Consider the following 288,358-nt stretch of genomic DNA (forward strand, 5'->3'; position numbering starts at 1 on the left):
GAGGGTGCAGAATGTAATGTTATAGTCATAGCTAGGGTGTAGAGAAAGATCAACTTAATATAAGGCAGGTCCATTCAAAAGTCCCACAGGGCTTTTTTTGAGTCCATTGGTACATGACCTCAGATTTTTATATCTTTTTCCCAACCGAAGAATGTGGAAGAGAATGTGATAAATATTAGCACAGAATCAATGGGCAGAACTTAATGATTCCTTCAAATCGGACTGGGAGCTGAGGGGAATCGTATAATCAGACCGGAAGGTGTCGGGGGAACCCTCATTGCCTTCAGTTGGGGCGATTAAAGGATATGGGAGGAAGATGGGATCAGGCTATCAAGTTGGATGATCAGCCATGATCAGAATGAATGGTGGAGTAGACCTGAAGGGCTACATGGCCTACTCCTGCGCCTATTTTCTACGTTTCACGGCTCCTTTCGATTATGTTTGGAGCAGGAAGTTTCAAGGACTATCTGGAGGCCAATTGAGGCCCTTAAGTGGGCTTCAATTTTGTCATCATGAGTATTCAAGCAACAGCACAACCTCCGGCTAAAGAGATGATCCTTTAAAACAGAAATGAGGCAGAGTTTCTCCAGCCAGAGAGTGGTGAATCTGTGGAACTCTGCCACAGAAGGCTGTGGAAGCCAGGTTTTTGAGTGTCTTTAAAACAGAGATAGATAGGTTCTTGATCTTATTAAGAGGATCAGGGGTTATGGGGAAAAGGCAGGAGAATGGGGCTGAGAAAAATATCAGCCATGATTGAATGCCAGAGCAGACTCGATGGGCCGAGTGGCCTAATTCTACTCCTATGTCTTATGGTCTTACGGCAGACAGTGGTCTCGGAAAGTGGACAAACTGCCAGGTGAACCTGTAGAGTTATGCCTAGGTCTGGCTGGGGCAGGTGTCCCTCTACTTGGTCAATCTATGCCCAAGAGTGAGACTCATCAGTGGCAAGGGTTGCCCTCATGGCAGGCACCAGCCTCACTGACTAGCTGTGGTAATGCTGCCTCTCCTACCTTTCCTCCAGGACTTTGGCAATGATCTGCAGTCTCAAACAACCTGTCCTGCTGGCAGGAGCCATCACACGTTCCGATTGGCCGCTAGCACTCAGAGGTGGGAATTTCCACCTGAAAGCGCCAAGGACCCCATTGCCAATAAAAATGTTGCCTGATCGGCGTGAAGGTGGATTGGGAAGACCCAGAATGGCTGTGGTGTGTTTGCCACCAGCTCTCCAGCTACTGAGGTGAAACTGACTGCTCTTAATATCAGGGCTGCATTTGACTGAATATGGCCCTAGCAAAACTGGAGTCACTGGGAATCAGGGGGCAAACTCTCTACAGATTGGGTCACACAAAATGCAAAGGAAGATGGCTGGAGGTCAATCAGCTCAGGACGTCACTGCGGGAGTTCCTCAGGATAGTGTCCAACTATCTTCAGCTGATTCATCAATGACCTTCCTTCCTCCATAAGGTCAGAGGTGGGGGTGCAGCAGACAGTGTTCAGTATCATTCACCACTTTTCAGATACTGAAGCAGGCCATAGAGGCATAGAAACCTTACAGTGCAGAAGGAGGCCGCTCTGCCCATCGAGTCTGCACTGACTCTCCAGCAGAGCATCTTACTAATTGTACCCCTCCCCCCCATCTTGAGACACTAAGGGGCAATTTAGCATGGTCAACTCCCACTTATCCTGCTCATCTTTGGACTAAGGGAAGTACCCAGAGGAAACCCACGCAAATGCGTGGAGAATGTGAAAATCCCACACACACAGGAATTGAACCCAGGTCTCTGGCGCTGTGAGGCAGCAATACTAACCACTGTGCTGCCCCACCATGTGACAATATCCAAGCTCAGACTGACAAGTTGTGAGTAATATTTGCGCTACATGAGTGCCAGGCAATAAACATTTCCAACAGGAGATAATTAATCATCACACATTAACATTCCATGGCATTACCAACACTGAACAACATCCTGGGGATTACCATTGACCAGAAACTGAACTGGACCAGCCATATAAATACTATGGTTACCAGTGCAAGTCAGAGGCTAGGAATGCTGTGGCGAGTAACTCACCCCCTGACTCTCCAAAGCCCATCCACCATCATGATTTTTTAATTCATTCTTGGGACATGTGCATCGTTGGCTGGCCAGCATTTATTGCCCATCCCTGGTTGCCCTTGAACTGAATGGCTTGTCTATTTATTTATTAGTCACAATTGGTCTTACATTAACACTGCAATGAACTTACTGTAAAAAACCTGCAATCATTACACTCCAGCGCCTTTTCGGTTACACCAAGGGAGAATTTAACATGGCCAAAGCACCTAACCAGTGTGCCTTTCAGACTGTGGGAGAAAACCAGAGCACCTGAGGAAACCCATGCAGACACTGGGAGAACATGCAAACTCCACATAGACAGTGACCCAAGTCAGGAATCGAACCCGGATCCCTGGCGCTGTGAGGTAGCAATTCTAACCACTGTGTCGCCTCGTAATTTCAGAAGCACTTGAGAGTCAACCATATTACTGTGGCTCTAGAGTCACATGTAGGCCAGACCAGGTAAGGATGGCAGATTTCCTTTCCTAAAGGACATTAGTGAAACAAATGGGTTTTTCCTGACAATTGACAATGGTTTCATGCTCTTCAGCAGATTCTTAATTCCCAATATTTTTATTGAATTCAAATTTCACTGTCTGCCATGGTAGGATTCAAACACAGGTCCCCAGAAGATGAACTGAGTTTCTGGATTACTAGTCTAGTGATAACACCACTAAGCCACTGCCTGCACAATGGTGATGGAATGCTCTCCGCTTGCCTGGATCAGTGCAGCTCCAACAACTGTCAAGAAGCTCAACACCTTCCGGGACGAAGCAGGTCTGACAGCATCTGTGGAGAGAGAATAGAGCCAATGTTTCGAGTAAGACACCCAGACTCAAAGGGTTTTTAATGACAACGGTGGTTTCATGGCCACGATTAGACCTTTAATATCAGATTTCTTTGTGATCAATGGACAATTTTAATTTGATTTGAATAAGTCATTGGTGGCCAAGTAGCATTTGGTGGAGACTTGTGACATAAACAGAAAAACACACCTAGAACTGCTGTGTGAGAAAAGATAGATTTCCATCCTGTGGCTTGTATCTGATGAGGGAGAATTCCCTTCCCCCACTCTGCTTGGTGTTTGCTGAGTGTGTTGGCGCAGTATTGCCGTGGAATGTTAATGTGTGATGATTAATTATCTCCTGTTGGAAATGGTTATTGCCTGGCACTCATGTAGCACAAATATTACTCACAACTTGTCAGTCTGAGCTTGGATATTGTCACATCGTGGGGCAGCACAGTGGTTAGTATTGCTGCCTCACAGAGCCAGAGACCTGGGTTCAATTCCGACCTTGGGTGGCTGTCTGTGTGGGATTTTCACATTCTCCACGCATTTGCGTGCGTTTCCTCCGGGTAGTCCCTTTCTTTCCACAGTCCAAAGATGAGCAGGATAAGTGAGAATTGACCATGCTAAATTGCCCCTTAGTGTCTCAAGATGGAGGGGGTGCAGTATTGTATTTACTCAGTTCTTCAGAATAGGCATGCTTTTGGAATGCAGTAAGAAGTCTCAGAAACACCAGGTTAAAGTCCAACAGGTTTATTTGGTAGCAAAAGCCACTAGCTTTCGGAGCGCTGCCCCTTCGTCAGGTGAGTGGGAGTTCTATTCACAAACAGGGCATATAAAGACACAAACTCAATTTACAAACTAATGATTGGAATGTGAGTCTTTACAGGTAATCAAGTCTTAAAGGTACAGACAAAGTGAGTGGAGAGAGGGTTTAACCCAGGTTGAAGAGATGTGTATTGTCTCCAGACAGGACAGTTAGTGAGATTTTGCAAGCCCAGGCTCGTCATGGGGGTTACAGATAGTGTGACAAGAACCCAAGATCCTGGTTCAGGCTGTCCTCATGTGTGCAGAACTTGGCTATCAGTCTCTGCTCAGCGACTCTGCGCTGCCATGTGTCGTGAAGGCCACCTTAGAGAACACTTACCCGAAGATCAGAGGCTGAATGCCCGTGACCGCTGAGGTGTTCCCCAACAGGAAAAGAACACTCTTGCCTGGTGATTGTCGAGCAGTGTTCATTCATCCGTTGTCGTAGCGTCTGCATGGTCTCCCCAATATACCATGCTTTGGGACATCCTTTCCTGCAGCGTATCAGGTAGACAACATTGACCGAGTTGCAAGAGTATGTACCGTGTACCTGGTGGATGGTGTTCACACGTGAGATGATGGCATCCATGTCAATGATCTGGCACGTCTTGCAGAGGTTACTGTGGCAGGGTTGTGTGGTGTCGTGGTCACTATTCTCCTGAAGGCCGGGTAGTTTGCTGCAGACGATGGTATGTTTTGGAACGCAGTACAGGGAGCCTCATGTTGTCTTCAACTGTGCTCTCTCTAACCTGGTAGTGCTGCATGCTGATGGTGGGGGCTGAGAATGGCAAATATTCCACATATCAATTCTAACAAACCTCGAGGGAAGAAAAAATAGAGGCAATGTCTTTAGTTGAAATCAATTGTTGAGCTGAAACCAATATTTAAAACATTGGTCTGGCTGAAATCTTTCATGCTTACACTGTGTTAATGTAGAAATTCTATATTTGTACAATTGTTTCATACACTTTGACTGGTCTTATGATGTGTATCACATGTTTGCTTGTATCAATAGAACAGACCATTTACACCATTCTGAATTAAACAAAGGCACTGAAAACTATCCCCATATCCTACTGAAAATGTAATTATCATGTATACGTCCAATTAAAATCAAACCACCAGAGAGTTTAAAGCCAATAACAGTGCCTATCGGTGTAGGAGTTGTATAATTAAATATGACAAAACTCTGATGATTCGAATCCTTCAATTAAGGCAGTGTTTTGTAACTCCCTCCAGGGTTACTTGTTCTATCTATAGCCCTGATACACTACACAGTGTGGTTGAACCTGCATTGTTTATTGTACTTGTGCTCTCTATCTGGTTAAAGTTGATCTATCGTTCTATCCATGTACACTGTGATTAGCACTGCTGCCTCACAGTGCCAGGGAACTGGGTTCACTTCCCAGCTTGGGTCACTGTCTGTGTGGAGTTGGCACTTTCTCCCCATGTCTGGGTGGGTTTCCTCCGGGTGCTTCAGTTTTCTCCCACAGTCCTAAAGGCATGCTGATTAGGTGCATTGGCTATGTTAAATGCTCCTTGAGCATACCCAAACAGTTGCCAGACTGTGGCGACTAGTGGATTTTCACAGTAACTTCATTACAGTGTTAATGTAAGCCTACTTGTGACAACCATAAATGAACGTTACTTACCTAGTTGGTGCTGTACAGTAAGCCAAATCGTTGAGTAGTTTGTTATGTTCTCTGTTTAAGGGAGGATGTGTTGTATAGTGGTCTCTTGCTGTGAAGGGGTTTATTATCAGACTGTTGTTTCAATGAATGATTTGGCTTCATGCCTCCGTGGAGATGAGAGTGAAGGATAATTCTGCTGTTGAAAACTCTATTGGAAGAGAGTGAGTATGTAAGAACACTGATTGAAAATACTTAATGTGGCTGTCACTGCCACAGACTGGAAAGAAGCAGCCTGTCAATCGGAGGAATCCTCTGGGAGTTCGCATCAGCTGGTGCGATGGGGGATTTTCAGAAAAGAGACTAATTGGCCCATGGTAATCGTGACCCCTGCGAGTTCCCGACAAAAAAATAACAAAGACATCTGTGCCGCGGTCTGGAAAGAGTACAAGAAGTGAAACAGTTGCATTTGGTTCGAACTTTATCACTGCTGCCCGGGTCCTTGGTGCTGCATCTCAATGAAGGGCACACAGCCTCGCAGTCCTCCAGCTAACTTAGCTAAGAATTCAGGTCAGAAACTCTCCCGTTTCCTAGCAACACTGGGATAGTGGTGGCTTTCGCTCAGACGGAATCATCCAGTGGAAGAACTGGGATCATTTGGCTGGAGTGCTTAAGGCAATGTGAAGTGTACACACACACAGACACAACAGTTCAAGGCAGCTTTGCCCTAGGAACCCTAAGGAGGATGAACAATGTATTCTCACTCTCAATAAAAGCCACCTCGGAACCCTGTCGGTTGCAGAACCTTCCACTATCTTGCTTTCAGATGGCGAGCATGTGAGAGGATTGATTACACTCCGTTTTTTCTCAAAAAGAGAGGAGGTGTCTCTTGTCCGGAGCCAAATTAAAAGTACAACATCCCAAACCTGGTAAGTGACAAGATATTATGTGGCACAGATTTCCTTTTATTGGATGAGTTGGAAACAGATGCTTGCTGTTGTACATTTCGTGTCCCCTGAAAGAGCAAATGTGTGGGGGTGGGCGCTGAAAGATCTTTGTTTACTGTAGTAACCAGTCACTGCTTTCTCATTCTGAAGGTTCGGCAGGTTTTTACAGGAACACCGGACCTAACAATAGTTGTATTCTGTCTTAATTCTGTGCAATCATAGATTTACATTCCCAGCTGTAAGAAAGCTAAAGTGGCGGATGCAAGTATTTAATCAGCACAGCGCAATGTGGGTTTCGACGTGCTTTGTAAAGTGTAATTGTCTCATATGAGTGCTTAATTCCTCGCCTAAAATAATTTCTCACATTTTCTGTGTGTTTCCTTGCCTCGAGCAGTGTGTTCTTACTGAATAGTAACAATAAAAAGCATTTGCCAAAGCAAATAGTGTAAACTTTGGTCCTTATGGGCGATTTCCAAAGGGAAAGATGGAATTTTATTTCATACACACACAGTAACAGCTTACATTTAAGTAGCACATTTAATGTATAGAATACCCCAAAGTTTTTCACAGGGCTGGAAGATAATTAGACACTCAGTGGTGGCGAGGGAGTGGGGGTGGGTGGGTAGACCACTGTAGGAAAGATCAAAGCAGAAACTAATCGGGAAAAAGGTTAAGGGAGGTTTCTCGAGGCAGGCGGGGAGTTTAGGGAGAGTCTCCCAAATTGTTGGGCTGAAGACACTGGCAAGGAGGTGGGTGGAGACCTGAGCAATTTATAAGAGAGGCCAGCGTGGAAAGAATAGACTCTGCAAGCAGGAAGACCAGCCTGAGGTTAACAGAGGTGGGCGTGGGCAAAGCCATGCACCGACGTGTAGATGAAAACAAAAGATTTGATGATGAATATGAAGGAGAATTCAGAGATTGCCGACATGCTCATGGATAATAAAGGATCTGGAGAGGTTGTATTTGTTTTATGAAGGGTGATGATGGAATATTTCAGTCTGGATGCAGCGACAAAGACACAACAACAATAGCACAACCATTTCGATTTGTCTTTGATTTGATTTATTATTGTCACATGTATTGGGCGGCACGGTGGCACAGTGATTAACAATGTTACCTCACAGCACCAGGGACCCAGGTTCAATTCCGGCCTCGGGTCACTGTCTGTGTGGAGTCTGCACATTCTCCCCATGTCTGCGTGGGTTTTCTTCAGGTGCTCCGGTTTCCTCGAACACTCCAAAGATACCAGTGTTAGGTTAATTGGCCATGCTAAATTGGTCCTTACTGTCAGGGGATTAGCAGGGTAAATATGTGGGATTACAGGAATAGGGCCTGGGTGGGATTGTGGTTGGTGCAGACTTGATGGGCTGAATGGCCTCATTCTGCACTGTAGAATTCTATGGAATAAAGTGAAACGTATAGTATTATAAAGTGAAAAAGTTATTGTAAAGTGCTATACAAAGCACACCATTCACAGAGTACATGAGGAGATGAAAAGTAGTGGGTGCAGAATGTAATGCTATAGTCATAGATGGGGTGTAGAGAAAGATCAGCTTAATATATGGTAGGTCCATTCAAAAGTCTGATGGTAGCAAAGAAAAAACTGTTCTTGAGTCAGTTGGTATGTGATCTCAGACTTTTGTATCTTTTTCCTGATGGAAGAAGGTGGAAGAGTATGGGTGGGGTGCGTAGGCTCCTTAATCATACTGGGTGCTTTCCTGAGGCAGTGGTAAGTGTGGATGGAATCAATGGGTGGGAGGCTGCTTTGCGTGATGGTTTGGGCTACGTTCACAACTTTATTTTGTAGTTTTAACACAATAGAACGCCCCAAGGAACTCTATGTGAGCATTATAAAACTAAATATGACACCGAAATGCATAAGGTGATCAAAGGGCCAGATTTTGGGGAGTGTCTTAAAGGAGGAAAATGAGGTAGGGAGGGTCTTTCAGAATTTCAGATCTAGGTAACTAAACCAATAATGTAGTGATTAAAATTGGCCCATCAAGTCTGCACTGACCACAATCCCACCCAGGCCCTAAGCCCGTAACCTCATATATTTACCCTGCTAATCCCCTTGACAGTAAGGGGCAATTTAGCATGGCCAATCAACCTAACGCTGGCATCTTTGGAGTGTGGGAGGAAACCAGAGCGCCTGAAGAAAACCCACGCAGACATGGGGAAAATGTGCAGACTCTGCACATGCAGTGACCCGAGGCCAGAATTTGAGGAGACCAGATAAAGCAGAGATATGTTTTTCAAATATGAGGTGGTTGAATCACAAAATAGAGATATTTCTCTGCAACAAAAAGGCAGTGTCAAAGAATCTAATTCTGTGTAAAGGCAGGGGGAATTATGTGATTGAATCAAGGCTGACAATGCAAAAGATTACAGGGCTGCCAAAATTCTTGAGGACTTCTGCTCGCCTCTCTTTGTAACTTCAGAGGGAGACTAGCAGAACTCTCAGAAGAAAAGTGGAACATTGCCTTACAAGGATCTGATTCACTGATGTCCTTTAGGGAAGGAAATCTACCGTCCTTACCTGGCCTAGCCTACATGTGACTCCAGAGCCACAACAATATGGTTGACTCTCAACTACCCTCCAAGGGTAACCAGGGTTGGGCAATTAATGCTGGCCAGCCAGCGATGCACATTTCCCACGAATGAATAAAAAAAGGAAAATAATGACAAGAGTGTGGAGCCAAGGGTTGGATCTGACGAAGTCAGGAGCCCCACTCCTGAACTTGCAGAAGTACCTTTTCTATCAACGAAGACCATTGCACTGAAGGAGTGCAGGCATGTAATGTGATCTTCTGTTCAAAATATGAACCACGGAACCATTGTGGCGTAGTGATTAACATTGCTGCTTCACAGAGCCAAAGACCCGGGTTCAATTCCAGTCTCGGGTAGACTGTCTGTGTGGAGTTTGCATGTTCTCCCCATGTCTGCATGGGTTTCCTCCGGGTGCTCCGGTTTTCTCCCACAGTCCAAAGATGTGCAGGTTAGATGGGGTTATGGGGACAGGCAGATTGGTGGACCTAGGTAAGACGCATTTCTGGGGAGTTGGGGCAGTCTCGATGGGATGAATGGGCTCCTTCTATGAAGTTGACCAGCAGTTAGATACAGCAACAACTGTAGTTGCACTGAGAAATATAACTGCATATCATTGATGCCCAGGGGGAAACTTGCTACCTATAGGACCTGTACCAAACACATGGTTAATGTATATTTCAAAAATATATTCTGACAGTAGAAGTTATGAGGCAGGTAATTCAGGTAGAAAGTATACAATTTATGTAACTAGAAAATTCTGCATCATTCTGTGATACTCTTCATATAACCAATAAGCTTATCCACTTCTTTAAGGGTGGTACAGTGGCACAAAGGTTAGGGTCTCAGATTCAATTCCTGGCTTGAGTCACTGTCTGTGTGGAGTCTGCACGTTCTCCCTGTGTCTGTGTGGGTTTTCTCCGGGTGCTCTGGTTTCCTCCCACAGTTCGAAAGACGGGCTGGTTAGGCACATTGGCCATGCTAAATTCTCCCTCAGTGTACTCGAACAGGCGCTGGAGTGGGGCAACTAGGGGGTTTTCACAGTAACTTCTTTGCAGTGTTAATGTAAGCCTACTTGTGACACTAACTAATAAACTTTAAATGTATTATTCGTTACTTCAAACATCTAAACTGTACTAACTCTGTAGTCACCATATTCTAAACATTGGTCAATGCTAACAGAGCAATACGGGCTTATAGTGAATCAGCTACCAACATTTCACCTCTACTAATCTTCTCTCCATTGAAGTTCACAGAATAGATAAGACTCTTTGCCTTCGAGTCTCAATGTCACTTTTACTTTTTTGTAATTAAAAATCTTGGCGATATTTTCCAGATAAATGGGAAATTAAAACTGTCTAAGAGGAAGGTAAAATCGCCACAGTTCCAAATGACCATAGGCTATGCTTCCCATTTAAAGCAGAAAAGTTGGCTGCTAGAGAATTAACCTGAGGATTGCCACACCTCAAACGAGGGACAAGGTTGAGAAGTTGGAGCCTTCATGAATAATGAGTACATAACAAACTGCCAAGTTTGCTAACCTGCTGTTTTGTGCTGTGTAGCAGGCACTGAAAACTTAATTTTGTAAGTGTGATGTCTAATGCTTTCAAATTTTAATTATTCATTTTTTTATCTTAATTTTAAATGAACTTTTCATTTTTTCTTTTGGCCTTTTTGCTCTCCTGTAATCTTAACTGTCTTTGTTCCTCTTTAGTTCACTTTCTCTAAATGGAATTATATTGAATTAAACTTTTTCATCTAAACTCCTGGTTTAGGCTCTGCGTTCCCCAAGTAAGGATTCTTCATTCTGATTAGTTGAGGAGATACGCTGTTGCTTGGCCCTGTACATTGTGGGCGGCAAGGTGGCATAGTGGTTAGCACTGCGGCCTCACAGCTCCAAGAACCTGGTCACAGTCTGTGTGGAGTCTGCACATTCTCCCCGTCTCTGCCTGGGTTTCCTCCAGGTGCTCTGGTTTCCTCCCACAGTCATGAAAGACACGCTGGTTAGGTGCATTGGCCGTGCTAAATTCTCCTTCAGTATACCCGAACAGGCGCCGGAGTATGGCAACTAGAGGATTTTCATACTAACTTCTTGCAGTGTTCATGTAAGCCTACTTGTGATAACAATAAGTAAATTTTCCCTGCTTTTTGATTTGATTTTGATCTGATTTATTATTGTCACATGTATTAGTATACGCTGAAAAATATTGTTTCTTGCGCATTATACAAAGCATACTGTACACAGGAAAGGAAAATAGAGAGTGCAGAACATTGTATTACTGTCATAGCTAGGGTGTAGAGAAAGTTCAACTTAGTGCGAGGTAGGTCCATTCAAAAGTCGGATGGCAGCAGGGAAGAAGCTGTTCTTGAGTCGGTTGGTACCTATCCTTTGCACAATATATAAGCTGACAAAGATACTTCAAAGGCAGTAACTCCAAATTTCCTGCCCCCTCTTTCCCCGCTCCCTCCAGTGGCACCTTTTCTCTTGTCATGAACGACATTTATAAACCTAGTTAGGCAACTTCCGTGAATGGGAAAGGTTAAGAGGAATATGGGCCTAATGTAGGCAAATGGGACTAGTTCAGTTTAGGAAACCTGGTCAGCATGGACGAGTTGGGCTGAAGGGCCTGTTTCCATGCTGTATATTTCTATGATTCTATTTATAATAGAAACAAATATGATTCTATTTATAATAGATGCAATTAAGTTCGCACCAGAAACCACAAATGAAGAACAAGTTAATGTTTCCCCCACATTAAATCCACTCCATTCCACATCAGCAGCATATTTTCTAGTGAGTTTGGAAAAGAATTGCTTCAGAATTCGTCAAATCTCTTCCACCCACTGACATTCCGAGCCAAAGATGAGCAGGAAAGTTTGTGGCACAAATGTAGGGGTGAGAAAGAACTGCTTAAAAGTTGTGCTTCCTGCCTTCCCCATGACAATTAGAGAAATAGAAGCATGATTTTCAAAGCAAAGATTGGAGTGCAAAGCTGGTCAAGTCAATGACGCGATAGCAGATGAATGGCTGTGCACAATGGGGCAGCGCAGCAGGCTGCACACGAGCCTGAGGGAGATTGTCTGGGGGTTATGTAAGAAGCGGCGAATAAAAAGAGGAAGACAACATCCAGAGTGTCAGTCTTTCTCAGGCCTTGTTAACACTGGATCAAATTCCGTTTGCTTTTAATAACCATACCATCTTTTTCAGGAATTTCAGTTTAAGTATTTACTTGATACTGTTTAATATCCTGCAAAATGAAGCACAAAAAGATTTAACTAACTGACTAATATAGCCAAAACCTGTCTAACTAAAAATAGAATGGCCCAGATTTTGTCCTAGCAAATAGCGCATGCTAAATCAAGTTCATTGCGCTTGCACTTGCCTGCTCCGAGTTTTTTTTTAATATTCCTTCAGGGAGTGTGGGTGTCGCTGGCTAGGCTAGCACAGCGTTTATTGCCAAACCCCTAATTGTCCTTGAGAAGGTGGTGGTGAGCTGTCCTCTTGAACAGCTGCACTCTGTGTAGTGTAGATACACCCACGGTGCTGTTAGGGAGGGAGATCCAGGATTCTGAGCCAGTGACAGTGAGCAAACAGCGATACATTTCCAAGTCAGGATGGTGAGTCACTTGGAGAGGAACGTCCAGGTGGTGGTCCGAGGTATCTGTTGCTCTTGCCCTTCTATATGGTTGAGATTGTGGGTTTGGAAGGTGCTGTCTGAGGAACCTTGGTCAATCCCTGTAGTGCATCTTGTCAATATACTGTGCATCAGTGGTGAAGGGAGCTAAGGTTTGTAAATGGGGTATGTCAGTCATGCGGGCTGCTTTGTCCTTGAGTCTCCAGGCAAGTGAGGAGTATTCCATCACACTTGTGCTTTGTGGCTGGTGGACAGGCTTTGGGGAGTCAGGAGCTGAGTTTGCCTCTGACCTGCTGTTGTAGCCGCAGTATTTATATGGCTAGTCCAGTTCAGTTTCTGGTCAATGGTGCCCTGTAGGATGTTGGTTTCTGAGTGACAAGTTGCTGAAATTGCCAGGGGGAATAACGTTGTAGTGACAGAGACTGTGTGACTCAGGGCAAGAAACTGTATATCTCCTCAACCAAACAGATTGGAGGATTGTGAACTTAACAGCACAAAGACTATGAAATAAAGTGTACATTAGAATGGATGAAATTGATGTCAGATCAGATATAGAAAGGGAAATAATGGGTGGAATCTTATTGAGGCCCTGGGGGCTTCTTCTGCTGGCTGGAAAGTCGGTGAGAGAGTCACTCAGCCTCTTTTTACAAAGTCCCGCTAAACCACAAGCCAGTCGGCCAATGGGGTAGTCACTGGCGGGCCGCCCGGTTAGAAATCTCACCTACTGAGAGCTGTTGGCCAGTCAGAGGCTAGCAGCCCTTGTGCTCAGAACCGTCTCAGGTGAGGCTGTGTCTGCTGTAGATAAAACTCCAACTGGAGTCCCAGGATGAAGGAGCACCCCAGCCACAGGTAATGTGGGGGTGGGGGAGGGAGGGAGGGGGTGTGATGGGCAGTTGGGTAAGGTGGGCGTCAAGGGTGAGGTGGTTCTCATATAGATTACCCATCCCCGACCTCGCCATTCGCATTATTCAGTCACTTTTGGTGGGATTTTCCAACAATGCCCCCCTCAACCATCACCTTGACATATTTTCCATTGGCCAGTGGTGGGATCCTCCTGTCCCACCAGTGTCAATAGGGTTTCTTGTTTGCATGCACAGCGGGAAGTTACTATTGGTGGGACTGGAAGATCCTAACAACGGGAACGGCCAGATAATCCCGCCCTGAGTCAGGCACTGAGTGCCTCCCGTCAAGATCCTTACCAGAATCCAGAGGTAACAAGTTAGCCACATGCTTTTTGCTGTCACACACGCCCCTGGTGACAGGCCTGTCTGCACCTGGGTTAATACCTGCAGTAGTGGATGAGGCCTTTCAGTGGTCATGAATTGGTTAATTAAGGAGTTTTCATTCCTCTGAATGATCTAGGGAGAAAAAGATATTCCTGTTCCAGAGGCGAGGTCCAGTGGAGAAAGAGAAAGTTCCAGTGACTGAACACAATGAGTTCTTGCACTGTACCAAAATCCGGGCACCATAGTCAAATGGCACCCAGGCAGCCATTCACTTTTCCACTCTGCTCCTTGACTCTTCCCCCATCCCCACCACCCTTCTGTCATCCTGCATCAGTGCCACCCTCTCCACACCCCTGTGCCCACCTTGGCATAGTACATATGACAGGCAGCGGAGATCTCTCAGTAACAGTGTGAAAGGAAGACAAAATCAGCGTCTATTTACTGATCGAAAAGCCCAGGGAGATGTCTACCTTGCCGAATACACACCTGGTACAGGCAGGAAACAGAATGGTCTAAACTCGCACTCATGGGGAGTTTAATCTGAAGTGGAATAAGATTCCAGTGTGTTGGCCTTTTTAATAAGCATTCATGAGATGGAAATGGGGTTCCCGACTTCGCTCCAGGGGTCACCTGATCCACCTTTTAAACCACCTTGAAAGTCGGGAGAAAAGATTTCCAGAGTGATTAGAGCAAAGAACAAAACAAAACAATTACAGCACAGGAATAGGCCCTTCAGCCCTCCAAGCCTACACTGACCATGCTGCCTGACTTAATTAAAACCCCCTACTTTTCCAGGGACCATATCCCTCTATTTCCATCCTCTTCATGTATTTGTCAAGACGCCCCTTAATAGTCACTATCGTATTCGCTTCCACCACTGGATTCTTGGGGAGATGATTTTTAGTCTCCTTCCAAATCCTGCTCACCTATCTGCCATGATTCCCATTGCTAATGGGAGGCGGAAGTTACATCCTTAGGTATTCTACTGCACCTTTCACAATTTCAGGATGCCCCAAAGCCCTTCACTTTTGAAGTGTAGTCATATTGGAATGGGGGAAGCCAATTTATGCACAGCAAGCTCCCGCACACACAAATATGATAACACATGATAATATGGTTTTGCCATGTTGGTTGAGGAATACATTTTGGCGAAGATGCTCGGGAAAGCTCCCCAGCTCCTTCTGAACTATTGCTGTGGAATCTTTCCAATGGGATCCATTGGAAAGGACAGATGGGGCCTCATTATAACCACTCATGCAAAGGATGCTACCTCAGACAATGCAGTACTCCCTCAACACTGCAGTGGACTGCGAGCTTAACGTTCTTGCTCAAATCTCCTGGAGAGGAACTTGAACTCTCAACCTCCTGACTTGAAGGCAAGAATGCTACTTCTGAGTCACTGGTGGCATTCCAAACCACGGGACAATTTTAGCTTATCCTTTCCGGCAGCTAACTCATTATTCAGGACAGATGCCCGTTTTACACCCTATTGCAGCTTATCTTTCATTGACTTCAGGTGCTGTGTAAAATGCTGTAGCCGCATTAAACAATGGGGATTGGGAGGGAGGGAGGTGATAGTGGGATAGAACCCTTTAGTGGGAATAGTGGGAATTAATCATCTACTGAAGGGTCCCCATAGGCCAGAGGGTGGGCTGACTGACTGATATCCCCTTGCTCCAACCAATACTCCCTTTGGGCAGAGGCGGGGGTGTGGGCAACAGGATTTTATGTGTCTCCTCCCTAACTCCACCGGCCTTCAAATATGCTAGCAACGGAGCGTAAAATCTATCCCTACATCTCTCCCATTTTTTATTCCATTGAAGTCAATGGGCTCTCATCCAATGTCCAGTTTGACCACAGTGTGCCTGACAAGTTGTAGGGAAATCTTGAGCAGGATGGAGAACAAGGACCAAGGGAGAGGAGGCAGCTATATATTGTTTACACTGTCTGTACATGGCACAGGAACAGGGGACAGGCTGGTGAATCCTGTATTGTTTACAGTGTCTGTACATGGCACAGGAACAGGGGGCAGGCTGGTGAATCCTGTATTGTTTAGAGTGTCTGTACATGGCACAGGAACAGGGGGCAGGCTGGTAAATCCTGTATTGTTTACAGTGTCTGTACATGGCACAGGAACAGGGGACAGGCTGGTAAATCCTGTATTGTTTACAGTGTCTGTACATGGCACAGGAACAGGGGGCAGGCTGGTGAATCCTGTATTGTTTACAGTGTCTGTACATGGCACAGGAACAGGGGGCAGGCTGGTGAATCCTGTATTGTTTACAGTGTCTGTACATGGCACAGGAACAGGGGACAGGCTGGTGAATCCTGTATTGTTTACACTGTCTGTACATGGCACAGGAACAGGGGACAGGCTGGTGAATCCTGTATTGTTTACAGTGTCTGTACATGGCACAGGAACAGGGGACAGGCTGGTGAATCCTGTATTGTTTACACTGTCTGTACATGGCACAGGAACAGGGGACAGGCTGGTGAATCCTGTATTGTTTACAGTGTCTGTACATGGCACAGGAACAGGGGACAGGCTGGTGAATCCTGTATTGTTTACACTGTCTGTACATGGCACAGGAACAGGGGGCAGGCTGGTGAATCCTGTATTGTTTACAGTGTCTGTACATGGCACAGGAACAGGGGGCAGGCTGGTGAATCCTGTATTGTTTACAGTGTCTGTACATGGCACAGGAACAGGGGGCAGGCTGGTGAATCCTGTATTGTTTACAGTGTCTGTACATGGCACAGGAACAGGGGACAGGCTGGTGAATCCTGTATTGTTTACAGTGTCTGTACATGGCACAGGAACAGGGGGCAGGCTGGTGAATCCTGTATTGTTTACAGTGTCTGTACATGGCACAGGAACAGGGGACAGGCTGGTGAATCCTGTATTGTTTACACTGTCTGTACATGGCACAGGAACAGGGGACAGGCTGGTGAATCCTGTATTGTTTACAGTGTCTGTACATGGCACAGGAACAGGGGGCAGGCTGGTGAATCCTGTATTGTTTACACTGTCTGTACATGGCACAGGAACAGGGGACAGGCTGGTGAATTCTGTATTGTTTACAGTGTCTGTACATGGCACAGGAACAGGGGGCAGGCTGGTGAATCCTGTATTGTTTACAGTGTCTGTACATGGCACAGGAACAGGGGGCAGGCTGGTGAATCCTGTATTGTTTACAGTGTCTATACATGGCACAGGAACAGGGGGCAGGCTGGTGAATCCTGTATTGTTTACAGTGTCTGTACATGGCACAGGAACAGGGGACAGGCTGGTGAATCCTGTATTGTTTACAGTGTCTGTACATGGCACAGGAACAGGGGACAGGCTGGTGAATCCTGTATTGTTTACACTGTCTGTACATGGCACAGGAACAGGGGACAGGCTGGTGAATCCTGTATTGTTTACAGTGTCTGTACATGGCACAGGAACAGGGGGCAGGCTGGTGAATCCTGAATTGTTTACAGTGTCTGTACATGGCACAGGAACAGGGGGCAGGCTGGTGAATCCTGTATTGTTTACAGTGTCTGTACATGGCACAGGAACAGGGGGAAGGCTGGTGAATCCTGTATTGTTTACAGTGTCTGTACATGGCACAGGAACAGGGGACAGGCTGGTGAATCCTGTATTGTTTACAGTGTCTGTACATGGCACAGGAACAGGGGACAGGCTGGTGAATCCTGTATTGTTTACAGTGTCTGTACATGGCACAGGAACAGGGGACAGGCTGGTGAATCCTGTATTGTTTACAGTGTCTGTACATGGCACAGGAACAGGGGGCAGGCTGGTGAATCCTGTATTGTTTACAGTGTCTGTACATGGCACAGGAACAGGGGGCAGGCTGGTGAACAAAACAAAAACATGATTAAAGGGGCATCGGGAAAAGTGAAAGAGAAGCTGGGGCAGCCAATCAAGCAGCAGCAACATGGTATTGAGCTCAGGAGAGTTACTTATTTAAATTCCTGACCCAGCTGCCAGTCCCGTATTATCATAGAATCATAGAAACCCTACAGTCAGAAGGGGCCAATCAGCTCATTGAGTCTCCACCGACCACAATCCCACCCAGGCCCTATCATCATAACCCCATGCATTTACATAAGAACATAAGAAATAGGAGCAGGAGTAGGCCATCTAGCCCTTCGAGCCTGCCCCACCATTCAATAAGATCATGGCTGATCTGTCGTGGCTCAGTTCCACATTCCCGCCCTCTCCCCATAACCCTTAATCCCCTCGCTTATCAAAAACCCATCAACCCGCGTCTTAAAAATATTTAGCGAGGCAGCCTCCACCACTTCAACGGGCAGAGAATTCCAGAGATTCACCACCCTTTGAGTGAAGAAGTTCCTCCTCAACTCCGTTCTAAACCGCCCCCCCTTTATCTTGAGGCTGTGCCCCCTAGTCCTACTGTCCTTTCTGAGCGGGAAGAGTCTCTCCACCTCTATCCTATCCATCCCATTCATCATCTTATACGTCTCAATGAGATCTCCCCTCATTCTTCTAAACTCTAACGAGTACAAGCCTAATTTATTCAGCCTCTCCTCATAGCTCAACCCCTTCAACTCCGGTATTTGCCCTAGCTCGTCCTCCTGACACTAAGGGGAAATTTAGCATGGCCAATCCACCTAATCCGCACATCTTTGGACCGTGGGAGGAAACTGGAGCACCCGGAGGAAACCCACGCAGACACAGAGAGAATGTGCAAACTCCACACAGACAGTGGCCCAAGCTGGAAATCAAGCCCGGGTCCTTGTCGCTGTGAGGTAGCAGTGCTAACCACTGTGCCACCGCGCCACCCTTCTGGGACATCTAAGATACCCGTGGCCTGAGCCTGTTTGTAAATGTCTACAAGCTGCACAATTACAGACAAGTAAAAACAGTAAAATAAAACTGCAGAAGGTGAGGGTAAGGGGGAGGGGGTAAGGATGAGGAAGACTAGGTTCCCGTTATGGCTTTCTTTAGGGTCACACAGATATACAGCACGGAAGCAGGCCATTCTGCCCCTCTCATCCATGATGACCAGGGGTTCCTAAGCTGAACTAGTGTTTGGTCCATATCCCTCTAAACCTTTCCTATCCATGACCCTGTCCAAATGTCGCTTAAATGTAATTGTCCCCACCTCTACCACCTCCTCTGGCAGCTTAGTTTCCTAGATTTCAGGAAAATCAAGCACACAGTAACTATTGTAAGAAACAGTACAAATGGGTCCACGTGTGAGTGGGACAAACTAAATTAGCCCAGTTTAGATCAATTAAGATTCACACTTGGCTCAGTCAGACCATTTAACGGATGACGCCCTGACACCAGTGTGACTGGGGTTGGAATCTGATCGATGTATAATAGAGTGAACGTTCCTCTGCTGTAATGACTATTATGTGTGCAATGAGTTTTGGCAGTGAATCCCCCCATCAGTCTCCAATAGATGGAGAAGTCTCCCAGTTGCTGCACTAATGAGATTTAACAGGCAGCCTAGCTCAAAGAGGCATTGGTGAATTATAAAAATCCTTCTCACAAGACAAATTAATGATGTACTCCACAATCCTTCGTTGAGTGCTCTTGTTTGGACAGCATATATTTTATGGAACAAAACACTAACAAATGAAATGGGGAATTGCAAAAACAATGGCGGGCGTGGTTTATATAAATGCACAATCTCTGCATCTGCTCTGTCTCTGAAAAGTACCGTGCATCCAGCGATCAAATTTGACTTGTGCTTGAGTGAGGTGGGGACGATTCTGCCTGAGAGTTTGTACCCGAAATGATGACCCCTGCCCCCTCTACATACCACAGAATCCCTATAGCGCAGAAGGGGGCCATTCAGCCCATCGTGTCCGTACCAGCTCTCCAAAAGAGTATCTCACCCAGTCCTTATCCCCATCACTCCCCATATTTTCCCAGCTAATCCCTCTAACCTACACATCTTGCGATATGAATGGACAATTTAGCATGGCCAATCCATCTGACTTGCACAGCTTTGGACTGAGGGAGGAAACCAGAGTACCTGGAGGAAACCCACACAGACACAGAACGAGCAGACACTGCACAGACAAAGACCCAAGACTGGAATTGAATCTGGCCTCCTGGCACTGTGAGGCAACAGTGCTAAGCACTGTGCCACCATGCATCCCTTCAATGGCAGGCACTGATGACCTGTAATTGTGTGGTCACGCATTAGTCCCATGCGTATGAAGTGCACAGTGGGTTGAGCAGAGGTGGAAAGTCGATAGCAGGAGGGACAATCCCTCTATAACTGTCAGGACCACAACCTCGACATTTGCAAATCGGTGGGGCCAGTTTTACCGTCCCGCCTGCCACAGGAATCGAAGTGGGCGAGGGGCGGACCATGGAAAGGTCCGTTGACCTCAGATAGGGTTTCTCCGGTTCTGGGGACAGCGAGGCCAGAAAATCCTGCCCAACGTGCTTTTAATGGAGTTTATAGACTATTTTTTTCCGAAAGTGGGAAGCTTGTACAATCTTATAGCTGACATGTGTCATAATTGCATGGCTGGAGAGAGTCATAGGTTTAAAATATACTGCACATGTCATGGATCCTGCAACCAAGCACATTTGAGAGTTCTTGCGCAAACCCTTCTTCTTAAGCCCCAAGCAAGATCCCATTCCAGTCTTTGAGCTTTGGAAACCAGGGCTGAACAGATGGCCCCTGCACCCAGCATTGCAATTGCGCCAATGTGGAAATGGATTCCTCTCCAGTATTCATCTTGAGGATGTTTTCCAGGAGATGCTCCAATTTCCTGCGTTGGGACCTAGCTCAGAAAAAGGCAGGAAGTTGTTGAGGAGTTTCGTCCCTTAGAACATCTCCCACCCCACCACTTGGGAAATACAGACAGAGTCAATGGATGGGAGGTTGGTTTGCATGATGGATTGGGCTACATCCACAATCTTTTGTAGTTCCTTGCAGTCTTGGGCAGAGCAGGAGCCATACCAAGCTGTGATACAACCAGAAAGAATGTTTTCTATGGTGCATCTGTAAAAGTTGGCGAGAGTCAGAGCTGACATGCTAAATTTCCATAGTCTTCTGAGGAAGTAGAGGCATTGGTGGGCTTTCTTAACTGTAGTGTTGGCATGGGGGGACTAGAACAGGTTGTTGGTGATCTGGACACCAGATGGACCTCTGGGTGCATGTCCATAGGTCCCTGAAATAAAGAACAAAGAACAACACAGCACAGGAAACAGGCCCTTTGGCTCAACGAGCCCGCGCCGCCATCTTAACAATGTATTTTTCCTACACCTCCCTTGACCCCTGTCTATGCTTATGGTACCCCCATTGGAAACCAGATTCAGGGGAGAATAATTTAGGGCCAATTTGTTACACCAATCAGCCTAAGAGCACACCTTTGGGGTGTGGGAGGAAACCGGAGCACCCGGAGGAAACCCACGCAACCACAGGGAGAATGCGCAAACTCCCACAGACACTGGCCCAAATCCATGTATCTGCACAGCTAGCAGCGATAGTCACTGAGCTGTTGTGGTGCCCATCTGCTGGTCCAGTTTTAAGCATACACAAATGACGCGAAGTACGCATTAGATTTCCAGGAACATCCCGAGGCTCTGACCCTTATTTAAAACCGTCTCCTATAACCCTCCATCCCTGTTTCACTCATGTGTCTGTCTAAGTAAACCTTAAACAAGTCCAGCTTGCCTGCCTCCACCACCTTACTTGGTAGTGCATTCCATACCCCCACAACCCTCTGTGTGAAAAACCTCCCTCTAGCATCCAAATTATACTTCTCCCCCCTCACCCTAAGCTCATGGCTCCTCGTGATATTTGTCTCCAATCTAGGAAAAAACCTGCCACTGTTTACTCTATCTATACCCTTCATTATTTTATACACCTCTATCAGATCCCCCCTTAACCTCCGTCTTTCGAAGGAAAAGAGCCCCAGTTTACCCAATCTTTCCTCATAACCCAGTCCTTCCATACCAGGCAGCATCCTGGTAAACCTCCTCTGCACTCTCTCCAGAGTCTCCACGTCCTTCCGGTAGTAAGGTGACCAGAACTGGACGCAGTACTCCAAATGCGGTCTAACCAACGTTCTGTACAACTGTAGCATTAGACGCCAGCTCTTATACTCTGTACCCCTTCCTATAAAGGCTAGCACACCGTAAGCTTTCTTCGCAACCTTCTCCGCCTGAGTTGCCACCTTCAGAGACTTGTGCACTTGCACTCCCAGGTCCCTCTGCACTTCTGTACTCTTAATAGGTCTACCCTTTATCATGTAACTCCTCCCTACATTATTCCTTCCAAAATGCATCACCTTGCATTTATCAGGATTGAATTCCATCTGCCATTTATCTGCCCAATATACCAACCTATCTATATCCTGCTGTGTCACCTGACACTCCTCCTCGCTATCCGCCCGATCCTGCCATCTTTGTGTCATCTGCAAACTTGCTGATCACACCACGTACGCCCTCTTCCAAGTCATTTATATATATTACGAATAGAAGAGGTCCCAGTACTGAGCCCTGTGGCACACCACTGGTGATAGATCTCCAGCTAGAAAAGGACCCTTCCACTACTACTCTCTGTCTCCTGTTGCCTAGCCAGTTTTCAATCCATCTAGATACTTGTCCCTGTATCCCATGAGCCTTAACCTTTTCTACCAGCCTACCGTGAGGGACTTTGTCAAACGCCTTACTGAAATCCATATAGATGACATCAACGGCTCGTCCATCGTCAACCGTTTTTGTCACCTCCTCGAAGAATTCCACCAGATTCATAAGGCAAGACCTCCCCTGAACAAAGCCATGCTGCGTATCCCTAATCAGATCGCAACGCTCCAAATGCTTATACATCCTATCCCTAAGAATTTTTTCCAACAACTTTCCTACCACTGACGTCAAACTCACCGGCCTATAATTACCCAGGGTTATCCCTACTGCCCTTTTTAAACAGCGGTACCACATTAGCTATCCTCCAGTCCTCTGGGACCTCACCTGTGTCCAAAGAAGAGACAAAGATTTGCGTCAGAGGCCCAGCAATTTCATCTCTCACCTCCCTAAGCAGCCTGGGATAAATACCATCAGGCCCCGGAGCTTTATCAGTTTTTATGCTACCTAAAAACTCTAACACTTCCTCCCTTGTAATGGATATTTCCTTCAACTGGTCTACAGCTCCCTCCAAGACATTACAAGACACCAAGCCCCTCTCCTTCGTGAATACCGACGCAAAGTATTCATTCAGGATCTCCCCCATTCCCTCAGCCTCTATGCACATTTCCCCTCCTTTGTCCCTAAGAGGACCAATTTTCCCTCTAACCACCCTTTTGTTCCTAATAAAAGAGTAAAATGCCTTTGGATTTTCCTTAATCCTATCAGCCAAAGCAATTTCATGCCCCCTTTTCGCCCTTCTAATTCCCCTTTTGAGCTCCCTCCTGCTCTCTCTATATTCCTTCAGTGAACTCTCCGTTCCCAGTTGCTTAGACCTAACATATGCCTCTCTCTTCTTCCTGACCAAGTCCTCAATATCCCCTGTAATCCACTGCTCTCTAATCCTGCCCTTCCCATCCTTCCTCTTTATGGGCACATGTCTTTCCTGCAACCTTTTCAGTTTGCCCTTGAAAGCCTCCCACTTGCCAACCGTGGACTTACCCGCTAACAACCTCTCCCAATCAGTGTCCATCAGCTCCTTCCTAATCCGGCTATAGCTCGCCTTCCCCCAGTTCAGCACCCTCCCCTTTGGGCAGCACTCATCCTTTTCCATTTTTATCCTGAAGTAGACAGACTTGTGGTCACTGTTAGCCACATGTTCGCCTACTGCAACCTTAACCACCTGACCCGGCTCATTACCCAAATCTAAATCCAGTATAGCCCCCTCCCTAGTTGGGCTAGTTACGTACTGCTCCAAGGACCCTTCCATCACACATTTTACAAATTCCTCGCCATCCAAGCCCCCAGCTCTAGGCACCTTCCAATCCACTTCAGGAAGATAAGTCACCCACTACAACAACCCTATTCTTTCTGCACCTATCTAAAATGTCTTTACAAATGCCTTCTTCCACTGCCCTTGGGTGGCCTATAGTACACCCCTAGCATAGTAATCGCTCCCTTCCTATTCCTCAACTCCACCCACAGCGACTCAATCCCTAACTCCTCCATATTATCCTCCCTCTGCACCGCTGTGATGTGCTCCTTAACTAACGATGCCACCCCACCACCTCTCTTCAACCCTCCTCTGTCACACCTAAAACACTTACACCCAGGAATATTTAGCTGCCAGTCCTGCCTTTCCTTTAACCATGTCTCTGTCACTGCCACCGCATCTAAATCCCTCACGGGTTGTTGGAGCAGAGAAGGCTGAGGGGGGACCTGATCGAGGTGTCAAACTTATGAGGGACAAAGATCGGAAGAAACCTTTCCCTTCAGATGGGGTCAGTAACCAGGCGACATAGATTTAAGGTAAGGAGTAGGAGATTTAGAGGGGAATTGAGGAAAAACTTTTTCACCCAGAGGGTGGCATGAATCTGGAACTCGCTGCCTAATAAGTATGATAGAGGCAGGAACCTTCACAACATTTAAGAAGCATTTAGATGAACACATGAAATGCCATTGCATACATGGCTAGGGACCAAGTGCTGGAAAAGGGGATGAGAATAGAGAAGTGTTTGATGCTGACGCAGATCAGTTGGGCTGAAGGATCTCTTGCTGTGATATAAAACTCTGACTCTGCTGGGTTGCCATGGAACCAGGACTCACCTTCACAAAGCGACCAGACCGTAAGATTTTCAATTTGTTTCCAACAAACTCAAGATCAAGACACAGGTAGAGCAGAATGTGTTTCCTTCAAAGGAAACGTTCTTCTGGTCAGTGATATAACCTTGGCCTCTCTCTGACAGAATCTGCAGGTCGCTTTATATAACCAACTCACCTTTTCCTAATCCCAACCTTCAGCTCACCGGCCAACCCTTTGTAGTCACGATAAGAGTTGGCACAGCTGTAGAATTCAACTAAGTTCAGTCATTGTTATCATCTGATTTATACCCATTACGTAGCTTGAACAAATTCTCTGCATCACATCAGTAACAACTCAATACAAAATCCATTGTGAAGATTTACTTTTGTACGGGAAAGTACACAGTGCATCAATTTAATATTCCCATTACCTATCAAACTGTTTCATGAAAATATGTCATTGTCCTTGAGACAATTTTTCCTTTTGTAGTTAAAGGTTATGCCCTCATTATCATGTTGCCTCATACTAGAAATAACTCTTCAATTAAATCACTGAGAAAATATAATAATAATTCTAACAACTTATGAATATTTTTCTTTCAGTTTTGTTCTCATTTATGTTGTACCATGTCTTCTACTTGTAGATTCAATCTCAGAGGTGTATGTGCAGCATTTGTTACAATATTTCATATAAAAAAGGACAATGGTGCAATTTTTTAGAAGTTATTTATTAAAGTCACAAATAGGCTTATACTAACCCAATGAAGTTATTGCGAAAATCTTGTAGTCACCACACTCCGACGCCTGTTTGGATACATTGAGGGCGAATCTAGCACTGCCAATCCACCTAACCCGCACCTCTCTCGGACTGTGGAAGGAAACCAGAGCACCCAGAGGAAACCCATGCAGACACAGAGAGAATGTGCAAACTCCACACAGACAGTGACCCAAGCCAGGAATCGAACCCGGGTCCCTGGCACTGTGAGGCAGCAGTGCCAACCGCTGTGTTTGGATCTCACCCTTCATGGTTGGAGGTTATTGGGGAAGTCGGGAACATTCAGAATCTGAAATGTACACTTTCGCCAGCATCCTTTTTTTGGATGGACCCTGGGGATTGTTAGAGCACCAACCTGACCCTGGAGTGCACTCAAAAAGATATCTCGTTGGTAGCTCTCATTCTCAGGATGAAAGTATACCATTCATTCTGCTCATGGGGACAATTGCTGAACTGCAGCTAAAAGAATCACATGGAGACAGGGATGCAGTGGATATTGGGAACCCTGTTAATGCGGACATTTACTGAGCTACTTGTTTGCTCTGAGGCTTGTTTCATAGTCACAGTAAGATAGAGGAAAGGTTGCAGCATTAAACTAAACTTCTGCCATGCCAGCTTAACCTTGAAAAGTGTGAGGTGATGCATTTTGGAAGGAGTAATTTGACAAGGAAGTATACTATGAAAACTGTAAACTACACTATACTATGAAGTTCCAAGGAACAAATGGACCTTGGCATGTTTGTCTATAGATCTCGGAAGGCAGAAAGGCAGGTGAAAAAGGCAAATGGCACACATGCCTTTATCAATCAGGGTATAGATTATAAAAGCAGAGAGGTCATCATGGAGTTGCATAGAGCTTTGGTGAGGCCACAGCTGGAACACTGTGTGCAGTTCTGGCTGCCACATTGTAGGAAGGACATGAATGTACTGGAAGGGGTGCAGAGGAGATTCACCTGGACGTTGCCTGGGATGGAACATTTTAGTTATAAAGAGAGGTTGGATAGGTTTAGGTTGTTTTTTCTGGAGCAGAGAAGACTGAGGGGTGATGAAGGTGTTCAAGATTATGAGGGGCATGGACAGGGTGGATAGGGAGCAGCTGTTCCCCTTAGTTGAAGGGTCAGGTACAAGGGGACACAAGTTAAAAGTGAGGGGTGGGAGGTTTAAGGGGAATTTGAGAAAAAAACCTTTTTACCCAGACGGTCTGGAATGCATTGCCTGGGAGGGTGGTGGAGGCAGGGTGCCTCACATCCTTTGTAAAGTGTCTGGGCTGAGCACACCATAACATTCAAGGGTATGGGCCAAGTGCTGGCAAGGGGGATTAGGAGGGCAGGTCAGGGCCTGTCATGCATTGATGCAGAACCAATGGGCCAAAGGGTCTCTTCTGCACAGAATACCTTCTGTATTCTGTGATTCAGTTAATGAAGGATTGTCACAGTGAACAAGCCGATGAAGGTAAAGTACTGAATCCTTTCGAGCGTTCACTCTTCCAGTGCTTCATTCTTCCTTGTAGACAAAGGTCATTAATCAGTTCTGAAATGTTTTCTTGTACATCATCCAGGAGAGAGCCATTCTGATCATAATAAAAAGGAAACTGGATCTCCCCGAAGGAATTAACTAAACTTACTTGACTAAATTGGTGCCTGCCTGCTTGTCTTTCATTCAAAAGACCAGTGCTGAACTTGGGATTGCAGAATCCTTTCCTCTGTTAGACAAATTCAAACGTGACACCATTTTGTTTCAAGTGAGCAATTTGCTGTCTTAACTGTAGACTAATGTGGGAACTGTGATTGAGTGAAGTAATGTTCTAGCTCAGTGGTAAGTGTGATTGTTTACTGACTGGCCAACTGGTTGACAGGGACATGTTTCGTCTAATATTCAAATAAGTCATTTGGAACGTAGGATTTTGTTTCTCTTATTCATTCATGGGATGTGGTGGTCGACGGCTGGTCAACATTTATTGCCCATCCCTAGTTGCCCCTGAGAAGGTGGTGGTGAGCTGCCATCTTGAATCGCTGCAGTCCGTGTTCTGTGGTTTGACCCACAATTATGGATGGAATTCCAGGATTTTGACCCAGCGTCTGTGAAGGCGATATATTTCCAAGTCAGGATAGTGAGTGGCTTGGAGAGGAGCTTGCAGGTGGTGGTGTTCCCATGTATCTGTTGCGTTTGTCCTTCTAGTTGGAAGTGGGTTTGGAAGGTGCTGTCTAAGGAAACGTGGTGATATTAATCAATAAAATGTGCCCTCTGAGGATGTATGTAATGAAGTATGTAAAAATATATCACTGAAGCACTCCATCTATGTTTGGCTTTCCTTTCGTTTTTATTTGTCCTGCTCTCGTGCACTTATTCTATTTGTGATATTTTTAGTGGGCAACGTCAAATAGGTCAAACTTCGAAGCTGAGGCCAGCTGAAATGCTTGAATCTTGCAATACTGTCTATACACAGTATGTGCATAGACAGTATACGCATATTGGGCTCTCTCAGTCACTCCTCGCCGCTCCCTTGAACTGCTGCTTGGAGCTGTCTGGCCTCAGACCCTCTACACAAAGTATTTTCTTCATGTGACCTCCATGAGGTGACATTTCTTTAACTGATCCAAGCTGGAGAATAATGGTAAGGAGTTGTTTCTCAGCATTTAGTAAGAAAACTTCTGCCCACTTCCCCAAAGTGAATAGCAGGGATGTGTAGTCACCAGCGGAAGGATGGAAAGCTGATGGGGGTTAGATGAAGTAAGGTGGGTGGAACATAAACCAGTTGGCATGGACTAGTCAGACTGCATGACCTGTTTCTGTGCTGTAAGTGCCCGCCCCTTGGTGATTTTGGGCATTTCACCAGGTGGAAGAGTGACGGCTGGTGACCCCGCGATCTTCCCATTACTGCCCTGATTAAATCTGTGACAGGCAGGCCCTTGGAGGATCTTCACACCCCTTGCCAATTGCGGGCATGCAGCAGTGTCCAAAGAGCTCTTTATGGGAAGACTTGGGATGTTTGTTTGAGGTTTTGCAGAGGTGGAGGAGGGGGTGGGAGGAGGGGTTTCTCATTATCAGGTATTCAATACTCATTATTGTCCCCCAATCTAGAAGCTGTTGGTGGTCATGCCCCCCCCCCCCACTTCCTCCAGCAGCTGGGGTCCTTGAAACTAGGGAAAGTCTAAGTGGTACTTAATGTGGCGGGCATTCCAAAGCAAAGTGACCTGGGGCTCTTGCCAGCTCTCCAGCCAGCGTCTGCCCCCCTATCCCCTCTATTTAATACTGCCTGTATATGCACTTAAGATGAGAGGCGGAAAGTTTAAAGGAGATGTGAGGGGCAAGAGAGTGGCAGGTGTCTGGAACAGGCTGCCAGGGGTGGTGGTGCAGACAGATATGATAGGGGTGTTTAGGGGGCTTTTCGATAAGCATATGAATATACAAAGAATAGAGGGATATGAACCAAGGGCAGGCGGAAGGGATTAGGTTAATTTGGCATCATGTTCAGCACAATATCATGGGCCGAAGGGCCTGTTCTTGTGCTATACTGTTCTATGTTCTATGGATGTTCTGTGTACTGAAAGCCCCTTCAAAACGTGTGGAGAACATTTGATCAGTGAAATGCAACAAAGATGAAGAGTGTCGCTAATGGCTGCCATTTCCTTTGGTACCAGTTTCTAACATTTTGAAACGTTCAGAATGATTTTATAATTTCACTGCAGATAGTGTGTTTAGCTTTGGATGTTACTAACACATTGCAAATGAGGAAACCTCCCCCCGGGCTTGCGTATTAAACTTCCCAAGTGGTCGGTACGGAGCTTGTGCTGCAGCTCATCATTTGAAGAGCCATTTATTTGCTGTTTCTCCACATTACTCTCGAGTAGCGGATGACAAGAGTTCCACGCGTGACACACTTGGCCTCCCACTGTCTGTGAAAGACATGACAAACATTATTGAAGCAGTCAGCTGTTCCCAAACGATAGAATCAAAATTGTGGCACAGCCAGTCGCTAAAATTTTGTTTTTCATTTTTAGTTCAATGTTTTTTTTCTTAATTTTCTCTCTTCTGCTCCCTTCGCCCTCTATCCAAGGCCACCCTCCCCTCCCTCAAGTAGTTTTTAGTCAACTAAGATGTTCCCTTTCCTCTCTGTTTATTTCTAATTTGTTCACAACACGGGTTTGGAACCAGCAGGCCCGTCAGCTAAATTGATCTCATCTGTCCGGAATACCAGTTTTTATTTGGACCTCTAGGTGGGATTTTGTGGCCTGACTTGACCCGAGACCAGAAAATCCTGCCCAAAGTCAACGGACCTTCCCATTGTCCGCCTCCCGCCTGCTTTGATTCCTGTGGCGGGTGGGGTGGTAGAATTCTGGCACCAGTTGTTCCTTCAGGCTCCTAGTCTGAATCTGTTCCAGCTGTTGATAACACTCAGTGTAAAATGTAACTTCCTGTCATCTTTCAGAAATATGCTTCTTACATCGTTGAACATTTATTTTCTTGTTCCACTCTGCTGGCATATTTAAATGGATAGTGTAAAGGACTGGGTGGAAGAGACATAACAGAACTGCTTAATTTTCTCGCCATATGTCCATAAGTAGAGGTGACTTACATTTTTGAAATAATCCTCAAGTTTGTGAGTTCAAATGTTGAATGCCATCAGAATCTCTTCAGGATTAAATCAGAAGTATAGTTTATTCACACATTCAAACCCGGGAATCTTCCCACAGACATGCAAGCACACAACAAGAAGATCAAACAAAGGACAAAGAACAGTCTCTTCGACCCTCCAAGCCTGCGCTGATCATGATACCTGCTTAAACTAAACCTGTATGAACTTATGGAGTCCATATCCTTCCATTCCCATCCTGTTCATGTATACATCTCGATGCCCCTTAAATATTGCTACAGTACCTCCTCCCGTTACCTCCCAGCTCGTTCACCACCCTCTGTGTAAAAAACTTCCTTCGCACATCTCCCATGCACCTTAAACCTATGTCCCCTAGTACTTTCTACCCTAGGAAAGAACATCTGACTCTCCGTTCTGTCCATGCCTTTCATCGTCTTGTCTATCAGGCCTCTATCAGGTCACCCCTCAACCTCTGTCTTTCCAGTGATCACAAACCAAGTTTCTCCAACCTCCCCTCATAGCTAATATCCTCCAGATCAGGCATCATCCTGGTAAGTTTTTCCTGTACCCCCTCCAAAGCCTCCACATCCTTCCGGGAGTGTGGTGACCAGAATTGTACGCAATATTCTAAATGAGGCCTAACTAAGGTTCTGTACGGTTGCAGCATGACCTGCCAATTTTTTATATTCAATGCCCCGAACAATGAAGACAAGTATGCAGTGTGCTTTCTTGACTACTTTATTCACCTGCATTGCCACTTTCAGTGATCGGTGGACATCTAGGCCCAGATCTCTCTGCTTGTCAATACTCCTAAGGGTTCTACCATACCAAAGGAAAGAGGGGTTTTTACGATTATGAATAACGTAAATAACAAAGAATCACAGATATGGATATCAGTTTGCATTATTATCAGAGTCCATAAAAGTCAACATCCAGTCAAAGTTCCTTTATGAGGAATTACTCTTCAGCTGGGTTCAGCTGGCTAAGTTTCTAAGTTCCACACCATTGATGTTGATGCAGTGAGGTGATATTGGTAAACAGATCTTGGTCTGCTCAGCAGGGAATGGCAAGGATTTTCCAGAGAAGTTGGTCATGGGGAGGCTGAGACTTATGCAGGCAGATGGTCAGTCTGGAATCCTGCTGTGGTGTTTGCAGGCTGGAAGTTAAAAGTAGACTGAGTTGAGTCTAGAAAATTAATATTAAAACTTTCCAACAGCCAGAAGCTTAGGTCATGTGATATTGCCCATCAAAGAGTTTGTTGCAGAGTAATGAGCAGTTCCCGGTCAAAATCCATTGCTTACCTTAGGAAATAGATGGTGGCTGTTTGTGCTGACATAGGTATAACAGAATTTCAATTTCCCTTTGATAAAGGGTCAGGCTGGGCAGACATGCACCCACTCGGGTCCTCACAATGAGAGGTGTGAGATTCCACAAGGATGAGTGTTGGGCTTTTGTCCTGTAACAGCTATTGGAAATTTCCAGGATCTGTAGCCAACTGTGGATCATGTGACCTGTAACAGCCATCTTTTGTTTCCGCAAAGTCCAATTATTTGCAAAGCAAAAAAAGATTTAATCAGTTTACGATTTATTTCATGCCATAGGGACATGACAATAGAGTTGCGTTCACTTTCTCTATCCCATTAAGTGCTTGCATCGGAGTGTTAGGTGAAAGCCTTGGTTCAGTTGGTAGCACTCATACTGAATGCAGGTTAAAGCCTCCTTCCAGAGATTTGAGAACATTATCTTAGTTGCCATTCCAGTGCAGTACTGAGAGAGTGCTGTACTTTGTGAGTCTGTCACCTTTCAGATCAAATGTCAAACCAAAGTCTTGTGTCCTCTCGGATGGCAATAAAATATTACCAAGCCTTCCAAAAAAAGAATGGGTGTTGTCCCTGGGGGTGCCCTGGCCAATATCTAAAACTTGGTGATGGCAGCTTACTGTGTGTGATATTGGGTATCACATTTCCCTACATTACAACCATGATTACACTTCAAAAAGTGCTTCACTGGCTGTAAAGCACTCTGGAATGAACGAAAGTCATAATCAGTAAAGATGAATTCATTTACTCTTCCTTTATGTGCAAGTCTTTACGATTATTTAGAACAGACTATTCAATCACAGAGAGAGGACTGGATTTAACCTTCCGCCACTGTGGGTGTGAAGGCTGGGGGTTGGGGGCTGTATTAATTCTGCCCTCCACTTAACCTCTCACCACAATTTATTCTCACTTAAGGACCTCATGTGGATGCCTCCGGGATTTACCGGGTGACAGGAGAAGCTCATGCCAAGCAGCTAGCCCGGCTGGTTTCTCTGCGTGGGCTGGTGACTGGCAGGGTGATTCCCTTCTTATTACTCCCACCCTAGTTACATTGGAGAGTGCCCACCCAAATGTTTTACCTATAAGGTTTCCCTCCAACTCCTCTGTTGGCCCTCGACCTCAGGTCTCTTGCTGGGTCCCCTCAAATGGGTACCAGGAGTAGGACCCCTACACACTGACCCAAATCCCCCTTTCATTCCTGTCCAGAGTGGATGTGGGACAGCTGATGTTATGGCTACACATGACGATGAGGCTAAAGAAATTCTGGCACGTCCACTATGACTCTCACCAACTATTCCAGATGCACCATAGAAAGTATCCTTTCTGGATGTATCACAGCTTGGTATGGCTCCTGCTCTGACCAACACTGCAAGAAACTACAAAGGGTTGTGAACGTAGCCCAGCCCATCACACAAACCAGCCTCCCATCCATTGACACTGTCTACACTTCTCTCTGCCTTGGAAAGTATCCAGCATAATCAAGGACCCCACACACCCCGGAATAGTCTCTTTCACCTTCTTCAGCCGGGAAAAAGATACAAAATTCTGAAAACACATACCAACCGACTCAAGAACAGCTTCTTCCCTGCTGCCATCAGACTTTTCAATGGACCTACCTTAGATTCAGTTGATTTATTTTCTTCACCCTACCTGTAACTGCAACATTATATTCTGCACTCTGTCCTTTCTCTTTTCTCCTATATACTCCATGAATGGTATGTTTTGTCTGTATTTTTTTCATTCATTTGTGGGACTTGGGCGTCGCTGGCTGGCCAGCATTTATTACCCATCCTGAGTTGCCCTTGAGAAGGTGGTGGTGAGCTGCCTTCTGGAATCGCTGCAGTCCACGTGCTGTGGGTTGACTCACAATGCCGTTAGGGAGGGAATTCCAGGATTTTGACACAGCTACTGCAAAGAAACGGCAATATATTTCCAAGTCAGAATGGTGAGTGGCTTGGAGGGGTACTTGCAGGTGGTGGTGTTCCCATGTATCTGCTGCCCTTGGCCTTCTAGATGGAAGTGGTCGTGTGTTTAGAAGGTGCTGTTAATTGGTGAATTGCTGCAATGCACCTTGTAGATAGTACACACTGCTGCTACTGAGCGTCGGTGGTGGAGGGAGTGGATGTTTGTAGATGTGGTGGCAATCAAGTGGGCTGCTTTGTTCTGGATGGTGCCAAGCCTTCTGAGTGTTGTTAGAGCTGCACCCATCCAGGCACATGGGAAGTATTCCATCACACTCCTGATTTGTGCCTTGTAGATGGTGGACAGGCTTTGGGGGGTCAGGAGGTGAGTGACTCGCCGCAGTATTCCTAGCCTCTGACCTGCTCTTGCAGCCATCCTAGCATTACTGCTGGGATTAGTGCGCATAAAACAATACTTTTCACTGAATCCAAATACATGTGACAATAAAAAAATCAAATCAAATCAAATGGTCATCTGGGTGGGCGCCACCAGTCTTTTAGCTCGGGCAGAGTGGGGAATCCATCACCCCATATATTTGAGTCCATTGGATCAAAGACCAGTCCTCAATATAGGACACTTGTAAATGTTTACAATTCCAATGAGAATCAGTGAGTTATAACCAGGGACATTGATGCCTTTTACCTTTTGTAACCTATGCTGCATAATGAATACATATTTACACATCTTACACTCCAAAAGATGTAGAAGCCTAAGTAGGCCATTTGGCCCATCATGTCTGCTTCACTGATCTGAAATGATAATCCGCAAATCCGCTTTCCAGCCTTATCCCCTTAACCCTTGATTCCCTTTCTGATTAAAAATCTGCCTATCTCAGCCTTGAAAATTATTAGTGACCAGCCTTGACAGCCCTCTGCGGTAAAGAATTCACAGATTCACTACACACTGAGTGTAGAAATTCCTCCTTTTCTGTCTTAAATAAACAAGCCCTTATTCTTCTTTCAGTATCGATGTTCTGAAGGATGCAGCAAGTGAAGAGAATGTTGACTCTTGTACATTTGTTCGTCTACTGCACAATGAATGTGGATCGCCTCTATTTACCCCACAGCCTAGGCTGGGAAATCTACCACTGTATAATTCCATTTCTTCAAAGCACACTTCAAGGAATGGACTCACAAAGGATTTATTCATAGCAGTGGGCTCTAATAACATACTATATAGTGTCCCTGTGACAGCCATTGAGTAGGAATTCTAAAGCAGGCACTAAAGCTTAATTTACTGGGACAGGAATTTAATAGGAAGGAGCGTCATTAGGAAATGGGATCACCAGCAGGGAGCATGAAAATATTCCACTCCTGACGAGTGTTCATTTAAAATCTCCCTTATCACGGTGTGGGGGTGCCCGGGGATTAGACATGGCACCAGAGAGCAGGTATGAGGGTTCGTGCAGACCCTGAGGAATAGGGGAAGGCTGGGGAGAAAGGGGGGAGGGGAAGCAATCAGAAAGTGTCGGGAGAAAAAGGCCAACGAGATGTTGACGGGTAATTTGCATAATTAGCCTTAAGCTTGGCGGAGGATCATTTGAATACACAGCAGGAAAGAAAAGCAATAAGTAACAGGCCATGGGTTACACTGAGAACAATGCACGTGCTGGTGGCATCCTTTTTTAATTATATTGGGCTTTTCTCAACGCGATAAGTGTGGGACAGGTTATTATTACACTGTAAATCAGCAGCCTATAACATGGGAGTCCTGTACAACATCCATGACCATAGGCACCCATCTTTCATTTTAAATACCAGCTCCAGAAATTGGTTATGATTGGCACGGCGCTTTTGAAAGGCTGTTGTGTAAAATAAAAAACAAGATAAAAATAATTTGTACACTTTCCTATGGATGTCATCTTAATACACACTTTACGCTTCAGCTGTCTACACTGGGAAGTGTCTCCAGACTCATACTGGCATGAAATGCCACCCTGAAGGAGATGGGAATTGGACAAGTCTTATGCTGCTAAATTGATCCCAACCATCTTTTTTCCCTTATTGATTTGTGGAACATGGGCAACGCTGGCTGGCCAGCATATATTGCCCTTCCCTAATTGCCCGAGGGCAGTTGAGAGTCAACCACATTGCTGCGGCTCTGGAGTCACATGTAGGCCAGACCAGGTAAGGTAGATTTCCTTCTCTGAAGGACATGAGTGAGCCAGATGGGTTTTTCCAACAATCATCAGTGGTTTCGCCGTCAGCAGTAGATTCTTAATTCAAGATATTTTTTATTGGATTCAAATTCCACCATCTGCCGTGGTGGGATTCGAACCCGGGACCCCAGAACATTAGCAGAGTTTGTAGATTAATAGTCCAGCGATATTACCACCGGACCATCGCCTCCTCATTGCTTTCCACAGCTGGAGCAGTCCGTTGCAATCGAGGATGTTAATTTAAGCGGTCAGTTATTTGGTGCTGGTGTTGTACTGTTTAAGTTTAAAGTTTATTTATTAGTGCCACAAGTAGGCTTACGGTAACACTGCAATGAAGTTACTGTGAAAATCCCCTAGTCACTGCACACCGCTGCCTGTTTAGGTACACCGAGGGAGAAGTTAGCATGGCCAAGCAGTGCTGTATTGCTGAGTTGATCCAATGGAGAGGGGCAGGTTGGCTCAGATGGCTGAACAGCCAGATTGGATCAGATTGGTGCCTATAGCCCTGGGTTCAATCTCTGTTCTGGCTGCGGTGGATTCAGAACCTACCTCCCTGCCGCCCCACCCTTGGTGGAGATTGTGGCACTGTAGGTTGGATCTGCCATTGGGCAGAGCATTAAAGAAAATAGACCAAGTTAATAATAAGTGCAGTGATGTCTTGCACAATTGACTGAAATTTATTTGATCCCATTAGCATAATTGCTAGGCAATTTCAGAGGGCAATTAAGAGCCAACCACATTGCTGTGGGTCTTGAGTCACATGTAGGTAAGGATGGAAAATTTGCTTTCCTACATGGGCATTAGCAAACCAGCTGGGTTTTTTAAAATAAGAATCAATAGTTCCATGGTCACCATTACTGAGATTGACTGCCATGGTGGGATTTGAACCCATGTCCCCAGAGCATTAGCCTGAGATTGCACAGTACTTGCCCAGTGACATTACCATGTTGCTACTATCTCTCCCTAAGTGTCTCAGAACAATAGCATCATGGTTTTCCCCTGGGTATGTTGCACAGACCTGTGAGTTGGTCCTGTAATTATAAATGGATAGTATGGCATGGAGAAGGGCCATTCAGCCCATTGAATCCACACCACCCCAGTGAATGGTGCTGTTTATTTGAGGGCCATGTGTAGACAGTCAGTCAGGTCCTGCACAGCAGGCACTGCTGCAAAGCCATGAGGTCTGTCCCAGTGATGGCTTGGGTCAATGAGGAAAGTGATGCAGAGACAGGTGTGTCAGTCATCTGCGGAAAGGACTTGTGAGCCACACACAAAGACATGCAACCAATCTGCATTGTCCCACACCAAAAAGGTGTAAAAATTCAGCACCATGCTGACTTTTTGGATCACTGGCATGGCTTTGCCCCAGTTCGCAAGCAACACAACATAGTTTATTTATTATTGTCACAAGTAGGCTTACATTAACATTACAATAAAATCACTGTGAAAATCCCCTCGTCGCCACACTCCAGTGCCTGTTCAGGTACGCTGAGGCAGAGTTTAGCATGCTAAATTTAGCATCCTTCAGACTGTGGGAAGAAATCGGAGCACCCAGAGGAAACTCACGCAGTCACAGGGAGAACATGCAAACTCACATAGACTCAAGCTGGGAATTAAACCACTGTGCCACCGTGCTGCCCCCAAAGTTTCTTACCTGTTACTATTGATCTCCTGCTTTCGGAGGTGCAGAGTCAGTTGGATCATTAAACATTGTTATTCTTATTCTTCTCTCGTTTTGAGCAGTGCTGACTATTCACTTTTCACAATCTCGGGATGAGATGTTAAACTGAGGGCTTGTGGATGTAAAAGCCCCCCCCGCCTGATTCAAAGGAAGACAGTGCTTAAACACATCACTATGGCATCGTTATTTGTGGGATCTCACTGTGCACATGTTGCCTGCCATGATCCTATATTACAATGGAGACCTTCTTTGTTAGCAATCACCTATTATTGAAAGGCCTGGATTGAGTGGACGTGGGGAAGATGCTTCCATTAGTAGGAGAGACTAGGATCTGAGGGTACAACCTCAGAGTAAAGGGACAATCCTTTAGAAACGAGATGAGAAGGAATTTCTTCAGCCAGAGGGTGGTGAATCTGTGGAATTGATTGCCACAGAAGACCGCGGAGGGCAGCGTATTTACAACAGAGATATATAGGTTCCTGATTGGTAAATGGATCAAAAGTTATGGGGGCAAAGTGGGAGAATGAGGTTGAGAAACTTATTAGCCATGGTTGAATAGCAAAGCAGATGGCCTGAATGGCCTAATTCTACTTCTATATTTTATGGTTATATGGTTAAGGAGTATGACTGTCCACTTTAGAATCTCCCTGTCTCTGATCATGGTGTCTGTGGTCCTTGCATGAAATCCATTCTAGAGCTTAGGTGATGACACCTCCAGAGAAAAATTATTTCCTTGGTGTTATACATGTGCTTATTGATGCATGGTACAAGAAGAATTATGAAGAAGGCATTGGAAACGTAAACATTGGGAAACTCTTTATTAGGTGTGCATTGTCCCACAGTCAAATTCTAGACTGCCTGGGGGGATTTTCCTGCCCCGTCCGCCACAGGAATTTTGGCAGACAGGGGATGGACCGTGCAAAGGTTCGTTGATCTCGGGTGGGATTTTCCGGTTTGGGGTGAACGTAGCTGGAAAAGGCTGCCCTTTAACCGGGTTCCACACTGAGAGGAGCAAACCTTCCCCCCCCCCCGCCCCAAGGGGTCACATGATCCACATTCTTAAAGGGGCAGTACGCACCCCAAACCCCTCACATCCGCGCATCCCAAAGTAAAGGCAAAATAGAATCCATAGAATCGAATCCCTCTCACGCAGAAGGAGGCCATTCGGCCCATCGTGTCTGCACCGACAACAATCCCACCCAGGCCCTAACCCCATAACCCTACATATTTACCCCGCTAATCCCTCTAACCAACGTATCCCGGGACACTAAAGTACTGCGGGTGCTGGAATCTGAAACAGCATCTGTGCAGAGAGAGTAGAGCCAAGGTGCTATCAGACCTGCTGAGATTTGTCAGCATTTTCTGTTTTTGATACATATATCACACCTGGCTGCGAAGCGCTTTGGGACATGCTGAGGTTGTGGAAGGTGCTATATGAATGCAAGTCATCCTTTTCTTTTACACCCAACAAATCTCAACTGGACAAGCTGATTGAGGTATCAAACTGCTTGCAACATACCACAACATGTACTCTGAACATGTACCTTTTAGTGTCCTTATTTCTGACAAAGTAAACAAGGTGGAACTGATCCACTTCAGATCAGCCATGATCTTATTGAATGGCGGGGCAGGCTCGAAGGGCTAGATGGCCTACTCCTGCTCCTATTTCTTATGTTCTTATGTGAGATACATCAGGAAGCTGGCATCACCAGTACAATAACAAGGCTCAGAGCTGCCAATGGCTCAGTATTGGGGGAGCTTTCCCAGTTGGGAAACTTAGACTCATAGAATCCTACAGTACAGAAGGAGGCCATTCAGTCCATCGCGTCTGCACCGACCTCAATCCCACCCAGGCCCTACCTCCACAACCCCATGCATTTACCCTCTGATACTAAGAGGCAATTTAGCATGGCCAATCTACCGAACCTGCACATCTTTGGAGTGTGCATCATGTGGGAGGAAACCAGAGCAAACCCACACAGACACGGGGAGAACGTGCAATCTCCACACAGACAGTGACCCAAACCGGGAATCGAACTCTGGTCCCTGGTGCTGTGAGACAGCAGTGCTAACCACTGTGCCACCCACTTGTAAAACAGAAAAAAAGACACTGGGGGGGAAAAACTAGTTTGTCTAAAACTGGGCTTCTTAAAACCCTGTTTAGATTGGGGATGAGCAGCTGTCAGGACAATGGAGGGGTTATTAAAAAACAGATATTGGAATAGAGGATTGGAACTGCAAAAATCACGTAGAGTAAATAAAACTTAAAACAGAACAAAGTGGAACAAGTTCAGGCAGCGGTTGTGGGGAAGTGATTTACGGCACCAAATTCATTCCAGCTTAAAGCCACGAGTAAAGTTGGGAGTGTCATTTTGAGGGGAGAGGTAAGCTGATCAGCGCAAAACTCATCTTGGACTGGGGGCAGGCTTGATGTTGCACCCTTAGCCGGAGCACTGTACCCTTTAAACGGAGCAGTTACCCAACCACCCCCCGCTGCTAATCACTAAAGGCGTGCAGGAGTGGTGCATTTGCAAACCCCGGACGGAGACACATCGCAGTCACCGTGCCTGCTTTCTGGTGTGTAGCTTGTGAAAAAAGCCTGTGACAGGGGAGGGGAGGAGGAGGAGGTCAGCACAGGGCAACATGGCTGGATTCTACCACTGCCTGCGAGCTGATTCGAGGTAAGTGAACTGGGGGTGGGGGCGTGCTGGAAGAACAGCTCGGGACCTCGCTAGGTTAAAGCCACTAAACTTTTCATGATAGAGTGTGTGTGTGTGTGTGTGTGTTGTGTGTACAACTGGGACGGTGCAAAGGGCGATTCCTGCAGTCTCATCAACAGCTCATACTCCAACACAGCCACACCATACACCCTGACGGACTGCTGAGTACACACTCAGAATTAAAACATGTTGTTTGGGTTGGAATATCTCTGATAAGAGAGAGAATAGATCCACCATGGCTGTGTGTGTTGCGAGCTGAGTTCTCAGACTGGAATCAGTGCCTGTCCGTGTGGAGAAGAGCTGTCAAAAGCTATCAAACCTGCTTTATTCATCTTTATTGCCAGAAGCAATCTGAGTTGGGATTGTGCTGAGTGAACGGGACGTGGTAACTTTTGTACTATAATCAGAACATTCTTTCTTGTGTTTGTAAAGGTGAAGCTCTTTGGCTGTTGGTCATGTTTTTTCTGTCCTGTCTTTTTTTTTGATGGATGGGCAAATTTGACTGTGCAAATCCTTCAATAAGCTCAAACGCACTGAAACTGGTAGCTGTGCTCCAATTAACACAGAACCATTCGGGAATCTATCCCCGTCCTCACTGGGGGCAAATCATAAAATCCCTACAGCGCAAAAGGAAGCCATTCAGCCCATCGGGTCTGCACCGACCACAATCCCACCCAGGCTCTATTCCCAATACCCCATGTATTTACCCTAGCTGACAACTAAGGGGCAATTTAGCATGGCCAATCCACCTAACCAGCATGTCTTTCGGACTGTGGGAGGAAACTGGAGCACACAGACGAAACCCATGCGGACACGGGGGCGAACATGCAGACTTTGCTCAGTGACCCAAGCTGGGAATCGAACCTGGGTCCCTGGCGCTGTGAGGCAGCAGCGCTAACCAGTGTGCCGCCTGAACCAGAGGCGATTTTATGACCATTGTCATCATTAGACTTTTAATTCCAGATTTATTTTCCCACTGTAATGGGATTTGAACCAGGGTCTTCAGAGTATTACCAGTCCAGGGATAATACCATCATGCCACTGCTTCCCCCAAATAGAAAGATACATGATATACAGACTGTGTTTTAGTTTGGGGCTATTTCAAACATTGGAATTGGATTAACGAGGCAAATCAATGGGTGTATGGGTCCACGCCTCACTTGAATCATCTCAATTTACTAAAAATATTTATATTAAATATCTGTGGTTACCATGGGTGCATTTTCCCAGGGCAGTTAGCATGGGTGAGGTGATTCCTTGAGACAGGCGGGTAATTAATCTTTCTGAGATGGTTGCTTCTTTATTTTCTACCTAGACTCAGTGGATTTCCCCAGCTCTGTACTGAAGCCACAAAGTTTCAGAATCTTGTCAGGTGTAACAAGTGGGAGTTCAGTTCCTGTTGTGAACCCTGTACAGGGCAGCTGAAAGAGTGAGGGCATTGGCATAGGCAGTGGAGAGAAGGAGAAGCAATGCCAGGAGGGTATGCTCCCAAAGTGGCATCTGAATGCTGGCGTGTGTGTGGGGAAGGAACCCCTGGACACCTGGTGAAACTATGGGCCATGGGCCTCATCCAGTCAGAGTTTGGTTCCTCCAGAGAGGAGCAACCACAGAGAGAGGGAGAGAGGGGCAGAGAGAGGGAGGGAGAGGGAGAGAGAGGGAGAAAGCAGCAGAGGGGGAGAGAGAGAGGGGGAGTTAATGGGTGAGAGCGACAGAGACAGTGAGAGCAACAGAGAGAGGGAGAGGCAGAGAGAGGGGAGAGATGGGCGGACAGAGGGGCAAAGAGAGGGATACAGGGGCAGAGAGAGGGAGACTGCACAGAGAGAAGGAGACAGAAGCAGACAGAGGGAGAGAGAGCGGCAGAGAGAAGGGCAGCGAGAGACAGAGCGTGGCAGAGGGAGAAAGTGACAGAGGGAGAGAATGGCAGAAAGAGGGAGAGAGTGATAGAGGGAGGAAGAGAGGGGCAGAGACAGAGCAGCAGAGAGAAGGGCAGAGGGAGGGAGAGAGTGTCGGAGGGAGGGAGAGAGTGTCGGAGGGAGAGAGAGAACGGCAGAGGGAGGGAGAGAGTGTCTGAGGGAGGGAGAGAGCGGGAGAGGGAGGGAGGGAGAGGGAGGGAGAGAGCGGCAGAGAGAAGGAGAGAGTGTCAGAGAGAAGGAGAGAGCAGCTTAAAGGTGGAGAAAGTGACAGAGAGAGGGAAAGATGGCAGAGAGAATGATAGGGTAGAGAGAGGGAGAGAGCAATGGCAGTGAGGCATTAGGAGCACCAAGCCTTAAGGGAGGGAGTGGAGGAGGGGAAAAGCACAGAATGGTATGCTATCAGCCTCTTGCATGGAGGAGAAGTTACCCACCAGAGAGGGTGTGCACACTGTGGCTCAGCTACTGTCAGCTGTCTGAGCAGCAGTGTCAGTAAAGATCACAGAACTGGACACCATGTCAGAGTACGGGCTGAGTTCCACAGGAGGTGGTAACCAGTTTCAGTGGCACTGAAAGTGAACTCCTGTCCTGGATCATTGCCAGGATCTTCTGGAGATATCTGTGAAATCTCCCAGTCTGCTGCATCGAGATGGTCACCAGTGGCCCCTTCTAGGTGACTAGGCAGGTCAGGAGTCTGCTCCCACAGACCCAGCTGTCTTCCTCAACAAAGAAGGATCTCCACAATCGACGAACGGCTGATCTTTGGCCACTCCAAGCTGCTCCATCGGGTGTGCGCCCTGGGAAGCAGCCTCAACATCTACGTACTGAGGCAGTCCCAGATGCAAGAGCTTTTCAGAGCCCTACCTGGTTTCAAGGATGGATACTGGGTGACACGGACTTCCTACTGAAGACATGGCTACTGTGAGGAGCCCTCACACTGAAGTACAGAAGTATTACATCTATGATTGGGACAATTTGAGAGAGCACCAAGCAGCCTGTAAGGTTGCCTAAGGCACTGGTCAGATACCTTGACAGTTCTGGCAGAAGCCAAGTTCAGGATCTCTCATGTTGTACCCTACACAGCCTGGCTGTTTCACATGGGAGGACAGTTAAACCCAAAGCCTCTTCCAGTGGTGAGGAGATGGGGGGATGAAGATGATGACCAGGTACAGGATGCTGAGGAGTCTCAAGAAGCACAGGCAAGATGTTACGCGCTAGGGATGCTCGGGACTCATTAAGAGAGGCATGATTCACGTGATGATTCCTTGTGGCAGATCCAAGCTTCATACAGGTTTATAGCTTGGAAACAGGCCCTTCGGCCCAATAGTTGTCTGCAACCCTGGTATTTCCCCCTTCATTACCTTAGCCTTTATTAGGTTCCCAGTTAGAGTGAACATTGTGGACAGCAAATAAATAACTGGATAGCTAGTGATGTGGTCTGGCCTATCCAAACCTTTGATGGAGATTGTGTATGCGCGTGTGTGTGAGCATGTGTGTGCACGTGTCTGTGTGTGTGTTAAGTGATGTACTCCACTAATGGTGACTGACATTTCACAATATCCGACCTGTAAAGAGAGACAGAGTACATGCAAAACAACAGGGTTGAAGAGTATTAGAAGCAGTAGGGTTCTGCCCTGAGATAGCCACACTTAAGATACTGGTAATACTCTGCATTGAACTAGAAACAACAACCCTAGGATCCTTGGGATGATTGGAGGAGATTTGAAGGGAAAGCCTTGCTGCGAGTAAGTGGAAAGCTCAAGAAATCTCAACCGTTATACAAAGCTTTGAAACAGCGCTCAGACTGTGTGCTCAATCTTCCAATTTTCGATAAGTATCTGACTTGATAGTTAGAAGCCAAGTTGGATGCAGAAGAAATTTGAGTTAAAGAGTTCAGTTGCGCGAATAAGTGACTGTGTTCATTGTACTTTTAAGATCTTTAACATATCCTCCTGGTTAAGGCAGAGTGTAGTGATTCATATACCTGATTTTTGTGTAGTAACGTTTTCTTTGAAACCATGAACCTTGTGGTTTCATTCTTTTAGAATGTACCTGAGTTTTCAAATTTCCAAGCAAGAGAACAGTTATGGGTGGCACGGTGCCATGATAGTTAGCACCACTGCCTCTCAGCGCTAGGGACCCATGTTTAATTCCGGCTGGGTTACTGTCTTTGTATATTCTTCTTGTGTCTGCGTGGGTTTCTTCCGGGTGCTCCGATTTGCACCCACAGTCCAAAGATGTGCGGGTTAAGTTGATTGGCCATGTTAAGTGTGCCTCTTAGTATCAGGGGATTAGGAGGATAGATGCATTGTGTTATGGGGATAAGGCCTGGGTGAGATTGTTGTCGGTGCAGGTTTCATAGGCCAAATGGCCTTCTTCTGTAGGGATACCATGAATCTATGATACTGCTCTTCACTGAAGTAACATGCTCCACTGGTATGCAGTCACGTCTGCCACAGCCACAGCAACTACCTGGTCCCAATGCCTGGAACTTCTCTATCTAGCTAAACCTCATGCTTTGCCACATGTAAGCCCTAAGGTGAGCATGTTGTGCAACCACTTTGGGGGGTGGGGAGGTGTCTCATAAGGTCATTCACCCTCTTGCGGTACATTAGCCAGGCTCTAGAGATGACTGCACTACTGCTGACCTCCTCTGCAATCTTCATCCAGACATCTTTGGTCTGGCAGATGGCTCTCCCCTCCTGTCGCTAGGGGAGAGGACCTCTCAGCATGCCCAAGGAGCCTGGAGGAGAACCCGCCTGGGGTTGTCACTAAACCGTGGGGCCTGTTGCCTGTCTCTTTGCTGTGCCGGCCTTATCTTTACTGGTGGCCGTCTCAGACGTTTTATTGCTGCAGTAATATCTTTTTACAGGGCAGCCCTAGACTGAATGCTACCTTTGCCCACTGGCAGTCAGCTTAGTGATTGCCACATCATTGTTCATAAGTTCATAAGATACAGGAGCAGACCCAGGCCATTCAGCCCATCGAGTCTGCTCCGCCATTCGATTATGCTCTTCACCCCCATTTTCCTGCCTTCCCCCTAACCCTTCAAACCATGACCAGTTAAAAATCTATCCGACTCCTCCTTAAGTTCACTCACTGTCCCAGCGTCCACTGCACTTTGGGGTAGCGAATTTCACAGATTCCTTTGGGAGAAGTAGTTTCTCCTCAACCCTGTTTTAAACTTGCTAACCCTTATCCTAAGACTATGGCCTCTTGCCGTAGACTGCCCCACTAGTGGAAGCATCCACTACATGTCTACTTTATCCATTCCTTTTATCAGAATTGTGCTTCCCAGGGCACCTCTCCCCCCTTTACACAAGGCGGCGTGGCCTATTTCTGACTCCAGAAAAATCTAGCTGTATAACTATCAACATGATGAGGGACACTTGACCAAACATAAACCTGTCGATGCGGAAGACTTTTTAAGGAGGCTGCAATAAAAATAGTTGATTAGCTTCACTCTGCGGATGTCCTGGGAATAATCTTGTTTGGCGTGCTTGCCAGAAATGGATCTGTTTATTGCTTTCTCCCTTTGCTAAAACAGGTGTCACTGAGTGTCAGCTGGCACTTGAGTTTGTAACCTGCGTCTTCAATGCCCGGGTGATCTATTGCAGATTTGTTGGCTGTGCCAGTGAATGAACCTGAATGCTAATCATTGATACATTATGGGTAATGTGTGAGAATCTCCCTCCACTGCACATTATCACAAACGGTGTCAGTGCCTGCACTCTCTGCAGGGACCAGTCACAAATCGGTTGTGGGGTTCTCTGTGAATTTTTGAACATGCCACCCAGTGTATTATTGAACGATAGAGGCCAGGAGGGATCCAGGATCAGTCTGTCATCAATGCTGGGTTAATTATTCTCAGCTTTGATCACTGTCATTTTGATGTCGGCCAAAAGCTTGTAAAATTCATGCAAGAAGATTCCTAGAATCCTACAGTGCTGAAGGAGGCCATTGGGTCTGCACCAATAACCCCACCTAGGCAGGCCCTATCTTATAACCCCATGTGTTTGCCCTTCTAATCTCTCTGACACTAAGGGGCAACTTATCATGGCCAATCCACCTAACCTGCACATCTTTGAAGTGTGGGAGGAAACCAGAGGAAATCCCCCCCCCAGACACAGGGACAGCATGCAGACTCCGCACAGTCACCCAAGGCTGGAATCGAACCTGGGTCCCTGATGCTATGAGGTAGCAGTGCTAACCACTGTGCCACCATGCCACTCTGAATCCCAGAGGGTTTGGTAACCATATGGGTATCACAGGGACAAGGCACTGGTCACTATAAAAAGATGCCAGGTGCATGTTCCAATGTCATTGTGCACCCTTGCGATATTTTGGTGGGCGGGCAAGTTGAAAGTACACCCATTAACAATCAAGAAGGCAATTTAAATTAGTTACACAGTAACTGATAGAATTTTATGCTGCCTGTCTGCCTTTACTTTGATTTGATTTATTATTGTCACATGTTTTGAGGTTACAGTGAAAAGTATTGTTTCTTACGCACTACACAGACAAAGCATACCTTTTATAGAGTACATCAGGGAGCAGGAAAGGAGGGGGTGCACAATATAGTGTTACAGTTATAGATGGGCTGAAGAGAAAAATCAACTTCATGCGAGGTGGGTCCATTAAAACGTCCAATGGCAGCAGGGAAGAAGCTGTTCTTGAGTCGGTTGGTGCATGACCTCAGACTTTTGTATCTTTTTCCCGATGGAAGAAGAGGAAGAGAGAATGTCCGGGGTGCTTGGGGTCCTTAATTATGTTGGCTGCTTTGCTGAGGCAGTAGAAGTGTAGACAGTGTCAGTGGATGGAAAGCTGGTTTGTATGATGATTTGGGCTACATTCACAACCCTTTGTAGTTTTTTACAGTCTTGGTCAGAGCAGGAGCCATACCAAGCTGTGAGACTCCGGAAAGGATGCTTTCTATGGTGCATCTATAAAAATTGGTGAGAGTCACAGCAGACATACTGAATTTCCTTAGTCTTCTGAGAAAGTAGAGATTAAGGAAATTCAATATGTCCACTATGACGCTCACCAATTTGATGGGCTTTCTTATCTAGAGCGTCAGTGTGGAGGGACCAGGACAGGTTGTTGGTGATCTGGACACCTAGAAACCTGAAGCTCTCAACCATTTCCACTTTGTCCCCATTGACGTAGACAGGGACATGTTCTCCACTATGTTTCCTGAAGTAGGGTGGGCAGGCGAGCCAAGTGGCCTTTACATTTAAGTTGCAACCTGAGTCCAGAGTGGGTTGAAAGTTCAGGGCTGAAATAAAATGAACGAATGTGCCTGGGGACTGAGGCCTGTGTATGATTGTTCTGCACAGATACTCGTGGCATCATGTCCCACTGATATTTATTTCTCAATGGGTCAGCCGCTCCCAGATGCAGCTCTGCAGTGACTGACCCACTGAAGGAACACATTGGAGCACCAGTCCCCACACTCCCTTTTCTCAGTGCCCATCTTCCACCCACCCTCTCTGGCAGCACTCAGCCTTTCACAGAGCGCGTTTCACATCCCACCCTGCTCACACTGAGAATCCCAGGGTGGGGAACTGGGACATCCTGCCCCAAGAATATACATTCCACCCTGTTCACACTGAGAATCTCAGGCTGAGGAACAGGGACATCCTGCCCCCAAACACATCCTATCCTGTTCACACTGAGAATCCCAGGGTGGGGAACAGGGACATCCTGCCCCCAAACACATCCTATCCTGTTCACACTGAGAATCCCAGGGTGGGGAACTGAGATATCCTGTCGCCAAACACATCCCGTTTCATGCTGGATGGCCGTTAATTGGACAACAAGCGTAATATCACGTTCACAACGCAATCACGGCAGGGGCTAGCTTCGCTTCTGCTCGACCCATGCCGACTCTGGGCACACCCAGACATAAAATTCAGCCCACGGAATACCTTCTCGCTCAATGTGTCTCCTGTCTCAGGAAGACAGAAATTGCTCAACACAAAAATGATTCCTCGAACATAATTTTTGTTGCCAATGATTCCTCGAACGTCGTGGTAATCAATCTTTGTCAATTGGTCTACAGCAGACCCAGGAATGAGACAGGAAAATAATCAGTGTGACAAAGCATCGGGGACAATAGATCCAGAGCCACATATTTATAAAGGACCTGCCACACACAACCCGTTATGTTTCAGGTCACTCAGATACCACGGGAATCTCATTTTATTTCCCACAGGTTTTGTTCATCACAACACATTTGTCTCAAACTTTAGTGTTTTTGCTACTGGTTGGCTCCACTTCTGGAAATGAGAACAAGCCAGATCTGAAGGTTCAGGACCTTGAGCATCAACTCCAAAGGGCATAGGTGGCAAAATTGCCAAATGTGGGAGGAGAAAAATAACCTATGGAATTAGAAATATTAAACATGAACAGTTGGCAAAATCTATCAATAATTAAAGGAAAGTGAAGCAATGAGGTTGATCCAAATATGTTTTTGAAAACCTTTTGAGCGTCTGTTGTGTTGTCTCCATTATATTAAACAGGACGGGAAATAAGCTTTGTATTATTGAATAGGAGACTGTGGTGTAATGGTATTGTCGCTGGACTCATAATCCAGAATAATTCCCTGGGGCCGGGGTTCAAATCTCATTAAGGCTAATGGTGAAATTTATAAAAAGATGACCGTACAACCATTGTTGATTCTTTTAAATTTTCAGCCTTTCAACCCAACTTGTCCATGCCACCCAGTTTTTACCATTCAGCTGATCCCAATTGCCCTGGTTTGGTCTATATTCCTTTATAGCCATCTTACCCACGTAACTGTATAAATGCTTTTAAAAGACAAAATTATACCTGTATCTACTACTGTCTCTGGCAGCTCATTTCAGACACTCAGCACCCTCTGTGTGAAAAAATTGCCCCTCTGAACACTTTTGTATCTCTCCCCTCTCACTTTAAACCTACACCCTCTAATTTTGGACTCCCCTACCTTTGAGAAAAGATATTGACCATCTACCTTGTCAGTGCCCCTCATTATTTTGTAGATTTCCATAAGATCACCCCTACGCTCCAGAGAAAAAAGTCCCAGTCTATCCGTCCTCTCCTTATAACTCAAACCATCAAGTCCCAGTAGCATCCTAGTAAATCTTTTCTGCACTCTTTCGAGTTTAATAATATCCTTTCTATAATAGGGTGACCAGAACTGTACACAGTATTCCAAGTGTGGCCTTACCAATGTCTTGTACAACTTCAACAAGATGTCCCAACTCCAGTATTCAGTGTTCTGACCAATGAAACCAAGCATGCCGAGTGCCTTCTTCACCACCCTGTCCACCTGTGACACCACTTTCAAGGAGCTATGAAGCTGGACTCTTAGATTTCTTTGTTCTAAAACTCTCCTCAACACTCTACCATTAACTGAGTAAGTCCTGCTGTGATTCAGTCTACCAAAATACATCACCTCACATTTATCTAAAATAAACTCCATCTGCCATTCATCAGCCCAATTAATCAAGATCCTGTTGCAATCATAGATAACCTGCTTCAATGTCATAAAAAAAACCTATCTGGTTCACTAATATGTCATTTTTAGCTGGTTTGCATGTGACTCTAGAGCCATGGGAATGTGACTGACTGTTAATTGCCCTCTCTAATGGCCGACGGAAATTAGGGATGGTTGGTAAATACTGGGCCAGCCAGCAATGCCCACATCCCATGAATGAATAAAAATAAGTTGAAGTGTTCCTCAGCAGAGTCTGAGCCAACCCACTGTGATGTATTTTCTGGAACTATAGAATTTGTCCATGTGATGTGGTGTTTGCTGCTTCTCTGTAATGAGAGCTGGTGGGGAGTGGGGGAAGCAGAAATACCTGGAAAATCCATCCCCAGTTCTTGGAGACAACAGAGCAATCCAGAAGGTTTGGCAACCCTGCCACCAATAATCCCTTCCAAGAAGCTATCTGGAGACTCTATTCCTGTTCACCTCCATGGGGCACCCACCACATGTCAACATCGGCCTGGTAATTTGCTGAGAGACGGAGCACTCCCTAATCTATCAGCAAGACAGGATTGAGATTTTAAATCACAGCTGCTTGTGAGAGCCCTCTTACAAATTTACTTCCAAATTTTTTCATTGAAAACGCCCATCCTTCTCCTCTTTCCAGACTCAAGGAGCCCCCGGCAAAATATCTTTGAGCAACGACAGGGGCGATCTGCCTTTAGCATGCGTCCAACAGGCAAACTTCAAATGTCAGGTGGAAAATTATTGTTGTAGTGGAGGAAAAGCATCCGGGCAGGAGTTTTATCACCCAAAGCAAACTGAAGCCAAACATCAACAGCACGAGTAGCACATGACAACGCAGGCATCCCACTCACCAGTTCCTCCACCCACCATCTGCGCCACCCGGGATAGAGATGGTAGGTCACGCTTGGACTCCTCAGTCACTTGAGGACTCATTTTCAGTGTGGAAGCCAGTCATCCTGGGCTTCGAGGGACTGCCTCAGAAGAACTTTGTTGTAGGTGTAAAACAAACTTAAAACTTTGATTATTTTCAACAAAAATTTAGAAACATTTTTCAATGTTTTACTTTGCCCCACCAAGTAAAAATTAAACTCTGATTTTTAATTTGGTTTAATATTGTCCCATGTATTAATATATAGTGAGAAGTATAGTTTCTTGAGTGCTATACTGACAAAGCATACTATACAGCTGCAGCAAGACCTCCCTACTTTTATATTCAATCCCCCTCGCTATGAAGGCCAGCATCCCATTTGCCTTCCTGACCACCTGCTGCACCTGCAAGCTGGGTTTTTGCGACTCATGCACAAGGACCCCGAGGTCCCTCTGCACCGTCGCCTGCTGCAGTTTTTCGCCACGTAAGTAATAGTCCTTCCTACCATTCTTCCTACCAAAGTGGACCACCTCACACTTGCCAACATTAAATTCCATTTGCCATTTCCTGGCCCATTCGCCCAGCCTATCTAGATCCTTCTGCAGACTCTCCACACCCTCCGCACAATTTGCCTTTCCCCCAATCTTGGTGTCATCAGCAAATTTCGACACCCTGCACTCGGTTCCCTCCTCCAGATCATCTATATAAATGGCCGCAGCTGGAGTACTGTGTGCAGTTTTGGGCACCGCACCTGCGCAAGGATATTTTGGCCCTGGAGGGAGTGCAGAGGAGGTTTACTAGGCTGATACCGGAGTTGAGGGGATTGAGCTATGAGGAGAGGCTGAATAAACTAGGCTTGTACTCGTTAGAGTTTAGAAGAATGAGGGGAGATCTCATTGAGACGTATAAGATGATGAATGGGATGGATAGGATAGAGGTGGAGAGACTCTTCCCGCTCAAAAAAGACAGTAGGACTAGGGGGCACAGCCTCAAGATAAAGGGGAGGCGGTTTAGAACGGAGTTGAGGAGGAACTTCTTCACTCAAAGGGTGGTGAATCTCTGGAATTCTCTGCCCGTTGAAGTGGTGGAGGCTGCCTCGCTAAATATTTTCAAGAAGCGGGTTGATGGGTTCTTGATAAGAGAGGGGATTAAGGGTTATGGGGAGAGGGCGGGAAAGTGGAACTGAGCCACAACAGATCAGCCATGATCTTATTGAATGGCGGGGCAGGCTCGAAGGGCTAGATGGCCTACTCCTGCTCCTATTTCTTATGTTCTTATGTTCTTATACATAGATAAGGAAAGAGAGCAGAATGTAGTGTTACAGTTATAGCTAGGGTGTAGAGAAAGATCAACTTAGTGCGAGATAGGTCCATTCAAAAGTCTGGTGGTATCAGGGAAGAAGTTGTCCTTGAGTCAGTTGGTGTGTATCCTCAGACTTCTGTATCTTTTTCCAGATGGAAGAAGGTGGAAGAGAGAATGTCTGGGGTGCGTGAGGTCCTTAATTATGCTGGCTGCTTTTCTGAGGCAGCAGGAAGTGTAGACAGGGTCAATGGATGGGTGGCTGGTTTGAGTGATAACAATGAATTTGTGGCCAAGAGTGACATGGGTTAGCCGCAGAACAATACTTTGCACGTTGCAATGTTAAAACTCCCATCCTTAAGGTAAGGTATCATCAAACTTACCATGGTCAAATTCATGGGAGATGCACATGTGTGCATCTAACATTATAGTTTATCACACTATAGAATGTCCTACATCAGCCATGGTGCACATCTTCAAAGAGTCACACCCTGTTACAGATACAGAAAGAATCTTCAGAAGGGACTGTTCTGTCATTGACCTGAAAAGCAATTTGACGGCTCCTCACTGACCTCGGGTTCAATTGGTCATCAGTACAAGTTGGCACAATCACCTGGATTCTCACAGGATCGATCGAGCAAAGTTAACAGGATGAGAGACCACCAGAGAACACCACGTACAGTCAGCTGAGAAAAAAATGGGCGAGGAATCGCAACCATGAAGACGATAAGAACTTTGGATTTAGAGGATGCAAAATGGGTCGCCACTTTGAAAATTTGACCAAGTTACCACACATCATCGCCTCCACCATCTCTCCCTTTGGACAGAAAGCTTTTGTGAATTATTTCTCCAAAGGCATTCTCAATACATGGAGGCAGTTGAAAGGGTCAGTGGCCCTGGGTTCATCCTCCATTTGTGCTGTCGTTCCTTATTTATCCCTGGGCCAACCATGACAGTGAATTGTCACTGAGGAAGAACCCAGCTGACTATGCGAAGGATAAATGAGTGGCAGTATACGGAGGATATCATTTCGGATGATGTACCAAGGGGATTAACTTTCAATCAAAACATTGTCTCACTCTGTGTTCAAAAAATAAGTATTTATGGTGTACAAAATATCAAAACTGTTCACCAGAATCCAGACACATCAGGAGCAATGCCTCAGGACTTTAACCACTTTTTAACAAATATTGGCACCAGGGAAGTTCAGCCAGGGCAGGGTAAATGTGTAAATCCGGCAAATAGGCTGGGATCAGACCCTCCTGTGTGACCTTGTTCAGAATTGTGTCCAGAATGACTGAAAATGTGGGCACTGAGGTCTACTGCCTCAACTTGAATTGCCTGTCCCTGGGAGGTTGCTGGCTACTCCTTCAGTGCCTGCAACAAGCGAATGTTAAGGGAATGGAGAATAAGGGCCGATTTCCTTCCAGTCCATCCCAGTTACTGCAGCCACCCTTGGTCCCCATGGGCTGGTGTGATGGATCTGAGGAAATGCTGTTAAATAACCCAGAGGCATGGGAAGAGTCTGACAGCAACTCTGTCTCCATTCATTCCAGCCTCCGCTCGCTTAGACCTTGGCTTCTGCCAAGTGACTGGTCCTCCTGGGTAAGAGTTGCCTCTGGTCTTATGGTCCCACTGCCTCTTATGGTGCTGCTGAGCCCTGAGGGTCGGTCAACTTGACAGCTCTCATGAATGGCCCCGGGGTGAATCCCCCTGCATTGTGGTGACACACGTGATTGATGGATGTCCCGCTTTGCTGGCCCAACACCTTTTGAGACAGTGCCGGATATGGACCAAGTGGATGGATCCATTCAAAAGTCTCACCTGTTGACAAACCTGGTTACTTCTGGCCACAGTAAGAAGTCTCACAACACCAGGTTAAAGTCCAACAGGTTTATTTGATAACACAAGCCACTAGCTTTCGGAGCGCTGCCCCTTCATCAGGTAAGTGCGAGTTCTGTTCACTAACAGGGCATATAAAGACACAAACTCAATTTACAAAATAACATTTGGAATGCCAGTCTTTACAGGTTACAGAACTCCCACTGAGTTTGTGTCTTTATATGCCCTGTTTGTGAACAGAACTCCCACTTACCTGATGAAGGAGCAGCGCTCCGAAAGCTAGTGGCTTGTGCGACCAAATAAACCTGTTGGACTTTAACCTGGTGTTGTGAGACTTCTTACTGTGTTTACCCCAATCCAACACCAGCAACTCTATTTCTGGGCAGATAGCGTTATCATTTTAGATCAACATGTTCAGCAAAGGGCTACATATAGGAGAAGGATTAGGCCTTTGTTGTGTAAAAGTGTTTGTGAGAAAGTAAAATAAAATATTTGCCTTGGTGAAATATGATGACCTCAATAGTTTGATGGATATAAATAACAATGTTATAAACGAGTGAATTTGCAGCAGCTCCTTAACATGATGGTTAGGGCTGATTACTGAAGCTATCCAGCCTACCCAGCCCTCCTCCTCTGCGTTGTGAGTTCTTCCTCCCAGAATAAGCTACTTTGTTAGTATTTTTAGTTCACCATAATTAATGGAAGGCAGTAGAGGGAGGAGTCAGAGGTGTAGACATTTTAATATCAAGTGGGGAGAGGATAGATCATGGCAAGGGCATGAAGGGAAAAGCTTGAAGTAGAGAATTTTAAACTAAAGGCATTAGTGATTGAGAATGTGTGCGGGTAATTGAGTGTTAGAGGGGCGAGTGAGGTGGGGCTGAGGGGGGAGTGGGTTGCTGCAGAAAGGGATAAGGATATTAGAGTTTTGGGTGAGCTGAAGGTCTAAGGAGCATGGGAGATGGGAGGCCCACAGGAATAGCATTCTTGGAATAGTCAGTCGTGTGTGGAGATGACAAAACCTGGTGGCATGGTGTTCAGCACTGCTGCCTCATGGCGCCAAGAACCCAAGTTCAATTCCAGCTTTGGGTAACTGTCTATGGGGGTTTGCACATTCTCCCTGGGCGCTCCAGTTTCCTCCCACGCTTCAAAGATGTGCTGGTTAGGGTAATTGGCCATGCTAAATTGTCCCTTAGTGTCCCAGGATGTGTTGATATGATGGACTAGCCATGGCAAATGTGTGGGCTACAGCAATAGGGCAGGAGGGAAGAGGGCCTGGATAAGATACCCTGTCAAAGAATCGGTGCAAACTCGATGGGCCGAATGGCAGCTCTGCACCGTAGGGATTCTATGATTCTATGACAAAAGCATTGAAAATTTCAGGCAGATATAAATGATGTTACTGAGTAGATGCTGGCTCTTTGCACAGGAGAGGGTGGAGGATTGGAAGCTGAACTCAGGATTAAAAAGGGCTTCTTGGCTGCAAACTCTCTAGGTCAATATGAGACCATGTCAGGAGAGAGGATTGGAACTGGTGGCAGAGACCATTGATAAGACCCCAGGAAGTCACAATTTACTTGGTAAGTTTTAGTGAAAAAAATGATATGATTAAAAACTAGGATTGTTAATTGTCCATTCCCCGGATGAAAGGAGTGCGGTTTAAAGGAAAGAGACTGCAGGTGATATTTTGTACTATACTGTCTTTCAAGGCACTTAGTGAGAATTATAAAGAAATATTCTTTGGAAGGTGAGCATTGTTGCCCTAGGCCATCACTCATCCCTAATGGTGGTGAGCTGCCTTCTTGAACTGCTGCAGTCCATATAGTGTAGGCATATCCACATGCTATTAGGAAGAGAGTTCCAGGATTTTGACCTCGTGACAGTGAGGGAATGGCGATCCAAGTCAGGAATGAGAGTGGCCTGTAGGGGAGCTTGCAGGCAGTGGTGTTCCCAGGCACCTGCTGCCCTTGTCCTTCTAGATGGTAGAAGGCACAGGTTTGGAAAGTACCATCGAAGGAAAACTGGTGAGTTGCTGCAATGTATCTTGTAGACGGTACATAATAGTGTCATTGTGTGTTGGTGGTGGAGGCAGTGGATGTTTAAAGTGATGGACGGGGTGTAAATCAAGTGGGCTGCTTTGTCCCAGATGGTGCTGAGCTCCATGGGGGTTATAGAAGCTGCATCCATCCAGGCAAGCGGACAGTATTCCATCACACTCCTGACTTGTGCCTTGTAGATGAAGCCAGGCTTTGGGGAGTGAGAAGGTGAGTTATTCGCTGCAGGATTCATAGCCTCTGACCTGCTGTTGTAGCCACAACATTTATATGGTGAGTCCAGTTGTGTTTCTGGTCAATGGTCACTCCCAGGGTGTTGATGGTGGGGGTTTCAGCGATGGTAATGCCAGGGAGAGACGGTGAGATTCTCTCTTGTTGGAGATGGGCATTAGTGATCCACTCAAGTGTATTCATCAGTTTGTTAGCACTATAATGTTATTTGTGCATCCTACAGTTCAGTGTAAGATGTCCTCAACAATGCAACTCGACACATTTTAGATTCTTGGGGGGCAAATTTGCAGCGTTGCCATGCCTGACGCAGATTGTGCCAATCCTGCCTGCCAGCCTAAAAATGGGTTTGACATCTGGTGCCAAATGGTTTGCGATCATGCTGGCTCCTTTCTACTGGTGTGAGCCCAGGAAGGGCATGAGACCAATTATTTAAAATGGCCTTTAAGTATGCTTAGCCTCTTTGACACCAGATTCCCCCAGCTTCCGGGACTTTCTGGCCTTTGGGCGCGCGACAGAATCACTACTGATCTTCACCAGCGGAGAGCAGGTATGATGGCCATGCCAAGGGGTTAGAGGTCATTGAAGTCCCTGGGTGGGCCAGGGACAGTGCCCAGGGTGTTGGAACAGCATTTAGTGAATGTTGTTAGAATATAGTCTTCATGAATCTTACTGAGAGCCTTGGGTTCCCAAAGTTTACTCACAAGCTGGTTAGCCAGTGTCTGTGAACACAGAAGTCAGTGCTCCAGTTGTAACACTGCATGTTAGAGGGTCCACATGGGACAGTTTGACTTGCTTGTCCACTCCACAGATACTGAGTGACCTGCTGAGTATTTCCGCAAGAGTTTGGTTCCCAGCATTTGCAGTAATCTTGCCTTTATCCCTGAAGATTAATACTGGACACAGCATCATGAGCATGACTGTTTTTGCTTTGTCTGTAGGCAGAGACCCAGGTCACTTAAACTGTTAAGCACCTTCCTGTGGCGATGGAAACGGGCTTAGATTTCACAATATACTATCTCTCGTTACCTAGGATTGAGGGAATGTGAAAGAATGCGGCAGGTGAAGCCAGTATTAGCTATTGCTGCTGTGGGGTAGCCAACACCGTAATGGAGGGAAGAGAGAAACCTTTGTTTCGATGTCAGTTTTTCCAGTGATTTGCTCCAAGCTCCTGGCTGTTTACCAAGAGAAGACAGCATCAACTTGTTACACAATGGACAGGCAGTAGTTGAACTTTACAAAGCGGTACCATTTGCCCTGAAGGATAATACAGAACTGAACTGCACTAAAGCACTTGGCAAGATTGTAAAAATTGATGAGCTCAGATTGTTCATTGCTGATTGCACACAGACCCAATGGACAGCTATGTGTGCACGTTGATCCTTGTGTTCTGAACAATCTGTGCAATGTACCCACTGCAAATTAAACTACTCAAATTCTGTCAGCCTGTGAGAGCTGAAGGCCACAAGGTTCGGTTGCATGGTGCCTTTACTTTCGCCGCTGTTGATGCGGCAATAACATCCAGACACTTCTATTACTGGTCACAGCAGACACCATTTTGAGGAGGTCATTCTCAGAGTGTGGGAGGGGGGAAGGGGAGGGGGTCTAGACTGGAATTGTGGGGTAAAAAAGGTAGATTGTGATCTCAAGTCGACGTATCATGTTGATTCGAGTCCAGTGGTGTCATTTTTGATCTCAATCCAGATAGTTCTGTCCCTTAACTACGCACAACTGAACATGTGTTCAGGAGCAGCTTCCTCCACCCCTCCCTCCGTCACCACCTCCGGCACAGTGGTTAGCGCTGCTGCCTCACAGCGCCAGAGACTCAGGTTCGATTCCCGGCTTGGGTCACTGTCTGAGTGGAGTCTGCACGTTCGCCCCATGTCTGCGTGGGTTTCCTCCCACAGTCCCAAAGACATGCTGGTTAGGTACATTGGCTATGCTAAATTCTCCCTCAATGTACCCGAGCAGGCGCCGGAATGTGGCGACTAGGGGATTTTCACAGTGACTTCATTGCAGTGTTAATGTAAGCCTACTTGTGACACTAATCAATAAACTTAACTAGTTGCAGTGTTTGGAGATTTGTACTGCAATTTAGTTACTCAGATCTACAGGTGTGGCACATGCTGAAAGCTTTGCATCTCATTTCAAGGGTTCTTGCTCACAAGCACCCCCACCCACTTGCTCACAATGATGGGTGCTGTCATTTCTAACCCTGTCCCCTTTGGTCTGCAGCATGACATCGAAACATAGAAAATAGGTGCAGGAGTAGGCCATTCAGCCCTTCGAGCCTACACCACCATTCAATGTGATCATGGCAGATCATGCACTCCCGTTTTCTCTCCATACCCTTTAATCCCTTGAGCCACAAGGGCCATGTCTAGCTCCCTCTTGAATTCATCTAATGCAGTGGCTCCAACAGAGAGAATTCCAGAGAATTCCAGTACTCTGAGTGAAGAAATTCTTCCTCATCTCAATTATGACTGGCTTGCCCCTTATTCTTAGACTGTGACCCTCAGCTCTGGACTTCCCAAATATCAGGAACATTCTTCCCGCATCCAGCCTGTCCAGTCCCATGAGGGTTTTATATGTTTCTATGAGATCCCCTCTCATTCTTCTACATTACACTGAGTATAAGTCCAGTTGATCCATTCTCTCTTCCTATGTCAGTTCCAGTCTGGGGAACTTCCTCAATATCTGATTTGATTTTGATTTGATTTGATTTATTATTGTCACATGTATTAGCATACAGTGAAAAGTAGTGTTTCTTGCGCTCTCTACAGACAAAGCATAACATTCATACAGACGGAACAGAGAGAGTGCAGAACGTAGTGTTACAGTCATAGCAAGGGTATAGAGAAAGGTCAATTTAATGCAAGGTAGTCCATTCAAAAGTCTGATGGCAGCGGAGAAGAAGCTGTTCTTCAGTTGGTTGGTATGTGACCTCGGACTTTTGTATCTTTTGCGTCGGAGAAGAAGCTGGAAGAGGGAATATCCAGGGTGTGTAGGGTCCTTAATTATGCTGGCTGCTTTGCTGAGGCAGCAGGAATTGTAAACAGAGTCAATGGATTGGAGACTGGTTTGCGTGATGGATTGGGCTACATTCACGACTTTTTGTAGTTCCTTGCCATTTTGGGCAGAGCAGGAGCCATACCGAGCTGTAATACAAGCAGAAGGAATGCTTTCTATGGTGCATCTGTAAAAGTTAGTGAGAGTCATAGCTGACATGCCATAGACTAGGAGACAAAAACTGCACGCAATATTCAAGGTGTGGCCTCATCAAGGCCCTCTTTAACTGCAGCAAGACATCATTATTCCTACGCTCAAATCCTCTTGCTATGAAGGCCAGCATGCCATTAGCTTTCCTCACCATCTGCTGTACCTCCATGCCAATCTTCAGCGACTGTTCCACCATGACACCCAGGTCATGTTGCACTTCCCCTTTTCCTAAACTGCCATCGTTCAGATAATCTTCCTTCCTGTTTTTGCCACCAAAGTGGATAACCTCACACTTATCCACATTATTTTGTATTTGCCAAGTATTTGTCCACTCAGCCAGTCTGTCCAAGTCACCCTGCAGCCTCTTGGCATTCTCCTCCCAACGCATACTACCACCCAGCTTAGTGTCATCGGCAACTTTGGAGATATTGCACTCAATTCCTTCAACCAAATCATTAACGTATATTGTGAATAGCTGGGGTCCCAGCATGGAACCTTGCAGTGTTCCACTAGTCATTGCCTGCCACTCTGAAAAGGACCAGTTTATTCCCACTTTCTGCCAACCAGTTCCCGATCTACGTGAATATGTTACCCCCAGTACCATGAGCTTTAACTTTGCTCACTAATCTCTTGCGTGGGACCTTGACAAAAGCCTGACAGAGAAAAAGGGGAGGGGGAGGAGCAAAGAGGAACGGGGAAGAAGGGCCCTAAGTGGGGGATAAGGATCTCTGCGACGGGGGAGGTTGGGGGGGTGGGGTGCAGTTCTCCTGGTGAGGAACAATGCACGCGGGGTTTCTGTTCCACAGGGATGGCGCTGAGTGAAATCTGCCCCCTTGAGCAGGCTGGCCTCAGCCTCAGGGCAGAGGTAACATTACCATTGACCGCAACTTTCAGCTTCTTCTGATCGGCTAACAGAAACAGACAATGTCTTCAGCATTTCACTGTCCATTGCTGTAAGGGAGACACTTCCAAACCTGTGTCCCAGTTGATATTAGGGTGGTTGAAGAGACCAACTATTATTGTTTTCGCATTGAAGCTGCCAATTTTAAGCCAAGTTTCTGTTCTAGCGATGACATACTGCCAAGTATCTATCTGCCCTCAGATCATTGGCCTTGTTTGCTGTACTCCTTGCACTTATATATATTTACCTTTTAACATTGCGAAAATACTGCGCTGTTCACTTTTTAACTTTCGTTTCTTCTGCCTTGCAGCCATTTGCTAACTTTCTGTCTCCTGCTCCAATGCCCTAACAGAATATGTCCTCCAGTTCCCGTCCCACCGACCAGCTTCCCAATAACACTAGCAAATCTCCCTGCAAGGGTATTTGGCCTGTTCCAGTTCAGGTGCAGATCATCCGGCTTGTACAGGTTCCACCTTACTGAAACCAGTTCCAATGCCCCAGAAATCTGGATCCCTCCCTCCTGCACCTTCTCTCCAGCCACACTTTCACCTGGTATATTCTCCTTTTTCTATACTCCTTGGGAATATTCCAGAGATGACTACCTTTGAGGTTCTGCTCACTAATCTCTTTTCTGTCGCCTTAAATCAAGCCTGCAGGAGCTCATTCCATTTTCCACTTCTATCATTGATACCACTGTGGACCATGTCCTCTGGCTGTGAACCCTCACCCTCCAGAATGCTCAGTGATATCCATGACGATTTCACCATACCAATCTTGAGTCATGTCTACAACCATAGAAATGCCTGTCTGTTCCCCCAACTATACTGACCTCCTTTCTTCCTGCACATTGAGCCACCCATGGTGCTCTGGTCATGACTCTCACTGCTCTCTCCTAGGAACCCTCTCCCCCATTGGTACTCAGAAATGAGTATCTGTTAGAAAGTGGGAATGTTCACAGGGGACGCTGCACCCCCTGCCTTGTCTGTCCAACCGTCATCTAGTCCCACTCCCTCTGCACTATCTTCAGCTGTGGGATGACCACTTCCTGAAATGTGTTATCAATGTAGCTCTCATTCTTGCGAGTCCACCTCAGTGACGCCAGCTGCTCCTAAGATACAGCACTAGAGTTGTTGCATCTGGTGACACTTTCTGCACTTGTCCAGGAAAGGAACAGCATCCTGGAGTTCCCACATGGTACAGGATGTGCACTCGACAAGTATGAGCAACCCTGCCATGCGTGGAATTATTTATTAACTACACTAAAATCGGAAATGAAGTAAACACAATAAAAAAGTTAATTCATTGCTTTTAATTAGTTGACTTATAATTCAAAACCTCAACAAATCCCAGTAAGTTTTATTACTGCCAATAAACCTTGCAATAATAAAACTGTATAATTACCAACAAATAAGCTGCGTGAAGACTCCAAGCCTCGGCATTGATTTATTACCCATCAGGGATAGATGTAGAATTTGAAACACAAACAGATCAGCCATGCTCTTATTGGATGGCAGAGCACGTTCAAGGGGCCAAATGGCCTACTTCTGCTTTAATTTGATTTGAGCTTCTCTCGTCCCTGACCTGGTGAAGACCTGAGTCTCTGCGTCGATTAGAATCATAGAACCATAGAATCCCTACAGTGCAAAAAAAAGGCCATTCAAACCATTGAGTCTGCACTGACCACAATTCTGCCCAGGCTCCATCCCCATTACCCCATGAGTTTACCCCTAATTAGTACCCAAGACACTAAGCCAAACAAACTAACCTGCGTGGCTTTGGACTGTGGGAGGAAACCAGAGCACCCGGAGGGAACCCATGCAGACATTGGGAGAATGTGCAAGCTCCACACAGTGACCCAAGCTGGGAATCGAACCCAGGATTACTAGCCCTTCTCCAAAAAGGTTACAGTCTGGTTCGTTCTCTTCTGTTTTTCCAGTCCCTGACTGCAGGTGAATTCCTTCTCTTGTCCACCCCCTGCACTAAGGCATCCAATGCTGCAGTGTCTTGGAACCCTGTCTGTCTTGCTCGGACACTTGTACCTCTTGCCTTTTGGTTGTTCCAGTCAAAATACACATCCCCTTCAAACAGGGCAACGAGATTTAAGTAGCACAGATTTGCTTGGCCATTCATGATTTTACCATCCCTGCTCAGTCAGGCAGCTATTCAAGAGTGTGTTTAGTGCTGCCTGCACTTTACAGTGACAATATGCAGGCAGCAAGTCTGGGATCACGTACCAACTGACTCAAGAACTGCTCCCTGTTACCATAGACTTTCGAATGGACCTACCTTATATTAAGTTGGTCTTTCTCTACACCCTAGCTATGACTGTAACACAACATTCTGCATTCTCTCCTTTCCTTCTCTATGAATGGTATGCTTTGTCTATAAAGCGCACAAGAACAATACTTTTCATTGTATACATTGCTGTGGCTCTGGAGTCACACATAAGCTAGACTGGGTAAGGAAGGCAGATTTCTTTCCCTAAAGGATATTAGTGAACCAGATGGGTTTTTACTGACAATCATCAATGGTTTCATGGTCATCAGTACATTCTTAACTCCAGATATTTTTTATTGAATTCAAATTCCACCATCTACTATGGCAGGATTCGAACCCAGGTCCCCGGAACATTAATTTCTGGATTAATAGTTGAGCGATAATACCACTAGACAATCAACTATGATTGGTAAAAACGAGGCAGAAGAAGTTAATTATTTCTTAGTTGATGATTATTGTAACAATGAAGGTTCCTGACTGTCTGGGTGGTTCTGACCTTTTTGCTTTCATCGTTCACTCACTCACTCACTCAGTGTTGGGGAAAGGGTAGCTTTGCAGCAGAATCTTTTGCGACCATCAAGCTACTTTCCACCATCATCAGAATTGGTTTGATGAAAATGAGGCTGAGGTACGTGACCCCCTGGAACAAAACAAACAGCGTCATCGCTTGGCAGAACAATCCAAGGTCACAGGTCAAGAAGGTAACATTCCAACAGCACAACCCAGAGACAAATCTGAAAAATAAAATACATGACGGGAAGACAAAGCCCAGCTTATTCAGCAATGCGCTGACTGTACTGATATGTAAAACCATTCTGAAGCCACCAGGACCATCCATAGATCAAGATCAATGGACAAAATTATCTTCATTCATGAAGATCTCCGCAAGTCAACAGCGCACAGAGCTGTTGTTGTCACCGCATTCCTGCACTGAAGTGATTCCCAGACTGTGTAGCAGCAGCACATCAAATGCTATCAGTAATCCCTCCGCTCCATCCTCCTGAATCAATGGGAGGATTGTCAAACAAGTGCTAGTCTCCTTCTCGAAGCCAGTTCCACACACATTCAGGCAAAACTCCTGAAATATCAACTGCAATGGACTGGACACTGTCCAGATGCGGAAACTGTCTTTCCCACCAGTTTCCTCAACTCTCAAACGGTCAATATTCCAGGGAGGACAAAGAAAATGCTTCAGAGACATTCTGAAGCACTCCTTTATCATTCACGTCAATGACTGAAGGGAGCAAAGGAAAATAAGCAAATCATTCTCTCCAAATCGCACTGCCTTATTTGATTTGAGGCAGGCACTGTGGCACAGTGGTTAGAACAGCTGCCCCACGGCGCCAGGGACCCAGGCTCGATTCCTAGCTTGGGTCATTGTCTGTGTGGAGTTTGCATGTTCTCCCCATGTCTGCATGGGTTTCCTCCAGGTGCTGCAGCTTCCTCCCACAGTCCAAAGATGTGTGGGTTAGGTGGATTGCTCATGCTAAGTTGCCCCTTAGTGTTGGGGAACTAGGTAGGGTAAATGCATGGGGTTATGGGGATAGGGCCTGGGTGGGATTGTGGTTGGTGTAGGCTCAATGGGCCAAATTGCCTCTTTTTGCACTGTAGGATTCTGTGATTTGATTTATTATTGTCACATGTACTGGCATACAATGAAAAGCATTATTTCTTGCACACTGTACAAACAAAACATACAGTTCATAGAGTGCAAAGGGAAGAAAGAAAGAATCCCTACAGTGCAAAGGGAGGCCACTCCGCCAATTGTGTCTGCACCAACCACAATCCCACCCAGGTTCTATTCCCATAACCCCACATATTTACCCTGCTAATTCCCCTGACAGTAAGGGGCAATTTAGCATGGCCAATCAACCTAACCTGCACATTTTTGGACTGTGGGAGGAAACGGAAGCACCCGGAGGAAACCCATGCAGACACGGGAGAATGTGCAAACTCCACACAGGGAAGGGCGCAGAACATAGTGTCACCGTCATAGCGAGGGAAGTGGAGAGAAGGATCAGCTTAATATATATGGTAGGGTCCATTCAAAAGTCCGATGGCAGCAGGGAAGAAGTTGTTGCTGAGTCTGATGGTGATCTCAGTGGCAGAGGTCTGTGGATTGAGACCAGGCCTCTTCAGGTCACATGAAGACTTGTGGCAGTAACCCCCGACCCTGAGTAGACATCATCCTCAAATCAGGAGACTAACTAAACTGTATCTGAATATCTTCTGAGAATGAAATTCCTGTGGTTTCAGCACCTTGTCATTCTCAGTAGGCCTGATAACCCAGGAAATATCATTTCCCTTTTCCTTTGTATCTTTATTTTTAATGAGCCAGCATTCTAACCAGCGCACACACAAATCTGTGCACCAGTAATCCGGAGCTGTGGCAAAATGTTGCTGACAGTCAAATGAATCCTTTGAGAGACTGAAAGGTCGTAGTAGTATTTACAAAAGGAGTCCAGTTATTTTTATTTCAATTGTTAGTCACACAAAATGGAACACAGAGTGTTACAGGCCTCAGCAGAACAAAGTTCAGTTTTTGAATTTAAACCCGGTCACACTTAAAGGAGTGGAGGCAAAATGACGTTAGGAGTGTGTGGGATAGAGGACTAGGCCATTTAGCCCTTCCAACCTGTCCCTCCATAAAATGCTGACCCACAATCAAACTCCATATTAGTGTGATCAGCGATTTTGGGTTAGCGGGTCCCATCATCAATCATCCAAAGACGTGCAGGTTTGGTTAATTGGCCATGCTGAATTGCCCCTTAGTGTCAGGGGATTAGCAGAGTAAATATGTGGGGTTACAGGGATGTGGCCCATGTGGGATTGTTGTCAGTGCAGACCCAATGGACCAAAAGTCCACTTTCTGCACTGTAGGGATTCTATGATTTTATGAATAAACATGGTGAATAGTTGAGATCTCAATATAGATTCTTGTGCGGACACCACTAATACATCTTGCCAATCAGAACAATTGCCCATTATCCAGATTCTCTTTCCTGCCAATCTTCCACACACGTTCACACCCCTCCGCCATTGACGCACAGTGCCAGTCATGTGTACCAGCTTCCAGGTGCATCGCACAAACTCTCCAATGTTCCTGAGACAGCACCTTCCAAACCCATGGCCACCAGCACCTAGAAGGACAAGGGCAGCAGATATCTGGGAACATCACCACCTGGAAGTTCCCTTTCAATGTCACTCACCGTCCTGGCTTGGAAATATATCGCCATTCCTTGACTGGGTCAAAATCCTAGAATTCCAACCCTAACAGCATTCTGGGTATATAACTCCACCACCTGGACTGCAGCAGTTCAAGAAGGCAGCTCACCACCACCTTCTCAAGGGCAATTACAAATGGGTAATAAATGCTGGCCCAGCCAACAACTCCCATGTCTCATAAATGAACAAATAAAAGCGGTCAATAATTTAGCTTCAATTCCATGAACTTAAAATTTGACATGAGAGACTTTACCAAATGCCTTCTGGAAGTTTCTACAGATAACATCCAAAGACATTCTCCTATCAAATGTAGTGACCTGTTCAAAACAATTCAATCGGATTTGTCAGGCATCACCTATCTTTCCCAAATCCATGCCGGATCTGTCTGATTAGCCAAAAATTCTCGAGGCACTCACCCATTACAGACTCCAATAATTTCCTGGCAACAGATGTTAGGCTAACTAATCCAGCATTCCCTAGTTTCCCTCTGGCACCCTTAAATAGTGGTGCAACGGACAAAATTTTCCAACCTAATCATGGTTGGTTGATTTATGTTAAGGGTGAAGAGCATAGTTTGATTAAGGAAGGAGGACACATATAAAGAGAGCCTGTCTCTACTGCAGTCAAGTGGCCTTGGAGAGGGAACTTAAGGCCAGTGGGCACTGTGGGAGCTGAAGTGCCCTCTCCACATTCTCCCTTCCCCTCACTCCTTCTCTCCCCTCCCCTCCCCCTCCTCCCCTTCCCCCCTCTCCCCACCCCTCCCCTCAATTATGTTTAACTTATTAAATTTCATTTTGTTCAATAGAGTATAAATATGGGGACGCCCCCCCCCCCCCCCCCCCCCCCATGGAGTTATATTTTTGCTTTAGTTAGTTAAATTTCCTTTGATATTATGTTTTAGTTATAGTGCCCCACAGGGGCTGTCACTCCTGTCATGTTTGTTTAATTTGTGGATATTTTTGTTCCATCTGAGAGTATAAATGGGACTAGTGGGCACTGCAGGGCACTGAGTGCATTGTTGACCCTCAAAGGAATATTTGAATTTAACGTGGTGCGGTTCTTATTCATTCTTTCTTGAGTTAAAGTGCCTCTTAGGGGTTATCAATTGGTTCAATTGGCCTTTTTCCAATTGGTTAATTTGTTAATTTGTTTGTTTTACTGGCACTCAGAGACTCAGCTGGGCCATTGGTTAGTAGTCAGAAGGCCGAGATCTGTGATGCCGGATCTTGTGAATAACCATAGAAAATTACAGCTCAGAAACAGGCCTTTTGGGCCTTCTTGTCTGTGCCGAACCATTTTTTGCCTCGTCCCACTGACCTGCACTTGAACCATATCCCTCCATACCCCTCTCATCCATGAACCCGGGCAAGATTTTCTTAAATGTTAAAAATGACCTCGCATTTACCACTTTATCCGGCAGCTCATTCCACACTCTCACCACTCTCTGCGTGAAGAATCCCCCCCAATATTCCCTTTAATCTTTTCTCCTTTCACCCTTAACCCATGCTCTCTGCTTTTTTTTCCCCCCTAGCCTCAGTGGAAAAAGCCTGCTTGCATTCACTCTATCTATACCCATCAAAATCTTATACTCCTCTATCAAATCTCCCCTCATTCTGCTACACTCCAGGGAATAAATCTGGTGACAAGGGAAAAGATTGGTGTCTTGTTTCATACCATGCCACATAATTTGGATCAATTTAACACCCGTATCAAGAGAGCTTCGGAAGGTTATAATTCGGGCATTTGCAGTGCTCTGAAAGAACAAAGAACAGTACAGCACAGGAACAGACTTTTGGCCCTCCAAGCCTGCGCCAACCAGGATGTCTGCCTAAACCAAAACTTACAGAGTCCGTCCCCATCCTAGTCATGTATTCGCCTAGCTGTCCCTTTAAATGCTGCTATCATACTTGCTCCCACCACCTCCCCGGGTAGTGCATTCCAGAATTCACCACCTAGTGTGTTTAAAAAAAACCTGTCTAGCACGTCTCCAATACGCTGCGATGGAAATAATTTTGCCCTGGTCACTCTTCAGTGTCATTATATTCTTCACTACTCTTATGTTTCTTATGTTAATTTTGCACAGTTTCTGTCCCTAACTCAGTGTTAGCTTTGTTATTGGTCTGACATACCAACCTCTTCCTCTCCTGTAAACACAGATGCACAATAATTTATACAGTGAAGAAGCTGGCTATCCGGCCCATTGAGTCTGCACCGATTCTCCGATAAAGCATCCACCCAGGCCCTATCTCCATAACCTAAAGTAATTACCCTGCCAATTGCCCTAACCTATATGTTTTGGGACTCTAAGGGGCAATTTAGCATGGTTAATCCACCTAACCTGCACATCTTTAGACTGTGGGAAGAAACCAGAACCACCCATAGGACATGGGGAGAATGTGCAGACTCCACACAGTCAATGACCTGAGGTGGGAATTGAACCTGGTTCCCTGGCGCTGTGAGGCAGCACTGCTAACCACTGTGCCACCCTAACTTATTCAGCTGGTCTGTCATTCCTTCATTTCTGTTTACAGTAAAACAATGGTAATTTTCTAAAGGTCTGAGACATTATTGCTCCTAATATGATTGCAGTTTTTTAAATGTTTGTTTTTTATATTCTTTGCAAGCTTATTTTCTCATTTTTCTAGTGCTCACTATCTGTTTTTCCTGCCCTTTACTGTTTATTGCATCTTTTCCATTCATCCTGACCTGTGCTGTTTTTATTTTTTCATTTTTGTACACAGATTTTTTTAATGTTGAAGCTTCCTCCCTCTTCAATTGTCCATGGCCTGAATCTTGCGTTCGTTGGGTCCAACTGATTGGCGGGTTGGGAAGTGGATGCGATAACGCGCTCCTGGCTGAGATAGGACCCCAACGGCAACTTCTCGCTGACTGGACAATTAATCAGCAGCCAGTGTGAAAGGTGCGCAGAGAAAGGTTCTGCGGTACTGGGGGGGGGTTTGAGAAGAGAGCGGGAGCCAAGAAAAGGATGGGTGCGAGTGGGCGCTTCTTGAAGGCAGACAGTTGGTGTAGAGTGGCCCAGGGAGCTGGAGACCTGTACCATTAAATACGATGAAACGGCATAAAAATTGGCAAGACATGTTGCGGCAGTATAGAGCTTTAGTTAGGCCACGTTAGGAATACAACATACAGTTCTGGTCGCCAAACTAGCAGAAGAATGTGGAGGCTTTGGAGAGGGCACAGAATGTTGCCTGGGTTTGGAGAGTATTAGCTATCAGGAGAGATTGGGCAAACTTGATTTGTTTTCGGATTTGAATTTGATTTGCATGTCGGAGGCTGAGGGGCAACAGATAGAAGTTTACAAAATTATGAGAGGCACGGAGAGAATGGATAATCCAAGTCTTTTTCCCAGGGTAGAAATGTCAATTACTAGGAGACGTGGGTTTAAGGTAAAAGAGGGAGTGTTTAAAGGAGATGTGAGAAGTGAATTTTTATTAAACCAGAGGTCGGTGAGGGCTTGGAATGCGCTGCCAGAGGAGGTGGTAGAAAGAGATACAACAGCAATGTTTAAGGAGCATCTTGACAGATGAATGAATAGGCAGGGAATAGAGGGGTAAGGACTGCCTGGAGGCAAAAGGTCTTTAATTTAGAAAGGCATCATGTGTCGGGGCAGGCTTGATGGGCCGAAGGCTCTGTTCCTGTGCTGTAACATAGCACATTGTGTCTGTGCGGTATATCCAATCATCTGACAGCAGAACTCAAAAAAAGCCTCAGTCCCCAAACATCTTTCTTCATTCAATTTCACTCCTGGGCTTTTCATCCCGCCCTGGGCCGAGGTTGCAGTGAAAATGTGAAGAGCGATTGACCTTTATGGTCTGCCCACTGTGAAGCAAGTAAGATCACTGACAGTCACCTCCTTAATGGGCTTAATTGCCCTCTTTTGTTGTCTGTGGGCGTGCACCAGATTCCTGTACACACCTACCGACCGTAATGTTGCACGTAACCCACAATGATGTCAGGCTGATCAGTGTAAAATTCTGGCCCATGTCTCATCTTGTTGGGTGGAGCTCTTGCCCACAAAAGGCAGGGCCTGTCAGGGTTTGAACCCAGGGCCTCACACACGTCCCATGTGAAATTTCCAAAAGGAGATTCAAGTCCCTCGCCCAAAGAGGTGCGCCAGTATTTGTTCTGAGGTGTAAGATAACACGTATCGGAGAGATGTATCAGTCCAAGTTATACACCATCCCCTGAGTGTGTAACTTTTGAAATGTAGAGCCACTTCCTGGGTAGGTAGCATTGTGTCTTTAATGTAGCCAGATCAATGTCCTAGAGTTTCTTATCAAACTGCCTTTGTGAAAACACAGTCAAATCAAGGACTGCGGCAATTCAAGAAGTTGTTTTTCTGTGTTCTCCGTGTACACTTATTGCTGGCCTAATTGTGGCCTTGGATGAATACATTGTAATTTAAACCGGATGCACCAGATTGCTTTAGGTGTTAGGCTGCTGCAAGATCTTGGAAAGACTGGAGGTCACAAAGAGAGTAACTAAAGAACTATTTATTCAGAGGAATAACTGTTTACAGAGCGAGAGTGAGAAGGATGCTATTATCTATTCGGGTTCAATCTTACCAGCCGTTCACACCAAACTCCCGCTGCAGCGAAGTCGGAGCATTAGGCAGCCAGCCAAGTCTCCGTTCACTGAGACAGGATGGGAAAATTCCCCTCTGAATGGTGGGAAGATTCCAGCCTTCAAAGAACAACAAAGAACAACCCAGCACGGGAAACAGGCCCTTCGGCCCAACGAGCCCGTGCCGCCGCATCACCCTACACCTATTCTACCCTGCGTGTCTACGAATGGAACCCCTGACTTAGCCAGATTCAGGGGAGAATAGTGTCAATTTGGTAAAACCAATCAGCCTAAGAGCACATCTTTGGGGTGTGGGAGAAAACTGGAGCGCCCGGAGGAAACCCACGCAACCACAGGGAGAATGCACAAACTCCCACAGACACAGGCCCAAATCCATGTATCTGCACAGCTAGCAGTGCTAGTCACCGAGCTGTTGCGGCGCCCGTCTACCGGTCCAGGATCAAGCACACACACCGACACGAAGTACTAGGCCACTCCTGGAAACTCCAGGAGCAGCCTACGCACGACCCACTGTGTGCATGCCCCTCGTTTGACAACGAGGTGGACCTCCACCTGCGGAGTGAAAAGACAAAAACATTAACTTACAAATCTGCATTTCCAGTTTCTCCCGAGGTTCTGACCTTATTTAATAGCCCCTACCATAACCCTCCATCCTTGTTTCACTCATGTGTCTATCTAACTGAACCTTAAACGAGTCCAACGTTCCTGCCTCCACCACCCTACTCGGTAGCGCGTTCCATACCCCCACAACTCTCTGCGTAAAGAACCTTCCTCTCACATCCAAATTATACCTCTCCCCCCTCACCCTTAAATCATGACCTCTCGTGTTTGTACCCAGTCTAGGGAGCAGTCTCTCACTATTGACTCTATCTATTCCCTTCAGTATCTTATATACCTCTATCATGTCCCCCCTCAATCTCCGTCTTTCCAAGGAGAAAAGTCCCAATTTCTCCAACCTTTCCCCGTAACCCAGCCCCTCCATGCCAGGCAACATCCTGGTAAACCTCCTCTGCACCCTTTCCAGAGACTCCACGTTCTTCCGGTAGTAAGGTGACCAGAACTGGACGCAGTACTCCAAATGCGGTCTAACCAACGTTCTATACAACTGAAGCATTAGACGGCAGCTTTTATACTCTATACCGCTTCCTATAAAGGCTAGCATTCCATAAGCCTTTCTAACAACCTTCTCCACTTGTGTCGCAACCTTCATGGATTTGTGAACCTGAACTCCCAGGTCCCTCTGTATTTCTATACTCCTAATCTGTCTACCTTTTATCACATAGCTCCTCTCTGCATTATTCCTTCCAAAATGCATCACCTCGCATTTGTCAGGATTAAATTCCTTCGTCTCCAGACTGCCTGGGAGAGCCTGCGCCCAGACCCAGGATTCGTGCTTCAGCCTGATTGGCCAAACAGATCACATGATCCTCCAAAACCTCGATTCTTAAAGGGACCCGCCACTTCAGTTGTGAAGTTACAATGTTGACGTTTGCTTGTAACATTCAGCCAGACTTAACAGTCCAATTCCAGGATTATAAAGAGAAGATGACTGAACATTTGAGAAGACAAAGCTCAATCCAAAATTGTCAGCATTGTTTTATGAAGGGAAAGTCATGCTTAACAACTTGCCTGAATTCATTGAGGACATAACCAGCAAGGTAGATAGTGGGGAACCTGTGGATGTGGCATATTTAGATTTCCTGAATGCATTTGACAAGGTGCCACATAAAAGACCAATCCAAAAGGTGAGATTGCAGGGATTTTAAAAGGGATTGATAGAGTGTAGGAGCATTTTGAGAGACTATGTATTTTGCTGACTTTCACTATGGCTCAGCTAACACAAAGACTCGCGGAGACAGTACTTTGGTTAAAGTTTTTCTTTATTTTCCAAGCTGGATCAACGTACGAGGTAGAAATATTGGGGGCAGTTCCAAATCACTTTGAAATTACATCGCTCTCGGTCTTAAAATTATACAATTTTCGAAAGAAATTTGCCCACCCCTTGCTCACCCCAGCCAGGTATGAACTAATCATTATTAGAATTGAATATTTACCTTGCCCAATAACATGTACCCTCTGAAGGCATGGGACTACATGAGTTAAAATCTTCCTCACGGTCACCTGACTCTCTTCCCAGACCTTATTTGGTGTAATGTATGTCCTGTTCATTAAACTGTCTGGGATCTCTGGCATTATCCTTGGCTAATAAATATTCTATTCATTAGGTCCATCTAGAGACACTGATAAGAATTGCTTCCCTTTGCTTAGTAGCTGCAATGTTCTGAGGAATGTGTTTTTTTTTTACTTGACTACATCCCATTATGCCTTAGAGCATATTGTCATTAGCCACTAATTTTAATACAGAATATAGTATGTTTTCAAAAATACATGTCTGAATTCTCTAATAGTGGTCATATGTGTCTCTATGTAAACAGTACCTTTGTAAACTATATTCTAGGCACTTTATGACTTTTCTATACTTTATTCAACCTGATCTAATCTACCTTGATCTGTTAGCCTTTTAATCCCAAATTATTCTAGACTCTCTCTTACATAGAATAAATATAGACCAAATGTTTCCTCTTGTGTGGCAATCTAGACAAAAGATCACAAGTATAGGTTGAGAGGCAGTAGAATTAAAACTGAGATGAGGAGGAACTACTTCTCACAGAGGATGGTGAATTTGTGGAACTCGATGCTCCATGGAGTCTGAATCATTGAATGGTTTCAAGAAAGGGTTAGATATATTTCTGATTTTAAAAATGGATTAAAGCAATATAGAACAGGTGGGGAGGTGGATTTGAGATGAGGGAGAGATCAGCCATGATCTGATTGAATGGCGGAGCAGGCTCAAAGGGCTGAATTGCCTACTTCTGCTCCTAATTTCCATGTTCCTATGTTCCTTTGACTTCCCCATCCTCTCCCACACACGGACCACATACTTCCACCTCCATAAGAGTCACCCCATTCTGCCCCTGTCTCAGCTCATCTGCTGCTGAAACCTTCATCCATACCTCTCTCACTCCTTGTTCTTCAGGCAATCCTCCAATACTTCATCCTCTAAAATCTCCAGCAGATCCAATGTTTTGTTGCACATAAGCTCACCCAATCCCATTCCAAACATCTAGCCCAACTTCACTGATATACACTGGCCTTCAAGTGCTTCAAGTATACAATTCCTACCATCATGTTTGGCCTCACACCCCAGTGAGGGAGAGAATTCATGGAATCCATAGAATCCCTACCTTGCAGAAGGAGGCCATTTGGCCCATCAAATCTGCACTAATAACAATCCCACCCAAACCCTATTTCCATAACCCCACATATTTATCCCACTTGTCCCGCTAACCTACGCATCCCCGGACACTAAGGGGCAATTTACCATGGCCAATCAACCTAACCTGCACATTTTTAGATTGTGGGAGGAAACCACAGCACCAGGAGAAAACCCATGCAGACATGGGGAGAATGTGCAAACTCCACTCAGGTGGAGACCAAAGCCGGGAATCAAACCCAGGCCCCTAGAGCTGAGAGGCAACAGTGCTAACCACTGTGCCACTGTGCCGTCCCTGTGCCACTGTGCCGTCCCTGTGCCACTGTACTGGCCCAATTCCAAGCGTGGTGGGGGAACGATATGGTGGGAAAGTCTACTAATCACCCCTGTCCACCTCTATTACCTCTTCCTACTAATGGCTCACCCTGTATCATGAAACTGTTCCCTTGTTCGAGACTCACCAGCCAGAGAAACATCCTATCCATATTCCCCTGTCACGTCCTGTAGGAGTTTTGTAAGTTTCAGGCAGATCACCTCTCGTCCTTCCAAACTCAGGAGAATGGACACCTAGTTTCCATGATCTATCCACAAAAGGCTATCACACCATCCCAGTGGTTAGTCTAGTAAACTTCCGTTGCACTCCTCCTTGACAAGTACATCCTTCCTTCAGTAAGACTCTATATAATTACAGTAAAACATCTTCTGCACTCAAATCCTCTAATGATGAAGGCCAACCATACCATTTGTCTTCCTTATTGCTTGCTGCATGAACCACTGCTGGTGGAGACGGAGGGGGGGGAGAGAGGCTAGCGGGCCAGGAGACTTCAGTCCTGGCCCCGGTAATGACAGTTAAAAGAGATTTAAATGCACATTTTACATAATTTATTTAGCTCCGCGCTAGAAATCTGTGCAGAGCTGATGGTGCCGGAAATCCAGCTGTCGGAGACGTGCGGACACTCCCAGGGGGAAGTCTATGAAACGCCCTTCGCTTGAATCTCCCAACCCAATATCTGGCTGAATCGCCCCCCCCCAGTATTTCATTTTTGCATAGAATTACTAGTTGGTGTAACTTAATTAAATCCTCGCACAGTAAATGTTTAAATTAGTGCTTTGGTCATTCAGTAATTAAATCCAGTTGAGCAAATTACACCAAGCTGAGGAATAATGTCTAAATTACGTTCCACATCCTCAGTAGAATTGGTAAGGGTGAGACCTATAATAGAATGGTGTTTATATGTACAACTGTTCAATTAGCTGAATGAATACCAATTTGATTACATTACTCTACTATCCTGATACTGTTTTCCCTTGGAAGAATTTCGAAAACCTCCTTCACAAACAAGTGGTGTCCACTTTGCAGATACTTTACAGGTGCAATTGTTTTGGCCACTTCTATAGTGAACTGCCATGTGAAATACACCCTGCCATGGCTCAATTGTTAGGGGCAGTCACTCCTAGGTCAAAGGTAGTGGGTCCACAGTCCCATTGGTGAGGGTGCACTTGGAGTATTGTGCACAGTTTTGGTCCCTGTGTTTGAGGACAGATGTAATGGCATTGGAGGCAATTCAGAGAAGGTTCACTCGATTGATTCCAGAGATGAGGGGTTTGTCGTATGAAGAGAGATTGAACAGTTTAGGCCTATACTGTCTGGAGTTTAGAAGAATGAGGGGAAATCAAATTGAGGTATATAAGATGATAAAAGGTATGGATAAGTTAGATGAGGAGTGGATGCTTCCTCTTGTGGGGCATTTTAGGATGAAAGGCCATAGTCTGAGGATGAGGGGTGGCAAATTTAAAGCAGCGTTGAGGAGAAACTATATCTCCCAAAGGGTTTTGAATCGGTGGAATTTGCTACCCAAAGTGCAGTGGATGCTGGGACAGTGAGTAAATTTAAGAAGGAGTTAGACAGATTTTTAATGGGTTGAAGGGTGATGGGGAGAAGGCAGGAAAATGAGGATTAGAAGCATATCCGTCATGATCGAATGGCAGAGCAGACTTGATGGGCCAAATGGCCTAATTGTGCTCCTATATCTTATCAATTTAGGAACTTATTCTAGAGATTTTGAGCACATAATCTAGGCTGAAATTTGTTGCCATTCCGAGGGAATGCTGCACTCTCGGAGATCACTCAGTTGAATTGAGGCATCATCTATCCTCTTGGATGAATGTAAAATATTTCATAACATAATTTTGAAGGGGAGCAGAATTCCCAGACTACAGAAGAGGGCCATTCATCCTATCAAGTCTGCACCAATCTACCCTTACCCCAGGCCCTCTCCCTCTCCTGTAACCTCACACATTTCCCAAGGCTAATCCATGTAATCGACACATTTTGGGACACTAAAGAACAATTTAGCATCCCAGGTGGCACAGTGGTACAGTGGTTAACACTACTGCCTCACAGCACCAGGGACTCAGGTTCAGTTCCCGGCTTGGGTCACTGTCTGTGACCAATCCACCTAATCTGTACATCTTCGAACCGGGGGAAGAAACCAGCGCACCCAGAGGAAACCCACACGGAAAGAATGTGCAAACTCCACACAAACAGTGACCCGAGGCTGGAATCAAACCTGGATCCCTAGCGCTGTGAGGCAGCAGAGGGGAACTTTGATCAGAGCATCTGGAGTACACCATCACTTCCCTCTGCTGTTTGATAGGTCATCACCCAAAAACATTTCAGAGTGTCAAAATTTTTTTTTTTTTAAACACATTATTTTGGAGAATTAAAGAGTGGAAGTGCTGTGTTCTGACTCCATTTATTGTCAAGCCCAACATCTGAAAATAAAGCTAAACATCGTTCGCAGAGACAATAGGCAGAATTTTCCGTTTTCTGCACAGTGCTGACTGAGGTGAGAAAACCGGTGTGCAGCTCGCAGGCTGCAATGCCAACTTCCCTCTCACCACATTTTACGGCACTCTGTGTGGAAGAATTCTCCTGGCATGGCCTATGCCGTCACGTTGGTGGGTGAGGCCCAACAGAGCCCGCAACACCTGCTCTAGGGCACCCTGATCTGCAATTAAAAAGAATACACACCCCCCGATAGAGAAAGGGAGACCCCAGTGTCGCCCCACCCGGCACTGACCGCAGTTCTGTCCTTACTGGGGCAGTGCCAAGGTACTGCCCGACCATGCCCCTCTCCACCTGGGGTTATATTTACCCCCCCCCAGTGGGTTCCCTTCGCCTGGTCCCCATTTCTGAAAAGCAGTTGTAAATCTCGCAGACGTGATGTCACATCGATGAGAGATTTCTAAATGTGGGGGCACGATATGTAAAGTAACATTTAGTTATTAGTTACAAGTAGGCTGATATTAACACTGCAATGAATTTACTGTGAAAACCCCCTCATTGCCACACTCCTCCAGCAGCTGTTCAGTTACACTGAGGGAAAATTTTAGCATGGCCAATCTACCTTAACCACACATCTTCGGACTGTGGGAGGAAACCGGAGCACCCGGAGGAAACCCACGCAGACACGGGGAGATTGTGCAAACTCCACACACACACACACACACACACACACACACACACACAGACTAGAGTAGCACTTCCAGTTTCCTCTGCGCGGTGTCATCCCATAGCCTTGATACCCAGGCGACCACACTAGGGAATATGTTCGAGGGAATATATTCCCAGTCTATTCAATATTCTCCCCTCCCGTTGGGACCCTGGATGACATTAACCTCTCGTTCAAAATCAATAAAACTTATTGTCTGGTCATTATCTTTCTTCCCCCACAAAAGGAGGACCACCCCTCCCTCACCTTCCTGCCTGACACCAGCACATCTTGTAAAAACCACTGGCTTTTAAACCTGTAAAAGCAGCTAAAAAAAAAAAGTGACGGGGCAGGATGAGGCCCTGAGTTAGGCCTCCACAGGCGAGCAGGCTATCCATCTCCTCCACCACTGCCTGTACAATCGGACATGGGGCAGACAGGAATCATGGTGGACAGACCACTCGCTGCATTTTGCAAGCCCACCTTCCAGCCTGCGAGTGGAGGGCCGCAAAATCCAGCCAAAGTCATTGGTCCTCTTGAGTCAGGGGGAGAAACCAGGTTTGAGGGAGATACTGAGAGTGGAACCAAGAGGAAAAACTGTTCATGCTGGAAATCTGAACTAAACAGAGAAAGTTCTAGAATTACACAGCAGGTCATCTGTCAGTTGAAACCTGAAAAAGACAGGTTTGTGAAATTTTGACAAATGGAGATTTGGGAGTAAATGGAAGCGGTCATGACAGGCTCTTTCCAATATGTTCCTCATTTTGAAGAGAATTTACCAAGTTGGGAATAGTTGAGAGGCCAAACATGGAAAGTGTTGTATCTTATTCTATTTAGACGTAGAGGATTGCTGTTGGTCTATTCATAGAACTTAAGCAAATGAAATGTAGTCCATATGGTGTGTATTCTAATTAGACCAATAACTTTTTAAATCACTGAAGTAAACAAATGCCACAGCACAAAAATGTAGCCATAAACTGTTTGCAAAAGCCACACTCTGCACAACTGATTACTTACAGCTGATTTGCAAATGTTTGTTGAAAATGTTCAAATGCACTAAGCTCAGGACTGAGTGAGTCACAGTAACAGAGAGGTCAGCTTTTTGTCTTTACCTTCCGCTCTCGAGAGATTCATTTCAATGCTAAGTTGTGTTTAAACCCAGATCTCAGAGATTAAAGGTCCTGATTCTTGTCTCTGAAGTAAGTCATCAGGAAGTGACTGAGAACGCAGCAGATTGCCGGTCAGTTTGGACTTCATGTGTGTAGTAGCCTGGGGTGTTTCCACAACAGAGCAACAGTGCGATGACAATGCAATTTATGTTGGTCTTTAATGAGCTGGTAAGGCACAAAATCCACAGCAGAAACCTCTTGCCACCACTTTCCTCAGTTTACATTGAATCACTCTTTATTAGGTTTAGTTTCGTTCATCTGTAACCTGCGATTTAGCAATCCTAGGACGCCAAAGCTTAAAGTTTATTTATTAGGCACAATTAAGGCTTTAATTTTAATTAGTCACAACTAAGGCTTTAATTAACACTGCAATTAAAGTTACTGTGAAATTCCCCGAGTCGCCACAGTCCAGAGCCTCTTCGGGTCAATGCACCTAACCAGCACGTCTTTCAGAATGTGGGAGGAAACCCACGCAGACATGAGGAGAACATGCAAACTCCACACAGACAGCGATCCAAGGCAGGAATTGAACCCAGGTCCATGGCGCTGTGAGGCAGCAGTGATAACCACAGCGCCACAGTGCCACCCAGGGCTTTGCTGTGGGTTTGGGCGTGCAATGACATTAGAATTCCTAGCTCTCCGATCCCGATCTTTAAAACTGTCCTCCTGCAGTGCTGATTTTGGGATTTCCAGGGGTCCGGGGGGGGGGGGTGCAATCCAGCTCGCCATCCCTGGAACAAATGCAGATACTGCTGGATATGGAGGTCGGGTGGGCAGAAGGCCAGCCTCTGTGCCCTGGCACTTTGTTGAATTAAAAAGCAGAATAGATCGAAAACCCTCCCTCAAGCCCTCACCTCACTCACGCATTCTCTATGCCCCTTCCATGTTGACCTCTGCCCCTTTATGCTAACCCACACCCTTCTTTCCACCCCCTTGTTCCCCATTGCTGCCTTATGCCCCTCTATACCCACAGGCCCACATTTCCACAATGCCAATCTATGACCCTCACCTGTGGCCCTTCATACCACCTATGCCCCCCACATTCTCATGGCCCTTTATAGACTTACGCTAACTTAGTGCCAATTCATGCCAACTCCTGCCCACCTTCCTTTCCGCTTACCCCACCCATGCCACTCACCTGCCAGTTTGACATTTCCTTGACAGCTTGATAGTTCCAGCGAGTTTGTGGACAAAAAGTGCATAATCGTATTTAATTCTATCAATCCCAAAGGCTTTTCTCAAAGGGTTCCTTCCCTCTCCTAAAGGGTGTTTTCCTTCTCCCAAAGGGGTATCCAGATCCAAAGGGTATTTCACCTCTCCAAGAGGGTAGCCAAAGGAATCCTACTCTTACCTGGTCTAATCTGCACAGTCCTATCCTTCCAAAATCCCATTTCAGCGGAGAAAGCTGGTAAACTAAAGGGCCACATTCCTCTGCGAACCACCCATATGTGAACCCCAATTCGAATCCATTCCCGACCCCACAAAAATGGAACGTGCCCTGTTTGGAGGTGGGACTTAGAATGTCCGGCAATTTCTGGGATTCCCTCCTCGATTTACAGCCTCTCTGTCATGGTGAAAATCCAATCTGCCGATCCCATTTGATGCACTAACTAGGTCAGTTCTTTCAACATACTTCACAGTCTTTCAATGTGTTAAACAAAATATTAAAATGAAGGAACTGCATGGGTGTCAGTCGCTTAGACCTTTGAGCGTTTGAGTGCAGATTGTTCCCACCACGTGAAGAGATGATTTGGGAGTTTGCTGAAGTTTTATTCGTCTAAGCTTTATTTATTTTTTAGTCACAAGTAAGCTTACACTGCAATGAAGTTACTGTGAAAATCCCCTAGTTATCACACCAGCATCTGTTCAGCTACACTGAGGGAGAATTTAGCATGGCCAATGCACCTAACCAGCACACCTTTCAGACTGAGAGAGGAAACTGGAGCACCCCGAGGAAACCCACGCAGACATGGGGAGAATGTACAGACTGTGCACAGATAGTAACCCAAGCTGGGAATCGAACCCGGGTCCCTGGCGCTGTAAGACAGCAGTACTAACCACTGTACCAGTCTGCATGATTGGTCAAATCAGGTAACGTGTGAGTATTTAGACTTTTTAATGCATATTTATTTGTGCGTGCACACAAATTGCATAGAACTTCCCTTCAATTAGTCTGTTTAACCTGCAACTGGTTAAACGTCTCGACTTCTTCACATTGATTATAATCCAGTGGTGCAGCTTTTGCGTGCACGACAGAGACCTTGGTGCATTTAAAATATTTATTTCAGAAACAACGTGGTTTAATTTGGGGCCAGTCTCTTGCAGGGTCAGGCTGAGCTCGCTTGAGGTGGAGGAGCTGGTTGCAAGGGGTAACATTTGGTCAGTAAGAGTTACCAAGAATGCAGAGCTTTAGTTTAAGTACCGTTCAAAATTCCAGTGTCTGGTCAGTGGCAGCAATTGTGCGCATACACCACTGTCCTCAAAGTGACGATAGTGAAGGATATTGGGCTCAGTGGAGGTAATTTTGCCCTCTGAGCAGCAACCTGTAGGATGTACCATCTCATCTCTATACCGACTGGATCATTGCATCCTGCCAGCTAACTGCCAACTAGGCAAAGTTGCCAGGAATTAAAACAGAAAGTGCTGAAAAGGTTCAGCAGTTCTGGCAGCATCTATGGAGAGAGAAGCAGAGTTAACAGCCGGGATTCTCAGGCCTCCCCATGGCATGGGAGCAGTGTGCTGTTGGCCAGTGACGTGATCTTCTGGTCCCGCTGCTCTCAATGGGATTTCCCATTGATTCTCCCCCACGCCCTCAAGAAACCTGTGGCGGGGCTGCGCTGTCGGCGGGACTGGAGGATCCCCCAGCATGAAGAATCAGAAGGTCAAGGCCAATGTTTTGAGTCAGTCAGTTGATAGTACTCTTGCCTCCAAAACATTTCAGCAACCCACCGTCCCGCAAGCACACAACGTAGGTTGACACTCCAGTGCAGAATGGGGGAATTGCTACACTGTTGGAAGAGGTCCCATCACAATAAGACTTTAAAGATCCCCTGACATTATTTGAAGGACAAGGAAATGCTTGATTTGATTTATTATTGTCACACGTACTAATATACAGTGAAAAGTATTGTTTTTTGCGCACGATACAGACAAAACATACCATTCATAGAGAAGGAAATGAGAGAGTGCAGAATGTAGTGTTACCCATAGCTAGAGTGTAGAGAAAGATCAACTTAGTGCGAGATACATCCATTCAAAAGACTGATGGCAACAGGGAAGAAACTGTTCTTAAGTCGGTTGGTATGTGTCCTCAGACTTTTGTATTTCTTTCCCAACAGAAAAAGGTGGAAGAGAGAATGTCCGGGGTGTGTGGGGTCCCTAATCATGCTGGCTGTTTTTCCAAGACAGCGGGGAGTGTAGACAGAGTCAGTGGATGGGAGGCTGGTTTGCGTGATGGACTGGGCTTCATTCCTGACCCTTTGTAGTTTCTTGCAGTCTTGGAGCTATACCAGGCTGTGATACAACCAGAAGGAATGCTTTCTGTGGTGCATCTGTAAAAGTTGGTGAGAGTCGTAGCGGACATGCCAAATTTGCTTAGCCTCCTGAGAAAGTAGAGGCGTTGGAATATTTTCAACGACCAAAGATCAAAGATTTTCCATATCTATCTATGCGATGGGGGTGTTGCCCTGGTCACCGCACTGAGCAGTTTACGTCTCATCACTACTTCTCATTAAACCGTAACCGTGCTTTTTTTGATCAGACAGCTCACAATGAAGAATGGCAATTTGGCTGGAGTACCGGGGGCCTCTGCTCTCCATGGAAACCTATCCCGGCACAATCCTTAGAAAACATGGGAAAGATGGAAAACCTCCTTTATAGAGCTAAATGTGCTGTAATCCTGGAGTAATTGCGATTCTCTCCATGTTTCTCATGATCTTGAAATGATACAATTCAGAAAGATTAACAAATCCTCTGCACCTTTCTTTTCCAGTGAGGACATTATCATGGCCACTGGTTTGATAGACAGCAAGATACATGAAGCTGAGAGTCCCAGTGACGAAGGCTCAGGTAAATAGATATCATCTAATCTACAGTAGAAGTTGAGGAATGTTTGGGTTCATCTTTTCTAATCGAGAGAGATTTGATGCGATGAAGGGTTATTTTTGATGAGAACTGAGAACTCAATACTGACACAGGACTTCAGCGAATAGACAGCATTCGCCATCCCATTTGCCCCCTGGGTTTCTGCGGACTATTAGAAATGTGATTTGTGGTTATTTGTCAGTCAAAGCAGAATGAGTGTCCATGCAATGGATCTCGGATCTGTGGAATCTCAGCAAGCAACGTAATGACTTAAATGTTCCCCCACGGGTCAGGAGTGCAGGATGGGGACCTCTCCCGACTCCACAAAACCGACCCAGGGAAAATTATCTGGGAAGTTGGGATTTTTGTTCTGGGCTGGCCGTGTTCACTGGGAATGTGGCCTAGTAACCCAGGAATAAGTGCCACAGCCACTGGGTGCGGCTTGGGCACGAGGCCTGACTTGGTGCAGGCACTTTATCAAAGATATTTTCAAAGAAGCATTATAATAGCCTTCATCCCTCACACTCCCTCACCCTCCCCTCTCTCACGCACTTGCCGTGCCCTATCCCATGCTACTCCATCCTCATGCCCCCCCATACCCTCCATTCTATCTATGCCCCTCCAGCCATGGACCCCCATATCCTCCATGCCAACCTATGTCCTTCTACCCACCCTCCATCCATGGCCCTTTTTAGCCCATGACAACTTAGTGCCAACTCATGCAAAGCCAACACCCTTTTCCCCTATACCCTTTTGACCTTACACCCATTTGACCTTTCAGCCGCTATGCCAACTTACCCAGCATCCACCATGGGCAGTGGTAAGGGCCCAGTTGAGATTTAATAAAGTACTGCAAACTGGTTGATGGATTTTTGCGTCTACCATCTTTGCAGTGACGGAGAGGCTCTATGTTGTGAAAATATAGCCTCATGTCTCCTCAGTCACTGGGATTGAAGAACCCTTATTGCAACACTAGAATCTAAACCAGGAACTGTCAATTAGAATACTGAATTCAATGTCAAATTATGTACAGAAAATGAAATGAGGAGAGGGAGAAAAACGGGATTAAGGAAGGGAAAGATTTGTGAGTTAAAAACCCCAACGATAAAATCTGAAGAAATGAGACCCCACACTTGTAAATTTTCTGTGCCAGGGTGGTTGTTTGATGGCAATCAAGGCTGAATACGGTGGCATGGTGGTTAGCACTGCTGCCTCACAGCGCCGGGGACGTGGATTCACTGTCTGTGTGGAGTTTGCACACTCTACCCATTTCTGCATGGATTTCCTCCAGGCGCTCCGGTTTCCTCTCACAGTCCAAAGATGTGCGGGTTAGGTTAATTGGCCATGCTAAATTGACCCTCTGTCAGGGGGATTAACAGGGTAAATATGTGGGTTTATGGGAATAGGGTCTGTGTGGGATTGTGACCGGTGCAGACTCGATGAGCCAAATGGTTTCCTTCTGCACTGTAGGGATTCTGTGGATTACACAGTTAAAAATTAACATACATTTGAATGGACAAGGCAAAATTCTTTTGCTGGTGTTAAAGCATATCTAGGGGATTGGTACCACAACTTCACACCCTTCTTATGTTGGAATGCAGAATCTCTCAGCGAGGTGTTTGTTGGGTGGGGGGGTGGGGAGTGTGCAGAAGCTTGTGAAGGAACAGAGCAAATCGGACAACAACTTCCTTATTTCCATGTTTAATTGCATGTGCGGAGGCTGGAAACACTTTCCAATTCGCTCCTTAATACCAGTGAGCACTAAAAGCCTCAATGCCCATTTTACCACAAAATCTGAGCCATTAAATCAGCAATTATTCATAGAATCATAGAACCCTGCAGTGCAGAAAGAGGCCCCTTGGCCCATCGAGTCTGCACCGACCACAATCCCACCCCGACACCCCTATACATTTTACCCGCTAATCTCTCTAACCTACGCATCTCAGGACACTAAGGGGCAATTTTAGCACAGCCAATCAACCTAACCCGCACATCTTTCGAACGTGGGAGGAAACCAGAGCACCCGGCGGAAACCCACGCAGACACGAGGAGAATGTGCAGACTCCACTCAGACAGTGACCCGAGCCAGGAATCAAACCCAGGTCCCTGGAGCTGTGAAGCAGCAGTGCTAACCACTGTGCTACCGTGCCACCCCAATTATTGGTGATATTAGCCTGGCTACAATGAACAGATGAACTGCCCTGGGAAGATAATGATTGAACAATGCTGCACAAATGCATTTGAATATTAATTATAACACAAATGATTTGCATCCTATTGTGTGTTCATCCTCATTATGCAAACTGTTTTAAGATTATAAATGCTGAAATTTACAGAATCATAATTGAAGATTGAGAAAAAACAATTAAATTCAGCTAAGGGGAGACGTCAGAGAGAAAGGTGTTTCTCTGTTATATGCGATGATATTGTAAATGTTGTAAAAAGAGCACAATATCCAGCTAAAGATCCTTGCTATACCTTACATCACTATAGTGCAGAAAATGCCATTCAGTCCATCAATGCAGCACTGACTCTCTGACAGAGTATCTTACCCAGGCCCACTTCCGAGCCCTATCCCCATAATCCCACAGATTTACAATAGCTAATCCATTTAACCTTGGGACACTAAGGGGAATTTAGCATGGCCGATCCACCTAACCTGCCCATCTTTGGACGGTGGAATGAAACTGGAGAATGCGGAGGAAACTCATGCAGACATGGGGCAAACTTGCAAATTCCCCACAGTCAGTCACCCTAAGCCGGGAATCGAACCCGTGTTCCTGGAGCTGTGGGACAGCAGTGCTAACCACTGTGCCGTCCCAAATCACAGTGAAGGAGGTGTGCATTCTATATGTACTACCCATAAGATACACGGCAGCATGTGGACAAAGCTCTTGCTGTAAGGTTCCCCTAAACTCGTGATCTCCACCAAGTGCCTAGAAGGACAAGGGCAACAGTTGCATGGGAACATCAAACAACTCCAAATTTCCCTCCAAATCACACGCCATTGTGAGCCACTACAATCTTAGTGCGGGTAACTAGGCTGGGCAATAAATGCAGTGCTACAAGATCATTGGAAGGCTAGGTAGCACCTCTTTAAAGAATGGGACCACAACAGAAACAGGTCCATTATTGTAGCGTAAGATGTATCAATAAATGTTTTCTCTTTGTACTTTGTGTGTAGCTCTGTGCCGACAGTGCCTGCAGCCCTGAGATGGTATAGCAGTTGGGCTACCTTTGCATCTCTGCACTTAATTAAATTAGAGTATAATTACAGATTCATTATCCAAATTGGATAGGGATTTTGGGATCACCTCAGTGCTTTGCGCTGTTTGATTTTTGCACTTTCCCAAAAGCAATTCATGTTTATGAAAGAATACATGATGTATTAAATTATGAAATTAATATTTATTTGTGTATATTAATTTCTATCTCATGCCTTTGTCATTTTTCTTATAATTGTATTTGAACACCATTGGTGTGAAGTGGGCCAGCTGAGGCACAGTTACAGAGATAATTGGAAAGGTCAGTGGAACGCTGGTTTTCATCTCAAAGGGATTCACATTCCAATGTGAGGCAGTGATGCTTCAATCTGATTGGCTGGCAGCTCAAAAATGTCTTCCTCTTCGGATTCTGTCCGTAGTCCCAGCAGCAACCAGTGCCTGAACCTGGCATTGCTGGGATTATAGAGCTTTCAGCCATTGAATTGGCCAGCAGCTCCCCAAGGCAGTACCTTCCACCGGTGGTGTAATGGTGGCACAGTGTTTAGCACTGCTGCCTCACAGCGCCAGGGACTTGGGTTCAATCCCGACCTCAGGTGACTGTCTGTGTAGAATATGCAAGTTCTCCCCATGTCCGCATGTGTTTTCTCCAGGTGCTCAGGTTTCCTCCCACAGTCCAAAGATGTTCAGGTCAGGTGGATTGACCATGCTAAATTGCCCATTAGTGTCTAAGTATGTGTGGGCTAGAGGGATTGGGCGTGCTAAATTGCCCCTTAGGGTTGAAAAATGTCTAGGTTAGAGGGATTGACCATGCTAAATTGCCCCTTAGTGTCTAAATATATGTGGGCTAGAGGGATTGGGTGTGCTAAATTGCCCCTTAGGGTTGAAAAATGTCTAGGTTAGGGGGATTGACCATGCTAAATTGCCCCTTAGTGTCTAAATATGTATAGGTTAGGGGGATTGAGCATGCTAAATTGCCCCATACAGTTCAAAGATGTGTAGATTAGGGAAATTGGGAATGCTAAATTGCCTTGTAGCATCCAAAAATGTCTTGGTCGGGGGATTGGCCATGCTAAATTGCCCTTAGTGTCCAAAGATGTGTAGGTTAGGTGGATTGGCCGTGTTAAATTGCTCCTTAGTGTCCAAAGATGTGTAAATTAGGGGGATTGACCATGCTAAGTTGCCCCTTAGCGTCCAAAGATGTGTAGGTTAGGTGGATTGGCCATGTTAAATTGTCCCTTGGTGTCCAAAAATGTGTAGGTTAGCGGGATTGGCCATGGTAAATGCGCGGGGTTATGGGGATGGAGGGGTATAAGATGCCGTTTTGGAAAGTCGGTACAAACTCAATGGGCCAAATAGCCTCCTTCTGCACTATAGGGATTCTGTGGATTCTATGGTTCCAGCTCTCCAAGGCAGGAATTTCTCTCTCTGGTCCCACCTGATGCCAATCAACACACCTAGAGGAATAAAATGGCACTTGAGTGGGGATGAGCATCTGGAAAGTTCAGGCTCATGCTTATTAACTGAAGAAGAATCAGGACAGGATTTTCCAGTCCTACCCACCGCAGGACCTGAAATGCCCATCCAAAGTCAGCGGACCCTTTTGCTGATCTGTCAAATTTTCCATCTCGCCCATAACTGGCAAGACCTCAAAATCCCAGCCTCAGGTTTGCGGGTCTAGTGTAAGATGCACATCCATGGTGTTAGCCTGTCTTTCTCTTCCATTCCAGCTGGGCTTTGCTGGTGTTTTTTTTTGGTTGTCTTTGTAAAATCCTTCTTCTGTGACATTGCTTTGGAACTTTCCAGGAAAGAAGAAGTCAAAATTCAAATCCTTCAAGAAGCTGTTTGTGAAGAAGAAAAAGAAGGAGTTCATAGTCAACGCGGCAAGGAGCAGCCTGAAGCAGAGTCAGTCCACGAGCGATGTCACGAGTCCAGAGCCTTGCATTCCAGACCTTGAGTGTGAACCGGGGTAGGAGGCTTTAAACATAATGCTTGCAAACTAGAGCAAACCTTCATTACCCGTGCGTGTGAGTTTTACCCCAGCAGTGAATCATTTCCATAGCTCACGCCATCGCTTTTATTATGTATGGCCCACCGTGATTAGCACTGCTACCCCACAACGCCAGGGACCCAGGTTCGAGTCCCGGCTTGGGTCACTGACTGTGCAGAGTCTGCGCATTCTCCCCGTGTCTACGTGGGTTTCCTCCAGGCGTTTCCTCCCACAGTCCGAAAGACATGTTGGTTAGGTGCATTGGCCACGTTAAATTCTCCCTCAGTGTGGCGAACAGGGAATTTTCAGTAACTTCATTGCACTGTTAATGTAAGCCGACTTGTGACACGAATAGATAAACTAAAACTAAACTATTGAAACGTAAGGGAAAACCGACAGGTTAAAGCATCTGTTACTGTGTCTGCGAACTCTGCTGATCGACATGGTGGGCTGGAAGTGGATTCTGAGGAACACTTTTTCTGGTAACATCTGCTCAATTAGCAGTATTTATCATCGCCATGTCACAGAAAACCAGGCCAATTACTTTAAAGTGTGAAAATGATTTGCATATTTTGCAGAAAAACACAAAACACATTATTTTCCTGACGGGTTCAATAATGTTAATTATTCAGGTGTTTAGCAATGCTCCGTAAAGTATTAAATTGCTTGTGAATCAATGTGATTGCTCTAATGTACAACTCAAATGGCAAATGGTCCACGACCCTTCACACACAACTGACATTACGTGGCTCTCGGTTAATGATCAGACTTTGATTTTTGCATTATAGATGACGGAACAGCAAGAGCTGTCTTTGTAAATTGATGGGATGGATTTCTCTCTTACCCAGATTGCACAGCCCCAGTAGAACCAGCCGAAATTTAGATGCGTCTCAGGGATTTTGTTGATCAAGCACAAAACGCAAACTGGTTTCCAACTGCAAAAGGGATTGGCACTTATTTCTGGTGGGCTGGGTTAACCCTTTTTCCGTTCCAAAGGAAATGCCTGCTGTTCAAGCTCACAACAGATAGATAGAATGACCCCGGGAATGAAAAGCTTGACATATGAGCAGCGTCTGAGAACTCTGGGTCTGTACTCGATGGAGTTTAGAAGGATGAGGGGGTTGGGGGACAGGGGAGGGGGAGGGTGGAGGATGATCTCATTGATAACGGGATAACGAAAGGCGTGGATAGAGTGGGCCTGGGGAAGATGTTTCCATGAGTAGGAGAGAATAGTATCCGAGGGCACAGCCTCAGAATAAAGGAGCAACCCTTTAGAATTGAGATGAGGATGAAATGATGAGGAGGGTGGTGAATCTGTGGAATTCATTGCCAGAGAAGAGATCAGGTCATTGAGTATATTTAAGACATGGAGATGCTGGTGTTGGACTGGGGTGGGCACAGTAAGAAGTTTTACAACGCCGGGTGGATGCACTTGATGAAGGAGCAGCGCTCCGAAAGCTCATGATACCAAATAAATCTGTTGGACTTTAACCTGGTGTTCTGAGACTTCTTACAGAGTATATTTAAGACAGATATAGATAGGCTCTTGATTGGTAAAGGAATCAAAGGTTACGGGGGGAGAAGTGGGAGTATGGGGTTGAGAAACTTATCAGCCATGATTGAATGGAGGAGCAGAGTCAATGGGCCAAGTGGCTTAATTCTGCTGCTATACCTTATGGTCTTATGCAGTGCAACTTGCATCAGGCAATGTAGATTATCAGCACCCAGGGCAGGATTTATTGGGCCCTCCCATTAGCGGGATCTTCCAGGTCCACCAAAGTCAACGGGGATCTAAATGGACTGCTGCACCCGCTGTGGGAAAAGGCACCGCAGCAAGACTGCAAGGCCTTGGCACTAAAACAAGGTGGCTGAGAGTCTAGTCTCTCACAAGGAGGAGACTAACCCTAACCCTAATACACAGGCACTGAAGCGAGCTTGCTTCACTGTCACCCCCAAGCTTGCTAATCCATTCATGTTTACAATCTGCTCCCTTTCGTTTCAAAGTTGTTTCTCCTTGTTGAAAACCTCCATTTCTTTTACAATATGAATAAAGTAATGTAAGTAACACAGCAACATTGGAGTTAGTACGAAAACGATTGAAGTGATCATTCACGTGTACGGTGGTTGTGAATTGAGAATAATGCTTTCCCATTTCTTTCCAAGCATGATTTCTGAAAATTGGGATGTATTTTCTTTTGTGTCACTTGTTTGAAAAGAAATGGTGAATAAACAAGTGAGCATGACCAAAAGTCCCAACAAAGGGGCAGCACAGTGCTTAGCACTGCTGCCTCATGGTGCCAGGGAACCGGGTTCAGTTCCAGCTTTGGGTGATTGTGCGCAGTCTGCACATTCTCCTGGTGTCTGCGTAGGTTTCTTCTGGGTGCTCCAGTTTCCTCCCCACTTCAAAGATGTACAGGTTAGGTAGATTGGCCATGCTAAGTTACCCCTTAATGTCCAAAGCGGGGTTCAGCCTGGGTAAGGTGTTCTGTTGGAGAGTCGGTGCAGATGCAATGGGCTGAATGGCCTCTGTCTGCACTGAAGGGATTCTATGATTGTATTCTATGAATACTTCAATGCACATTTGACCACCACCTAAACCTTGCTCTATGTTAAAATGTGCCAAATAAAGGAAACAGCACGGCCCTTGTGCACAGTAATCTCTCTTGAGTACAAGTGATAATGACCAAATAAGCAATTTTATGTGTTGGAGTGGAGTAAGAATTGACCACACTCCATCTCCCTTCTGTTAAAGTGGTGTCTGCTGTGACAGCACTCTTGTCTATGTGTCACAAGGCTCCAGATTCAAGCCTACTCCAGAACTTAAGCACAAAAGCCGTGTTGGATGGTTTGCGTGCAGCGTTGAAGGGTCGGATGCTCCAGTTTCCTCCCGCAGTCCGAAGTTGCACAGGTTAGGTTGATTGACCGTGGTAAATTGACTGTAGTGTCGGGGGATTAGCTGGGTAAATGAAGGTTACGGGAACAAAGCCTGGGGAGGATTGTGGTCGGTACAAACTCCATGGGCTGAATAGCCTCTTTCTCTACTGTAGGGAAACTATGATTCTATGACTGCCGCACTGCTGGACGTGCTGTCTTTTGGATGAGACGTTAAATTGAGATTCTGTCGGGTGCAGAGGAAATGGCGTGGCACTATTCTGAAAGAGAACAGGGAGAGTTATCCCTGGTATCTTGGCCAATATCAGCACTTCAGAAATGTTTCATTTCCTGGAAAGTGCTTTGTAAGGTCCAGTGGTCATGAAAGGCGCTATATAAATGCAAGTTTTTTTTCTTTTGTGGGATCTTCAGAACCAAGAGCAGGAGTAGGCCATTCAGCCCTTCAAGTCTGGCCTCAGATAATCCTAGCTGATTCTCTATCTCAATGCCATATTCCTGCTTTCTCCCGGTATCCCTTGATGCTATTAAAATCTAAAAAATTCTCTCTTTGCTGAATCTATTCCGTGTCTTGGCTTCCAGAAGAATTGAATAGACAAACCGAGAATTCCACAGGTGCACTACCCTTTGAGTGAAGGGATTTTTTCCATATGTTAGTCCTAAATTGACAATCCCATATCATGGATTTTCCCATCCCTCTCACAGGTGACACCTTCCAGTCCTGCCGAAGGCAACACCCGTCCCCTCCTCCCTCCACCACAGTGGTTTCCCCAGCGACACGGCCATTGGCTTTGGCGGGACTGGAAGATCCCACTGGTGATCAATGGCAAGCCACCTGCACTGCTGAAAACCACTCCCCACCCCCCACGGGGGATGGGGGGGGATAGTGCGTGGAAAACCCCAGTCTTACTGAAATTTGTAAACTTATTGCAAATGGTTAATGTGCATGGAGGCGTTGAAAAGGGCATTGAACAGTTAATTGAAAAGGAACAACGTGCAGCAACGTTCTGGGGAGAATGACACTAGGATGAGCTACTCACTCACTGGAGAGCCAGTGCAGACATGATGGGCTGAATGGCTTCTTACTGCACCACAACAATTCTGTGATTCTGTAAAGCGATCGCATTTTTAAAACGTTGTTCAAAGTTATATTGAGATGAAGGAATTTATTTTGCTCAGAGTAGGTTCAGTTTGTTGGAATACTTAGAAAATAGGGAATTAAACTTTAATACGAACAAAGTTACTGTTGTCAGTGGAATTGAATATACAAACCTTCTGGCTTTCTTTCTGAGAATGGTTTGCTCTAATATGTTGTGGAGGAGTTGTTAATGCTGGAAACAGCCTTCGCTCTGTGACCTGCTGTTTTCTGTTGATTATAGCCCTTCCTTAGAGCCTTTCCTGGTGCTTTATTGGGTGGGAATGCTGCCCAGTATGACTTATCGGATGGGATTTTACTGCCTCACTCATCCCAAAACCATGAAATACTACCCAAGTCAACAGATCTTTCCATTGTCCACCCCTCGCCCACTCCGAGTCCATCACACAGAGGGTGGTGAGTGTCTGGAACGAGCTGCCAGAGGTTCTAGTAGAGTCAGATATAATTTTGTCTTTTAGAAAACGTTTAGACAGTTACATGGGTAAGATGGGTATAGAGGGATATGGGCCAAATGTGGGCAATTAGGACCAGTCTTGTAGTAAAAACTGGGCAGCATTGACACGTTGGGCTGAATGGCCTCTTTCCATGCTGTAAACCTCTATGACTGTATGACTCAAACCTGCCTCCCATCCATTGACTCTGTCTTCGCTTCCCGCTGCCTCAGAAAAGCAGCCAGCATAATCAAGGACCCCATGCATCCTGGATATTCCCTCTTCCACCTTCTTCCGTCAGGAAAAAGGTACAACAAACTGACTCAAAAACAGCCAGACTTTTGAATGGACTTGCCTTGCATTAAGTTGATCTTTCTCTATACCCTGGCTATGACTGTAACACAACATTCTGCACCATCTCCTTTCCTTATCTATGTACAGTATGCTTTGTCTATATAGCGTGCAAGAACAAATACTTTTCATGTATACTAATACTTGTAAAAATAATGAATCAAATCAAATCAAATGAAATTCTGGCCATCCTCTTTGAATCCCCTGGAGTTGCCACACTCCCTCCTAAGAATGGTTCCAGCAACTGGAAGGCCATTCTCCGATAGCTCAGAGCAGTGCGGTGGATCGAAAAGGTTCATTCTGAGAGCATGTCACCCAGCTGCTGTGTTCTGTCAGTTAAGTTATCCCAACAGCAATTCAGGGCAAACAGAAGCAGAGTCATTTTTATTTTCTTTTTTATTGGTGGATTTCTCATTCATCAGCTCTGAAGAAGGGTCAAATTGGAGATGGTGGAAGCAGATACGATAGTGACTTTTAAGGGGCGTCTTGACAAATATATGAATAGGATGGGAATAGAGGGATATTGTCCCTGGAAGGGTAGAGGGTTTTAGTTCAGTCGGGCAACATGGTTGGTGCAGGTTTGGAGGGCTGAAGGGCCTGTTCGTATGCTGGAATTTTCTTTGCTCTTGGACTCGAAACTCTGGTCTGAAATTTCCCGCCTTTCCTGCCGCAGGAATTGTAGCAGGTGGGACAGGAAATTTGGCGGACGATTGAAAGTTCCGTTGAGCTTGGCAGGAATTTCCGGTCTGGGGGAATGCATGGCTGGAGAATCCCGCTCTCTTTCTCTGTCTCCACGGTAGAATTTTTCCAAGGCTTTTATTTCAGATCTGCAGCATTTTACTTCTATTCTCATGTTTAAACAAAGAACAGTACAGCGCAGGAACAGTTCCTTCGGCCCCTCCAAGCCTGTGCCAACCACATTGCCCTTTCTAGACGGATGCTGCCCTTATATTCCAGTATTTGCCTTACCGATAGGGAATTTTGCGAGCTTCTTACAATATTTTGATTTCCAGCACATAAAAATGGCACTGCTTTAAACCCCCGAATGTCCAAATGTGTTCAGGCAAAGGGAGTTGAACGTAATGTTTTCACTCAGCTGTAACTGTTTAGAGACACGAAACATGGTTAGCCTTAGTACTCCAGTGTTGAATTCCCATAATCTTCTGGTGACCACTGAGAGTGTGTGTGTGTGTGTGTGTCTGTCTGTGTGTGTGTGTGTCTGTGTGTGTCTGTGTGTGTGTGTGTCTGTGTGTGTCTGTGTGTGTGTGTGTGGGGGGGGTGGTGTTGGATAAATGGAACAAATGATCTCAGTACAACGTTGTTGACTCTTTGGGTAGCTACAGCATCTGGTCTCTGGTACAGCGGTCTTGTTTGTTTCCCCTTGCAGTGCCTACAAGAGTATCTTGGGAATCAGGGCACTGTCACATGACAGCATCTTCATCCCAGACACATCTGTGCAACAGCCTGCCAAACCCGTGCGAGTGTTTTCTCAGGAGACTGTATCAGAGCCTATCAAAGCTTTACAGGTAATGAACAAGTAATATCTGTGTGCAAATGCACTTTATCATCTGGTTCATTAAATGCCATTGAATTTTTTCTTAAAGCATTCGCGTTTGTGTCCACTGTCTACATTGTGAGTCTGTAGTCAACAAGACCCCTCTCTGGGGGTTGGGACGTCATTTCCTGCCCTTGTCTGATGTCCATGCTCTTTTCAGCAAGAATTATTGTAGTTTATTGACTGGCGATTAGGAGTCATGCTGTGTTTATTGTGCAGATTACAATGAAAGCCAAACTGCAACAGGGACGGCACGGTGGCACAGTGGTTAGCACTGCTGTCTCGCAGCACCAGGGACCCAGGTTTGATTCGCGGCTTGGGTCACTGTCTGTGTTGAGTTTGCATGTTGCCTGCGTGAGTTTCCTCCGGGTGCTCCAGTTTCCTCCCACAGTCTGAAAGACGTGCTGGTTAGGTGCACTGGTCATGCTAAATTCTCCCTCAGTGTACCCGAACAGACGCCGGTGATAAGGGAATTTCACAGTAACTTCATTGCAGTGTTAATGTAAACCTTACCTGGGACTAATCAATAAACTTTAACAATAGCTCTTTAGCTTGATTCGAAGAATGCTGCTAGCACTGCCTGTGCGACAGTTACAATATTACCACGGCGGAGGTGTAACCTGACACTTCTGATAATCCTACCATATTATTTCCCCATTTACCAGGATCATCATGTTTGAGCATGGCGGGAACTGTAATCCAAGCTGAGGGCAAGCGGGTGCCCCTAACAATGGAGATTGACTCTGACCAGGAGACAGCTAGCACGCAATAGTTATACACTGCTGTAATTGCTCTGTCAATATTAATCCTTATCATCACAGACCCAGTTCCCAGTAATGTCATCTTGCTGTATTATGTTCAGTTTGCAAACAAAAAAAACCACACAAGGGCTGCCATTATTTAGGTTGGTGGGGGGAGGGGAATAAGAAGAATGCAGAATCTCTTGCCCAACTTGGAGAAGAGCTGGGACGTCATTCCGATTGCATTATTTAGCATAGCCCTTATTGACAGTTTTCTTTCGACATAATTTCCCAGTGCGTCTACCTTACAAACCACTTGCCTCCTGACAGTTCTCCTGGGACCAGGCTTATTGACAGAGGTAGGAGCTCACCTTGCCAGGCCCCTGTGGCTGAGACAGTGCCCAGAAGATTATTTAGGACTCAGACGACAGGATGAAGCGGGACGCGAGGGGTCATGGAATGAAAGAAATCTGAATTTTGACAAGCAACGGAACAAATACATTCATGTGTTTATAAAAACGTTGTGGGTATAATGGATGGCAGTCTGAAAATGAGTATTACCATAGACCAAATGGCCCCTCCCTCCTCAACCCTGTCCCCCCCCAACACTACCAGATCAAGCAGCAGTGAAGTTGAGTAAACCCATGGATTCATAGAATCATAGATTCCCTACAGTACAGAAGGAGGCCATTGAGCCCATCGAGTCTGCACCAATCACATTCCAGCCTATTCCCATAACCCTGCATATTTACCCTGCTAATCCCCCTGACACTAAGGTCAATTTAGCAATCCGCACATCTTTAGGATTGTGGGCAGAAACCAAAGTACCCGGAGGAAACCCACGCAGACACAGAAAGAATGTTCACACTCCACACAGACAGTGACCCAAGGCCGGTATTGAACCCAGTTCCCTGGCACGGTGAGGCAGCGGTGCTAACTACTGTGCCATCCTTAATTATTCTTAATAATAACACCACCTAAGTATCACCAGGTACCTAGGAATGAAACAAACCACACTTTCCCATGCAACCAAAACAAAATATCACAGTTTATTCTCTGATTTCAGCTTCTCTTTATTCTCTCTATGGACTGCCATCAGCAGCCTTCCCCCTGGTTTTTGTGGCAATGACTCATCTTTCATTCCCTCACCCTGCAGCATAAATATCTCCCACTTTCTGTGCCTTTTAGTTTTGACATAAGGTCACCCGGACTCGGAACCTGAGCTCTTTTCTCTCCTTACAGATGCTGCCAGACCTGCTGAGATTTTCCAGCATTCTCTCTTTTGGTTTAAAAAAAATGCATTTGGATTTTGTAGAGGTGGGGCATCGAATAACATCTGCCGACTTGTCCTTCCACGTCTGTGAAACAAAACTTGCCTTTGGAGGGCACTTTTCGTGACCAGTGGGGGCATCAAAGCAGTTTACAGCCATTGGAGTTGTTTTGAAGCGTAGTTGCCGTTACAGTATAGGAAACCCAGCAGGCAGTATGTGCACAGAAAGATCCCACAAGCAGCCATGGGATGGGGTGGGTGGGATGGGAAGGGTGTTGGTTTCCGCAGTGCAGTCTGTTGTGGAGTGCTGAGTCACAGAAAGCTAATTCAGCAAGTTATGGTCTATTTCAGAGGGGTCATGACTGTAAACACTGACAGTTTCACCCTTAAAAACTCTACAGAGCGCTGTGAAGAGTCAAATCAGATACAGAAAAGGAATGGAGAGAGGGAATGAATGATTGGATTAAAATGGAGGAAAAAGAAGCAGAAAGGACAAGTTTAAAAACAGGCATTTAAATTGTCACTTTTGAAATCTTCAACAACAATGAATCCCTGAGGAAATGAGACAATTTCCACAGTTAATTTTCGGTGTTCACTAGGCGGTAGTAATTAATATTTACCACATCATGGCGTGGCATGGTGGCACCGTGGTTAACATTGCTGTCCAACCGCTCCAGGGACCCAGGTTCAATTCCGGTCTTGGGTGACTGCCTGTGTGGAGTTTGCACGTCCTCCCTGCGTCTGCATGGGTTTCCTCCCGCAGTCCAAAGATGTTGAGGTTAGGTGGATTGGCCGTGTTAATTTGCTCCTTAATGTGTAAATTAGATTGATTAGCCATACTAAATGCGTGGAGTTACAGGGGAGAGGGCCTGGCTAAGATGGTTTACAGTTGAGAATCAGCTACATTGCTGTGGTTCTGGAGTCACATGTAGGCCAGACCGAGTAAGGATGGCAGACTCAATGGGCTGAATGACCTCCTTCTGCACTGCAGGGATTCTATGAATATGAATAAAGAGGTACTTAAACTTGAAATGATGAGACTTGCTGTGGGAACTGCTGCAACTTTGCTGAAAGCAAGATTGAGGGTGGCAGCAAGATTGCCCTTTCACAGAGTGAATGGCGGAGCAGTGCATCTCGTACAGCAAGTGTCGGATCTTCACCTTGTTCTGTCTCTCATCTGAAGTTGTTGTAGCATATGTACCTCAATAAGAGTGAGCAGCATTAGCCTCACCATTACTTTGAGAGCAATGGTCTAGTGGTATTATTCCTAGACTATTAATCCAGAAACTCAACTAATGTTCTGGGGATCCAGGTTCGAAACCCACCACAGCAGATGGTGGAATTTGAATTCAATAAAAAATACCTGGAATTAAGAATCTATTGATGACCATTGTCAATTGTCAGAAAAACCCATCTGGTTCACTCATGTCCTTTAGGGAAGGAAATCTGCCATCCTTACCTGGTCTGGCCTACATATGATCCCAAAGCCACAGCAATGTGGTTGACTTTCAACTGTCGTCAGGCAACTAGGGATGGGCAATAAATGCTGGCCAGCCAGTGACGCCCATGTCCCATGAACGAATTTAAAAAAGTTATCTCTAACTAGTATACAATGTTACTCGATTCCATATTTCACAATATTACATAAGACTCATCTTGATGTATCCATATTAGCAGAACGTTAAACAGAGACTGGCTGACCCTCAGTGATTGTATTGTTAAATTGCTGAGCCAATGTATCTGAATCTACCTTGTTCAGGCTGTTAATGTTATTTCCCCCCAGTATCCAATCTGCAGTTACTCAAAGTGCAGTAGAAAATGCAACTGCACAGCTTGTGATTTACCTTCCATTAGCTGAAGTGATTCCATGCCCGACACCCACTGAAGTCACAATATTTAAAGGGGAATGGACGGCCAAGTTGACAGGGCACCTGTGTGCAGCACTCAGCAAACAGGAGGATTCATTGTGTAGGAAGCTGTGGTTAGATCAAGAACAAGTTCCAGCGAGCCACTTGCGCGGAGTAATGAACTCAATTTCTCTTTACGGAGGTAGGCTCATTATAAATGACAGCTGTTTCTCCTTTCATGATATTGAGAGTGATTCAAGTCTGGAACGGATTTGTTAAGCATGGGCAATAAATTCAGCTTGTAAGCAATCTCAAACACAGGATGGCAAAGGATATACAGGGCAGAATTTTACCGACACGCCTGCCCGAGGCTCATACGATCCCACCCAAGGCCAACGGAGAATGCCATTCTCCGAGCCTCCCCCGCCCCCAGAATCCGGGCGGACATCCAATAAAATTCTGGCCGCAGTGTAGAAAGATGCCACTTGGTCTAACCAGTCTATTATAAGAGGCCATTGGGGTGAGTGGGGGGCATGGGCTGGCACTGCATTGGAATTGAGGTGATGCAGAATGGTTCACGGGTGGGGTTGTTAAAATCTGTTGAACTTCTCTTTCAAAAGATCCCTGAGTGCATGGTTCAGGACTTTCTTCAGTCATGGAAAAAGTTGCCTCAATCCATCTAAATAGGGGGGGCTCTGAGCTGCCTATCTCTTCAGTGGAACTGACCAGGGTGTTGGCTCACTAAATCAAACCCTTATCCGATACTAGTGAAAATTGGGGAGCAGGGAATGGGAGCAGGAATCCCTGAATCCATCAGTTTTAAAAGGCTTCGGAGCCGTTTTGCCTCTCGGAATATCTAGATCCTGGAGTCTCTGTGACGCATTTGCTCCTTCAATGATGTTGGGATGGGGGAGGCCTGTTGAACATCCGGAAAGAATCGATGTGGGCAAGTTCAGAGTTTTCATTTCTCCCCACTTTGTTTTTTATCTAAATTGCTATCCAGCTGAAGCAAATGTATGAGGGAGACTGGAAGATGCATCATGTTTGATCCATTTAGAACCAAAGTGATCACAGTCCAGCCGAGCATACCGTTGCAAGATGCTACAAGTTGGGGCATCATGGTGGTACAATGGTTACCACTGCAGCCTCACAGCGCCAGGGACCCGGGTTCAATTCCGGTCTATCTGCGTGGAGTCAGGACCTTCTCCCAGTATCTGCGTGGGTTTCCTCTGGGTGTCCCAGTTTCCCCCCACAACCAGGAGATGTTCAGGTTAGGTGGATTGGCCCTGCTAAATTGCCCTTTAGTGTCAGGGGGATTAGCAGGTTAAATACGTGGGGTTATCAGGATAGGGTCCTGGGTGGGATTATTGCCGGTGCAAACACGATGTGCTGAGTGGCACTGTAGAGATTCTATGAAATGATGTGAAATGGTTTGTACATTTTCATTCAGAATTCCAAGGACAATGAACCGAGAGGAGTGGAAGCCTGGGTGTCCCAGTGAGGTTCAAAGGTCTTTCTCATTAATCTTCGTGCCTGCTCTGCAGTCATGTGTATCATGTTTGACATTCGATCAAACCTCCCTCTTGCTCCAACCCACATGGGGTGGCCAGTGGGAACTAGCAAAATAGGGCAGTAATTGTCTTTTTAACATCTGTGAACTTTCTTCTACACCTCCACTCATACTCTATTCTTGATCCACTGTCACTGAACATAACCGGTGTTAGTGGAAGCTATTCACTCTGAACTGTTTTACCTAATGGCAGCTCTATGATCGATTAGCCTGCACATGCAACTGACTGTAACTGATTAGAAGATGCTTGTCAGAGTGGTGAAGCGTACAGCAATTGACCTGTCCGTGTTCTCACTGATAATCCAACATTTAATTCCTGAGAAAAAAATCCATACGGATTCCTTTTTCTATTTATTACAGCTAAAGGTACAAGAAAACATTAAACTGGGACCGCCTCCCATGTCGATTCCGGCTAAGAAGACGGAGGATGCCAGCGCTAGCTCTGAAGATGATGGATTACCACGGAGTCCTCCAGAAAGCTCGCCTCTCCATGAAGCCTTAACGCGCAGCTATTTAGCCAAGGTAAGAGCTCTCATTGTCAGATAGCAGACATCATTGTCATTGCAATAGACTGACAATTCGGCTGTCACCCTGGGTGGAATGTTCCGGGCCCGCTGTGGACTGGGAAGCTTGGTGAGTGGTGTGATGGTGGGCGGGGTGGGGGGGGCACTTAATTTAGTGTGAGACCAAAATTCGGTAACCTGCCAGTGGGATGAACTTTAGCAGTTATGTTCTCAGTGCATTAGAAGTGGGTTAACAATGTTGGGAAACCCTTTTATAGGCGTTGCATTAAACAGCCAGCTTATTGAAATTAGACTCCCATTCCACATTAGGCACCCCCTAATGAATTGTATTGATTTATTATTGTCACATGTATTGGGATACATTGAAAAGTATTGTTTCTTGCACACTATACAGACAAAGCATACCATTCATAGAGTACATGGGGGAGATGGAAAGGAGAGGGTACAGAATATAGTGTTACAGTCATAGTGAGGGTGTAAAGAAAGATCAGCTTAATATTGGGTAGATCTGTCTGGTGGCAGCAGGGAAGAAGCTGCTCTCGAGTTGGTATTAGAATGCTGCCATTTCATCTGCACCTGACAGGGTAGAATGTTCCCACGGTTATTGGTGAGTTGCCTTTGCTCTGTCTCTCTGAGGAGTGTCTGTAAATGACAACCTCTGCTTGAGATGGGGTGGTGACAGTGCACGTTGTGTAGAAGATGACCAATGAAGGGTGGGGGAGCGGCAGCGAGGAAGGTTGGAGCAGTGGCTGGACAAATGGGGAAGGGACAGTGCAGACTTTCGAAGCCCTCTGCAGTTACGGTGCCCGGACCCCGTGTGGTAACGGCGGGGACAGTCACTTCCTGCCTGTCTCAGCCGTGAGAATTGACTAATCCCTCTTGGGTGCATGCTTCATGAGCTGAACAGTGCAGCATTGTGCAATGTGAGCCTCACCTCCACCCCCACCGCCCCCCCCTCCCCCCACCTCCCCACCACCACCACCATCAGACTCCTACTTCTGCACCCACCATTGAACTTTGACTCCAGGAAGGAAGACTCCGGCGTTCCCTGTGGGTAACAAAGCTTTCAGGAAGTGCAAACAGAAAATGCTGGAAAATCCCATTCACAGAGTACATGGGAGAGATGGAAAGGAGAGGGGACGGAATATAGTGTTACAGTCACAGCGAGGGTGTACAGAAAGATCAGCTTAATATTGGGTAGATCTGTCTGGTGCCAGCAGGGAAGAAGCTGCTCTCCAGTTGGTATTAGAATGCTGACATTTCATCTGCACCTGAATGTTCCCAGCATCTATGGAGAGAGAAACAGAGTCAGCGCTTGGAGTCTGGGTGACCCTTTGTCAGATGGTCTGATGGATGCTGTCAGACCTGTTGCGATTTTCCAGCATTTTCAGTTTTTGTTTCAGATTCCAGCATCTGCAGCATTTTGTCGTCATTCCTAGAAGTGCAGCTCAGTAGATCAGGGGCAGGATACGTCCCAAAGGACCAGGTCATGGAATCATCCCTCCTATTAACCGGGAGAGATGGAGTGGTGCATCTATGAAACTCAACCCAAGCAGGGAGTCGTTGGGGGGTCATTTTAATTTTAGATGACAGTGTGAACTATCCGAATTCTGACCAACCACACATTGTAAAGAACAAAAAACAGCACAGCACAGGAACAGGCCCTTCAGCCCTCCAAGCCTATGCCAATCACATTTACCTATCTAAACCAACTGCTAATATCCCTCTAATCCCCATTTGTTCATATGTCTATCAAGATAAGTTTTAAATGTGGCTAACGTAACCTCCTTAATCACCTCACTTGACAGTGCGTTCCAGGCCCCCGCCACCCTCTCCACTGAACCTTTCCTCCTTATCTTGAACCTCTGCCCACCTTGTAATTGTCATTTCTGATTGAAAAAAGTTTCCAATCGTTCATTTTTTCCTATACCTCTCATAATTTTATAAACTTTTGTAAGGTCTCCCCCTCAGCCTCCATCTTTCCAGGGAGAACAATCCCAGTTTATTCAATCTCCCTTCATAGCTCATACCCTCCATAGCAGGCAACATCCTGGTAAACCTGTTTTTGCACTCTCTCCAAAGCCTCCACTTCCTTCTGGTAGTGTCGTGACCAGAATTGGACACAGTATTCCAAATTATATTCACTTATGAATATGAGGACAGTTATAAAACTGGACAGCTGATCTGATCACCCCCGTTTTTCTGTATTGTCCAAAGTCAAAGTGCTTTGAGGAAAGGACAGGCAGCGAGGGGAGAAAATCAGAGCGTTTGTCTGAAAAAACAGATTAAGACAAATCTTAGACAGTTAATACAAAATGCCAGAGGATGGCATACTCTGGAGACCCCTGAACCTCAATGTGAAAAGAAAAATTCACAACCTGTCCATTTCAAAAAGTGAAATGACAGATTTGGATAAAAACCTTTCATGCTAACAGAAGGAATCGATTTGCATCATTAACTTGTCTCTTCTCTTGTCAGCTACTGACAGCCGCTTTGCATTTTCTTTTTTTCATGAGAATATAACTAACAGGCTGGATGCGCGTATGGAGGCAGAGAGTTACTGAGCACCATATTATTGAGTTGTTCAATATTTACTTACTACAACACACTTGAACTCATCAATTCTCATTAATTCCCATCCAGCCAAGAGGTTGTGTGCTCCCACATCCTGTCTTTTATTTAATTACATCTCATTTTCAATGACTTACTGCTTTGCTCTGAAATTGTCTTCAGACACACATCGCTCTCAGTCTTGTTCCAGTTTCCATAAAAGAGAACCAAACCTTCCTAGCCATTAGCTGTTAATATCGATTTATTAAGTTGCATACATAAGATGCAGGTGACTGATACCAGACAGCACTGATGTGCTTTGTCAGGAAATGACAGGCATACAGGTTTTTTGATTTGATTTGATTTATTATTGTCACATGTATTGGCAAACATTGAGAAGTATTGTTTCTTACACTCCATAGAGACAAAGCAAACTATTCAGAGTACATAGGGGAGAAGGAAAGGAGAGCGTGTAGAATATAGTGTCACAGTCATAGCTAGGGTGTAAAGAAAGATCAGCTTTTGAATGGTAGGTCCATTCAAAAGACTGATGGCAACAGGGTAGAAGTTGTTCTTGAGTAAGTTGGTTCATGATCTCAGACTTCTGTATCTTTTTCCCACTGGAAGAAGGCAGAAGAGAGTATGCTTGGGCTGTGTGGGATCCTTGAGTATACTGGCTGCTCTTCTGAGGCAGCAGGAAGTGTAGACAGAGTCAATAGATAAGAGGTTGGTTTGCGTAATAGATTAGGCTACATTCACAACCTTTTGTAGTTTCTTGCGGTCTTGGGCAGGGCAGGAGCCATACTAAGCTGTGATACAACCAGAAAGAATGCCTTCTATGGTGCATCTGTAAAAATTGGCGAGTATCATAGCAGATGTGTCGAATTTCCTTAACATCCTGAGAATGTAGAGGTGTTGGTGGGCTTTCCTAACTATAGCATCAGTGTGGAGTGACCAGGGCAGGTTGTTGGTGATCTGGACGCCGGAAAACTAGAAGCACCATTATCTGAAACCCTTGGGGCCGATCACATTTCCGATTTCAGATCATTTTGGTTTTCGGATATCGCATATAGTCTGGGCCCACTTACACTGCAATAGCCTAAACATAGACTAAAGTAAGTGAAATGACTAGAAAAGTCAGAGGTACCACTGAACAATAAATGCAGGGTACCTGTAATAGGTTCTCACTCATGGCACTATCTGCAGTTCTGTTTGGAGAGGGTTCAGAGTGTCAATGTGCAAACAGCTAGATGTCCTGCTAAAGTTGGGGTGCGGTCGGTAAGATTTGTATTGGCTCAGCTCAGGGTTAAAAGCGGGCTATAGTCAGTGAGGCTCATGTCGGTTTGGGTTAGGGATTTCCCGTGTTAAAGGCCAGTGCGGTTGATAAAACTCCTGTGGTTTTTGATGTGTTGGTTTCCAGATTTATGGATAAAGGGTAATCTAGCTTCACTTTCATCACTGAATGGATTTAACACAGCTCTGCAGGAGGGTGTAGGCACCAGGGACCTGGGTTCGATTCCCGGTTTGGGTCACTGTCTGTGCGGAGTCTGCATGTTCTCCCCGTGTCTGCGTGGGTTTCCTCCAGGTGCTCTGGTTTCCTCCCACAGTCCGAAAGACGTGCTGGTTAGGTGCGGTGCTAAATTCTCCCTCAGTGAATCCGAACAGGCGCCGGAGTGTGGCAACTAGGAGATTTTCACAGTAACCTCATTGCCGTGTTAATGTAAGCCTACTTGTGACAATAATAAATAAACTTTTAAACTTTAAAATCCAGGGTGCAGGGGTGAGGGACAGTGTTACGTCCAATGGACAATCTGTGCCTTTCCACCCACCCCTGCCCTTACCACAGTTGTACCAGTGATGGGGGTGACATTAGATGGTCAACCCACCAGAGTGCCATTTGAGGCCTTTAAGTGGGCAATTGATGCATTAAAAATGCGAGAGTATAAATATTTTAATCAGCACTCGGCCTGGCAATGGAACTTTGAGGTAAGTTAGAAGCTCAGCTGGTTACCTCGGTGTTTTATTTTCAGTAGCTTGCTTTGAAATGTAAAACGGTGATGAGTTTCCACACTTGAAACAAAATGAAAAGCACGTTGGCATCATGGGGTATGACTTCAAGTAACATAATCGCACACCCTTGCTTTGTAAGTATTCCCCGAGGGAATCTTCCATTCCCCATCACTTTCCAGTGTTACATTGCTTTTAAATCCAATTGCTCGCTCTGATCATTCGAGAATTGTCATGACAATGGCAATAAATGCTTTCCCAAGTTCTCCTCTTCGTTTGTATGACGGAATGAAAAAGCAATCTGGTAGTGCTTTTCAATGTGATTTGCATCAATGCATTGCACATTTGGAAGCCAGCGACAAACGCTAATAGCACATTTGCATGAAGACAAGCCACACTGCCAGGTATGATTACAATATAATTGGTATGTTCCCTACGTATACAGGTTTCCTACAGTCTGGCATCACACTGTGCCAGTGTCACCACTTAATAACTTCTTTAGGCAGAGCAGAAAAATAATTGTTTTGCATGTTCTAGATGCCAATGTACATTCGATTGCAGTTTTGCAGGTATTTCCTTCTCATCCCGTCCAAAGGCACTGTGCCCTTGATTCTCTTCCAGTGGCAAAATCCCTTAACTGTTAAATCCTGTTAACCAACAGCAAGCACTTTGGGTTTTTTCAAAATATTTTATGTCTTTTTTATAGCCGTGCCTTCTTAGCGCAGCAGGCAGCGCGTCAGTCTCACCATCTGAAGGTCCTGAGTTCAATCCTCAGAGAGGACAGGATTCTTTTTTGGGGTGACACAGTGGTTAGCACCTCTGCCTCACAGCGCTGGGTCAATTTCTGGCTTGAGTCACTGTCTGTCTGCAGTTTGCACATTCTCCCCATGTCTGTATGGGTTTCCACCAGGTGTTCCAGTTTCCTCCCACAGTCCAAAGGTGTGCAGGTTAGAACCAAAGAGGTTTACAGCATGGAAACAGGCCCTTCGGCCCGACTTGTCCATGCCGCCCTTTTTTAAAAACCCCTAAGCTAGTCCTAATTGCCTGCATTTGGCCAATATCCTCTATACCCATCTTACCCATGTAACTGTCTAAATGCTTTTCAAAAGACAAAATTGTACCTACCTCTATTACTACCTCTGGCAGCTCGTTCCAGACATTCACCAGCCTCTAGGTTACGTGAATTGGTCATGCTAAATTCTCGCTCAATGTACCTGGACTGGCACTGGAATGTGGTGACGAGGGGATTTCCCCAGTAACTTAGTTGTAGCGTTAATGTAAGCCTACTTGTGACTAATAAATAAACGTTACTTTTTTTAACTTTAAAACTAGGGTGGCATGGTGACACAGTGGTTAGCATTGCTGTCTCACAGCACCAGGGACCCTTGCTCAATTCTGGCATCAGGTGACTGCCTGTATGGAGTCTGCACATTTTCCCCGTGTTCTCCTGGGTTTCCTCTGGGTGCTCCAGTTCCCTCCCACAGTCCAAAGATGTGCAGGTTAGGTGGATTTGGCCATGCTAAATTGCCCCTTAATGTCCCAAGATGTGCAGGTTACGTGGATTAGCCATGCTAAATTGCCCTTTAATGTCCCACGAAGTGCAGATTAAGTGGATTAGCCATGCTAAATTGCCCTTTAATGTCCCATGATGTGCAGGTTAGGTGGATTTGGCCATGCTAAATTGCCCTTAAATATCACAAGATGTGTAGGTTAGGTGGATTAGCCATGGGAAATGTATGGGGTTATGGGGATAGAGGGGGGGAGAGGGCCTGGGTAAGGTGCACTGTCAGAGAGAGTCGATGCAGACTCAATGTCTTGAATGGCCTCCTTCTGCACTGTAGGGATTCTGTGAACTCCAGAGCATTTATTTATAACATGAGATCGATGTTATAAAATTGAGTTGGAAATGAAGAAACTCCAAACCTAAAGAGAGTTTAAATACTTGATTAAGAGCAATCACTCTGGCCCTCATACATGTTACACAGTAACTATTGTAAAAGGTGGTCCCTGCCCAGGTTGGAAACTGACCCAGCCCTCTCACTGGAAGGAATGCGGTCAATCTGGGTTCACGCCACAAGATGGCAAACTGTCCTACCCTTCACTCTTCTCTGGGAAAAGACAGATCTCCTAACATTTAACCCAGTCTAATGTGGGATTTACAGAATCCCAACAGTGCAGAAGGAGGGCATTCAGCCCATCAAGTCTGCAATGACCACAATCCCACACAGATCCTATCCCCATAACCCCACATTTTACCCTGCAAATCCCCCTGACAGTTGGGTCAATTTAGCCAATCAACCTAATCCACACATCGTTGGACTGTGGGAGGAAACCGGAGCACCTGGAGGGAACCCAGGCAGGCTCAGGGAGAGTGCAAATTCCACACGGTTACCCAAGGTTGGAATTGAACACGGGTCCCTGGTGGTGTGAGGCAGCTGTACTAACCACTATGACGCCCGGGATTGTGACTGTTCATCCTCCCTAACCTATTGAGTTGAAACAAACCCTCTGCACAACCACTATCTAGTCCCAGTATCGCCTTATACATGGCAGTCAAATCACCTTTGGTTTCTGCTTTTCTGATATACAGAACACCAGCGCATTGAACCTATCTTGGTAACTATGGCAGACAGACCATATAGACTATATCAGATTTCCTAACCCTCTTTTTTTTGCATGGTCTTCTTAAGTTATATCCTATTGTTAATGTTAGCAGAATCTTAATTTTATTCTGTATCATTTTGTCCGTTTTTATTTGCCATCTTTGACTGAACCTTTTCCTAATTCCATCCCACAGTACTCAGACCCTTACAAGAATCATAGCTCCCTGACTTTAGGTGGGACAGGCAGCGAAGAAGAAGAGCAGGTAATAACTCACAACTCCCAATTTTGGGAGGTCCCTCAAAAGCCAACGTAGCTGCAGGCATACCTCTCACCCATCCCTTATTAATCAGGCGACCTCCCCCTCCCCAGATGTAAGACAGTATTCGCTTCAGAGAGCTGCGTGCAAGACTCCTCAAGCAGGTAAAATTGGCTTGGTTATTGGTACCGCAAGACTGCTTGTATATCCTAAGCACGCCCAAATTCTGCCCTTTTGCATCAGTAGCTGCAAACTGAGAGGTATGGTTGCGAGAGTTAACTTTGAATATGGTATAAGGTAACTCACCATTTCAGTAACAGAGATTTGACCTGATTTGATTTATTATTGTTACATGCACTGGGACACAGTGAAAACTATTGTTTCTTGTGCGCTACGCAGATAAAACATACCGTTCATAAGAGTGCATAGGGGAGAAGGAAAGGAGAGGGTGTGGAATATAGTGTTCCAGTCATAGCTAGTGTGGAGAAGGATGAGCTTAATATAAAGTAGGTCCATCAAAAGTCTGTTGGCAGCAGGGAAGAAGCTGTTCTTGAGTCGGTTGGTAACCTCACACATTTGGGGAAGTTGGGAGGTTAGGTTGTTAATGAAAGGAAACTGTAGGAAAGTAGAAACTGGCTGAACAAACAAAGAATAAAGAACAGTACAGCACAAAAACAGGCCCTTTGGCCCACCAAGCCTGCACCGATCTCGTTGTTTCATCCACCTGTATCCCTCTATTCCCCGTCTGTTCATGTGTCTATCGAGATAAGTCTTAAATGTCGCTAACATATCTGCCTCAACCACCTCACTTGGCAGTCCTTTCCAGGCTCCCTTCTGTGTAAAAAAACTTCCTCCACACATCTGCACTGAACCTTTCCACCCTTACCTTGAACTTGCACCTCCTTGTAGTTGTCATTTCTGCCCTGGGAAAAATCTTCCAACTATTCAACCTATTTATGCCCCTCATAGTTTTATAAACTTCTATCAGGTCACCTCTCAGCCTCCAATATTGTGTTTGCCTTGAATATACCTTGTGACACCTAAAGGATATTAAAAAGTAAGGATGGTCAATTTAATTTTCTTTTTAACCACAATCCTACCTTTTGAGATCCATGCAGGCTATTTCTAATTGTTCTATTTTTGATTATGTGGTCATTTCACTCTTAATTACAGGTTCTAAAATGTTCCCTATCACTGGGAATGAGCTAAGCGGCCTGTGTACCCATTTAGCCTATTTTCCATTGTAAAAATAAGTACTTCTTTTGCCACCTTACAGCCCTACATCATACAACAGAGCCCTGAAATACAGAGCTACTCCTCCAGGCCACTCAAGAAAAGGTTAGGCCACTCCTTCCCTGGATCCAGTCACTCTTTACTGGGAGACTGTTCTTTCCCCACACCTAGCTTTAATGTTAACAGGCAGTCCTAAGGCACACAGTTTTCACATGGGTGGCATACTTTCCCCCAGCCATGAACCAGTAGCATTGGCAAAAAGACTCAGCCATTAAACTGGTGACGATCTCATGTTGCTGTGTGCAGTAAGCTGACTCCCATGGTTACCCACAGGGAATTATCCCAAGAGCTTTGAGTAATTTCCTTCTTCTGTGACAGAATAGAGGAAGGCCAGGATTTTCCAGTCCCGCCGCCCAAAGTTGATGGATTTAATTTTCTTTAACTTAATTTAACTCTGAATTTTCCATCCTGGTCACATCAAATTACTCCATGGATGGTACCAGTAAGTCCCTGCCTAACTCATTACAGGCATTTTGTTTCAACAACTGTGCATATCATCTCTCTGCTCCTCTGTATTCAAATGTTGTTTTCACTTTTCTACTCGTCTAATCCCCTTTTTGGGTTGCATCTTAAATTGTCTCACATTGTGACCATTATCTCAAAATTCTATTCCATAACTCATAACCCAATTTTGCAACCTTGTGAATCTACCAACATACTTTCACAGAATTGTTACAGCTAAAAGGAGGCCATTCAGCCCATCATGTCTGCACCAGCTTTCCAAACGAGCATCATGAGTTAGTGCCACTCCCCTGCACATTGTTTCTATTCAAGCCATCATCTAATGGCCTCTTGAATGCCTGGATTGAACCTACCTCCATCACACTTCAGACAGTGCATTCCGGACCCCGAACCACATGGAAAAGAGGCTAAATGAGTACAAGCTGCTTGCTAACGGCAGGGAGAATTTTAGAAATGCTTTGAAATTTCTGCAAGTGGTTTTTCTCACATCACATTTGCTTCTTTTGCAACTCACTTAAAATCTGCGCCCTCTCCTTTTTGATCTGCCTACAAGGGGGATCAGTTTCTCCCTATCTACTGTTTTCAACCCCCTCGTGATTTTAAACATCTCTGTCTAATCTCCTCTCAGCCTCCTCTTCTCCAAGAACAACAATCCCAATCTCTCCAAACTATCCAACATTACACAGGAGACCTGATAACATTTTATTATTTCCTTTTACTTTGTCTCCCAATCAATGGCTAGATGAATAACATTTCCTAGAACAAACATCTTGTTAGTTCTGCTCATCCTCTCTCTAATCTCTGTGATCTCTCTGATCAGGCAGCATGGTAGTACAGTGGTTAGCACTGCTGCTTCACAGCTCCAGGAACCTGGGTTCGATTCCCAGGTTGGGTCACTGTCTTTGTGGAGTTTGCACATTCTCCTCATGTCTGCGAGGGTTTCCTCCGGGTGCTCCGGTTTCCTCCCACAATCCAAAGATGTGCGGGTTAGGTTGATTGGCCACGCTAAAATTGCCCCTTAATTTCCTGAGATGAGTAGGTTAGAGGGATTTGCGGGTAAATGTGTAGGGATATGGGGGTAGGGCCTGGGTGGGATTGTGTTCAGTGCGGACTCAATGGGCCAGATGACCTCTTTCTGCACTGTAGAGTTTCTATGATCTGAGTGCAGAACTTATCTTCCGCTTCCTTCCCATAATCGGAGGCCTAAGATATGTTATTGCCAATATGGCGAGGGCTTTGTTTGACTGTCTGTGCACTCTTTTCTTGTCTCCAATCTACTTTATCTTTTCTAACCTTCTTAACTATATAATACCTTAACATTTTGATTGCTTCCAAAGAATAGATGAAGGAATACATAACTGTGTATCATAATTACCGGCAAAGACAGAACACAAAACCTTTCACGAGACTTTGAAAAGCTTTTGTTAGTTAGTGATGACCTTGTAATGAGATGTTCTGAATGTATTCATTGAGCCGCTCTCTATCTCAATAGATTACATTACAAGTTTGAGCAATGCTAGATTTTGCCATCAACTCCCTTGTCAGTAAGATCATTGTGTTCCCTTACCTTTGTACGTATTCATTCACCGAGTTCCCACCGAAACACCAGTGATTCATTCAGACTGTGGCCTTGGAACGGGATCAGCTTGTAAACTGAGAGCCAGTAGCGTTCCCTGACTGACAGCTTGATATGCAAAGCAGTGGCAGAATCTCTGCATGCATGATATTCCCGTTTATGTAGCTAATGACTCTCGGTGTGATTTATTAACTGAAGTGACACACAAAATGTGCTGGACAGGGAAAGAGCCCTGATCCATTCGATCTGCCCAATGTAACATCCCTTTGCCATCGCAATATATACACGGGGGAGGAGTGGTATAGTTGTATTATCGCTGTAGTAGTAATCTAGAGACCTGGGGTAATGCTCTGGGGACCCAGATTCAAATCCTACCATGGCAGATGAATCTGGATTAAAAGTCTAACAATGACCACAAAACCATTGTTGATTGTCGGAAAAACCCATCTGGTTCACTAATGTCCTTTTAGGGAAGGAAATCTGCCAGCCTTACTTGGTCTGGCCTACATGTGACTCCAGAGCCACAGCGATGTGGTTGACTCTCAACTGCTCTCTGAGATGGCCTAGAAAGTCACTTAGTTCAACAGCAACCAGGAATGGGCAACTAGGACAAGCCCACATCCCATGAATGCATAAAAAAAACTACCCACCCTATTGGAAAAGCCAAGAAAAATTGACAACCAGTTGGAGGACAGAAGTTGTTAGGGGTTGGAGGGGCCAGGGGAATAAGAGGTGTAAAAGCTGTGCTTACCTGTCAGTTACCAACTTCTGAATAGTGGCTAAAGGATCAATTCTAGTTGAGCCAAGTCTATTTTTACTGCCAAATTCAACTCGGGAGAACAGGAGGGAGAGCTCAATATCCGTGTGTTTGAATGCAGTGCAAATCCACTGCCATGTAGACTTAAAACATTGGAATAATTTTTCCATGAATTCACAGTAACCAGACCCTCCAAGGGACCATCATTTAAACCCAGATTTTGGTACCACCTTGTACATATTGTGGTGAAGTGGCACAGTGGTTAGCAGAGCTGTCTCACAGCACCAGAGACCTGGGTTCAATTCCCGGCCTGGGTCACTGTCTGTGTGGAGTTTGCACGTTCTTCCCCGTGTCTGTGTGGGTTTCCTCCGGGTGCTCCGGTTTCCTGCCACAGTCCAAGGATGTGTGGGTTAGGTGGCTTGGCTGGGGCCTGGGTGGGATTGTGGTTGGCGCAGACTCAATGGGCTGAATGGCCTTCTTCTGCACTGTAGGATTCTACGGATTCTGTGTGACAAACTCAGATTCGAGCTTGACCCTAGATTTGCACTGTTTCCTCCCCATTGTCTGAAAGATTTGCTGATTAGATGCATTGGCCATGTTAAATTCTCCCTCAGTGTAACCGAGCAGGTGCCAGAGAGTGGTGGCTAGGGGATTTTCACAGTGACTTAATTGCAATATTAATGCAAACCTACTCGTGACACTAATAAATAGACTGAAACTTAAACCTGTAAAGCGTCAAAATTAGCCACACAAGAGGTGTCTAAGAGGTATTGTAAAGACCATAAAAATTAAAAGTGGCAGACAGTCTCCACACAAGGTTTGTCTATCTGTGTTGCCTTTCAAATGAGTTCCTTTTCACAAATGTACTTTAGTAAATTTACCCTAATATATTGGCAATAGGAACAAGTATTACAAATATGAAGCAAAATAAAATCAGTCATCAAATGTTACACTACTGTAATGAATATAAGCTAACATTTTATACATTGCTAATACAGTCAACTGAATCAGTGCTCTCTGAATCAACCAGCCCGTCAAAACTGGCAACTCAGATTCGCATAGTTATGTGATTTCAGTAATAATTTAGAATTAGCACTGATTACTCAGTCAGAATATATTTACAGTAAGAAGTCTCACAACACCAGGTTAAAGTCCAACAGGCATACTTGGAACCAAGAGCTTTCAGAGCGCTACTCCTTAATCAGGTAGAGTAGAGAGATAGATCTCACAAACATGGTTGCCATGTTTGTGAAACCTACCTTTCCACTCACCTAATGAAGGGTCAGTGCTCTGAAAGCCCATGATTTCAAATTAAACCTGTTGGACTTTAACCTGGTGTTGTGAGACTTCTTACCTGCCCACCCCAGTCCAATACCTGCATCTCCACCTCAAAATGTATTTAAATATTTATTTTAATAAAATGTACTTTGCATAATCCAAATATTTGAAATTTCTGACAGAATTTCACCTGTGAGAAAATTGGAAGTGGTGTTTTTGGATATGAGAGGGTTTAATTGTAGATAGCCTGGTATGTACTTTACACGCACCAAATCCCCATGAACAACAACAGACTTGGTAAGCTAGTTAATGGTTTATTGGTTACTAGGGGAACATTGACCTGGAGAACTCCCTGTTCCTTAAACCATGCATGGAATCTATTTAGTATCTACGTGAATAAGTGGGTGGCTAGGTTAGGCCTTGGTTTAAGACTCTTATTGCATTTCCTACACTGTGTTTCTCACAATATAACAACAACTTGCATTTATATAGCATCTTTATTGTAATAAAACCTCCCAAGATTCTTCGCATTGACACCAAGCCATGTGAGATATTAGGGCAGACAACCAAAAACTTGGTCAAGTAGGTAAGATTTAGGAGCGTCTTAAGTGAGGATAAAAAGATAAGACCCGATTTCAAGTCTGTGTAAGTGGATGGGTAATGAGTAAGTTAAAATCTCACCCTTAAAGAGAAGGTATGGTCACCAATGGCAGCAATTAAAATCTGAAGTGTTGAAGAAAGATCCAGAATTAGAGGAGCGCATATTTCTGAGGGGGGTTTAGGGCTGGGGGAGTTTACAGAGATAGGGAGGGGTGGGACCATGGCGGGATTTGAAAACAAGTGTTAGAATTTTAAAATCGAGGTGTTGCCTAAGCGGTTCTCCAGGATTGGCGATGGCTTGCTTCCATTCCAGTTCAGTGGCTTCTGAGATAGCATTAAGTCCAGAACACAATCTTCATATGAGCATATGAATTAGGGGCAGGAATAGGCTGCTCGAGCCTGGTCATAACTAATCTGATGGTAATATCCTGCCCACCCCCAATAACCTTTCATCCCCTTGTTTATCAAGAATCTATCTACCACTGCCTTAAAACTATTCAAAAACTTTGGGCGGGATTTTACAGCATCGCCCGTCCCCAAACCGTAAAATTCTGCCCGGAGTCAAGAGACCTTTCCATGTTCCATCCTCCTCCAACTTGGATTCACATGGCGGCAGGATGGTAAAGTTCCTCTGCTTCCACTGCCTGTTGAGGAAGAGAGTTCTCTCCTCCTCACCTCTGATTAAATGGGTAATCCTTTATATTTAGACTCCGCTATATGCAGGCCAGGTGGTGCTTGGAGGGTCAGATAGCTGAGTTACGTAGAAGCATAGGAAATAAAAGCAGGAGTAGGCCATTTGTCCCTTCAAGCCTGCTCCACCATTCATTTTGATCACGGCCGATCATCAAATTCAATATCCTGATCCCGCCTTCTCCCCAGTTGTTTGGAGATTTGTCCGTTACCTCTGATGCCCCAACTTTGTCCCTCCACGTTGCTGAAGAAGCCTCTCAACGTGGTCAGTCCCATCCCAAATCAACCTCTTCCATTCTGGTCAGTCACAAGCCAGTCTCTCCCACAAGTTGGCGGGGCTGTTTGACCTCTTGGGGGGATGCTCTGAGGACATCCATAAGGTGTTCCCGCTGTCTTCCTGGGAGTCTACTGCTGAAACTGAGTTTTGAGTAGAACAGTTGTTCCAGGAGTCTTGTGTCAGGCATATCAACCACATGTAATGCCCAGTGGAGCTGGTTTTAAGTTGATTAGCACCTCAATGCTTGGCAAGTTGGCATGGGGGAGGGCATTACTATTGGACCCATTAGGTTCTGCTACTGGATTTGGAGGATTTTGTAAAGGCACCATGGGCAGTACTTCCACTGGCTGTAGATTGCCCAAGTCACAAACACACACAGGAGTGCAGGGATCACTGCTGCCTGGTGAACTTGATGTGCAGATGCTGGTGTTGGACTGGAGCGGGCACAGTAAGATGTCACATAACACCAAGTTAAAGTCCAACAGGTTTATTTGGAATCATGAGCTTTTGGAGCTCTCCTCCTTCATCAGGTAATCACCTTCATCACTTAATGAAGGCACAGTGCTCCGAAAGCTCATGATTCCAAATAAACCTGTTGGACTTTAACCTGGTGTTGTGAAACTTCCTACTGTGCCCATTAAACTAGAAGCAAAGTAATGGGTGACTTGGTGTGAATTAGGACACTAACAGCAGAATTTTTGGATGACTTTGTCACAGAGGATAGAACGGAGGAGGCAAGCCAGGAATGTGTGCCTTTTTACTGTGCCCACCCCAGTCCAACACCAGCATCTACACATCAGGAATGTGTTGGAACAGAGAAGGAACAAAAACACAGATGAGGTTTTCAGCAGCAGACAGGATGATGTAGGCGTGGAGTTGGCAATGTTACAAAGCTGGAAGTAGGCGGTCACAGTGATGGCCATGGAGATGCGGTCAGGAGCGCATCTCAAGGTCAGAACAGTCAAATAATTACCAAGGAGTGGGGTGGAGGTTGTTTTTATTGTGGGATGTGGGCACCTCTGGCTAGGTCAGCATTTATTACCCATCCCTAATTGCCCTTGAACTGAGTGACTTGCTGAGTGGGCATTTCAGAGGTCATTTGAGAATCAACCACATTGTTGCAGACCTGGAATCACATGTAGGCCAGATCCTGTAGGGCGTTAGTGAACCAGATGGGTTTTTTTGACAATCGACAATTGTTTAATAATTATTATTCAATTATTGAATTTGTTTATCATCATCTGCCATGGTAAGATGTGAACCTGGGTCTCTGGGATTACTAGTCCAGTGACAATACCCTACACCATTGCCTCCCCTAGTTGGTGGCTAGAGATTGGAGTTTAGAGTCATTCAACTGTGACTTCCCATCAAAAGCACATAGAAAACTCCTTAGGGTATTTGGGGATTGTAACAGTCGCTATATAAATGCAAGTTCTTTATTTCCTGTCTTTCTAAAGGATGTCAACAATATAGTACTCCTGCTCCGCTGCCCTGGAATGTCAGGATAGATCAAGTCCCCATGTTAGAATCAAAATATTTTTTTCTGGATTGCTGAGATCAATATCCACAAACCATCACCAATATAGCTGAGAGTTGCTGCTGGCTATTTCTTTGACTGGAATATTCAAAGCTAAAAACAAACATTTCCTTTGATACCTGGCTGTCGGGAGTTTGTATTTGACGTGCAGTTTACATGTGGACTCACTCTTCCACAGATTTCGCCAGGATCTTCCTCTAGACCCAGCAGTCCCCTTCCTACAATCATTCCAACAAGGTCAAGCTCGAGATCCTGGAGTCCGACATCACCACCAGCTCAGATCTCTTCCTCTGACAGCTTTGCTTCCCCTGCTGTTGATTTTAACACTCCGCCTACGTTTTCCATTTGTCTCGACAATTCGGCTGCGAGACACAAGCTCTCAGTCAAACCGCGCAACCAACGCTCTTCCTCCAGGAGACGACCTTCCACGGTGAGCATTGTGTACTTTTATATGTGAAGCAGATTATTTTCACCCATCCTACTGTCCTGAAGGTTTACAATGATGGTGATTTTTTTTTTACTCATTCCTGCGACATGGGGGCCGGAATTTGACCGGCATGCCCACCCCGATCCCAGGAGCAGGCTTGGCCTGGAGAACGGCATTTTCCATTGGCCTCAGGTGGGATCATATGAAGCTCGGACGGATGTCCCGGTAAAATTCCGCCCGGGGCATCGCTGGCTGGCCAGCATTTTTTGCCCATCCCTAGTTGCCCTTGGTCAGATGGTAGTTGAGGGCCAACCACATTGCTGTGGCTCTGGAGTCACATGTAGGCCAGACCAGGTAAGGCTGGCAGATTTCCTTCCCTAAAGGACATTAATGAACCAGATGGGTTTTTCCAACATTTGACAATGGTTTCATGGTCATTGCTAGATTCTTAATTCCTGATATTTTTTATTGAATTCAAATTCCACTATCTGTCATCGCAGGATTTGAACCTGGGTCCCCAGAATGTTTCTCACTTAAGAGATAATACCACTAAGCCATCACTTCCCCTAGAAGTATCCATTTATCTGCAGTTTGCTTTCTGTCACCTAACCATCTTTTTACCCTCAGAGATACATTTACTTTAGTACGATGCACCATCATCTTAAATCATTTGGGTCTGGTAACATTTCATTTTCATCCAACTCACTTTATTTTTAAACATTTGCTTCTTTTTTTCCAGTAGTGAAGCTTCCCCATTTACTTCCCGCCATAATTCAGTCCAAATTAACAGGTGACCTCTTTTGCCTCTTCATCACATCATTTCTTTCCCCTGACGATCTCCTCTTTTTCCTTGTTCATTTCTTCTTGGTACACTGGATCCTGCATTAGCTCCGTGATCTTTACTTCACACCCAGGGTTTTCCAGCTAATCCCCTAACCCTCTTTCGTCTGCCTCATTTTGCTCATTCTTGGAGAGATAAGTAAAAGCCGATATTTATTTTCCTTTGCTGAAGAGGCCCACTTAAAAACGAGGCTTTGACGCAGAAACTTGAGCAATTAGCACGTGGTAACATTCAAGGCTCGGGGCCAAGTGCTGGTAAATGGGGTTAAGAGGGAAGTTAGGCGTTTTTTACACATTGGTTCAGACTCGATGGGCCGAAGGGTCTCTTCTGCAATGTACGATTCTAAGAATTGGCCACGGATGACGCCTTCTCATCTTTATTTGCAGAGATTACTTTCTGAGCGACCGGCTGAGGTCATGTACAACGTACCCGAGCTAAAGGAGGAAAATGAACAAGAAGTCATTAGCTGCGACGCTGAGATTTCCGATTCTGAAGTGAGCGTGAAAGATGGAAGGGAAGTCCCGCCACCAGTTCTCACTGAGGGGCAACCTCTGCTACTCATTGAGCCGATGGCAGTGCAGACAAGTGGCACGGAAGTGGGTGATGATTCAGAACAACTGGTGGGTGAGTTTATTTCTGTAGAGATTGCTGGTCCGCCTGGTGCTTTAGATATGGATGATCATCTGAAAGCAAGCTCTATACCCGCTGCCTCATCAGAAACTGGAGAAGACGTCGATCTGATGGAATTTGAAATAGTGGAAGTGGCCACGACACAATTCCTCATATTACCAGGGTTGACAACTGTCCCGTCTGGAGATCCGATCACTCCCCTTGATTTTATTGACCCAGTGAAACAAAAAGAAGGAATAGATCTTTTGGGGCCTGAAGTCAAGCCTACAGCGTGTGAGGCCCATGCTAAAGAGGCTCTACATCAAACAAGCACTGTAATTCCATCAGACACACCATCACCGGACTCTCAGAAGCCAGCTTCAAGTCCTCCCTTAGGGGCAGAAATCAGTGAAGTAGAAATTGTGCAGGAGATTCAAGAAACTTCTAGTAAACAAACCAAAATGGCAGCGACATCGAGCGAGCCGCCTTCTTCTCCAGAAGTTTGTTCCGTCAAACAAGCTGCAGGAGAACTCTCAGATCTTGAGGACAGGTCAAGCGAAACGTCCGAAGACTCCAGCAGTATTGTGCCGTCTCGTACTGAGGCGCATCTCCAACCTGCAGAGACTTCCCCAACACCCAAAGACCAGCCGGTCTCAGAAACCGTGAGCCCGGGACACGCGGGAACAGCAGTATTTAAGGAAGCGGACACAAAAACGCCGGAAGACAAAACAACAAGCCAGCAGAGTCCGTTTAAGAAAAATGGCCAGGGCTCCTTCAAATTCTCAATCTCCTCAGCGTGGAACAGGCCGAGAAGAGGCAGCACCAAGTGGAGCGAAGGGAATCTGACGGCAGATTCAGGCATTTCGCAGAACCGATTCCATCAGAATGCCAGTACGTTGCCTGGAAAAGAGCAGACGGAAAAGAATGATGGGATCTCCCTCTCCGAACCTTCTGTCGATGCACAGAGCTATGAAAAGGCGGAGCAAGGAGAAGGCAGGATTGAGAGTGGAAGGGGCGTGTTTGGGGTAAAACTCCGCAGTACCTCACATTCGCTAAAGTACAAAGAGAGTTCTCACTCTGACTACAAAGAGTCAGTGAAACGGCACAGTGCCGACGCTGCTTTGAACTCCGGCTCATCTTTGCAAGCCAAGGCCGAGAAGGGCGAGGTCAAGAAGCCGCCTGAGGCACCCCTCGGCAACGCACCAAAGGAGGATGGGAAACTGAAAACCAAATCTTCAGAATGTCTGGCTGTGAAGCCCCCCTTACCAAAAAAACCTGTCCTGCCAAATGCCAGCACCGCAGCAACAGCCACAGAGAAGCAGAACAAGCCAGTCAAAGGCAGCCAGGAAAGGGTGAAAGAGACAGAGAAAAAACCAAGTGTCAGTAAAAACTCTGGTAAGAACTCTCATGCTTATTGGGTGTAACAGACACATTAAAGTGAAGGAGGATTCAATGTGACTTTTACTCCAAATTTAAACGTTTTCAGAACTGATTTTCCACAGTCCCATTTTCCACCTTTTCCCCAAACTGATCCCAACATTCTGTGTTCTCTCTCTCTCTCTTTCTTTCTCCTGCTGTCTCTCTCTCTGTCATTCTCACATCATCTCTTCTTCTCCCTCTCTCTTTTCCCTTTCTCTCCCTCGCTCCTTCTGGTTCCCTATCTCTCTCTTTCTCTTTCTCCAGCTCTTTCTCTCTCTCACTCTCTCTCTCTCCCTCTTTCCCCCCCCCCCCCCCCCCACCTTTGTCATTCTCACCTAATCTCTTTTCCTTCTTTCTCTTCTTCCCTTTTTCTCTCCCTCTCCCCTTCCAGCTCCCTCTCTCTCTTCTCCTCTCCCCCTTTGTCATTCTCACTCCCTCTATTTTCCCTCTCTCTCTTCCCCCTTTCTCTCTCTGTCTGGTTCCACCTCTATCTCCCTCTCACCGTAGCTTCCCTATTCTTCCAGTTGAGATTTAAAATTGGTAACTACCTGTGACATAGCACAGCGCCAGGATCCCAGGTTCAAGTCAGTGTCTGTGTGGAGTTTGCACATACTTCCTGTGTCTGCATGGGTTTTCTCTGGGTGCTCCAGTTTCCTCCCACAGTCCAAAGATGTGCAGATAGGTGAATTGGCCATGCTAAAATTGACCCTTAGTGTCAGGGAGATTAGCAGGATAGATCAGTGGGATTATTACGAGGATGGGGCTGGGTGGGATTGTTATCAGTACAGGCTCGATGAGCCGACTGGCCTCTTCTGCACGGTAGGGATTCTATGGATTCTATGCAAGTATTCCACATTTTAATCATAAAAAAACAATCTTCTGCACTCTGTATTTGGTTCTTATGTATACTCATGACCTACATTCTAATTAGAATAGTTTATTTTCCTGATGCGGCTTTAAACATTCCTCCCAAATCCTCCTTCAATTTTCGTGACTGAAGAGAATGCAGTCCCAGCTGATTTGCCCTTTTGGCAGCCCTGTTCCCTGATTTCCCTTATTCTTTCCATAGAAAGAAAGCACACATGTTTATATAGTGCCCTGCCCTATATAACTTGTAGGGAAGGTCTCCCCTTCAAGGTGTAACCACCCTCCCCCCCGCCCTCCCCAACTGGTCTTTCTACACCCTAGCCCTCACCCACACCTCACCAGGGCCTGTCAGCCTGGCCCCAGCGAGACACCCCACTTACCTACAATCCCAGGTCGAGCACCTGGGCCTCGCTGCAGTACCGGCACTGGCCACTGCTCCTGGTGGCAGTACTGGAGGGCTGCCAGCCTCTGACTGGTTGGCAGGTCGCTGAGGCAACACCTCCTGTTTCTGAGAGCGGTCAATTAATGGCTAACATAGAGTGGGGGAGGGCGTTGGTGGTCATTGTGGCTAGCTACTAAATTTAGCCTTCCAGATGTTTCTTTGCAATGATTTTATTTAATCCCTTTACATCCGTATTCAATTCCAAAGTTCCATTTCCTTTCTTAATGGCAATTTTTAACCTATTAGGAATTCACTATTAAGAATGATTGTACTTAGATGGTCTCTGTTTCTCCTGACATTATGAACTTTATGATTTAAGTTATATGTTCATCTTTTATTCTTATGTTTCTAAATGTTTCCCTTTCTTTAGGCTATTTACATCATCCTGTAGTCTTCTCCATTCTTCTGGCCAGTTTTCTACTCTTCCCAGTTTTGATTTTATACCCACCTTTTTTATGTCTAAGTCTGCAATATTTATAAACAGTAGTGATTCCAATGCTAATCATTGTACACTCCATTAATCTGTGACACATTCATATGGTAAAACATTCTCTCTGCTTTTTTGCTCATCTCTCTTCCTATCCTTGAGGCCAAGTTACTCACAAGTTGGATAACTCACCTGCATACTCCCCAAGCTGGTCCACCATCTACTTGCCACTTGCCTGGATGGGTGCAGCTCCAACAATGCCCAGACAGCTTCACACCATCCAGGACAAAACGGCCCATTTGACTGGCAGCCCATCCACAAGCATTCATTCTCTCGCCCATCGACGCATTGTGGCAGCCCAGTGTACTATCTACAAGATGCGCTGCATTAACTCGATAAAGGCTCCTTAGCAACCTCCAAACTACTACCACCTTGAAAGACAAGGGCAGCAGACAATAGGAACATATCGCCTGGGAGTTCCCCTCCAAGCCATTCACCACCCCTGACTTGGAAATTTATTGCAGCGCCTGTCACTGGGTCAAAATCCTGGAACTTCCACCCTACACTGTGGGTGTGCCTACACTCACCCCCACCGATTGCCTGCAGAGTGGCAATGGGTTCCCCCTCCCTCCCTGATCAGGCTGTCCTGGCCTGGCCCCACCCCCTTCAGGCACCACCCTAAATACCCTGCCTCCTTCAGGCCCAACCCCTTTCAGGCCATGCCCCTGACAATGCCCGGTGGGCAGTGCCATGGTGCCAGGCTGGCAGTGCCCGAGGACCACCTCCCCCCTTGCCCCAATTTTCCGGGAGGACCTCAGTGGCTTCCGGTTCTACCCAGTGAGGCCAACAGATCTGTTCCCCATTGTTAGGGGCCAGATATTTTCCTCGCCAGAAAAAACCGCCCCTGCTGAGGCCGCAAAGGCCAGTGAGCCCAGGCGATTGAGTGCCGGGCTTCTGAAAAACATGTCAATTAGCATTTTAGTATATTTGAAGAAATTAGTTGGCCTCTCGCCAGAAATGGGTGAGGGGGCTAATCATGCCAGATATCCGCTGCCAGTAAGATGACGAGAGATGAGAAATTGGGCACAATCCTGATTTCTCGGCTCTCGTGCGATTGCACCAGCTCGCTCTGCCTATCGATGGGCGGGGTGAGCGGGTAAAGTCACAAGCAATGAATGTGAGTTTACTCCTGCCCCACTCTGCCACGTTTCTGCATCTTGTTGCGGCAGTGCCACCAAATGGGTAATTTATTCTGCAAATGGTGCAAATTCTCAGCACAACTGCACTGCCCTCATCTCAAGGTCCTGTCACTTTGGGGTCATAGAATCTCTACTATGCAGAAGGAGGCCATTTTGCCCATCGAGCCAACGCAATCTAACAATCCCACCCAGGCCTTATCCCCAGAACCCCACCTCGCTAGCCCACCTGACAGTAAGGGGCAATTTAGCATGGCCAATCAGCCTTACCCGCACATCTTTGGACTGTGGGAGGAAACTGGAGCACCCGGAGGAAACTCACACAGACACGGGCACTAAGTAACCTGTTCCTTCGGGGAGCCAGAACTGACACGACAGGCTGATCAGCCGCCTTCTGTGCTGTAACCATTCTGTGATTCTAAGTAACAAACTTAAATTTAAACTTTATTCTGCCCTGCACCATTTCCCCAACTTCACCTGAATAAGCAATCTTTTGTGTTAATTCTTGTGAACACTGTTTAAACACAAGGATCAAACCCAGGTAGCTATAAAAACTAAAACATTATTGCTTTCTATGGTCTTTCTCACTTATTTATTTATATGTGTTAATTTTGCAACAGATAAGACAATGCCCTAAAGGCTTGTTGTGGGCTATGAAATACAGACGGACAGAATTAATACAAGTTTTTGTTTAATTTATTCCCCTGCCCCTTTTCACCCGTATTGTGATTTCCCTCTTTTAGCCGTGCCCTGTGTTACAAGCAGTCCATCGCTAAGGTGGGTGAATAACTTCCCTTTGGTGCTGCTCCAAGCAAAAGAGGGTGTCGACACATGATTTAGATTGACTCATTTCTCAGCTTTCTGCTTTTTCCCTTGGGAAAATGCGCCTCAGATTGTAGCTGCGTCCCTTGGAAGTTGCTCCGCAAGCTAGGGACACAAAAAGTGAGGAATTCCGTAACCAGGGAGCCCTGGTTATCAATTGTGTTATAACCAGGAAACCGAGACCAGTACGTCCACCCTGAAATCCTGAAAACCACTTGCCGCACACTGCTTTACAGCCTTGCATTATTATTTAGCAGATTACTGCTTCAGTTGGTTGTATTAAAGAAAGCCAGAACACATGTTATCAGGCAGAGTTGATATTTGTACAGTTGTGGCTATGCCCCTGAGGTTAGTCACAAAGAGAGGTCGAGGAGTGGGAAGATCTTCATTCAGCCACTCACAAACCTTCAGTTCACTGTTTCAGAAGCATTGTTGGTAAAGAGCCTTGGAAAATATATCACCTGCAGTCAGTCAGCAGATGCTGGTTTAGCGAGGAGAGATGTATTGAATAGAATAGAATCATAGAAACCCTACAGTGCAGGAGGAAGCCATTCAAGGTTGAATCTGCATCGACAACTGATTATTTATTATTTATCCTGCTAATCCCCCTAACCTCCACACCTAGAAATCATCGGAACGTAGAAATCATACAGTACAGAAAGAGGCCATTTGGCCCATCGAGTCTGCACCGATCACAATCCCACCCAGGCCCTCGCCCCATATCCCTACGTATTTTACCCATATATAATCCCTCTAACCTATGCATCTCAGGACACTAAGGGGCAATTTACCATGGCCAATCAACCTAACCCGCACATCTTTGGATTGTGGGAGGAAACTGGAGAACTCAGAGGAAACCCACGCAGACATGAGGAGAATGTGCAAACTCTACACAGACAGTGACCCGAGCCAGGAATCAAACCCAGGTCCCTGGAGCTGTGAAGCAGCAGTGCTAACCACTGTGCTACCATGCCGCCCCATCTTGGGGCACCAAGGGGTAATTTAGCATGGTTAATCTACCTAACCTGCAGATCTTTGGACTGTGGGCTGACAGAGCACCCAGGGGAAACCCCGTGCAGACATTGGGAGAATGTGCAAACTCCACACAGACAGTGACCCAAGGTCAGAATTGGACCCGGGTCCCTAGTGCTGAGAGGCAGCAGTGCTAACCAAGCAAGTACATGCTTGCTAATGTGCGAGTGGTAGAGGAAAGACTCATTCAAACTGTAATGTCTTCAGTCAGGCTATTGAGGTTGGCCTATTGGAATATGAACTCCCTAATTAAGGAGCCAATTGATGGGCCAATCAGGGGGTCTTTGTCTTGTACTTAACCAGCAGTGTCAGTTCCTGTGACACTCCCTGGAGGTAGATTGCTGACTGCTTGTACTCTGTGTGCTGCTGTTAGAGTTTGGAAAGAGAGGGATTCTGGTGAAGGGACTTCTGCCTCTGAAGTCTTATTACACAAAAATTAGCACAACAACAGTTGTACAAACAACAGTACACATTTCAAGTGTACTATTGCTGTTATTTTGGGTTTTCTGCTATTCTTTTGTAGGATGTGGGTGTTGCTGGAGGGGCCAGCATTTGTTGCCCATCCCTAATTGCCCTTGACCTGTTTAAGTTTATTTATTAGTGTCACAGGTAGGCTTATGTTAACACCGCATCTGGTTCACTGATGTCCTTTAGAGAAGGAAATCTGCCATCCTTACCTGGTCTGGCCTACATGTGATTCAAGAGTCTCAGCAATGTGATTGATTCTCAACTGCCCTCCAAGGGCAACTATGGGTGGGCAATAAACATTGGCCAGCCAGTGACGCCCATGTCCTATGAGTGAATATAAAAAAAAGTTAGTGTGAAAATCCCCTAGTCGCCACACTCAGGCACCTGTTGGGGTACACTGAGGGGCGTACTCAGCCATTGCAGAGGACAGTTAATTGTCAACCACATTGCTGTAGGTCTGGAGTCATATGTACACCAGACTGAGCAAGACTGGCAAATTTCCTCCCCTAAAGAACAGATGGGTTTTTACAACAATCGACGCTGGTTGTGATGTTCACGATTACTGAGACTATTTATCTTCTGCTGTCTGAGAACACCTCGTTGTGTGAGCAAAGAGATTGTACAACTTTTTGCATTCATTGAAACTTTCAAAAGGAACACATTTAAACAGAAGTTGTCTTTCTCAGAGTAAATTCATGTTAACAGATAAAGAAAGCCCAGGACAATGAATCCATGACCTTTTTATATACATTGTGTAATTGTAACTCTATGCAAGGATGTCACACTTGGCTACATTCCAACAAGTTAATCAGTTCCACGGAACAAAGAAACATAGACCTCTCTCCTCCCCAGACAGCTAATTGAATTCTTCATCTGAGCCTCATTGCATTTCAAAACATTACCCTCAGTTTTGTGACATTTTGATTAATGAGGGTGGAATTAATATATCTTAGCTGGTCTCTTGGGAAATTGTTCTCAGAATTCATGGTTTGGGTCTTATTTCTCTGCATTGCTCAATGTCACCTGAAGCGTATCCCCTCTGCCACTAAGCCATTTCCATTTCCATTTGCCATCTCGTTTTTATTACTCCATTTATTGTGGTCAGATGGCTGGTCTGGTGATGCTTTCCATTTGTCTTCCTTAACTAAGAACTCCCGAATATAAAGAGGGGTGTTCAGCCACAGTTAGAAAATGCATACCTGAATCGGGAACCCTGATATTAATCACTTTCTTCACCAAACTGCAAATTACTGGTGGCCCAGTGGTTAGCATTACTGCCTCACAACGCTAGGGACCTGGGTTCAACTGCCGCCTTGGGTCATTATCTGTGTGGAGTTTGCACATTCTCCCCGTGTCTGTATGGGTTTCCTTTGGGTGCTCCGCTTTCCTTCCATAGTCCAAAGGTGTGCAGGTTAGGTGGATTGACCATGCTGAATTGTCCCGTAGTGTCCCAAGATGTGTAGATTAGGGGGATTAGCAGGGTAATATATAGGGTTACAGGGATAGGCCCTGTGTACGATGCCTTGTCAGGGAGTCAGTGCAGATCTGATGGGCTGAATGGCCTCCTTCCACACGGTAGGATTCTCTGATCTCCAAGCTTTATTTCAGTGCAAAATCTGAGACAGCTGTGTTTTGGGGAGAACACTGAATGATCAACAGGGCAAGGTTTCATCTCTCTGTCCAGGGTGGCCTGGTGGCACAGTGGTTAGCACTGCTGACTCACAGCGCCAGGGACCCGGGTTCGATTCCCAGCTTGGGTCCCTGTCTGTGTGGAGTTTACACATTCTCCCTGTATCTGTGCGGGTTTGCTTCGGGTGCTCCAGTTTCCTCCCACAGTCCGAAAGATGCGCTGATTGGGTGCATTGGCCATGCTAAATTCTCCCTCAGTGTTCCCGAACAGGTGCCGGAGTGTGGAGACTGTGGGATTTTCACTGTAATTTCATTGCAGTGTTAATGTAAGCCTACTTGTGAGACTAATAAATAAACTTAAACTTTAAGCACACAGGGAACTGGCAGGAATCAGCTGCCCATTATAGCCAATGGGCATTGGGCAGTTACTATAATGAGCAGCCAATTCACAATGCCCATTTTATACCCAATATTGGAAACCTACCTGGTAGTTCAAAATGGTTCAACATGAAAGTGTGTTCTAATCTGGCATCGCCCAAGCGATAACGTTGTAGGTTTGTTACAGTATTCCAATATTCTGGACACAAAGGGATGGATTTTAACTCCCGGCCAGTCCACCAATGAGGTGTGCCAGCTGCTTGACCCTTAGTGCCAGCTGGTCCATCCAGAGGACTAGGTCTCCTTGAGAGAGTGTAAAATCACCATCCTGATACCAGCTCCACACGGTCACAATTTCCAGTGATCTGGCAGCCAGGTCAGATCAGCTAGTAAGTGTTAGAAATGAAACCACAAATGCTGGAAATTGGGAACCCGCGCACCTTTGGACTGTGGGAGGAAATCGGAGCGCCTGGAGGAAACCCACGCAGACACGGGGAGAACATGCAAACTTCTCACAGTGACCTGAGGCCGGAATTGAACCCAGGTCCCTGGCAGCATCTGTGGAGAGAGAAAACAGAGTTCACTTCTGCCACTAAAACTCTGTCCTTGTTCATGGCTGGGATTCTCCAGTGTCGCTGAAAGTGAATGGAGTTTTGGCTGGAATGCCAAGCTCTCCGTTCTTACTTGCAGCGGAGTGGCCACGGACAAGTTTGGAGAATCCCACCCTCCATGCCCGTGAACTTTCCGCAGAGGTATCAGGCAGGTTTTTACAGTCTCACTCGTCCTGAAACCATACGATCCTGCCTGAGATCAATGGACCTTTCTATGGTCCACCCCTTCGCCCATGCCGATTCCTGTGGTGAGCAGGACAGTAAAATTCTGGCTACTGTGTACATTTGGAGGGGTGGGGAGGGTTGTGCTCACAGAGTGGCAGGGGGAGGAGTGAGATGGCGGAGGTTGTTGGGGCGGTTTTCGATGGTGTGTAGAAAGCCCAGGATAACAAGGCACCACATTGCTTTGTGGAGGGTGAAGGAACGGTGCTGCTCCCTCTGACCTCTGGTTTCAACATTTACATGGAGGCAAATAGGGCAGATAGATTTAGTACACAGGTAGATAAACATAGAGAAAAGGAATAGGAGGATACACTAAATTGAGGGACAGAAGTGTGAGGAAGAAGTAAAAACAATGACAAGAGAAAATGTACTAGGGCCCTTTGAGCCACCGAGCCTGCACCAATCACGATGCCTGCCTCAACTATGGGTCCGTATCCTTCCATTCCCATCCTATTCATGTATTCATTTAGATGCCCCTTATCGTACCTGCTCCCATCACCTTCTGGTCTACATGTTTCAGACATTCACCACCCTCTGTGTAAAAAAACTTGCCTCACATATCTCCTTGAAACTTTCTCCCCATGCACCTTAATCCTATGTCCCCAATTACTTGACTTTTCTACCAAAGGAAAGAGCATCTGACTATCCACTCTGTCCATGCCATTCATAATCTTGTAAACCTCTATCAGGTCACCCCTCAACCTCCCTCCTTACAGTGAGAACAAACCAAGTTTATCCAACCTCTCCTCATGGTTAATACGCTCCTGAGGGACCTGATAGGTTTCATATTAAAGGAAGTAGCTATAGAGATAATGGATGCACTGGTGGTAGTCTTTCAAGAATCCTTAAGTTCAGGAAAATTTCCAGAGGATTGGAAAACTGCCAATGTAACAGCCTTACTGAAAAAGGGAGAGAGACAAAAACATGACGACATGGTCCGGCCTCTTTCTTCTCCCTGTTTTTACTGAGCAGCGCATCTGTAATGCGCACTCTGCCCAGTTAAAATGTCCGTCACGGGGGAGGTCCGGAGTGCATTATAAACCATCAAACCAGAGAGATTAATGAGCCTCTGATAGATTAACGAGGCTCCGATAGTTTAATGAGGCTCTCTTCTGTTGTGAGCAGGGTGGGGAGGAGAAGTAAAATGATGAACAAATTGACTATTTATCAGTTAAACCAATTTCATTTCTTCCAGAGAAATCTGTTGAAGTTTTGCAAGATGACCATTGTGAAGAAGGTAGAAATACGAAAGCGTGGAACTGCTAATCTTTTATCATTAATTACTGGACAGATTGTTTTGGGGGCGCTGAAATTTTAAAAAATTATATCTAAACCCTATGTGTGACATCAACTAAATCACCTGATTCTAATCAACATGTAAAAATGTGATTACAAAATGATTTTTTTTATTTTTATAGTGATGTGTATTTCTGAGTAAATGAAGTCTGTCATACACAATTCACCGCAAATATCCCATCTTTCAGAATGTGGTTCTCTTCCCTATACGGGGGATTTTCACAGTAACTTCATTGCAGTGGGAATGTAAGCCTACTTGTGACTAATAAATAAACTTCAACATTCAAATCCTGTCTTTTCGAGAAGCAGTCTGGAAAAATGAGACAACAAGTTACAAAATAAGACCGACACACCTAGAAAAATAAAATGCTGATGCTGCACGCAAACTGGACAAACCAGCCACAGAGAGCTGCGAGTAATCCAGGACCAGAACTGACTTCAGTGCACAGGACGTGGCAGGGATGTGAACTGCTCCACAGCAAACAGTCGCTGAAGCAGCCAGCCAATCATTCCAAATAGTGGGTGCTGATAACAAGGATTTCTACAGGATATGGGGAGTGAGCAGCAAGGTGGGGCCAGACTGGGTCTCTCATGTGCAAACAACACTTAATGAGCCAATTAGCACAGTGGTCAGCACTGTTGCTTCACAGCGCCAGGGACCTGGGTTCAATTCCTGACTTGGATCACTGTCTGTGTGGAGTTTGCATGTTCTCACCGTGTCTGTGTGGGTTTCCCCCCACAGTCTGAAAGACATGCTGGTTCGATGCATTGACCCAAACAGGCGCCGGACTGTGGCGACTAGGGGAATTTCACAGTAACTTCATTGCAGTGCCTTACTTGTGACTATTAAATATCTTTGTTCTGGATCGGTGGTTGGTAGGCCATACACAATCGTATGCCTTATCACCCACAAGGCGTATGGGGGGTGGAACTGTGGAACCCTCAATTAGGAAAAGTAAGACACGTCAGAAACAGCATTTTGGAACTTTGCATCATCAGAGCAGATGCAACAGGTGGAGAAACTGGGAGAATGACCGGTAGACGGGCGCCGCAACAGCTCGGTGACTAGCACTGCTAGCTGTGCAGATACATGGATTTGGGCCTGTGTCTGTGGGAGTTTGCGCATTCTCCCTGTGGTTGCATGGGTTTCCTCCGGGCGCTCCGGTTTCCTCCCACACCCCAAAGATGTGCTCTTAGGCTGATTGGTTTTACCAAATTGACACTATCTTCCCCTGAATCTGGCTAAGTTAGGGGTTCCATTCGTAGATATGCAGGGTAGAATAGGTGTAGGGTGATGCGGAGGCGCGGGCTCGTTGGGCCGAAGGGCCTGTTTCCCGTGCTGGGTTGTTCTTTGTTTTAGCCTGTTGCTGAGCTGTACCTTCTACGAGGATTAGCACAAACACACGCTTATAAAATGTTACATGTTCAAAGCTGCTGCGGCCAAATTGAATGCAGACCAACCAAACAAATGTTAGGATTAAGAAGTGAACCAGGCAGTTCAATGAAAGGTTTCAGGGACAATCATGACCATCACTTTAATAATTGTCCAGGAAAATCCAATTTTGGTAGTTTTTTTTACAGTACTGATAACATTCGGCATGCTTAGTTTCATTGGTCAGAACATTGGATACAGGAGTTGGGACGTCTTGTTGAAGTTGTACAAGACATTGGTAGGGCCACACTTGGAATACTATGTACAGTTCTGCTCACCCTGTTATAGAAAGGATATTATTAAACTAGAAAGGGTGCAGAAAAAATTTACGAGGATGTTACCAGGACTTGATGGTTTGAGTTATAAGAAGAGGTTGGATGGACGGAGACCTTTTTCCCTGGAGACTTAAGGGTGATCTTATAGAGGTCTATAAAATAATTAGGAGCATAGATCAGCTAGATAGTCAACATTTTTTCCCAATGGTAGGGGAGTCTAAAACTAGAAGGTATAGGTTTAAGGTGAAAGTGATACAAAAGGATCCAGAAGGACAATTTTTTCATACAGAGGGTGATGAGTGTCTGGAATGAGCTGCCAGATTACTGAGGATGCTGGAATCTGCAACAAAAACAGAAAATGCTGGAAAATTTCGGCAGGTCGGACAAAGGATCATGAATCTATGGAATTCACTACCCCGCAGCATGGTGGAGGCTGACACTTTTCAGTAAATTTAAGGGAGAGGTGGACAGATTTTTAGTTAATGAGAGTTTGATGAGCTATGGTGAATGGGCAGGAAAATAGAATTGAGGTCGAGATGAGATCAACCATGATCTGTACCACCGTGCCACCCTATAGAGAACAGTGGCATGATGGCACAGTGGCGAGCACTGCTGCCTCACAACGCCAGGGACCCTGGTTCAATTCCTGACTTGGGTCGCTGTCTGCGTGGGTTCTCTCTGGGTGCTCCGGTTTCCTCCCACAGTCCAAAGATGTGCAGGTTGGATGCATTGACCGTGCTAAATTCTCCCTCAGTGTACCCAAACAGGCGCCAGACTGTGATGACTAGGGGATTTTCATAGTAACTTCATTGCAGTGTTAATATAAGCCTACTTGTGACTAATAAATAAACCTTAATGATTATTATTATTGATGAAAAATGTTTCAAGACCAGCATGTGGAAATGCATGTGGACACAGATTTAAGGTGCGGGGAGGCAAGTACAGAAGTGATGTTAGGGGTAAGTTTTTCACTCAGAGGGTTGTGAGTGAATGGACTCGGCTGCCGTCAGTGGTGGTGGAGGCGAACTCGCTGGGGTCTTTTAAAAGACTTCTGGATGAGTATATGGGATTTAATGGGATTGGGGGTTATAGATAGGTCTATGGATTGGTAGGTGTTGATGTGATCGGCACAACTCGTGGGCCGAAGGGCCTGTTTGTGCTGTAGTGTTCTATGTTCTATGTTCTATGCTGGATTTTGATGAGAGTGGTGCAGAGTTTTGAAGGCACTGGTTTTGTGTTGCTTATTTATTTATTGTGAGGGGAATTGAATGCCAGTGTAGTGAGGTTGTATTTCAGTCTTATTAGTTAGACCACATTTGGAGTACCGTGTAGACTATTGGTCTCTAATTAAAGAAAGATGTAACTGCGTTGGAAGCCATTCAAAGAAGGTTCACTAGATTAATACCATGAATGGGCCTTATGAGGAAAGGTTGGAGAGATTAGGCTTATATCCATTGGAGTTTCGAAGAGTAGGAAGTGATTTGATTGAAGCGTATAAGATTCCGGCGGTGGGGGGGGCCTGACAGATTGGATGTTCTGTTGTGAGAGAATTGAGAATCCCTTGCTGCTGTTTAAAAATGAGTCACCCATTTAAGGCAGAGATGAGGAGTTTTTTTTTCTCTCAAAGAGTTGTGAGACTTTGGAATTCTCTTCCTCAGAAGGTGACTGAGGCAACGTCTTTGAACATGGTTAAGGCAGAAGTAGATAGACTCCTGATAAGCAATGGGGTGAAAGGCTATCGGGAGAGGCAGTAATCTGAAGTTGAGGTAAAAATTCCATCAGCTCTAATTTTATTGAATGGTGGAGCAGGCTCCAGGGGCCAAGTGGCCGACTGTTGCTCCTAATCCATATGTAGGTGCTGCACAGCTTAAATAATGGGACATTTATTGGATGGCAAATAAGTGAAAGACTGTAACCTCAGAAATGTATGTTATTGTTACATCCCCAAAGGGTTAAAAATTTGACCAATGTGAAAACGTGATTATGAAAACAAATCTTTGCAAATCTGCACAACTTGAAATCAGACGACATGATTATATTAACAAAATCTGCAACATTGCAATAAATCACCAGTAAGTGAGCAACTGATCAAAAGTATTTTGAAATCTATATTCTTCTGTTTTTTTGGAATTAAATTGTTCTCTGTTGAATGAAATCCTGTCACTGCAGTTCTCTTTGTTTATGATTGCATTAGGATTGTGTACAAATTGTTAGCTTTGGAAATATTGATGATATCTCCTTTCCCTAGAGCGGGGGCAACCTTTTGACAAGCATACCCAAGACAGCGGATCATCCATCGAGGACTCTTCTGTGCCAGCTTGGGTCACCATGGCTAGGCAAAAGCAGAAGGGGTATCAAGTGCAGCATTATGGGAAAACGGCAAAAACGCCAACCCAGGAAGCCAAACCTATCACCGACAGGAAAACAGTGGACAAGGTAACATTGTGCGGTGCTGAGCCCTTCGTTCTTCTTTGATATGCTATATTATGCTGATCATCAGTCATTCCGTTCTGTACATGATATAGTACACCACATACACTGCATCAGGATCAGGAATGCGCTGCCTGAGTGGGTGGGGGTGGGGGGGAGACAGGTTCAATCAAGACACTCTAGAGAATTGGATTGTTACCTGAAAAGGAAGAATCTGCAAGGCTGCAGGCAGAAGGCAGGGGAATGGCATGATGTGTATTGCACATTTGGGGAGCCAGCACAGACATGATGGGTCATATGGCCCCCTTGTGTGCTGTAAGAATTCTATCATTCTTGTGTCCTTCAGTAACCCTGGGGAGAATTTAATCTCATAAAGGTTCCTGTTGGAAATCTGTGAACAGTGTGTTGTGTTGCACATTTCTTTGTGAACTTGGTTGCTGTTCCTGTTACAGTTAGACTACAGTTTAAATCTTAGGGACGGCACGGTGGCAGAACACTGCTGCCTCAGTGCACCCAGGAACATAGGTTCGATTCCTGGCTTGGATCACTGTCCATGTGGGGTCTTCACGTTCTCCCCGTGTCTGCGTGGGTTTCCTCCGGGTGCTCCGGTTTCCTCCCACAGTCCAAAAGACACGCTGTTTAGGTGCATTGGCCATGCTGAATTCTCCCTCAATGTACGTGAACAGATGCTGGAGTGTGACGACGAGGGGATTTTCACAGTAATGTCATTGCAGTGTGAATGTAAGCCTACTTGTGACACTAATAAATAAATGAACATTAAACAATTAAAAATGAAAGACAGAATGCTTTGATCCAAATTAAAAAGGAGTGAGCAGCAGTTCATACTGAGAAAGAAAATCCTCATGGGTAAACAACAGTTGTCATTTTAATTTCCATTTCTTTGTTTTACATTTTGGATTTGGGTTCAGATGACCCAGATTCATACATTCTGCGTGTTCTTCCCCTTGGGAACCTATCATTTCACTCTCCTCTTTAGCATAAAGTGGTTATTTTGTCTTACCAACATGTGGACAAATAAACTGAGCCATTCAGCTGCAAACACAGACTTTATTACCTTTGATTTGTTTTATTTTAAATTGAAATTCAAAAGACCCTACTAATCTAGGTATGAATAGAGGAGACTGCCTTGAGTGATGGGGCAATGCTTTTCAGACCCTTTATAACCTCTCACTGATTTCCCTGAAGTCCAAGCTAAAAAAAATCAGTAAAGCTGCTTTGAGTTTGTATCATCTATGAAGCTACTATTCTTTGGACCACAATTATTTGTACAATAGAAGCCTTGCAATGTTTCCCTGAGTATCCCAGTCAGGATTACAGTCTCTGGTGGGTTCACGCCTGCGATATGGCACAACTATCAATGAAGTGAAGGTGAAACTGACTGCCCTATCATCAAAGTACCATTTGACTAAGTGCAACATCAAGGAAACATTGCAAAATCAAAATGAAACAGATTCAGCAGAAAACTTAAACCCATACCTCGCACAGAGGAAGATGGATGTGGTTCTTGGAGGCCAATTATCTCAACCCCAGGGCATCACTGCAAGAGGTTGACAGAGTAGTGTCCTAGGCCCAACCATTTTCAGCTCCTTTTATAGAATCATAAAGTCATGGAATCCCTACAGTACAGAAGGAGGCCATTCGGTCCATCGAGTCTGCACCCAGGCCCTATTCCCATATTTACCCTGCTAACCCCCTGACACCAGGGTCAATTTACCATGGCCAATCAACCTAACCCACATACCTTTGGACTGTGGGAGGAAACCAGAGCACCCGGAGGAAACCCACACTGACACAGGGAGAATGTGCAAACTCCACACAGCCAGTGACCCGAGGCCGGAATTGAACCCGGATTCCTGGCGCTGTGAAACAGCAGTGCTAACCATTGTGCCACTGTGCCGCCCTAATTATCCATTGTAGTGATGCTTTTTTTAAATTCATTTGTGGGATATGGGTATCTCTGGCTCGCCAGCAATTATTGCCCATCTTCGTTGCCCTTGGGTTGAGTGGTTTGTATTTCAGGGGGCAGTTGAGAATCAACCACATTGCTGTGACTCTGGAGGCCCCATGTAGGCCAGCCTGAGTAAGGACAGCAGATTTCCTTTCCTAAAAGACATTAGTGAACAAACTTTTTTTTCCTGACAATCATTTCATGGTTATCAGTAGATTCTTAACTCCAGATTTGTTAAGAATTGAATTCAAATGTCACCATCTAGTGTGACAGGATTCGAACTGAGGTCCCCAGAGTATTTTGTGGATTAATAGTCCAGCAGTAATACCACAAGGCCATCGCCTCCCCTTGTTGACAATTGCACCGTTTTCAGTACTACCCGAGACTCCTCATACTGAAGCAGTCCATGATGATCACCTTTTTGCAGTATCAATATAAGCCTACTTGTGAAACTAATAAATAAACTTTATTTACAAGTCTCAGGTAAGGAACATGATGGAATATTTTTCACTTGAATGATAGGATCCCGAGAGTGCAGAAGGAGGCCATTCAGCCCATTGAATCTGCACTGACTCTCTGACAGGATATCTCACCTAATCCCACCACCATCAAGGTGATCTTTCCGAATCCATTTTGTACATTCAGATGTACTTCCATAGATTAAGCCAAACAATAGATAAAACATAAATACATTCTTCATGCTATGTCCTGGATGGTGTTGAACTACTTGAGGTATGTTAGAGCTGTACTCATCCAGGCAGAGGGTGGCACAGAGGTTAGCATTGCTGCCTTTCATCACCAGGGACCCTGGTTCAATTCCGCCCTTGGATGACTTTGTGGAATTTGCACGTACTGCTGTGTCTGTGTGGGTTTTCTCCCACAGTCCAAAGATGTGCAGGTTAGGTGGATTGACCATCTTAAATTCTCCTTAGTGTCCCAAGATGTGTGGATTTGCAGAGTAAATGTGTGGGGAAAGAGTGGGGCGGTTGGACTAGGTAAGTTACCCTGTCAGAGAGTCAGTGCAGACTCCTTCTGCACTGTACGGATTCTATCATTCAGATGAAGAATATTCTATCATGTGCCTGACCGGAGACTTGTAAATAAAGTTCATTTGCTAGTTTCACAAGTAGGCTTAGGTGGACACTGCAATAAAGTTACTGTGAAAATCCCTTAGTCACCACACTCCAGGGCCTGCTCAGGATGCAGAGAGAATTAACCAGCACCTTTTGGACTGTGGGAGGAAGCCAGAGCACCTGGAGGAAATCCAAGCATGGGGAGAGTGTGCAGATTCCGCACAGACAGTGACCCAAGCTGAGAATTGAACCCGGGTTGCTGGCACTGTGAGGAAGCACTGCAAACCAGTGTGCCACCTAGTTTGGTGGATGGAGTGCGGACAGAGAAGGAGATGAGTTACTCACTGCAGAATTCCCAGCCTCTCACCTGCTCTCGCAGCCAGGGTTTTTATGTATCGGGTCCAGTTCAGTTTCTAGTCAATGGAAAGCCCCCAGGTTGCAGAGTGATAGGGGACTCGGCTCTTTGTGCACCAGCGACAGCCTCTCAAATGGTCTTTGCCTTTCGAAGATGTGCCACTGACCATTAGAAGCTGAAGGGACCAGAAATGTAGACAGCAGGAGCCCAATCAAATCCGAGCGGAGCTTTGCCTTAAGTTGATTTGATTTGACTACATCGACCTCGTTTATGCGGTTGCTATAAATTAAATGTGACGCCGGCTCCAAAGTCGGCTGGTAATTTCTGCGGCTCGCCACACAAAAAAAAATCTTCAGTGTAAGTGATAAAGCCAGTGGGTGCTGTCAGTTTGCAGCAGACTGGAAATCTATCTGCGCAACAATTTCTTTCAAATTTAGCAACATTTTAATAATGTATCACAGAGCCAAAGTATTTCCAACCCTGCTGATCTTCATAAACTGCACAGTGCTCGTGAGATTAACTTTCGTCCCTGCCAAACAGAGGATGCTCGCAAGTGGTAACCCAGCAAGATGAAAAATGTTTTACATTCCCGGGAGCACACGTTGTGTGTCAGTCTCTCTAGGTTTGGGCAATGCTGCAGCACTCTGTAATGAGGACAATAAGATTAATATCTCTTTCTCATGGAACATTGCAGCAAATCAGGAGGACAGTTTGCCCTGAGCTCAGGGATCTGGCTTGTGAACAATCATTTTTAGTGAAATACAGGCTGAGTATGGCAGCCAATTTAGTCTATACAATTATTGACCGACACACTAATAAAGCTTATATATGGGGGGGGGAGGTCGGTGGCCTGGTGGTATTATTGCTAGACTATTAATCAGACCATTAATTAAACTCAGCTAAAGTTCTGGAGACCTTAGTTCAAATCTCGCCTCAGCAAATGACAGAATTTGAATTCAATTAAAAAAAAATCTGGAATTAAGAATCCACTGATGGTCATGAAACGATTGTCAAAAAAACCCCCCATCTGGTTCACTAATGCCCTCAGGGCAATACAGTGGCACTGTGATTGGCACTGCTGCCTCACAGTGCCAGGGACTCACGTTCTATTCCAGCCCTGGTCACTGTCTGTGTGGAGTTTGCACATTCTCCCCAATTCCGTGTGGGTTTCCTCTGGGTGCTCTGGTTTCCTCCCACAGTCCGAAAGACGTGCTGGTTAGGTGCATTGACCATGCTAAGTTCTCCTTCAGGCAGGCACCAGAGTGTGGCGACTAGGGGATTTTTGTAGCGTTAATGTAAGCCTACTCGTGACACTAATAAATAAACTTAAACATTAGGGAAGGAAATCTGCCGTCCTTACCTGGTCTGGCCTACATGTGACACCAGAGCGACAGCAATGTGGTTGACTCTCAGCTGTCCTCCAAGGGCAACTAGGGATGGACAATAAATGCTGGCCAAACAGTGATGCCCATGTTCCACGAATGAATAAAATGTGGAACAGGGCACAGGGGGAATTTGGTGGGCTGTCAACTCTTGCCAAGTAAGTTGTAAAAGAGGCAGTATTTCCCATGATGATGATGAGAGATGGTAGTGTGTTTCTTTCTGTAATTACTATTGCAATGTCTGATTGTTAGTCTTTTAATAACTTCAGTGTGATTGTGGCCCAAGTGCTTTTAAACAGGAAGTTTTAATGTATTTGTTCTTACACAATTGTTGTACAGTATAATAATAAATGTCAATCAATTAAAACAGTCTACAGCAGTTTTACATTCTACACGGTCCATCCAGATATACATTTTGATTTGATTTATTATTATCACATGTATTAGGATACAGTGAAAAGGATTGTTTCTTGCATGTTATAGAAACATTGAAGATAGGAGCAGGAGGAGGCCATTCAGTCCTTCAGCCTGCTCCGCTATTCATTATGATTATGGCTGATCATCCAACTCAATAGTCTAATCCTGCTTTTACCTATAACCTTTGATCCCATTCGCCACAAGTGCTATATCTAGCTGCCTCTTGAACACATTCAATGTTATACAAACAAAGCATACCATACATAGAGAAGGAAAAGAGAGGATGCAGAATTTAGTGTTACAATCATAGCTAGGGTGTAGAGAAAGATCAACTTAATACAAGGTAAGCCTATTCAAAAGTTTGATGGCAGCAAGGAAGAAGCTGTTCTTGAGTCGGTTGGTACGTGACCTCAGATTTTTGTATGTTTTTCCTGACTGAAGAAGGTGGAAGAGAGAATGTGCCGGGATCGTTAATTAAGTTGGCTGCTTTGCTGAGGCAGTGGGAAGTGTAGACAGAGTCAGTGGATGGGAGGCTGGTTTGCGTGATGGATTGGGCTTCATTCACGACCCTTGAAGTTTCTTACATTCCACATGGTCCCACACAGGAGGTCAGTAAATACAACTAGAGCTTGTGAGATTGGGAGTAATATACCAGTATGGATTGAGAATTGATCAGCAGATAGCAGATAGAAAGCAGAGGGTAGGAGTAAACTGATCCTTTTCAGGATGGCAGGCTGTTACTAGTGAGCTATTGCAAGGATCAGTGCTAGGGTCCCAACTGTTCACAACTTATATAAATTATTTGGATGTGAGGACCAGTTATAATATTACCAAACTTGCTGATGACACAAAACAGGGGAGAAATCTAAATTGTGAGAAGGATGCAAGGAAATTTCAAAAGAATTTCAACAGGCTAAATGGACAAGCAAGAACATGGTAGGTAGAATATAATGTAAGTAATTGTGAAGCTATTCACTTTGGTAGAAAAAAAAGAAAGGGAAAATATTTCTTACATAGTGAGATATTGGGAAATGCAGGTGTCCGAAGGGACCTGGGTATCCTTGTTCACTAAAGGTTAGCATGCAGGTTCAACAAGACAATTAGGAAGGCAAATGATATTACTTACAAATTCTTACATGGTGTGACAAGGTGCATGTAGATAAGATGGTTCCCCTATCTGGTAAGTCTAAAACCAAAGGATATCATCTCAGGATAAGGGGTAGGCCATTTATGATTGAGGTGGGGAGGAATTTCTTCATTCAGAGGGTGGTAAACCTTTGGAATTCTCCATCCCAGAGAGCTGTGGAAGCTTAATCACTCAGCAGGTTCAAGACAGAATTCAAAAGATTTCTGGATACTGTTAAAATGCAGAGGTTGACCCCTTTTGAGAAGTAATGCTGAATCCCCCAAAGAGGAATATTTTGCCCCGTAATCTGTTAAAAGTGTGTGGGAAGGTGTGAAATGTTCATCAGTAATGTTTAGTGGCTAACCAACAAAAATATCTGAAACTCTTTTTAAAATGAACACTTCTTTCTGATTTAGTACCTTTCAACAGTTAGATGGTGCACTGTCTTAAGAAATGTCTGAAGCTGGCAGGATTGAGAGCTGCTCTAGCCCTCTCGAGGCTTGAGAGGTGGCAGTTCTTCTGTTGCTCTCCTGTTTATCTCGCCCCCACCATCTCTTTTATACCTATGATGGCCTATCAATTTTCCGACCATGGGATTGGTCTGATTTTGTCAACACTATCAAATTCGAATGTTATAGGTTCCTGGTAGCTGAGTGCCAGCTTTAAATTGACTGGGCAAAATTAAAAAACAATGTCTTGTCAAGACTACTGCTTTGCCTTTTTGATACAAATGTTTCAGCTTGGATTCTGGATGTACTTTGTATTTTAAATCTCCAAGCGCTGAAACAAAACAGCAGCTTTTAAATGGACCACGCAACGTTGTCGAGTAATTTTGCAACTTTTTATCAACATCTGCAATATCTTTATTAACATCAAGTTCCAACTTCACAGATTCAACTTTGCAACAATACTATTGACGTCAAGGACTGTGGGGATAGTGCAGGAAAATAGCTTTGAGGTGAATAATTGGCCATGATCTAGTTGAATGGCAGAGCAGGCTTGATGGGCTCAATGACTTACTCCAGTTCCTATGTTCCTAATACAAACCTGGTTATTGCAAGGTAGTTAAGCTCAGCCATTGTTACTAGGCTATGAACGTCTTATCATGCCATTTTTAACCTTTATGTTGCTGAGTTGCCTTGGGCCACACACATTTCTGTGCATATCTTCTGGTAATTAACTATTCCACCAAAAAGGGCGGCACGGTGACACAGTGGTTAGCACTGCTGCCTGACAGCACCAGAGACCCAGGTTCAATTCCCAGCTTGGGTTACTATCTCTATGGAGTTTGCATGTCCTCCCCGTGTCTGCGTGGGTTTCCTCTAGGTGCTCCGGTTTCCTCCCACAGTCCAAAGATGTGTGGGTTAGGTGGATTGGCCACAGTAAATTGTCCATGAGTGTCAGGGATGAATGTGTGGGATAGGGTCTGGGTGGGATTGTTGTCGGTGCAGTCTCAATGGGCCAAATGGCCTCCTTCTGCACTGTCGGGATTCTATGATTCTAACTGGAGGCCATCTTACTAGCTCATGATGAGCTCCCCATAAAGCACCCTAATCTCGATTTCCATTTTAGCCTTGTTACTGTCCTCTTATCTGGTTCCCCACAGCTTGCTTGCAAACAAAACCTGTTGGCCAGGTTTCTAATCCCGCCAGCAGTGGGCATCATCGTGGGCGGGACAAGAAAGCTTGGAGAGCGGCTTAAGTCAACTGATTGGTGGGCAGCTCTTAGAGGGCAGGGGGTCAACTTCCGGGGTCCTCGAAAGGCCCACTGTTGTCCCCTTAGCTGCCTGATAAGCAGAGGATATGGTGGGCTCTTTTCCTCAGTCAGCATAGATATCTCACCACCTTTCCAGGCAGAGTACAAGTCACCTGTCGAAAACAGAAGATTCCACCCGATATTGTAGATCGAGATGACCTTTAATATTTATAACTTATTTATAAATATAACCTATTTAGCGTTACACTGCAGTACATTTCTGCTTTACATTTTCCACACAATGGGGGGATTTTTGCCATCAGGAATCTTAGCAGGCGGGAGGGGGCCATGCAAAGGTCCATCGGCTTTGGGTGGGATTTTGGGACCACCGCAGCTGGAAAATCCCGCCCAAAGTATACGAATTTCAAAATTGCAAACTCCATTTAAAATTTAAATGTGTTCCTTTTTCTTACCAGGAGACCGTAAAGTCACCAACTGAACACAAAAACAGTCACCACAAGTCGTCGTCTCCTTGCCAAACCCAAGACTGCAAACTGGAGCTAAAGTCAAGTGTGGCAGAGTCTCAGCAGAAAGTCTCTCCCATTCCCAGCCCTGTGACAGGTAAAAATGTAGACATATACACAGAACATTTAACGTAAATGTCACTGTTGGTGAGGATTGCTCATAGGCCCAAACAGTACAGCAAAGACTCAACAGATTGGTCTCTGGAATGGGATGGTTGTCCAATGCTAAGGGACTGAGTAAACTGGGCCTACCTTCTCAGATGAATGGGAGGTAATCTCATGGAAGATTGTGAAGAGGCCTTACAGGATAGATACTGAAAGGTGATTCCGCCACCACCCCCCCCCCACCACCACCACCTTCGCCCCGGTAAGGAATCTAAAACAAGGGAGGTACAATCTCAGGATAAGGGACTGTGGTGATTGTCCCTTCAAGGGCAACACAGCAGAGTAAGGGTCACATGGCCTGGGTGACCAATCAGGACTCAGAGTCTGGAATCACCCCAAAGTGAGAGAGGCTCCAAGGCAGAGACATTTTGGGAGCTAGCTACAGCCATATGGCCACTGTGCATTTCTTGTTAATAAGTCATTTTTGTGTTTACTAATGGAGTGAGCGTAAGTGCCACGTTACTTCTGGTGACAAGGATAAATTATATTGACACTGACTCTGGTCCTCCACTTGTGAATATCCTGTTTTAATCTAAATCTAAAAAATTTAGTACTCACCAGATGTCTCCCTTTGGGCGAATAGACCCTTTTGACTTCTTCATGGAGGACTGGACACAATGGCCGGAATTTTACCACCTCACCCGCCCCAGAATCAGAGCAGGTGCAGCTCGCAGAACGGCATTCTCTGGGATCATACGAGCCTTGGGCAGTAAAATTCCGAAAATATGTTGAGCACCTTGAGTATTATTTCCAAGTAAATGATATCGGGCAGGAAGCAAATTACAAAGTAGTGCTCCTAAATTTTTTGATTTGATTTGATTTGTTATTGTCACATGAATTAGTTTACAGTAAAAAGTATTTCTTGTGCGCTATAAAGACAAAGCATACCGTTCATAGAGAAGGAAAGGAGAGAGTGCAGAATGTAGTGTTACAGTCATAGCAAGGATACAGTAAAAAATCAACTTAACGTGAGGTAGATCCATTCAAAAATCTGATGGCAGCAGGGAAGAATCATAGAATCCCTGCGTGCAACAGAAGACCTTTTGGCCCATCAAGTCTGCACTGACCACAATCCCACCCAATCCCTATTCCTGTAACCCCACATATTTACCCTGCTAATCCCCCTGACACTAGGTTCACATTTAACATGGCCAATCTACCTAACCCCTACATCTTTGGACTGTGGGAGGAAACCAGAGCACCCAGAAGAAACCCACACAGACAGAGCGGGAGAACATGCAAATTCCACACAGACAGCGACCCAAGCTGGGAATGGGACCCGAGTCCCCGGCGCTGCGAGGCAGCTGTTCTTCAGTCAGTTGGTACATGACCTCAGACTTTTGTGTCTTTTCCTGACGGAAGAAGGTGAAAGAGAGAATGTCCGGGCTGCACAGGGCCCTTAATTATGCTGCCTGCTTCGCCAAGGCAGCGGGAAGTGTAGACAGAGTCAATCGATGGGAGGCTGGTTTGCATGACGGACTGGGCTACACTCACAACCTCATATAGTTCCTTACGATCTTGGGCAGAGCAGGAGCTTTGTGCTTGTAGAAGAGGAGCGAGTGTTTGTGGAACTCAGACCTATGGTTTTATTCACAGTCTTACAGCCCCAAGTACACTGATTCCAAATCATTTAGCAAACTCATAGATTTAATGAAGGCTCAATCGCAACTTGAACCATCAGTCACGCTCCAGAGATTCAGATTTAAGAGTGAGAGTCTTGGGCGAATCGATCTTTACTTTCATTGCTAAACTGAACCAATTATCCAAGTAATATGATTTTGGAGTCACCCTAAATGACATAGAATTATGGAATCCCTACAGTGCAAAAGGAGGCCATTTGACCCATCCAGTCTGCACTGGCTCTCTGACAGAAGAACTTACCCAGGCCCTCTCCCCCACCCTATTCCTGTAACCCCACAAATTTACCACGGCTAATCCCCTTAACGTACACACCTTGGGTCACTAAGGAGCAATTTGTTTTACCATGGCGAATCCACCTAACTGTGGGAGGAAACGGGAGGAAACCCACACAGACACGGGTAGAACGTGAAAGCTCTGCGCAGGCAGTCACCCGAATGCCTGGCGCTGTGAGGGAGCAGTGCCATCACCGTGCCAACATGTTAGGGGAAAAGTTAATTTGTGGCGTGAGCAATAATGCTATTCAATGCTGATTGCTTGCAGAGGTCGACGTAAATTTTAAACAAGCCATAGAAAGCACTGAATAAGGTGTCAGGGTACTGCCCAGGCATGCCCCTCTTCTCCATGGGCACTGTACAGAACTATGCACTCTCGGCAGGCATTCGCCAGTTCCCCGTTATAAAATTCTGTGGCAAACTGCAGTGATCTGACGTCATGCCGTTGGATGGGAGGTCTACTTTTCTACGTGGGGGGGTTGTTACGTGGGGGAGGCCTACTAATTATATTACAATGTATTCAAATAGCGTGGCCATCATTGCATAACAGGAACCCCATTTCATCACTGAGTGGGGGAACAGGGACGAAGGAGAGGGAAATTCTGCCTCATTTTTGGTTTCCTGCTAGATTCTCCATTGCCCCCCCCCAGCTGCCATCCCTGTCCACCAAAAACAAGGGCAGAACCCCCCCCCGCCATGCCCTCAAGATTATGAACCGGAGAAACTTGTAACTCATTGGTTCCCAGCAATGCTTGACCCCTTCTCCAATCTCAGACTCAAGATACTGACTGGCTCAGTCTGGGAGCAAACCAATTCCCCCCACCACCTTCCAGTAGTCCAGCCAATGTGCAGTTGTGTTTATTCACATCGACCAAAAAAAAACCTAACCCAAAACATTATTTGGGCCAGTTTTGGACAGAAATCAAATTCTCTCACCACCAAATGCATCCAGAATAATGACGCAAATAAAAACATTCCTGTTGAAAAGCCTGTGGTCTGTAGAACTGAAATGTAAATGTAGTATTAACTAAGAGGGACTATACGCGACAATTAAAGGAATGTAACATTAGAGATGGGAAAGTAAGCAGACTATGCTTAACAGTGTGTTCGTATTGCAAACCACAATTTTACTTGGTATTTTATACTTTACCATTAATCTCTTTACTAATTAGGACTAATTTACTAACTAGGGCAGCACAGTGGTTAGCGCTGCTGCCGCACAGCACCAGGGACCCGGATTTGATTCCTGGCCTCTGGTCACCGGCTGTGTGGAATCTGCACATTCTCCCCATGTCTGCATGGGTTTTCTCAGGGTGCTCTGGTTTCCTCCCACGGTCCAAAGATGTGTGGGTTAGGCGGATTGGCCATGATAAATTGCCCCTTAGTCTCAGGGGGATTGGCAGGGTAAATGTGTGGGGTCGGGCCTGGATGGGATTGTTGTTGGTGCATGCTCAATGAGCCAAATGGCCTCCTTCTGCACTGTAGGGACTCTATGATTCTAATTAAAGGAGGATTTCATACACTGTTATATTGTGACCTAGTTTACAGTCACTGTAGGAGAATCCTTTTTTATTATTGATCTATTTTGCGCAACATTTTAAATCACATTATTTACATTATATTCTGTCTTTACATGACTCTACGTTCTTGTATGTCATATATATATGAGGTGTTTTGTATTGTTACTAACAGATAAGGAAGGGCTCTCTGAACTTATAAACCTGTGTAAATAACTGAATGCTATTTTCTCTGATAGGTATGTAAGTCTTTTAAAGAAATATTATTCTACTTGCAGTAAATCGGCACTCAGCGGCAACACCACAAAATGCGAGTGACAAAGATGGCAGAGACCAACCCAGCAAAGAGAAAATTTCTCCTTCAGCCAGTCAGCCATCGTGGATGGAACTTGCCAAGAAAAAGGCAAAAGCTTGGAGCGACATGCCACAGATAATCAAATAAACTCCCGCACGGAACTTCTCTAAGTGATACCTGGAACCCTCATAGCTGCTAGTTTTTGGGGCATGCATTAAATTGTCCATAATGTTGATTGACAATGAGTTAGGATCCTGTGTCGAAATGTAGGTCAACTTAATGTTCTGTTGTTTTTATTTGGAAAACAAGAAATAGAACTTTCCTCACACTGCTACACCTAGCTCCGGATTCTGATGAAGGGGTGAGCAGGGGGTTGTGATCAGACAAATAAGTGCAATACAGATTCCAGACTGCATGTAATGGCTTCTTGTCATGTCCCAAATCTACGTGGTTGGGACAATGTAGAAACTCAAGTATCAATTTTCTTATGTCTTCTAGTAGGTAACCACAGTTAAAGTGTTGTTCTTATTACTAACTTGCTCCATTTGTTTAGGATGCAGGGCGTGCTGTACGGCAGTATGTGTAAGAGGGGAGAGAGAGAATGTTGGCTCATTCTGTCATAAACACTGTTCACGTATATTTACATTCAAACGATCCACAAGTGTTTTTGCTGAGACCGCTTTGCAGCATTGAGGAAGAAGCATGTTTTGGATCGGGTGTAAAAAGTTCTGTCTGGATGCTTCTTAAGTATTGGTAAATCTCTGTAATGATTTGCCATTCTGCATTATAATTCCACTCTCCTTAAAACAAAACTATATAGAACGACGCACTAAAATTGTGGGATGCACGCACACACGTTAGTTAAAATTTTGTCAGAGGTGTTTAGTGGTGGATGGAGCTTGTGCTTGGGTCTGCTTCACATTTTGGGTTTAATGTCAACATTAGTTGTAATGGTTTATGCTTCAAGCAAATCAGTGCATATGTATATCCTATATATGTATTTATCTAATATATGTCATCCTGCAGGGTTTCGCAAGGCTGGGTTCTGCATTGGGGGTGAAAGAATCACTTAAATAGATCCGCAAATGAGCTGATTCTCTTTATCATCTCTTGAGTTTTGCTGCAGCTATTGGTCTTCCCAGCTGCGTTCCTTAATATCAGAACTGAAGCGGGATATTCCGGGTGTGCAGATTGGTGGGACTGTCAGTGGCTGGGGATGTTGCGAGATGAGAAAAACGCAAGACTCATCCTGCTAATCACACAGTACAACGTTAACAGAATAATCAACGACCACAACGGATCCAGACATAAAAATGAGGGAAACCCCCAGTGGTGGGAAACTTTGGGAGCCATAGTCAAAAGTTCTTCCCAAGTATGTTACACTTAGCAAGTCTCATGTTGTTATTTTATTCGTTGAAAAGGATGTGGACTGCGCTGGCTAGGCCGGCATTTATTGCCCATTTCTAATTGCCCCTGAGAAGCTACGCAATGAAGCTGACTGGGTATAGACAGCTAGCTGTCTGTGAAATAGTTTGCACCATTATTAACTATTAGCAGATGCCTGGCATCCTCTTTTGTAAGGCCATAGTTGAACTGGTACAGTGTTACTCTCTAGCTGTACTTATGTGCAGATATATTAATAACTGAACACACCTACAGGAGCATTTGTGGTCATTTGCACAGGAAAAGGTGTAAAATATTTTTCGAAAATCTTGTATCATAGTAAACTAATTATATTGTCCATGCTTGCATTTAAATACTTGTAACAATGCAAATTGCACTATATGTTTTAACCTTCTAATATGACTTCATCATATTCATAAGCAGTGACAACTCTAGTGTGTAAATATGTACCTGCCAAAATATTTTCCTAAATTGCCAGAAGTTAACTCTCACTGTGATACAGTTACGTTTGGTACAAAGAGTTAAATGGTTTTGGAACAAATCATAGACAGCATGCACTTTCAAAAAGTGCTACGTATCTTTAAGTAATAAATTCAGATCTGACATATTATCATCTGTTAGTGACTTCGCTCCACTGCTAAAAATGCAACTCTTAATAGTCGACTTGATGTTAGGCAGTGGAAGTTCTTGGTTTTTATCAATCACAAATTATGGGTTCAGCAATTTCCTTTCCTTACTCAACATTTCCATGGATTTACATTTCTTTACGTTTATATTTATGCCTGTTAGTACGCATGTATGTATGTGTGGACCCGTGTATATATTTAGAGCACTGTGTACGGCATCTAATTCTGTTGTCATGCCAGGTAACGCGTATTCATGCGGAATGAGTGTTCGAATTACTTTAGTCAGCTATGTGTGCGTGAATTGCTATCGAAGAAGTCTGAATGCTCGTAGTGCACTCCAGAGACAATGTTTCTTTACTGTTTTGCCATTCTGAAGTAAAAAAGTATGCATCTTCCACAGTGAATATTAGCAAGGAGGTCACAGTATGAAAAATAGAAGCTTTCTTTACCCCCTTTATATGAGAGAGGAGTCAATGTTAGGAATTTCTATAGCATTTTTATATTACATAGGAATTGGTAAAGACTGTATGGTCTTTCTGACTCAACCTAAAGTCTAAAACCTACTGGTCCATGCCTGTCCACTGTTTCACGTTGGGGGGGACGCTACCTTTCCACTTTTCTTACTCAAGGGCTGATGAACAAATTTTGGGAAGATAAAGTTTGGCACTGCATTAAAAGTGAATTTCAAAAATAAAACTGAGGAATGAAAAGAACAACTTGCTGAGCAACAGAACAAGAAGATGGGTTTTAGAGTGTAATAGGGTGAGAGTGTGTGTTCCCAGCTCGCTCCCACACTCAGGGTGCTCTCTGTGAGTGTGGGTGAGAGTGCATGATGGTGCGTGTGTGTGGGTGGGGGTGAATGAGAGCCCTGAGCTGGGAATGAGCCAGACTGATGGACACACACAATCCACTTATACTCACTCTCTCTCTCACTCCCCCTTACAACCTCTCATTCCTCCTCTCCCCTCCTCATTCTCCCAGATCCTTCATCTCCCCTCCTCAATCTCCCTCATCCCTCCTCTCCCTCATCCCTCCTTTCCCGCCTCACACTCTCTCATCCCTCCTCACTCTCCCTTATCCCTCCTTTCCCGCCTCACACTCTCTCATCCCTCCTCACTCTCCCTTATCCCTCCTCACATCTCCTATTTCTCCTCACACTCTCTCATCCCTCCACATTCTCCCTCATTCCTCCTCACACTCTCCCATTTCCCTCCCCACATTCTCTCATTCTTCCTCTCCTTGCTCACACTCTCATTCCTCCTCTTCCCTCCTCTCTCACTCTCATTCCCCTCACGCCCCCTCATTATCAAGACACTCTGCTCTCATACTCTGTCGCCTGAACTCCCTCATTCTCTCACACAGTCTCCAGTCACTCACTCAGATGCCAGTGGTCCCCCTCTTTCCCCCCCCCCCCCCGGACCACCGCTGCCCAGTACCTGTGCCCTCTGCACCGATGGCCCTGCGCCTTGGCTCCCAGACCTCTGCTCCCTGAGGCCTGATGTTCCAGATCTGGAACTCTCCACGCTGGTTTGGCCACACCACCAATCACAAACTGCTTCTCTCCCACATTTGATGGTGATAGGCTCTCTAATTAGCCTATCCGCAGCAAACATGGGAAAGGACCAGCCTGCGATTGGAGGACCAGCTCTGGGCAAAGTCCTAACCGGGGTTACATCGACATTCTGAAAATTGGCCCTGGGGGCCACATAGAGGGGTTTTGAAGGCCACATCAGGCCTCTTATTGAACAAACTGTACTATACATTCTCTTTGCCTATGCTCACCTGTCATCCAAATGGGGGCTCAATGGTGGAATCACATAATAAGTCATGGCCTCGGGTTCAGATTGTCATGGAATGGAGGATTTTATTCCCCAGTATTGTCACTGGCAATGCCACAGGGCAGTGCCAAGCTGAAGCCAGGTGCATCTCCCTGGGCAGGTAAACAAAAATAATCAATAGTGGATTTATTCGCAGGCTAGTCTCCCACACCTCACAGGGACAAGTTCTGAGTCACCAATGTGGCGATGCCGGTGTTGGACTGGAGTGGGCACAGTAGGTAGTCTCACAACACCAGATTAAAGTCCAACAGGTTTATTTGGAATCACGAGCTTTTGGAGCACTGCTCCTTTGTCAGGTGAGTGGAGAGGTAGGTTTCATAAACAAGGCATATTTAGACAAAGATACAATTGTAAGATAATGGTTGGAATGCAAGTCTTTTCAGGTAATCAAATATTTACAGGACTCTGTTACAAGTCTGTACCTGTAAAGACTTGATTATCTAAAAAGGCTAACATCCCAACCATTATCTTGCAATTGCCTATATATGCCATGTTTGTGAAATCTATCTCACCTGATGAAGGAGCTATGCTCTGAAAGCTCGTGATTCCAAATAAACCTGTTGGACTTTAAGCTGGTGTTATGAGACTTCTTACAGAATCATATTGGCAAAGAGGCCCCGATTGTGGGCCATCCAGCTAAAGCCAGGCTGCGTTTGACACAGGATCCAGAGAGGCCAGTGAAGATAAACTGGGAGAATAATCAGGAGAGATTTCCCATTTAAAAAAAATTATATAGCTTCAAAGTAAGTGTATGCAATATTGGAGCACAAACACATGGTGAGTGGTTTAGTGGAAAATTGTGTGTGGTGAGCTGATGATTTTTGAATCAACTGAAGCCCTTCCAGCCATCCCAGACATTTTCACCTTTAATAACTCCATATGATGTTTCTCTGCCACTCATTGAATGGACATCTCATCCTGGTTAAAACAAGCAGGTTTATACCTCAGTTACGACAACAGGTGGGGAAATATTGTATGAACATATTAAGGATCTGAGCACTAATATTACAAAGAGCAGTTTCCAAGTCTATTAAGCCCCCACATTGAGAATGTAACTCTGAATTTGCGCTGGTCCTCATAGATTGCACCCTTAGTTTATAAATGCCTGCATGTAGGTACTACTTATGCACTGAATTTTATTGTGCATTCAATAAGGGGTAGTAAATCCATTCAGGAATTCAGTGGCATCCCATAGCATTGGTTCAGAAATCCTGGAACGACCAATCTGTTAGATGCCACAGGATTTGTAAATAGGTGACCTGCAAGAGGTGCCTGATTTGTGTATTTGGTGTTTTTACCTGCACACAAAACTCTTCCAATTAGATATCAGCAAAGTTGGTACTGCTTAAAGGTCTCCAATCTGTCAAGCCTGAGCCTAATTCCACTGTGCGATGCATCAGACTGTTAAACAGCCTTACCTTTATGTTGCTACATTTATACTACCTCTCCCTACTTTTATATTGTTAGAACTTCCTACTTGTTAATTCATGATGGAAATTAAAGGATTATTTTTTACTAATCTAAAGATGGCACTTTTTTTGTACTGAATGCAGTGATTTACACACAATCCATTTTGTAAAGATGAGCTTAAGTGTGTTTGTGTGGGATGGTAATGCTAAAATTCAGTGTTGTCACTGGGTGTCCTTAAACCTAACGGTGACCATCTGAACTTTCTTGGAACTGGGTTTAGGTATCAGATTTCAGTGAAGACTGAGGTTGGAAGTTAATTATTTCATTTTTTTGGAATGTTATTAGTGTCTTCCGCCATGAAGATTGAGGCAAAGTATTTGTTTAACTCCTCTGGCATTTCTTGGTTCCCCGTTATTATAAGAACTAGGAGCAGGAGTAGACCATCTGGCCCCTCGAGTTTACTCCACCATTCAATAAGATCATGGCTGATCTCTTTGTGGACTCAGCTCCACTTACCTGCCCGCTCATCATAACCCTTAATTCCATTACTGTTCAAAAATTGATCTATGCTTGCCTTAAAAGCATTCAATGAGGTAACCTCAACTGCTTCACTGGGCAGGGAATTCCACAGATTCACAACCCTTTGTGTGAAGAAGTTCCTCCTTAACTCAGTCCTAAATCTGCTCCCCCTTATTTTGAGGCCATGCCCCCTAGTTGTAGTTTCACCTGCCCAGTTTTTCCCAGTATTTCCCCTGTCTCATTCTCTAAGGGTCCAAGTTCAGTTAGACCTCTCTCTTACTTTTCCTACACTTAAAAAGGGTCTTGTTGACCATCTTTATATAACTTGCTAGTTTATTCTCATAATGCAGCTTCTTTTTTTGGTCACCTTTTGTTGGTTTTTAAAATGTTCCCAATCATTTGGCTAACCACTCATCTTTACCACATTGTATGTCTTTTCTTTCAATTTAACTTTCTTGGTTAACCATGCTTGATTCATCCGCTTCCGAGATTCTTCTTCGTCACTGAAGAAGTTGGCACAGTGGTTAGCACTGCTGCCTCACAGGGACCCGGGCTCAAATCCGGGCTCAGGATGAAGTTTGCACATTCTCCCCATGTCTGCTTGGGTTTCCTCCAAGTGCTCCAGTTTCCTCCCACACACCAAAGACATGCGGGTTAGGTTGATTGGCCGTGCTAAATCGACCCTAATGTCAAGGGGAACCAGCAGGGTAAATTTGTGGGGTCATGGGGATAGGGTCTGGGTGGGATTGTGGTCGTTACATGCTTGATGGGTCGAATGGCCTCCTCCTGCATTGCAGGGATTCTATGAAATCTTTGTTGTGAACCATGAACAATTTCCAAAAACGTTTGCCATTGCGATCAACCGTCTTTCCCACTAAACTCCTTTCCCAGATCACTCCAGCCAATTCTGCTCCCTTTCCTTTATAATTACCCTGATTTAAGTGCAGCACATTTGTTTCTGATCCAAGTTTCTCACTCTCGCTCCGTCAGATAATGAAATGAAATATCTCATGAGGAGATCAAAGGCAATTTGCATTCATACAGCACTCTAAACAAAACACTCGAGAGCACTTCATGGGGCTGGATGTAATGGGGCACAGTAGCCCCCGGCCACCCCGGTTACAATATCACCCTCCAAGCAGCTGCCCCACAATCAGTAAATGGCTGACTGGCCGTCAGTTGAGCTGAGGCAGAACTTAGACTCCTCAGAAATAGGAAGTTCCCACCTCAGGGAGCTTCTGACCAGTTGGAGCCTCAGACAACTGACACTGGACACTGCCTGATGGGTGAGTCTGAGTTCTTGCTCGGAGCAAGCTGTTGTTTAATATTGTCCTTTTGTTTCATTTGGCAGTCCTCTGAGTGAGGGTTTTATGGATTGAGGTCCCTACCCCTGTTGAAAACAGGCTGATACTCTGGGGTAGTGCATCATCAGAGGTGAGGCCCCTCAGGTTGTCTGTCACACCAGCTTCTGATGAAAGGTCAAAGATCTGAAGCATTTACTCGCTCTTCTCTCTCCACGAGCATCGAGTATTTCCGGTATTTTCTCCTCCTACATCAAACCAAGATCCTGGCTCACTGCTTGTTGGAATGTTATAGATCCCTCGGCTGAAGGAAAATTGAGGAAGTCTCCCAGACAGGTCAGGATTCCCTGACCTCTCCCGCCCCACCACCGCTGCCAGCAAAGAAAGAGAATTTGGCGCTCAGCCAAAACTTCATTCACTGCAGCGGGTCTGGAAAATCCAAGCCGCAGGTGAGGCTGGAGAATCCCAGCTATCTGCCTCAACCAATCACACCAAAAAGAAGGTTGCCCATCGCCATGCTCTCTAAAGCATAGGATGCTGACGTGAAGTTACATCTCACATGCCCACATGGCACCTGCACTGCACATAGAAGTCATTCATGTCTGGATTTAACTTCCAGCAGGCTTGGAGGCAGAGAAGGGATTGTTCAATCCAGTGGGTCCCCAGGAACTCATTGAAGGGCCTCGCTAGACTTCAACCCTCTTCAGGCTCCCTCCCCATTTTGACTCTGGCCACCCACTCTCCTTGCCTGGATCTTTTAACAGAGGGTGGAAGTGTTGCTTGCAAGTGGCCGAGATTCACAAGAAAGGCACATTATAAAACCCGGGGAAATTTTAAATCTATCTCCAGAGGCAGAACCTTACCCCCTCCTGAAATCATTGGCTGGCTGCTGGGCAGAAGTGAAAAGTGAGGCTGCAGTAGGCTGTCGCCAGGGCTCTGGCGGAAGGCCCCAAGCAGTCAGATCACTGGGGAGAAGGGGAGGCCCAAGATACCCTCAACCGGAGGAGCACCTTCTCCTTCCTGGTGCAAGCCAACAGAAAATACTTCAGTGTTTTACAGGTTTGCCTTGGCCGGAAAGCCTTCAGTGTTTTCTTTCAGTTAAAACAACAGGGCTGATACCCTCAGAACCCAAGCTGGATACTTAAGGGGGACACCATTGTAGAAGTCTGGTTCATGGGCAGAATTCTCCCATCCTTCCCATGGTGGGTTTGGTGGGAGGGAAATGGAGGTTCTTGAGAAAGCCAAAAAGTCAGAACGCACCCCCCCGCCCCCACAATTGTAAAATAACATTGCAGTTCTCCCAAAAGCGGGTTAATGGTGGGTCAAACTTCCTGCTGGCTGGTGGCATGAGACTCAATTTGCATTCATTTGCACCTCATTAATATTCATTTAAACAACTGAACAAAGAAGGACAAAAATCAAAAAAAAGTACAGCACGGCAATAGGCCCTTCAGCACTCCAAGCCTGTACCGATCATGAGGTCCGAACTGAATTCAGTCCACATCTCTCTATTCCCTCCCTATATACCCATTCAGATGCCTCTTAAACGTTGTTAATGTGCCTGCGTCCACCACTTTCTTTGGCAGCACATTCCAGGCACTCACCACTCTCTGCATGAAAAACTACCCCTGCACATCTCCCTTAAGCTTTGCCCCTCTCACTTTGAACATGTGCCCCCTCATAATTGGCACACTGCTGTCTTGCCAGGCCTTTTGATATTGCGTTATTCCAATGGGTAATCACATAGGCCTAAAACCCGAATATGAAAGATTGGCGCGCAGAAAGTGGTCCTCAGTTCATAACAGATTGGGAGGTGAGGGCATCAAAGCCCTCCTGCCGCAGTGCTGCACTGCTCCTGAGGTGCTGTTCACCACTCTGCCAACACAGACCGGTTCGTGCCATGTGAAGGATGGCTGTGAAAGGTTAGGGGATGGGCCAGGGGTCACAAGGGCAGACAGGGGGGCAAGGAGGCTGATGAAGAAGGCAAACAATGGAAGGTAGAGGGAAGACTGAAAGGAAGGATACTGGACCCCAAAAAGGCTGCATGAAAAACTCAAAGGGAGACCACATCGATTACCCTGAAAGACTCCAGATATGGTGGGTAGATGTTCAAGTGTGGCATTAGCACCTCGCAGACGATGGGGTCAGGGTGAACACTGAGTAGAGAATTCCAGGGATTCACAATCTTTTGAGTGAAATAACTTTTCCTTATCTCAGTCCTGCATCGCCGACCCCTTATCATGGGACTGTGCTTTTTTAGATTTACCCAAACAAAATGAATGGCATGGTGGCACAGTGGTTAGCACTGTGGTCTCACAGTGCCTGAGACCCGGCTTCAATTCCAACCTTAAGTGACTGTGTGGAGTTTGCAGGTCCTTCCTGTGTCTGCGTGGGTTTCCTTCAGATGCTCCAGTTTCCTCCCACACTGCAAAGATGTGCAGGTTAGTTAGCATGGATTGGCCATGCTAAATTGTCCCTTAGTGTCCAAAGATTTGTAGGTTAGGTGGATTAGTGGTAAATGTGTGGGGTTACAGGGATAGGATGGGATATGGGCCTTGGTAAGATGCTCTGTCAGAGAGTCGGTGCAGACTCAATGGGCCAAATGGCCTCCTTCTACACTTTAGAGATTCTATGACCCTATGACAATGGAAATAATCTCACAGTGTCTACCCTAACCAAAACTCCTCAGAACTTTGTAGGTTTCAATGACATCTTCCTATCTCCATAGAAGATAAACCCAATTTACTCAGCCTCTCCTCATAAGACAATCCTGTCTCTCAGGGACCAATTGCGTGAACCTTCATTGTACCGCCTCCAATGCAAATATATTATTTCTCCAATGTAGAGACGAAAACAGTAATCTAGGTGTAATCTCATCTAAACCCTTGTGGGACTGTAGTAAGACTGCTTTATTCTTGTACACCAATTCCCTTGCAATAAAGGTCAAAATTTTTATCAGTTAACGACTGAGCACTTGGATTTCTCTTTAAATGCTACCAGTCCCTAACAGGATTGTAACATAAGATTAATTGAAGATAATGTTATAACCAGTGACATTAGTGCATTTCTAATGATTTTAATGGCGAATTGTTCCATTTGATACAAAAAACGCCTCTACTTTCTCAGAAGACAAAGGAAATTTGCCATGTCAGTTACGACTCTCACAACCTTTTACAGATGCACCATAGAAAGCATTTTTTCTGTTTGTACCACAGTTTGGTATGGCTCCTGCTCTGCCTGAGGCCACAAGAAACGCTATAAGGTCATGAATGTAGCCCAATCCATCACGCAAACCAGCCTCCCATCCATGGACTCTGTCTACACTTCCCGCTGCCTCGGCAAAGCAGCCAGCATAATTAAGGACCCCACGCACCCCAGACATTCTCTCTTCCACCTTCTTCTGTCAGGAAAAAGATACAAAAGCCTGAAGTCACGCACTTAAGCAATTCAAGAACAGTTTCTTCCCTGCTACCATCAGAATTTTGAATGGACCTGCTTTGCATTAAGCTGATCTTTCTCTACACCCCAGCTATGACTGTAACACTCCAAAGATGTGCAGGTGAGTTGGATTGGCCGTTCTCTGCATTCTCTCCTTTCCTTCTCTATGAACAGTATGCTTTGTCTGTAGAGTGCGCAAGGAACAATATTTTTCACTGTATGCTAATCGAATCATTGAATCATAGAAACCCTACGGTGCAGAAGGAGGCCATTCAGCCCATCAAGTCTGCACTGACCACAATCCCACCCAGGTTCTATCCCCATGCTTTTACCCTAGCTCATCTTCCTGACAGTAAGGGTCAATTTAGCAAGACTAATCCACCTAACCCTAACACCTAATCTTTGGACTGTGGGAGGAAACCAGAGCACCTGGAGGAAAGCCATGCAACATGGGGAGAAGGCGTAGACCCCACGTAGACAATGACCCAGGAATTGAACCCGGGTCCCTGGCGCTGTGAGGCAGCAGTGCTGATCACTGCGCCACTGTGCTGCCCAGTTTAAAGTTTATTTATTAGTGTCACAAGTAGGCTGACATTAACCCTGCAATGAAATTACTGTGAAAATCCCCTAGTTGCCACACTCCGGCGCCTATTCGGGTACACTGAGGAAGAATTGCAGCATGGCCAATGCACCTAATCAGCACATCTTTTGGAGTGTGGGAGGAAACTGGAGCACCTGGAGGAAACCCATGCAGACACAGGAAGAATGTGCACACTCCACACAGACAGTGACCCAAACCAGGGATTGAACCCGGGTTCCTGGCGCTGTGAGGCAGCAGTGCTAACCACTGTGCTACCATGCCAACACGTGACAATAAAAAATCAAATCAAATCAAACAAAAGCAATATGAGAAAATGACTTTTTCACCCAGCAAGTAGTTAAGGGCTGGAATTTTACCGCTTTGCCCGCCTCAGAGTCGGGGGGGGTGAGGCTTGCAGAACAGCATTCTCCGTTGGCCTCAGGCAGAATCTTATGAGCCTTGGGCGGATGAGGCAGTAAAATTCCAGCTAAGGTCCAGAATGCATTGCCCAGGAGTGTGATGGAGGCAGCTTCAATCAAATTATTCTAAAGGCCCAATTGGACTGAAAAGGAAGAAGGTACAGGGCTGGAGAGGAAAGGCGGGAGAATGGCACTGAGACAATTGTTCACCCAGACACAAAGGGCACAGAGCAGGAGCCACACTGAGCTCCGATACAACCAGGAAAAATGCTTTCTATGGTGCATCTGTAAAAGTTGGTGACAGTCGTAGCTGACATGCCAAATTTCCTTCATCTTCTGAGAAAGTAGAGGCGTTTGTTACATCAGACAGAACAGTTCGCCATTAAAATCATTAGGAATGCACTAGTGTCACTGGTTATAACATTATCTTCAATTAATCTTCTGTTACGATCCCGTTAGGGACTGTTAGCATTTGAAGAGAAATCCAAGTGCTCAGTCATTAACTGATAATGGTGCAGACACAAAGGGCAAACTGGTCTCCGACTGTCCTGTAGCAATGCTGTAATTCTGTGAACAGTGCCCATCACCTTGGTGTTCGAAAGTTTAAATCCCCTCAATAAATTAGATAGTTTGTGCCCAGCCTCAAATGACCACGAGAATTGCTCTATTTTCATTAATGCGCTTCAGGCAAAAGAAGCCCACGATCAGGACTGTAGTTAGTTCCATTTTCTAGTTTGTCGGAGTACATTAACGATGAAAAATTGGGTGCACTGGTTCTTTTGTTTGCCTGCAGTCACTTTGTGACTTTTGGCCCTGCTCCAAGTATCTGCAGTTAAGTCCTAAATCAAAAGAGATAAGTCTTTTGTTGTCTTGAAGCTTTATCTATGCACAGACATTTTGCCATCTCAAATCCCCGTGCAGTCTGGCTCCTGTGCCTCTTGGAATAGAAATTTAGAAAAACAGCAATGCTAGAATTTCTCCCAAATATGTAACTAAATCTCTGCTGCACTGGCCCTGTTAATCTTCAGTGCCAAGGTTTATTTTGCCCATATTTTGTCCCACAATGGGATGAATTTTTCACACAGAAGATTATCATATCAGATCAGTCCTGATCTCACTGAATGACAGCACAGACTTGTTGGGCCGAATGGCCTACTTCTGCTTCTATGTCTTATGGTTTTTGAGGCAGGAAACAGGAATCGGGGTTGTTTTCAGGTCCTGAACCCGCACTTCCAAGATTGGTGGCATAGTGGACAGTGAAGAAGGTTTCCAGAATTGCAACGGGATCTTGATCAGTGGGGCTGATGAATGGCAGATGGAGTTTAATTTAGATAAATGCAAGGTGATGCATTTTGGTAGATTGAATCAGGGCAGGACTTAGTTAATGGTAGGACATTGGCGAGAGTTATAGAACAAAGAGATTTAGGGCTACAAGTTCATAGCTTCTCGAAAGTGGAGTCACAGGTGGACAGGGTGGTGATGAATTCAATTGGCGTGCTTGGTCTCATTGATCAGAACATTGAATACAGGAGTTGAGACATCTTACTGAAGTTGTACAAGACATTGGCAAGGCCATACTTGAAATATTGTGTACAGTTTTGGATACTATTACACTAGAAAGGATACTATTACACTAGAAAAAGTGCAGAAAAGTTTTATTAGGAAGCTACCGGGACTTGATGGTTTGAGTTATAAGGAGAGGCTGGGTAAGCTGGGACTTTTTTCTCTGGGGCATAGGAGGCTTAGGAGTGATCTTATAGAGGTGCATAAAATAATAAGGGGCATTGATAAGGTGATAGTCAACATCTTCTCCAAGGTAAGGGAGTCTAAAACTAGAGGGTATAAGTTTAAGGTGAGAAGGGAGAGATATAAAAGTGTCCAGAGGGGCAACTTTTCCACGCAGAGGGTGGTGAGTGTCTGGAGCAAGCTGCCTGAGGCAATAATCGAGGCGGATGCAATTTTGTCTTTTAAAAACAATTAGACAGCTACATGGGTAAGATGGGTATAGAGGGATACGGGCCAAACAGGGGAATAGCTTAGTGGTAAAAACTGGGCAGCAAGGACAAACTTGGCCGAAGCGCCTGTTTCCATACTGTGACTCTATTTCCCTCACCCTTATCCCCAACTGCCTTCTTTCCCGCTGCTGGGGTTACCAACCATCCAGGATTGGCCTGGAGTTTCCAAGAATTGAATGTCAATCTCCAGGATACTGCTGTGTGCAACTCTCGAGGAAGATGACCAGGACATTAAAACAATTGTTTTTCTGTAATTTTCTTTGAACATTTCTCTTTACCGGCTATATTGAAAATGGGAAGGGTGATGGTGGATGATGGGGAGGGAGGAATGGCGGCTTCATTACCACCAAGCATCATGCAAGTGAGTGATTAGTCTTCTTGCTTTCCAACTGGCAGATACGTCACAAGGGTGGATGTGTTGGCGAACAAATGGTTGGACTTTGATGAAATCTCCAGTTAATCAGAATTGACTATTCCCCACATAAGCTCTTGTGGGAGAAAAGGACTGAGCTCAGCAGGGTATCAGCCAGGAGGCAGGAAAAGCAGCAGCTTTGTACATTGTAGATTGGCTGTCTCTGCACATACATGAAATAGTCAGTGCAGACAAAGGGGATGTTTCACTATATCTATCAACAGGACACAATTGAATGTCATTGCTAACAGCACCAAAATTATAATAATGACATTATTAAGTGACCATTGTGTGAACCGACATTCCATCCGTCTACCAGTAAAGATTATGACAATGGGACGCAATTAAACAGCTATTTTCTCAGGCCTAACACTTTGTATCATATGTAAACAATTTACCGGTGTGTGTGTGTGACTAGAAACATAAGAACATAAGAAATAGGAGCAGGAGTATGCCATCTAGCCCTTCGAGCCTGCCCCGCCATTCAACAAGATCATGGCTGATCTGAAGTGGATCAGTTCCACTTTCCCGTTTTCTCCCCTTAATTCCCTTGTCTATCAATTGCCCACAGTAAATTGTGTAACAATTACCTTGACGAGAAGTTGTAAGAAATGCCCTATAAAAAGGCTGACTGTACACAGTTGAAGAGAGCAGAGTGAAGAAGCCTTAGGAATTCTTTGGTTCTCCTCTCCTTAGTGATAAGAAGACAATAAAGGATCCATCATTCACGAATGCTGTGTCCAAATATCTTTTTAGCTTCGACACTCTTCACCTCCCCGTCCTCTTCTACATCACTTCAGGACATAAGGGGGGAATGTGATCTTCTTCCAAAGAGATCTCACATACCAACTGAAGAGAACATGCCTCGGTACATTATTCTAGTCAAAAGGTAGCACCTCCACCAATGCTGCACCACCTTCAGTATTGCACAAGAGCTGAAAAGCTACTGCAAGAGCTACTGTGGGCAATGGTCTGATTCACAGAAACTCCAAACCATGCTTTTACAATTGGGTCTCTGCATCCATATGACCAAGAATTAAAATGCATTATAGACTCACATCCTGAACTATCCTTTGGCATTGCTGTTGTGAATGTCAACTTGTCATAGCTTAGCATCGACACCCACTGGCAGTTTGCAGTACTGCAAAGATGTGTGGTCATTGGAAATAAGTCCTCAATGAGGAACATTTTAAAGGTTTTTACTGAAGCTGAGGGCCTATAACAGCAAATCAGTTGCAGCTGGGCCAAGCATTACATGAACACAGTTACTGGTATTAAGCAGAGCAGTCAAAAATTCTCTTCGTGCTGTGACAGTAAGAAGATAACCAAAATGTCGTAGACTTACAATCTGCTAACAGGGGACAGCGTGGTGGCGCAGTGGTTAGCACTGCTGCCTCACAGCTCCAGGGAGATGGATTTGATTCCAGCCTTGAGTCACTGCCTGTGCGGAGATATGCAGTTAGGGTTGATTGTCCGTGCTAAATTGCCTCTTAGCGTCAGAGGGATTCAGAGGGTAAATACGTGGAGTCACGAGGATAGGGCCTGGGGTGGGATTGTTGTTGGTGCAGGCTCAATGGACCAACTGGCCTCCTTCTGCATGGTAGTGATTCTATGATTCTAGAATCAATAGCATGAATGAATAAAAACCACTGAATATGCAAAATGGTTTCCTTCAGGTTTTCAATGGATTTGAGTAATATTTGAAAATATGTCACACTGGTGACTCACTGATCAAATTAAACCCTATGGAAATTGAGGAATGCAGCAACAGAGATAAGAAGCTGAATAATTAAAGGAAATGAGAATAGTGGATTGATGGATGTTCTTGAAACAGGAACAGTGTAAATCATGTTATCCCAACGTGATAGTGTTGGGACTATTGCTCTTTGCAACTTATTAAAATAATCTGTGTATGTGACGTTATTATATGTTGTTGTAGTGTCTGTAAATATCTGTAAAGAGCTAAGAAAAAATTAGCCAGGAACTGAATGTTACGTGCAAGTATTCTGGAGCGGGGTGGGGGAGGCACTCAGCACTAGATGTGATGTAGAATCATAGAATACCTACAGTGCAGGAGGAGGCCATGGAGGCGTTTCTGAATGGAGGGCTGTGATTAATAGTGTTCCTCAGGGATCAGTGCTGGGATCCTTGCTGTTTGTAATACATATAAATGATTTGGAAGAAAATGTAACTGGTTTGATTAATAAGTTTGCGGATGACACAAAGGTTGGTGGATTTGCAGATAGCAATGAAGAACATCTGAGGATACAGCAGGATATCGATCAGTTGGAGACTTGGGCAGATAGATGGCAGATGGAGTTTAGTGCAGACAAATGTAGGTAATGCAATTTGGAAGATCTAATAAAGATAGGAAATATACAGTAAATGGCAGAACATTTAAGAATATTGGTAGGCGGAGGGATCTGGGTGTACAGGTACACAGGTTACTAAAAATGGCAGTGCAGGTGGAGAAAGTAGTCAAGGAGGCATATGGCGTGCTTGCCTTCATTGGCCAGAGCATTGAGTTTAAAAATTGGCAAGTCATGTTGTAGCTTTATAGGACCTTAGTTAGGCCAAACTTGGAATATAGTGTTCAATTCTGGCCATCACACTACCAGAAGGATGTGGAGGCTTCAGAGAGGGTTCAGAAAAGATTTACCAGGATGTTGCCTGGTATGGAGGGCATTAGCTATGAGGAAAGGTTGGAGAAACTGTCTGTTCTCACTGGAATGACAGAGGTTGAGGGGGCAACCTGATAGAAGTCTACAAGATTATGAGGGCCATGGACAGAATGGATAGTCAGAAGTTTTTTCCCAGGGTGGAAGAGTCAATTACTAGGGGGCATAGGTTTAAGGCGTGAGGGGCAAGGTTTAAAGGAGATGTACAAGAAGTTTTTTGCACAGAGGGTGGTGGGTGCCTAGAGCTCGCTGCCAGGGAGGTAATGGAAGCAGTTACAATAGTGATTTTTAAATAATGTCTTGTCAAATACATGAATAGGATGGGAATAGAGGGATACGGTCCCCGGAAAAGTAGGAGGTTTAATTCAGTCAGGCAGCGTGATTGGTGCAGGCTTGAAGCCATTTAGCCCATCCACCCTGCCCCGACAATGATCCCTCCCAGGCCCTGTCCCTGTAGCCCTATATATTAACCCTGTTAATCCTGCTGAAACTAATGGACAATTTACCATGGCCAATCCACTAACTCGCACATCTTTAGACTGTGGGAGGAAACTGGAGCACTCGGAGGAAACCTACGCAAACAGGGGAAGAACAAGCAAACTCCACACAGACAGTGAGCCAAGCTGGAAATTGGACGCGGGTCCCGGGTGGAACAATTGTGCCACCGTGCCACGGAATCAGTTCAAACTGGTGCTGCTTGTGTACAAGGCAGCATGGGGTAAGTTAAAAATAAAAGCCAGAATTTTACATTGCCCGTGTGGGTGTGTGCCCAGCCTGGGAACATTTGAAATCATGTCAGAAAACATCAGGCAAGCATCTTGATGTCATCACGTACACGCATGGTAGATATTTCAGTTGGAGAGTGTGTGCGAGAGTCAGAGGCATTCCTACCAACATTCATGCAAACAATTTAGCCCATGTAACTGAAAGCTTTTTTAGATGTCCTGTCTGTTTTTATAACCAGATAGCGGGTCAATGGGCCAGGTAGCACTTACATTTTAGTTGCGATCTCAATCCAGGGAGGAATGAAAAGTCAGAGCTAAGATGAAATTTAGAAAGGTGCCTGGGAACTGAGGCTTGTGTTTGAAGGTGCTACTCAGATACTCTTTCCAGTGTTTCTCCACCCCAATTTATTTTTTCACAGATCTGCAATTCCCCTGGGACATCTCCACAAGCCCCTGTCCTGCAACAGCAAAGAAGCATCAGCTCGCAGCCTCTCTTTTCTCAACACCTCTAATCTTCCTGTTCCCAGTCTCCCCTCCTCCCCGGCAACATTGAATCTTTCCAGCGCGGTTTCATGCTCGCTGCCTGCTAATTGGTCATGAAATTGTTCTTCAGGGCTGCTTGCAGCTGAAAGGCATTTCGCACCCACTTCCTAGTCCACCCAGTGCCTATGCCCAGTGGGTGAAACATTCAGGCTGAAGAATTCACAGAACCTTTACAACACAGGAGGATACCATTCAGCCCATTGAGCCTGCACCAACAACAATCCTACCCAAGCTCTATCCCTGTCACCCTACGTATTTACCTTACTAATCCCCCTGACACGAAGGGTTAATTTAGCATGGCCAATAAATCTCTGGAATGTGGGAGGAGACTGGACCACCTGGAGGAAGCCCACGCAGACATGGGGTGAATATGCAAACTTCACACAGACAATCACCTGAAGCCGGAATTGAACCCAGGTCTCTGGTGCTATGAGGCATCAATGCTAATCACTCTGCCACCATGCCAGCCTTCTGACCCGTCCAAGCTTAAAGTGTGAGTATTACCAATACCTGGGAACCAGAAGACAACAGGATCACATAACCAGGATACAATATGCAAATTTGCAGACTATGTGAAAGTAGGTATCATGACCAACTGTGAATAGGGTTAGCAGCAATTTCAAGATGTCATCAAAAGGTTAATAGGTTAGGCAGGTCGATAATCATAAGAATTTAATGTAGGGAGAGCCATAGGGACATTTTTGACATGAACAGAAAGGCAACACTAAGCTAACTGATAATACTTCAAAAGGAGAACAAAAGACTCAGCAAACTCAGGTGTGCATAAGTTTAACACTGGCAGAATAAGTGAAATAATAATTGATAGAGTGTTCACATGGGCACCTGGTATCACCCAATTTACACTCGTTATGGAGTACCAGTGTGTTCATTTAAACCAAAAGCCTCATAAAGCCTAGGGCAGCACAGTGGCACCATGTTTGGCACTGCTGCCTCACAGCGCCAGGGACCTGACTTCGATTCCCGGCTCGGGCCACTGTCTGCCTGGAGTTTGCAAGTTCTCCTCTGGATGCTCCTGTTTCCTTCCACAGTCCGAAAGACATGAGGGTTAGGCGCATTGGGCAATGCTAAATTCTCCTTCAGTGTACCCGAACAGGTGCCAGAGTATGGCGACTAGGGAGGATTTTCACAGTAACTTCATTGCAGTGTTAATGTAAGTCTACTTGCAACATTAATAAATAAATATATGGAGTTGAACATATTGTGTTGTGAATATTCATAGAATTACTACAGTACAAAAAGAGGCCATTCGGCCCATCAAGTCTGCACCGACCACAATCCTACCCAGGCCCTACCCCATATCTCTACTTATTTGTGCACTAATCCCTCTAACCTACACCTCTCAGGACACTGCGGGCAATTTTTTAGCATGACCAATCAACCCAACCCGCACATCTTTGGACTAATTAAATGAATGATTAACTCTGAATCTCTGATAAATACCTTTTGAAATAATTCAAGGGTATCTTTGAATCAGAAACTATTGCTTTGAATACCATGATGATTTCTCTCTTTGGCCTCAGCACCTCATCCAGTAAAATACTCTGTTGGTATTAGTAACTCTCCCTATGTGTGAAATCACACTGCATTCATTCATTCATTTAAACTGATGCGAACAAAATTGTTTATTGAACTTCTACAAAGGCAGAAGGAGGCCATTTGGCCCATCAAGCTTGTACTGAGAACAATCCCACCTAAGCTCCATCCCTGCAACCCCATGCATTTACCCTGCTAAACCCCCTGACACTAGGGGCAATTTAGTACGGTCAGTCAACATAACCCACACATCTTTTGGAGTGTGGGAGGAAACCGGAGCACCCAGAAGAAACCCACGCAAGTACAGGGGAGAAAGCGCAAACTCCACACAGACAGTGACCCGAGGCCGGATTTGAACCTAGATCCCTGGTGCTGTGAGGCAGCAATGCTAATCACTGTGCCACTTGCATCTTTAATTAAATAATCTTTATTTAAATAAATCTTTAATTAGATAATTTAAAAGAATCAGGTTCTCCAGAAATATTTGCTTTCTGATCGCAAGAAATTGTGTGTGATATGCAATCCTCTTGTTCAAACATCCAATGAAGCTTTTTATAATAAATCCTAGAGACGGCTCAACATAAGAAGTAAAGCAAATCCCTGCTTTATTCTAATGTAGACAATGCCACACAGTGCTTCCCCACTTCAATAATATGTTTATCCTTGCTGGGTGATGTTGTATTTGACCCCCCTCTTACTTCTCAGCTCACTCACTTCATTTATTGAGTTGACTCTTTGACACGTCTTCCAGAGGACCAGCAACCTCAGGTTTTATTGTTCATTAAAGTCGCCTTTGTCACAAGGAGTTAGAATTTTGTACGTACGAGTGAAGATTCCACCCCACCATATTTCAAAGCAGAATCGCTTTGAACTTAATTGCATCCCAGACTGATCTGATAATGGATCTCGGTGGATGGGTAACACACTGAGCTTAAAAGTACTTTTGGTTGATAAAGCCATTTAATGATTATTCCTTTGTTCTCAATCTTCGCTGCAAAGGAAGTGTTTTGTGTCTTTGACCCTGCCTTACTTACGTTGCTGGTTTCAAGGTTTGATTTGCTCCTTCAGAGTGACTGCAGAAGTCAAAGTTCAAATTCGCCATGCAACATAACGTATTAAACAACACTTTCGATTAAACATTAGGATTCTATCTTCGCAACATCTTGCAGCGCTGTACAACTTGTTTGAACCATCCAGACAAACCCTGTATTCATTATTAAGCACAATATGGTAATGGTAATATAAAACTCGTTACCTCAACTATTAATTTTCAGACCATTACCATGAATTGGAGTGTAATGGGTAACCCCATGAATCACGTATAGGGTAAACTCGTGGACTTCATTTAAAGGAGAGGGGGGTGGAATTCCTTCAATTTTCTCACTGAGGGGAGTGGATTTTTTAAGTGCACACTGCTCAATAATTCATACTGTAAGATGTTTGCCACTGTCTCTCATTTCTATTCTGCGTTTCATCTTGTGCCAACGTGGAGAACATTCAACAGAATGTTTCCTTCCAGCTTTTACTACTGTCACTCAGCACCTTGCTAATAAGTTATGTGTGAGTGTGGCCCAAAGCGTTTTTTTTTTAAGCATATTATTGTCACAGGTAGACTTGCATTAACACTGCAATGAAGTTACTGTGAAACTCCCGTAGTCACCACACTCCGGTGCCTGTTCGGGTACACTGAGGGGGAATTTAGCATGGCCAATGCACCTAACCAGCACGCGGATGAAACCCACGCAGACACGGGGAGAATGTGCAAACTCCGCACAGACGGTGATCCAAGCCAGGAATCAAATCCAAGTCCCTGGCGCTGTGAATCAACAGCGCTGACCACTGTGCCGCAGTGTCACCCACAGTGTCACCGTACTGCCCTCGCCTATGTGTTGCTCTGACGGGATTTGAGGACAGAACCCAGTGGTGCCAATATTTCTGGCAAGCAGACAGGCTGTGAATGAGGCCTAAAACAGGCAAGAACCAAGGCTGAAGAGGCCCTGCTGATCTTGAAAGCAGGGCCTAATTCACATCCAGTAGCCAGTACCTCTCACTGGCAGCCCCCAGATGGGGGATGCCATCCAATCGGAGATGGATGGAAGGAAACACTGAGAACAGGAAGCATAGCCAAGGGGAGGGGGGCGCCGTTAGGGGTAGTCAGAACAGGGAGGGGGAAGGCTCCAGTTGCCAACTGGGAAGTGGAGGGGGCAGGCATACATTCCGGAGACTGAGAGCTGAATCTATGAGAATGGTGAATGGGTCCCAGTGTTCAGGGACTGTGGGAAGGCCAGAGGCTTCCTGGAAGGGACTTGATAGGAGCACACTTATTTTCCTTGGCCCACATGAGGTATTAAGAAATCTGCTTTCCTCAGGGAGAATTAATTTCCAATTGTATTGTAAGGGTCTGATTGAATTATGTGAATAAGCGTCTGATCTCTCTGTGACTGGACAACTCAGCCGGTCAGATATCTGCTATCATAAAATGGCAGCAGGCAAGTGCGTGGCATTTTGGGGTCAGGTTACCCACATTTCTCTTTCTCAACCATTCTCAACCCTCTCACTCACATCATGGCAGAGTGGGGCGGCAGAGGGGGTTATATCCCTTAGGAGAGAAAAAAAACCCGAGGGCATGGGTTAAGGGTGAAAGGAGAAAAGTTTAAAGGGAATAGTAGGGGTGGCTTCTTCATGCAGAGAGTGGTGGGAGTGTGGAATGAGCTGCCGGGTGAAGTGGTAAATGCGGGGTCAGTTTTAACATTTAAGAAAAACTTGGACGGGTTCATGGATGAGAGGGGTGTGGAGGGATATGGTTCAAGTACAGGTCAGTGGGACGAGGCAAAAAATGGTTCAGCACAGACAAGAAGGCCCAAAGGGCCTGTTTCTGAGCTGTAAATTTTCTATGGTTCTATATCGTGGCCAATATTTTTGAGTGCCAGCAGAATTCCTGTCACTTTGACCCTGACTTGTGGTATGATAATAATGTTTTTCTCTTTTAATTCACAGGTTTTAAGTCGGTCCGCCTTGTTGTCCAACGAGGGGCATGCATGCGATGGGTCGTACTTGGGCTGCTCTTGAATGTCCGAGAGTAGCCTAGTGCTTCATGTCGTTAGTGTGTGCTTGAACTGGACCAGATGCTGGGCAACACGACAGCTCAGTGACTATCACTGTTTGCTGTGCGGACACGTGGATTTGGGCCGGTGTCTGTGGGAGTTTGCGCATTCTCCCCGTGCTTGCGTGGGTTTTCTCCGGGTGCTCCGGTTTCCTCCCACACCCCAAAGATGTGCTGTTAGGCTGATTGGCAGTAATAAATTGTCCCTAAATTAGTTTCCCTCAATGTGGAATGCCATAAACAATAGATAAGGGTCATGGGCGGAGGGGGGGACTGGTAATATTAAAATGGCGGTGCGGGCTCGTTGGGCCGAAGGGCCTGTTTCCCGAGCTGTTTTTGTTCTTTGTTCTTTGACTTGTTCCTTAGGCACACTGGACACACAGTGTCCAATTCTAATGTCTGGGTAGCCTAAATTGAAGAAAGGGAAGAAAGAAACTCTGGGCGAGGATGGAGATAAAGAACTTTGAAAGAAGTGCGAGAATATAAATTGGATTTGGAAATTGTATTTCACTGAAGAAAAAGCATCAAGTGGGGATTACAGCAAATGACATTGAGTATAATGGGTTTTTGTTCCAGTGTTGTAATACGAAAAGAGTGGGGAGAGAGGCGATGTGAAGAAAAGGGAAGAGTTCCTTCAAGACACATACCATGACCCTAGTGGACTTTTATTGCACTCTCATTATGGATGGGTCAAAATCCTGGAATTACCTTCCTAGTATTACCATAGAAGAACCATCCATCAAAATAAAAACTGTCCAGTTCAAGGAGGCCCACTACGCGCTTCCCAGCTCACGGACAAGAAATATGATGCGGCCGTCATTGGTCACGTCTCAAGAACAAACATTTAGAAACTGATTGATGGTCCAGGGAAAACAGTTGAATTATTTATTGGTTATTTTCCAAGCTGGTTCACGAGGGAAGAAATTGATTTACTATCTAATTATTATGAATGGTTGGGTATTTGGAATTTCATAAGGAAGAGATTTTTGACAAGTTAAATTGACTGGAGACTAAAAGAAAATCCCCTTGAACCAACGGTATAACAACATAGAGAATAAACCTGCACTTCAAAATGCAGTGAATAATAATGTAAACTGCACTCCATGGCCCCAGTAATAACAGGAGGTGGGAAAGGTTCAGGGACTGGGGAGTCCAGGGGCTAGACAGTGAGGTTCAGCAGCTGAGAAATCTAGTACACATCTCCCCAAGGTTCGGCCACATTTAACCAAGAACATAATTCTTTTTTTTTAAAATCTAATTTCTTGCGTCAACCATCCACATTATCTGGTGTCTGACTGTCAGGTGGATCAAGCTCCAGGCCACAAAAAAGCATCAGAAGGAGGTTGGTGTTGCAGAGTTCTTTCTCTCGAGACTCTATTTCTCAAACTTAAGCTATACAAAGATTTATGTAATGCAGAGTACTGATTTTAAGATGTGACTTTATTTAACCAAACAAACAAATGGAAGAATGATATGAAGAAGTCCAGCAGACCAGATAGAAGGTGTAGGCTGCCCGTTATCACTCTGCTAATCAAAGCTCTCGCAAAGACAATTATACAGGTACAAAATCACTTTTCCCACCTTCCTGGTGGAAATAATCCTATAAACATTAATACAAATCAGTCAATAATCATCCTGCTTTAACTCCAGCAAATCACAATACACATCATGACCTAATGGGATTTCATTTGTTATTAATTACGGACGTTACCCTCCTCCTGTTGTCTCGCAATATGAGATGCTGGACATTGGATCAGGAGGATGATTCCCACTGAACTGAACCCACGTGGCTCTCATCCGAGCCTAAGAAATCCCTTACGTCTGCCTTCCAGCTGCGTTATCAGCTCGAAGTGTACAGCTCTATTCATCAAATTGGCATTGGTAGCCATCTTGTTCCTGCCCCCTGCTGATAACATAACTGCTTTCAGTGGAATAATTGGTTCTGAATACCTCTCCCACCAAGCCCTGCTGTCTTTTGTCACTGACTGAAGTTTCACAATATCCTAAATCAGACTTCACTTATTTCATAAATTTAAGATATTTGTTTTTTAAATGAAAAGTATCTGTTAATCATATAGAGCTGTCCTCTATAGCAGCAGCCCTTGTCGGTGTTCCCATAGCTCAAGCTCATTCACTTTTAAGTCAGTACTGTGTTAGTGTTCCTAAACCTGTACCTGGATGAGGGTGTAGAAGGATGGGTTAGTAAATTTGCAGATGACACTAAAGATTTGGTGAAGAGCTTGCTCAGATTTGGTGAGAACCTTGTTCAGATTTGATGGTGGATTTGCTCCGATTTGGTGAGGAACTGCACGGGTTGTGAGCTGGTTTATTTATTGGGGCCCATCAAACATTGTAAGGGAAGGTGAACTTCCTGGAGATGGATCGGTTGCCTGCTTCCATTAACACCAGAACTGGAGAGAGGTGGGGAGGTTGAGTTGCCCATTTGTTTTCTCTTTAAACCTCAGGTGTCTCAAATCACTACTCCTGGCCCTCGCCCCCACCACGCAGCCCACACCCCACCCCCTCCTCCACCTTCCCATATCTTCCAACTCCCCTTTTGCCCATGCTTAAAATTACCCCAACAAAAGCAGAAAATGCTAGAAAATCTCAGCAGCCTGAGATCTATGGAGAGAGAATAGAGCCAATGTTTGGCACCAGGATTTCCCTTCATCAGACTTGGTTTCAGTTTTTTTATTCATTCATGAGACATGGGCATGACTGGCCGGCCAGCATTTATTGCCCATCCCTAGTTGTCCGAGAGCAGTTGAGAGTCACGTGTAGGCCGGACAGGGTAACGATGGCAGCTTTCCTTCCCCAAAACACAGTAGCAAACCAGAGGGGTTTTTCTGATAATTGACAATGGTTTCATAGTCATCAGTAGATTCTTAATTCCAGATATTTTTTATTGAATTCAAATTCCACCAGCTGCTGTGGTGGGATTTGAACCCAGAAACATTAGCTGTGTTTCTGGATTAATAGTCTAGTGATAATACCACTGGGCTATCGCCTCCCCAAATTCAAGCATCCGCAGTATTTTGCCTTTATATTACCCCAATGGGCTAGCAGGGTGATGAAACCGAAGTACGATAGATAAGGATTTTGCTTGAAAACATTCATCAATAAGGGTTAACAAGACATATCTTCCGAATGGGCACCTTACAGCTTTCTGGACTGAACATTGAGTTCAACAACTTCAGAGCATGGACTCTCTCATCTACCTTCACCCCATTTCTATTGCATTTCATTTCTTCTTTCCATTTCATTTTTATCATCCTTCATTCTCACTCCCACTTTTCCACTTCTTCATTCTTGCCCTCCATCTTGGCCCCAACATCCTACCCCCACCCCCTTCATGGCAATTGCCACATTCCTCAGGCAGTTCCTTCACAGTCGTGCTGTGTTGTTCTTTGTTCTTTGCCTGTGCCTCTGCTCTGTCATTCACACATCCTGATCACTTAACGGACACTTTTTAGCACCTTTGTCAGCCTTCTTCACTATAATTTTCATTCCCTTTTGTCCAATCCCTGCCCCCTCCCACCCTCATAGTGTCAATCTCTTCTGATTTGCTTTGATCTTAGCCCTGATAAGGAGTCATCCAGACTCGAAATGTTGGCTCTGTTACCTCTTCACAGATGCCGCCAGACCTGCTGAGATTTTCCAGCATCGTCTGTTTTTGTTTCAGATTCCAGCATGCGTAGTATTTTGTTTTTAAGACACATCGCAGGCTTCCTCCATTGATTCTCCTTTTCCCTGCAATATAACATTTCAAATAAAAGAGCTGGTTTGCCAGCGTGGAAGTTAATATATGCTCAAAAGTAACCCCAGTGACACAAGCTGCCAAAGTTACAGCTGTCAAAAGATTCATTAACTCATCTACATGTAAACACAGAGTTAAGATCTGTGTAGACCTGGAGCAATGTAAGGCCTGGGCATATTAATGTGCTCTTGCACAGAGTGCTTTAGCTGGCAGTTTAGTGACAAGCCCTGTGAGCTAACAAAATGGAAATGTTCAGAGAACGGAGACTGGAAACAGAATTACTGGGGAATATGCTAATTGAAGAGATTGTTAGCTGCTCTCTGCTGGGAAATTTTGCAAGCTGGCCTGTCCTCGTATCAACCTCTAGCTGAAGCAGAAGAGCAGGGCATCCTGGATAAGTCTTCTGACACGTCAGCGATTCCCAGTACGCTGAACTTTGATCTCAATTCAGCTGTCAGGATGGGATGTCGAGCAAAATCCTTTCTCAAAGGAAGGGAGATGCCAAATAAAAATGTGAATAACCTTCAGGTACAAGTCAGGGAGCTGTGTACTGACTGGCACTGGGAGAGGTTTGGTACAACACTTTGTGTTTGGGAACAAGGCACTCTACAATGTACAGGTAATCTGGGGAAAATGTAATCATGGGGTTCTGTTCAAATTTCATTTTGTTTTATAAATAGAAAATTCCTAGATCTTTAATCTTACACAAATCCATACAGAGCCAGTCACATTAAAACGGAAAATGCTGAATAAGCTCAGCACGTCTGACAGCATCTGTAGAATCATAGAACCCCTACAGTGCAGAAGGAGAGTCGGCCCAACAAGTCAGCACCAATTCTCCAACACAGCATCTTACCCAGGCCCTATTCCCACAACCCTAAGTATTAACCCCGTAAATCCCTCTACTCTACACATCTTGGGACACTGAAGAGAAATTTAGCGTGGCCAATCCACCTAACCTGGACTGTGGGAGGAAACCAGAGCACCCAGAGGAAACCCAGGCTGCACAATGGTTAGCACTGCTGCTTCATAGCACCAGGGATATGTATTCGTTTCCCAACTTGGGTCACTGTCTGTGTGGAATCTGCACATTCTCCCAGTGTCTGCATGGGTTTCCTCCAGGTGTTCTAGTTTCCCTCCACAGTCCGAAAGATGTGCTGGTTAGATGCATTGGCCATTCTAAATTCTCCCTCAGTGTACCCGAACAGGTGCCAGAGTGTGGCAACTGGGGGATTTTCACAGTAACTTCATTGCAGTGTTGGTGTAAGCCTACTTGTGACAACAATAAATAAACTTGATCTTAGACCCACAGGGAGAAGTGCAGACTCCACACAGACAGTGACCCAAGGCAGAAATTGCACCCAAGTTCCAGGCGCTGTGAGGCAACAGTGTTAACAACTGTGCCACTATGTAGTTAGATGAAGTTCGAGTCCATGTGGCCGGTTAGTTTAACGTCTGTTGTAGGTAAAATGTTAGAATCCGTGATCAAGGAGAAAATAGCGAGGCATCTTGAGGAGAATTGTTTGATAGAGCAGATGCAACATGGTTTCGTTAAGGGGAAGTCGTGTCTGACAAATTTATTGGAGTTCTGTGAGGATGCGTCTAGGGTGGTGGATAGAGGAGAGCCGGTAGATGTGGTGTTTCTTGATTTTCAGAAGGCGTTTGATAAGGTGCCGCACAAGAGGTTGTTACAGGAGGTTAGGGGGCATGGAGTTGGGGGTAGGGTGTTAGCGTGGATAGAGGATTGGCTGTCAAATAGGAGGCAGAGAGTGGGGGTCAATGGGTGCTATTCAGATTGGTGGTTGGTGACTAGTGGAGTGCCCCAGGGGTCGGTGCTGGGGCCTCAGCTAATTACCATTTGTATAGATGATCTGGAGGAGGGAACCGAGTGTATAGTGTCGAAATTTGCTGATGCCACCAAGATTGGTGGAACGGCAAATTGTGCGGAGGGTGTGGAAAGTCTGCAGAAGGATCTAGATAGGCTGGGCAAATGGGCCAGGAACTGGCAAATGGAATTTAATGTTAGCAAGTGTGAAGTTGTCCACTTTAGTAGGAATAATGGTAGGAAGGACTATTACTTACATGGCAAAAAACTGCAGCGTGCAACAGTGCAGAGGGACCTCGGGGTCCTTGTGCATGAGTCGCAAAAACCCAGCCTACAGGTGCAGCAGGTGGTCAGGAAGGCAAATGGGATGCTGGCCTTTATAGTGAGGGGGATTGAATATAAAAGTAGGGAGGTCTTGCTGCGGCTGTATAGGGCATTGGTGAGGCCGCAGCTGGAGTACTGTGTGCAGTTTTGGTCACCGCACTTACGCAAGGATATTTTGGCCTTGGAAGGAGTGCAGAGGAGGTTTACTAGGCTGATACCGGAGTTGAGGGGGTTGAACTATGAGGAGAGGCTGAATAAACTAGGCTTGTAATTGTTAGAGTTTAGAAGAATGAGGGGAGATCTCATTGAGACGTATAAGATGATGAATGTGAGGGATAGGATAGAGATGGAGAGGCTCTTCCCGCTCAGAAAGGACAGTAGGACTAGAGGGCGCAGCCTCAAGATAAGGGGGGGGCAGTTTAGAATGGAGTTGAGGAGGAACTTCTTCACTCAAAGGGTGGTGAATCTCTGGAATTCTCTGCCCGTTGAAGTGGTGGAGGCTGCCTCGCTAAATATATTTAAGACGCAGGTTGATAGGTTTTTGATAAGCGAGGGGATTAAGGGTTATGGGGAGAGGGCGGGAAAGTGGAACTGAGCCACGACAGATCAGCCATGATCTTATTGAATGGTGGGGCAGGCTCGAGGGGCTAGATGGCCTACTCCTGCTCCTATTTGTTATGTTCTTATGTTCTTATGTGGCCTTCCATAGAACAGCAGAAGGAACAATGGACTCAAAACAGAATTTTACCAGCACGGCAGCCCGGGGCTCGTGAGATCACGCCCGAGACCAACGGGGAATGCCGTTCTGCGTGCCGATTTTGGGGCGGGCGTGTTGGTAAAATCAGGGCCAATTAACTTTGTTTCTCTCCACTGGTGCTGCAAGACCTGCTGAGTCTATCCAGCATTATGCTTATTCCAGATTTCCAGCATCCGCAGTATTTTGCTTTTCGGACCAGTCACATAATTGCCATGGCTAGAGGAGCAGGAACAGGATGGGAATTCTGCAGTGACTGACTCACTTCCTGATTCCTCAATAGCTCTCCACCATGAGCAAAGCACCGGTGTGATAGCATCCACTAGCCTGGATGGGCCAAACAACACACAAGAAGTTCCACACCATCTAGGACAAAATAGTCCACTTGATGGGCACTTCATCCATTCACTGTCCTAAACATCCAGACCTTCTATCACCAGAGGTCTGTGACTACAATATTGACTAAATATACTGCAGCAACTTGCGAGACAAGGTTCAGCAGCAACTCCCCAGATGTGACCTTCACCACCCAGAGGAGCAAATGCAATGGCAACAAGGAATCGTAATCACCGACAGATTCTCCTCCAGGCCACGCACCACCTTGACTTTTTTTACAAGTTTATTTATTAGTGTCACAAGTAGGCTTACATTAACACTGCAATGAAATCACTGTGAAAATTCCCTAGTTGCCACATGGTAGCACAGTTGGGTGGCGTGGTAGCACGGTGGTTAGCATTGCGGCTTCACAGCTCCAGGGACCTGGGTTCGATTCCTGCCTTGGATCACTGTCTGTGTGAAGTTTGCACATTCTCATCGTGTCTGCGTGGGTTTCCTTCGGGTGCTCTGGTTTCCTCCCACAGTCCAAAGATGTGCGGGTTAGGTTGATTGGCCATGTTAAAATTGCCCCTTAGTGTACTAGGATGCTTAGGTTAGAGGGATTAGTGGGTAAAATATGTAGGGATATGGGGGTAGGCCTTGGGTGGGATTGTGGTCGGTCCAGACTCGAAGGGCCTCTTTCTGCATTGTAGGGTTCTATGACCTATGATGATGATGACTCCAGTGCCTGTTTAGGTGCACTGAGGGAGAATTTAACATGGCCAATGCACCTAACCAGCACTTTTTCAGATTATGGGAGGAAATTGGAGCACGTGGAGGAAACCCACACAGACATAGGGAGAGTGTGCAAACTCCACACACACAGTGACCCAAGCACGGGAATCGAACCCAGGTCCCTGGCGCTGTGAGGCAGCAGTGCTAACCACTGCACTACCATGGCTTGAACATATAATTGTCATTCCTTTATCATCGCTAGGTCAAAAATCCTTGAAACTCCCACCCTCTAACATCGCTGTGGGAGCACCTTCATCACGTGAACAATAGCCATTTGAGAAAGCCCACCATTCCCTTCTCAAGGACAAGTAAGGATGGGCAATAATGCGGATCCTACCACTGAGGTCCACATGCCAAGGATGAAAAATTAAAACAAACACTTGCTACAACATCCTGACTAGTTTGGATTCAGAGTTATTCCCAAACAATGAACTCACTGTTCTCATTTAGATATGAATCCACAAGCCAAACAATTCTGGCACATTCAGTTTCAGTTTCAGGTTTCTAGCATTCAATTCTTTCTCTTCAACTTAAAATCATGCTGTACTTGAACAGAGATCTTGCATTTTGCCAGTTCCTTCCGAGATTCCAGCATACGCCAGTGAATTAATATTGATGTGCAGTTACTTCTGCGATTGTGGTCACTTTGCATGCAGCAACTCCCACCAATGACAGACATTTAGGGCAGGATTTTCCAGCCGCACTCGCCCCAAGACTGGAAAATCCCGCCTGAGGTCGACAGACCTTTACATGGTCCCCACCTCCCACTCCCGACAGCTCCCCCTCCCCCACCTCCATCTTCCCCAGCCCCCCTCTGCCCCTCCCCCTGATATGATTCCCATGGCAGGTGGGACAGGAAAGTATTAGTTGTCTAAGTTGAGAGAAGAATGTCTACATAAAAAGAGAATTTATTTATCTTCCAATAATAATGAAAATGATGGATCTAATTGAAGAGTTAGCATTCATTCTGTCCAATAAAGATCAATGGTTTTACAGGATTACTGCAAATTGTTTGTTTTTTTATTGCATTAATTGCACAAATTGAAAATCATTTGTCAATAAGAATGAATAATGATAGATCCAACACACAATATCAGAGGCAAAGATTATAATGTGCATTTGCTTAATATGATACATCAGTGATTGTAATTATCAAATCAAAGTGCTGTTACTTTGAGGTTAATGTAATGCTTGTGGAAACATTAAATTATTAGTATTAATTTTCACTGTGACAACATTTGAAGCTAATTTAGAATAATGTTTTTCTCTTGCAGATGCCCGACTAATAAGCTCCATCAGTAACGTGGAGATAAATTGACACAGGAAAGAAGATTTGTATTTATATAGCCACTCTCAGGACATCCCAAAATGCCATCCAACCAACAAAGTACTTCTCCCAAGCGCTGTCACTTTTATAATATTGGAAATGCAGCAGCCAATTTGTGTACAGCCAACTCCCACAGTCAGCAATGTGGTCACGGCAAGATCATCTGTTTTTGTGATGTTGATCGAGTGATAAATCTGAGCGAGACTCACTCCACTGCTCTTCTTCAAAGGGCTGCCATGAGATCCTTCATATCCATGAGAGTCACTGGGACTTGAACCCACAATCTTCTGACTCAGAGATAAGAGCTGGAATTATACCGTCCCGCCCGCCACGGAATCCAACTGGGCAAAGGGTGGACAATGGAAATGTTCATTGACCTTGTGCAGGATTTTCCAGTTTTGGGACGAGTGAAGCCGTAAAATCCCGTACAAGATGTCGACCAATGGCACAGTGGTTAGCATAGCTGCCTCACGATGCCAAGGATCTGGGTTCAATTCCTGCCTTGGATGACAGTCTGTGTGGAGTCTGCACATCCTCCTTCTGTCTGCACAGGTTTCCTCCAGATGCTCCTGTTTCCTCCCATATTCCAAAGATATGCAGAGCAGGTTGATTGGCCATGGTAAATTGCCTTTTAGTTCCTAAATTGTGTAGATTAAATGAATTAGCCATGGTAAATGTATGGGGTTACAGGGATAAGGCAGGGGAAAAGGCTTGGATTAGGTACTCAGTCAGAGAGTCAGTGCAGACTCGATGGGCTGAATGGTCTTTTTCTGCACTGTAGGGATCTATGACTGAACTATGACTGATTCTTCAAGTACTTAGCTTCAGCCAAACATGATGCGATATACAAGGTGCAATGTTCATTTGGATGGCAAATGACAAAGCAGACTAGTTGGGGCCATCTTAGATCTTTGTCTTCTCTAACTCCCCCCATGCTCTTTCCAACACCTCCCTTGTGCCTGCTCAAACCTCCCCAATGCCAGTCGCTCCACCTCTATTGCCCTCTCCAATACCCACTATTTCCTACTCCAAAACTGCCCCACCAACACCACTTCCCCCACCTCTCCCATATTGTCCACCACAACTCCACCTCACTGTCAATCAGGACTTTCCTGCAAACAAGCATTAGCGAAACAGGCATTCATGCTCCTCTGAGGCTATGGAGCCCTAAGTAATTGGCAAAAGGAGAATAGAGACCTGGGGAAAAAGCAGCAGTGCATGTTAAGGGTCTGGAATGCACTGCCTGACGGTGTGATGGAGGCGGGTCAACTGAGGCTTTCAAAAGGGAAGTAAATTGTCGTCTGAAAAGGAAGAATGTGCAGAACTGCTTGGAGAAGACCCAGGAATGGTCCCAGGCAAATTATTCCATCGAAGGGCTAGCACAGACATGAGGGGCCAAATGGCTTTCTTCTGTCCTGTAAGCATTTTGTGAAATGTGCAAACTGCCTCTGGAGATGTGCAGGAAGTAGTAAGTCAGGCTTTCGATCTCTCAGCTCTGATACACATGACACTGAGTCTGCACCCAAGACAACATTCCTACTTTGGCTATTTGGAAAGTAGATGTCTTCTATGGACGAGGGTCATTTGAGCCCTTCACAATTATGCATTAATGTCCTGTACCTCCTCAAATCACAGTTTAAGTGAAATAACCCAGTTATTGATGTCTTTCAGCATCTTAAGCAGTGATTATGTCTCCACTCAATTTTCTTTTCCCTAATGAGAACCAACCTGTTACCATCAGCCTGTTACCATATCCTAATGTTATTGGACTGCAATCATTCTTGTGCACCACTTGAATAACATTTAAAAACCAGCTCCCATTCCTTAATCCTTTGAACGTTATTGGTTTCTCTTCCATCTGGCAAAATAAAATAGTGTCTTCTGCAGACCTGGTGTAAGATCAGAGATGCAGATTATTGTATTGTTTGTGAACACTTGTAGATCTAAGGTGGCAATGTTCATGTTTCAGAGGTTATATCATTGAGGCATAGACACAGGGGCTGGAATTTTACCGCCTTCCCGCCATGGGGATTGGAGCGGGCGAGAGGCTGACGATGGGAAGGTCTGTTGACCTCAGGCAGGATTTTACGGTTTAGGGACAATCGTGGCAGTAAAATCCCGCCCTGGGAACAAGTAAACAACCCCACTGAAGGAAGTTGGAGAGAAGTCTACTCAATCTGTTCAGATAGAGGGCAACCATTTCTGCTACCCTTATCTGGTCTGGCCTACATCTGGCTCCAGAGCCACAGAAATGTAGCCAACTCTCAACTGCCCTCCAAGGGCAACTAGAGATTCCCTCAATGTGGATGGCCATAAAACAATAGATAAGGGTCATGGGTGGAGGGGGGGACTGGTGGTGTTAAAATGGCTGCGTGGGCTCGTTGGGCCAAAGGGCCTGTTTCCCGGGCTGTTTTGTTCTTTGTTCTTTGTAATAAATGCTGGCCAGCCAGCAACGTTCATATCCCATGCAAGAATTAAAAAAAACAATTTATTTTATCGGGAACAAGCAGTGCCTTGGGAAAAAAACAGGTGAGTGAGACTCAGTTCTTTCAGAGAGATGGCACAGACACAGTAGGCCTTTTGTGTTGCTCTATGATATGTGTAGACAATCTGACATCTCATCATCCCTTGTGCAACCTTGTTAGAAAATGCTTACAGTTTGGAGCGTTGAGTACCTGATTTTGTCTTCACTCACCCCATGCCAAATTTCCAGTTGCAATTTTTGGAAGCCAAAAAGTGAGCAAAATCCAATTTTTTGCACGTTGTATATGGCAATGAGGTCCAACATCATTTTATTTGATTGGGATCGAGGGGTTCAGGGAGAAGGCAGGACAATGGGGATGAGAATCATATCAGCTATGATTGAATGGCAGAGCAAACTCAATGGGCCAAACGGCCTAATTCTCCTCCCATATCTTATGGACTTATTTTCAACTGGACTTATAGAGTCATAGAGGTTTGCAGCATGGAAACAGGCCCTTCAGCCCAACTTGTCCATGCCACCCTATTTATTTAAAACCACTAAGCTAATCCCAATTGCCCGCATTTGGCCCATATTCCTCTATACTCATCGTACCCATGTAACTATCTAAATGCTTTTTAAAAGATAAAATTGTACTACTCTGACAGCTTGTTCCAGACACTCACCACCCTCTGTGTGAAAACATTGCCCCTCTGGACCCTTTTGTATCTATCCCCTCTCATCTTAATCCTATGCCCTCTAGTTTTAGACTCCCCTACCTTTAGGAAAAGATATTAACTATCTACCTTGTCTATGCCCCTCATTACTTTGTAGACCTCTATAAGATCACCCCTCAGCCTCCTGCGCTCTAGAGGAAAAAGTCCCAATCTATTCAGTCTCTCCTTATAACTCAATCCATCAAGTCTTGGTAGAATCCTAGTAAATCTTTCCTGCACTCTTACTAGTTTAATAATATCCTTTCTGTAATAGGGTGATCAGAATTGCCCACAGTATTCCAATGTGGCTTTATCAATGTCTTGTACAACTTCAACAGGACATTCCAACTTCTGTATTCAATGTTCTGACCGATGAAACCAAGCATGCCGAATGTCTTCTTCACCACTCTGTCCACCTGTGACTCCACTTTCAAGGAGCTATGAACATGTACCCCTAGATCTCTTTGTTCTGTAACTCCCCCCAGTGCCCTACCAATAACTGAGTAAGTCCTGCCCTGGTTCAATCTACCAAAATGCATCACCTCACATTTGTCTGAATTAAACTCCATCTGCCATTCATCAGCCCACTGGCCCAATTGATCAAGATCCCATTGCAATTGGAGATAACTTTATTCACTGTCTGCTATGCCACCAATCTTGGTGATAACTGCAAACTTACTAACCATGCCCCCTATATTCTCATCCAAATCATTAATATAAATGATAAATAACAGTGGGCCCGGCATTGATCCACCTTCATCCACAGCAAACTAGATGAGCCTATCCATTTCCATAGTTTAGGGCTTTGCTTAAATCCAGATTGTTGTGTTTTTATTGGTATTTCAGAGGGTATTTCTATTTCACTGGTGGAGTGAAGCTGATCCTATTACCTAGCTGCACTGGACATCTTGCACATTGCCAGCTTCATCAGTGGTGAAACAGGATTTCTTTGTAAGTTATTGCTGACTATCACTGGTGCTGCACTAAGTGAAGCTGAGATAGGGGGAAGGCTGAGATCCCAATCATTCGACCTGGTCTAGGTCAGAAAGGTGAATTCTCGCAGGTCGCATCTACCAAGGCACCTCTGGGACTCTCAGCTGTCAAAGTGGAGAGTCCCTGGTTTTTTGTCACAGCAGCTTCACTGTGGCAGAGGGCTATGGCAGAATGGTGACATTGGCTGTCAGCTGATCCACACATCACCTTCAAGAAAGGTACAGCACTACTTGCAGCTGAAGAAGTAAGAGCTGCCTTTGTGTTTTGTATATTTTCAGAGAGTAAATAGCAGTTAAAGTCATAGGGTGGGACTTCTGCACCTGCCCCAAAACTGGAAAATCCTACCTGAGGTCAACGGACTGTGGAAGCTAAAATGTTCAGATTGAAATTTCATAGAATGGAAACTAAACTGTGCAAAAGTTAAAAGGTTCACGTTAAAGTTTCATGCCTTCTCTGTACAGTAATGGAAAATGTTTATTAGCTTTCTGAGCTTCAAAAGGAGCCAGCATCTGCTATTTCAGCATGAACAGGCTAATCTTCACCTGCATTGGCCCCATAATATTCTGCTTTTCAGCCTTCACCAGAGGATGAGCAACACCAGACTTTTACATAACAAATACCAAAGGTGAGATATGGGGATATGCTATGCAAATGAAGGATAAGCAGGAGTCAGTTGCTCATCAAATGAGAAATGTTGGAAAACCAGGATTTAATTGGCAAATATATATGCAAATGAAGGATTAGAAAAATTGCTTGTTTCTGATTTGCTGTAATTGCCAAGTTGTTTGTTTGTAACTTCAGAAACTTTTGCAGGACAAGTGCAAGCTGGTTTCTCCTTGTGCACAAGTCATTAAAGGTCTCGTATCTGATTATACATGGTGTCCAGTGCTGTTTGTACTCAAGTCGACTAAGGGTGCCGAAGGTAGCCAGGATCTCTGACATGTCCACCCCACTGCCCCTACGATTCCCATAGTGGAAAGAATGGGAAAAATCCCCCCACAGAATCCCTACAGTGCAGAAGGAGACCATTTGGCCCATCGAGCCAGCACAAACAACAAGCCTAGCCAGGGCATACTCCCCGTAACTACCCTACTATTCCCTAGTCCACCTAACCTGCACATCTTTGGACTGTAGGAAGAAAGTGGAGCACCCGGATGAAACCCACACAGACAGCAAAGCCTTTCTTTCTGGTTTCTCATTATGATAGGAAGTGTTATCGTTTGTTCTTTAATGGTGTTGGTTATCTGGGACTTGGGTTATATTATGTGTTACTGTTCTGTATCATTTGCTTGCAATGTGAGAAGCCTCACCACACCAGCTGGAATCACGAGCTTTCGGAGCACTGCTCCTTCATCAAGTGAGTCCAGCACATGCAGAAACAGGTTCCAAAGCTCCACGCCCCTGAATTGGAGTAAGCGGTTAAGTGAAAGTGTAGTGAAGTTGGATCGCCATAATTCTTTGCAACAAGGGCTCGGTTTCATCAATAGCAGTTTTCTCCTGACACAAGGGCTGGAAGAGGGGACAGGGGATTGAAAAGCAGCAAGTGAACAGACTGCTGACAAAAGCCACTCGTCACTGCGTTCAAGGCTGAGCATTTATCATAATCTTGTACCTTCTGTTACCAACCCTTTCAATTTAGCCAGTTCATTTCCTATCAATTCTGATGACCTCCGGGTTTTTTAGATAGCTCGGATGCACGCAATCAAATATCTTCTGAAAATCCAACCCTGTTTTATCAAATGGATATAATTTATCCACAAATTTCATGTTCATTCTGAAGTACTGCAGTTCTCCCCGGACCTGATCGACTGTTACTAAAACCTCAAGTTCCCGTTGAGAACTTTGTGTTCTTTACGTAACCGCTGATAGCAGTATTGACAGATCTATGATTCATTTATTGGTAGCCTGCTTCTGTATTTTAAAACAAAATATTGGGGGCAATGTTGGACAAAACTCAAAAATGAACACCAGAATCACGACGTGTGATTAACCCTGCTTGTTACTTTGATACAAGAACCACACAAAAGGAGAATCACCGTCGCGCTCAGTGGTAGCACAGTCGATGAAGCGATTACCGTCAAGTGCCTGGTAAGGGAATCTATTCATTACCTCCTCCATTCCTCCTCCACCTCCTCAGTTGTTCATCATATCCCCGGGCTGTGCCTTCATGGAATCATAGAATTGTTACACCTTGGAAGAAGGCCATTTGGCCCATCGAACTTGCACCAGCCAAAATCCCACCCAAGCCCTATCCCCATAATCTCATGTATTTGCCCTGCTAATCTCTCTGACACAAAGGGGCAATTTGCCATGGCCAATCTACCTAACCCGCGCATCTCTGGAAGAAACTGGAGCATCTGGAGAAAACCCATGCAGACACAGAGAGAACATGCAGACTCCACAGAGTCACCCGAGGCCGGGTCCCTGGCGCTGTGAGGTAGCAGTGCTAACCACTGTGCCACCGTGCCGCCTAAGTGTTGTGCATCAGAGTCATGGATCAGGTGGTCAATGGATAGCAATGATGGCAGTAGCTGCCCTGTGGCTTGATATGGTTGTACAAATTCTGATGGCACAGTAAACTGGCAGTGGGTAAAGGATTATATGTTCATTAGCCATGAAGTGTTGAGCCTTGTCACACATCATCTGCACATTCGGAATCTTTTACAATAATTTATATCACTGCATTTAGATACACAAAGCCACTATGCGTAAGGGACAGTACCTGTAACATGGCAAAATTAATTTTTCTGGTGCAGCCTCCTCCATGTACTGCCTTCCTCTTTCTAGCCCGAGAGAAATCTATGTAGTCCCCTTTCCTGGCAGGAAGACTTCTCTTATACAGCAGAAAACTGGGACTTGTTAGATATGCTTTCTGCTCTAGCCTGGAAAGATCCATTGTAAAGAAGTTCATGGCTGCAGTCACCTCCACAGCCACTGGCAATATTGACATTACCTGCTCTGATGTTTCAGGCCTGCAAAGTGTGGCAAATTTCAGTGAGTAAAGTGAAAACATCGTATTGTTCCTTGTTGAGGTTTAGGTAAAGCAGAAGCACCCTGAAGTCCCCAAGTGAATAAGGCCTGCTCACAGGACTCCTTCTCCCACTCCACCTCCTCCCCCATCATTAATATGTCCTCTCTATGTTGCCTCTGCTCAATCTTTGTGTCATTCCACAAGCCAAGAGGGATAGTAACGATCGTATGTATGACATGGGAGCACGTGGTCTGAACAGAACTCTACAAGTCAGAACCAAGGCTTTCACTCAATACAACACCACTCTCTGTAGACTTCACCAACTTTACGTAACAATAGTAATCAATCAGGAGAGGAGGGGAAGTGGTGGCCTCGTGGTATTATTGCTAAACTATTAATCTACAAATTCATCTAATGTTCTGGGGACCTGGGCTCAAATCCCACATGGCACATGGTGGATTTGAATTCAATTTAAAAAATCTGGAATTAAGAATCTACTGATGACTATGAATCAATTGTTGGAAAAAAAATCTGGTTCATTAATGTCCTTTAGGGGAGGAAATCAATTGTCAAAGAACAACCCAGCACGGGAAACAGGCCCTTCGGCCCAACGAGCCCACGCCGCCGCATCACCCTACACCTATTCTACCCTGCGTGTCTACGAATGGAACCCCTAACTTAGCCAGATTCAGGGGAGAATAGTGTCAATTTGGCAAAACCAATCAGCCTAACAGCACATCTTTGGGGTGTGGGAGGAAACCGGAGCGCCCGGAGGAAACCCACACAACCACAGGGAGAATGCACAAACTCCCACAGACACTGGCTCAATTCCATGTATCTGCACAGCCAGCAGTGCTAGTCACTGAGCTGTTGCGGCGCCCGTCTACCGGTCCAGGATCAAGCACACACACCGACACGAAGTACTAGGCCACTCCCGGAACCTCCAAGAGCAGCCCACGCATGACCCACTGTGTGCATGCCCCTCGTTTGACAACGAGGTGGACCTCCACCTGCGGAATAAAAAGACAAAAACGTTAATTTACAAATCTGCATTTCCGGTCTCCCGAGGTTCTGACCTTATTTAATAGCCCCTACTATAACCCTCCATCCTCGTTTCACTCATGTGTCTGTCCAACTGAACCTTAAACGAGTCCAACGTTCCTGCCTCCACCACCCTACTCGGTAGCGCGTTCCATACCCCCACAACTCTCTGCGTAAAGAACCTTCCTCTCACGTCCAAATTATACCTCTCCCCCCTCACCCTTAAATCATGACCTCTCGTGTTTGTACCCAGTCTAGGGAGCAGTCTCTCACTATTGACTCTATCTGTTCCCTTCAGTATCTTATATACCTCTATCATGTCCCCCCTCGATCTCCGTCTTTCCAAGGAGAAAAGTCCCAGTTTCTCCAACCTTTCCTCGTAACCCAGCCCCTCCATGCCAGGCAACATCCTGGTAAACCTCCTCTGCACCCTTTCCAGAGACTCCACATCCTTCCGGTAGTAAGGTGACCAGAACTGGACGCAGTACTCCAAGTGCGGTCTAACCAACGTTCTATACAACAGAAGCATTAGACGGCAGCTTTTATATTGTCCTTACCTGGTCTGGCCTACATGTGATCCAGAACAATGTGGTTGACTCTCAGCCGCCCCTGGGAAACTAGGGATGGGCAATAAATGCTAGACAGCCAGTGATACCATTGTCCCATGAATGAATAAAAGAAGCTAGCCTGAGAGAGGATAGTGGGGGCACGAGTGAGGCCTGTGGGGAGGGAGGGGTATTCCTTTGTGTGTGTTCAGCGTGTAATGTCTTGCACAGCTAGAGTTAAGTCAGTGTTGCTTGTCAATTGGTAATAACTATCTGCCTACTCTGCATAGTCTTGACACGTTGACAGCACTAACATGTCCACCTAAATGACCCATTGGGTGTACCATATCAGAAGTCTGCATGTGTGGCACAGACATCATTTTCACCCAAACCTGCACCCATAGCACCGTAAATGCTGTTGTTACAGAGACGGAGAGGGTTTGTATGACTATTCTTCCCTCCTCAAATACGATGCCTTTTAGAACACCTTTGTCATCTTCCTGCAGAAGACATTGTGATCATATCTCAGATTTGTAAAGACACTTGATCACCTGAGTTTCCGCAATTAAATAAACCTGAAATACCAGAAGTTCAGTCAGCACGTGGGATCTTATCAAATGTGTTGTCTGTCTTACTGAGTTCAACCCTTGTTAGAGATTGCTGAATCAGTTCTGGAGTGTGTCATAACTGCTAATAAAAGTTTAACATAGCTACCAATTCTGGATTCTCACTTGTGCGTCAGCTATTTCTTAAGAAACCTACCTGGAAACATTTAGTTAATATACAGGGAAGGATATTATTTTGGTTCTTCTTGCTGCTGTCTAAATTCTGCCTTTTTTGTTTTTCTATTTTTTCTCATCTAATCCTTGGGGGGCATGGTGGTTATTACTGCAGTCTCACAGCGTCAGGGACCTGGGTTCGATTCTGACCTCGGGTCACTGTCTGTGTGGAGTTTGCACAGTCTCCCCATTTCTGCATGGGTTTCCTCCGGATGTCCCGGTTTCCTCCTACCATCAAAAGATGTGTGGATTAGGTTGATTGGCCATGCTAAATTGACCCTAGTGTCAGGGGATTAGCAGGATAATATGCGGGGTTACGGGAATAGAGCTTGGGTGGGATTGTGGTCGGTATAGACTGATGGGCTGAATGGTCTCCTTCTGCACTGTAGTGATTCTATGATTGTTACATTTGTTCTCAAATGTTTTCTGATCCTTTGATAACATTGAAAGTGATTGTAATTAACTTTGATGTTATTCTTTGAACTACATTCATCAAATATATACTCCAAGGTTATCAATATTTGCCTTTTCCCTGAGTGGTTATGTTTCTTTACCACATATATCTCGCACCATTTTTAAAAGAAAGTTTATCAATAGTTTATTTCCCAAAGCTGTCTCTCTAGTTATCCTTTCTGTCCTTGACCTCAATTGTTATCCAGTTGAAATCTCGCACAACTGTAGTGTTATTCTTTTTGGCTTTACTCTTAACAACAGCAAATCCATGTAATACTCACCACCTCCAGATGACTAAGTATTCGTTGTGCACTGCAAGGGTAGCATTTACAATTCAGCACACCCAGCACACTGCTTGAGGCAGTGATCGTAGGAATTAGGAATTTGAGTGCAGGGATCAATGTGTCCCACGTTCAGGCATGCCAATATTCTAACCTGAATTTTGACTGAGCACTCCCATTGCACGCAGGGCTGTGACAGAAAAGGACTGGGTCGGAAAATTTATCTCCTTACACCCACTTTTTATTTTTGGAACCATCGACCTTAGGTCTGGAGTCATGAAATCGTCCTCAATTACACATCACAATCCTGTGATGTCCCCAGCTCATTCCACCACCTGTTATTCGTTCAGCTGGTGAAGGAGCTATGCTCTGAAAGCTTGTGCTACCAAATAAACCTGTTGGACGTTAACCTGGTGTTGTGAGACTACTTACTGTGACTACCCCAGTCCAACACTGGCAAATCCACATCAGTGTTATTTATTTGGCAGACCTGAGTTCATTGTCCATAGCAGCTGCTAGCATTTTGCAATGAAAATATACCAGTTAATCTCCCATTTGGTTGCTCATGGTAAGCCAGTTGCCAGTAGTACCGTATCCATGTTGCCTTTGTCTCACTGGATGTGCCTTTCTCTTGCCTTCTCACTTACTGTGCATTAAGGTTGGCACAGTGGTTAACACTGCAGCCTCACAGTGCTAAGGCTATAAGTTTGAGTCCTGGCTTGGGTCACTGACTGTGCAGAGCTTGCATGTTCTCCCCATGCCTGTGTGGGTCTCCTTCAGTGCGCCAATATCCTCACACTGTCCAAAAGACATGCTAGCCTATCAATCCTCTTTAGCATCTTATGTACCTCAATTAGATTTCCTCTTATTTTTCTAAATTCCAGTGAGTATAGGCCTAAACTGCTCAATCTCTATTCATAAGATAAGTCCTTCATCCCTGGAATCAATCTCATGAGCCTTCTCTGAACCGCCTCCAATGTGTGTACATCCTTCCTCAAGTAAGGGGACCAGAACTGTGTGCACTACTCCAGATGTGATCTCTCCAATGTCCTATACAGTTGTAACAGCATTTCCCTACTTTTGTACTCTATTCCATTGACAATGAATGCCACAATTCCATTTGCTTTCCTTATTCCCTGCTCCATCTATATGCTAACTTTCTGTGATTCACAAAGGCGCCTAGGTCCGTCTGCATCAAAGTATTTTGAAATTTCTTTCTATTTAGGTAATAAGTTGCCTTTATTTTCCTCTGACCAAGATAGATAACCTCACATTTATCCATGTTAAATTCTATCTGCCAAACTTCAGCTGACTCACCTAATCTATCCATTTCGGCTATCTAGGAATGCACGGTGACACAGTGGTTAGCACTGCTCCCTCACAGTGCCAGGATTTCAGGTTCAATTCTGGCCTTGGGTTGCTGTCTGTGTGGAGTTTGCACATTCTCCCCATGTCTGTGTTTGTTTCCTTTGGGTGCTCCAGTTTCCTCCCACACTCCAAAGAATATGGGTCAGGTCAATTGGCTATGCTAAGTTGATCTTTAGTGTCAAGAGGGCTAGCTAGAGTAAATATGTGGGGTTACGGGAATAGGACCTGGGTGGGATTGCAGTCATTGCAGACTTGATGGGCCAAATGGCCTCTTTCTGCATTGTAGGAATTCTATGACACCCAACTGTAAGTTTCTTATTTCCTCATTGCAACTTGCTTTCCCACCTATTTTAGTCCCATCTATAAATTTGGCGGTAGTACATTCTATCCCTGCATCCAGGTCATTAATATAGATTGTAAATAGTTGGGGCCCAAGCCTACAGCACCCCATTAGTTACAGCTTGCCAAGCTTACCATTCTCTGCTTTCCGTTAGTTGGCCAATCCTCTATCCAAGCTCTATTCTCTATATTATCACCAACTCCATGGGTTAATCTTTGTGTGTTAATCTTTCATGCAGCACATTATCAAATTCCTTCTGGAAGTCCGGATGTACTGCAGATACAGCATCCCCATTATTCACTTTGCTTGTTACATCTTCAACGAACTCCAGCAGATTAATCAAACATGATTCACCCTTCATAAAACCATGCTGACTCTGATCGATTGCGCTTTGACTTTCCAAATGTCCTGTTTCTTTATTAATAGATTCCGACAATTTCCCAATGACAAATGGTAAACAAATGGTCTATAGTTTCACATTTTCTGCCTTTCTCCCTTTTTGAACAGAGGTGTTAAGTTAACTTTTTTCCAATCCACTGGAACCTTTGCAGAATCCAGGGAATTTTGGAATATTATAACCAATGCGTCCATTACCTCTGCTGTCACTTCCTTTAAGACTCTGGGATGTAGGCCATCAGGCTTATTTAAGGATGCCAATCTGGTTCCTGCCCTTGTTGGATGGGAACCAGGTTACGTCTGGCAGTGGTAGGTGGGAAGATGAGGTTTGCCATCAGCGCGGTACGTGCTTAACCACTCATCTGCGGTTCTCCTCCCCTACTGCTCTCTAACAACTCCTGCACCAGGTGGGAAGTGGCCAGAGAATCGAGGCCAATAAGTTCAACAGCTCTCTTGCTGCGGTGCTCCGAAACTCTGGTAAAATTTCAACTCACTTCCACAAAAAAGGGCGATGTTTGTGCTTCCCTTTTAACTGCACGGTGGCACAGTGGTTAGTACTGCTGCCTCACAGTGCCAGGCACCTGGGTTCAATTCCCAGCTTGGGTCACTGTTGATTTAATTTATTATTGTCACGTGTGTTAACATGCAGCGAAAAGTATTGTTTCTTGCATGCAATAGAGACAAAGCATACTGTTCATAGAGAAGGAAAGGAGAGAGTACAGAATGTAGTGTTACAGTCATAGCTAGGGTGTAGACAAAAATCAGCTTAATGCAATGTAAGTCCATTCAAAAGTCTGACAGCTGTTTGTGCAGTCTGCTCATTCTCCCCGTGTCTGCATGGGTTTCTTCCGGGTGCTCTGGTTTGCTCCCACAGCTGGTTAGATGTACTGACCATGCTAAATTCTCCCTCAATGTACCTGAACGGGAGCCGTAGTGTGGCAGTTAGGGGAATTTCACAGTAACTTCTTTGCAGTGTTAATGTAAGTCTTACTTGTGACAATAATAAATAAACTTTACTTAAATGTCTAACAGCAACGGCAGCAGTTCACAGTTACAGTCCTGCTCTTGAATCACCAGTTTTAGCACTCCTGTCCTGTAGAAATTACAAATGTGCTGTGAGAGAGAGAGAAAGGGGTAAATTTTCAATTTGAAAGGCAACAGGACACCAGGGATAGGAAAAAACAAGCAGAAAGACATTCTGAGTTTAGAAGATGCTTACAGTGAGAGGGATATAATCTCAGTAAATGCCACTACCTGAGCGGAGTGGTTAAATCTCTGTGCACTGAAATTTCATTGTGAAATGACTTGCAAAGCATATGAGTTTGGCAAAACCTCTGAAAAGTTAAAAATGTTGTCAATCAGAGAGGTGAAGTTAATAGAACGAGAGGAAAATCATAGCGTGGAGTGGAAGCAGACATCACAAAAGAGCCGGAGATTGCACCATCCAGTCTGACTACCATTCTGAAAGCCCAGCAGATCTTGTAACAGCTCAACAAATAGACCTTCACTCCAGCAAGGGAGTGGATGAGAATGACTATGTATCCCTCATGTCGGAAAAGTTTTAAAGTTTATTTATTGATGTCACACGTAGGCTTATATTAACACTGCAATGAAGTTACTGTGAAATCCCCTAGTCGCCACACTCTGGCACCTGCTCGGGTACACTGAGGGAGAATTTAGCATGCCCAATGCATCTAACCAGCATGTCTTTCAGACTGTGGGAGGAAACCGGAGCACCCGGAGGAAACCCACGCTGACACAGGGAGAACGTGCAGGCATGACCCAAGCCGGGAATTGAACCTGGGTCCCTGGCATTGTGAGGCATCAGTGCTAATTACTGTGCCACCATGCCGCGAACGTGGTTCAAGACAGCCTGAGTGGAGAGTATTCCCATTGTCAGCCTAACCCATGGTGAAAAATCTGGGACACAGGCAGTTCATTTGCAGCGATCGATGACTGGACTGACTCAAGACCGGGCACAACATTGTCTTCTGCTGGGTAAGTGGTAAGGGCATTGTGGTTACAACAGCAAGAACAGATGAATGGCTCCAAAATGGTTTTGTCCATGTGTTGAATGAGTATACACAAAGAGACATTTTAACATGGACGAAACTGGACAGTTTTACCATTTTTTGCCAGCCTGCTCTTTGACTTTTAAGAGAGAACACATGTAATGGTGGAAAGTTGGGCATGGAACATATCACCGTTGTGGTGTGTGCCGATTGAATGGGACCACAAAGCTGCCACTTATGGTAATAGAGATGGCTATGAAGCCACAGTACTTTGTGCAAGTCAAGGCACAGTTCAAGGCAAACAAAACTCCTCAGATCACCTCCAGCATTTTTATGGCATAGGTCAGGAAAATGGATAAAACCACATCACCCTGAGTCAATGCATCTGTGGGGGTGTGTGTGTGCGTGCGTGTGTGTGTGCGTGTGTGTGTGCGTGTGTGTGTGTTTGTATGTGTGTGGGTGGGCGGGGAGTGGGGTGGGGGGGTGATTAGAAACTTGAAAACGCATTACCGAGAGCAACCAGCTTCTCTCAGCTTACCACTGCCAGCGATAAGAAGCTGGAATACAATCCCACTCTTCTGGAGGGGCCATGTCAATGCTGAAGAACAAAAAACAACACAGCACGGGAAACAGGCCCTTTGGCCCAACGAGCCCGCGCCGCCATTTTAACATTATGAGTCCCCTCTCCACCCGTACCCATATCTATGCTTATGGCATTCCACATTGAGGGAAGACTAATTTAGGGACAATTTGTTACACCAATCAGCCTAACAGCACACCTTTGGGGTGTGGGAGGAAACTGGAGCACCTGGAGAAAACCCACGCAAGCACGGGGAGAATGCGCAAACTCCCACAGACACTGGCCCAAATCCATGTATCTGCACAGCAAACAGTGATAGTCACTGAGCTGTCGTGTTGCCCAGAAGAAGGCAGGGAAGCTGGTGGAGGAAGCCACAATTGCAATCTGCTTCAATCACGTTGGGTCCAGACTGGTAACGCTTGCACAAGATCACGAGATGGAGTAAGGTGATGCCACCCAGCCTGATGATAGGACATTTTTGCTCGCTTGCAGGAAACCAGATTCCAGCAAAGGCAACCATGGAAATTGGGCAGAGGAGGACGATGCCATATGATACACAATGGAACTGACTGACGATGCCATCATGGATGCAGTACGTTCCTCAACTGAAGAGGCCGAAGACCCTGAAGATTTTGAAGAATGCCCGCTCGTTCACTCACCCGCCTGTTTCCCTGGCTGATGCAGTGATGCCAGGTAGAGACCTGGCACTGAGGCATGCTGTTTCTGGATGTGTGCAGAATGTCGTCAATGTGGTTAAGTATGATGTTGGCATGCTAAGCAGAAAAAGATGATTTTCCAGTGTTAAAACCCAATCTTTCCCAATGGAAACTGCATTTGAACAAATGGAATAATATTTTTTTCACTCTTTTGAGTATGTTTTACTGTGGGCAAGATTTTCTAGCCACGCTGGCCCCAGATCAATGGATCTTTGCATGGTCCGCCCCTGCCTACTACAGTTCCTGTGGCAGGCGGGACAGGAAAACTCCATCTTGTATGTTTTTTATTTGAATCTGGAAAACAAAAAGTAGTAAGTAAGTTTTGGAAGTGTTTGTATGCACATTGAGTTACATAGAGAAGGATTCATATGACCAACCGTGTTTCCACGCTTGTCAGAGACAATGTGATGGCACAGTGGCACAGTGGTTAGCACTGCTGCCTCACAGCACCAGGGACCTGGGTTCAATTCCTGGCTTGGGTCACTGTCTGTATAGAATCTGCATGATCTGTCCATGTTTGCACGGGTTTCCTCCGGGCGCTCTGGTTTCCTCCCACAGTCCAAAAGATGTGCGGATTAGGTGCATTGGTCGTGCTAAATTCTCCCTCAGCGTACCCGAACAGGCTCCGGAGAGTGGCGACTAGGGGATTTTCACTGCAACTTCATTGAAGTGTTAATGTAAACCTCCTTGTGACACTAATAAATGAACTTTAAAAAACTTGGGATTTGAGAGTTTAATGTAATACCCACCCCTTGCCGTCTTAATAACCATAAAACATTTACACTCCATTTCTTGCTAATCATCCTTCTAAATTATAATCCAAGTATCAATGTTCTAGTGGATGCAAAAATATTCTAACTGCTATTGTTCAATTTGAATATTTTTTGCATTCAATAATTAACCTTTTCTTATCATATTCTTTATCATGAATTGTTTTCCTCCTTGACTGCTTTTTCTTGTCGTCTATTTACATTTCCCGTTTTCATACCTTTTCCCACCACAAAAACGGGTCTAAATATTCCATCCTGGAGAAGAAATTAATTGACATGGCCACGCCCTCCTTACAGCTAACATGGAGCAAAACCAGGAAACTGGAATCAGGCCCATCTCTGTAAGGGAGTTGTTCTGAATTCTAGTCTGCTTCTTAGCCTCAGGGTTGTCAGGCGTTTTGTTAATGACCTAGGCACCTATCCCTAATGTAAGTTGACTCCAATGTCTCCACATACTTACTGGCACTGTACTGAGACCCTGCGGTGTCCTGTTACAATGAAGCATCCTTGTGTTCTGAAGTGGATTGCTGTTCTCCTTCACGAACATGAGCTGATTCGAACTCTTTGGAGGCGAAGCAGCTTAGCACAAGGCGAGGCAATGTTCCATTCAATTCCCCTGGTCGGTGGGCAAAAACTTGACATTGTTTATGATGGGAGACACTTGATTCAATTGGAAAGAAAGAAGATTTGCAACTCCATAGCGCTTTTCCCTCGATAGCACCTCAGGATGTCCAGGGACACTTTGACAGCCAATTAAGTATTTTTGAAGGATAGCCACTGTTGTAACATAGGAAACACAGTAGCTGATTTTGCGCACACCAAGCTCCCACCTTTGGGATCAGTTTCTTTTAGCGCTAGTGGCTGAGGGGTAAATATTGGCAGGTTGCCAGGGATAACGTCCATGTTTTGCTTTGAAACAGTGCCATTAAATTTATTATGCTCACCCAAGAAGATAAATGGGGCCTCAACTGAACATAACCTAAGCTCGCCATGCTGATCCACAGGCACAAAGTGTAGTAACATCGCACCCATCATCTCCAGCTTGGTATGACTCCATCTCTGACCAAAACCACAAGAAACTATAAAGGATTGTGAATGAAACCCAATCCATCACACAAACCCAGCCTCCCATCTATTGACTCCGTCTACACTTCCCATTGCCTCAGAAAAGCAGCCAGCATAATCAAAGAGCCTATTGACCCTGGATGTTCTCTCTCCCACCTTCTTCCATCGGGAAAAAGATACAAAAATCTGAGATCATGTACCAACCGACTCAAGAATAGTTTTGTCCCTGCTGCCATCAGACTTTTGAATGGACTTACCATATATTAAGCTGACCTTTCTCAACCCCCTATCTGTGACTGGAACACTAGATTCTGCACTCCCTCCTTTCCTTCTCCACTATGTACTCTATGAACGGTATGTTTTGTCTGTGTAGCGCACAAGGATCAATACTTTTCACTGTATCCCAATACATGTGACAATAATAAATCAGATCCAATCAGATCTCTGTTACTGAAGTAGTGATTTACCTTATACAATATTCAAAGTAAGAAGTCTCACAACTCCAAATTCCAACAGGTTTATTTGGAATCACAGGCTTTCGGAGCGCTACTCCTTCAACAGGTGACAGCAGTGCTCTGAAAGCTCGTGATCCCATTTTCAAAGTTAACTCTCACCACCATACCTCTCAGTTTGCAGCTTCCAATACAAAAAGGCAGAATTTGAGTGTACTTAGGATATACAAGCAGTCTTGCAATTCCAATAAGCAAGCTGATTTTGAGGAGTCCTGTACACAGTTCTCAGGAGGGACACTGCCTTACACTTGGGGGTTGCGGGGGGCGGTCTCCTGATTAACATGGGACGGGCGAGGGGTATGCCGGAAGCTACGTTGGCTTTTGAGGGACCTCCCAAAACTGTGAGTTGTGAGTTATTACCTGCTCTTCTTCTTCACTCCCTGTCCCACCTAAAGTCAGGGAGCTATGATTCTTCTAAGGGTCTGAGTACTGTGGGATGGAATTAGGAAAAGGTTCAGTCAAAGATGGCAAATAAAAATGGTTTTGCTCTGCCTGTATAGTGTGCAAGAAACAGTACTTTTCACTATCCCAGTACATGATAATATTAAGTCAAGTCAAATCAAATCCTCCCTGATTTTTGTACTCGGGTTTCTGCAGCAGGACTTGAACCCAGAGCCTCCTCACGAGAGGTGGAAGTGCTACCCCAACACAGCTTTTGCACTATTCCAAAAGTAAACTTGAACTGAAGTTGAACGTGGAATGCCTCCATACCCTGTCCTACTATCCAGGACCCTCACACTCTCCTGCAACCTCTCTCAATTTTACCCTAGAAAATTCCATCGGGCTTCTCTCATCCCACCCCCCGCAACTTGGCGGAGATTTGGCACAAATCACAGGCCTTGGTATTTTGACCTTCAGATGTCTCGGTTATGCAATTGTATTTATTCTTATTGACTCACTGGAGCTCTGCTGTAATAATGTACGCACCGGGAGTGATATAATAAGACTGAGTGCAGGGAAACAAGAGAAGCAGTCATGGAAGAGATCACACACCATTAATAAAGCTCCGTTCATTTTCAACCAATGTTTCCAAATACACAGTCTTTCTTCTTTAATCATTCGTGGGACGTGGGCATCGCTGGCTGAGCCAGCATTTATTGCCCGTCCCTAGTCACCCTTGTACTGAATGGCTTGCTAGGCCATTTCAGAGGGCAGCTGAGAGTCAACCACATTGCTGCGGCTCTGGAGGCCAGACCAGGTAAGGATGGCAGATTTTCTTCCTTAAAAGGACACGAGTGAATCAGATGGGTTTTTAACAACAATTAACAACGGTTTCACCAGTGAATTCTTAATTTTTCATTGAATTCAAATTGCCGTGGCGGGATTTGAACTCGGGTCCCCAGAACATCAGCTGAGTTCCTGGATTAATAGACCAGCGATAATATCACTAGGTCGCTGCCTCCCCAAGATTAAAAAAAAAGAGGGGTGGGATTTTCCGGCAGTGCTTGCCCCAAAACCGGAAAATCCCACACAAGGTCAATAAACCTCTGTATGGTCTGTTTCCCTGCCCCCACCAACTACAATTCCTGTGGCGGGCAGGACAGGACAGTTCCCCCAAGGTGTCTTCGTGAATAAGCAAAAACCGCTCATGAATCGTCCACTCTTTGGGTCTCAGAAAAGCATCTTCCCATCTCTGATTGTGATTCTTACTCATCTGTCAACGAATCTGTAACTCCAGCGGGGAAACTAATCACGTTTAGTGAGCAATTTGCAAAAAAAAAAATCGCATGTCAAATCCCCAAATAATTTTCATGGAAGAACGTTAAATTTGAATTTTTCTGGTCATTTGCCACGAATTAGTTGCTGCAACATTTCATGTGCTTCATATTTTGCACTAACACTTTAGCTCTGAATCTGATTAGTCTCCATCCTGTAGAGAAACAGTTAGTCCCTCAGTGATTCCCACTTATCTGTAAAAATATTGAATTTCCTCACTTGCATAATTTTAGTAAACACTCAGATCAATTACTCTGCTAATTTTTTCCACAACTTCCAGAGAGTGCTAAATGCAACCTTGGTGCATTTGTTACATTATATTAAACATTTCCACTATCTCATTGCTTCTTCAAGATAATTCTCCTTTCAACATGTGTCACTGCTCCTAATTTGTACTCTTAGCCATTTAGCTATCTCATTAGTTATTATTTTGACAGGGTATATTTTGTACTCCCAGCGCAGAGCCTTTCTCAACAGCAGTGTGGATCACACAACCAACAAGAACCACTAGCATTGACACAGTGGGCTGAATTCTCCAACCTTGCCCGCAGCTGGGATTCTCCGGTCCCGCTGCAGTGAAGGGAGATTTGGCCGAATGCCAAATTTTCCATTCTTGCTGCCAGTGGCAGCGGGCCGTTAATAGCCAGAGAATTCCAGCCAGTACCTCCAACACAGAAAAACACTTCAGGAGTCGTAGTCGGACAAAAGTAACACCAAGCCAAATAAGGATGTCGGGGTGCGACGAAACATTTGGGTTGGATTTCTGCAGCCATTCATATCAGCAGGAGAATTAAAGCCAAAGTTTATTTATTAGTATCACAAGTAGGCTGACATTAACACTGCAGTGAAGTTACTGTGAAAATCCCCTGTTTGCTGCACTCCAGTGCCTGTTCAGGTACACTGAGGGGGAATTTAGTAAGGCCAATGCACCTAACCAGCACAGCTTTCTGACTGTGGAAGGAAACCCACATGAGACACAGGGAGAATGTGCAAACTCTGCACAGACAGTGACCCAAGCCAGGAATCAAGCCTAGGTCGCCGTGAGGCAGTAGTGCTAACCACTGTGCCACTGCGCCGACCTTAGTCAATGAGGAATCTTCAGAAGTGAGAAACCAATGGAAAGGCTGAACGGTGGATGAGGGGAATTTTGAAGAATTCGGGTCTGGATTGGTGATGGGCACAATTAATAATGGTGAGGCAGAGGGGATGAGGGATGCACCACGGGCTAGAAAGAGAGATACATAGATTTGTTGAGAAAGAGTTGTGTAGGAATGAAGAAGCAGGGACACAGCAATCAAGGACCTTAAACACTGGGAAGAGAATTTTAAAATGGAGGCATTGTTGATTGGGAGCTGATAAAGCATAGAGTGAATGAATTGGTGTGGCTTAGAACAAAGAAACAAGAACAGTACAGCACAAGAAACAGGCCCTTCGGCCCTCCAAGCCTGTGCCACGCATTGGTCCAACTAGACCATTTGTTTGTATCCCTCCATTCCCAGGCTGCTCATGTGACTTAGGATGTGGTAAGAAGTTTAGAATAAGTTTATGAAGGGGGGAGAATACAAGGCTGAGCAAGAAAGCAATAGAATAGTCGAGTTTGGGGCGAGCATTGGTATGAAGTGCTGCGAATTGAGTCCACATTCAAATTGCTTCTTTCAATCAGTGATTCAGCAATAGAAATGTAACAGTGTAAAGTTCACCCTGACACTTCTCAGCTATCTATAAAAACAAGAAGTTGGAAAAAGAAAACAAAACTTTAAAATGTTTTTTATAATAATAGAAAACATTAAAATTCCATCAATATAAACTTAGCTTTTCAAATAGAATTACATTACCTGCATGCCGACATCTCTGCTGCTGCGCACTAATCCATCACCTTAATTTTCAGCCAGATTTGAACTGCCGTCACAAAAGAGAAAAACTGCACCACAAAGGTCGCTCGATTTTTGCGAGCAGATTTCCTTGAAGCCGGTAGTGAGTGTTCTTGTAAATAAAGAATAAAAATCTCCTCCTTAGTCTCAGCATCCACTTTCTTGAAGACACATCAGTGAACCGGCCTCCCATCCATTTGACACCGTTTACACTTCCCGCTGCCTCGGAAAAGCATGATGTGGAGATGCCAGTGTTGGACTGGGGGAAACACAGTAAGAAGTCTCACAACACCAGGTTAAAGTCCAACAGGTTTATTTGGGACAAGCCACAGGCTTTCGGAGCACTGCTCCTTCATCAGGTGAATGTGGAGTTGTGTTCACAACTTCTGTGTTTTGTGAACTGGCCTTCATCAATCGAGGAATTGAGTTTAGGAGTTGAAAGATAATGTTGCAGATATATAGGACCCTGGTCAGACCCCACTTGGAGTACTGTGTTCAGTTCTGGTCACCTCATTATAGAAAGGATGTGGAAGCCATAGAAAGGGTGCAGAGGAGATTTACAAGGATGTTGTCTGGATTGGGGAGCATGCCTTATGAGGACAGGTTGAGGGAGCTTTGTTTTTTCTCCTTGGAGAGACGAAGGATGAGGGGTGACGTGATAGAGGTGTATAAGATGTCGAGAGGTATTGATTGAGTGGATAGTCAGAGGCTTTTTCCCAGGGCTGAAATGGTTGCCACAAGAGGGCACAGGTCTAAGGTGCTGGGGAGTAGGTACAGATGAGTTGCCAGGGGTAAGTTTTTCACTCAAAGAGTGGTGGGCATGTGGAATGGGCTGCCGGCAACAGTGGTGGAGGTGGATTCGATAGAGTTTTTTAAGAGACTTTTAGATAAGTGCATGGAACTTAGTAAGATAGAGGGTTATAGGTAAACCTAGTAATCTCTAAAGCAGGGACTTGTTCGGCACAACTTTGTGGGCTGAAGGGCCTGTATCGTGCTGTAGTTTTTCTAGGTTTCTATGTTTCTACACCCTAGCTATAGCTATAACATTATATTCTGCACCTTCTCCTTTTCTTCTGGATGAACAATGTGCTTTGTCCGTATAGGGTGCAAGAAACAATACTTTTCACTATATATCAATAATAAATCAAATCAAATCAAAAAATCTGTTTCAATGCCAGTTGATGTAAAGTAAAACCAATGAAAATCTAAAACTTCAGATTTAACTGGTCCAGAAATTGGCTGAAAATTGAACTCAACCTTTTATTTCTAAACTCTTGTGAACATAATTGCACTTGTTACATTATTACAGTTGCTATTAATCACTATTATGCACACGGCGATGCATACGCAGGCAAAGAAAATTACATACTAAAAACTTTTATTGGACATTAAGAATAAAACTAATCCCTCCTCATTGCTGTCCCCACAAAATTAATTAAAGACCTTGCCATTTAATTTATATTATTCTTTTAATGTAAGCAAGACCCGCTCTTTCAGATTGCCCTAAAAATATCTTTCAAGCGATATTTTCATTTTTCAAATCCAATTTCAATACTAGATTTGTCAGTATTAACTATGATTAGAGTCTATTGTTGAGTGGCAGGTCGATCATTAAGTTCCTTGCATAGAATCCCTACAGTGCAGAAAGAGGCCACTCGGCCCATTGAGTTTGCACCGACAACAGAGCGTCACACCCCTGCCCTATCCCTGTAAACACATGTATTTACCCCATTACTCCCCCTAACATACACATCTTGGGACGCTAAGGGGAAATTTCGTATGGCCAATGCACATAACCTGCATATCTTTGGACAGTAGGAGGAAGCTGTACAGACACGGGGAAAACATACAGACTTCGTACAGACAGTGACCCAAGCCTGGAATCGAACCCGGGTCCCTGATGCAGTGAGGCAGCAGTGCTAACCACTGTATCACTTTTCGATTGGATTTGATTTGCAGTCTCTGTGGCGTAATCAGTTAGTGTGTTTGTGTGTTAACTGAAAGGTTGGTTGTTCAAGCCCACCCAGGGACCTGATATTTTGGGTGGCACAGTGGTTAGCACTGCTGCCTCACAGTGCTAGTGATGTGGGTTCAATTCTTGGATCACTGTCTGTGTGGAGTTTGCACATTCTCTCCGCGTCTGCATGGGTTCCCTCCAGGTACTCCGGTTTCCTCCCACAGTCCAAAGATGTGTGGGTTAGGTGGGTTGACTATGGCCCCTTAGTATCAGGGAGATTAGCAGGGTAAATATGTGATATGTGGGATTAGGGGGATACGGCCTGGATGGGATTGTTGTCCGTGCAGGGTCAAAGGGCTGAATGGCTTCCTCCTGCACTGTAGGGATTCTATGATTTATTATTGTCACATGTATTAGTATACAGTGAAAAGTACTGTTTCTTGTGTGCTATACAGACAAAGCATACCGTTCATAGAGAAGGAAAGGAGAGAGCGCAGGATGTAGTGTTACAGTCATAGCTAGAGTCTAGAGAAAGATCAACTTAACGTGAGGTAGGTCCTTTCAAAAGTCTGGTGGCAACAGAGAAGAAGCTGTTCTTGAATTGGTTGGTACATGTCCTCAGACCTTTGTATCCCTTTTCCCGATGGAAGAAGGTGGAAGAGAGTATGTCTGGGGTGCGTGAGGTCCTTAATTATGCTGGCTAATTTGCTAAGGCAATGGGAAGTGTAGACAATGTCAATGGGTTGGAGGCTGGTTTGAGTAAAGTACTGGGCTTCGTTCACAACCCTTTGCAATTCCTAACAGTCTTGGACAGAGCTGGAGCCATACCAAGCTGTGATACAGCCAGAAAGAATGTTTTCTGCGGTGCATAACTTGTAAAAGTTGGTGAGAGTCCTGTACCGCCTTTTGTCGCGCACTGGCCACAGGGAATTCACGTCAACCAGATGTGTTTCTGTTACAATCAGACTTCTAATTCCAGATTTTTATTAAATTCAAATTTCAACATCTGCCATAGTGGGATTTGAACCCAGGCTCCAAAGCATTACCCTGGGTTTTTGAATTACTGGTTTAATGATAATACCACTACATCACTGCCTCCCTATACATTAGCACTCATTTATTTTTGAAAGTCAACAGCTCAAAGAAGGGCTATTTAACAAAGAACATGTACGGTTGAACACACTGGAGTTTGGATACATCCCAGAGCATTCTCCATTAAAGGCAACTGGGGCACAAGAGGGCAGCAGAACATCATACTTCCTGTTCTATTGTGAGATGTTCAAGTGCAGCCACGCCTCTGATGTTTTCATTTTTTTCCCCTCTGCCTTGACTGAAAAGGTTGATTTTTATACATATCCACCCTCCAGGTTAGAGACACTGAGGGCAGATGCCAAGGGAAGCTCCTTTAGCACCATCTCTGTACCATCTCAGTCCAGTTCTGACGAAAATTTCCAAATTCAGCTCATTGGGCCACTAGGCTGTGCATTGTGCAACTGGATTTAACCTGCCTACTTTGATTTCACTTTGCCGCCTGACAGAGTTAAAAGACTTTCGGCTCTGATTCGAATAGAAAGGTTGTGGGAGGATCTGTTGTATGAGGGTTTAAAAGAAGAAATGATGGAATATCCATTGGCTGGTGAAACAGTGATGAGAGGTGCTAAATTTAGGATTAAACTGGCTGCCTAAAGGGAGGGACTGAACGGATTATTTTTCTACATGAATGGCTTTAGAAAAGAAAATTCTTTACTGAGAGTCGCTCTTGATATTTCTGACGGAATGGACATACCCTCAAATAAGCAAAATACTAAAGAGAATGAGAAAAAGAAAACTAGGGAAAATGTGATTAAATTGAAATAGGGGGCTCTGGTTGCAACTGAAATGAAGGGCCAAATAACCTCCTTCTATACTTACATTCTTTTGACTACAATATATGTAAAATGGTAAAAGACCAGATATTAGACAAGGAATGCCTGCCCAAGTCAAGAACCTTTGGCTGGTCTGTCAAATTTTCCATCCTGTCCGCAGCAATTCTCACCACATGCGGAACTGGAAAACCCTAGCCATTGGAACATAGAAATGCCTTCTGGAAATCCGTTTTAATCAGAGCAATAGACAGAGTCTTATAGTGAGCTCAGAAAATTCAAGTGGATTAGTTAAGCATGACTTACTCCTTACAAATCCATGCATAGTCTCTTTGGTCAAGCCAACTTGTCCAATTGCCCAGTCCCTCCCTAATGAGGCATGGAGTACAGAAGCAAAAGAAGTTATGCTAAACATTTTAAGGAGCCAAGTCATGCTTTTAAGAAGGACTTGGAGAGGGGGTAGTGTGATTCACTAGAATGATACCAGGATGAAGAGCTGCAGTTTGTGGAGAGACTGAAGAAACCTGAATTGTTTTCTGTAGAGCAGAGAAAAGTTATAAGAAGATTTGTGAAGTGTTCAAAATGATGTAAGGTTTTGATAGATGAATTGAGGAGAAGCTGCTTCCAGTGACTGAAGAGTCAGTAAGAAGATTTAAAGTAATTTGCTAAAGAACCAGGGGGGAAGAAAATGTACGCAACAAGTTGTTTTGAACTGAAATGGATTGCATGAGTGAGCAGAGGAAGCAGATTCAACAGTAACTTTCGAAAGGGAATTAGATAAATACTTGAGGGTGGCACAGTGGTTAGCACTGCTGCCTTACAACGCCAAGGACCCAGGTTCAATTCTGGCATCCGGGTCACTGTCTATGTGGAGTTTGCACATTCTCCCCGTGACTGTGTGGGTTTCCTCCAGGTGCTCCGTTTTCCTCCCACAGTCCAAAGATGTGTGGGTTAGGTTGATTGGCCATGCTAAATTGCCCCCTAGTGTCAGGGGGATTAGCAGGGCAAATATGTGGGTGATAGGGCCTGGGTGGTATGGTTGTTGGCACAGGCTCAATGGGCTGAATGGACTCCTTCTGCACTATAGGAATTCTACGATATCTTTCTCTCCCGACACCTTCGGTGGAGATCATGAAGAAATCATACTAACGGGGACGAATTTTCCCCTTCTGCCTGCCTCAGAAATCGTAGCAGGTGAGAGACGGACTATAGAAAGGTCCATTGACCTCAAGTGGGATTTTCCGGTTTCGGGGCGAATGCAGAAGGAAAATCCCGCCCATGATCTTTTGTGACTGCTTCTCCTATCTCTCCCAGAATTCCATCTGTGTCCTGTTGAGAACCCTAATAGAAATTCCTAAATACTCCTCCTCGAACACAAAGAGCAATGAAAAAGCTTTTAGCAGCTTTTGCTAATATTCTTGTTAATACTGGACTTGAAATATGGATGTCAATGGTAATAACAATAATGATCCTCAAACATGAGTGACTCATGCCTTCCTCCTAAAAGGCCTCTAGGTAACTGATAAACTAGCAGCATGCTGCTTGAAGCATAACTCTACCTTTGAAGTTTGAATTAAGTCAAAATGCATGTTTCAGAAATCAATACAGTCGTCAATTATGCATCTTGCATTCCCTAGTTTCACTTCATCAGAGGCATACTAACATCAGCTATTGTTCAGAAATTGTTAGAATCCATTATAAGGGAAGTAATAACAGGACATTTAGAAAGTCAAAATGCAACCCACTGGAGTCAGCATGACTTTATGAAGTGTCAATCATGTTTGACTAATTTGCTTGAGTTCTCCAAAGGTGCAACAAGTAGGGTGGATAATGGTGATCCTGTAGATGGAGTATATCTGGATTTCCAGAAGTCATGTGATAAGATGCCACACGAAAGGTTAATACACAAGGTCAGTTCACATGGGGTTAGAGGCAATCGATTAGCTTGGATAGAGTAATGGCTAACCAACAATATTATGGGCAGCACAGTGGCACAGTGGTTACACTGCTGCCTCACAGCACTAGGGACCCAGGTTCAATTCTGGCCTCGGGTCACTGCCTGTATGGAGTTTGCACTTCCTTCCTGTGTCTGCGTGGGTTTCCTCCAGATGTTCTAGTTTCCCCCCCACAGACCAAAGATGTGCAGGTTAGGTTGATTGGCCATGTTAAATTAACCCTTGTGTCAGGGGGATTATCAGGGTAAATACGTGGGGTTACGGGAATAGGGCCTGGGTGGGACTGTGGTCAGTACAGACTCGATGAGTCGAATGGCCTCCTTCTGTACTGTAGGGATTCAATGATGATTCTATGATTCTATGAATAGAAAGCAGTGTTGGGTTATATAGGTCTTTCTTGGGTTGGTAAGCTGTAACTAGTGGGGTGCCGCAGAGTTTGGTCCTCATGCCCCAACTATTTACAATCCGTATTAATGACTTGGATGCAGCGATAGTAGACACCATAGCCAAATTTGTAGATGACACTACAATAGATGAGATAGTAAGTTGTGAAAATGAAATAAGAAATTTACAAACAGATATAGCGAGGTTAAATGAATAGGCAAAATGTGGCAGATGGAATTTAACATGGATAAGTGAGGTTATCCATTTTGTTAGGAAAAATGCAAAGACAAATTATTACCTAAATGGAGAGAAACTTTGGCGTGATTTGGTTCAAAGGGACCTGGGTGTTCTTGTACATGAATCATAGATAACTAGTATGCAGGAACAGCAGGCAATAAAGGAGGCAAATGGAATCATGGCATTTATTGCTAAAAGAATAGAATATAAAAGTAGTGAAGTGTTACTGCTACTGTACAAAGCATTGGTGAAACCACACTTAGAATATTGTGCACATTTTGCTCCCTTACTTGAGGAGGGATGCAATTGCATGAGAGGCAGTTCAGAGGAGGTTCACTAGATTGATTCCAGAGGTGAGGGGTTTGACTTACAAAGAGTTAAAGTTTATTTATTAGTCACAATTGAGGCTTACATTAACACTGCAATGAAGTTACTGTGAAATTCCCCTAATCATCATAGTCTGGCACCTGCTCAGCTCAATGCAATGTCTTTCAGAACGTGGGAAGAACCTAGAGCACCCGGAAGAAACAAACACAGACACTGGGAGAATGTGCAAACTCTACACAGACAGTGGCCCATGCCGGGAATCGAACCCAGGTTTCTGGAGCTGTGTAGCAGCAGTTCAAAACAATGTGCCACCCAGAAGAGAGTTTTGTCAATTTAGGCCCATACTTCCAGGAGTTTAGAAGAATGAGAGCAGATCTAATTAAGGTGTACAAGATGATAAGGTGGATAGACAAAGTAGATGCGGGAGGTCATTTCCTCTTGTAGGGCAATCTATAGATCAAGAGGTCATAGTTTTAGGAATTCTGTGGATCCAGTATCTCAGATCATGGTGGGTGCTGGTCCTTTGAGTAAATTTAAGGAAGAGGTGGACAGATTTTTAATTAGTAAAGGTTTGAAGGGCATTGGTGAAGGGGAAGGTAGGTGGCGTTGAGGATGAGATAAGGTTAGCCATGATGGTATTAAATGGCAGAGCAGGCTCGAGGGGCTGACTTGCCTACTCTGCTCCTAGTTCTTATGATTCCTATTTCCTGCTGAAATACAAATTGGTTTATTTTTAATGGCGGTTTTGCAGCTCACATCAAGCAGCTAACAGGAAATGATTTTCATGATAAGCACCCAATGGGCTTGGAAACAACTTGCATTAGTTTGAAATGATCTAGTATTAACAGTAAAGAAACCCACAAATTTCCTCTAATGAAGTCAGGGAGGCGAATGGGATGCTGGCCTTCATAGCGAGGGGGATTGAATATAAAAGTAGGGAGGTCTTGCTGCAGCTGTATAGGGCATTGGTGAGGCCGCAGCTGGAGTACTGTGTGCAGTTTTGGGCACCGCACCTGCGCAGGGATGTTTTGGCCTTGGAGGGAGTGCAGAGGAGGTTTACTAGGCTGATACCGGAGTTGAGGGGGTTGAGCTATGAGGAGAGGCTGAATAAACTAGGCTTGTACTCGTTAGAGTTTAGAAGAATGAGGGGAGATCTCATTGAGACATATAAGATGATGAATGGGATGGATAGGATAGAGGTGGAAAGACTCTTCCCGCTCAAAAAAGACAGTAGGACTAGGGGGCACAGCCTCAAGATAAAAGGGGGGTGGTTTAGAACGGAGTTGAGGAGGAACTTCTTCACTCAAAGGGTGGTGAATCTCTGGAATTCTCTGCCCGTTGAAGTGGTGGAGGCTGCCTCGCTAAATATTTTTAAGACGCGGGTTGATGGGTTTTTGATAAGAGAGGGGATTAAGGGTTATGGGGAGAGGGCGGGAAAGTGGAACTGAGCAGCGACAGATCAGCCATGATCTTATTGAATGGCGGGGCAGGCTCGAAGGGCTGGATGGCCTACTCCTGCTCCTATTTCTTATGTTCTTATGTTCTTATGAAGTGAAACTTCAGAATGTACAGTAATTGGTGCATTCAAAGCATGGTTTGCTATTATATTCAGCTGGGCTTTCGCATATCATCTTTGCAAGGATTTTTAAGCCTGAAGTTGTTTTCGAAAACACATGGGCAGTAATTTTGGATGTTAACCTCTTGGTTGATGAAGTAGATGAACAGTCCTTTGTAGACTGTGGGTAATGTTTATCCCGTTGATTCCAAAGGATTAAGTATCATAGAAACATAGGAACCAGAAGCAGAAGTAGGCCATTTGGCCCTTCGAGCCTGCTCCACCATTCATCTTGATCATGGCTGATCATCAGATTCGATATCCTGATCACCACCCCCCCCACTGCCCTCCTCCCATATCCCTTGATATCTTTAGCCCCAAGAGCTATATCTAATTTATTCTTTAATTTCAACTATGTTTTGGCCTCAACTACATTCTATGGTAATGAATTTCACACATTCATTATCCTCTGGGTTAAGAACTTTCTCCTCACCTCAGCTCTAAAAGGTTTACACTTTATCCTCAAATTATGACCCCAAGTTCAGGACTCCCTCACCATTTGGAACATTCTTTCCGAATCTAAACTGTCCAATCCTGTTAGAATTCCGTAAGTTTCTATGAGATCCCCTCTCAGTCTTCTAAACTCCAGTGAATATAATCCTAACTGACTTGGTCTCTCCTCATAAGACCATAAGACGTAGGAGCAGAATTAGGCTATTCGGCCCATCAAGTTTTCTCCACCATTCAATCATGGCTGACATTTTTCTCACCCCCATTCTCCTGCCTTTTCCTCATAATCCCTGATCCCCTTATTAATCAAGAACCTATCTAACTCTGTCTTAAAGACACTCAATGACTTGGCCCCCACAGCCTTCTGTGGCAAAGAATTCCATAGATACACCACTTCCTGGCTGAAGAAATTCCTCCTCATCTCTGTTTTAAAGGATCATCCCTTTAGCCTGAGGTTGTGCCCTCTGGTTCTAATTTTTCCAACTAGTGGAAACATCCTCTCCATGTTCCCTCTATCCAGGTCTTGTGGTATCCTGTAAGTTTCAATAAGATCCCCCATCACCCTTCTAAACTCCAATCAGTACAGACCCAAAGTCCTCAACCATTCCTCATACAATAATCTCTTCATTCTAGGCATCATTCTTGTGAACCTTGGATTCTTTCCACGGCCAGCACATCCTTCCCAAAACTGCTCACAGTTCGCTAAATGGGTCCTGATCAGAACCTTATACAGCCTCAGAAGTACATCCCTGCTCTAGTATTCTAGCCCTCTCAGCATAAATGCTAACATTGCATTTGTCTTCATAACTGCTGTCTGAACCTGCACATTAAGCTGAAGAGAATCTTGAACAACGATTCCCAAGTCCCTTTGTGTTTCTGATTTCCTAAGCATTTCTCCATTTAGAAAATAGTCAATGCCTCCATTCCTCCTTCTAAAGTGCATAACCTCACATCTCTCCACACTGTATTCCATCTGCCACTTCTTTGCCCACTCTCCTAGCCTGTCCAAGTCCTTCTGCAGCCCCCCTGTTTCCTCAATATTACCCGTCCCTCTACATATCTTTGTATCGTCTGCAAAGTTAGCAACAGTGCCTTCAGTTCCTTCTTCCAGAGCATTAATATTGTGAAAAGTTATGGCCCCCAGCACTGATCTCTGAGGCACACCACTAGTCACCGGCCACCATCCTGAAAAAGACCTCTTTATCCCCACTCTGTGCCTTCTGCCAGTCAGCCAATCCTCTATCCAAGCCAGGATCTTATCCTTAACCACCATGAGCTCTTAACTTATTTAACAATCTCCTGTACGGCACCTTGTCAAAGGCCTTCTGGAAATCTAAATAAATTACGTCCATTGGTCCTTCTTTATCTTGTTACCTCCTCAAAGAACTCTAACAGATTTGTCAGACATGACTTCCCCTTGACGAAGCTGTGCTGACTCAATCCTACTTTATCATGCACTTCCAAGTATTCTGCAATCTCAGCTTTAATAATGGACTCTAAAATCTTGCCAATGACCAAAGTCAGGCTAGCTGGCCTATAATTTCCTGTCTGCTGCCTCCTTCCCTTCTTAAACATTTGACAGACCTGCCCTTCTCATATGGTACACCTGCCATCCCAGGAATCAACCTGGTAAACCTTTGCTGTACTCCCTGTATAGCAAGGACACCAAAACTGCACACAGTACTCCAGGTGTGGGCCCACCAATGCCCTGTACAACTCCAGCAAAACATCCCTATCCCTATACTCAAATCCTCTCGCTATGAAGGTCAACAACGGTTCTACAACAGCCAAGTGACAGTATGACCAACAAGTTAATACTAATTAATAAACAAAGGAGAAATTTGGACCTCAGAACAGAAAATGACTTAAAATTTACAATAGAAGATGCGTAGAGCAAGGTCTAACAATGAAATACCTGTGCAATGTCCATTCCAGAAATCCGCTCCAGCGATGTGAGTGCATCATATTCCATGATGTCAGCACATGTGTGACATGCTGGATGTACCATGGGACAAACTGTTTGCCTTCTTTCTGATCCCTAGGCACGAGCTTCTGGACAAACCTATCTCCAAGTAGTCCAGAATGTTCTTATCTTTTGGCAATGGAGATTCCTCAGTTCCCTACAAATGGAACTCACCTCAAGTCACCCATAATTCATTTTAAATTTCAATAAATTTCTGTCCCTTTCAAGTGGTAACTTTTCTCCCTGCGTTTTTGTCATGCCTTAAGGGTATGCTGTTATAAATGTTGCCCTGTTTTCAGGTTTGGTTTGTTTGATTTAGATCTATAAATCAAAGAACAAAGAACAGTACAGCACAGGCCCTTCGGCCCTCCAAACCTGCGCTGATCATGATGCCTGCCTAAACTAAAACTATATGCATTTTTGGAGTCTGTATTCTTCCATTCCCATCCTATTCATGTATTCATCTAGTTGCCCCTTAAGTGACGCTTTGTACCTGCTCCCAGGCAGCGCGTTCCAGACATTCACCACCTTCTGCACATCTCCTCTAAACTTTTCCCTACGCACCTTAAGTCTATGTCTCCTAGTACTTGACTTTTCTAGCCTAGGAAAGAGCATCTGACTATTCACTCTGTCTATGCCACTCATAATCTTCAGGTCATCCCTCAACCTCTGTCATTCCAATGAGAACCGTCTGAGTTTGTCCAATCTCTCCTCATAGCTAATACCCTCCAGACCAGGCAAACTATTTGAAAAGTCTAAGCCAGCATTTCAAACGTTTTGTCACCAGATGGACTCAGAGGAACCTTTCCCCAATGCCACAAGTTCAACATTCTTCCCCAACCACCCAGCAAATGTCTACAGATCAGCAGCAAACAATCTCAAAGCATCATCAACTGTTGGAGTTTAACTAACTAAAACCTTGCAACTACAGGAAGGCATTCACTTGCTAATTCACCTTGGCCACGAACAAACACAATCATTTTCCTTTGTACTAGGTATGACTCCAATATATACAGAGGTTTCCCCCTGATTCCCATTGAATTCAATTTTGCTCGGGGTTCTTTGTATCATGCTCGGTCAATTTTAACCTCAATGGAAAGGACAGGAACTCTCACCTCACCTTGGGACTTCAGCTCTTTTGTCCATGGTTGGACCACATCTGAAATAAGGTCCGATACTAAGTGCCTGTGGCAGAACCCAAGATAAGCATGAGTGAGCAGATTTTTGCTGAGTAAATGTTGCTTGACTGCATTGTCGTCAAAATCTTCCATCATTTAGCTTATGGCTGTCAGGCTGCTGATGGGCAGTAATTGGCCATGTTGCGTGTGTCCTGCTTTTTTGTGGACTGGACATGCCTGGGCAATTTTCTGCATTGTCAGTAGATGCCAGTGTTGTAGCTGTACTGGAACAAATTGGTTAAGGGCAAACTGGAGCTAAGTCTTCAGTGTTACAGACAAAGTGGCACGGTGGCACAGTGGTTAGCACTGCTGCCTCCAGGGACTTGGGTTCGATTCCTGGCTTGGGTCACTGCCTGTGCGGAGTCTGCATGTTTTGCCCATGTCTGCGTGGGTTTCCGCCGGAATCTCCGGTTTCCTCCCACAGTCCGAAAGACGTGCTGGTTGGGTGCATTGACCATGCTAAATTCTCCCTCAGCATACCCAAACAGGTGCTAGAGTGTGGCAACTAGGGGATTTTTACAGTAAGTTAATTGCAGTGGTAATATGAGCCTAAATGTGACACTAATAAATAAACTTTAAAAAGAATGTTATCAGGGCCCATATCCTTTATTGTATTCAGTGCCTTCAATCATTTCATGATATCATATGGAGTGAGTCGAATTGTCTGTGATGCTAGGGAGTCCACTGCAGCAATTCACCAAAGATCCTTAGGCAGCACCTTCCAAACCCGTGACCACTTCCACCTAGAAGGACAAGGACAGCAGATACATGGAAACACTGTCACCTACAAGTTCCCCTCCAAGCCACTCACCATCCTGACTTGGAAATCTATCGCGTTCCTTCTCAGTCACTGGGTCAAAATCCTGGAACTCCCTCCCTAACAACATTGTGGGTCAACCCACAGCACGTGGACTGCAGTGATTGAAGAAGCCAGCTCACCACCACCTGCTCAATGGCAACGAGGGATGAGCAATAAATGCTGGCCAGCCAGCGATGCCCATGTCCCACAAATGAATTTAAAAACAGGACACCAGAATGGATCATCCACCCAGCACTTCTGGCTGAAGATTGTTATATATATTTATTTCGTTTTTGCATTAATATGCTCACTTCCCCTATCATTGAGGATGGGGATGTTTTGAAACCTCCTCCTTCAATGAACTGTTTAATTGTAGACGACAATTCGCAACAGTGTGTGACAGGACTGCAGAAGTTAGGTCTTTTTTAGGTTTATTTATTAGTGTCACAAGTAGCCTTACATTAACACTGCGATGAAGCAATTGTGAAAATCCCCTGGTTGTCACACTCTGGCACCTGTTCATGTACGCTAAGGGGCAATTTAGCATGGCCAATGTACCTAACCAGCACCTCTTTCAGACTGTGGGAGGAAACTCGCGCAGACACAGGGAGAAAGTGCAGACTCCGCACAGACAATGATCCAAATCAGGAATTGAACCCGGGTCCCTGGCACTGTAAGGAAGCAGTACTAACCATGTACTACCGTGCTGCCCCGTTGGTTGTGGGATTCTGATCCATTGGTTGTGGGATTCCTTGTCTCTATCTCTAGCATGCTGCTTCTGATGTTTAGCATGCAAATAGTCCCATGTTAGTTTCACTAGTTTGGTACCAAATTTTCAGATATGGTCCTGTATCTTCGATGGAAGAAGGTGGAAGGGAGTATGTCTGCGGTGTGTGGGGTCCTTGATGCTGCTGGCTTGCTTTTCCTAGGCAGTGGGAAGTGTAGAGGGAGTGAATGGATGGGAGGCTGGTTTGAGTGATGGACTGCGCTTCATTCACGACCCTTTGTAGTTTCTTGTGGTCTTGGTCAGAGCAGGAACCTTACCAGGCTGTGATTCATCTGGAAAGGATGGTGCATCTGTAAAAACAGATGAGAACCTCCCTGAAGTCAAATATGCTGCCACTTCCAGTGAATTCATCAGATGATTCCAGCATCTGCAATATTTTGATTTTATTTCTCTCTTTACTAAAATAAGCCTTCTTTAAGCCTTCAGCTCTGATTAAGGGTATACATTTGTGATAACATAATCTGCCTTATCTCCTGGATCTTTGAATTACTAGTTATGTAAGATTACTGTTATGCTACCTTTCCCCACCACTGGAGCAACGCTGTGAGAAACTTGTTTTGTGAAGCAACACAAGATGAACTGATCCCGTCGGCCTCTGAGTTGGTACATAAGAACACAAGAACATAAGAAATAGGAGCAGGAGTAGGCCATCTAGCCCTTCGAGCCTGCCCCGCCATTCAATAAGATCATGGCTGATCTGTCGTGGCTCAGTTCCACTTTCCCGCCCTCTCCCCATAACCCTTAATCCCCTCGCTTATCAAAAACCCATCAACCCGCGTCTTAAAAATACTTAGCGAGGCAGCCTCCACCACCTCAACGGGCAGAGAATTCCAGAGATTCACCACCCTTTGAGTGAAGAAGTTCCTCCTCAACTCCGTTCTAAACTGCCCCCCCTTTATCTTGAGGCTATGCCCCCTAATCCTACTGTCCTTTCTGAGCGGGAAGAGTCTCTCCACCTCTATCCTATCCATCCCATTCATCATCTTATATGTCTCAATGAGATCTCCCCTTATTCTTCTAAACTCTAACGAGTACAAGCCTAGTTTATTCAGCCTCCCCTCATAGCTCAACCCCCTCAACTCCGGTATCAGCCTAGTAAACCTCCTCTGCACTCCCTCCAAGGCCAAAATATCCTTGCGTAAGTGCGGCGACCAAAACTGCACACAGTACTCCAGCTGTGGCCTCACCAGTGCCCTATACAGCTGCAGCAAGACCTCCCTACTTTTATATTCAATCCCCCTCGCTATAAAGGCCAACATCCCATTAGCCTTCCTGACCACCTGCTGCACCTGCAGGCTGGGTTTTTGCGACTCATGCACAAGGACCCCGAGGTCCCTCTGCACCGTCGCCTGCTGCAGTTTTTCGCCACGTAAGTAATAGTCCTTCCTACCATTATTCCTACCAAAATGGACCACCTCGCACTTGCCAACATTAAATTCCATTTGCCAGTTCCTGGCCCATTCGCCCAGCCTATCCAGATCCTTCTGTAGACTCTCCACACCCTCTGCGCAATTTGCCTTTCCACCAATCTTGGTGTCATCAGCAAATTTCGACACCATACACTTGGTTCCCTCCTCCAGATTATCTATATAAATGGTAAATAGCTGAGGCCCCAGCACCGACCACTGGGGCACTCCACTAGTCACCAACCGCCAATCCGAATAGCACCCATTGACCCCCACTCGCTGCCTCCTATTTGACAGCCAATCCTCTATCCACGCTAACACCCTACCCCCAACTCCATGCCCCCTTACCTTCTGCAATAACCTCTTGTGAGGTACCTTGTCAAACGCCTTCTGAAAATCAAGAAAGACCACATCCACCGGCTCTCCTCTATCCACCGCCCTAGACACATCCTCATAGAACTCCAGTAAATTTGTCAGACACGACTTCCCCTTAACGAAACCGTGCTGCGTCTGCTCTATCAAGCAATTCCCCTCAAGATGCCTCGCTATTTCCTCCTTGATGACGGATTCTAACATTTTACCTACAACAGACGTTAAACTAACCGGCCTATAATTCCCCACCTTTTGCCTGCCACCCTTCTTAAACAACGGCGTAACATTAGCCATTTTCCAATCTTCTGGCACTTCCCGGAATTCAGCGACGTTTGGAAAATAACCACATCTTGTGTTCAAGTGCTATTCCAAGATTTGAGTACAAAGTTTGAGGTTGATACTGCATTGCGCTACTGTAGGAGTGCAGAGGTGCGGTATTAGAGATGACATGTTAAGCTTTGGACTTCTCTGCTCTCTAGGATGGAGGTAAAAGATGCCAGGGCATTGTTTTGAAGAAGGGTATGGGATCTATTCCCAGTGTCCCATCCAATATTTATCCCCCAACCACCACCACAGAAATGGATTATCTAGCTCATCGTCCCATTGTTGTTTGTGGGAGCTTGTTGTGTGTAAATTGGCCGCCTTGTTTCCTATGTCACAATAGTGATTACACTTCAAAAGTACTTCATTAGGTGTAGAGCATGTTGAGATGTTTATTGGTCATGAAAGCTGCTATATAAATGCAAATCCTTTTTTAATTGACGACTTGTGTGTAATTTATCTTCCTGAAACTATTTGCGCATTGTGTGTCTGTGCTGATGATATTTTGTATAATGTGAAGAAATTAAGAAATTCATTTTATCAACTCCCTCTCGGTGATTACTATGTCTGGTGAATCTCTTTACTAAAATAAGCCTTCTTTAAGTCTTCAGCTGTGATTAAGGATATACATCTGTGATAACATAATCTGCCTTATCTTCTTATTGTTGCTGTCTGTCCTGCTGTGTATTTCTAACATTTCTGTTTACAGTAGCTCAATAGAATCCCTACAGTGCAGAAGGAGGCCATTTGGCCCGTTGAGTCTGCACCGACTACAATCCCACTCAGGCCCTATTCCCAGAACCCCATCCATTTACCCTGCTAATCCCCCTGACACTAAAGAGAAATTTAGCATGGCCAACCCACCTAATCCACATAATCTTTGGACTGTGGGAGGAAACCAGAGGATCTGGAGGAAACCCACACAGACACAGGGAGAATGTGCAAACTCCACACAGCCTGTGACCCGAGACCAGGATTGAACCCAGGTCCCTGGTGCTGTGAGGCAGTAGTGCTAACCACTGTGCCACCATGCTGTCCACTATACTTTGCCCAATGTTCAGGATGATAAGTGCAATGCAATATTTTCTTTGAGACCATGCCTACAATGTCATGGAGCACATTGTTACTGGACTCATTGAATATATGGGGTGAGTGGGGCAATAAATTCCTAATCCCTCTTTTTGAGAGAAATTGAGTCTGCCATTCATTCACAGAGATTCTGGAGTACATTCATAGAATTATAGAATCATATAGTGCAGAAGGAGGCTATTTGACCTAAGAAGTCTGCACTGTTCACAATCCCACCCTTGCCCTATCCCCATAACCTCCATGCATTTACCCTAGCTAGTCCCTCTGACACTGAGGGGCAATTTAATATGGCCAATCCACCAAACCTGCACGTCTTTGGAGTAATGAGAGCACCCAGAGGAAACCCATGCAGATATGGCGAGAACATTTAGACTCCGCACAGATAGTGACACAAGCCGGGAATGGAACACAGGTTCCTGGCGCTGTGAGGCAGCAATGCCACCCCCAAGATCCCAAAATTATACAATTTCAACAATCTGCAGTCAAGCACAACACATTTTTTAAAATTCCTCGCCGGAACGAAAGCCAGCCTGCTTCTGGCGAGGGCAAAAAAACGATCTTGGTTACGCCCAGATGTTCCTATTGAGAAATGTTATTCAGGAACTTCAGCAAAGAATGTTTCAAATGCCTGCGTTGCAGTGAGCGTTGAAATAAAGCTTTTATTTGGGAATAGAAATTTGAGATGCATTTCTCCCTGCTGCGTTAAATGTCCCAATTGAAAGATTGGGAAACGGTTCCCACCCCATCCGTCCCTGATCGAACGCAACTGGTGGATGTCTTCAACAGCACTTGAAAGCGTTGAGCTGGCATCGCCTCTGAGATAACTCCCGGATTCCGGATCTGAATTGCCACTGTATTGTGGATCTTTTGTAAAAACAAACCCTGATATTTAAAGAACTTTCCATTTTTCGACTTCGAAAAATCACAACTATCTTTGAAAAGTGAAAACGTTGTATGTTAGCAAGTCAGAAATTGAAACCAGCTTGAGGTCCAGTCCCAAATAAAACAGTTGGCAAATAGCAGGGAGAGCTATAACTGGCGTTTCTTTTCTTCTTGTCTCTTGTGAGTTATTTTCTTCCCTGGTAAAGTTCTGTACGTGGGAGAAATTTAGTGATTGATTCATTTTTTTTGCCCCTCTAAACACTAGCAGCAGCCGCACACCTCAGACAGACACACTTCAATGGGGGGGGTGGGGCGAGGTGGGGGTGAACAGCGCTGGGGCTGGCAGCAGGGCTGAAATTGACAGGAAAGAAGGGCTGTCAAACCCATTGTGACGCGAAGTTGAGTGGCAGCCGGGCCACCCAATGGGAAGGGAGGTCTGTTCGTCCCCGTCTGGGTCATTGGTTCACCCTGACGTTGCATCGTCCAATGGACGCGGTGGGTGGGAGTGGCCAGGCTCTGATTGGGTAAAGGCCAGCCGAGAGGCGGTTCTTTTTGCTCCATTCCGCTCCCTGTCTTGGGCGAGTTCTGTGCTTCCTGAATGCTGGCTGCAACACTGTAGCTCTGATGTTGTTATTTTCTTTCTGCCTTCGCACCCATGCGGAGTTGGTGAGCCGAGAATAGAAAATCCGTGCGGACCCCCCTCTTCCCTCCCTCTTGGTTGCCAGTCCTCCAGGGTTGAATGTGCACAAACATCTCTGCTTATTCTAAGAGGAGACAAGAGGCACAGCGAGACGCGGTGCGCAGAAGAGAAGCCCCCCCAGTTCTTGCTATGAGAGTGACGGCGAAACTCCGGTAGCGACTCGGTGGGCAATGAGATGAGGCTCAGAAATGGGACTGTGGCCACCGCGTTAGTGTTTGTCACCTCCTTCCTCAGCCTGTCCTGGTACACAGCCTGGCAAAATGGGAAAGGTACAGTGCGTGTTCATTCCAAATTGCACTTTTGTGTGTGTGTGTGCGCTGTGTCGGTGTCTACGCGTACCTGTTTAATTTCGAATTGTTACAGCGCTGGAGGAGGCCGTTTGGCCCGTCGTTGTCTCTGGACGAGCCCCTTTGGTTGTCACTTTTCGCCTCGTTTTTCGCTTCCTTTCCCGTAAATGCCTGCACGTTCTTCCATTTCAGCCCAGTTCCATGTTGAATGCTTCTTCCGCACGCTTTCTTTCTCTCTCTCGGGTAAACGCATCCAGACCTCCTCCACTGGCTGGGTGAAAAAGTTTTTTTTTTGCTCTCCTACCCATGTCACTTTTGCCAATTATTTTAAATCAGCGTCCTCTCATTCTTCACCATTTCACAAAGGGGAATAGTATCTCCCACTCTGCCCCTCATGATTTAGAGAATACCCCGACCAAAGTTCAGTTGAAATGTCCACATGAACTGATCTATGCTGTTTGAATCGGTCACGTTAAAAGGTTAAGTTGCCAAACCTCAGTGTGCTCACTGAGAAATGTGTGTCAGAGTCGTTTAAAATTGAAACGTGTGTTTGTATCATATCTGAAGTGAGTGAAGTAAGAAATTTACCTTCCTAAGGTTACGTTTATTTATTTTCTATTATGTCCTTGAGTTAGCCCTCCGGTAAAGCATGATTTCTCAATAGTAAGCTTGAGAGATGGAATTTGAAATGTTTTGTATAATTGTAAATGGTCAGTCTGGTGTCTTGCGATTATAAAATAAATTTTAGTTGCAGTATGGCATTTGTTTTATTAGATATCAGAAGTTCTCTGTTCTCGATTCTGTAACTGTTCATCCCTTGCGACCAATTGTGCAACCTGACAATTTGCCATTCCACAGGTATTAGAACCACCAGCTCCCAGACTTAAATGACTTTATCAACTGGAGGCTTTGCTCCTTTTAACCACAGTAACCTTCAGCCTGGGTTCAGTTGGAAACTGCCTGAAACAACGGTATACAGCTAACGTTACCCTAATAAATCTGGCCTAATCTTCTTAAGAGATTTTTCTCCACTCCCTGTAGAGACAGCCTGAAACGTGCCCTGAAAGTGGTGATGATATTGCTGGAAATCTATTATGAAAACCTGATGTTGTATCAGCCTCATGCAGATGTGGATGAGGTTGCAGTGACGGGCTAATGGATTCTCGTGTCCCAGCACACTTGCTACTCTGGTGCCACTGGTGCTTGTTTTCTTTGTAACTGTGGATGGCTGACTTACAGAATCTGTTCACAGACTGGGAAGTGCAAAGAGGGAAGCACTGAGCTACTGTTTGAGAAATTATTTAAAATAGACCAGGTGGGAGATGGAATGCAGTCTGGCAAATTCTCAACTGATTTACTTATTTTGTTTTCCTGCTTATTCTCTGCTGATTTCATATGAAAAGTCTTTTACCATTCCAGACTCGACCTCGTGTCTTGTGTTTGAAAGTGGTAATGTAGCCATAGAATCCCTGCAGTGCAGAAGGAGGCCACTTGGCCCATCAAGTCTGCTCCAACTCTGACAGAGCATCCTATCCAGGCCCTATCCCACGTATTTACCCCCTAATCCTTGATCTTTCTTTACATCCTAGCTATAACTAACACTACATTCTGCACTCTCTCATTTCCTTCTCTATGAATAGTGCATGCTTTATATAGCGTGCAAGAAACAATATTTTTCACTGTATGTTAATACATGTGACAATAATAAATTAAATCAACATCCTGAGACACTAAGGGGTAATTTAACATGACCAATCAATCTAAACTGCATGTTTTTGGAGTGTGAGAGGAAACCCACGCAGACACAGGGAGAATGTGCAAACACCACACAGTGACCCAAGGCCGGAATTGAACCCAGTCCCTGGTGCAGTGAGGGAAGGGATGTGGGCACTGCACCTTAGACAGTGCCAGCCTGCCAGTGCTAATCAAGCACCCTGGCGCCTCATCCTCTCCCTCCATCACTGTCAAATGGATAGGAGAGAAGAAAAATGCGATTTTGAGATCTGATTCATAGTTGCTGGATCAGTCAACATGTTGACTGGGGATGGCATGGTGGCAGGGGGTGGCACAGTGGTTAGCATTGCTGCCTCACAGCCAGGGACCAAGTTCAATTGTAGCCTTGGACGCCTGTATGGAATTGGCACATTCTCCCTGTGTCTGTGTGGGTTTCCTCCAGGTGCTCCGGTTTCCTCCCACAATCCAAAAGATGTGTAGCTTGGATGTTGTGTGTGTGTGTGTGTGTGTGTGTGTGTGTGTGTGTGTGTGTGTGTGTGTGTGTGTGTGTGTGTGTACCTTTGTGTTAGCCATGCTAACCATTGTGCCCTACAAGCGGTTGTATTGTACCCCTTTTCGACTAACCCAGGCATCACAGCGCCAAACTTCCTTTACACTGGAGGTACAAGATATGTTTATGCTGTCATCCATTTAATCGTGAACAACAACAACTTGTATTTAGCACTGCTGAAACATGCTGTCAAAGCTGTTTGTATTTCACTCATCAGGGCGTACTGTTACAACTACAGCAGATGTTATTGGTGAGCAAGCCAGATCCCAGGACAAAACCTGTCTTACTGAATATAAACTTTTTTTCATATTTTTGAAAAGGAGGAAGACCTACTGACTCCTAAAGCGTAGAACTCCAGTTACACCTTTAGATTTTAAAAATTAAAATACTTATTAATGATTAAAAAAAAAACTTGCGCACATAAAGTTACACCGTTTAAAAAAAGTCTTTTAGAACAACCTCCAAAGGTACACTAGGTCAAAAATACACGAGTAAACTACCTACTTAGCAACAACTCCGTTATAGATTTTTAACAATCAAATTCCAGTAATATTTCCAAAGCAGACAGCTGCTTTCACTTTAAAGGTATGACGCACAACTTGTCAAATTTCCACTCAAATGTGGAAATCCAAAAAGAACATTAAAAAATAACTTACTTTCTGGAAACAAAAACCTTTCTGGTTTGGACTTGATGGCTGCCTTGAATTCAAAGTTTTTACACCTGCTCAGCACACAGATTTGTTCTCCAGGACATCCCCCACCCAAGCAACACCAACTCAGGTACGTTAAGAACTATTTAAGTACAGTACAGGAATAGGCCCTTTGCCCATTCCCATTCCACCCCCCCCACCAAGTCCATTCTCTGCACGTCAGTGTCGGTTTCCTCCGGATGCTCTGGTTTCCTCCCACAATCCAAAAGTGTGTGGGTTAGGTGATGTGGTCGTGCCAAATTGCCCCTTAATCTGGAATTTTACCAGCACGCCTGCCCAAGGCACGTAAGATTGCGCCCAAGTCTAACAGAGATTTGCATTCTGTGATTTGCACCTATCCCAATTCCAGGACAGGCGTGCCGGTAAGATCAGGACCTTAGTATCCCAAGATGTGTAGGTTAGATGGATTTAGCCATGGTAAATGGATTTCAGGGATAGGGCAGAGGAGAGGACCTGGGTAAGATACTCTGTCAAAGAGTCGGTGACGACTCAGTGAGTCGAATGGCCTTTTCTACACTGAGAGATCCTATGATTTCCTTAAATACACTTCCATCCTTTCATCTCAAATTTCATTGTCCTCAAACATCTCTTTGAACTCAACTTTTCCAAATATAAAAATCTGTTATTCCCCTTGGAGCAGAGAAGACTAAGCGGTGACTTTATTGAGGTGTTCAAAATGATGAACAATTTTGACAGGGGTAAAGAAGGACTTTCTGTTTTCCCCTAGTTGGTGTGTCAGTATGGCGAGGGGCCACAACTTCAAGATGGTCACCAAGAGAGCTAAGCGTGAGACAAGGAGAAACATCTTTACTCGGAGAGTTATTAGGATTTGGAATGCGCTGTCTGGGAGAGTGGTGGAAGCAGCTTCCACAAGATGTTTCAGAAGAGAGCTGGATGCATATGTGAAACTGATGAATTTGGAGGGCTATGGAGATGGGGCTGGAGAATAGGACTAGCTGGGTAGCACTTTTGGGAGCTGGTGCATACATGTTGGGCCAGATGGCCTCTATCTGTGCTGTAAAATTCTATGATTCTAAAGATTTCTTGCCACTTCAGAAGTCCCCTTTGAAATTCAACCACACTTAAATCCAACCTACTTACTTGTACCCAAACACACTATAAACTCATAACAAGTACATGAACCTAACATCTTTACCCTTTTATCTCACAGACCAGTTGTATCCATTAACCTTCACCAGTTTAATTAATCATGGGGACAGAAATGTGGCTTTCTTTACAGAAAATCACTTTTAATCCCAAAAGTATTTTTTAAAAAAATACATCCGTTCCTCACAAGAAAACTGAATTTCAAAGGAATAATTTATATCGCCACAGTCCCAAGTTGCATCACAGAAACATAATTAGACAAAGATGAGGGAAGAGCTAAATGATGCAGATATTAGGGCGAGTGATTGACTGGAAGATCAGTAAGAGATGTTTTTAACAAAGACATTGGGTGGGATTTTACAGCCTCGCTCGGGCGAAATTGTAAAATCCTGCCTGAGGCCAATGGGGATTTCTGTTCTGGGAACCGGAATTGGGGCGGGCGAGGTGGAAGGTTTTCAGCCTTAGATGCTATGATTGTAAGATGTGGTCACAATCTTGTGACATGCCGAACCATTTCACGGTCAATGACGTGTTCTTGAACTATTTGTATTTAGGGGAATACATCAAATAACTTCTGTCTATCAACGGCCCAAAATAAAGTACTCAGTTGTTGGACAAACTTTTACCAACTTATTGGAAGAACTCCCCTGTTCTTCTTTAGAAAATGCCAGGGAAATCTTTTCCCTCCACCTCAGATCTCAGATTAACCTTTGACAGGGTAAAGCTTCACTGAAAAACCAGCCTGGATCATTTGCTTGTTGATGTTCCCGGTTATGAACCTGAAGAGATGTGATGAGGCTAGTATGGGGCCGGGGGGTGGTGATGAGTGAGGTAACCTTCATAGCGAGGGGGATTGAATATAAAAGTAGGGAGGTCTTGCTGCAGCTGTATAGGGCATTGGTGAGGCCGCAGCTGGAGTACTGTGTGCAGTTTTGGGCGCCGCACCTGCGCAAGGATATTTTGGCCTTGGAGGGAGTGCAGAGGAGGTTTACTAGGCTGATACCGGAGTTGAGGGGGTTGAGCTATGAGGAGAGGCTGAATAAACTAGGCTTGTACTCGTTAGAGTTTAGAAGAATGAGGGGAGATCTCATTGAGACGTATAAGATGATGAATGGGATGGATAGGATAGAGGTGGAGAGACTCTTCCCGCTCAAAAAAGACAGTAGGACTAGGGGGCACAGCCTCAAGATAAAGGGGGGGCGGTTTAGAACGGAGTTGAGGAGGAACTTCTTCACTCAAAGGGTGGTGAATCTCTGGAATTCTCTGCCCGTTGAAGTGGTGGAGGCTGCCTCGCTAAATATTTTTAAGAAGCGGGTTGATGGGTTTTTGATAAGAGAGGGGATTAAGGGTTATGGGGAGAGGGCGGGAATGTGGAACTGAGCCACGACAGATCAGCCATGATCTTATTGAATGGCGGGGCAGGCTCGAAGGGCCAGATGGCCTACTCCTGCTCCTATTTCTTATTAGGGAAGACAGAAGTGCACACATTCCTGATAAAAATACCTAATTAAATCCATTGGGCACAAAGAAAGAGTGGAGTAAGCCATTCGCTCCTCAAAACTGTTCCACCACGTAATAAGATCAGGACTGCAGTTCCCCATTTGTTCTCGATTCTCTTTGTGTCCAAAAGTCTTTTGTCTTGAATGTTTACAACAATTGAGCATCCATAGCACTCCGGAGGAGAGGGGAGCAGAATTCTAAAGATTCACAATCCGTTATGCGGACTGCTGATCTCCATTCAAATTAGACAACCTCTTATTTGGAACAGATGACCCTGTGTTTCCAACTTGACTTGAGGGGGAAAATTCTCCCAGCATCTATGAAGTAGAGCCTCTTAAGAATTTTTATAGGCTTCAATGAGCTCAACTCTTGTCCCTCTAAACCAGTGGATTCTAGGTCTATTTTGCTCAATCTCTCTTCAAAGGGCAATTCTGTTTTTCTTTTCAAAGTGGATAATGTTACACTTTCCCCCAAATGGTATTCCATCAATCAGGTTCTTGCACAATCACTGAATTTGTCTATATTTCTTTGTATCATTTCCCATCTAGCTTTGTATTGCCTCTGTGGCCACAGTGGTTAGCACTGCCACCTCACAGTGCCAGGGATCTGGGTTTGACTCCCAGCTTGGGTCACTGTCTGTGCGGAGTATGCGCATTCTCCCCATGTCTGCATGGGTTTCCTCCGGGTCCCCTGGTTTCCTCCCACAGTCTGAAAGACTTGCTGGTTAGCTGCATTGGCCATGCTAAATTCTTCCTCAGTGTTTCTGAAAAGGCAACTAGGGGATTTTCACAGTAACTTCATTGTAGTGTTGATGTAAGCTGACTTGTGATACCAATACTTGTCAGCAAAATTGGAGAAATTAAACTTGGCCCCCTCATTAAGTCATTAATACAGACCATTAGGGACTTGCAAAACATTTGCGGTCAGATTAGTATCTGTATTGCATTGGTATTTCATGAAACATGGGATTCCTTGTTATTCTTTCACCAAAAATTTTAACTGAGTCAAAATTTCTCCCTCTGGAAAAAGCTAAGACAGCTGTCTGTATGTAAAAGCAGACCTAGGAATATAAATACAAGTTGTGTCAAAGAGCCTGGCCTGTGACTTACTCACTAGTCAGAGAACATGAAAGTCTAATTGGGAACTGTTTTCTTTGTGGGTGAAAAGGCAGGTTTGATAGGATGAATATTATCTGGGGAAGAAGCAAATTATTTCCTTGAAATCTGCCTGTTATAACTTCAGCATTTATCATCACAGAAAACAACTTCCAAATGACCAATTTTGTTCTGCAACAAAATCCTTGTTTAGGATTCAGATTTCATGGCAACATTGCAGCTGCTCGTTCCTTGGGTTTGAGTCTGTGCGATGGCTAATGGGCTGTGTAGAAACTTGGAGGGTGCAGAATATTATCATCGTCTGTAGGAGGAATGCTGATGCATTTGGTTAATTACCTGACAGCTTTTCTTGAAACCTTTTCATTCAGAGCTAGCGAATCTTCATCTTCAGCACAAAAAGTAGCTTCCGAATGGTACTTGTATCAAATAATTATCCCTGCCATTTTGCCCCATTCATCCATTTCAATCATTTCACCCACTCTGCTCAGTTCCATGCCACCCCTCTCATCCCATTGCATACCAAATCAATCGGCACGGTGGTTAACACTGCTACCTCACAGCTCCAAGAACCTGGGTTCGATTCCCGTCTTGGGTCGTTGTCTGTGTGGAGTTTGCTCATGCTGCCTGTGTCTTTGTGGGTTTCCTCCAGATGCTGCGGTTTCCAGCTACAGTCCAAAGATGTGCGGATTAGGTCAGTTGGCCATGATAAATTGACCCTTAATGTCAGGGGTACCAACTAGGATAAATGCATGGAGTTATGGGGATCGGGCCTGGGTGGGATTGTGGTCACGGCAGACTCGATGGGCCAAATGGCTGCCTTCTGCAGTGTAGGATTCTATCATATTTTGAGTCACGGTAGCACAGGGGAGGGCAGCATGGTGACACTGTAGTTAGCACTGCTGCCTCACAGCGCTAGGAATCTGGGTTCGATTCTCAGCTTGGGTAACTATCTGTGTGGAATCTGCGCATTCTCCCCATGTCTGCATGGGTTTCCTCTGGTTTCTTCCCACAGTCTGAAAGATGTGCTAGTTAGCTGCATTGGCCATGCTAAATTCTCCCTCAGTGTACCCGAACAGGCACCGGAGTGTGGCAACTAGGGAATTTTCACAGTAACTTCATTGCAGTATTAATGTAAGCCTATATATGAGACTAACAAACTTTAAGAATGTCTTTGTTTTTGGACTCCTGTTGCTTACTGCTGTTTTTTTTTGCTCTCCATCCACCTCCACCACCAACTGTTGGCAACTGCAAATATGGAGGACTGGAACGCATGACGTATCTCCAACATGCCTCTGCATATGTCAGGCATCACCCACCAAATAAATTTCCCAACGAGCCATTTTGATATCGCTAATTATAATAGTCGCAACAGACAAAAGCTCAGTACTTTAATAGATCAGGGTGGCACAGTGGTTCAATTCCGGTCTTGGGTGATTGTCTTTGTGGAGTTTGCATGTTCTCCCCGTGTCTGCGTGGGTTTCCTCCAGGTGCTCCGGATTCCTTGCACATTCCAAAGATGTGTAGGTTAGGTTGATTGGCCATGCTAAATTGACCCTTAGTGTCTGGGAGATTAGCAGGATAAATACGGGGGCGGGGTGGGGCCTGGGTGGGATTGTTGTCAGTGCAGATTCGATGGGCCGAATGGCCTCTTTCTGCGCCGTAGTGATGTTGTGATAGTTATGGCCCAAGTACAGATTTTCACAACATCACATGATATACAGCATTGCCAACCTGTTCACCCAACATGAACAATCCTCAGTCCATGTTAATATATCACCCTCAGGCTGGGATTTCCCCCACAATCCATAGTGGGTTTTCCCATGGTGGGTGTGGCAGGCATTGGCTGCTGGTGGAATCTCCTGGTCCTTCCGAGCTTTTGAATGGCTCGTCCGCCCTGCCGCCAGGGAACCCACCCGGGGTTGGGGGGGGGGCTCAATTCTATGAACTCAAATTTTGGGTAGCCATTTCTTGTGTGGCGTCTTCAGAAACCCCATGTAAAAATCCCTCCATGTCACAGCTACTGTTGCTGCCACTTTATCCTGCTTGCTCCAACCTCAAACAATCAACAGATTTGTCAAACACTATTTTCCTTTCATAAATCTGTGCCAACGTGGGGTCTGGCCATGGGCGCGCTGACACGGGGTCTGGCCATATCAGAATTTTATAAGTGCTCTATTAACACATTGCTAATAATAGATTTGAGCATTTCTCCTAATGCTGGTGACCAGGCTCTGTCTTCCTTCTCACAAACAGCAGCGATGACATTTGATACTTTCCAATCTGCGGTGAACATATGGAATTTAGGGAGTTATCAGTTTCGGCCCCCTGAACGTGAATGAGCTTTCTGATTGCGGAGGTTGCTTTCACAGTCAAGCGGCAGCTTGTTCTTACATGTTATTCTTATCTTCTGAGGACACTGAGGGATGGGCAATAAACGCCAGCCCTGACTGTCAGCACCATGAGTGATTAAAATGCCAACGTGCATACGAATGTACAAATTATGAGCAGGAGTAGGCCATTTGTTCTCTCTGTCAGCCCCTGAGCCTGCTCTGACAATTGGATAAGATGATGGCTGATCTGATTGCGGCCCTACTTTCTGTTCCACCTCTTGACTCCCTTGTCAATCAAGAATCTAACTCAGCCTGAGAAATAGTCAATGACCCAGCCCCCGCTACTCTCTATGTTTGATAAATACACGCTTCCAGTGTGTGTAACTTAAGTTGAAAAGAACTTGAACTTCTGGATGTTATTGTGTGTGTCCACCATATGAGGATAGGTAGAGAGACCTGGATTCTTTTTTTCTTCCCCTTAAATCTCAGCAGCAATGGTCTCCCTATAGGTTTTAAAAATCTCTAGCTTCATTAACCTCCTGGATGCTGGAAGGAAGCCAGAGAGATCGTGTTTGTGAGAGTGCCAGTAAGGCACATCCATCATCCAGAGTGCTTCAATGAAATCAGCACTGACCAAGCCCCGATGCTGCCCAGCTAGGGTAGTCATTGAGCCAGAAAAGGGAGCAAGTTATTCATTAGCCTACCTGTTGCAGATTCCTGTGCCCGTAATGGCCTTATGTTGTACCTGTATACGATTGCATAATTATAACTGTAACGCCTGACTATGTTAGGTGTTCTGCATTGTAGCAAAAAGAATGTGTGGTTTTTACATGTAGATTCAAAGAGCTGGGCCGGCGTTCTTCCATCCTGCCCGCCACTGGAATGTTAGGGGCGAGGGGGGGAAACCATGTAAAAGTCCATTGAAGTCAGGTGTGTATCTCCAGTTTTCAGGCAAGCACAGCCAGAGAATCCTGCTTCCTACACTGCACTGCACAGAATGCAAAACTGAAAGTAAAACTGCAGCCTGTGGCAACACCCTCATTACATCACCATCAAATCATGCTATCAGCTCTTAAAGCAACCTGCAACCCTTTTAAATATATAATAGTCACGTGAAATGGGACAATGGGCAGGTGTATCAGGCCAAAAGTGGACATGCATGAGGCAACTCTTGACACTGTCACAGCATTGTGAAAGCTAAATGCTGGAGATGGGTGACCATAGCTGTTCTCAATGTCCTTGGTCCTATTTGTTGTCTAGCGATCACCGCTGGAGCATGCCCATGAGGCTGTGTGTCCATGTGTTGGGTTTGTGATGATTTCCCCCACCCTTCTAAACATAATCATCTGGCCTTTTGATGGTGCTCAGTCTGACCTCCAAAAAGAACTACAAGGGCAAGATATAAAAGGCCAAAATGGCTCTTGCGCAACATTAACGCACTTGCGTGGATGAGTGCCACTCTAACGGTGATGAACAAGTTTGATACCAGCTAGAATAAAATGGCCACCTTGAATGGCACCCAGTCCACCACTTCAAACACTCCTTACACACTGTCGTCACTGTGATGGACCACTTATAAGATGCACTGCACCAACTCACCAAGACTCCTTCAACAGCACCTTCCAAACCTGCGATCTCCATCACCTGAAAGAACATGTGCATCGGACAATTGGGAACACCACCACTGAGTGCAACCTTCCCTCTAAATCACTCACTATCCTGACCTGGGATGATGTTGGCCTTTCTTCAGTCACTTGGTGAAAACCTTGGAACTAGCCCCCAACAGCACTGTGGGTGCACCTACATCATATGGGCTGCAGTGATTCAAGAAGACATCTCCCTCCGCCATTTTCCCTGGGGCAAAAATGGATGGGCAACAAATGCTGACTTTGCTAGTGATGCCCATATCCCATGAACAATTTTTATGAAAAGCAGCCTTTGCGATTGGAATGGAGATGACTGGGAGGAGAGGGGTATTTTGGTAAGTGTCTGCTACTCTATGCAGTAAATAAGAAGTGGTTTGTCTTCCGCTGACGTACTGATAATCGAAAAGGAGAAGCACATTTTGTGGCAAAGCCCAGATCTGCATGCCCTATAGTTTCTTAAATCTCTGCTCAGCTACAATAGTCTGCCACCTGAAATGCCCCCACAAGCCACTCAATTCAAGGGCAATTAGGGATGGGCAATAAATGCTGGATTTGCCAGCGATGTCCACATCCTGTGAAATGCAGCACATATATAAATGTTAACGTTATTTCAGGGTGGACCCAATGGCACAATGTGTTTATAATGTAACCAACGGCAACATGCTGCGAGGGTCAGTTGACCAACTGACCTGGTAGACAATGTAACCAATGGCAAAATGGTACGGTGATCAGCTGACCCAGTAAAAATAGAAAGCAGATGGGGATTGTGGGGTGCAGATGTGACCCAAGTGGTGGAGTAATGAAGTTTCTTTATTAAGCCTCTTCTTTCATTTACTTTATGAAGTCTGTTCTTTTACTGTTGGCCACTGGATTATCCTAACTGATGAACGAAGACAATGGTTAGCACTGCTGCCTCTCAGCTCCAGGGAGCTGGGTTCAGTTCCGGCCTAAGGTGACTGTCTGTGTGGAGTTCTCAGGTTCTCCCTGTGTCTGCGTGGGTTTCCTCCGGGTGCTCTGGTTTCCTCCTACTCCAAAGATATGCAGGTTAGGTTGATTGGACACTAAAGGACAATATAGTGTGGCCAAAGATGTGTAGGTTAGGGTTAGCCATGGCAAATGTGTGGGGTTACAGGATAGGGTCTAGGAGAGGGCCTGCATAAGATATTCTGTTAGAGTCAGTGCAGATGGGATGGGCTGAATGGCCTCTTTTGTACAGTGGGAAACCTATGTTTCCAGACCTGCAAACTCTAGCTTCCTTATTTTATTCTATTTTGCTGCACGTTGGTTCTTCGTGTACGCAATCTGCAAACTAAACAGCACTGAGAGATAGTTAGCTCCTCTGGGTTGCTGAGTGAGAGGAGAGGGTGAATGACTGGGATGGATGAGCGGTGGCTCAGCTAGAGGTAATGCAGTCCCTTGGTCTTCATAATTCTTCTCTATTTCCTTGTTTGCAGACTTTGAATGACAGAACAGCCCTGTCAAGCTGCATGAGGAGCACTCTGTCTCTAACAGCTTTTTTGTAAGATATGTATTGTGGAACCTGGTAGCCAGTGGAGAGAAGCACTGTCTGCAAAAGAGGTGCTTATCCCTGTAGCTCCTGAAAGCACACCGGCTCCATCCTTCACATCCAGACGAGATTATTTAATTGAAAGCCAGAGCACCTTTTCCCCAGTTTAATGATGCCTGTGCCTCCTGGACCATTGAACGGGCATTTCCCAGCATCATTCATTATCCTCACCTACCGGCTGAAGGCACGTGTTAATTGACTGCAACGGTTTCCAGTTCACACAATCGCAGACTGAAAATTCATGCTACTGTGGCCTCCAGACTGAATTATTCCAGCGTTTCCATAGCCAGCCTCTTGGCTTCCACTGAGCCCATCTTTCATTCAGGGATTTCAATAAGAATGATACAAAATCACAGGAGTGCTCTCCCGCAGTCTCTCTGGGTGTTTCAGCTACACACTAACTTCCTCTCAGTGCATCTATACTCAATGCCTCAACTATCGCCATATTCCCAGAAGGATGTGGAGGCTTTGGAGAGGGCAGAGAAAAGATCTACCCGGATGTTGCCTGGTGTGGAGGGCATTACCTCTGAGGAGAGGTTGGAGAAACTTGGTTCGTTCTCACTGGAACGACGGAGGTTGAGCGGCGACCTGATAGAAGTCTACAAGGTTATGGGCAGAATGGATAGTCAGAAGCTTTTTCCCAGGGTGGAAGAGTCAATTACTAGAGGACATAGGTTTAAGGTGTGAGGGGCAAGGTTCAAAGGAGATGTACACGGCAGGTTTTTTACACAGAGGGTGGTGGGTGCCTGGAACTCGCTGCCGGCAGAGCTATTGGAAGCAGGTACAATAGTGACTTCTAAGGGGTGTGACAAATGCATGAATAGGATGGGAATAGAGGGATATGATCCCTGAAAGGATGGGGGATTTTAGTTCAGTCAGACAGCATGGTCAGTGCAGGCTCAGAGGAGCCTGTTCCTGTGATGTAATTTTCTTTGTGATATCCATCTGTAATTCCATTTGGGAGAAATAATTGCACCTACTCTTTTCTTTATTTATTAAATATTATCAAAATACATTTCTTTGTTATGAAATAAACCCTGACAGAATTATTTCTTTTTAATTTCGTAATGGGATTTGGCATCACTTATTGCCCATCACTGAGGCCGCTTGTGAAATATAATAGAATCATAGAACACTACAGTGCAGAAAGAGGCCCTTCGGCCCATCGAGTCTGCACCAGACACAATCCCACCCAGGCTGTACCCCCACATCCCTACGTATTATATCCACTAATCCCTCTAACCTATGCATCCCTAGACACTAAGGGGCAATTTCTTAGCATGGCCAATCAACCTAACCTGCACATCTTTGAATTGTGGGTGGAAACCAAAGTACCTGGAGAATGCGCAAACTCCACGACAGTGACCCGAGCCAGGAATTGAACCCAAGACCCTGGAACCGTGAAGCAGCAGTGCTGACCACTGTGCTACCGTGCCGCCCTAAAATCCCTATAGTGTAGAAGAGGGCCAATTGGCCCAGCAAGTTTGCATCGACTCTCGGACAAAGTTTCTTACCCAGGCCCCCACCCCATTCCTACCCTTGTAACTCTACACATTTCCCATGGCCAAACCATCTAATCTACACATCTTTGGAGTGTGGGAGCACCCGGAGGAAACCAACGCAGACGTGGGAGATTGTGTAAGCTCCAGACCAACAATCACCCAAGGCCAGAATTGAACCTGGGTCCCTGGAGCTGTGAGGCAGAGGTGCTGACCACTGTGCCATTGTGCCATCCCTGTGTATTTGCATTCATTGCCCATCTGAAAGACAATTGTCTACCAACATCTTTACTCTTTCATGGGGTGTCACCTTTCCTGGCTAGGCCAGTGTTTTTATTGCCCATCCTATTTGTAAGCCTCATCTCCTTGCTTTGTATTGCTAGTTGATCTACGCTGGGGTGAGTAAGTATAAAAGCTGGTCAAAATACTGCAAGGTTCAGTGTTAAATAAAAGCAAATTACTGCAGATGCTGGAATGTGAAACAAATAGAGAAAATGCTGGAAAATCTCAGCAGGTCTGTAAGGAGAGAAAATAGCTGAAGTTTTGCGTCCAGATGACCCTTTGTTCGATGTAATTCCCTGGAAATGACAAATGACCTATATTCACTCACTAACGGAATATCATAATCTCGTATAGAAGGCTGCAAGGAACCCATGTCTGGAGGAACACTTGTCCATCGTCTCCAACTCTGTAAGGAGACGACAACGGATGAATGAACACCACTCGTCAATCACCAGGCAAGACTGTTCTCTTCTTGTTGGGGAACACTTCAGCGGTCATGGGCATTCGGCCTCTGATCTTCGGGTATACGTTCTCCAAGGCGGCCTTCATGACACAACAGCGCAGAGTCGCTGAGCAGAGACTGATTGCCAAGTTCCGCACACATGAGGACGGCCTCAACTGGGATCTTGGGTTCATGTCACACTATTTGTAACCCCCATGACACGCCTGGGCTTGCAACATCTCACTTGCTGCCCTGTCTGGAGACAATACACATCTCTTTAACCTATGCTTAATGCTATCTCCACTCATACTGTCTGCACCTTTCATAGCTGTAAAGACTCGCATTCTAATCAGTATTCTGTAAATTGAGTGTGTGCCTTTATATGCCCTTTGTATGTTTGTGATCAGAACTCCCTGCTCATCTGACGAAGGGGCAAAGCCCCAAAAGCTAGTGGAATTTGCTATCAAATAAACCTGTTGGACTTTAACCTGGCGTTGTGAGACTTCTTACTAAGGAGTCAAAAACCACACAGACCAATGGAGTTGTTGGGGATGGGCCACTTCAGCACAATCATATGTCAAAGACATATGGTCAGGCAGTGTACCCCCAACAAGAATTCAAGCAACGTTGTTTATGCTTTTGACAGAGTTCCATATTTATGACAGGAACGTGAATTTCTGCACTCCAATATTCTGTCAGTTGGAAAAAAACAATGCCGTGCAGTATGTCAGAGTTGACATTTCACAGATCACAGTTCCACCACGTGGAATCTCTGACAATTTGTTTTTCGACTGAAACTATATTCCTTGCCCCATTTCTGATCTAACCTTCAAATCTAAATTCTTGTTTGAAATGCAATACTTTTTGTGCCTTTCTTTCACTTTGTGACAATCAGCATGGTTATACCAAAAGTTAGAAGGAAACTCCATGAAAGGAGGAGCTAATAAAAAAGAATTTATCAAGTGCTGAGCCAAAGCCAGGGGTTTACCCCAATGACTTCCGTTTCTGCTGAACTGATGAAACCTCCTGTTTTTGTTACCTTCTCGTGCATTTATTTTCCCCCTTTTCAAACCTAAGTGCTATTCAACAGTCGCAAGATTTTAAAAGTTTTTTTATTTATTGGTGTCACAAGTAGACTTTACACTAACACCGCAATGAAGTTAGTGTGAAAATCTCCTACTCGCCACACTCAGGTGCCTGTTCAGATACACTGAGGAAGGATTTAGCATGGCCAGTGCACCTAATGAGCATGTTCCTTGGACTATGGGAGGAAACCCCCACAGACACAGGGAGAACGTGCAGACTCCGCACAAACAGTGCCCCAAGCTGGGAATCAAACCTGGGTCCCTGGTGCTGTGCGGCAGCAGTGCTAACCACTGTGCTGCTCCATCTAGCATAGCCAATGCACCTAACCAGTATGTCTTTTGGACTGTGGGAGGAAACCGGAGCTCCCGGAGGACACCCACGCAGACACGGGGAGAACTCCACACAGTGACCCAAGCTGGGAATCGAACCTGGCTCCCTGGCACTGTTAGGCAGCAGTGCTTGCCACTGTATTGCCCCACTTGACCCATTGTGTCTGCACCTGCTCTTCAATTAAATATCTTGACTTACTGCCATTCTTCTGCCTCTATGTTCTCACCTTTTTGACTTTGTACTCTTCACCTCTACCTCTGCCTTTTGATATAACTTGATGTTTTTTGCCACAGGGCTTTGTGGCACATCAGTGATTGGTTTCCTCAGATTCTGGGGATCCGTACACACTGGCAGGTTTCTGAATCCCATTGGGTACCTCCCTCGGCAAGGTGATTCCCCCACACGAGTATTATTATTGCTGATTGAAAACCATTGTAGAGATGCACACCATATGTGCAGTTGTTTGAATTTTAGTGGCACATAGCTGTATCTTGTGCAGAAAACTTCCCAGAATTTGTCTGTAGAAAGCTGAGAAATTAAAATTTGGCAAGTTTTAATGGCCAATGTAACTAACTTGGGAGACTTGTAATTTTTTAAATGAACTGCTCCGACCATACCAATATATGACAGTTCGACAATGATATCTCTGAATATTTGAACAGACAACTGACTCTTAAATAAGCAGCAATGATATAGTTCCAAGCCAGGAGCCCATGCATCCCTTGTTCTTCTTGTTGGTAGAAATTGGAAGAGAGGTTTGGCAAGTTGCTGTGATAATGATGTGGAGATGCTGGCGTTGGACTGGGGTGGGCACAGTAAGAAACATCAGGTTAAAGCCCAACAGGTTTGCTTGATATCATGCTGCTTCACCTCACCTGATGAAGGAGCGGCGCTCCAAAAGCTTGTGCTACCAAATAAACTTGTTGGACTTTAACCTGGTGTTGTGAGACTTCTTACTGTGATGAATCTTGACAGAACTGCTGTTGTGTACAGGTCACGGAGGGGGTCAGTGTTTAAGGGGACGGGTTGCTGATTAAGTGGGTTGCTTTGTCTTGAATGGTGCCGGATGGAACTTCTTGAGGGCTATTGTATCTGCACTCGTGCAGACAAGTGAATGGGGTTCCATCAGACTTCAGGTCTGAGCCTTATGGAAGGTGAATTACCTTTGAGGAGTCGTGAGATGACTTATTCATCGTAGAATTCTCAGCTTCTGACTTGTCCTTACTTATTGGTTGATACATTTCAAATCATTGGTAATCTCTGGGATGTTAATGGTAGGTGTTTCTATGATGTTAATGCCATTGAATATCATGGTGAAATGGTTCGATTATCTCTCATTAGACTTGTGTGGCATTAATGTGACTTGCAGCCTAAATGCTATCCAGGGCCTTCTTGGACTGAATTTGTATTTGATGAGTTGTGAATGGTGCTGAACACTGGGTGATTGTCAGTGACATCTTTCTGTGCCATGAATGCTCCTGCAGTGGAATTTACTTCATGATGTGTAGTATTGTACAATACTCACTTTTTCCAGATGACACGAGTCTGTCCTTTTCTTATTGAGACTGAAAGATATTGGCTGGAAGTTTCTCATCCTGCCCGCCATGGGAATTGTAGCAGGCAGGGAAGGGTGGACCATGCTAAGGTCCATTGACCTTGGGTGGGATTCTTTCGTTTTGAGGTGAGCGCAGCCAGGGAATCCCACCCATTGAGCATCTACTAACTTAACACTACAAGAAAGGATATGAAATTGGTCTGTGATTTGATTTAAAGCAATGCCCCACAAGGACCAAGGAGCAGGAATAGGTCATAAGAACATAAGAAGTAGGAGCAGGAGTAGGCCATGTAGCCCTTCGAGCCTGCCCCGCCATTCAATAAGATCATGGCTGATCTGAAGTGGATCAGTTCCACTTTCCCGCCCTCTCCCCATAACCCTTAATCCCCTTGTCTGTCAGAAACCTATCTACTCGTGATTTAAATATACTTAGTGAGGTAGCCTCCACCACTTCAACGGGCAGAGAATTCCGGAGATTCACCACCCTTTGAGTGAAAAAGTTCCTCCTCAGCTCCATTCTAAACTGCCCCCCCCCCCTTCTTATCTTGAGGCTGTGCCCTCTAGTCCTGCTATCCTTTCTAAGTGGGAAGAATCTCTCTACCTCTACCCTATCCATCCCTTTCATTATCTTATACATCGCTATAAGATCCCCCATCATCCTTCTAAACTCCAGCGGGTACAGACGCAATCTATTTAGGTCATTCAAACTTTCGAGTTTGCTCCAACATTCAGCCAGATCATTGTTGATCTGGTATGTTTACTAGGCTGGTACTGGAGTTGAGGGGGTTGAGCTATGAGGAGAGGCTGAATAAACTAGGCTTGTACTTGTTAGAGTTTAGAAGAATGAGGGGAGATCTCATTGAGACATATAAGATGATGAATGGGATGGATAGGATAGAGGTGGAGAGACTCTTCCCGCTCAGAAAGGACAGTAGGACTAGGGGGCACAGCCTCAAGATAAAGGGGGGGGGGGCGGTTTAGAACGGAGTTGAGGAGGAACTTCTTCACTCAAAGGGTGGTGAATCTCTGGAATTCTCTGCCCGTTGAGGTGGTGGAGGCTGCCTCGCTAAATATTTTTAAGATGCGGGTTGATGGGTTTTTGATAAGAGAGGGGATTAAGGGTATGGGGAGAGGGCGGGAATGTGGAACTGAGCCACAACAGATCAGCCATGATCTTATTGAATGGCGGGGCAGGCTCAAACGGCTGGATGGCCTACTCCTGCTCCTATTTCTTATGTTCTTATGTTCTTTTGCTGCTTAAACCCCATGGTGGGCCTGGGTGAGTTGCTGTCTTGGGGAGTCGGTGCAGGCACGATGGGCTGAATGGCCTCCTACTGCACTGTACAGATTCTATGGTTCTGTGGCTTTTAATTGCATTTTTGGGCAGTTTGACTTGGTGAAACGCGAGGTCTTAAATCTTCCGGAGACCTGTGTATTTTATACATGCAACAAACACATTCTTTCCACAGTGTTTCCAGCCTGTTCAGCATTCAATGATATTGTTGCAGTTGTTTTTCTTTATGACCTTTCACGAGTCTACAGACATGTTTAATATAATCAGTACTTATTTTGCAAATTTGTGGGTCACAGAACAGACATAATCGAGTGTGGATTCTGGCATCTTGCCAAAATGCTAACGCTTGCATTGATGAGCTGATTAGCTGAAGGCAGTGGGTACTTTGTCTACCGGGATGAAAATGAATGCTTTATCACCTTGCTTCCAAGTGCTCTTTTGCCTTTGAGTCTGGGCTGCGCATCTTTTTAAAGTGGATTATTTACAATTAGATTTCCATTTGAATCTTAGATCAGTGGCTCCCAACCAGTGTGCCGTGAAAAACGATCCAAAATGTTGGGGGTGGGGGGGGGGGGTGGTGTTGGTGGTGGTTGGTAAATTGAACAAAAGTTTTGTAGCTGATCATAACCTAATTCAGATCATTTAGAATATCCTCCCGACTTTATATGTGCTGACATCTTGCTGTCGTTCACACTGGTGGGATCTTACAGTCCGCCAGCAGCGCACCCCATTGCAGGTTTTCCAGCAGCAAGGGATGTGTTCAACAGGAAATCCTGTTGGCAATAATTTTTTGACTTGATTTATTATTGTCACGTGTATTGGGATCCAATGAAAATTATTGTATCTTGCCCGCTATGCAGACAAAGCATACCATTCATTGAGAAGGAAAGGAGAGAGTGCGGACTGTGATGTTATAGTCATAGTTAGAGTGTAGAGAGAAATCAATTTAATGCAAGATAGGTCCACTCAAAAGGTTGGCAGCAGTAGGGAAGAAGCTGTTCTTGAGTCGGTTGGCACATGAGTGTCTTACAGTGTGAATGTAAGCATACTTGTGATTAATAAGTAAAATTTACTTTTTATGTTACCTCAGAGTTTTTGTATCTTTTTCCCGATTTGAAGAAGATGGAATAGAGAATGTCTGGGGTGGGTGGGATCCTTGATTATGCTGGCTGCTTTGCCAGGGTAGCGGGATGGGTAGACAATGGCTGGACCATAGGACCCCACCACCAGTGCACGCACACTGCCTCCCACTGCCACACAACACACCATGGAGGGGGAGGCAAACCCCACCCCCCCCCTCCCAAACAGAAATCAATATTTCAGAGCTCTCAAGTTTCCTGCATTTCCTGCATACTATTTGGACAATTGTAGGTTACTGGTAAACACATCAAGTCATGTGACAGATTTGAGCAATGGTCTTTATTCAGTATCTCTAGCCAACCCATGTTAGTAATCTTTTTTTCAGTAAATTAAGACCCGACTTTGAGTCAGCGAGAGTGCAGTGAGTTGAATTGGCAATCTGTTTACACACCGGTTTAATCCAACATCTCCAATTTCAAAGACAGTTAGAGGAAAACTAACAAGCACGTTACATCAATATGCAGCATGACAGTGCAGAGGTCACCAGAGTTTGAGGTCTCCTGTTCTCAGTTGCCAGATTTTTGTTTGTTCCCGTGCCTCCTCTTCCCTCCTTCCACAAAGTTGACGTCCGTTCAACCACTGGGAACACTTGCGTGCCCCATGTGCATGGGTGGGAGGGTTACCACTTCAGGTCGATGACCTTTTTGTTTAAAGCTGCAAAGTTGCCGCAGAAGAACAACCCTCTAAAGAGCGACCAGAGCCACGGAAAAGAGGGGTGGGTGACCAGAAACACAAGAGGTGGGCCCGTGATGAGGTGCAGAGCAGGAGAGGGTAAATGACTGATGTGATGATGGCAGAGTCAAAAATAAAAATTGAGAAACAAAAAGTGTGCATGATGACTCAAAGGAAAAGGCAATATATTCTGCAATATGGACAGGTGTTGCTAGGACCCCTGTGGCTTTTCATACCAGTGTATTTAGTTTGCAGAAAGTGGAGCAGAAGGAGGGTATTAGATGGAGACTAATTGACCTGCAATTCAACAGAGTGAAGGGCGGACATGTAGAGGGAGTGGGGCGGCACGGTAGCACAGTGGTTAGCACTGCTGCTTCACAGCTCCAGGGACCTGGGTTCAATTCCCACCTCGGGTCACTGTCTGTGTGGAGTTTGCACATTCTCCTTATGTCTGTGTGGGTTTCCTCCAGGTGCTCCCAGTTTCCTCCCACAGTCCAAAGATGTGGAGGTTAGGTTGATTGGCCATGCTAAAAGTACCCCTTTAGTGTCTCGAGATGCGTAGGTTAGAGGTAAATGTGTAGGGATAGAGGGGTAGGGCCTGGGTGGGATTGTGGTCAGTGCAGACTTGATGGGCCAGATGGCCTCCTTCTGCACTGTAGGGTTTCTATGATTCTATGACTCTCTCCAACTTTTACAGATGCACTATAGAAAGCATTCTTTCTGGTTGTATCACAAATTGATATGGCTCCTGCTCTGCCCAAGACTTCAAGTAACTACAAAGGGATGTGTAGACCAGTCCATCACGCAAACCAGCCTCCCTTCCATTGACTCTGTCTACACTTCCCATTGCCTCAGGAGCAACCAGCATAATTAACGACCCCACACACCCCAGACATTCTCTCTTCCACTTTCTTCAGTCAGGAAAAAGATGCAAAAGTCTGAGGTCATGTACCAACCGACTCCAAGAACAGCTTCTTCCCTGCTGCCATCAGACTTCTGAATGGACCTAGCTTGCATTAAGTTGTTCGCTGCATGGTGGCACTGTGGTTAGCACTGCTGCCTCATGGCGCATGGGACTTGGGTTTGATTCCCGGCTTGGGTCACTGTCTATCCAAAGTCTGCATGGGTTTCCACTGGGTGCTCTGGTTTTCTCCCACAGTCTGAAAGATGTGCTGGTTAGGTGCAGTGGCCATGCAAAATCCTCCCTCAACGTACCTGAACTGGCACCAGAGTGTGGCGACTAGGGGATTTTCACAGTAACTTCAGTGCAGTGTTTAATGTAAGCCTACTTGTGACACTAATCAACAAACTTAAACTCTTTCTATGCTAAATTGACCCTAGTGTCAGGGGAATAAGCAGGGCAAGTATGTGGGGTTACAGGAATAGGGCCTGGATGGGATTGTGGTTGGTGCGGACTTGATGGGCCGAATGGCCTCCTTCTGCACTGTAGGGCTTCCATGATTCTTTCAAAGAGCCAGCGCTGGCAGAGTGGGCAGAATGGCCTCCTTCAGTATTGTAAGGTTCGATTGAAGTTGCCTGCCTCTTCAAGCAGTGTGATTTCTTCTTCCACTGAGATGTCGCAACAGTTTGTGCACTTGGACCTGGTGCACTCACTCATTACCAAGAGCGTTGTTCAGAGCCTCCAGCGATATTTTCGATGCTATTGATTCATGCATGTATTTTTGCTTGGTGATCCGCCAAGCACTTTAAAGGGAGAATAGCTGCCTCGTTGCATTTGCGAAGGGAAATAAGAAGTGTTTTGTTGTGGAAGAGGAGAAACAAAATCTATTTCACTTTGCTGTTCATTTTATCCATAAAATTCCTTTGTGGCGATGTCGGTGGAAATCTGTCCTCCCATCTTCGTGGTGCTGTGGCTGGGAAAGAAAGATAATAACCAGAGCTGCAAATGGTGCTTTTCACTTCCTGGGGTCGAAAAATACAAGATGGCCAAAACTGTAATTGATCAGCAAGGCGAGAAAGGAAAGGTGGGGGGGAAGCCGAGGCCCAGAATGTGTGCAGTCAACACATGACCAGTTTGCAGGCTCCAACATGGAAATGGATTAATTAGCTCAGATTCCTGTCTAAAACAAGCCTTCACTATTCCATATTTTGCAAGTGTGAGATGCTTGACATTGGATGCATTCATCAGGAACCGGGTCCACCACCAACTTGAAACGATTTCACCCTGAGCCTTCTCAGATCCTGTTTCTCTTAGCCAGGGAATGGGACCATTCACAAAATGTTGGCAAAGAAGACCTAAAATCCCATAGCTGCCCCAGACAAACAAGGCGGTTGAAACTTTTCAGCCGCATTTAAATTTATCGCAGAAACGTTTCAAGTGGTGAAAGGCACTGCCAGAATTGTTTATTTCAAATTAATATACGGGATGTGGGTGTGTCTGGCTAGACCAGCATTTATTGCCCATCCCTAAATGCTCTCATGAAGGTGGTGATGAGCTGCCTTCTTGCATCGCTGCATTCCATGTGGTGTAGACACACCCAAGAGTGCTGTTAGGCAGGGAGTTCCAGGATTTAGACCCAGTGGCAATGGCGGGATGGCGATATGTTTCTAAGTCAAGATGGTGAGTGGCTGGGAGGGGAACTTCCCATGATGTCCTCATATATGTCTGCTGATCTTGTCCTTGTGGTTGTGGGTTTTGGTGGTGCTGCCTGAAAAGCCTTGGTGAGTTCCTGCAGTGAATCTTGTAGATGGTGCAGACAGCTGCTACTGTTCGTCAGTGGCGGAGACATTGAATGTTTGTGCCAAGGGTGCCAATCAAATGGGCTGGGCAGTGTCAAGCTTCTCAAGTGTTGTGGGAGCTGCAGAGACCCAGGCAAGCAGAGAATACTTCATCACACTCCTGACTTGTGCCTTGGAGATATGAACAGGTTTGGGGAAGTTGGGCGATGAGTTACTCGCCACAGGATTCCTAGTCTCTGATCTACTCTCAGCCACGGTATTTGCATGGTTAGTTTAGTTTAGTTTGGTTTGCAGTCGCTGGTAACCCCCAGGATGTTGATAGTGTGGGACTCAGCACTGGTAGTGCCATTGCATGTCACGGGGGCTATGGTTAGATTCTCTCGTTGGAGATTGTCATTGCCTGGCACAAGTGTTACTTTGCTCCCATGATTTTCAGATCTGCTGTGTGATAGGTTAACCATTTGAACACCATAAGCTACAAGAGTGCAGTGGCAGACATTCTAGAATCATATAAGGTTTTGACTCTGTAGTGAAATGTCATGATGCTGAATTAAATATACATTTATCTAATTGGTGGTAAGAGATTTCTGTAACCTCTTGTGATATGATATTCAATTATCATGGCTTATCTACAGAATTAATCAAAAATTAAGCAATGAACTAGATGTTAATGTGTGATGAACATATCTGTTACAAAAGAGATTCAGTCAGAACAACTCCTGTGATCTCATTCACAATGGGCATTTAGCTTTCTGTTCATTACTACATCTAAAATCTCAAGGAAAAGTAACTAATAAGTAAAATTGTACTTCACACTGTTACCACACATTGCATTCTATAATTGGTGCTTTCCCATGCACTCAACTCAGTGATTACTGGTTTGGCTGAGAACTCGGAGTAGACCATTTAAGACGGAGCTGAGGAGACATTTCTTCACCAAAATTGTGTTGAGCCTGTGGAATACATTACCACAGGATGTAGTTGATGCCAAAACATTAAATGTATTCAAGAGGTAGCCAGATATAGCACTTGGGGTGAATGGGATCAAAGGTTATGGGGAGAAAGCAGGATTAGGCTATTGAGTTGGATGATCGGCCATGAGCGTGATGAATGGCAGAGCAAGTTCAAAGGGCCGAATGGTCTCCTCCTGCTTCCATGTATGTTTCTATGTTTATCATGTGTATAAGGTGACTTCTGGCTGTAATTTTTACCTTTTACAATAAATTATCTACGCTGAACCTTATCGAAGTTTCCTGCTGAAAAAAGTAAATTCATTTGATGGGAAGTGTGAACCTTTGGTGTAAGTGGAAGCGCATGTATTTGTGAACACAGCCCATTCGCCCTCTGTGTGCAGCTCTCTCTCTACACTGAAACTTGGCTCTTTGAATGCTTTGTTCAGCTGCGGTGTCTGTGTTGGAGGCGCTGAGTAACAAAGGATACATACTGTGTGTGTGTGATCAGAGTGTTTCCTTACATAACAGTTAGCTGAAGAGCAATTGAATAATTCATTGGATTTTAAAGATTTTGATAAGGTGCAATATAAATGCAATTGACATATGAATCAGTTGCATCAAAACAGCCAACTCTCTTGCTGTTTGGGCCTAGTTAGCATATACAATTTGAATAAATTATAATATATTACTGCTAATGTACACTAGAACAAACGGTGTTGCGAAGACCAGAAACTCAGCTGCCATCATTCTGAAAAATGAAACTGCCCTTTCTATGATTTTACATAAGACAAAATCTTTTTTTCCCTCTCTCTATTTACGGCCTCTTGGGATGTGGGTAGCTGACAAGGCCAGCATTTGGTATCTCATTACAGTTGTTCGTCCATTGTCATCGATGAGGACCTCGACACCATTAGTCATTTTGAGACTGGTTGCAGTGTGTCGGAGGATGACTGATCAGGCCAATTCGGGCACGGAATGTCCTGGCACACATTGGACTGACTTCTGTAGACACTGTAGTTGTTGCTCTGCTGGCTCTGGACTTGCGCAGCTCACGCTTAAGTTGTGCTTCAGCAATACACCTTGCTTCATGAGCTTGACAGCCTTTGTGGACGAGGCAGTGCCAGCGTTTCCCAGATGGTTGTGTCTGTGTCAGGCGACTTCAGGGAGGCCTTGAGTGTGTCTTTGAAATGTTTCTTCTGCCCTCCGTGTGAGCACCTTCCAGCAGAGAGTTCCCCAAAAAGGAGCTGCTTGGGTATGTGCTCGTCTGACATACGGATGACATGACCTGCTCACCGGGTCTGCGCTCTCATCAGCAGTGTGTGGACTGAGGGTAGACCTGCTCTAGAGAGAATTTCAGTATCTGGTACTTTGTCTTGCCATCTGATGAGTAATATTCTGCGAAGACAAGTCTTGTGGAAATGATTGAGGTGTCTTGCATGCCTTCGGCACACAGTCCACATTTCACAGGCATACAGGAGGGTAGTGAGTACCGCCGCACTGTAGACCTTCAGTTTTGTTGCTGGGCTGATTCCCTCGACGTCCCCATACAATGGAGCGCAGTCTACCGAAAGCAGAACTTGCCTTTTGCTATTCTGCTTTTCTGTATCAGTAGTCACTGCTTGGGAGAGGGTGCTGCCAAGATAAGTGAACTGGTCCACTGGCTGTAGTTTCTGCCCTTTTTCTACCCCCAAACTACATTGCTGTAGGTCTGGAATCATATCTAGGCCTGACTAGGTGCGTGTGATAGGTTTCCTTCGCCCCAAAAGCTCAACCCTACAAGGGCAGGAGGACGGGAGGCTGGGAGGCAGGGTACATGCAGCTCTCCCAGTATTGGCGCACACCTCAATGATGAATGTTTTCCCAAATGTTTTTGTATTTCTGAATTTCTCCTGTTTCTGATAATCTGCACACACACTCCTTGAAGTACAGAGCAATGTACTTTGGGAATAAAATCTTAAAGGAAGGACATCAGTAAATCTGTTGGGTTGGGTTTTTGGGGTGACATGGTGGCATAGTGGTTAGCACTGCTATCTCCCTATGGAAGGGACCCGGGTTCAATCCCAGCTTTGGGTGACTGTCTGTCCATGTGGAGTCTGCACCTTGTCCCTGTGTCTGTATGGATTTCCTCCTGGGTGCTCTGGTTTTCCTCCCACACTCCAAAGATATGTGGGTTAGGTGGATTGGCCATGCTAAATTGACACTGATGTTAGGGCATTAGCAGGGTAAATATGTCAGGTTACAGGAATAGGCCTGGGTGGGATTGTTGTTGGTGCAGACTCAATGGGCCGAATGGCCTCCTTCTGCACTGTAAGGATTCTGTTTCTTTTTGCAAATTGTTTTAGCAATTATTTTGTGGTCACTGTTACCGATTCCAGATTTTATTTGGATTTAAGTTCCAACAGCAGCGGTGGTGGGATTTGAACCTATGTACCCCAGAACACCAGCCTGGGCCTCAGATTACTAGTCCAGTGACGCTACCACTGCGCCACCGGCTCCCCTAAAATGTGCATCTTAACTACGTGTGCTCCTGGTGTACTTGATTGTATCTTGGAGTGTCATAACTCCACATTGGCAGGAATCATCTTCATTTCAATGCAAGATGCTTGTAGGTTGTTAGGCTGGCTCATTTATTTTAAATTGATTGATTTTGTGGAGATTAGAGTTAATAAACTTTGGCTTTTAAAAAAATGCCTTATGCACAGCTGTTGAGCCTTAACGTTCAAAGGTGCGGGGGTGGTACACACAGCTCTCCTGAGTATTGCCACACACATCAATGATTGTTTTCTCAAAATGTTTTTGTACTTCTGAATTTCTCCTGTTGCTCATATCCCTTGAAGGTACAGAGTAACACAGTTCAGGTGTTGGGAATAAAACCAGAACATGCCAAAAAGACTGAGTCAACCGTCCTGAGAGGCCAGCGTAGGGTTAACACATCAGGTCGATGTCCTGGGATGTCCTTTTTGTTAGTAATATTATGTAGCAATCAGTTTGCTAATCTTCCCAGAAGAGACGTAACCAACAGGGTGTGGTTAAGTGGATGATAATGACGCAAGGCGATGATGGCCTAATGGTTTTATTGCTAGACTATTAATCCAGAAACTCAGCTAATGTTCTGGGGACCTGGGTTCGAATCCCGCCACAGCAGATAGTGGAATTTGAATTCCATAAAAACTATTTGGAATTAAGGATCTACAGATGACCGTGAAACCATTGTCGATTTTCACAAGTACCGATCTGGTTCACTAATGTCCCTTTTTAGGGAAGAAAATCTGCCATCGTTACCTGGTCTGGACTACATGTAACTCCCGACTAAAGCAATGTGGTTGATCTCAACTGCCCTCGGGCAATTAGGGATGGGCAATAAATGCTGGCCAGCTAGTGTCACCCATGCCCCACGAATGAATAAAAAAAGGCAAAAGAAGGTGAGAAGGAGCTAAGATGTATCCGGAGAATGTGTGAATAGGAGAAGGAAAAGGAAGAAAATCTGGCAAAGCCAAGAAGGTTACGATGAAAGAAGGACAGTTCAGTGTCAAGTCTAGGCCACTCAGCTAGTTCATAAAGGATCCCACGACATGCCCATTCCCAGTAGCTGTGTTGCATCCAGTTTACGTGACCAGAATCTGCTGTAGGAAGCAGATCAGAGTTGTAGTAAAGTCTCACCTTTATTAAAAGTTAATTTTAAGGCCAGGAGCTGTCAAACGTCTTGTAGAAAAACAAAGCGCTGTTTCTCGCGATTGTGTTGAGCTTTATTGGAAGAGGTTGGGAGGCGGAGCTCACAGCTGCCAGGGGGATAATTAGCTGCACCAACGTGAAGGAGTATCGTGAGCCAAGAAGGGAAGAGTTACAAATAAATTGCTGTCTTACTGGAAGGAGTGGGGGAGGAGGGCCTGGAGATGAAAGGGTCAGTGTTGCATGGAAGAGTGATGGGGGATGGGGAAAGGAAGAAGGACAGGAGCAGTGAGATGGAATTGAACTCAAAAGTTAGGATGTTGGGGGAGATTCTCTGGCCTCCTAGCTATGTGATTCCCGCCAGTGGGAGGTGGCGTGTTGTTTGCTAGCGGCAGGATTCTCTGGTCCCACCACTGTCAATGTGACATCCCATTGATGTCACCCCACACTGGCGAGAAACCCAACGGTGGAGACCAGAGAATTCCACTGGTGTGAGATGTCTGGAAAATTTCCAGCCGTCATGCTTCAGTTATACGGGACAGTTGGTGAGACCGCGTTCCAAATGCTACGTGCAGTTTTGGCCTTTTTGTAAGGAAGCATCTAAATGCATTGGAGGTGGTTTAGCGGAGGTTTACTTGGTTGATATCCGGAATTAATAGGTTATCTTGGAAGGAAAGATTAGACTAGGCTGGGCTTGTCTCCACTGGAGTTGAGAAGGGTGAGGTGTAACTTGACAAGTGTATGTTATGGCTCCGGTCAGAAGCTCCACAAGGTCAAATGGAGCCCGCCTGGATCACAAGTTCTGCATCTTGAATTTGGCTAGGATAAGCATGTGTTTCACCTTAGGTATAATTCAAATGATCCACTGGGAGCTTTCATCAAACAAAGTTTATTTAAGAATATAGTTAACATGTATGAAAAGAAAAATAGCAATAATTTTTATCAATTGCAAACAAAAACAAAACAACCACAAAAATATATAACCTTTAACAAATATGTAGGATGTTCCAATCAAACCAAAACTTCCTTTAAACAAAATCCTTTTCACAGATTTAACACAGCCAAAAACTAATGCTCCAGTGATACTGGAACTGAGCCCTTTGGATGAATGCTGCAGTACTATTGGGACACTCAGAACGGCTTCCTGGAACACCAAGGAGACACTCTGGTCAAGCCACCAACAGCCGATTTTTGTTTTTTTTTCTTTTTACTGTGTGTGTGTGTGTGTGTGTGTGTGTTTGGGGGGGAGGGGGGGGTGCGCTACTTTCAGCCTGCTATCCACTCCCTTCCAAACTAAAATCAGCAGCTCAGAACTGAAAATGGAAAAAAAGTTCTTGTCTCCTGACCTGCAAACATTCTTCCACCTGATGACAATGCAGGGTCATAAAGCTAATCCCCAAATTAAAAATAAACAACTAACCCACTTAAGGAGCCATAAAAGGGCTTCTAGTAGACAACCTAAAGCCATAATGAGAGCTCCAGACAACATGATTTTTAAAAGAATTCTTTGAAGGTACACTAAGGTCATATACAAGATCCTGAATGGTCTTGGAAAGGAGTCACTCTTGTTGAGTCCAGGCTAGAGGACAGTGTTTTAAAAGTAGGGGTTGCCCTTTTGGAACTGGGAGGGGGAGATTCTTTCTCAGGTGTTGTGAACTTTGGAACTTCTTGTCTCAGAAAGCAGCAGAAAAGGGATCATTTACTATACATAAGGTAGAGATGGACAGATTCTTGTTAAGCGTAGAATTCCTACAGTGCAGAAGGCCATTCAGCCCATCGAGTCTGCACCAACGTTAATCCAATCCAGACCCTAACCCTGTCACCCCATATATTTACCCCACCCCCCCCCCCGCTAATTCCTCTAACCTGTACATCCTGGGATACTAAGGGGCAATTTAGCACGGCCAATCAACCTAACCCCCACACCTTCAGCAAGGGAATCAAAGATTATGAGGGGTAGATGGGAATACGAGGCATAAATCAATTTGCCGCGATCTTATTGAATGACGGACCTGCGGGGCAGAATGGCCTACCTCTACTTCTATTTTGCATGTTTGTACATTTTGTATGGAGAAGGAATACAATCCAGATTTCAAGTGTATAGAAACAGAAGTGTAGATTAAAAGCCACCTAGTATTAGGTTTCACAATTATGTGTGTAATGATATTGTAGTTAAACAGTACCTTGGACCTTACTAGCATAGTGCATCTAAAAGTGTGTGTCCCTTTCTCAGTTTGTAGTTTCCATCTGATTTTTAAAGATGAAGGGCTGCTGCCCTACGGGGGAGGGGAACAGAACACTAAACCACAAATAGTGACTCGAGTATAAAAGAAAGACTTGAGTTTATGTGGCAACTTTCACAACTCGGGGCACTTCCCTGCCAATGAGCTACAGTTACTGTTGTAATGTAGGAAACGCAGCAGCCAATTTGGAACCCATTCAGCAAATGCACTGGCATCCTGGTGAAATTACGCTCAACATTGTCTGGAGCACTGCTACCTGAAAGCCTGCTTCAGTGTCTTCATTAAGCACCGTGATTTTCTTTCTCTCCATTTGGGCTAGCGAGTGCTTCAATCAGGTTGGACGTTTTAAGCCTTCAGAGCTGTCATCTCCAAACAATCAGCTCGTTTGTTACACTCCGTTTCACATACAGATTGCAAATATGGAAAGAGAACAATTTTTTTTTAATGTATCGGACGGTTTTGCATTTTTGCTGTGAATTTTTTTTCCCCAAGAAAGTTGTCTTTTTTTTAATTGCAAAGTCGATGAGAATGAACTAAACTGGGGCGACGTCCCTCTGGTGATCTTTCTCTGCTTTCAGAAAGACCATGGGCCTGATTTTTACCTGCTGTCCACGCCAAACTCCCGCTGCAGCCAGATCGGAGAATATGGTGGCCAGTCAAATCTCCATTCAGTGCGGTGGGATGGCAAAGTCCTGCTGGTGTGAATGGTGATAAGATTTGTGTGTGCGTGTATGCACACACGCGCATATATGTATGTGTGTATGTATATTATACAATATATACACGTGTTTGTGTGTGTGAATAGATATATATTGTGTCTGTATATATGACATTGCCAATATACCTACACGACACGTCGATAGTTACAGGAGAATAGCTGTTGTGGTGATTCATTGCCACTTCCTGCATGGACAGCTGCTTCCTCTGATGGGGAGATGAACATAAGAACATAAGAAATAGGAGCAGGAGTAGGCCATCTAGCCCTTCGAGCCTGCCCCGCCATTCAATAAGGGAGGGTGCTGGCTTTGTTGTGAACCCATTCACATTATACTGTGCATAATGTGCTGTCGTTGCTACACGGATTAACCTTTTTTTGCAATCTCGCCAACGTGGAAACCCAGTGGATAAAAGGAATCCATTAAAAGTTTTTAGTTTATTTGTTAATGTCACAAGTAGGTTTACATTAACATTGCAATGAAGTTACTGTGGAAATCACCCAGTTGCCGCACTGCGGCACCTGCTCAGGTACACCTAAGGGAGAATTTAGCATGGCCAATCCACCTGACCCTTTCGGACTGTGCGAGGAAACCAGAGCACCCAGAGGAAACCCACACAGACATGGGGAGAACATGCAAACTCCACATAGACGGTGAGCTAAGCTGGGAATCAAACCCGGGTCCTTTGGTGCTGTGAGGCAGCAGCACTAATCACTGTGCCACTGTTCAACTTTGAGAGCACCGAGGTTGGGTGAATGATGGCAACTCTCTCACTGTCTCCCTTGAATTTAATGGATTCATTTTAGATCTGCTGTGTGTCAGCTAACTTTAGCCAAAGTTTTACCACTAATTTCTGCTATCGGGTATCAGTTTATTTATAACTTTGGTCATCTCACCTGCCAGACTGCATCAGGCTTTTGTTTTAAAACAATTTTTAAAATGAATCAATTAGCGTGTGACCATAAATCTGTAACCAACTTGGCTGCTAGTTGTGGAGTAAAATAATGGATAAACCACAAAGGAAGCCAGACAGCAGTAAAAGTAATCAGCAGACTACAAAGCACTCAGTGTCCAAAGCCAGAGTGACCCCGACTAGTTGCAAGTGACGAAAGTGTTGAATATTTGACTGAAGTACAAAACCATTGTTAATTTGGAGTTTAAGTCCTTGTCTAAGATGGAACTGGAAGGAATACATTTCTTTTCTCACAAATCTGTAATACTTGGTCGATTCCTGAAGAATACGATGGATAACTATATATTTTTTGCAATATTTTAATGATGGGATGATTTGATTTACGATGGAATTTAATGGAATTTAATGTTGGCAAGTGTGAGGTGGTCCACTTTGGTAGGAAGAATGGTAGGAAGGACTATTACTTACGTGGCGAAAAACTGCAGCAGGCGACGGTGCAGAGGGACCTCGGGGTCCTTGTGCATGAGTCGCAAAAACCCAGCTTGCAGGTGCAGCAGGTGGTCAGGAAGGCGAATGGGATGCTGGCCTTCATAGCGAGGGGGATTGAATATAAAAGTAGGGAGGTCTTGCTGCAGCTGTATAGGGCATTGGTGAGGCCGCAGCTGGAGTACTGTGTGCAGTTTTGGGCGCCGTACCTGCGCAAGGATATTTTGGCCCTGGAGGGAGTGCAGAGGAGGTTTACTAGGCTGATACCGGAGTTGAGGGGGTTGAGCTATGAGGAGAGGCTGAATAAACTAGGCTTGTACTCGTTAGAGTTTAGAAGAATGAGGGGAGATCTCATTGAGACGTATAAGATGATGAATGGGATGGATAGGATAGAGGTGGAGAGACTCTTCCCGCTCAAAAAAGACAGTAGGACTAGGGGGCACAGCCTCAAGATAAGGGGGAGGCGGTTTAGAACAGAGTTGAGGAGGAACTTCTTCACTCAAAGGGTGGTGAATCTCTGGAATTCTCTGCCCGTTGAAGTGGTGGAGGCTGCCTCGCTAAATATTTTTAAGAAGCGGGTTGATGGGTTCTTGATAAGAGAGGGGATTAAGGGTTATGGGGAGAGGGCGGGAAAGTGGAACTGAGCCACGACAGATCAGCCATGATCTTATTGAATGGCGGGGCAGGCTCGAAGGGCTAGATGGCCTACTCCTGCTCCTATTTCTTATGTTCTTAATCCTGCCCATCACACCAGGAAACATGGCGGGTGAGCCCACTTCATGGGAGAGACCGTGCGTCAACCTCGTGTTTGGAAAACCTCCCACGATCAAGTCGAAAGTGGGAAAGTCTTTTTGAAGTTTGTTTATTTTATTAGGCTTACGTTAACACTGCAGTGAAGTTCCTGTGAAAATTCCCTAGTCGCCACATTCTGGCCCCTGTTCGGGTACACTGAGGGAGAATTTAGCACGGCCAATGCACCTAACCAGCACGTCTTTCAGACTGTAGGAGGAAACCAGAGGAAAAATATGCAGACACAGAGAACATGCAAACTCGGCACAGGCAGTGACCCAAGCCAGGAATCGATCCTGGGTTCCTGATGCTGTGAGTCAGCAGTGCTAACCACTGTGCTACTGTGCCGCCTGGATGAGATGTATGTGAGGATCCCGTCTGCTTGCGGTGAGATGTCAGTCAGGCTCGTTACCAGGCTTGACCCACCAGAATTTGATGTTGGCTCAGCGATGAGGTGGGAATTGTGAAGGCAACACAACAAGCCCTTTAGATTTTGCCTATTGGCCTCCAAGAGGGGAAGGATCCTTCACAATCTGGGGCACTCTGTGTCCAATCCAGGGATCCTTCGTTGGGGACCTCAGAGTGGGGGGGTTACCTCTTCTCCTTGCCTCTGACTACTGCACTCTCCCTCCCCTCGCCAAAAAGACCCTGGCTCATTCTTAATCTCTTACCTGAGTCCAGAGATCCAGTGCTGACCCTTGGTCAAGTTCATGGAGCACAGTGAGCAGCAGCCATTAGTCCCAGTGGTACTGCCAACAGTGGAGAGGTGTTGCCTCTCAGTGGGTGGGCTTTCTGTCAGCAAAGTCCTAGATCCTCGGGGAGGCTCAATGCTCTGCTCTGGCATTTAATTGAGATGGACCTTCCCTGCTGCCACAACATGCGTTTCCTACCAGTCTCCCACAACATTGGATGCATTGAATCCAGCCCAGTGTGTGGGCTATTTTCTTTTTAAGCAAGCAGTGAATGCTGCAATCTCCTCAGGTTTTGTGTGCACTGTCAGGGCTGCCACGAGGTTGTTTGCTGCCATAGCGAACCTTGATGTCCTTTCCCCTCTCCCAGATATTCCGGGAGACCTTTGCTAGAAGTGATGTTATGGAAAGTGGGAGCAAGGTGTGAGTTGAGTCTAAGGAACAGCGTGTCCTAAAACCCCAGGGGAGTGCTTTAGGGACATGTTAACGTGGGGATTCCCTGCCTCCATATTGGGAATGCAAGCTCCCAGCTGGGTGGTCCCACCCATGCCTCGAGTGGGCTGTGGATTAAAGCCCTGCTATAGAACCTCCCAAACAATTATTAATAAAAATTTGCAAGAAACCGTAAAAACTAATTATTGACCCAGTCACAGGTGGAATGATCCCAGTTCCCCACTTGCGCTCATCACAGATTGACTAATGCTTGCTGCTGGCACCCGATCCCTCTTCAAGCCCACCAATCACTTTGCATCCCATCAAAGTCCCATCCAATTGGCTTCTTTCTTGGTTTAAGGAGGTTTGTATTTGATTGGATGCCCCTGCACTGGATGTGATGCGCCCACATGGCAATGTTTATTTATTAACCACAGTGAGGCTTGCATTAACACTGCAATGAAGTTATTGTGAAATTCCCCTCGTCACCACACTCTGGCATGTTCGGGTCAATGCACCTAACCAGTACGTCTCTCAGAATGTGGGAGGAAACTAGAGCACCTGGAGGAAATCCACTCAGACATGGGGAGAATGTGTAAACTCCACACAGACAGTGACCCAAGCCAGGAATCGAACCTGGGTCCCTGGTGCTGTGAAGCAGCAATGCTAACCATTGTGCCACTGTGTTACTGGAAGAAATTTAATGCTTCGTGATGCTGGGAGTGGGAATCTTATTTCCCTCGGTCACTGATGACATTATGGGACTAATTTGTTTAAAACATTTCAGTTACGATTTTTATTTTTAAAAAGCAAGTAGTTTTTTTTTGCCACCAGCACCCACACTCCCGCTATGTTTGCCAGCTCCTAACACCACCGGCTGTGTGTGCTGTGCATCACATTTTGTTCTGATTTTGTTGGATTAAATATTTTCTTTCTCGTGCTTCGTCCTGTGTGTTAGTTATTATGATGTGGAGATGCCAGCATTGGACTGGGGTAAACACATTTGCAGCCTCACAAAACTAGGTTGAAGTCCAACAGGTTTATTTGGTATCAAATGCCACTAGCTTTCAGAGCACTGGGGAGCAGCGCTCCGAAAGCTAGTGGCATTTACTGCCAAATAAACCTGTTGGACTTCAACCTGATGTTGTGAGACTTCTTACTGTGGTAGTTATTATTGCAGAAGTTCAACAGGGTCTGCAGTGAGCCAGAGGAAGAGGCGTAGGATTCCCTGAGGCCTTGTTACTTTAATTCCTGTGGCTTTGTCTGGCATTTGTGCAAAGCTGGGATGGCTCGTAGCAGACGGTGCATGGGGGAATCACAACCACGGAGTCATGTTGCAAATCCTTTTAAACGTGTAATAATGGTGCTCGTGTTGCAGCTTGTTGACTCTGCTCCAGCATGGATTTTCGAAGTGAAACCTTTTGTTTTACTCTTCTTGTCGGTCTCTTAACTTTTGGGCGAAAAACAAACGAGGACATAATACAATCTGTTATGCATTCCAAATACTGCAGCCTTGTGCTTAGCTGAATGCCTTGCCACTTCAGATTAGACTGCTCCGTAGAACAGGAATGAGATGCAGTGAATGCATTAACGTATGAATGGAACCACGTTATCTACTTTGCTATCATCGTTCTCTGATGTCCATCTGCAGGATTTGGTTTAATGCTTCTTCTGAGCTCCGTTGGCAATTTGTTTTAAAAAAATATACACACGACTTGATAAGGAGTTTTGTGAATTCCAATTTGTTGTTATCTATGCAGTTTTTATTGAAGTGTTTATAATATTTCAGCTCAGGTGAAGATTTATATTAAGATCCATTTTTCTTTGAGGTGGAATGGTTATTGAAGGATTCTAGTCTGCTAGGGAATGTGCTGCACATCATTATAAATAGCTACTCACCAAGAATTTGTTGTAATCAAACTTGTCTGGCTCCTGCTCTGACCAAGACTGCAAGAAACTACAAATCGTCGCAACTCGGCCAACGTTGTCTACCTGATACGCTGCAGGAAAGGATGTCTCGAGACATAGTACATTGGGGAGACCGTGCAGACGACAACAGATGAACAGACACCACTCGACAATCACCAGGCAGGAGTGTTCTCTTCCTGTCGGGGAACACTTCAGCAGTCACGAGCATTCAGCCTTTGATTTTCGGGTAAGCGTTCTCCAAGGCGGCCTTCACAACACAAGACAGCGCAGAGTCGCTGAGCAGAGACTGATAGCCAAGTTTCACACACATGAGGACGGCCTCAACCGAATCTTTGGGTTCATGTCACACTATCTGTAACCCCCACAACTTGCCTGGGCTTGCAAAATCTCACTAACTGTCCTGGCTGGAGACAATTCACACCTCTTTAACCTGTGCTTAACCCTCTCGCCGCTCACATTGTCTACGCCTGAAAAGACTTGATCACCTGTTAAGATTCACATTCCAATCATTATCTTGTAAATTGAGTTTGTGTCTATAAATGTTTGTGAACCAAATCTTCACTCACCTGATGAAGGGACAATGTTCTGAAAGCTTGTGTTACCAAATAAACCTGTTGGACTTTAACCTGGTGTTGTGAGACTACTTCCTGTGCCTACCCCAGTCCAACGCTGGCAACTCCACATCACACAAACCAGTTTCCCATCAATTGACACCATCTACACTTCCTGCTGCCTCAGAAAAATAGCCAGATAATTAAGGACCCCACGCACCCCTGACATGCTCTCTTCCAACTTCTTCCATCAGGAAAAAGATACAAAATTCTGAAAACATGTACCACGGGATTCTAGAGCAGTTTCTTCACTGCTGCCATCAGACTTTTAGAAACATGGGAGACAGGAGAAGAAAGAGGCCATTTGGCCCTTCAGGCCTGCTACTCCATTCAACACAGTCATGGCTGATTGTCAAACTCAATAGTCTAATCCTGCTTTCTCTCCATAACCTTTGATTCCCATTGACTCCAAATACAAAAGGTAGCACAGTGGTTAGCACTGCTGCTTCACAGCTCCAGGGATCTGGATTCAATTCCCGGCTTGGGTCACTGTTTGTGTGGAGTTTGCACATTCTCCTCGTGTGTTTCCTCCGGGTGCTCCAGTTTCCTCCCACAGTCCAAAGATGTGCAGGTTAGGTTGAGTGGCCACGCTAAAATTACCCCTTTAGTGTCCTGAGATGCTTAGGTTAGAGGGATTAGTGGGTAAAACATGCAGGGATATGGGGGTAGGGCCTGGTTGGGATTGTAGTCAGTGCAGACTCGATGGGCTGAATGGCCCCTTGCTGTACTGTAGGGGTTCTATAATTCTATGAAAACATTTTGAAATGCCCTATCACATATTAAGCTGATCTTTCTCTACATCCTATCAGTAACTGTAACACTACATTTCTGCATTACCCTTTCCTTTTCCCCTATATACTCTATGGACTTTTTTTTTGTTTCTGATGAACTATTCAGTCAATGTATCCCAATGCATGTGAGAATAATAAATCAATTTAAATTTTTATCCTAATATACCATATTTGATTTTGGATGATTGCAGTGGTGAGGGAAGAACTTGATATAAAATGAGAGTTTGAGTGTGCTGGCAATGCGACAGATCTAAAGTTGTTTGTGTTAATTCTAGATGTGTTAAAATTCAGAACCAGCAACAGTGTTTTGAGAGGAATTTCTTTCCCTTTTGAGACCTGTTTGTGTGCGTTGTGCACACTGATTGGAAGGTGCCCTAGAAATTGTAATTCATTATCATTTGTCATCAAGCGTTTGTTCCAGGTCTTCGAGAGTGGAATCCTTTTGTTTATCTGTCAGGAAGATAATCATTTGAACAGCTTTAATTTGCTGTTGTGGTTCCTTATTTTCTGTGGAGAATTTTCAGCTGCTGATTTGCACTGAGCAGAGAAAGTATAAGTGGTCGCAATTAGTGTCGTGGCTTTGAAACATCTCCTTGTGGTTGACATTCATGGTGCATGACCTGAAGGCAGGAATGTAAAAATGTCAATTTCACAAGTTAGATGCTGTATTTGCAATCAGTTCAGATGTAATATATGCATGTGCTTGTACTGAATAAGGCATAGTTTTAGAGGGCATGCTGACAAGGCAGTGGTGTAGGATAAACCTTGAGAAAAAGTTAGAAAATTGGACTGTTGTGTATGACCAACATTTTCCAATCGAAATATTTGAAAGAGCTCAATAGTTTGACAGATCTGATGGGTGTGCGGTGGTGGTGCTGATGGCTTCATGGCATTATCGCTAGATTATAAATCCAAAAACTCAGCTACTGTTCTGGGGATGTGGGTTCGAATCCTGCTATGGCAGATGGTGGAATTTGAATTCAGTAAAAAATATCTGAATTAAAAATCTATAGGTAACCATGAAACCCTGGTTGATTGTTGGGAAAAACCCATCTGGTTCCCCTTAGAGAGGGAAATCTGCCATCTTTATCTGGCCTGGCCCACATGAGACTCCAGGGCCACAGCAATGTGGTTGACTCTCAATTGCCCTCTGAACAAGGGCAACTAGGGATGGACAGCCTGTGATGCCTTTGTCTCATGAATGAATTTTTTAAAAAATCTGTTGGGATCTGTTTCAAGTTAATTTGCTTTCCTATTGTACACTTCCACAATTTCCTGATTTTTATGATAACACACGTCTCCTGGCATGGCACATGTCTATAGCCTGAAGAAAAATTAGGTGTTGCCTTGGTTACTGGGATAGCGCCTGCCATGTTCTTTATAAATAGACACTTTTTTCCCAGCTGAGGTAGAGTCGCAAAATAGCATGTTTGGATAGAGATAACATGGAAAAGTTCCAGGATTGCTGTTGGACTTCACTCAGAGTGACAATAGTTTGGCTTGGAAATGGATGCCCTGGGGACTTGTGCATCCTACTCTTGTGAATCAGGAATCAAAAACAATGAACATTGGTCACTGCTATTAATAAATAGCGCAATTCCGCAGTCCCATTCTGTGACATGAGAATTTATGTTGCAGTTGCAGTCCTAATTTTCCCAAATTTAAGAGTGGGAATAAATAGGCTACTTACCAGAATAAAAATGTGTCTTCCCACAGCAACTGCAATGTAAATTCTCACCCCACCGTGAGAAATATAATAGTTTAAACTGTAATTTGATGTGCACAATACATTAGGATTAAGGTCACTTGGTTGAAAACTAGTTGGTACAATCGGTAGACCCACTACTCATTCATCTGTTGGAACAGCTTTCTAAACTAGCCCAGAATGTTGAGAGGTTCTCCTTACGCTGCCTAGGAGTGAAATTAGCTCAGCATGTTGCCACACTTTGCCTAGTGTGACAGGATTTTATTTTAAGATGGGTCCTGGTTTGAAATCATTTTAGATTTCAGCACAACACCTTTTGGGGAAGATTTATCCCTTGTCTGACTTGCCCTCGGTGCACAGTCATGGATCACTGCAGCTGATTATCTGTTTTTTCAGAGAATGAAGGTTTTGCAAGGTAGGAAAACATTCACCCCTTGAAGTTCCTAAACCGGATGATTTAGAATCATAGAAGCCCCACGATGTAGAAGTGGCCATTCAGCCCATCGGGTCTGCACCGATTCTTTGGCAGAGTGTCTTATCCAGGCCCTCTTCCCCGCTCTATCATACATTTCCTATGACTAATCCATCAGACTGTCTACACTCCCAGCTGCCTTGGAGAAACAACCAGCATAATTAAGGACCCCACCTCCCCAGTCATAGTCTCTTCCATCTCGAAAGTCTGAGGACACGTATCAACCAACTCAAGGATACCTTCTGCCTTGATGCCATCAGACTTTTGAATGGACCTATATCGCATTAAGTTGATCTTTCTCTTCATGCTAGCTATGACTGTAACACTATGTTCTACACTCGTTCCTTTCCTTCTCTATGAACGGTATGTGTTGTATAGCACACAAGAAACAATACTTTTCACTGTATGTTAATACATGTGACAATAATAAATCAAACCTACACATTTTTGGACACTAAGGGAGAATTTAGCATGGCCAATCCCCCTAATCTGCACATCTTTGGAGTGTGGGAGGAAACCCATGCAGATAGGGGGAGAACGTGCAAACACCACACAGACAGTGACCCAAGGCCGCAATTGAACCCAGGTACTTGGAGCTGTGAGGCAGCAGTGCTAACCACTGTGCTGCCCTTGCCTCCATTCTGGCTCATGAAACTGATGAGCGAAATGTGCCTGTGTGTGATTTTATTTAATGTATAACAGGGTTGGGGAGGGAGAGGGGGGGTGTTGTTCATTACTTGCTGACCACCACAGCCTCAATAAAGCCAGGCCTGAGGTCTGCTGCAGTCACTAAATTCTTACAGTATTGTATTATTACATTTTATTGCTGCTTTGTTCTTGCTTTTAAGCCTATACTCGGTAGCTAAAGACATTTTGTATTGAATCTTACTTTGTAGACATTGATTTAAACCTAGCAATGTTTGTGCTTTGATAATTGATCAATTTTATAATCAGTAATATTGTTAACTAATAGAGTTGGACTCTGGCCCATGTGATCCAACGGCATTGGCGTGGAGGGCGAGGTTTTCCAAGAAAGCTCTGCTGCGAAACATTTAACCCGGTCTATCCCATGATCATGTGCAGATTTGGATTTGCTCAGTGCAGGGAGGGCTCGTAATGGTCTAGTTTCCCACATCACTGGACTCCAATCTGCATTCCTCAATCCTTCACGAATAACCTCAGCCGGTATGGGAATTGAACCCGTGTTGTTGGCATCATTCTGTATCACTATCCAGCTGTACAGCCAACTGAGCTACACCGACATCTCCCAACCCCCCTCCCCCTCATCCTGTGCCAATAGTCCTAATTAAGCTGAATGAGGTTCTGCCTTTTTATTATTAATAGAACACTACAACACAAACAGGCCGTTCGGCCCACAAGTTGTGCCGATCATATCCATACCTACCAGGCCTAACTATAACTCTCAATCCCATTAAATCCCACGTACTCATCCAGAAGTCTCTTAAAAGACCCCAGTGAGTTCGCCTCTACCACCACCGACGGCAGCCGATTCCACTCAGTCACCACCCTCAGTGAAAAACTTACACATATTACTTCATGCTAAGTTTAAAATTAAAGGAACATTGAGGATTTCTAAAGTGAACCTTTAAAAATACAATGCAGTATTACCTACTCCCCAGCACCTTTAAACCTGTATATAATAATTTACAGGTAATTGCGGGTAAAGCAATTGAGGTTCTAAATTTAAGTTTTGGGGGCTGAGTTTAATTCCGTGCAAATGGATGGGTTTTGAACGAGTTAAATCATTCTTGCCTCAAATGTAACATTATTTGTTGTTACCGATATGGGGAGGGTGAGATCACACCTTGACTGAACGCAATCAAATGCTTTTAAAAGCAGGCACACTTTAACCCCTGGAGCGTGCCTTTACAGAACAGACACAAAGCAGGCTTTCTAGTAAATTTAAATCAAAAGAAAGCATTAACACTTTGTTTTCACAACACCCGAAATGCACACAACAAACACCCAGTCCTCATTTATATATAATAAATGTAAATGTGGTGTGGACTTGTGGGGTTATTCGGTGCAGCTCTGTTGGAAGCAAGATTCTGTTTTCGGTCAGCAGTACACATTGCCCTGGGTGGGGCTGCCACTTCTTTGTTATCCCTGTTCCACAGAGGTACCCACTGGTCTATTGAATAATTACACACAGTGGGCCAAGAGTCAGTCTGCCATTTCAGGACAAATTTGAATGGGGCTCCAATTTTGTAAAATTGTTATGGAGGGAGGTTGTTTGGCCCATCATGTCTGCACCAGCTCGCCAAATAAGCATTTTGAATTATTGAATCCTACAGTGCAGAAGGAGACCATTCGGCCCGTCGGATTTGCACTGACCATAACCCACTGCATTTACCCTAGCTGGTCCCCCTGGCACTAGGGGGCAATTTAGTATTGCCAATTCACCTAACCTGCACACCTTTTGGACTGTAGAAGGAAGCCGGTGCACCTGGAGGAAACCCACACAGACGTGAGGGATATGTGCAAACTCCACACAGACAGTGTCCCAAGCTGGGAGCTGTCCCTGGCACTGTGAGGCAGCAGTGCTAACCACTGTGTCGCCCCTAGTGCTATTCCCCTGCCTTTTCCCCAATTCCCTGCAACTGTTTCTATTCAAATAATCATCAGTGCCCTCTTGAATGCCTCGATTAAACTTACCTCCACGACAAGACCTGACATGAAAGCAAATAAGTAGCGTACAGGGTGCTTGCTCCCTCGGGTAATCTAAAAGTGAAATTTGCTGTATTAAGCTTGAAGTTCAAGGTAGCTTAAGACTAATTTTCTACTTGCATCGATCTTTCACATAAGGAAACATTTCTTTGAGCTGCCTCACATAATAAATTCCTGGTTAAAATGGTCGAAGAATTATGCACACCCATTTACATTGGTTGCGGTCAGTCGGTCGTGCAGGCGAGTTGTAGGTTTTGGTCTCTGGCTATCCACCCACTGTTGTAGTGTTAATTTTTCTTTCTGTGAAATGCATCAGTACCCGATGCTATTGCCTAGCACCAAAAAAAGGGAAACATTTGCTGCACTAATCAAATGTGGGAGCTCAAGGACAAACATGATGGATACCAGCCACCTACAGCGCAGAGTTTAGACTTTTAAAGAGAAGTGCATTTGATATAACTGTCTGGCAAGGCTCCGAAGATGTTTGCGAGCTGAACTTCAATTTAATGACCTGACATCTGAAACTCTGATTTGACCCCATCTTCCCTGTTAGTGTAACAACATGTTGTAAACTTTTGTGTTAGAAACCTAGAAAAACTACAGCACAATACAGGCCCTTCAGCCCACAAAGTTGTGCTGAACATGTCCCTACCTTAGAGATTACTAGGCTTACCTATAACCCTCTATTTTACTAAGTTCCATGTACTTATCTAAAAGTCTCTCAAAAGACCCTACCCTAAAGTCTCTTGAAAGACATAACATGTGTTATGGAGAAAATAATGAGGCAAAGAGAATTTCAACAAAATAGAGTCTCACAAATGTCCAGATGATTAAATTCTGACCTGGATCTTAATGTAAATTCTATCTATTCCACTTTAAACGTACTTTTGGTGTCTGTCACTGATGCTGCTCATCTCACACAAAAGTGCTCTTTGAGAGCGGATAAAGTTGTACCTTTTAAATAGAGCAGGAAAGCAGTTTGTAACATATACTTACTTTAAAGCTAGTAAATAAGGTTGAGTAAAAGATCAGAATTGGCTTTTTTACCATTCCGTACCAATTTGTAGGAGAGTCCTTCATTTTATGGGATGCAAAATAGGCAATTGCAATGGGTTGTTGGTGAGTGACCTGGGGAGTTCCTGGAGCTGCAGTTCCTAAAGAAGTATTGCATTTCAAAATCAAAGTGAATGGCAATCAGAGCAAGGAACACATTAATCGCATTCACTGCAGCCTCTCTACTTAAACTGCGACTTCAGGATTCAATGCTCTTCCGTGAGGAAAATGAGAAAATGGAATACTTTAAAACCAGCTGTGGGTAAAGCAATTGAGGTTCTAAATTTAAGTTTTGGGGCTGATTTTAATTCCATGCAGATGGGTGGGTTTTGAATGAGTTAAATCATTCTTGCCTCAAATGTAACATTATTTGTTGGTACTGATGTGGGGAGGCTAAGATCACATCTTGACTGAACACAATCAAATGCTTTCAAAAGCTGGCACACTTTAACCCCTGGAGTGTGCCTTTACAGAACAGACACAGAGCAGGCTTTCTAGTAAACTTAAATCAAAAGAAAGCATTAACATTTTATTTTTCACAACACCCAAAATGCACACAACAAACACCCAGTCCTCATTTATTTATAATGTTCCAGAATTGAGAGGGTTGGTTTATGAGGAGAAACTGAGTAAACTGGGACCACAAGAGAGAACGCTGGAAAACCTCAGCAGGTCTGGCAGCATCTGCAAGGAGAGAAAAGAGCTGACATTTCGAGTCCAGACAACCCCTTGTCAAAGCTCCAGCATTTTTTTTTCTTTTGGTTTCAGATTCCAGCATCCGCAGTGATTTGCTTTTATCTGAATAGACTGGGACTATACTCATTGGAATTCAGAAAAATGAGGGGAGATCTTACAGAGATATATAAGATCATGAAGGGTATAGATAAGATAGAAGCATGGAAGTTGTTTCCACTGGCAGATGAAACTAGAACTAGGGGGCATGGCCTCAAAATAAGTGGGAGCAGATTTAGGACTGAGGTGAGGAGGAACTTCTTCATTCAAAGGGTTGTGAACATAAGAACATAAGAAATAGGAGCAGGAGTAGGCCATCTAGCCCTTCGAGCCTGCCCCGCCATTCAATAAGATCATGGCTGATCTGTCGTGGCTCAGTTCCACTTTCCCGCCCTCTCCCCATGTGAATTTGTGGAATTCCCTGCCTAGTGAAGCAGTTGAGGCTACCTCATTGAATATTTTGAATGTGCAAAGATAGATTTTTGAACAGTAAAGGAATAAAGGGTTATGGTGAGTAGACAGGTAATTGGAGCTGAGTCCATGAAGAGATCAGCCATGATCTTACTGAATGGCGGAAGAGGCTTGAGGGGCCAGATGGCCTACTCCTGCTCCTAGATATATAGTGTGTCTGTGTGTATTTACGTTAATATATGTGGCAAGACGAGAAGGTAAGATCGCCCCCATGGTGCTTAAAGCTCCCTCTTACTACCACCTAATAACTGCACAATTTATGCTATTTTCTCTATCTCTTCCTTGTCTCATGGCATACTGCTTATGGGTTTTAACATTGGAGTCAAGTTACTTAGTTCATTGTCATTTTTTTATTGGAACAAAATTTTTTATTTTTTGAAGTATGAAGACAAGAGGAATATGCTGCCATTGAAACAGCATTGACAAGGCCTTGATTTCGAATTTGAACTGATTACACCTGTGCTAAAGTGTTGTATTTCGTGGTAGCTCTTTGATGTTAAAGATAATGGTTGAGGCAAATTGTTAATTGGAGGAGCGCCATAGAATCCTACAGTGCAGAAGGAGGCCATTTGGCCCACTGAGTCTGCACCAACCATAATCCCACCCAAGCCCTATCCCCATAACCCCATGCATTTACCATTGACTAGTACCCCTGATAGTAAGGGACAATTTAGCATGGCCAATCCTGCGCATCTTTTGGACTGAGAGAGGAAACTGGAGCACCTGGAGGAAACTCATGGGAAGGATGTGCAAACTCCACACAGATGGCGATCTGAGGCTGGAATTGAACCCAGGCCCCTGGAGCTGTGAGGCAGCAGTGCTAACCACTGTGCCACCGTGCTGATCATCCAAGACTGTTGTGTGGCGCTCTCTCGGGCAAGGCTATCACTCTCTCTGGCCTTCAGTTCTATATCTAAGTGCATTGAGAATTGACTGTACCTGTGTTAGAGTATGGAATCTGAACACAAGGTAGTTCCTTTATTTGTGACTTTCTGTGCCTGTGCCAATCTGCGATCTTGAACAAGTTCCATCTAATAACAAAGGTGTATGTGTATACATACAGTCCATGGATTTCAGCCTACCAGGTCTAAACTGAATGAAGACATTGATCGTATGCAAATAACCAAGCGGCTGCACAGTCGCTGCGCATTGGTTGAGTCAATATTCCAGCATTTTTCCACAGAAGGACTTGCATTTAAAATCGAATTCTTAATAAGCACTGACGTCTGGTTTGAAATCTTCAGAGAATAGTAGCGGGGGGGGGCAAAAAAAAATTTCATTCCCACTATGTTTGCTGTTAAAGTGTTAGTACATTTGAAAATGCACCTTATTTAATTCATATTGGCTCCAAGGGTGCATATGTACCCAAACCTAATGATCTGGGAATGTAGACCCTCGGCCTACGCTCTCAATAGACGTCAAATTTAATAAGCTGAAACAACAATGTAATCGTGCCACAAGGTCTCTCTTGGAACCACTGATCCCAATCGTAGCCAAGCTGTATTTATTAAAGTACTTCAGTTGTGAATGGATGCTGTAGCTAGCAACTTGAGGTCCTGTGCACTTGCTCCATAATTCATGGGATGTGTATCTCACAAGAACACACAAAATAGACGCAGGGGTAGGCCATCAGGCTCTTCGAGCCTGCCCCGCTATCCCGTACGATCATGGCTGATCTATACCGGCCTTAACTCCTTTTTTCTGTGCCATTTCCCCATAGCCCTGTATTCCCCGATCTATCAAATATTTATCCACCTCCACTTTGAATAGTTCCAATGATCCAGCCTCCCCTGCTCTTTGGGGCAGAGAATTCCAGAGATTTGCCACATTTTGTGAGAAAATAATTTCTATGCGCCTCGGTTTTAAATGGCTGGCCCTTTTAATCTTGTAGCTATGTCCCCTTGTTTGAGATTCTCCCACTCGTGAAAACATCTCACCATCCACCCTGTCAAGCCCCCTCAGGACCTATATGTTTGAATAAGATCACCACTCACTCTTCTAAACCCCAAGGAATACAGACCCAAACTATGTAGTCCCTCTTAATAGGACAACTCTCTGATTCCAGGAATTAGCCTGGTGAATCTCCCTTGGTCTGCCTTCAATGTCCCTGTATTCTTTTTTAGGTAACGGGACCAAAACTGCAGTATTCCAGGTGAGACCTCACCAACACCTTGTACAGTTGACAAGAATTGTCGTTTAAGCCACTGGGATAAACCAGTGTTGCAGAATATCGTAATCTATATTTCAAGATGTGACCTTGCTGTGATTTTTTTTTCATGTTTGTATTTGGTGGAACCAGAAATGTGAGCAAGGATATTTGTGTGTCTCTCTGGTATCTACTTTTGATGCACCTTGTATATGATTAGTGGACAGAAGTACTATATAATCCTGAAATACTAAGGGATGGCATGGTGGCACAGTGGTTAGCACTGGTGCCTCACAGCGCCAGGGACCCAGGTTCGATTCCCAGCTTGGGTCACTGTCTGTGCAAAGTCTGCACGTTCTCCCCGTGTCTGTGTGGGTTTCCTCCGGGTGCTCCGGTTTCCTCCCACAATCCAAAAGACGTGCCGGTTAGGTGCATTGGCCATGCTAAATTCAGTGTACCCGAACAGGTGCTGGAGTGTGGTGACTAAGGGATTTTCACAGTAACTTAATTGCAGCTTACTAATGCAATTGTTAATGCAAGCTTACTAATAAATAAAGTTAAACTGAAACCCAGCCGTGTAGCCAAAGTTGCAGCATAATCATCATCAGTTTGAGCTGGACTTTGAGCACCAGAGCTGAACTGAAACGTGCTCCATTGTGGTGACCATGTCTTCTTAACTCTTGTATAAGACTTTTTCTCCCTGGCTTTATTGCAGTTTTGAAGAGAGGTCACAACTCCCCTTGTAAAAATGTTCTTCCTCAAGCCTTGTATTTACTTTCTCCTCCTCCACTTCTCCTCCACTTTCCCTCCCCCCTCCCCCTCATTGGCCATGATAACATGTATATTAAACTGATCTTTCTCTACATCCCAGCAGTGACTGTAACACTACAGTCTGCACTCTCAATTCCTTCTCTATGAATGGTATGCTTTGTCTGTATAGTGCGCAAGAAACAATACTTTTCACTGTATCCCAACACATGTGACAATAATAAATCAAACTGGTACTTCAGGATTGGCTGTGTTCCATACTCCCAGCATTATTTCACCTCATGCCATGAAAACTGGGCAAATTCCTAAAGCTCAGGGGTCAAAGAAAATTGCCTAAAATAAAGATTAATTGGGAGCTGCAATTAAGACAAAAAAAATCAGCATTTCTAAACTTGGCGAAATATCAGATTCCTCTGGTTAAAATTTTTAATTTGCATATATGATGAATATGTGTACTGAATTTATGTAGCAAGAGAAAAAAAAGTCAAAGTTAAAACAGAATTATTGCTTTTTCGTTGTTAATTTTACCAATGCAGCCGTCTTTAAAATAAACTTCAATTGAAGAGGCCAAGCGTTAAGCCAAACTTTGCAGCTATAAGAAGTCTCCCAACGCCAGGTTAAAGTCCAACAGTGGCCACTCACCTGATGAAGGAGCAGTGCTCTGAAAGTTTGTGATTCCAAATAAACCTGTTGGACTTTAACCTGGTGTTGACAGACTTCTTACCATGTCCATCCCAGTCCAACGGTGACATCTCCACATCACTGATTCCCATAATGGCAAAATGGTTTCCAGTAACACTTTCAGAATGTTTATTATCTCAGCGATATTAGAAATAATTATAGCCACAGGCATAAAACCTGTTCCTCAAACCAAAGATATTGGGATTTTTCGTTACCTGCCTCCCCCCGGGCCAACTTCAGCAGCCTGATTTCCCACAGTAGAGGCAGGATCTTCCAGTCCCCTCAAAATCAGTGGCTATTTACATTGCTTGCCAGTCATGCTGCCACAGAACCCACCATGGGGGTTCACCTTCTGTGGGATCTTCCAGTCCCACTGATAGGAAGGATTCAGAAATTGTGTCCATTACCTAATAAAGTACAGCTTGTTTGGACCACAATGATGTCTTTTGTTAAAATTTCATTTGAAACTAGAAATTGCAGCATGATTGATCTTTTATTCCCCATCTCACTTTAATGATGTCATTGGACTAGTAATCCAGGTGCCCAGGCTAATGCTCTGGGAATGTAGGTCCAAATCCCACCATGGCAGCTGGTGGAATTTAAATTTAGTAGTTAAAATTTGCAACGTGAAGCTGGTTATCAGTAATGGCAACAATGAAACTACTGACGATAGTTGTAAAGACCATCTGGGTCACTAATGTCCTTTAGGGAAGGAAATCTGCCATCCTTACCCAGTCTGTCCTACATGTCATCCAGATTCATACCAGTATTGTTAACTCTTAACTGCCCTCTGAACTTGCCTACCAGCCCACTCAGTTCAAGGGCAAATGGGGATAGACAACAAATGCTGACTTTTCCAGAGATGCCCACATCCCATTAAAAATTATAAAATCGTAGCTCTTGAATTTTTTTTTGGCATTTTGCACGATGATATCACTCAACTGAGAAAAGTAGGGAACTACAAATGAGATGTTAAGGAGCCACACTGTTTAAACTCATGTCTGAGGTACAATGGGTTATAAAGACCAACACAGACTTTCAGTGAGACATAGGAGCAGAGTTAGGCCAGTTGGGTCACTGAGTCTGCTCCGCTCGCCGTTCAATCATGGCTGATATTTTTCTTACCCCCATTCTCCTGCACCAATCACAATCCCACCCAGGCCCTATCTCCATAAACTCATGCATTTACTATGGCTAATCAACCTAATCCACACATCTTTGGACTGAGAGGAAGTCTGAGCAGCTGGGAGAAACCCACGCAGACATGGGGAGAATGTGCAGACTCCAAACCGACAGTCACCCGAGGCTGGAGTTAAACCCGGGTCCCTGGCACTGTGAGGCAACAATGCTAACCACTGTGCTGCACCAGTAATGTTCCCCACTTGCTCCTCCCCAGCCTGCCCTGCTAACCTTTCCCTGCCCTTCCTTGGTCACCCTCCTATGCAAAGTATACTGTCAGTACCCACCAGAGGCTGGCATTTACTGACAGTCCCCACAGAGGACAATGCAACAGCAACTTACTGATAACCATGGAAGAAGCTTACCTTACCAGGTACATGCCACTTAATGTGAAGTAGTAAAAGTGAACATTCTAATTTCTCCCTGGGGTGGGGAGGTCTTAATTTGGGTGAGCTTGCCTTTTAATGAGCATGCATGGAATGCTAAAACGTACAAAAGGACTTCCTGACATAGGTTGAGCTTCCTGAAAAAACAATCTCTGAAGTTCCCAGAATTTAATTGCAAAACTTCATCCTGCCGTAGGAAAACTGATTTTTGGCCTCCCATCAAATTGAGTTCAGCCGTGGGACCCAGAAGGTTCTGACCCAGGTCTTGCTGCATTTGGACACGGACTGCTTCATTATCTGAGGAGTTGCCAGTGGTGCTGAACATTCATTAGGGAACATCCCCACTTCTCACTCTGGTGGAAGAAAGGTTATTGATGAAGTAGCTGAGGATGGTTAGGTCCAGGGGACTCCCCTGAGGAACTCCTATAGTGATGCCAATGACCAACCTCCAACAACCAACCATCTTTCTTTGTGCTAAGTATGACTCCAACCAATGGAGCATTTTTCCCTCTGATTGCCATTGACTCCAGTTTTGTTCAGGCTTCTTGGTGTCACACTCTGTCAAATAATGCCAATGGCAGTCACTCTCACCTCAAATTATCCTAAGTTCTTCACCTCATACCTGTTATTTTCTGTACCCAGGGTCCTACAGCGACATCTGTAGCTCTAATGTGAAACTTAGGAGCTGGGACTCTGGTCGTCACACTACCAGAAGGATGTGGAGGCTTTGGAAAGGTATAGAAAAGATTGACCAGGATGTTGCCTGGTATGGAGAGGCATTAGCTTTTGAGGAGAGGTTGCAGAAGCATGGTTTGTTCTCACTAGAACAACAGAGGTTGAGGGGGTGACCCTCTTGTAGAAGTCTACAAGATTGAGGGGCATGGACAGAGTGGATAGTCAGAAGCTTTTTCCCAGGGTGGAAGAGTCAGTTACTAGGGGGCACAGGTTTAAGGTGTGAGGGGCAAGAGATGTACGAGGCAAGTTTTTTACACAAAGGATGGTGGGTAGCTGGAACTCGCTGCCGGGGCAAATAGTAGAAGCAGATACAATAGTGACTTTTAAGATGCGTCTGGGCAAATACATGAATAGGATGGAAATAGGATATGGTGCCTGGAAGGGTAGGTGGTTTTAGTTCAGTCAGTTGGCATGGTCAGTGCAGGATAGGAGGACCGAAGGTCTTGTTCCAGTGCTGTAATTTTCTTTGTTCTTTGACTGTTCCAAATTAACCTGCCTGGCCAGTGACTCGCTTGACATCCAACAACAACAAGTTGCATTTATATGGCCTCTTTAATGAAGTAAAACACCCTGAGACACTTCATAGGACAAAAGTTTAAACCGAGCTCTGTGAGGTATTCAGATTATTGGCACTAAGAACAGTACAACACAGGAACAGGCCTGTCAGCACACCAAGCATAAAGCTTGAACAACGGTGGGCTTTAAGGACTTAAAGGCCAGTGAGCTGGAGGTGTTTAGGACGGGAAAATGTGCAGGCATTTTTCATCAGGGAACATTTACTAGGGATTAAGAATGGAAATGGTCAATGTGTGCTTCCTTTTCTGGTCCTGGCAACAGTGGGTTAAGGCTGATTTGTTTGTTGGCATCCTGGCTAAGAACAGTGAACTCGGCGAGACTTTGGAATTGAGCTTGCGGCCTTCCTGCTCCCCTGTGTTCAGTGCCAAAATTAAACATACTGACCAAGTCTGACTGAGTCACTGGGGGGAAATGCATCCCAGGCTGAAATTTCAATGTAGGTGTGGAAAACAGGACAGTTCCCCAGGGTGGGGGGTGGTGGCGGTACAGCCATGCAATCGGATTTTGATCTGGGAAATCCATGACGTTGGGTCAGGCTCATTGGCCAATTAAGGGTGGCAAACTGGAGGCCATGTTGCTAAAGAGCTGTAACCTGATGCAGTAAAGGATACGTAACTGAGAGAATGCATCCATGTGAAGGCACTCTTTGCTTTAAAAATGTGCGTGCCCGCTACTGACATCAAAGCTAAAGAGAGAGGCTGAGATTGGAGGTGCAGTCCCCCGCAGAAACCTTCAAACTCTGAGCCTTGTTACCAGCATTTTCAACGATCGCTCCACTGGCCATGCAGAGGGTGCCTGTGGCCCACAGGTTCCAGGCTGGGTGAGCCTGCTGCAAATAGATGGTTAGCAGAATTATTGCAATTACCTGGAACTTAAAAACATCTTCTGCAGCTTTTTGAACACCCAAGTGTGTGGGAACGGGAAGAATAATTGCGTGTAAGGTGTAGGAGATGGATTTTCTTTTGTTAAACTGTGCCTTAAAGGGATAACTTTGTCAGAGAATTGTTAATGATATTGCCTGTATGATTTTTCCAATAAAGAAAAATGAGATGGTGAGATCAGGAAGGAACACAATTTCAGCATGTTGAATATATAAATGTGGTAATTGGAAATATATATGCGGACGTGTGCTACATTTCATATGCTTGAATGTTTTGATTTGGATTGCAGGAGGTGTTTGTTAACAGGTATCTCCCCCCCCCCCCCCCCCCCCCCCGCCCCCGACCCCAGTATTTGGTGGTGCGTAGATGCAGTTGAGCAATATGTGGCAGGCTCATTGAATTTCTATTTCATATTTAGCAAAATGAATCTGAAGTTCGGTTGTGGTCGGAGAGTGAGGGCACGCAGTGTACTCTTCCATTATGTCACATCAAAGGAGAAATGTGCTCAAGATGCCTGCTACATGTTGTCCGGTACAAGCATTCCTAAGGAATAAAGCATTTAGTAAGCAAGGAATAACTGGGAAACTCCAGTTGCTGAACAGAGAGTTTCCATTGTCTCATCAATTGTCGTATTTTTGTGAAGTTTACTTCACAGAACAGAACAGCACAGGAACGCGCCCTTTGACCCAAGATGCTGCGTCGACCATGGTGCCAAATTAAACTAATCCTTTCTGTCTGCCTTTGGTCCATATCCCCCTATTCCTTGCATATTCATGTGCTCATCTAAAAGCCCTTTAAACACACAGTAGCACTATGGTTAGCACTGCTGCCTCACTGCGCCAGGGACCCGGGTTTGATTCCCATCTTGGGTCACTGTGTTGATTTTGATTTGATTTATTATTGTCACATGTATTAACATACAGTGAAAAGCATTGTTTCTTGCGCGCTATACAAAGCATACCACTCAAAGAGAAGGAGTGCAGAATGTAGTGTTACAGTCATTGCTAGGATGTAGAGAAAGGTGTGCATGTTCTCCCCATGTCTGCGTGGGTTTCCTCCAGGTGCTGCAATTTCCTCCCACATTCAGAAAGATGTGCTGGTTAGGTGCATTGACCCGAACAAGCGCCAGAGTGTGGTGACTAGGGGAGTTTTTATAGTAACTTCATTGCAGTGTTAATGTAAGCCTACTTGTAATTAATAAATAAAATAACCGCCTCTATAGTGTCTGCCTGCACCACCATCCCTGGCAGTGCACTCTGGCCACCTACTGCTTTTTGTGTGGCAAAAAAAACTTCCCCCTCGCATCTCCTTTAAACTCCACCCCCCTCACCTTAAACTGCATGCCCTCTAGTATTAAACATTTCAACTCTATAATTACAGGGCAGATTATTCAGAGCTATCAAAAAACTCCATTGTTCCTAGATTAAAACTCAAAATAAGAAGCCTGAGATGTATTAGAATATTTTGAAAAGGAAAATACTTGTTAACTGTTATCTTCCTGTTGCATTCTTGTCCCGTTACAGTAGCACCTACTGTAAAAACACATTTATGTGAGCAAAGTTTACATATGGAAGTTTCCTTGCAGCAAGAGTACAGGAGGTTAAATGGATTGCCTCGATTTGGTAAAGCTCACCTTCCTTTGTTTAAATTCTGCGGGGGGAAATCTCACATTAACATCTAATTAGCATGTGATGTGCTATGGAAGCAGATTCTCGTCACCATGCATTTGTAGTCCCGAGTGTCCTTTTCTTTTATCCTTGAGGATGTTATATTATGGTTCAGAATATTAACTGAACGCCTTGGGTGTATACAGTGCGTTTAGTTAATTGCACATGTGAAACAAACATGACTGAGATGAGCCTGTGGTACCAAGGTTGCATCACAGAATCATTATGGTGCAGAAGGAGGCCAATCAGCCCATCATGTCTGCACCAGCCATCCACACAAGCATCATGATTTCATGTCATTCCCCTGCCTCCTCTGCACATTGTTTCTATTCAAGTAATCAGGTTCGATTCCTAGCTTGCTGACTGTGCGGAGTCTGCACGTTCTCCCCGGGTCTGCGTGGGATTCCTCCGGGTGCTCCGGTTTCTTCCCACAATCCGAAAGACATGCTGGTTAGGTGCATTGGCCACCTTGACTTCTCCCTCAGGGAGAGTGGTGACTTGAGGATTTTCATAGTAACTTCATTACAGTGTTAATGTAAGCCTACTTAAGACACTAATAAATAAGCTTAAAATTCTCTCTTGAATGCCTCAATTTCCAGGCAGTGCATTCCAGCCAACGCACTGTGTGAAAAAGTTTTTTCTCACATCATATTTTCTTCTTTTGCAAATCACCTTGCTCTCTCGTTTTTGATCATTTTCTAAGTGAGAACAGTTTCTCTGAATCTGGTCTGTCCAGCCCCCTCATAATGTGGACCATCTCTCAAATCTCCTCTTGGCCTCCTCCTCTCAATCCTGCAACGCCTAGATAACAAAGACACCTATGTCAGACTCCTATTTATTGACTACAGCTCAGCCTTCAATGCCATTATTCCCACAAAACTCATCTCCAAACTCCGTGGCCTGGGCCTCGGCACCTCACCTCTACGACTGGATCCTGAACTTCCTAACTCACAGACCACAATCAGTAAGAATAGGCAACAACACCTCCTCAACATCATTTGAGATCATCCTCAACACCGGTGCCTGATAAGATTGTATTCTCAGCCCCCTACTATGCTTCTTAGACATCCATGACTGTGTGGCCAAATTCCCCTCCAATTTGACTTTCAGATTTGCTGACAGCACCACCATAGTGGGTCGGATCTCCAACAATGACGAGACAGAGTACAGGAATGAGAGAAAGAATCTGGTGAACTGGTGCAGCAACAATAATCTCTCCCTCAATGTCAACAAAATGAAGGAGATTGTCATCGACTTCAGGAAGCATAGAAGCAAACATGTCCCAGTCTACATCAACGGGAAAGGGTCGAGAGCTTCAGGTTTTTAGGTGTCCAGATCTCCAGCAACCTGTCTTGGTTCCCCCCATGCCGATACTATAGTTAAGAAAGCCCACCTCTACTTTCTCAGAAGGCAAAGGAAATTTGGCATGTCAGCTATGACACACCAACTTTTACAGATGCAGGATAAAAAGCAGTCTTTCTTGTATCACAGCTTGGTATGGATCCTGCTCTGCCCGAGACCACAAGTAACTACAAAAAGTCGTGCATGTAGCCCAATCCATCCATTGACTCTGTCTACACTTCCTGCTGCCTCAGCAAAGTAGTCAGCATAATTAAGGACCCCATGCACCCAGACATTCATTCTTCCACATCCTTCCACTGGGAAAAAGTCTGAGGTCACATACCAATCAACTCAAGAACAGCTTCTTCCCTGCTGCTGTCAGACTTTTAAATGGATTGGCCTTGCATTAAGTTAATCTTTCTCTACACCTCAGCTATGACTGTAACATTGCATCCTGCGCTTCCTCGTTTCCTTCTCTATGAATGGTATGCTTTGTTTGCATAGCGCACAAAAAACAATACTTTTCACTGTATGTTAATGCATGTGACAATTCAAATCAAAAAAATTCTCCAAGGAGGACAGTCCCAACCTCCCTCATCTATTCTCGTAACTGACATTTCGCATCCTTGGAACCATTCTTGTGAACCTCTTTTGTTCCAGTGCATCCAAATTGTTCTACAGTATAGTACCCAAAACTGTACACAATATTCTAACTAAGGTCTAACTGGTGCCTTGTAAGTTCGGTATAGCTTCTTTGCTCTTGTACTCTAGGCCCCCATTAGTAAAGCCAAGGGGACCATATACTTTAGTAACTGCTCTTTCCACCTATCCTGTCACCTTCAATGATTTATGCACATATGTATCCATCTGTCCCTGCACCCCCTTTAGAATTGTACCCCTTGTTTTATATTGTCTCTCCATGTTCATCTTACCAAAATGCATCATATCACGCTTCTCTGCATTGACCTTTATCGACGCACTCCACCAACTTGTCTGTGTCATTTTGAAGTTCTACACTGCCCTCTTTATAGTTTACAATGCTTCCAAGTTTATGTCATTTGCAGACTTTGAAATTGGCCCCTGCACACCAAGATCTAGATCATTAATGTACATCAGGAAAGGCAAGGGTTCCAATACCGACCCCTGGACAACACCACAATCAGCCTTCCTCAACATAAAAAATATCTAATGGCCATTACTCTCTGCTTCCAATTATTCAGCCAATGTTGTATCCATGTTGCTACAGTCCTTTTTGTTCCATGAGCCATAACTTCTCTCGAGTCTGTTGTGTGGCGCTTTATCAAATGCCTTCTGAAAGTCTATGTACACCACGTCAACAGCATTACCCTCGTCAAACCTTTCAGTTACATCCTCAAAAAACTCTAAGTTAGTTAAAAATTATTTTCCCTTTAGAAATCCATATTGTCTCTTCCTAATCACCCCACATTTTTCCATGTAACTACTAACTCTATCCTGAATAATAGTTTCTAGAAGCTTGTCCATTCCTGATTGGTTTATAAATACTGGGATTACCATTACAGCCATTTTTGAACAAGGGTGTAAGATGTGCAATTCTTCAGTCCTCAGGCACCTTCCCTGAGTCTAGAGAAGACTGGAATATTATGGTCAACACCCCTGCAATTTTCATTCTCTTTTTTTCAAAATGTCCGTGGGGGCATCTCATCTGGTTCCAGTGTCTTGTTAATTTTCAAAATGAACAGTCTATCAATGTTGAACCTTATCAATGTTGAACCCTTCTCGGGATGTGGATATGCCGGCGTTGGATTTACTATCAAATAAATCGCTTGGACTTAAACCTGGTGTTGTCAGACTTTTTACTGTGTGAACCCTTCTTGGGACAGAGTTTCCTCGTCTATCACCGTGAGATTCTTATTTCAGTCTAAATTGTCCAAGTGGATTATTTGGCCTGAAGGACATTAATGGACATCTTGATCTGAGCTACGTTTGCAGTGCTTTGTTTCTGTCTATCTTCACGAGGGAATGCTCTGTATGTGCTCAAGTCTAAGTGTAAGTTGAATTCCCTCACTTCCTCGCTCAAAAAGTTACAAAGTAGGGAAGCTGAGAATTATCCCCACCCAAGTTATTAAAAATAAAGCCCAGGCTTCCATTGAACCTCGAATATCTTCAAACCAGATTTGACACTACACTGGATACGTTCCACATGGTATCCATTGGAAACCAAGAAAGACTTGCCCTCTCCAGTTAGATTGGGCCATAGATCTCATTTAGTATTCAGTGATCAGCCGTAGCTCATTGCAGAGCGCCTGTCTGAGTCAGAAGGTTCTGAATTCTAGTTTCACTGTGGAACTTGGAATACGAAATGGAAACTGGCACTCCTATGCAATACTGAAGGTGTAGCGGTGTCAGTGATGTTACCTTTGGGATGGGACATTAAACAAAGGCCCTGTCTTGCCAATTCTGTTGCATATCCCATGGCACTGTTTTGAAGAAGATCAGAGGAGCTCTCTCTTGTACCCTGTAAATATTTATCCCTTGACCGCTGTCACTAAAACAAATCAATGTTCAAGATAAGAATGCTGCTTGTGGGCACTTGCTGTGTACAAATTGGCAGCCATGTTTCCTTTAATTGTTGTTAGAATGTAACCGGTGACAACTTTTGTATGTGGGTGTAATGTGACCAGTGGCAACAAGATGCAAGGGTCAGCTGACCCAGTAAACCAATTACAGAAAGACATAATAGTCAGCTGACTCGCTATAAATAAGAATGTGTGTAAAATTATGGGGAGCTTGGAGTGACCCAAGGCAAGACTCCAAGTTTGAAGTAATGTTATTTCTTTATTAAACTCTTTCTTTGATTTATAAGTCATAGCAAGTTTTGTTCTATTCTTATTTGTCTGTATTTGAAGAGTTACTTCTGATGAAACAATTACATAAGAACATAAGAAATAGGAGCAGGAGTAGACCATCTAGCCCTTCGAGCCTGCCCCGCCATTCAATAAGATCATGGCTGATCTGTCGTGGCTCAGTTCCACATTCCTGCCCTCTCCCCATAACCCTTAATCCCTTCTCTTATCAAAAACCCATCAACCTGCGTCTTAAAAATATTTAGCGAGGTAGCCTCCACCACCTCAACGGGCAGAGAATTCCAGAGATTCACCACCCTTTGAGTGAAGAAGTTCCTCCTCAACTCCGTTCTAAACCGCCCCCCCTTTATCTTGAGGCTGTGCCCCCTAGTCCTACTATCCTTTCTGAGCGGGAAGAGTCTCTCCACCTCTATCCTATCCATCCCATTCATCATCTTATACGTCTCAATGAGATCTCCCCTCATTCTTCTAAACTCTAACAAGTACAAGCCTAATTTATTCAGACTCTCCTCATAGCTCAACCCCCTCAACTCCGGTATCAGCCTAGTAAACCTCCTCTGAACTCCCTCCAAGGCCAAAATATCCTTGCGTAAGTACGGCGCCCAAAACTGCACACAGTACTCCAGCTGCGGCCTCACCAATGCCCTGTACAGCGCAGCAAGACCTCCCTACTTTTATATTCAATCCCCCTTGCTATGAAGGCCAGCATCCCATTCGCCTTCCTGACCACCTGCTGCACCTGCAAGCTGGGTTTTTGCGACTCATGCACAAGGACCCCGAGGTCCCTCTGCACCGTCGCCTGCTGCAGTTTTTCACCACGTAAGTAATAACCCTTCCTACCATTATTCCTACCAAAGTGGACCACCTCGCACTTGCCAACATTAAATTCCATTTGCCATTTCCTGGCCCATTCGCCCAGCCTATCTAGATCCTTCTGCAGACTCCACACCCTCTGCACAATTTGCCGTTCCCCCAATCTTGGTGTCATCAGCAAATTTCGACACCCTACACTCGGTTCCCTCCTCCAGATGATCTATATAAATGGTAAATAGCTGAGGCCCCAGCACCGACCCCTGGGGCACTCCACTAGTCACCATCCGCCAATCCGAATAGCACCCATTGATCCCCACTCTCTGCCTCCTATTTGACAACCAATCCTCTATCCACGCTAACACCCTACCCCCAACTCCATGTCCCCTGACCTTCTGCAATAACCGTAATTCCACTCTAAAAGTTCTTCATTGACTGGAAAGTGCTTTGGCAAGCCCCGTGTCGGGAAAAATGCAATATAAATACTCACATTTCCTCACTGCTCCCAGTTTGGCTTTGACCTCCAGGTTTAAATTTTTGCACAAGATTGCTAAACTGCGAGTGTACATACTGTCTTGGGACAACACTGCCCTGTTCCCCTCTGACCTCAATACACCAAGTTTCCTCATTTTTGTTAGTTTGCGTCAGTTAAATATTTGCTCTGGATTTGGTTGAGAATTCATTTGTCTTTGATTCAGAATGTTCTGGATTTAACCTCCATTGGAGGGGGTGATGGGGTTAGCTCAGTGAGTGAGTCGGCTATGGTGTACTGAGTAAGTTGGCCTCCTGTTGTCAAGTTTAGAAAAAGGAGAAGCGATCTCATTGAATCTTCCAAAATTCTGAAGGGGCTTGATGGGGTGGATGCCGGATTGTTTCCATTGGACAGGCTCTGGGCAGTGTCTCAGGATAAGGGCATCACTTAAGACTGAGATGAGGAGAAGAGTGTCGTGAATCTCTGGAATTCTCTATCTAGGGTGGCACACTGGTTAGCACTGCTGTCTCACAACACCAGAGGCCGGGGTCTAATCCCGGCCTTGGGTCACTGTCTGTGGAGTTTGCACATTCTCCCCGTGTCTGCATGGGTTTCCTCCGGGAGCTCCGGTTTCCTCCCACAGTCCAAAGATGTGTAGCTTAGGTGGATTAGCCAAGGTGAATGTGTGGGTTACAGGAATAGGGCAGGGAGAGGGGCTGGGTAAGATACTCTGTCGGAGCGTCAGTGCAGACTCAATGGGCCGAATGGCCTCTTCTGCACTGTAGGGATTCTATGACACAGTAAGAAGTCTCAACACCAGGTTAAAGTCCAACAGGTTTATTTGGTAGTCAACACCATTAGTTAGTTGGACTGGGGCAAATACTGTTTACTCCAGTCCAATGCCGGCATCTCCACATTGGGATTCTATGATTCAGAGGGATATGGCTGCGCTTTCACTGAACATATTGAAGGCTGGAATGGACAGATATTTGGTTCGTCAGGGAATTAAGGGATATGAGGAGCAGGCTGGAAAGTCAGGCAGCTCAGCCATGATTATTGTTAAATAGCGTGGCAGCCTGATTATCAGCTGCTACTCCTATTGTGTGCATAGATTAGATGCAGATAAAGATAATTGATACCTACTAAAATCGAATTCAGCTCTGTGCTTTAAGATGCCATTAGAGGCCCCTTGATTGTTTGGAGTGAAAGGTTAAGGTTGAAGAGGTGTTTTAGCAGCTGTGATGTCTTTGTAGGCGATTTCCTTTTTTCAAAATTGATTCATGGGACATGAGTGACCAGCATTTATTGCCCATCACTTGTTGCCATTGGTGTGGTTCTAGAGTCACATGTAGGCCAGACCAGGTAAGGACGCCAGATTTCCTTCCCTAAAGGACATTAATAAACCAGTCAGTGTTGGATGCAACAGGTCCAGCAAGTCTTTGGAGTAAGACAGAAGGTTCCTTTTTCCTCACTAATTCTGTGGTTACGTCACCTGAAGATGGCTTGGATTCTTTTTCAACTGAATGAATGACAGTTGATTTCTGGATACCTTCCTTTTGGATCCTTGCTGCCAAGAACCTTCTTGGATGTTGTCTGTCAGCGTTCCTCCTGGGGGTTCAGCACGCATAGCTTTTACAGTCCATCTTTATCACAACTAAAACAAAATGGCTGGTGTGCTCATCTCAAATGAGCTATTGTTGCACCAGACTTGGAAGTTAATTACACTGAGGTCACCTTGGGGGTGATCTTTCCCACTCGCCATGCCAGTAAGATGGGGTCAGAGGTGACAATCAGGTTCACGCCTGCTTACACACCCATCGCGAAATTTCCAGTGAAATATTAGTGACCTGTTTAACAGCCTGGCAGTGCCAAGGGGGCAAGGGTGTGTTGAAGGGTGGAGTCTGACTGGGGAACCTCTGGGAGAGAGCCAGGGGAACCTCTGGGAGAGAGCCAGGGGAAGCCCTTAAGAGAGATGAAGGGGATGTGGGACTGGGGAAGGAGTGGTGATCATAGGGGTGGGGCAAAATCCAGGGTGGTGATTGATGGGAGAGGAGGGGACAATCTGCTGGCAGGTGGGGGATGACAGATCTCCCAGTATACTGTGTACACAGTATGCACAGTACACTGGAAGATCTTCCCAATAGCACCTCTAGAGGTCAGCCGGTTTCTCAGGCAGGTCGAGACTCCAGAGACACACACACACACACACACACACCCCCTCCCTGGCAACTGGCAAGAATCAGAGTAAGACCCCTGTATTGCACAGAGTGGCATAGATTACCTTTACCTACCTCACTTGGAAAAAAAACGATTGCCTGATTGCCCAGAAGAATGTTACGGATTCAACAGGAATATTTAAGGAAATGTCCTGGTTAAATTCTGTTTCTCTCAATGAATGCCATCAAAATGCATGGGCACACCTCCCCCAGTCCTGTCTGGCTGTGGATTCTTGCATAGGTAATAGTTGTCACATACATCCAATCCATTTCACTTCAAAATGACTCATTTTTGCGGGACATTGAGATATTTCTAGAAGATGGGATGAGCAAGACCACAAGAATATTGCAGTAAAATTTATGATTTTTTTGTGTTCTTTTCTCATACAGAAATTGCAGGCTATTGTTGCATATTTTTTCCGATTGTCAAATAATTTAAAAATGTTATTTCAATGTTCAGTTCTAATTCCATTAATTGCTCCGTTCTCGTTTCCCAATAGCAGACTTTTCTTTCTCCTGCATCTTTCCGCAATTGTATATTTTTCTTTCTTTCCCTCCTCTCTTTGGTCAGAATTCTCCCATCTTGCCTGCCGCTGGAATTCCAGTCGGGAGTGGGCGGTGAGGGAGCCATGTAAAGGTACGTTTAAGTCGAGCAGGAATCTCCAGTTTTCAGGCGAGTGCGGCCGGAGAATCCCGCCTTTTATCTTTCACAAGTTTGCATTGGTGCATTTATCTTCCTGCTTCAGTGTACTAACCTGTGAGAAGATAGCTAATGTCATGATAGCAATGCCAATCTAATTCAAATTCATGTGGCTGCAATGTTACTTTGACACAAGTATTTGTACCACTGTATAAATGGAAGGCTTTGGAACTGATCCAAACTGACAGCGTGAGGCAAGTGTGTAAATTAAAGATCAAAGTAGGAAGTGGAGGATTACAAAACAAACAGCAACCTGGCTTTGCAACATTGTCAGAGCTCCGGATTGAGCCAATTCTACTTAACGAGCTGTTTGGGGCACTCCACTGTGCCACACAATCTCTGGATCGGAAGCTCTGGGTTCAAGTCCCAACGCCAAGACCTGTTGGCCACTGAAGGAATGTTCATTATACGGTTCAATGGCCTGACAATCCGCTCGGGAATCCGTCCACCACTTCCCTCACTATTCCCCAAAGGGATAAAAAGTGTGCATGTGAAGATGCACTTAAATGGTCTACGTGATCATCAAAAAAATATTGAGAGCCATGCCTGTACCGTCACCAACAGCACAGCCTTTAATTATTCGGGCCCATGTACTGAATTCCAGTTTATAGATTTGACTATATGATGGTTGGATGGTGGTGTCGTAGTAATGTGACTGGGCTCGTAATCCAGAGGCCCAACCTCATCCTCTAGGATTTAACTCCCACCCTGGGGCCACTTAAATTCAATGAAGAAAATCTGGAATTGACAGTCTCAGGAATGGTGGCCGTGAAACGATTAGTGATTGTCGTAAAAACCCCTCTAAATCTACCGTCCTTACCTGGTCTGGCCTACGTGCGACTACAGCCCCACAACGGTGTAGTTGACTCTTAATTGTCCTCGAGAGCAACAATGCTGGTGTTGTCAGTGATGCTCACGTCCCATGAACGATAAGAAAAACATTATTTGAACAGCTCAACATCAACCCTTTGGCTGTATCCCCTGGACCGGTCAGTGTTCCTATACATCACTGTGCACTGCTAGGCAATGACCTTGTGTAGATAATGCAGTGAGTCCTCACTAAAAGTTGCAGTTGGATTACTGAAAATTGCAACTTTAAGTAAGACAACTTTAAGTAAGACAACTTTAAGTAAGACAACTTTAAGTAAGACAACTTTAAGTAAGACAACTTTAAGTAAGACAACTTTAAGTAAGACAACTTTAAGTAAGACAACTTTAAGTAAGACAACTTTAAGTAAGACAACTTTAAGTAAGACAACTTTAAGTAAGACAACGTTAAGTGAATCACGTTTTCCCATTTGAAACCAATGTAAAAACTGAATTTTTTTTTCTGTAGGAGCTTTAACATGAGAAAAAAATTCCAATGAAACATTACACCCTGTAATTTGAAATACTTTACATTGTCGAATTGCTATATTAGTAAATGAAATAACTTTTAAAACAAAACTGAAAATGTAGAAGAACTATGGTAATTTTCTATTCTCCTGTACCTCCTGCTCACCTACCACTCCTGCTTCCCTACGTGCTACACATCCCATCCTCCAACCCTCTTTCCGAGCTGATATCACCAGAAATCCAGCAGCCGGAGACGTGCAGAAGCCATGGCGCCCAGCGGGAAGGCTGCTCCTCAGCTTCCATTTGAGTCTTCCAGGCCACTGCTGTAGCAATGCAGCGGGCGGGGAGAATCGCCACCCCCTCCTCCCATATTTTTATTAATTTGAATTGAAATACCACCAGTACCCATGTTGGGATTCAAACCTGTGCCCCCCCCCCCCCCCAGAGAATTTTCCTAGGCCTCTGGCTCGCCAGTCCAGTGACTTTACCACCATCTCCCCATAATAAATACGAGACTGCGAGGACGCCATAAGGTAAAGACCCATTCAGCACGCGTCAAAATATTTGGAAAGGAAAGGATAGAAGACACGGGGAAATGAGAGTTAATTGAATTTTGAAACCCTGCAAATTGGAGGAGGCTGAGGGAGGTAAGCAGTTCCAGTATTTGAGACGCCATGAATAAATTGGGGATTGGCCCTGCCAACAAGTTTTTAAATTTCAATTCAGTGCAGCCACACAGAGGATGAACGTGTGTACATAGAGTTCTGTTCTGCAGTGTTGGCTGTCAGGAAAAGTTAGTGTTTGCTCTGCTGTAGAGCGATTTGAATTACAGACAAGGACTGAGCTCAGGATTTCAATGCTAATCAGCCTGCGTAAAGGGGGATCAACTTGATTAAATATCGCCATGAAAAGAATGAGATGCTGAAATTGTGGCTGTTGCCAATTGAATTGTGTAACGTGGAAGGCAGTGATATGGGCGGCACAGTGGTTAGCTTGGGTCACTTTCTGTGCGGAGTCTGCACGTTCTCCCCGTGTCTGCATGGGTTTCCTTCTGAGTGCTCTGGTTTCCGCCCACAGTCTAAAGACGTACGGGTTAGGTTGATTTAGCCATGCTAAATTGACCCTAGTGTCGGGGATTAGCAGGATAAATAAATGGGGTTACGGGATTAGGGGCTGGGTGGTATCGTGGGCGGTGTGGAGTTGATGGGCCGAATGGCCGCCTCCTGTACTGTAGTGATTCTGAGTCTGAGGCTGGAGGTTTACCCGTCATAGGCATTGGAGTGGGGGAGGGGCGGACCATGGAAAGGTCCGTTGACCTCGGGCTGGATTTTACTGTTTGGGACGAGTGGTGCTGTAAAATCCCATCCATGAGGGTAAAGTTTACTAGATTGCTGTGTGTGTTTAAATATTAAAGTTCGAGTGTCAAAATGGCATGGAGAGCGATTTTTTTTTTCATCTTGCAATGTTATGTTTCAGTGTAAGTTGGTTCAAACACAGGCCAAATGAGATGAATGGTTGATATGCATGAAGGCTGTCTCCCTTTCCGTTCTGAGTGCCCAGAGGGGGCACGATTGCCAACTTTCCATTCTCCTATTGGCTGAAATAGTTGAAAATGGAGAAAATATACTTTTGACAACTATTGCTAAAGTAAAAGAAAAGTTAATGGTGAAAACTGTTAAAAATTGGTCATTTAATTAATGCATTTAAAAGTGGAAATTTGGAATTGAGAGGGGTAGAGCTTTTTCCTTATTGAAGAAATTTATATTTTATGCTGTTGTGCAAGAATTTTCAAACAACAAAAAGAATGGCAAGCATACTTAAGATTATTAGAAGTGCCTATTTCAATGAATGTGCCTCCAAGACAACTAAGATGCAATCTTTTCCTTCTAACCTGGATCATTCATTGGATCCACGTGAAGATTATCGTCATATGCTGCTGTCAGTTGATGTCTCCTAGCCCTTCACGGGGTAGGGTTCACTGAGTGGATGGGGAGTCATGTGTGATGTTGGCTCTACTTGAATGCCTAGCACTCGAGACTGAGACGAACTTTACCGCAACAAGGTTTTTCATTGTTTGGTGGAAAGCCTCTTAATGTTGTAGCGGTCTCGACTGGAAAGGCTCATGCAGTGATGAATAGGAGTGCTGCTTATTACAAATATAATGAATACTCTTTAGATTGTGATATTCCACTCGCCTTCCATCCAGATTCTGCTCACTGCTCCTGTCTCGAACCTCGTTTGGTCTGGAGACATAAAAGGCAGCTGGAAATCTGAACGGCGTCAAGCCCATAAGTTCTTCAGCAACACTGGTCACTTTGTTGAATTAGCAGAAGCTGTTTTATGTGCATTGCCAAGCAAGTAGTTATTAGCTGCCGTATCGGCATCAGTGCTTTATAGTCACTGCCATTCCTGACATAAATACAGTTTCAGTAAACCACCATAGCTGTCCTACAATCTTCCCAAGGTTTTTGCCGTTTCTCCAACTTTCACCTCCTTTGCATCCCCAGTTTTCTTTGCCCTGCCCCCTGGCAGTGTTAGGGCACAGTGGGATGCCTGCTCCCTCATGGCATCGGGGACCCGGGTTCGATTCCAGCCTTGGGACACCATCTGTGTGGAGTTTCCACATTCTCCCCATGTCTGTTTCCTCCCGTACTCCAAACATTTGCGGGTTACGTGGATTGGCCATGTTAAATTGCCCCTTAGTGTCAAAGGGACTAACAGGGTAAATACATGGGGTTGTGGGGATAGGGCAAAGGTGGGATTGTTGTCGGTGCAGACTCGATGGGCTGAATGGCCTCCTTTTTGCACTGTAGGGATTCTATGATTCTGTATTGACCAAAAGACGCAGCTTTTAAGGAGCACCTTTTAAAGGAGGAAGGTAAAGAGAGGCGAACAGGTTTCGGGAGGTGTAATGTGCTAACTATGTTAGAGGTTGTGGGTTTTCCCAAAAATAGATGTGGTTTGCCCATGTAGATTCAAGCTAACAACAACAACAGATTTATTGAAGGCGCTCTTGCCTAAACAGGAGATAAATTGAAAGTAAAACGACAGCCTCTGCAACATCCTCATGACATCACCGTCAAATCACGTGACTGGCTCTTAAAGCAATCATGTAAGCCTTTCAAATCAGAGTGTCGGACCTTGGCAACTGAAGCTATAGCTGTTGAAAGGAGAGCAATTAAAGTGGGTAATCAATAACCGGGATTAGAGAGGAGTGCGGATGTCTGAAGGTTGTGGACTGAAGATTATGGAGATAGGGAGGGATGAAGCCTTGGAAGGATTTGAAAACAAGATTTTGAATATGTAAGGGCTATTGTGCAGCATTCCGACACGTTCAGTGGAGTTGCCTATTCAGTAAATTTCAGACTTTACAAAGCTGAGCCCAGAACTTATCATAAGAGAACAAATTGGAAAATGTTGCCTGCCTATACTTGGAAGCTGTTTTGGCTGCCAGACAAACCACAATGTTTATTTTAGTCTATTTTTATTCATGGCCATACAAGTAGGGTCCTATTATCATCCTCTGCATGATGGGCATAGAATCATGCAGTAACAGAAATATTAAGTATACATGATTAATTGTTACATAGCAACAGACTATCTGTTTGTGCTAGTGAGCCTTTAAGTGGACAAATTGACATTTGTTTTGAGATTGGAGTTTAGATTACCTTAAAATTGGGCTCAGTAGCTGCCCTGTGAGGTACTTTTTAAGCGGGTCCCTTCAGAAGTGACTTATCTGTTAAATCAGAGTCCAGCAATCAAGCACCAGTTACTTGAGTATCCGTGAGGTTGCTTTACTTGGAGGAAGACATTTCCAAGCATTTTAAGCAGAGGAGTTTTAAAAAAAATCAAGAACAGGAAGCAAAGCAGTGGGTTACAGCTGAAAACAAAAAAGTTGAAGTTTATTTATTAGCGTCACAAGTAATCTTCCATTAACACTGCAATGAAGTTACTGTGAAAATCCCCTAGTTGCCACACTCCGGCACCTGTTCAGGTACACTGAGGGACTTAGCATGGCCAATTCACCTAACCTGCGGCACAGTAGCATTTGTGGTTAGCACTGCTGTCTCACTGTACCAGGGACCCGGGTTCAATTCCCCCCTCGGGTCATTGTGCGGAGTCCGCACGCTCTCCCCCTGTCTGTTTGGGCTTCCTCCCACAGCCCGAAAAACATGCTGGTTAGGTGCATTGACCCTAACGGGCGCTGGAGTGTGGCAACTAGGGGAATTTCACAGTAACTTCATTGCAGTGTTAATGTAAGCCTTATAAGACCCGGGTTGATGGGTTCTTGATAAGCGAGGGGATTAAGGGTTATGGGGAGAGGGCGGGAAAGTGGAACTGAGCCACGACAGATCAGCCATGATCTTATTGAATGGCCGGGCAGGCTCAAAGGGCTAGATGGCCTACTCCTGCTCCTATTTCTTATGTTCTTATGTTCTAATGAATAAACCTTTCTTACTGTAATCTTTTGGATTGTGGGAGAAAACAGGAGCAACCAGAGGAAACCCACACAGACACAGAACGTGCAGATTCCACGCAGACAGTGACCCAAGCTGAGAGTCAAACATGGGTCCCTGGTGCTGTGACGCAGAGTACTAGCCACTGTGCCGCTCCAAGACTGTCAAAGAGACTTTGGAAAACAAGAGGTGAAGTGGCAGAGCCTTGTGAAGCAGGCAGAGAGCCTGTTGATTGGAGCTTACATGTCTGAGCAGGGGATCCAAGAACAACCCCTCTTTCAGAGACAGTGGTTGCCAACCCTCCAGGATTGGCCTGGAATCTCAAGGATGTTATTATGCTAAAGAGTGCAGAAAAGATTTACTAGGCTGCTACTGGGACTTGATAGTTTGAGTTATAAGAAGAGGCCTGGGATAAGACTGGGACTTTTTTCTCTGGAGCTTCGGAAGCTTAGGGGTGATCTATTAAATAGGGGGGCATATATCAGCGAGATAGTCAATATCTTTTCCTAAAGATAGGGGAACCTAATACTAGAGGGCATAGGTTTAAGGTGAGAGGGGAGAGATACAAAAGGGTCAGAGGGACAGTTTTTTCACCCAGAGTGTGGTGAGTGTCTGGGACAAGCTGTCAGAGATAGTAGTAGAGGTGGGTACAATTTTGTCTTTTAAAAAAAGACAGTTACACAGGTAAGATGAGGGATATGGGCTAAAGATGGGCAATTGCGACCAACTCAGGTTTAAAAACAAAAGGGCGGCATGGGCTGAAGGACCTATTTCCACACTAAACCTCTATAACTCCATGAGAGTGCTTTGTGTGGCTCTGGAGAAAAATCAATAGGACGTTAGAAAAGTCTTTTTTTTGTAAATTCCTTTGAATATTTCTCTCTTATCAGATAGGGAAGGATTACAAATGGGAGAAGGGGCTGCTTGGTTGACAGTCAAGCATCATCCAATCGGGTGAGTCCTTTTGCTTTCCAGTTGGCGTAGGAAAGCAGTGTGTCACGTGGATGGATTAGTTGGGTGACCAATGGCTGGGAGAGTCATGGGATGAATCCTCCAGGACTGCATTGAGTTGAATGTGGAAAACCTAGAGACAGATTGATAATTAATGGGGAGTGTAAAAGCAGGAAATATGGCAGGCAGGGTGACTAACTAGGCAGAAGGCAGAATCTTGATCTCCTGATGGCAGGTTGAGTTGTCGCGTTGACATCAGTGGTATTGGAGCGGCAGGCGAGTCAGGCCCCGCACCTCCCGGTGGCAGCTTCCTCTTTCCACCTACATCCCAGGAATACTTTTTTCAAATGAAGTCCTAACTTTAAGACTAAGTTAGCATCACAGGGGAAACTCTTGCCTCCTGTTTCACGGTTGTTCAAAGGTGACGACTGTCCATTTGGGTCTGGGGTGAGTTTTTTGTGGGCATGTGCAGCATAGGGAGAGAGAGCGGACTGCACACTTGGATGGTACAGGTGTTGAGGATCCCTTCTGCTGAATTCCTGTCAGCTATGGTGGCACCTGCTTTGAAACTGGTAAAGGATTGTCAAGCCATGCACACTTCCACCTAACGCAATTTGGAGTGCTGGATTCAGAAAGCAGTGTGGCCCTCATCAGCATGTTGGACAAAACATTGATACAATGAACTTTCTATCTGCAGAGGGGTCAGAGATCTTCAAAGAAAGGGATTGGATGTGGAAGAGTGCAGGAGGCAGGGCCAAGTGTCTTGATTGCAGTTGTGGCACCTAAAGGGGTGGTTTCAGTGGTGTCCATTGTTGGTCCCTGGGTGTCAGCGAGGAAGCTGTTTGTCATTGGGAAACTCTACAGTTACAGCAGGGGCATCAGTAGGGAGTACAGTGCAGTACAGGCCCATTCAGAGATGGGGATAATGGAAGGTCTTGGAGGACAAGTCAAGGGGTTGTAAGAACACGTTAAGGATGATTGGGGGAAGGTTTTGGATCAGAGGAGGAAGGTGTGGGGGTGGGTAGCATCAAAGGGGAGAGATAACATGTCAAACCTTGTCACAGGGTCAAGGGTGAAAGTTCAAGGGTGACAGCGGGAAGGCGCACAGTGATGTCTGTAGGATTAAGGCTCCAATTAGAACATAGAACATTACAGCGCAGAACAGGCCCTTCGGCCCACGATGTTGCGCCGACCAGTTACAAAACAATGACCCACTAACCTAAACCAATCCCTTTTCGTCCATAAACCTATCCACGGAAGGTGACAGACAGTGGGTGGACAGTGACGGGTTCCAGGTGTAAGGTGATGCTAACTGTTACTCTAGACTTGAGGAGGGGGATGGTTGGAAATATGTTGCAATAAGCAAGTCCTATTGCTTTAAAGATAATGTGCTGTCTGTACAAATGATTCAATTCAGGGAAAAGACAAGTGGGAGAAGCAAATATTGTCATATTAGAAAATACTTTTTATTATGAAACAATCCTGTTGGTCAACAATTTATGGACAAAATCCCTGGATTCAGAGATGCTCATAGCATTTACCTGCCGCCTTAAGCTGGAGATTTAGTGACATGTCATGTGACACCCAACCCCCTCTCTGTACACGTCTGCATCACACATGTTGGATCCAAATATTCTCAAAAGTCAAATTGTCACATGCTTTGGCCTCAGCTATCATGTGGTTATGATCATACATTCACATACCTGGTGGTCCACTTGCAAAGATCCATTGCTTGATGACCCCTAGGAGAGACTCTATGGTAACGTGTGACCTTTTATGATGGCAAATTGGAGCAGGTCATTGGTCCTCTGGATTGTCCATTTGGACTGAGGATCTTGTGCTCTAAGGTTCCTTGCCTCCTCTGCAATCCAAATCCAGGCCATCTTGACTGGCTAGGGGAGGGTCATCCATCAGCAGCTATAGGAAGGAGCACCTAATGGCCAGGAGGAGAATCTGCAGCAAGGTGTCACTAAACCACAGGGCCGGTCTCTGTCCAAGTTCAGGGATATGGTCCAGGGCGCAAAGAAATAACAAGCAGGGAAGCGATGGCAGAGGGAGGGGGAGGGGAGAGAGTAAGGTTAATGAAAGATTTATAACAAGAGATTGAACAATGTACTGTTAGAATCAAAGTGATCAGGAAAGTTCTGGCCGTGATGCAGAGTCTCCCCGCATGGCCAGGAGATGCAGGGCCTGCCCACATGTCCGGGGGGTGCACAGTGTCCCCACATGACCAAGAGATGCACCGTTTCCCTGTAGAGTCATAGAGGTTTACAGCATGGAAACAGGCCCTTCGGCCTAACGTGTCCATGCTGCCCTTTTTTGTTTCACCACTAAGCTAGTCCCAATTGGCCGCATTTGGCCCATATCCTTCTGTACCTATCTTACCCATGTAAATGCTTTTTAAAAGACAGAATTGTACCTGCCTCTACTACAACTTCTAGCAGCTTGTTCCAGACGCTCACCAGTCTCTGTGTAAAACAAATTGCCCCTCTGGACCCTTTCGTATCTCCCCTCTCTCACCTGTACGGCCAGGAGGTCCCAATCTGCTGTATTGTCACCTGACAGAAGGACCAACCAGCGAATACCCTTTGCGTAATTGTTTCTCTCCCGTGGCTGCCCTTTAAATTTTAATTCTAATTGCATGCTTGCGAGGTCCCAGCACAATGTGGAAGTTGTGTGCACTTCCAGCTCCTCCACTGGGACCTCACTCTTCTTACTAAATTCCTGTGTGCGTGTAATTCTTTGAAGTCAAAGTACTGAGAAATTGGGCTTGGATGAAGCTCAAAGGGGACAAGCCTGATCAGAATCCATATGGACATGTTCCCAGGAAGCACTCTGACGGGAAATTCCCCGTTGAGTCATCAGCACTGACTTCCTGCTGTGTCTGTTGAAGAACTCAGCACACTAGAATCCCTTCAGTGCAGAGGGAGGCCATTTGCACCATTTTTGAGTCTGCACCAATTCTCCGATAGAGTATCTTACCCAGGCTGTAACCCCAGATAGTTACCCTGCTAATCCACCTAACCCGCACGTCTTTGGACTGCGGGAGGAAACTGGCACAGACGTGGAAAGAACGTGCAAACTCCACATAGTTGCCCAAGGCCAGAACTGAACCCGGGTCCCTGGCACTGTGGGGCAGCACTGCTAACAACTGTGCCTCCATGCCACCCTAACGCAGATTGCTATGGCTCGTAGCTAATGTCACAGTCCTCGCCATGAGGCAAGGCTGAATTAATGGCTCTAAGTTTGCCGATGGTGCAGGAAGAATGCAGGAGAAACTGTGAATGATGCGTTTGCCGGTATCTGCATGACACTGGCAGGGACCTGTGTGCAATTTGCCTCATTAATACCTATTTTGCTGGGAAATAGTGTGGGAGATGCAGGGAGGAAATGAACGTGGGCAGAATTATTGCTGATGTTCCCCTCAAAACAAAATTTGGTGCACACGAGACACAATGCCCTGCAAGCAAAAACAAGCTTGTGGCAAGCCTCTTTTAAGGAACAGTCTTTTACGCAACTGAAGCCAGAATTCTGCTTTCTTAGACCTCAAGTGAAAGACATTATTCTGAAATGACA

The 288,358-nt window shown here is 45.0% G+C and overlaps 2 protein-coding genes and 1 non-coding gene across 8 annotated transcripts in view; all 3 read left to right on the forward strand.

The window, feature by feature from the left end:
• The first annotated feature begins 5,612 nt into the window (after positions 1–5,612).
• On the forward strand, positions 5,613–147,324 carry LOC145349163 (CRACD-like protein). 6 transcript variants are annotated; one of them, XM_080197566.1, is made up of 12 exons: positions 5,613–6,244; positions 81,439–81,515; positions 86,558–86,720; positions 92,956–93,094; positions 98,911–99,072; positions 106,429–106,497; positions 115,140–115,391; positions 116,616–118,233; positions 127,547–127,588; positions 131,603–131,790; positions 140,278–140,422; positions 144,199–147,324. In XM_080197566.1, the coding sequence occupies exons 2-12, from the start codon at positions 81,452–81,454 to the stop codon at positions 144,360–144,362; spliced, it is 3,006 nt and encodes a 1,001-aa protein (XP_080053692.1). In that variant the 5' UTR covers positions 5,613–6,244; positions 81,439–81,451; the 3' UTR covers positions 144,363–147,324. The 6 variants fall into 6 exon arrangements, with proteins under 6 accessions (XP_080053692.1, XP_080053690.1, XP_080053691.1 ...); XM_080197564.1 differs by lacking the exon at positions 5,613–6,244 and adding an exon at positions 39,348–39,545; XM_080197567.1 differs by lacking the exon at positions 5,613–6,244 and adding an exon at positions 39,358–39,441.
• Positions 104,342–104,414, forward strand: trnav-cac (transfer RNA valine (anticodon CAC)). Its single transcript has one exon. It is a non-coding gene; the product is annotated as a tRNA-Val (tRNA).
• Positions 147,325–215,626: 68,302 nt separating the features above from the next.
• mgat4a (alpha-1,3-mannosyl-glycoprotein 4-beta-N-acetylglucosaminyltransferase A) overlaps positions 215,627–288,358 on the forward strand; it is a 254,102-nt gene continuing 181,370 nt past the window's right edge. The window contains exon 1 of the mRNA XM_080197570.1: positions 215,627–216,016. Coding sequence (XP_080053696.1) covers positions 215,923–216,016 — 94 coding nt within the window. The 5' untranslated portion in view covers positions 215,627–215,922. The remainder of the gene's footprint in view (positions 216,017–288,358) is intronic.

Source organism: Carcharhinus amblyrhynchos, chromosome 10 (assembly GCF_965287045.1).
Source record: "Carcharhinus amblyrhynchos chromosome 10, sCarAmb.v2.hapA, whole genome shotgun sequence".
Classification (NCBI taxonomy): Eukaryota; Metazoa; Chordata; class Chondrichthyes; order Carcharhiniformes; family Carcharhinidae; genus Carcharhinus; species Carcharhinus amblyrhynchos.

Excerpts from the sequence above, each read along its gene's own strand:
- LOC145349163 (XM_080197564.1), top strand. The coding sequence starts at position 39,508 with ATGGCTGGATTCTACCACTGCCTGCGAGCTGATTCGAG. Across the intron at positions 81,516-86,557 it reads TCCCAGTGACGAAGGCTCAG|GAAAGAAGAAGTCAAAATTC; the intron begins GTAAATAGATAT and ends GGAACTTTCCAG. Across the intron at positions 86,721-92,955 it reads GACCTTGAGTGTGAACCGGG|TGCCTACAAGAGTATCTTGG; the intron begins GTAGGAGGCTTT and ends TTCCCCTTGCAG.